Genomic DNA, 234,264 nt, shown 5'->3' with positions numbered 1-234,264 from the left:
TTGTTTGTTTGTTTTTTGTTTTTTGTTTTTCGAGCCAGGGTTTCTCTGTGTAGCTTTGGAGCCTATCCTGGCACTCGCTCTGGAGACCAGGCTGGCCTCGAACTCAGAGATCTGCCTGCCTCTGCTTCCTAAGTGCTGGGATTAAAGGCGTGTGCCACCAGCACCCGGCCTTGGTATGTTTTATTTAATGCCTCTTAGCATAGATGCTTGTTTTCTTAGTTTTTTCAGGCTTGAAATAGTTATAAGTATATTGTGTAGTGTCCTAGTCCATTTGTGTGGCTATAACAAGATAGCTGAAACTAGGTAATTTACAAAGAGTGGGAATTCATTTCTTATACTTGTGATGAATGGGAAGGCCAAGAGCAGGTACTGGCAGGAACTGATGAGAGTGTAGGTCCCTGCTTCTAAAGGATGCTGTATTCTTGGCTGAATGTGGAAGGATAGAAAGGCGCCTGAGCTAGTCCACACCAGTCTTTTAACAAAACATAAGTCTGGAAATTTAAAATCTTCTAAAGCAGAAAAGTGAGAAGAAAGCGATCTGATGAAACAGATGGTTCTTAAGCTGTATAAAATGGGAGGAATTTCCTTATATTAGCTCCTGCCGCATGGTGTGGAATGCTGGTAAATACAGGCCAAGAGGCTGCATTCTGCCCATTGTGAAATTCTCCTTACATAGGGACCTCTACCTATCTGGAAAACTGGACAAATAGCCCTTGGCCTCTCAGCTCCTGCTCTGTACTGTGGGAACTGCTGGATTACTGTTTATCTCTTTTGCTCCCAGGAAGTTCCAGGAAGCAACCAGGTAGCAGTGGGGGTTGTGGTGTGTAACAAAATGTTTGGAGACCAGTTACACAAAGAGTCCTGATGGTTGCAATTTTTTAAAATATATATTTTTTCTTAGCGCTAGGCTGGTGGGTAGAAAAGTGATTGTGATTTCTTCAAACTGATTGTGTGATTCCAAGTCTGGGCTGATCTCCCTGTGACTGAACTTAAATGTGTATCAGAAGACAAAGAAATAAGACAAAAAAAATGAGGCAAAAAAAGAGCCTCATAAGTACTGCAGGAAAAAAGGATTGTGATATGGCATTAATTTTGTAACTTGATCTGGAGTGGCTTCTTGAATACTGTGCTTCAAGTCAGTAGTGCTCATCCTTCCCTGATTTCCACGATAAGTAGAACATTTACCTTCTCCATTGCTTTTGTCAGGTAGAAATTTGCATATTGTTTTAAGAAATAAAATACTTACTTTGAAAAAGATTTTTTGAAAATACATCAGTCTGATTTATAACAGCACTACATGCTCTTAGCCAATGAGCTCTCCTTCCCTCCCTCTCTCCTTCCCTCCCTCATAAGAATAGAAGATGGTGTCATTTAAAAAGTACTACACTAAAAAATAATAACTATTTTTAAGATAATGCTAACCTCTTCCTGTTTTATCTTTGAGATTTTAGTTTGAAACATGTGGAAGGCATACCACCTTCTGCCATTGCTAATCGAAAAGAGGAAGATAGTGTGTATTTTCTGATGGATAGTTTAATAGAATTGTAAACAATTTTAATATGCCCAGTATACCCAGTAGTGTATAATTATCAAAACATAGAATGTCATGAAACCCAGATTTTGTGCTATAATGGTGTTTATAAAAAGTCTCTGTAGTTCTTTATTAGGCAAGTGAGACCAGCTTCTTTCGGTGATATTTGCTGACTTTAGTCTGGTGATGCCAATAAATTGTGGTAATAAAGTAAGCAGTCTAAGGACAGGGTGGCTTTGTTTTTGTCCTGCATGTGCTTGCCTCGTAATTCATTCATTATTTATAGTGCCCAGCACTAAACTATCCTATAGTAAGTCAGCCCTCAGTTTCACTGAGTTTCATATCTTTAGATTCATCTAAATTATTAGGGGGAAACTGTCTGTTCTGCACTGGTCCAAACTTTTTCCTGTCATTATTCACTAAGCTATGTAGTTTTACAACTATTCACATACCATATGCACTGTTTCTATATTATAAATAACCTATAGATTATTTATCATACACAGGAGTATTGTGTAGACTATACACAAATGTGATGGCATGTTAGGTGAGTGAGTTGAGCATCTTAGTGTTTGGTACCTGCTACAGGCACTGGAATCAATTTCCTTCAGATACCAAAAGGTGAAACTATGGGGAGTTTGCCATTCAGCAGAATGTATTCATAGGGCTATGCAATACTATAAAAAATATATTCTTCCTGTCCATATTTCTTGACCAGTAAGTACCTTACATTTCAGTTTCTCTTCCATTTAAAACAATCTATTTTGGGAGAAAAATTCCAACTATTTTATCTTGTAGAATTTCCTACATTCTGAATTTGGGTTATGGTGTCACTTAACATATTCCTCTGTTCTTCATATAGTTCAAAAATTGGTTCTCACATATATGCACATGGTTAAGTTGGTTTAGTTTTATTTATTCCTAATTTTTTCTCCTTTTATGTAAATAACATTTTTTACGTTTATTTTACGTACTAACCAGCTTCCCCTCCCTGCTCTCCTCCCGGCCCCTCCCTTTTCCCATCTATCTCCCTCCCCACCCACCCCTCCTCCATCTCCATTCAGAAAGGGACAGGCCTCCCATGGGTTTGCACAAGGCATGGCACATCAAGGTGAGGCAGGGCCTAGCTCCACCCCTTATGTCCAGGCAGGGCCAAGTTATCCAGCATGGGAAAGAGGTTACCAAAAGCCAGCTAAGTGCCAGGGAGAGGTCCTGCTCTCACTGTTAGAAGCCTTACTAAGAGACCAAGCTACATGATTGTCACACACATGCAGAGAGCCTAGGTTGGTCCCATGCAGGCTCCCTGATTGTTGGTCCAGCATCTGTGAGCTCCCTGGAGCTCAGGTCAGCTATCTCTGTGGGTTCCCCATCATGAGCCCCCTGGCTGGTGCAATCCCTCCTCCCTTTCTTCTTCAAGACTCCTGGAGCTCAGAACAGTGCTTGTCTGTGAATCTCTGTATAGTTGGAAATTACCAATACAGAGTCAGGTAGAAATATAAGGGTATTTAATAGGGAAAAGCCTTACTTACAGAGCGACCTAGCCAGACCAGCAAGCTAACTGCCATTACAGCATATAGGCCGGTAATTGGCAGATTAGCATCCTCCTCAACAGTGAATTCACATAATAAGCAAAAATATTAACAATTTTAGCAAATGATAAATATTCCGCCATAATTTTACCTGATTTCTACTCCAGATGCAGTAACTATATTTGACCAGCAGGTAGCACAGGCGTTCAGTTAGTCCGCAGCGTTTGGCAGCAGTCGGTCAGTGGTGGAGAGAGGTCACAAAAGCAGCTGCGCTTATCTTAGAGAGTATACGGCCTTGCGGCGCAACCACTCAAACAGATGCAGCTTTACCGCAGCAGGGGCCAGGAGAAGCCTCTGCTGAAAGCCGAGGCCTACTCTACTCTAGGCAGCTAGAAACTGTCTCCGAGCTGGGTGGATGGTTCTGAGCAGCTCAGCTGCAGAGGGTCGGCTGGCAGCCGGGAGCACTTGTGGAGAGAGGGCGCTTTCCAGGCCCGGTGGAACCCAAATGGGGTGTAGGTTTCCAATATCCCGCTCCTGACAACCAGATATAGTGGGAAATTACCAATACGGAGTCAGGTAGAAATATAAAAAGTATTTAATAGGAAAAAGCCTTACTTACAGAGCGACATAGCCAGCTGGCGTGGCACCGGTCTGTGCGCAAGCCCAAAAGTGAAACTGAAAGAGAGCATGCAGTCCCATCCCAGTATCGCTCTACGTCACCCTGACCACGCCCTCGCAAGTGTGGTCAGGCACACCTGTAGCCAGCCCCTAAGTAGGCGTGGCTACAGTTTCCCCTACATCTCTGCCTCTACTTCCATCAGTTACTGGATAGAATATCTCCTGTGGCAATTAGGGTGACCACCAATCTGCTTACAGTAGATGGGCCCATTCAGGAATCCTCTGCACTATTGCTAGGAGTCTTAGTTGGGGTCATCATCTTGGGTTCCTGGGGTTTTCCCTGGCACCAGGTTTCTCCCTAACTCCCAAGTGCCCCCATCAATATGTATCTTTTGTTACTTTCCCCCTCCTTCTTGCCTCCAACCCACCTCCTGTGCCCAGCCTGCCTAGCCCCAACCCATACCTCCATCGCCCCAAACCCTACCCCAGTTTACCTAGGATATCTTTTCTCCTTCCCCTTCCCAAGGAAATCCATGTACCCTCGTTGGGCCTTCCTTGTTATCTAGTCTCTATGGGGCTATGGCTGTTATCCCTGTACTTTACTCCTAATAATCACATATGAGTGAGCACATACTGTTAGGTTTCTGCTTAAATTAAAGGCACACTCTATGGAGAACATAAAGAGTATATTAATCATAGAGTTTATTATGATGGGAGAGCGAGAAATGGAAGAACAGAGTAGGACAGAGAGTAAGAGAGAGGAGAGAGGTACAGAAAGAGCTTAAGAGAAGAGAGAGTAAGTGGGCAGGGGTCTGTCTTTTAAAGGGGTCCTCTACACCTGCATGCAGACTTAGTTCCCATGGAAGCCTGGGCTGACCAGGGTACTGCCTGAGTGGATTCTGCCAGGTAACAGGAGCAGGCCAGCATAATGCCTGAACCTTTCACATTTTATAGCTGAGTAGTACTCCATTGTGTAGATGTACCACATTTTCCTTATCCATTCTTCAGTTGAGGGACATCTAGGTTGTTTCTAGATTCTGGCTATTACAAATATTGCTGCTATGAACTTAGAGCAAGTGTCCTTGTGGAATGATTATACATCCTTTGGGTTTTGTTGTTGTTGTTTTTGCCTAAAATTGGTATACCTGGGTCTTGAGGTAGATTGATTCCCAATTTTCTTAGAAACTGCCATGCTGATTTCCAAGAGTACAAAAAAAAAAAGAGTGCAAATCTGTATCTTAATTTTTTAAGGATGCTTCATGAATGGTGCTGAACCATTCCTTTTGCACAGCCCCAGGAAGCATATGATGACTGGTTTTTATGGCCAAACTGTATCTCTCTGTTGCAGATCCAACTCCTATTATCTTAGAACATGACTATATTTGGATAAATGACCTTTAAAAAGTTGATTGCTTTGAGATTTTTCTTTTGTTGTTGTAGTTAGGCCCTATTGCAGTCTAGTATCTTTATAGCAAAAATTTGTGTACATAAACAGATAGTATAGATATGCACTCACACAGCTAGTCTGTGTGTCACCAGATAGACATCAGTTTGCTCATGGGTAAATTCAAATAATATCTGATATGTTTACCTTTCCTTTCAGTGCCCCAAAAGAAAACAATTACTCTAGTTGCCTCCAACTCAGCAACATGTATTGTTTGCTGTGTATCAGACATCTTGTTTTATTACAAGATACTAAACGCATGAGGTACTGCTTATACTCCTTTGTTGGGAGTACATTGGTGTACATTAGTGCAGTAGCTGGTTGCTCAGCGATGTGAGCACTGACCAGCAACATAGGGAACAGATGATCTGCTCAAAGCTAAATGTTCGTGAAAAGTAGAGTGAACAATAGCAGTGCTAGGAGTTTTAAACTGTCTTTTTGGAGGACAGTGGAATTACCAGGTAAACAAGTTCAGGTTTCTTGCCCTACCAGTTAGCGTTTTATGTACTTTTTACAGGAAGGCTGTGTCTTAGGGTTTCTATTGCTGTAAAGAGACACCATGATCACAACAAATCTTTTTTCTTCTTCTTTATTTTTTCTTAGGTTTTTCGAGACAGGGTTTCCCTTTAGCTTTGGATCCTGTCTTGGAACTCGCTTTGTAGATCAGGCTGGTCTAGAACTCCTAGAGATCTGCCTGCCTCTGCCTCTCTAGTGATGGGATTAAAGGCATGTGCACCACCACCTGACTGACCATGATAATTCTTTTTTTTTTTTTTAGGTCAAATTAAGAACAAGCTTGTTTCACATATCATTCCCTTTTCCCTCTCCCTCTCCCTCCCATCATCCCCACCTCTCCTCCTCCACCCCGACCTACCTCCCCCCCTTCCACCCTCCACTCCCCAGGCAGGATAGGGCCCTCATTGGGGGCTCCCCAAAGTCCACCACATCATCCTGGGCCGGGCCTAGGCCCTCCCCCATGTGTCCAGGCCAAGTGTGCATCCCTTCATGTGGGATGGGGTATCAAAATCTCTTCTTACACCAGGGAAAAATACTAATCCACTACCAGGGGCCCTCTAGAGTACAGAGGCATCCATGTTCAGGGGTCTGGATCAGTCCTATTCTGACCTCCCAGACAGCAGTCTGGTGTCGATGTGCTTCCCCCTTGTTCAGGCCAGCTGTTTCTGTGGGTTTCAGCAGCCCAGCCTTGACCACTTTGCTCATCACTCCTCCCTCTCTGCAACTAAGTTCCAGAGTTCACTTCAGTGTATATCTGTGGATGTCTGACTCTGCTTCCATCAGCCACTGGACGAAGGCTCTAGGATAACATAAAAAGTAGTCATCAATCTCATTTTAGGGGAAGGACATTTAGGTTATCCTCTCCATCATTGCCTGGATTGTCAGTTCGTGTCATCCTTGTAAGTCTCTGGAAATCTCCCTAGTGCCAGATCTCTCCTTGGACCGATAAAGGCTCCCTCTAATATGGTATCTCTCATCCTGCTCTCCTCTATTCTTCCCCAAAATCAATATTTCTGCTGCTCTATTTCCTCCTCTCCTCTCCTCTTCTCCTCCTCTCATTCTGGCAGCTCCCTCTCCCCTACCCTCATGCTCCCAATTAGCTCAGGAATTCCTGCCCCTTCCCATTCCTGGGATCCATGCATTTTTCACTTAGAGTCCTTCATGTTTCCTAGTTTCTTTGGTGAAGAGGATTGTAGGCTGCTAATCCCATGCTCTATGTCTAAAATTCATATATGAGTAAGTACATACCATGATTATGTTTTTGTGACTGAGTTACCTCACTCAGGATGGTTTCTTCTAGTTCCATCCATTTGCCTGCAAATTTCAAGATTCCATTGCTTTTTTCTGCTAAGTAGTACTCCATTGTATAAATGTACCACATTTTCTCTTTCCAATCTTCAGTTGAGGGGCATCTAGGTGACCTCCAGGTTCTGGCTATTACAAACAATGCTGCTGTGAACATGGTTGAACATATATCCTTGTTGTATAAATGTGCATAATTTGGGTATATGCCCAAGAGAGGACTGGCTGGATCTTGAGGTAGACTGTTTCCCATTTTTCTGAGCAACTGCCATACTGATTTCCAAAGTGGTCTTAAATGTTCACACTCCCACCAGCAATGGAAGAGTGTTCCTTTTTCTCCACATCCTCTCCAGCATAGATTGTCATTGGTATTTTTGATTTTAGCCATTCTGACAGGTGTGAGGTGGTTCCTCAGAGTTGTTTTGAGTTACATTTCTCTGATGGCCAAGATTTTTGAGCACTTTCTTAAATGTCTTTCAGCCATTTCAGATTCCTCTGTTGAGAATTCTCTATTTAGTTCTGTACCCCACTTTTTCATTTCATTGTTTGGTGTTTTGGTGGCTAGCTTCTTGAGTTCATTGTATATTTTGGAGATCAGCCCTCTGTCAGATGTGGAGTTGGTGAAGATCTTTTCCCATTCTGTGGGCTATTGTTTTGTCTTACTGACTGTGTCCTTTGCCTTACAGAAGCTTCTCAGTTTCAGGAGGTCCCATTTATTAATTGAAGATCTCAATGTCTGTGCTACTGGTGCAGTGTTCAGGAAGTGGTTCCTGTGCCAATTTGTTCAAGGGTATCTCCCACTTTCTCTTTTAGAAGATTCAGAGTTCCTGGATTTATGTTGAGATCTTTGATCCATTTGCACTTAAGTTTGTGCATGGTGACAGGTATGGATCAATCTGCAATCTTCTGCATGTCCAAATCCAGTTGTGCCAGCACCATTTGTTGAAGATGCTGTCTTTCTTCCATTGTATAGATTTAGCATCTTTGTCAAAGATAAGGTGTGCATAGGTGTGTGGGTTAATATCATGGTTTTCAATTGAATTCCATTGATGTATCTGTCTATTTTTGTGCCAATACCAAGCTGTTTTCAGAACTATGGCTCTATAATAGAGCTTGAAGTCAGGGATGGTGATGCCTCCAGAAGATCCTTTATTGTACAGATTTTTTTTTTTTTTTTTGGCTATCCTGGGTTTTTTGTTTTTCCATACACAGTTGAGTATTGTTCTTTCAAGGTCTGTGAAGAAGTATGTTGGGATTTTGATGGGGATTGTGTTGACTCTGTAGATTACTTTTGGCAAGATTGCCATTTTTACTATGTTGATTCTACCTATCCAAGAGCATGGGAGATCTTTCCATTTTCTGGTATCTTCTTTAATTTCTTTCTTTAAAGACTCAAAGTTCTTACTGCATAGCTCTTTCTTTTTTTTTTTTTTTTTTTCTTTTTTGGTTAGCGTTACCCCAAGATATTTTATGTTGCTTGTGGACATTGTGAAGGTGATGTTTCTCTGATTTCTTTCTCATTGCATTTATCATCTGTATGTGTAGGGCTACGGATTTTTTTGAGTTAATTTTGTATTCTGCTGCTTTGCTGTAAGTGTTTATCACCTGTAGGAGTTCCCTGGTAGAGTTTTTCGGGTCACTTATGTAGACGATCATATCATCTGCAAACAGTGAAAGCTTGACTTCTTCCTTTCCAATTTATATCCCTTTGATCTCCTTTTCTTGTCTTATTGCTCTAGCTAGAACTTCAAGTACACTATTGAAGAGATATGGAGAGAGTGGACAGCCTTGTCTTGTTCCTGATTTTAGAGGAACCACTTTGAGTTTCTCTCCATTTAGTTTGATGTTGGCTATTGGTTTGGTGTATATTGCGTTTATCATGTTTCGATATGTTCCTTCGATTCCTGTTCTCTCCCAAGATCTTTATCATGAAGGGATGCTGGAATTTGTCAAAGGCTTTTTCAGCATCTAGTGAGATGATCATGTGGTTTTTCCTTTTCAGTTTGTTTATATGGTGGGTTACATTGATGGATTTTTGTATGTTGAACCTTCCTTGCATCCCTGGGATGAAGCTTACTTGATCATGGTGGATGATTTTTCTGATGTGTTCTTGGATTCGATTCGATGATATTTTGTTGAGTAATTTTGCATCAATGTTCATGAGGGATATTGGTCTGTAGTTCTCTTTTTTAGTTGTATGTTTGTGTGGCTGGGAATCAAAGTGATTGTAGCCTCGTTAAAAGAGTTTGGCAATGTCTGTTCTGCTTCTATTATGTGGAACAATTTGAGGAGTACTGATATTAGCTCTTGTTTGAATTTCTGGTAGAATTTTGCACTGAAGCCATCTGGCCCTGGGCTTTTTTTGGTTGGAAGGCTTTTGATGACTGCTTCTATTTCATTATGGGTTATAGGTCAATTTAAACTGCTTATCTGTTCTTGGTTTAATGTTGGTACGTGATATCTATCCAGGAAACTGTCCATTTCCTTTAGGTTTTCCAATTTTGTGTAGCACAGGTTTTCAAAGTGTGACCTGATGATTCTCTGGATTTCCTCAGTGTCTGTTGTTATGTCCCCCTTTTCGTTTCTGATTTTGTTAATTAGCATGCTCTCTCTCTCTCTCTTTTGGTTAGTTTGGATAGAGGTTTGTCTATCTTGTTGATCTTCTCAAAGAACCAATTCTTTGTTTCATTGATTCTTTGTAATGTTTTCCTAGTTTCTACTTTATTGATTTCAGCCCTCAGTTTGATTATTTCCTGGTGTCTACTCCTCCTTGGTGAGTTTGCTTCTTTTTCCTCTAAAGCTTTCAGTTGTTCTGTCAATTCTCTTGTGTGACTATTCTCCAGTTTCTTCACTTGGGCACTTAGTGCTATGAACTTTCTTCTTAGCACTGCTTTCAAAGTGTCCCATATGTTTGGGTATGTTGTGTCTATATTCTCATTAAATTCTGGAAGTCTTTAATTTCTTTTTTTAATTCTTCTTCAACCCAGGAATGGTGCAATTGCGTGTTATTCAATTTCCATGAGTTTGTAGGTTTTCTGCAATTTGTATTGCTGTTGAATTCTAGCTTCAAAGCATGGTGATCTGATAAGATACAGGGGTTATTTCAATTCTTTTGCATCTGTGGAGGTTTGCTTTGTTGCCAACTATGTAGTGAATTTTAGAGAAGGTTCCATATGGCGCTGAGAAGAAGATACATTCCTTTGTGTTTGGATAGAATGTTCTATAAATATCTGTTAAACCCAATTGGGTCATAACTTCTATTAGATCCTTTGTTTCTTTGTTAAGTTTCTGTTGGTGGTCCTGTCTAATTGTGAAAGGGGGTGTTACAGTCTCCTACTATAAGTGTGTGTGGTTTTATGTGTGGTTTGAGCTTTAGTAATGTTCACTTATGAATGTGGGTGACTTCGTATTTGGGGCATAGATGTTCAGGATTGAGACTTCATCTTGATGGACTTTTCCTGTGATGAGTATGAAATGCCCTTCTTCATCTCTTTTGATTGGCTTTCATTTGAAGTCTAATTTGTTAGATATTAGGATTGCTACACCAGCTTGTTTCTTGGACCCATTTAATTGGAAAATCTTTTTCCAACCCTTTACTCTGAGGTAACGCCTGTCTCTGAAGTTGAGGTGTGTTTCTTGTATACAGCAAAAGGATGGATTCTGTCTTCATATCCATTCTGTTATCCTGTATCTTTTTATCAGCAAGTTAAGAGCATTGACATTGAGGGTATTAATGTCCATTGATTGTTGATTCTTGGTTGTTTTGGATTTATTGTTGGTGGTGTCATTGTGTGTGGATTTTGCCCTCCTGTTTCTTTTTGTGTTTTGTAAAATTGGATTATCTATTGCCTATGTTTTTGGGGAGTGTAGTTATCTTATTTCGGTTGGAGTTTTCCTTCTAGAACTTTCTGTAAGGCTGGATTTGTGGATATGTATTGTTTAAGTCTGGTTTTGTCATGGAATATCTTGTTTTCTCCATCTATAGCGATTGAAAGTTTTGCTGGGTACAGTAGGCTGGGCTGGCATTCATGCTCCCTGAGTGTTTGTAGGATATCTATCCTGGATCTTCTGGCTTTTAAAGTTTCCATTGAGAAGTTGGGTGTGATTCTGATAGGTCTGCCTTTATATGTTACTTGGCCTTTTTCCTTTGCTGCTCTTAATATTTTCTTTTTATTCTGAAGGTTTGGTGTTTTGATTATTATGTGTCGAAGGGACTTCCTTTTGTGGTCCAGTCTGTTTGGTGTTTTGTAAGCTTCTTGTACTTTCATAGGCATATCCTTCTGTAGGTTGGGGAAGTTTTCTTCTATGATTTTGTTGAATATGTTTTCTGTACCTTTGGGTTGTATTTCTTCACCTTCTTCTATACCTATTATTCTTAGGTTCGGCCTTTTCACAGTGTCCCATATTTGCTGGATATTTGTGTTAAGGATTTGTGGGACTTTCGATTTTCTTTGGTCAATGACTCTATATCCTCTATAGAGTCTTCAACAACTGAGATTCTCTCTTCCATCTCTTGAATTCTATTGGTTATACCCACATTTTTAGTTCTTGATCATTTATCCAGCCTTTCTGTTTCCAGCATTGCCTCATTCTGTGTTTTCTTTATTGTTTCTATTTCAGCTTTCATGCCTTGAACTATTTCGAGTGCTTCCTTCACTTGCTTGGTTGTTTTTTCTTGGCTTTCTTTAGATTCTTTAAGAGATTTGTTTACTTCTTGAATTTTTTGGTTTGTCTTTTCCTCTATCTCATGATAATTCTTATAAAGGAAAACATTTAATTGTGGTGGTTTGCTTGCAGTTCAAAGGCTTAGTCCATTATCATCATGGTGGAAAGCAAGGCAGTATGCAGGTAGACATGATGATAGAGAAGGAACTGAGAGTTCTTACATCTTGACTCAGAAGCTACAGGAAGAGGTCTGTGGGAGACCTCAAAACCCACTCCCACAATGACAATTCCTCCAACAACAACACATCTACTTCATCAAGGCCACATTTCCTCATATTACCACCTATGAGCTTATTGGGGCCAATTACATTGAAACTAACACAGGCTCCATTATCTAGAAGTATCTTCAGAAACCAAAAGAATCTTTTGTTCTGTTTATCCAAAAATTCTCTTTACAACTATTTCCTTTGTTCTGAGAAAACGAATGTTAAAGTTAGATCTGTGCTTATCTGTGTTTCTTTCATGAATCTCTTTTACCCATTAAAGATAATATATTCATTGAATATTAGTGTGGCAAATTTTAAATAGCTAATAACTTTGGGCTAAAGTCATTTTTACTATTATAGCTATATATTTAATATAGAATAAATATATTTTAGCTCTTATCTCTTTAAAAAAATCACCGTGTGTGTGTGTGTGTGTGTGTGTGTGTGTGTGTGTGTGTGTGTGTGTCTGTGTCTGTGTCTGTGTCTGTGTGTGTCTGTGTTGTATCTTGGGGGAGCATTTCATTTCATATTTAGGTCTTCATTTGGTTGTTTTCCTTCGAGAGTCTGTGTTTGCCTACTATCTCACATGCAACTAGCTTACAACATGTATTATCCTTGTATGTTATCAGGGTTAACATCTTGGATTTCCTTTGTATTCCTTGGCAAGTTATTAGTTGCAGAGGAAATACGTACTGGATAGATAATTATTTGTAGCCTAAACACATAGCGTATAATTGTCCATATTCTGCTTTTTGGGGAACCTCCATACTGATTTTCATAGTGGATCTATACCCATTTGCATTTCCACCAACAAAGCATAAGTGTTCTTTCTCTGAACCATTGCCTGTATGAACTGACATATGTTTATTGATCTTGGCCATTCTGACTTGAGTAAGAATTGTATTAGGTCACTGTATCACCTACCCCTCCTCAGAGAAGCTTCTTTCAGCAGATGGTAATTAACACAGAGACCACAACTGTACACTTTGCAGAGAGTGAGAGACTGTGCAGCACTGAGTTCTAAAGGAGATGTTTTTATTATGCCCCTCCCTTCAAGGCCCAATGAGCTATGAAAAAGTGGAGATGAAAAAGTTTTAAGAACCAGAGATAGTAGTGACGCCAAGGATGCGTCATCTTCTGGACACAACATGATTTGTGTAAACATATGAGCTCATTGAGACAGCACATGTTCAAAACAGATAAAATCCCACACTGAGAAGGGGAAAAAATGGACACAAAGTCCCACTGTATACAAGAATATATTTACAAATGATATCTTTTAGGAAAGGGGAAATCAGTTTTCTCAGGCTCCATGCCAACACAAAAAAAATGGACTCCCATAATATTTTGTGTGTTTTTTTGTCTTGGTTTTGGTTTTGCTGTTTTATTTTATTGATGTTTTATTGTTTGGATTCCCCCTTTTTTTGAGAGGGGGAAAACAACATTCAGTTGAGTGGGTAGGGAAGTGGGAAAGATGTGGAAGGAGTTGGGAGAGGGAAAAGAATATGGTCAAACTATATTGTATAAGAAAGTTCTAATGAAAAATAAAATTCATTTTATCCAGTAAGTGACACAGAAATTTTTTTGTTTATTTGCTTCCTTTTTTCAAGACAGGGTTTTTTTTTGTGTAGTCCTGGTTGTCCTGGAACTCACTCTGTACACCAGGCTGCCCTCAAACTCAGAGATCCACCTGCTTCTGCCTCCCAAGTGCTGGGATTGAATGTGTGTAATGCCAGTAACAATATGGAATAAAGCTAGAATGGTTTGATTAGAGTATAAGTCCAATATCCAAGAAGCAAACTCCATTCACTGTTTTTAGAAGCATGGTGTTGTTAGACCCCCGGAAAACTCAGGTATCCGGGGTCCCAGGCCACGACCTCGGTCACCCCAATCACCAGGCGGATTCGAGAGCTTGATGCAAACTGCACGAGGCTTTATTGTAATTTAACGAGCTAACTCCCATGTTAGCTCGGGTCTTTCACCCACCCGCCATGGCGGATGGCTAGCAAAGACAGCTCGAACCGATGCAGAGAGAAATTTTATAGGGCAGCTTAAGGGGAGTTTCTAGGGGTACGCAGATTGGTTCCTTGTCACGAGGCAGGCATCTGACTTTCTAGTGTCTAGGACAAGGTCAGACAAGCATGTGTTTTGCCATTATGGCTGCCGAAGGGGGAGCTGGTCCCTTCAGTGTCTTAAGCAGAAATATAGATACTCTGGTAATCAGTATGTTTTATTCAATGATTTCAAATAATGGGCTTAAAGCTTCTGAGTTTTCAAAGTACTTCTTCATACAGCATTTTGTTTTGCTCTAGATTTTATTGATTTTCATTATTCCAGTGTATATATCTCATAGTCATTCATTTAACAAGTGTAGCCTTTGCTTTGCATTTCTTTGACTACCTTTTAGTCAAAGGCAATATTTCTTAATTGGAAAGATTTAAATATTCAGAACAAGACAAACACTGAATTTGTTAGTATGACAGTATTTTTATGAAAAACATTTGAAACTATACAGGAATTGTGCATAGTATAGCATTTCATTGTAGAGTCTTAGGCATGGAATATTTTGTTCATTTACAGAAAAGAAATTTCAGAATCAAGGTACACATTTTTCCCTATGAGACATTCATTGTCTTTTTGTTTCTGTGACTCCTGTCGTGGCCTGATGCCCCAAGCCATGGTAGCCATGAGGTTCGGTCTGAGTGGGGGAGCATGGACTTGGAAACTCCTAGCAACCCAACAGTGGATAAAGACCAAACACAGACATCTTATCATCTTTAGAGAGCTCTCAGTTCCATGCTGCAAAAATGGAGTCTTTCCTTTATTCATCATATTCCTGGCTGTTTCTTAACCATGCTTTCCTGACCCTGAAACCATGTCTCTCTTCTCCCATTGACCCCTCTGCCAGAGACCTCCTAACTCTCCCTGTCCTCTATTGTTACTTATACCTCTAGCCCTCCACCCAGGTGCAGGCTTATTCAAATGCTTAGCTCTGTAGAGATGCAAACGAGGGGACATTCCCCACTGAGGCCATGCTATTCAATAGCAAATCAGCCAGCAACCACAATTCAATACAGACTGGAACTCCTGGTTACTGGAACCACTGGAAATTTCCTAATGGAATTTTCCTGCACCCCTCCCCACTCCAAACTTAATAGATGGTAAGATAGAGTCTTCTCATTTTTAAAAAACTTGTAACAGTTAACTACCATCAGTAAATAGCATTGACTTCCTGAATAAAAATATATTCCTCTAAACAAAACATATGAAATTTCCCTGTAGTAATGTTACAGCTTGGATGGGATATCTCCCACAGGCTCAGGTATGAACACTAGGTCCCCAGCTGGTGCTGCTGTTCAGAAAGAGAGAGTAGACATTTGGGGGCATGAGGTATAGTGGGAGTGCACACAAATGCAAGTGAGTACAGACTACTTTCAAAGATGTTATTTCAGTACTTTATTAATTTTGCCTATAATTTGTGCACCATAAAGTGTAGTTTGTGAAATATGAAAGTGTGATTCATACTTCATGGTTTCCCTCATCTTTGAGATCCATTTCTTTTATTGTTAGACTCCTGGAAAGCTAAGGCCTCTGGAGTCTCAGCCCAGGACCTCAGTCACCCCAATCACCAGGCAGATTCAAAAGCTTGATGCAAACAGCATGAGGCTTTATTGTTGTTTAACAAGCTAACCCCATGTTAGCTTGGGTCTTTCACCCACCCACCATGTCGAATGGCTAGCAAAAACAGCTCGAACCGGATGCATAGAGATCTTGTAGGGCAGTGTAAGGGGAGTGTCAAGGGGTATGCACAGACTCAGGATTGGTGTGCCTCCAGGTTTGGAGGGCTTGCCCTGTTTTGATTGGTCAACTGGTTGCTATGGCCCATAGGCCCTCCCAGGGTGGTTGCTATGCTCTGTGCATCATTGCTGTGTGCTTGTCTGTAAAGCACACCCAAAGCCGTAAAGCATACTACCACCAGCTAACTTCTGATTGGTTCCTTGCCACGAGGCAGGCACCTAACCTCTAGTGACCAAGGCAAGGTCAGAAAAGCACATGTTGCTGTCATGGCTGCTGAAAGGGGCAGGCATCTGACCTTCGTGACTAAGACAAGGTCATGGCAAGCACGTGTTACTGTCATGGCTGCCGAAATGGGGAGCTGGTCCCTTCGTTATTAAGGTGTGGCAGCACTTGAAATGGATAAAACTAATCAGGGTGTGAAACTTGCAGAATGTTTGAATTTTTTCAGTGATATTTTATAAAGGTATCACCTACCTGGTGTGAAAGACTTAAGTGTCTGAGCTGCAGCAGCGGCAAGGGGGAGAGGGAGTGATTTATAAGGATTAAGAAGTGGTATTCAACTTCAGTTGAAGTATATAGTTTAAGACCCTTTTGGACAGAGTAGGAAATTCATGGTAGTTATAAGTGTCAGGTTCACATAATTTTTTTTTCCTTGCCTTAGTTTCATTTCTTGTTGCCTTGATAAGCACCCTGACAAAATCGACTTGAAGGAGATGGGGTTTATTTTCGTGACCAGTTCCAGAGAGATGCTATCATATCAGGGAAAACACAGGAGCCAGCAGGGAGCATATGGTAGCTGGAGGAGGAGACTGGCTGATCACATTGCCTCCACATTCAGAAAGCAAAGGGAGAAGAGTAAATGGGGTCATGCTGTAAGGCCTTAAGACCTGCCCCCAGTGGCTCACATCCTAAATGAAAGATCACCCCACAAAGGTTCTCCATCACCAGCTGTGCTCAAGTGTGCAGCACATGAGCCTGTCAGGGACATTTCCTATCCAATGGTTATTTGTGAATTGTATAATTCCTAAGAACTGGGGAATTGCAGGGAGATAGTTGAGGAGTAGAAGTAGCTCTCAGGAAATACAGTGGATTGGGTTTGGTTTTGTTTTTCCTCAACAGACATTGGAGTACTTTCTAAGAAAATAATTTGAGTGTGCAATACCAAAGGAACTGTGAAAATTGATTTCATCAGTTTCAAACCCAGAAGTGTTTAACCTCAACATTACTGAAGAAGATTAAGGTCTCTGTAATTCAGGACTTAGACAGTTTTAGAGTTCATAAATTAGAGACTTTAGTCACTGTAGCTCCTATGCTTAGAATTGTAAAGCTGATGGTTTGGAAATGACCCAGTCCATTCTCCTGTTGGTGCAGATGAAGTATTTGATATCCTTGACTTAGTAGAAGCCAATACAAAGGGAGCTTAGATAACAAACCAGCTCACACTAAATAACACATGTGCTAAACTATTTACTGAACTGAGTAGGAGCCTAGACATAACTGAGAAGGTACCTTTGCTTCTATTTGGTAGAGAGTGGCTTTTGTAGTTCAAAAGCCAATTTATGATTGTAACTTTTGGAAACTAATAATATGCCACAGATCATCAATTTTGGTTTTGCTAATTCATGGCTGTGGGTTACTTAGGTTGGGGTGCTTTGTGTTCTTCAGTGATCAAAGCAGACACCAGGGGTCAAGAGCAGTAGGGTGGGCTGACATACTACTCATTTTATAAAATGACCTTATCTGTAAGCCCAACCCCCAAAGAGTTACTATGTATGATGCTCTGTCCAGCAAACAGACACTGGCTCAGAAGCCTGTTTTTCAAAACAGTTGTGGACTACCACCTAAGTTCATGCATCCATATAGTGATGTCACTAGCATTAAAAACAAATGATACTCCTTAATATCTACAAAGGGTATATTTCTTCTCATTTCATAGAGACCTCCCAGTAATGCAGCCTTTAGGTAATGGAATAGCTTACAGAGTAATGCCTACAAGTGTATCATAGAGCTTGTAGGCAAAAATAAATATATTGAGCTGCTAAAAAACAAAAATTGATCAGGTATGATTTTGTGTATTTGGAGTCCTGTCTACAATGGACACTAAGGCTAGAGGCTTGTTTGAGTTCAGAAGTTCAAGATTAGCATTGTCATCACAGCCGAACAAAGAAAACCCAACAACAAAAATAGAAATGGTGTTGCTCTGCAGAGTTCTGAATTGATCAAGTCACTTAACCATTTTGTTTCCTAAGTTACTGTGCAGTTCTCTTTTCACTTATTTTTAAAGATCTATATTGATAATAATGAAATGGCAAGTTTCTTCGTATGGAATTATACCTGTACCAATGTTGATATTTTGCCATATAGAGTAGTAGTAGTTAAAGGAAGACAAAGAATTCAACTTCTTCATGGGGGTTGTAATTGCAGTGCACAGTGTTACAGAAAATTACAGCTTAAGCTGTTGCTAGTGTTTTTTCACAGGGGCTTATTTGTCCTCCTTAAACCTCTTAAAGGATATAATCAGGCAATGAAACTTGCAGAGGTAAGATTGGGGGGTTCTCTGCTTTGTGTTAAGTATCAGTTCTCAAAATGTGTTGCTAAGACCCTTTTAAGAAACCAGGTAATGTTAAGGTGTGGTTTGCCCTTTCACCATTGCCATTATCACTGGAGACACAAAGGCAATAGCAGGTAAATAGAGCCATGGGCTGGTAGTCCTTTTGTTCTTCACCCCCACAGGCGTGCGGTTAGATATGATATACTGAAACCATAAATATTGCTGATTTTGTTTTATCTTTATTCCCAAATATTTTTTTGTGAAAAAGAAGGAAGAACTTAAAATTCTCCTCTGAATTCTATTGAAAGCTGATCAGACTCCTGAAGAAAAGCCTTGTGTTTCAGTGGAGAGCTATTGTGCAGCCTCCCATTATGGAACATGGTTACTGAAATGATTGGCAGACTGCATGTGTTCAGATATGAACATTTTCAAACTTGTGACATGTGACAAAATTTAATCTTCAAGTTAAAACAAGAATTTTGGAAAACATGAATTCATCACTGTGACCTTATGGCCTTTACTGTTGTCCTGTAATTAAAGAGTATTTTAAAGAGTATTTTTTACTGAGGTTGATGGTAATTGTCATGGATGTGATCTTTCAGTATTATACCACTGACATGTTCAGTATTTGGGAGCTGTAACTCAGTGATGTAATGTTCCCAAATGCACAGTACATTCCATAGTGTCAAGCATTATAGCAGTATCAGGACAGGTAGTGAAGTAAACAAGTACCAGTGTGTGTATGTATGAGTATGGGTACTCAGTATTAAGAAAACCGTAAAGCCATGTGGACTGCTACCCAAAATGTTTAGACAGTGATTTATGTGGTTCCCTGACTAACTTAAGCCAATACTGGTGTCCTGAGTTGGAAGTGGATTTGAGTTTGTGTCTAACATGTAAGTTGTTAAGTCTGTTCAAAGGCTTTGTTAATAAGTTGATTTTCAATGTTTCAGTCTTCCTTTGAACATAAGTTACTGGCCAGAAGCCATCTCACTCTTATAAATAGTTTGCTAGTAGATAACCATCTGTTGCTTCCCCTTTCAAGTTCAGATAAGTATAAACACAGCTGTGCATCTTTCTACTATGCTTCCTTATCCATAGCTGAAGGACTTCAACTTAGTTCTTCCCACTGATTGGTCAAATATAATTAATAATTAATATTGGAAAAAGAAGTGTAAGGAGCCATGTGTGATGGCAATCCAGAGTAGTGAATCTCTCAACTCTCATCAGAGAAGCTTTCTTTCTTCAGTAGAAGACAGTAAAGATGAAGACCCAAAAATAATCAAATTGAGGACAATTAGAGACCATGTAATGCTCAGCCATAAATGGGACATTCATATCATGTACTCTTACTCCCAAGGACTCATTACAGAAGAGGTAACAGAATGATTGTAAGAGCCATGGCAGGTGGATGACAACAAAGAAATAGTTAGTGGTTTCCAGACCTAACAGGGATTTTGCATCTAGGAATCCACAGCAGTTGTGATAGCAAGCCTAAAACAGACAACATTCCACCCTGGAAAGCTGAAGTGGACACAAAGTTCTCCCCTCCCTAAGGAACTATGTGCAACTGGTAGCTGCTGGAAGAGAGAGAGTCAGTTTCCCTTAAGGGGTAGTCCCTGATAGGTCAACCAGGTTGCATTGGAAGGCCACACATATGAAAGTATATGGGCAGCACAAATTAGACTTGATGTATTAAAAAATAATAATAAAAGACAGTAGGGAAGGGGAACATAGATCTGGGAGGGTTGGAGGAGGGAGGTAAATATCAAAATGCATTGTACGGAATTCTCAGAGAAGTAGTGAAAAGATAACAAAACTTAATATAGGCTTTTAATCTTCATCCAGTAGCTATTCGAAGCAGAAACAGGCAAGCACAGCTAAGCACTGAATCATACCCCTGGAATCCAATTGTGGAGAGGGAGGAGGGATGAGTAAAGAAGCCAAGACAGGGCTGGAGAAACCTGCAGAAACAGTTGACCTGACCTAGTGAGAGCATGGAGACCCTAGTCATAAAGCTTCGGAAATAGCATTGGACAGAACCAAGCCCTCTAAATATGGATGCCAGCTAGGAGGCCAAGACAGTCTATGGGACCTCTAACAGTGGAGCCAGTTTTTAACCCTAGAGTCCAAATGGTCTTTGGGATCCCATTTCCTATGGAGGGATACTATTGCAGCCCAGATACAGCAAGGAGGTCCTAGGCCCTCCCACAAACAATATGATAGACTTTGAAGGTGCCTAGTGGAGGGCCTCACTATCCCTGGGGAGGAGTTGGAGGATGTGTGTGAGGTTGGTGGGGAACATGGGAGGATGGGAGGGCAAGGGAATGGGGGGATGGATATGTAAATATGAGTAGTAATTAAAGAATTTAAATTAAAAAAAGAAAGGAAAAAAAAACAGTAATAGAGCAGTATCTGTTGGCTACCAGAAGCCCAGAAGTACCACTTCTTAGGAGGTAAATTTTGTTTAGTATGAGTTGCACCGACAGGTATTTAAAAGCAATGAAATACAATGTAATTCAGAACTTTAAAAAAAAAATGTAGGCTTTTAAAATTTTGGCACTTTCAGATCAGTGTTTTTATGTTATTTATTAAACAGATCATCTTGATTCCATGAAAAGATAAGAGTGTGAGGAGCTTACACTTGTATATTTATTGCTTCTCTGATTTCAATAGAAGCTTGCTGTGGATTTTTAGTGTCAGATATTACATTTGATTATGTGACTGAGTATGCTTTTTATTAACTCAAAATGGTAAGAAAAACAGAAATAAGAATGATAGCACTTGTTAGCTTCTTTGGAGATGTATACAGAAGACAGTGGAAGAGGAACTGCATGTCCCAAGAGTCTATCCTATAATTAAAATTAACCTCATCCTTAAAAGATGATAACTGTTGGCTCACAGATGCCACAAGGAAAGAAAACGATATAACAGGAAGAGATTAGAAGATAGAAAAGCAAAGTTTCTAGGGAACTATGCAGATACCTGTATTCAAAAAGTGTACAGCCCAAGTTCTGAGGAGGACAGTAGGAGAGTATGTTAATTGGTAAAAAATGATGACTATAATTTTGACTTTATAGTTTTTGCAGTAATTTTTTAGATTAAAGGTAATTTTAAACTGAAGCTTGAATTGCAAATTGTAGATTCAGAGAGAGGGGAGGTAAACAGGAAGTCCTAACCAAGGAACTGTTGGCAAATCATAGCTGTCAGGAGAGTTGTTTCCAGCCTTTTGACATTGTGACATGATCATCTTCAAAGCCCATACCCTAGAATTGTAAACCTGGTTATATAAAAAAATTCTCAAATATTTAAGTTTATAATTTTGTGTTGCTCATTGTTCATAGCTATATGTGGCTCCATGTGGCCCACAGGTCACAGGATGGATACACATACACCATTTTAGGTATAAGATTTCACCAGTTGTGTGTAGTAGATCTTTGTAACATTATCACATGTATAGATAGAGTCCATGCGGCCAATCACAAGACAGATGCTGAAAAGTTCTGTTGCAAGGATTCTTGTGCCTCCAAAAGAGCATTTTGCAGTTGGGTTATGTTTGCTTTTCTTTTATATACTTTTTTTTTTTTTAGATCAGTGTCTTAGTTATTGTTCTATTGCTATGACCATGACCAGGACCAAGACAACTTATAAAAGTATTTAAATGGGGTCTTGCTTACTGTTACAAAGAATGAGTCCATGGTCATCATGGCAGGGAGCATAGTGGCCTCAGGCATATGTGGCACTGGAGCAGTAGGTGAGAGCTTAAATGCTACCCACAAGCAGAAGGCAGAGAAAGGGAGAAAGAGACTGAGCTTGGCATGGACTCTTGAAACCTCAAAGCCCAGCCCCAATTGGCACACCTACTCCAACAAGGCAATATCTCCTAATCCTTCCTAAACAGTATACTATCTGAGAATCAGATATTCAACGCTATGAGACTATAGGGGCCATTCTCATTCAAACCACCACTGTCAGTGTCTTCAACCTACAACAGATTACATATTGAGCTTATTAAATATGCAAGTTTCTATATCTTCCCTAGAAACATTAAATTAGAATCTCTTGGATTGTGACCCAGTGACATACACTTTCCTTATGTCTGTGAGGCAGTGACACACTGAAATATCAATGATGAGAAAAGAGCCAACTCTTTAAAAACCTGGATGAGAGCTGGAATAGTGCTTTCCAGTAGGATTGTGCTGCCGTTCATGTCAGTGAAGACACATTCAAGGAGTAAAAGAGAGATGGCTCCTCTGTTTATGTAAAATGCTTGCCATGCAAACGTGAGGACTTGAGTTTGGCTCCCAATCACCCATATAAAAGGCCAGGCATGGTAGTATGTGCTTGTAATCCCATCCCTGGGGGACAGAGACAAGAATATCCTGGGGGCTTTTAGCTAGTTAGTCTAGCTTAATCAGGAAGCTCCAAGTTCAGTGAGAAACTCAGTTTCAAAAAATAAGGCAGGGGCCTTCTTTTTATCTAATGAGATGTTTCATTAGGTAAAAGGCACCTCTCTTAAGCCTGACAACCTGTGTTAAATTCCTTAGAGCCTCATGATGGAGGTCCTTTGACCTCCACATGTACTTTGGTACATACATGGCCAGACACATATGCACATGAAAAATACTGCTTAAAGAATTAGTCAAAGAGCAATGGAAGACACCTCATATTGACCTCTGGTCTCTACATACTCATACACATGTGAATGCGTACACGTATATACACCACACTGCACATACTTCACACACAAGATCATGTTTACCAAATAAAATAGTGAAAAAGAAACAGGTTAAATTATCTTTATAAAAAAATAAAAAATAAATAAAAAGTTATCTTTATAATATTACTTTACTAATATATTAAATTTTGATTATATAATTAATATAAAATTTTTAATATATTTCTCATTCTTATTTCCACAAAGTCTTTAAAATCTACCAAATTTTGCAATCTGGATTGGCCAAATTTCAAGTACTAAGTAAACACATCTGACTAGGAACTATCTAAAGATTTGCACATATTTATTCTGAATGAACTGCCAGTACAAAGGCCACAGAGCAGAGTCTTAGAGAGATGTTCATTTGACATCTGGACATTGAAAGTTCTGGTCTTGATCTTTGGTACAAGAGCAAAACTAGATCTACAGATTTATGATAGAGAAGACTTGTCATAATAGTCTTCAGTAGTTGTCAAAAAGGACTTACTAAAATCGCCATAGGCCTTATTTATATGTCACTGCACCCTAAGGGAACATAGACAAATATCTGATAGGAACCTGAGTATCTGGGGTTTGGGGCACATAAGCATATGTGGATATCTTCCTAGTTGATTCTGGTGCAAGGCTTCCTTGAAGGCTCGGTTCCTGGCTGAGGATCAGTGGGTAAAAGGAGTGGGAATGAAGGAGGTTATGGATATTCAGGGAAGAGGGAAGCACTCAGGGAGTTAGGCAAGTAAAGGGGGTACTCTGATAACGCAACAAGAGGGGGAGTATTTTACAGATTATGCTCATTGTCATTGATGTTGCATCTTAAATACTGTGGTCTTCTGGACTCCAGTGGTTTCTGAAGATGAGTCAGTTAATGAAGGCAGAACTGTGGTTTAGCTGCCAGAAGATCAGAGCTGGATTGACTGGCAGAGGGGGCATGCTTAGCCTGCCAGCAGGGAATGGATTTTGTTGTTGTTATTGTTGTTTTCTTGGTCTTTGAAAGCAGGGTCTCTTTATGTATCCCAGGCTGGCTAAGTATCCCAAGCTGGTTTAGCACTCACTGTGTTACTGTGTTGCTTAGACTGTCCTAAAATGCTTCATTTGCCTCAAACCCAAGTATCAGGATTATAAGAATTTTCCATCATGCATAATTATTAAAGCCTTTCTGCTTGCATATTGTCAATCTATAGGATCTTTCTACTATGGCTCTGACTTACAGCTGATGAGGTTTAGCTAATGGTATGTATACATACATATCCACTTTTGTTTACCTAGTCCTGGCTCTTTGTTCATTGTAGAAAGTTAGAATGCGTATAAGTAGGGCCTAGGTACATCATTACTTAATGTTCCTAATACCCTTTTGATGTACCAAGGATGAGACCTACTAATCCTTTTTATTTATAGCACAGTGGTCACCTCTAAGTGAGAAAGTAAAACAATTCATCTTCATGTTCTCAGAGACCAGCATGTGTTAAGCTTTCAGCATAGAATAGATCTAAAGGCATTGACAGAAACATCTCAAGAATAAAGATAGACTCACAATTAAGGGACCTATTCTGAACCTCACCATTTACATCATCACATGATATAGTAAACCACTCTACTGAGTGTCATTTTAAAAAGTCACTGCAGACTTATAAAGATTTTATTTTGTATTCTTTTTAAATTGAAATTAGATTCTCTCATACAATGCATCCAACCGGTTTCACCACCCCTCCCCCCAACTCCTCCCAGCTCTACTCCCTCCTTCTCTTGAAGAGCCACCTCCCATCCATTTCCTCTTCAGAAAAGAAAAAGCCTCCAAGAGATGACAACCAAACAGGACAAAACAACATACACTAAGACAAGGCAAAAGCTCTCCTATCTAGGCTGGGCAAGGCAACCCAATAGGAGGAAAAGAGTCCCAAAAGCAGACAAGAGTCAGAGATAGACCTGCTCCTACAGCTAGGAGCCCCACAAAACCACCAAGCTGACAACCATAAAATATATGCAGATGACCTGGTGCAGACCCCTGCAGGCCCTGTGCGTGTCATTTCAGTCTCCGTGAGCCCATATGAGCCCTGCTTAGTGGATTCAGTGGGCCATGTTTTTGTGTTCACTACCATTTGAAAATACTTCATTTTCACTAAATAGTAAAGCATACATACTTAAATTTTAATCCTATACCTATATTTTAATACCCTTTTTAAAAACATTTAAAAACACTTTATTGAAAAAGTTTATGCAATATGTTTTGATCATGTTTTCCCCATCCTAGTTTCCCTCATATCCTCCCCACTCCCCTACCCATCTAACTTTATATTCTTTTTGTCTCATTTTTCAAAAACAAAAATAAAAGAAACAAACAAAAACCAAATGCCACGAAACAACCCCACAAAAGTGAAAATCAAGATGAACAATGAATATTTATAATTCTTTGCTGTGATTCTTTTTTGAAAAAAATATTTATTTATTATTTTATGTGTCTAAAGGAGGATACACCTGTCATAGTGCTTTTGTGGAGGTCAGAGAACAACTTGCAAGAATTGATTCCCTCCTTCTACCATGTGGGTCTCCTACATCAAATAGGTCTTCAGGGTTGGCAGCAATCATCTCTACCCACTGAGCAATCCGCTCACTCATGACTCTTAAAAGCACTGCAGTGACTTAGGTTTTCTCTTGAGCTATGGCTTTAAAAAAAAAAAACAACAATGAGAGACAAAGCATTCTAGAAAGAAAATAAGCTGGAAATCACTATATAATGCATTATAATCAAAATTATTTGGCTTTTTCTACATCAGATATTTTATAAAATTCTCCTTGCCTAAGACATGCCAACTAACAGATAGATACCTGTTTCATCTCACTAAACCCACTGCTGAAGTCATCTCAAAAGCTGCAGCAGGGTTTTTCCACAAAGGAGTGTCGGTTGATGTTCACTGTTGGGATTCTAGAGAAAGCAGCTCCATACTCCAAGGTGTACTATACTCTCTCTAGCATCAGCTTGGGCCCTTACAGAATGCTTCAGCTTCACTCATAATGGGCAATGAGAGGAAAGCATGTTGTATCTAGGCTGGAGGAAAAGGCATGTCCACTCAAGTGGTCCAGAAAAGGAATTTATCTGGGCCAGAGCCAGGACAAGTTTTTTGTTTTTTGTTTTTTTTTTTTTTTAAGTGTTTTTGGTGTCAACCAAAACACCTTTTCAGTGCTGGGGTGAAGAAGGGTAGTGAGAGATTCAACCAGCCTTATCTGTGGTGCTGACCATGTCCATTTGAGCATGTCATATTTGGTCTGGGGTCTGGGACAGGCTCACCCTCTCTTAGTTCTGCTTGGGTCACGGAGAGCAGCCTGGGTGTTGATCCTTGGAGCTGGAACTTGTGGGTCATCAGTTTCTTATGTAAGTGACTTCTCCCCAAATAAAATTAACCTATATTTAACTTAGTCCCATGTATCTTAATCTGTGCTACTACAGGGAAGTGTTAAAACTTCCTGCATAGGTTTGATCCTGCTGTCAGACCCTATAGTGTCAAAGAGCACTCAGACACCAATTTGGGGTCAGGACATAGGGTAGAGGAACTGAGGTCTTCAGCACCACAATGAAAGATGCTTTTTCCTTCTCTACTTGTAACTGTTGATGTATTGGTTTGGGAATATCTGATGCAGCTTGTCATTCTAAAAGTTATCACTGTTCCCACAGATGAAAAGAAGCGAAGAGTCAACAGCCAGACAAACCAGTGAAGAACAAATAGGTACTCTTCATTGTTGGAAATGTAGGAAATGTATTGCAAGTTCCAGCTGCTTCATGAATTACCTTGAGAATCAAGTGATTGAGGTGAGTAGCTCTGGCTTCAAGAGTTTTAGAGTGTAGAAATATTGGAGGCTCACCCATACCGTGCACACCTGAATGCATGACAAATACCTTTTAAAATCTGATGCATTTCAGTGGATAAAAACCTGAAACTTTTCATGCCAACATTTTATAGGACATAATTTATATATAATAAAATTTCCTATAGATTGATAACTTAATTATCTCTAATATGAATCAATTCAAGGTATACATTTCCATGCCCCCAGAAGTCTGTTTTGCCCCTTTCAGACAAGATGCTCTCCCACTCCAAGGCACCTGCTGTAGTGCTTGTCTCCAGAGGCTGCTGTCGACTATCCTTGCCACTCATTCAAGTGAAATAAAATCACATACATTCATTTTGCCTTGTATTTTATCCAGCATCAGGTTTTACAGTTTCACTTAAGTGTTGTGTGCAGCAGTTTTGTTAAATTCAAGGTCATAGGAGAGTATGATAGTTACCATTGTTTTCTACTGAGGGACCTTTACACTATCCACTTTTAGACTAAATGTTTTTATTGTTGTTTTATGATATGGAAATTTGTGTAAAGTTCTTTCTCTTACTGTGTTTTTGGAGATGAGTGTCATAGTCATAGGGTAGATGTACCTTTAAGTTTTTAAGAAATTACTACTAGTTTTCCAAAGTGAGCATTCACCTTCAACAGCAGTGTATGAGAACACCAGTTGCTCTAGTACTCTTATCTTTATGGTCTGTCCATTCAGGAAGATGAGCTGCAGCATTTCGTTAGAATTTGCCTTGTGGTTTCCTGGCAGCTAATGATGGAAAGTACTTTCTTTTTCCCATGTGCTTATTGACTCAAAGACATTTTATAGTTATGTTGTTTATGTTTATATTATTTGCACTTATGTTATTTACTCATTAGAGTAACCCTTTGAGGAAGATAATCTGTTGCCTTAAGTATAAGAGGACCGAGACACTGAGGCTAAAGTAATTTAGCTCAAGTTCCCAGTGTGTCTAGGCAGTGAGTCTGAACAGTTCTAGGATGCATTGGGATATAAGATATGGAAAGGAGGGGCACAGAATGAAAAGCAGGTTCTAGTGTGTGTGGATTTTAATGTTTAAGACAGGCCTGTGTAACCAGATCTGAGAATGCTCAGATAGGAATGGGAGCAGGCTGGTGCTGGCACTGGGGCCTGTACCAATGCCTGGGGAAGAAGGCTTCCTAAGAGAACCTGAAAGTATATATACATGCATGTGTACATGTGTTTTTAGCGATCTTCAAAAGTATAATTTGTGAGCTATAAAGTCTACCCATTTAAGAATATAACCCCATAAGTTTTGTTATTCAACTACCACTACCAAATAGTTTTGGACTTTATGACATCTGAAAGTGTCTCATGCCCATTTGTCCTGCTCTTATCCCCAGCAGCTTCCAGTCTGACTCTTGTCTTGGTGGATTATCTCTGTCATGTGTATGTGTATTCTTTATTTTATATATATATATATATAAAATATATATATATATGTGTGTGTGTATGTGTGTGTGTGTGTGTGTAAGCTATTGAAACTATCTTGCAGAATAAAATATATTTATATAAAAATTAGGGTTATGCTAATTTTTCATATACTAAACTATATATGGATATGCTTCTACTAGAGAAACACAAAATATTCAGAAGTAATAAATAAGTAATAAAACATTTTAAGACTAAACTAGTGGTTGAAAGACAAGACACCATCCGATAATCAGGCCAGAAAAAAATATGAAGAAATCATCGAAAAGGTAAAGGAATCACATGACCCAACCATGATTTGAACAAATATCTATTGGTTATGTTCATGGCAGCCACTGCATTAGCACAGGCTGGTGATGGAAAAAGAATCAAAACCCATTTGCTTATTAGAGTTCTGTAGTGAGTACAGAACTTTCCTAAAGTTTGCGATCTGATACCTCCCCTACCACTCTCCCAATGGCAGCAAACACTGATGAACAATATCTTTTTAAAAACCAAAGTACAGCTACAACTCCCGCTGAAGGTATCTATATAAGGACACTGCAGTGTTTATGTTGTCTCTGCACACATAGGAGGCAATCCTATTGAGTCATGTGATGCTCAGATGCACACAGAGGGCACTGTCTGGTCTTCTAGTCCACCCCACAACATCCATCACTAGTCGACAGTCCCTTTCTTCAGGGTATGGGTTGTTTATCCATTGATTTCCACTGATGGTACATCCTACCTTTCATTGCTGTCCTTTTCAGCACTCGTTTTTTTCTATTTGTGATCTTGTATTTTTCACATTGAACCTATACACATTCTGGGCCCTGTTCCCCACCCCCACCCCCTTCCTCTATATACACACTGACAACATCTATACTCACAGTGTCATAAAATTAAACATTTTAGCATCTTGTCAAGGTCACACAGTAAACAGCAATGCAAGGATTTCTGTCCAGTCAGTCTGGCTGAATTGTAAGCATCTTGAGTTCATATGTTGATGCTGCCATGGTACTGTATCTGGAGGTGAGGCTTTGAGGGTAATTAAAGGAAAATAAGTCATAGGGATAAGAAACTAATCCAGCAGGGCTGTGGCTTTATAAAGCAAGAGAGAATGTGGGAGGGTAAAAGGAAAAGGTAGCTAGCAGTCCAAAGGATAGGAAGAAGGCCAGATCATCAGATACCCTGACTTTGGACATTTAGCCTATAAAACAGTATGAAAGTTGTTCTGTTGTTTAGTTCCTTCAGTTTATGGGATTTTATTATGGGAGCCTGAGCAGATCCACCACAGGTTCTGTTATAGGCACTGGAAATTTGATGACCAGCAACAAAATGATTATCTGTCCTTGTGAAGTTTGCAGGATTATCACTCACTGTTAGTATTGTATCAATGCCATATTAACATAATCATAATTCTTTTATAATTATAGACCCATTCTAGTAAATACCAATAGTTTGTTTCTGTTTTGGTGTTGAATATTTATTTTTCCCAATCCTAGAAACGTTAGATATTAGTCAATCAAAGAATTGTTCGATTATTTATAGAATTAGCAAAAGGAAAAGTCTAGCACATGGTAAGAATGGAAGACTGGCAGAGTGCTGGGTCTGTCTGCCAGGAACTGAGTAAGTGAAGACAGTGTAGGACATAGAGCATGGAAACCTGCCTCACCAGCATGTTCAAAGTCCTGTGGTGGAGCCACAGCACCCAAAGTGGCTGCTGTGTCAGTGTGCAGGGTTAAACAGGGGCTTATCAAGGCATGAAGCTTCAAAGATGGGTGGCCACCAACTTTTAGTCCAACTGAAAAGTTGAATCTTTGTCACAAGAGACTCGCAGTCACTGATAGGACCCGACATGGCCTTTGAATTTTACAGAAGCAGGCATGGGTGTAGGTTCCCTCGTCCCCCTCCCTTCCCCTGCCCTACCCTCCAGTTCCATCTCCTCTCCTCTTCTCGTTCTGTTCCTTTAGAGCTTTTCACTCTTGAAATGACCTTTTTAGGATATACATAAAAAACAATATAGACAATTTTGGGTCTCTTAAATTAGCAACCCTTTAAACTTTTAATTAATAGCAAATAACAATGCTAAATGATAGTCTTGCTACAGAGTTGTTCCTTGGTCTGCACAGCTGCAGTAGTTAAAACAATGTGGGTAACTCATTTTTAATTAATTTGATGAGATGTTACTGCTTACACTTTAAGACCAAGATGTACACATCATTCAGAACATTATTTAATGGTATTAAATCATCAACATTTAAATATTGAAACCATACAATATAATTTTAAGCACCAAATCCCATTCAATGATGAAAACTATTGCACATCCTATATAGGCAACTGAAGTCATTCCATGCTCAGATAAGAGAGGTGCACTAGTGCCCCCTGCTGCTAGGATAAATGTATAAGCATTGTTTATCTTCCAGCCAGCTTTGTGTGAAATTAGCTTAGGTTTTTAGTGTTTATTTTTTCTCCTCTCTCATGTCTCACTTGATAAAAAATAATCTCACAATAATTTTTGAATGTTAGTGAAATAGCCCTTTCTAGATTTTAAGTTCCTTATTGCTAAAGAGACAGCATGTTTGCTGTTTAAAAGACTTCAAATACTTCTAGTCAGGTTGCTTCTCATTGTTTTAAGTTCATTATTTAGTTTGGAGTACAAAATGGTGGGCTTCATTGTGGCATTTCATACATGTACATAGCACTGTCCTTTTCTTGTTTGTCACCACCATTCTGCTTATGACACTTTCCCCACTTTAATCTACTTCGTTTCCTCAAAACATCTCCACATAGCAATGAATGCACATGCACCTGCACGGGCATGTGTGGGCACACACACAAGCACACGCAGACACATACACACATACACACATACACACATACACACATACACACATACACACACACACACACACACACACACACACACACACACACCTAGGTCTGTTCCTCTTGCATGAAAGAATAACTGTTCTGGTAAACATATTTGGTTTTATTAATAGTTCTCAAATTAAAGTGGCTTCATTGTGACGTCACAAAGCAGAAACAGATAATAAAAAGAACTTCCTCCTCAAATGTACCTTTCCATATATATTAGTCTGTCATTTTGGCTAAATTAAAAGTAAGTTTTAGGTTTGCTTTTTGTGAGTGTTGGAGAAAATGACAGTGCTCCAAATATACTCAGGCAGGAGATACAGGTGTGTGTATGGTCTTAGAATCTCTAGTATTTATCTGCTGCAGGAGGCAGCCACTGGAAACTCACTGTCTGAGAACACCAATTCTGAAGCTGAACTGGCTGGCTGGAAACCCTTGAATTATTATTTAGTATGTGACCTTGACAAGTTTCTGAAAAGTTGCTTAATTTTACTTGTTTCAGCATTCTTATATATAACATGGAAAAATGCTTAAAGCAATTCCTGAGGCATAGTGAGCATAATATAAGTATTTTCTGCCTAATAAAAGTTATAAGAACATGAACTATAAAGCTATGGCATTGATATTTGTTCACCTAGGAACATCCAGGAAGCATCTAAATACTTAACAGTGGGTAATGGTTTCTTAGGATTATGGTCAATATCATGCAGTGAATATTGTTGTCAATGTATAAGATTAGATGAAATAGTGAAATTTGTATAGTGAAATGGCATGTGAGAGCTTCGAAGCAAAGTTCCTGACATGTTAATAAATCTCCTCACCAAGTATGTGTGGTCAACACTATATTTTGTGATTAGTAGGTGTGTTCAGGCTGACTACCATTAACTCACTTTGAAGTAATAATCTGTTTTTCTTTCTACCAGTGTGGAATTTGTTTTTCATTTGTCCCTCCTTTTATTTTATCCTGTTTGCTAATATGCAAGTACTCTTGAAAAGTCAGAGAAAATTCTGGGTTCTATAATGAAAAAGGTGACCTTATTTGTTAATTCCAGTTTGCTTTCATGTGTAGGAGGCCCTTAAGACTGATTTGTTGTACTAATCTGTACAAGTATAACCTTCCAGTAGGAAGAGCTCAAGAGCCCGGATGTCTGACACAGTTACCCCATTCTCCCAGACCTCCATGCTCTACACTCTCATTTTGTTTCAAAGGCAAAGTATTTAGGGAGAACTACACTGTTGGCTTCTATTGAGTCACTTCCAGCCGGTTTCCCAAATTTTTTTATAAACAGATTAAAACTTGATTTAATGGATCATGGCCCATATAGAAGCAAATTGTTAATAATTACAAAAATGAAAGCATATGTGCTGTTATCCATGTAATTTTGGTGAACTTCAGAGAAAAAAAATCTTGCAAATAAAGATTACAGTGAGTGTTGGAAAGCTCCATCCCGGTGCCAAGCAGGTATCTTTCATTCATCCAGCATGCACGTGTCCATGTATTTCAGGCACTATCATATGATCTGAGGGTGTAATGACTACTAATTATATTTTCCATGAAGCTTACCTCTCAATGAGTTGTGGACCTAGTAACTAAAGAAAGGTCACCACTTCAACATTTGTTTTGAGAATTTTCAGGAAACTAAATATTGTTCCCAGCATGAACAAAATAAAATTATACCTCAGTTGTTACGATTTGGAGAAAATAAAATTACAGTCACCTTTCATATCTCTGGGAGATTAGTTTCTGGACCCTACACAGATATCAACATATACATATGCTCACGACCCATAGGTAATGTTTGCATATAACCTTGTGAATCTTCGTGTATACTTTAACTCATCTCTACTTGCTTAGAATATCCAATTTAATTTATACTATGTAAACAGTCATCATATGACATTTTTTAGGAATAAATTACTGTACTTGTTGATGCATTTTTTTCTGATTTGTTTTTTCTGGTTAATTGGATCCATGGATTTGGAGACCATATATGCAGAGAATAATTTATTTAGAAAATAATAATATATTTGGGAATGTACTTCGAGATGAATTTTTCTATCTGGAAGAAGGTATTTATAATGATTACAATCCTATAGACACTAACACTAAATGGGATTTTTAAAATCTAGTGCAAATTAAACAATTAGTAACATTTAAACAACTGCAATCCTCTGTTTATTTTTGTTTTTTTGTCTTTGTTTCTCTTTTTTTGCTTGCATACTTCAGCTTTGACAGTAGCTTTCCCAAATTTCTGACTAAAATATTTTGGAATTGTAGAGGACTCTCAGTTTTGTGATTTTTTCCAGTCATCTTAAATTACACATGACTTAGAAAAAGGCTGCTAACAGTAAGTGGACTGTCACTGAAGAGTGTTCATAATCAGATTTTTAAAATACAGGTACATAGGCACACAAAACCAGATTCAAAAAATATTTCAAGATTCTTAACCTCACTTCATACAGGAACAATAAATAGCACATTTAGTGTGTAGTCCATTGGGATTGAAAAGAAGTGAATAAATGCTTGGGCATTTAGGTACCTCTGATGCTGGTGTCCTTCAGCAGACTCCTGACTGACCTTGACCCAGATTGTTTTCTTGAGTGCCACTTGTATTTTCTCCAGACTTTGCTGCAGAAAGTGGTACCCACAGAGTTCTTAGATTTAAAGTTTGAAGCCCTAGAATTGTCAGTGACTTAACAGTGCTAGAATTTTTATCCCAGGCACAGGGTGGCAAGCTTGTAGCATCTATAATTGTATTATGCTATGAGTTGAAGGATTAAGATGTGTTTTTTGTTTGTTTGTTTGTTTTTATGTAATCTGCTTGCTATTGAATGAGCAAGTAGGGACCCATTGTGACTTGAAGTGCTTCTCTCAATAAAATTCAAGATGTATTTTCTTGAGATATTTCAAAGAACCTACAGGGCTTTCTGCCCACGGTGGTTTTAGGTGACCCACCAGCCTGGTGTGGAAGAGCTACAGTTCTAGACTGCAGTTCTGCAAACCTATGGGCTGTCAACTTGGAGAAAAGCTTTGCCAGCTCCATTAGGTCTCAACATTCTTGTCTTTGGGGCTGGGTCAGCTACCCCCAGTCTCTGAAATTACCTTCTCTGTCATCTTTGCTATCTGGGAGCAGTTAGTTACAGAATCCCATGTAGATACCAGGCTCTACAAGTGCTCTTGTCCTTTTGTACAAAGGCATGGTATTTGTGTAAAACCTGTCTCTGTCCTTCTGTGCCAACTCTCATATTAGTTCTCAGTGGTCCTAATTTCATTGTTTTATAGGTTTTGTTCTCTTGCAACTGAATTCTTGGTCATCTTTGAAACATTCTAATTGTTGAAGGAGGGAGTTACTTACCTTTAAGAGGGTTCATCACATGGTCACCTGGCTTGGTGTTCTGGGTCTGGAGTGAGGCAGCACAGTGTGCCATGTGAGTGGGGGTGTTCAGCAAATGTTTCTCATATTATGGTAGACAGGAGACAGAGAAGAGGGCCAGCTAAAACCTTCAGAGTCCTGCCCCCAGGGACCTACTTGTTGCTCCTGAAGTTTCCAGAGCCTCCTCCAAAAGCACCACCCACTGGGTACCTTGGTTCAACCTTGGAGCCCCAGTGCTTTTTGTGCCCACCTCAATCCGTGCTCTTTTCAAACGTAAAATACAATCATTCCTTCCCATTAACTCCAAAGTCCTAAGGCCTTGCAGTGCCCCTTGAAACTTGTAAAGCCTTGTCTCATGTAAATCAGATGCAGATGAGACTAGAGCACAAGTTCCTCCAGATGGGAGCCTGTGAGATCAGAATAAGCTCCTTGCTCCTAAAACACAATGGCCAGGCAGGCATAGGAAAGCTAGTTTTCAAAAGGAGAAAACAGGACAGCTGGTCCCAAGTAGGTATGATATCCAACAGGGCTGAGGTTGCTGCAATTTCAAAGGGGAAGACTACCATCTTTGGCCCCTTTCCCTGCAGGGGATGATCCAGAAGCCTCTGCAGCCCTGCTCTGATGACTTGTCCCGGTGATTCCCTGCCTGCATGGGTAGATGCAGAAACCTCTGGCCCCCTTCTCTGATGCCTTGCCTGGGTTTTGCCCATGCAGCAGCTCTTAGGGATTTGAGTCTTCTGTCTGCAGCTCTCCTGGCGTTGTGTGATAATGGCTTTCTATATCTCTGTCTGTAGTCTTAAGACTGACCCCACTCCCATAGATTCAGTCTTCGATGACTCCACACCCATGCCAAGTTCTTGGAATGATCCCATGCAGTTGACTACATCCTTTGGAATCTAGGTGGAGAAAGCCTTGCTACATAGCTCTTGGAGTCTGTGAGTAGCACACAGATACCACTGAAATTTGCAGCTGATACTTTCCAGACTAGCAACCTGGACTGCACAAGGGCCCATGGTAGCCCTTGCACCTTAATGCAGAGAACAGAGACTTGACAATAGCAGCTGCTTGGGTATTTTCAGGTACTTTCTGGATACCTGGTCCTCAGGGTCCTAGCTTGTGTTCCCTGCCTTTAGCATCATTCTCTCATTGAATGCTGAGGAGGAAAACTCATTTTCCACTTGTCTGTATCAGTTTCCTTAGAAAATATTTTTACCTTTTTTGCTTGTTTTGATCAGTTTTTAATAGGGTATAGTTTTTGTGCTGAAATAAACATTTCTGTTAGTCTAACCAATGCATATTCATATAACCATTCTCATCATAGGATATATGGCATTCTGAAACCATTTCTTTACTTTTTACCAAATACTATTTCTTGGCCATCTTTCTTACAGGTCTATACACCAGTCTCATTTGCTGGAGTGCTGTTCCCAGTGAGGACAGAGTTTAGTTCTCAGCAGTTGTTCTTTTGCCTTACTGCAAAGCCTTCCTCATTTCTTCAGCGTCTTCCCAGCTCTCCTTGTGCACTGCCCTGTTTCTTTCTGACCTAAATGCTCTTCTTACCTGGAGACAGGTAAAGTTCTGCTGAACCTCTAATAGTTTTCTCAGGACCCCTATTTTCTTCTTATTTCCACTGTCATGGTGAATCACCCCCTGTTCTTGTGTGCTTTGCACTTCACTGCTGTCAGTAGTCTCAGGAGTGTCCCCCAATTTCAAGTCCATTGGAAGAGGTCCTTCTGTACTTGAGTTTAGAACTCAATTTAAGAAATACTCTATCTTTTATATATTACATGGCATGGTAGGAGGATAGATTGGGCTGTATACCAACTGTACAATATTGAAAGCAGTAATTACCTTCTTTTCTGCCTGTGTTTCCCTATGTCATTGTGTCCAGAAAAGGAATCAAGAAGCCAGCTCCTATTTTCTTGGCACTCCCTTGATGAGATGTTAGGGAGCCTCAAGTAAGAGAGCTGCAGACTGACCCTACCAGAGCCTCTCTTCCCTAACTTTTATTCTGCTTAGTAATGGCCTCTTTGTATGTTCATGCACTTGACTGGGCCTATTCCAATGCTCTCATCATTGACATGGAAAACCAGGAAAGTTGTCTTTTGCTAGCTGAGTAGGACTTTGGGCATCTGCAGATGAAACACTTTCCAGAAGACTTTCTAGCTCCTGTTGTAATTATTTCCAACCTCTGTTATAAGACTAAGACATTAGAATAGAAAATAGTTCAAGACATTTTATTTTTTCCTTATTAAATTTGACTTTTACCTAATACCTAGATTATTAAAAGTTTCACATTTTAATGAGTTAATGTTTTAATATATATGTATTGCATAATATTCAAATCAAGCTAAATATATGTCCACTCAAATTTTCATTATTTAGTATGGTAAAAACTTTCACAATCTTCCTCTTGTTTGAAATGTATTTTACTGTTAGCCCATACTTACTGTACTGTGCAACAGCACACCAGAACTGCTTACTCTTACTATTTGTGAGAACTCTTTGGTCAGGGATTACTACTTGATAGTACCTGAAATACCGTGTGTACAGCATTAAAGATAATGAAATGTGGTCTAACATGGAACAATGCCTCATGTCCATTTTCTCTTTTAATTTAAGTTGTCAAGTCATTGCTTTCTTTATTCACTAAAGAAAGTTAGATGGAGCTGTCTTCCTTATTGATTTTTACCAATGTATAAATAAATCACACCATATTGTTTTGTCCTACTGTGATCTAATGGTAGAAGTGAAAAGTAGTTGTAGGGCACTGGAGGGTTCAGCTTGGGAAGCTATACATAGATTATACATAAATTATTCTGGGTGGTCTTGGCTCCAAGTCATACCTTCTAAGGTAGATGATTTCTTTGAGATGGTCAACCCCACTGCTTTCACATATCAAGATGTTACTGTTAATAGATGGAGAGACACTTCCTTGTTTGTTATTTTGTTTACCTGACCGGAGTAAAAGTTGTGTTATTGCATGGGAAATCTGAGAGAAAGTACTGTGATTTGGTAATTGTAGAACTATTAAGTGCAAAATCTGACCCTGAGAATTGGTGTGTGGTGGGAGCCTGTACTTTCCATGTTTATCTCAGCCAACACCTTCCCGGGCCCCAGGAGAGTCCTTAGGTCCCTTATGGTCTAAGTAATTTATAGTCAAGAAGCTGAAGCTCAGAGGCATACATACAAATCTTCACTCTGCTCTGCCCAACATTTTTCTCACAGGATGGGAAGCCATTATGTCTCAATTATTTATCACACACTACATGGCTACTTTAGAATTCTGTTTAAATGTTTGTTGATCCTGGCATAAGGGATGTACTTTTGTGGTTACAGCCTAGGGAACTAAGTAGATTCTTCCCTGTGACCCTTTGTGCTCACAGGTAAGGGAGTTCCTTTCCTGCATAAGGAAGGCATCTGTCATATGGAAGTCTTATGGCCTCTTTAGAAGGAATCAGGGAATCTTTTCCAGTGTTTTGATGACTTGAGGACAAAAGGCCAGAGGAAACCCAGAGACCTACTTCTGCTGGTCTTCAGCAGGTCAGATTCTTTAGTGTCATGTATCCTATCCATCACATTTATTGGTGGTCGGCTAGAGGATATACATACTTCTTTATTTATTGGTGGTAAAATCCAAATAAAATGAGAGATTTAGCGTTGAGGACAGTTCCTACCAACACTATTTAATCTCATGCAGAGAAATAAAAATGGGGCACTGGATATGCCATTCACTGACAATTTTTGAATCACAGCTAGTTATTTCCTAGGAAAGAAATAACTTGGTCCTAGTTTTTGCTGATGAGGAAAAAGGAAAGAAGGCAATGTATATTTGATTTCTAACTAAAATGGGGCTTTTATTTTTATTTTTCTTTAATATGGGAATTTTAAAGTAAGTTCTCAGGTGATAATTGCTAATATTCATTTTTCCATAACAGGACAGACATGAATCAGTTGATGCTCAAACCACTTGTCGTCTATGGCACATGAATATAGAAGCCCTTCCAGAGTGGATAAGCTGCCTAATCCAAAAAGTAAGTTTCTGGGTTGCTGACTGAAGTTAGGACTATATCGCCTTCAAAAATACTGCTGTGCTCTTTTTTCTTAGATGTGTTGTTTCAAAACATGTGAATGATTATATTTCTCTTAATTGCACTGGCTTCCCTTCTCTTACAGGAGCATTTCAGTGCTTTTCTGTATGACTTTGCACCTGGTATTTCTAGTCTCTAAATGTGCTGACGCATACTTACCTGGTTTGTCACCCCATTTCTATTGCTCTTTCTTGTTTTCAGCTGCCCACCACTGTCCATTTTCTCACTGCCTTTCTCTCCCCTCTGCTTTATATGCCTATATTATTCAGGCTCATGCACACTATATTACATTTCACTGGTAAATATACATGAGGATATAATGACACACAAATATACAATCACACTCACGCATCCATTCAAACATACCGACATTCGGCTTGCTCTTTTCTCATTAATTTCTTAGGTCCTCCAATAGAATATAAACACCACAAAGCCAGGAAAGTTTATCCTTTGCTAGTAGTATATCTTTGGTGCCTAGAGTTGCATCTGTTGTATACAGTGAGTGAAATATTTTTGTGCAGCCATCATCTGTACACACATATAAAATAAGCTGGATAAGCAGTGTCTCTTATTAGGTGGATGAAAATGGAAATGTTCTGCTGTAAGTGATATTTAATGAGATACTGTCAGAAAAAGAACTTTTGTGAATTGCAGGTTTGGGATATTTTATTTTGCATTGTTAAATACTTGTATTGGGAAAGTATAAGTAATCTAACCATTAAAAAAACTATAAATTTCTCCACCAAGTAACTTACATTTTTTTTTTTAAAGCGGCACGTGGTGGCTCTCACTTGAATCCATGCTTGCATTAGGATTTCCTCAGAGCATACTGATGGTCCCACTCCTAAGTGTCCAGAATGCCATGGAGTAGATTCGAACCCTACAGAGGCCTCACTGTCTTTCTTGACAATTTTAAAAGCAGTTCATTAATTTCTAATCCAAGTATGGAAATACACGAGTACTGAGTTAGGCGATCGGTACCTCTTGGTTGTGTATAGAAAGCCAGGGAGCTCTTTATTCTGTTGACTGATAAAGTCTGCCCATTCCCCCATCCCCCCCATACCCCATGCTTGGCATGCAAGAAGTGAATCAGAACAGACACTTTCTGTGAGATTTCACTTGCAAATGAAGCTCTGTAGACTTGATTTGCTTCCTGGTTCCATGGAGTATTTTTCTTTTCATTAGTTCACACTGTATCTGCATTCAACCTATTGTTCAGAGACTTTCTTTAGGAATTCTTGGTTGTTGAGCTAGGCATGATTTGCAATATGTTATCATTCTAGTAGTTTGTAGCTGCTTGCTTATCTATATTTACTGGAAAGCTTGTTTCCGTTTGCTGTTCTGTCTACTAATCAGAAAACAGAAAGCTAGCCTTTTCAGTAACATACAAAATGTTCATGTGATCCGCTCTTTTTTTTTTTTTTCTTCTTTTAAACTCATTCTCTGGTCACTTTACAATGGAAGCATTGTCTTTATTTCCTTTACTACCTGTAGGCCCAGTGGACAGTTGGGAAACTGAATTGTCCTTTCTGTGGGGCCCGATTAGGGGGCTTTAATTTTGTCAGCACTCCAAAATGTTCCTGTGGCCAGCTTGCAGCTGTACATCTCTGCAAGAGCCGGACTGATCACCAACCAGCGCAGACAAGCAACCTAATGAGGCCAGTGCTGAAATACTTGTCACATCCTGGAGTCCAGTCAGGTTGTGATAAGGAGGCTCTGGTGACAGGTGGTGGCTCCAAAATCAGAAACCACAGGCTTTTGAACATGGCCCGAAACAATAACGGCCTTGGAAGACTAACAGAAGCACTTTGCCTGGAGGTGCGAGCCACGTATTTTGATATGAAGAATGAGAAACTGCTCTTCAAAGCATGGGATCCAAAATACCAGCCTTTTGTTCCTGAGCTTGCGACCAGCAGGTGCACTTCCAAAGCTTCGCATAGAAAGTCACACAGTTTGGACCTGAACATCAATGAGACACTGCCTTTATTACCCACTTTCTATGAAATACATAGTAAGACTGCCGCTTATCCCCAGCTAAATGAAACCCAGCCCATTGACCTCTCCGGCTTGGCTTCGCCGTGTGGGAAAAGTGGCTGCTCCCTTCAAAACCCACCCAGTTTTGATCCGAATATGCTGCTGCATAGACTTTCAGTGTCTGCCCATGAGACCCAGGCACAAAGAGGAAGAGAATTTCAGTGTGGCCTAGAAGCTTCTTCCCTATACTCAGATCACGCTAATGCTAACAGCCTGACATTCCTGATGGATCTGCCCTCAGTGGGGAGGGGCGTTCTGGACGCCTCCGACCAAGAAGAACACCTCTCCCCTCTGGACTTTCTGCGTTCTGCCAGTTTTCCCTTGGGCACTATTAACCACAGGCTGAATAGCAGAGAAAGGAGCAAGTTGAGGACTCTAAGAAGGCAACGGAGGAGGCATGAAAGATGGCTACAGAAGCAGGTAAGTGCTTTAAAATCAGAGTTCAGCAAAAATACAGACAGCATTATAAGTACTGGGGCTTTCGGAACAGAGGCTAATTGGTATTCTAAAACCTCAGTTTTAAGTTTTGAGATGCCATGACTCTATGTACACTTAATAATTACACAGCCCTCCCATCTTTGGCACTGTGTAGCCCTGCTCCTATGCTTCAGATATGTTCAAAAAAAGTCCCTTTTGCAATTTCCCCCAATTCTGCTAATACATGAGAGGACCTTATGCTAGTGAGGTTGGATGGTTTGTCACAAGTATTTTAAATCTATCCCATGTTTAGATTGGTTTTGCTATGGTTTTATTTCAGGCTGAGTGAAAAAAAAATGTCTTTCCAAGCCTAATCTGGTAACAGTTCATTCACTTTTTATCACATTTATTCTGATTAAATATGCAAGAAACTGTATTCAAATGCTCATGTGGTCCAGACATGAGTAACTGCTGAATGTGGAGACATAGAAGGGGAATTTAGTCAGACTGACATTTTGTAGCAGAGTTTGACTCCCTAGTATTTGAACTCCTTGTGTGTTTCTTACAGTTTTTCCATGGTTGTGTGGATAAAAGGAGACAATCAGATTTATCTACTATGGAAACCAATTAAAGTCAATGGAGGACAAGCTTTGAAATTTGAAAGTTTGGGAGCCAGTATTTTTCTGTGTAAAACTCTTTTTTGAAGATTACATTTATTGTTTGCTTATTAGTAATGGATGGTACTTCTTGTTACAGTATTCTATATTAACAATATTCTAAGAATTAATATAATGCTGAAGCTACTTTGCATATTTGTTAGGTGAACTCATTAAATTACTGTAGTGAGTAGTACTTCAGCTAGATTAGAAGTATTTTCTTCTTTAGTTACAAAGCATAATTAACAGGTATGATCTGTTGCATTTTTGACTTGTTGCTGATAGCAATAAGAACACCCCAGTTTAGATTATTTGTAAATGATAGTGTAATGTAATAGCAAAGTATACACTAAGAAAATGAGTATTTTTGCATCATCGCTCATTGTAAAATTCTTCAAAGCTATAATAAAAATGTTTATGAAGAAGTTTATTTATATCTAAGTAAATTAGAAATGATCAGATGTTAAATGATATCCAGAAAAAAACATCTTCAAAACAATTTACAGGGTTCTGAAATAATTCTTTTGCAAACAAAACATTTTAAAAAGTTGTGGTAATTATATTTACCATATACTGATGACATATGCAAATGATATCAGAGTTTTGAGAATTGATGTAATTCTTAGGTTAGATCCCTTTGAAAACCTCAGTTATATCATTAATCATTTCAAACGTAAAGTGTAAGAGTTTGGAGAGAGGCAAGTGCAGAATTAAGTGTTGAATTTTTTTGATAGAGGAAATGGTTTTTATTCATTGAGATGCATTGAATTTGGCTAGTATATTTAATAGTATAATAATAAGAATTGATGAATCTTATTCAGACCTATGACCTGTGTGAGTAAAGAATAACAGCAGAACCCTAACAGGCTTATCTGGGTACACAGGTACTACAGACAAGTACATGCCCAGTACATCTTCAACAGGAAATCTGTGACTTTACGATTCTGTGTATACTGTTGTTAGAGCTAGAAATAATAACTATAGAAAGTCCATCTTGCTGATTTAAGCAGAAAGACAGATTCTATAAAGAGTTCATGTCTGAGATAAAAATGATGGGATAATTTGACAAGTTCTCTATGTTCAACCAAGATTCATTCCATGAACATTGATCAAATGCCTGCTTGAGGTAGCAAAGGCCTGGGTAGTGACTTCCTTGCTGCAAGAGGGAAAGAACTCAGGGATTTGGCTGTGCAAAGTAACTTTTCTACCTCTGAGCTATGCCCTGGCCCAGAGTCTGCTCCTTTTTTTTAATGAGAAAGATAATCACATATACAAAGTAATGGTTACCATTATTAGTAATTAAAATTTTAAATAATTTTTTTAACTGAACCAAAAAGAATACTTATTTTTTTCAGTTAGGTTATTAGTTTTGCTCTTGAGATTTTGGAGACTATCATTGGCACTTTGATTGGAATTGCACTAAATCTGTAGGTAGTACAGGCATGCTGACAGTTTACTCTCCCAGTCTATGAACACAAGGTACTGCCACCTTTTTATCATTTTTAACTTTTCTCACCAGTATTTTAGTTTTCTTATCGTTGAGATCTTACTAATGGTATTTGTTAGAGTTTCAAATAATTGGTTAGGAATGCTACATTTCTGTCACTTGGCGTTTTAAATGAAGTTTTAAGTTTGAAATATTTTCACGATATATACCATGATAGAAAAAGTATTACTATTTTGCTAAAACACTGAAAGTTTGAAAATAGAAGATTGCTATCAAAAGAGAAACTACAGTCAATTAAATAGAATTACTGTTCTATTCAACAAAGATGTATTGAGCATCGTCTTCGGGGAAAGCATAGCACTGCGCTGCATTCAACTACCAGTCAAACATTTTTTTCTTCATTGTCACATATTAAAATGTGTTTACTCCTGGTATATACTGTATGATTTAAATGCTTGTATAGGCTCATCTCATGTCCAGACAGTGGGGATATAGAGGAATCCCTTGTCCTGCATGCTTTCAAGTCATGCGTTGTCTGTCTTTAACCAACCCTTGAGGAGTACTAATCTGTTCTCCATTACTTTATTTTTTACTTATTGATAATGTTATAAAATGATGATGTAGAAATGGAGTCATAAAGTATGTGCTGTAGAGACTGACATTGTTTAATAAGCAAACTTGTGTATGACATTTATCTATAGCTATAGTGTGTTCTTTTTACTGCTCAACAGTATTCCATCCTATAAATGAGGCATGATTTCTCCAGCATAAAAAGATGAGTAGATTGTCTCTGGTGTTAACAGATATGAATCCAACTGTTATAAACACTCATGTACATAATTTTGAATAAATTAATATTTTTTATTTCTCTAGGGTAAATACTCAGGAGTGGGGTTGCTGGATCATATGGTAAGTGTGTATTTAGTTATACAAGAAACTGTCAAACTGTTTCCCAGGCATCTGTACCACTGTGTACTCCACACAGCAAGGGATGACATTTCTCACTTCTGTGCATCCATGAAGGCAAACAGCTGCTTTTCTTTAATTCTTTTTGTTTCAGTTACTCAAATACTATGTTTACTAGTGTCAGACTTCAGTTTTATGTTTCAGTTTTACCCCTAATTTCATGTGCCTAGTTTTCATTTATAAACCTTGCTAGAAATTATTAATAGTAGTATTGACATATTACTAAAACTCTTAGTTTGAAGATATAAATAAAATTGCTATCAAAGAGAAACCACAACCAGTTTTCAGTAATTCTGTTCACCAAATCCTGAGTGTCATCTTCTTCAAATGTGTTCATATATGTTCAATTTTTTTGTGTGCACTCCTCTATAAGCTGGAGGCCAATTTTACTAGAGTTTAAAAGAAAAATATTGCAGATAGGCAAGCTGTAAACTTCAGCACTGTCCAGATGAGAGGCATGGAAGACAGAAGGGAAAACTGAAAGTGTTAGGGAAGCCATACTTAGAAAAGAGGTAGATGGAGAAAAGAACATAGGCTTTGCCTTTTCTTCTGAGTAATTAGGAAACACTGGCAAGACTTTCCAATGTAGCATGTCCCTGGCTCTAGAGCAGACTGTGCTGAAGTAGATAAGGGAAGGTATCTCATTAAAGGATAATTATCCCACCCATCGATTGGCAGGGTTTGAGGTGAGTCAGCCTTCCTAGGGATAGTTCCTCCAGCCTGTGGGTGGTCCCTTGGCCATGAAATCAATCCACTCAGGCCAGAAATTCTATTCTCTTAACTAGAAGGGATTTTTTCTTACTACTCCTTTATTGCTACTCTTACCTTTGCCCCTCCAAAGAGGTAACTCTAAAATCATTAAGGAACCAGATTGTGAAACAGAGCCCCCAGACACTCCAAGCAGCTCTGGCCTCTAGTGAAGATAGGGCTGCCAAGAAGGCAAAGGACATTTCTGGATTTCTTCCTGTTCAATTTTAGGAATTCTTCATATATTTGGGTACAAATCCTATATCAGATGTAGGATTTATAGTATACTATTTTATCCTACCCAGCCTATTTGTATTTGTATTCATGTTACAATATTTCCCTGGAAAGCAAACCCAATGAATGTTTGAAGTCCAATTGTCAAATGCAGTTTTTAATTGCTCCAGTTTTTGGTATAATAGTATACCTTACACCTCTTAGATAGCTTGAGGTTATTATAAAAGGTGTTTTCCAATGTTTTTTCCTGAAAGTTTTATGGTCATAGAGAATTTTGATTTATGTTGAACTGACATTTTAAAAATCAATTATGAAGTTTAAGTCAAAGTATAGTTTTTAATAGTGGTATGAAATTGTTTCTGTACCATTTATTGAAAGCACTATCCTTTCTCCATGGAAATGTTTTTTGTCATTTAACTGAAAATCAGTTGGACATGTATGTAACTTTCTGTTTGTTGATCTCTTTATCTTTGTTCTGTGAAAGTAGGCCCTTTTCTGTTAGAGTTCTATAGTAGACCTAAAGCAAAATTCTGTGCTGTGCCTCTACCAACTTTGTTGTTCCTTTTGAAAATTCTCTTCCTGTGGTTTCACATAGAAAATTTAGGATGAAACTTGACAATAAATTCTATTGGGACTTTGAAATTGTGTTACATCTAGAGGTCATCTTGCAGAGCCATACTGTGTCTGCTGTGACTTTCCTAGTCCATGAACATAATAGACCCTCCCTGCCACACACAGATCTTTAAGTTTTCATTAGTATTTGCAGATTTTAGCATTCAGAACTTATAAATGGTTAATTACATTTATACCTTTTCAGGAAAAGTTATTTATTTTTGTTTAAGATACATTTTTAATATTTAGTACTATTTTGGTTTTGACTTTCTATCTTGGGATTCATGAAGTACAGGTACTTGACATCTCTTGTCAGATTTATTTTTAAAATGTCACTTTCTAGTTATTAGTTGTAATGCATGGAAATACAATGCTCTATGTTAATCTAGTGTGCTGTACTCTTTCAGCCGTCACCTATTAGTAACTGTAGTCCACTGTTCTCTTCTGGTAGATGCCAAAATTGGAATTTTTTACTTAGATGATTACTTGATATCTTAGTCAGTGTTCTATTGCTGTGAAGAGACACCATGACAATGGCAACTCCTATAAAGGAAAACATTTAATTGGGCTACCTTACAGTTCTGAGGTTTAGTCCATTAGGACCATAGTGGGAAGCATGGAGGCACACATGGTGCTGGGGAGAAAGCTAAGAGTTTACGTCCAATTAGCAGGCAGCAAGAAGAGAAAGACACTGGGCCCAACTTGAGCATTTGAAACCTCATAACCCACCCCCAGTAACACACTTCCTCCAACAAGGCCACACCCACTCCTCCTAATCCTTCTCAAGTAATATCACTCCCTAATGACCAAGTATTCAAATATATGAGCCTGTGGGGACCATTCTTATTCAAATCAGCACACTTGGTTTGCAGATAAAAACAGCAATACTTCTCCTTTTCTAATATGGAGTTTCTCTCCCTTCCCCTTTCCTTTGCCTATCAATTCATTGGTGGAACCCCAGGATAATGTTGACTAGAAGAAGGGGGAGAGACACCCCTATATCTTTCTTGATGTTAACAGCATAACACTTGGTTGTTTTTCTTTTAGTGTGAGGTCTTATATATTCAGATGTTTCTGTGCACATTCTCTCTGAGGTTCTTACAGAATCAAGAAAGCATCACCATGAATGTAGACTTTTGTCAGAAGCTGATTGTATACCTTCAGTGTTGGTATTAATTATCAGTTATTAAGCAGGTCTCACATTCCCACAGTGAACTTGACTTTTGGTATTATGTTGTATCTTTCTTTCCCTATATTGTTAGAACTAGAGGAAATTTTGCCTCTGCTCATAAAAGTTAAAAGTCTGAAGTTTTCCATGCTGTGCTTTATTCTGGTCATTCTCTGGTTTATATATTAAGGTAGTGATGACATTTTGAGGTAAGATAGTTTCATACTTTTCTATATTCTGAAAAATACTGTGGAGAATTAATACTATTTTCATTCAAATATTTGTAATAAAACTATCTGTGTCTAGATACTGTTTTGATAGGAGGATTTTAGCCATGGTCCAGGCTATCTATTTGGTGTTGGGTTCAGTAGTTTGTTTTCAAAGTGGTAAGTACATTGTCAAAATTACATGGTAGCATCACTCAGTGCTGTCCTTGTCCATTGGGTATCCAATTTTCCATCTGGATCTGACAATCTGTGTGTTTCCTCCTCCTCTCTCTCTACCTTCCCTTCTCTTTCTCCCCCAACAAAATTTTTTCAATTTTATTCTTCTTAAAAAGCAGCTCTTTACTTCTCAATGTTTATTTTTTCAGAAATTTCTGCTGTTTATTATTTACTTTTTAAAATTTTGCTCATCTTTTCTAAATTTCTAAGCAATAGGAAGTTACTGGTTTGACACTTTTCTTTTTGAACTACTAAGCATTTAATGTCAAATTTCCTTGTAATTACTCTATTAATTAATTATATATTATACACTACATTATATTAATTGTATTATTTTAATAACTTACTTTTAATTTAGCATTTTAAATATTTCATTCAAACTATTTTCTAATATTATTTAAGATTTCCTTGGTCCACTTAGTCCGCCAATTGGGAAGTAAAGCCACAAAGTTAAAAATATCAGCATTTTTGTCTCCAAATGATAACCACTTGAAATGAAAATTTCCTTTTCTTCAAGGGAGTCTCACTGGGAAAACAAACTACTCTTATGAGGAGGCCACATTCCCTTCAGTAGATGGCCAACAGAGAAAACAAAAACTCAATGGCATCTTTGGCTATTCCTTATCTTATAATTTTATGTCTGAGCTGTGTTTTTATTTATTTATTCATTTATTTGTTTGTTTGTTTATTTTACCCGTTTTATTCTACAGGTCTGTTGCATCTAGTTTAGTGATTTTATGGGATTCCTGAGTGTGAGAACCAGTGGGTCCCTGTGTCTGTTTCTTGTACCTTTTCTTGGGCTCTTGTCCTTCTGTTTATTTGTTTCTTGTATTTTACGATTTTTTGTTTGTTTGTTTGTTTCAAGACAGGGTTTCTCTGTGTAGCTTTGGAGCCTATCCTGGCACTCAATCTGCAGACCAGGCTGGTCTCAAACTCACAGAGATCTGCTGGCCTCTGCTCCTGAGTGCTGGGATTAAAGGCATGCGCCACCAATGCCCAGCATGATTTGTTTGTTTTTATCTTTTTATATTTTATCTTATTATTATCCCTTAGTCACCTGTATTGTTTTCTAAGGAGAGACAGAAAAGGCAATAATAGGAGGAGAAACCGGTAATCAGTATATGTTGTGTGGAAAAAAAAGAAAAAAAAAAACAGAATTTTGAGCAAATTTACAAAAACATCAACCAGAGTTACTACTTATGAGCTACATAATATCTCGGTGTCAATCTATTTGAACTGAAAAGGTTTTGTTCTGCTATGCCTCTCTGGACCTATTTGAAAGCAAACAAGATCTTTCTTTAAAAGTGACAGGAAACTATTTACAAATATTTTGTCTAATGTTTCTGGGTGGGATGTATTTTACATGAAACCCTAAAATAACTGACTGTGTATCTTTGTATGTAGAATGATTTACAATAACCACTTAGTCACTACAGAAATTCTCATACATCTTTCTTAGCAGTCTAAATGAGTTCAGGTTAATTGTGTTGTTTTATAAAGGATGTGACTAATGCACTGGAGAAAATAGAGGCTAATAAATCATACTAAAGATGCCCTTGTTCAGGTTGATGTAGAACATATCATATGTACCTACCACAAAGGCCCTGTTTTGTTTTTGTGGATTTGCACATTGGCATCGTTTTGAGGTGTTTTTTTGGGGGGTGGGTCCTTAAGTCAATTTAGTTTTTTATTATTAAATTTATCATCTTCAAATTAGATAAAAATTATGCTGCAGATATGTATTTGGTTGTACTTTACAATTATAATAATATTCAATTGATGAGGAATTATGCTGTGTTCATTTTTTGTAGGAAAGGGTGTCGTTTAATTTGATGACACAGATTACTGATAGTTTTATTAATTCAGAAGCATATTCATGAAGTGGTCTTTAAGAAAAAAATAAAACTAATAAAGTTAATAAACATCATGACCAACAGTCTTGAGATAGACCAGACCAATGTTTATTTGTGTCAAATTAAGTCTTCTTTGTGTCAAATTATACTTTAAGTATAAGCTTGCCACTGTCTTCATTTATTAATGCAAAAGCATTTAGATCCTCAATAGGTTGGTATTTTTTAAGTTTCGTTTGTTTATCTATTTACATTTTAAAATTGCATTTGTTTGTTAGAGGTTGCTTAGAGTTGATGCCTTTACTTTAAATAATTGCATAGGTCAAAAATTTCTAATGCTTTGCACAATACCTAGCATATGCACATGCTCAGGAATTTTTAAAATATGGGTTTATATTTGAAGAGCCTTTTCTCACTGAGTGTTTTAGCATGTGCTTAATTCCCCCAGGGTAAGCTGTGACAAATATAAACTGCTGTTCTCTAGGCAGGTTCATAGCCTTATCCCCTGAGGTTTTCATAGGAGAGTAGTCATGTAGACACTTTCCACTTAGCTCACACAGAAGTTTCAGACTCCCAAATGGTAGCAAGTGTTCAGCATAAATCACAGTTAAAGAACATCAGTGCCACTCTTACAAGCAGTATGTTGGGACCTCCCCCCACACCCCGCCCCAAATTAGCACTTCAAGATCTTGCATACCAGACAAGGCTAACCTTATAAGTGTATATAGGCCTGCTGTGTTAACTGTTATTTCCTTATAAAGTTTTGGGATGTAGTTCACAGATCACAAATATGTACTATTGTGATATGTCTCTCTTGATGTTGACTCAGAAGGACTTTGCAACAGAAAGGAGAAAATGCTAACTGTCAGATCCTTATATCAGCTTCCCATTGCTGTTCTCAGTAATCTCCACAAATGTGGCAGCCCAAGACAGCATGATTTTATCTTCTGACAGTGCTCAAGCTTGCAGTCTGAAAATGGGCCTTCTGTTGCTAAAGACAAGGTATTGGCAGGGTTTTGGGGGCAGAACCTCTTCCTTGCTTATTAAAGCAACAACACGTTTCCATTCATTGGCTCATGTTTCATCTAGTAACAATGGTGCTGCAATCTTTGTTTTTTATTTGCATCTCCTTGCAGAAAACAACAGTTAAGTGTGTGTGTGTGTGTGTGTGTGTGTGCATCTGTCTGTCACATGTGAGAGTGTACTCACAGAGACCAGCAGAGGGTGTTGCATCCCCTGGAGCTAGAATCACATGCAGATATGAGCTGGCTGATATGGGTGCTGAGAGCCATACTCCGGTCCTCTGGAATAACAGCAGCACTTTTTACTGCTGAGCCGTCTGTCCAGCCCACTTCCCGACTCTAATAATTCCTGTCTTTATGGTAGGAACATTCAGATCATCCAGAGTGACCATTTCCCCATTTTGAGGTCCTTAACTCACTACAAAAACACATATTGCTGAATGATGATGACGACGACGACGACAACGATGATGATCATGATGAGGATCACAGTTTCCAGGAATAAGGAACTGGGCATCTCCATATTGGTAGCCAGTTAGTATTCTGCCTACTTCATCTTCCTGTAGGACAGATATTTTCCTGAGTGCTTAGTTCATTTAATGCTGCCACCATTTTCTGAGGTAATTTCAGTTACCATGCTCTTTGGCTAGAAAAAAATGAAGTTGAAAGAAACTGAAATAAGTTCTACAAGTCCACTTCCCCAATTAAAAGTTCATCCAGTGAGCTAACCCAGAAGGTAAAGACAGTGGTCACTAAGCTTGTTGACCTGAGTTCTGTCCCATAGACACAAAGGGTAGAATGAGTGAACTGGCTCCGGCAAGTTGTCCTCTGACCTCCACACATGTGCAGTGGCTTGAACACACACAATTAAACAAATAAAATTAAAAGGTTTTCTTATTTCGCCACTTATTTTATCTCCCCACCCCACCTGCTTGCTGGCCTGAGCTATATAAACTAGACTGCCATTGAACTCATAGAGATCCACCAGTCTGAGTCAGAAAAAGGTATGTGCCACCACATCTGGCCTATTTTACCTTTTGTGATGACTGAGGAAAGCATTTTTAAAATTCTATACCTTTCTTCTTCACTCATCTTTCCCTTCCTTTAAATAATGCTCTTTTGCTGGTTTGCTCTGTTGGAAACAGTGCTCAGAATGGAGGCTGCAATGATAAATAAAATACTATCCTTCCCTCTGAGACCTCTTAGGCAATGGGGAAGATATACACACCATTGTGGATGATAGTTTACTTGTCGTATAGCTTTGGCCAAGACCTTAGGATACAGCTGAAAATCCAAAAACACACATAGATAAAATCCCAAGGCTATCTGGGAGAGAGGGGGTGGGAAGAGATATGATATATGAAAATTAATTAGAGAGAAAGGGAGGAGTTGATTGGCTGAAGAAGAATTGTGACACAGTTGTGATTAGCATGCTGAGTCCGTGGGAGCCACATAGCTGCTGGATGGTTCTTGGAAGCACTGTGCCCAGGTTTACAGCTGGAGATTGGCAAATAGATGTCCACTGGATGACTTGAACGAATAAATCTTGTATCTCATGCTTCGGACATGATAAATGACTTAAGAGACTCGCAGTGGTTCTTAACCCTGGATGCATGTTGGATTTCCAGTAGGAGCCTTAAAAAATTTTCAGTTATGCCTTTATCCCAGCACTCGGGAGGCAGAGGCAAACAGATCTCTGTGAGTTCAAGACCACCCTGGTCCATAAAAGCTAGTTCCAGGACAGCCTCCAAAGCCACAGAGAAACCCTGTCTCAACACCCCCCCAAAAAAAATTCCAGTTAATTTTACTATAGAGATTATACTTCAGTTGGCCTAGATCGTGTGTGTGTGTGTGTGTGTGTGTGTGTGTGTGTGTGTGTGTGTGTGTGTGTGTTAAAAAGCAGTATAAACATTTACTTGCAAGTAACACTTTGCATATTCAGTCTGCTTTCCTCCACTTGGCATTGAGAGGGTGCATTCTGTCAGAGCAGGAGGCAATAGGCAATAGAGAAGTGTGGTGAGTGATGACTTCAGCAGTGGGTATTTCCTAAGCTTTACTGCAGGCACAGCATAAGGCATTGACTGTGTGGACTGATTTACAGGAACTGTTAGGTCACTAGAGCAGAGCTCTTACAATGGCAGGGTAGCTGAAGTGAGCATCATCCTGCTCAGAAACTGGGGTGGGAGACAAGAACATCAAGAGATCTGCATGATCTTCCCAGTTGCTAAAGTACAAAGTGCCCTCTCCAAAGTTCAGCTGTTGCCAATGAGGTGATGTTAGAAGTCAGGCCTGGTAACTCACTCCATTAATCCTGACTGTCACAAGGCTGAGGCAGGAGGACTTGCCACACTTGAGGCCAGACTGGGCTACATAGAAAGCACCAGGCTTATCAGAGGTACACATCTAGACTTTGGTCTTAAAAATTATTTTTTCCCAAAAAACATCCAGACAGTGGACATGCCAAACTGGATGAAGAAAAGCCTGAACACTACATAAAAAAAACATAGGCAACTGTAGCAAGCAGGGAGCGTGAAGTCAGCTCTGAAACAGTGCATACAGGTAATATCATAGGACTCAACAGATTCTATTTAGGAATATGTATGCATATCCAAATACATGTATGCATGCAGTAACAATTAGTGAAAAAAGAGGCCATGAACTTAAAGGGAAGCAGGGAGGGTTTATAGGAATTTTGGAGGTAGGAAAGGGAAGGAAGAAATGTTGTAATGAAATTATAATCTCAAAAATAAACAAAGTTTTTAAAATCCAGGAAGCAATGAAAAAAAAACACACACATACACATTTTTTTTCCTCTCAATATTTGGTTAGCTTGTTTTCTCAACCTCCTGTTTTCTGCCAAGTGAGGATGAAGCCAAGAGGCCCTCAGTAGAACACATGCCTGTACCTCGATCCTGGACTTCCCACCCTCTAGAATTGTGAGGAGTAACTTTTTATTCTTTATAAACCATGCAGTCTCAGATACTTTGATAGCCACAGACAAAGACTCTAGGTTGTTTGTAAGGCTAGCCAGTGAGCCCCAGGAACTGGAGCTTTGTGCTTTGTTTAATGAGCAGAACAAGCTCCTGGCTCCAGCTCTTTTGACCTTGTATGGCTCTGGGAACACTGCCTTGAGTTTCCATTCTAAGTCTCCACATGTGGCTTCACTTACCAAATCAGCCAAGGCCAAAATATCTCCAGTTGAGTTTCTCCTTCACTGAACCATTTCTCCCCTTAGATCCTTTAGAAAGGCTGGGTGCATTTAGGTGGTGTGGCCATAGAACAACTTTTAAGTCCACAGCCAGTTGCTGATAATGTAGCATGTCTTATTTAGACCTTAAACTGTGTCTATGCTGGGATGGCAGTCCTACCCACTCTTCTCCCGTGTGAAGGACAGTAACAGCTATGAGGGCCCCTCACTGTCAACACGCCTGGGAGCCTCTCTTTGACTCAGTGTGATCAACTTTAATTGGTCTCACTTGGATTTATTTTTTAACGAAATATTTTTCCTTCCTTCCTTCCTTCCTTCCTTCCTTCCTTCCTTCCTTCCTTTCTTCCTTCCATCCTTTTTTTTTTCCTTCAAGACAGGGTTTCTCTGTATAGCCCTAGCAGTCCTGGAACTAGCTCTGTGCACCAGGCTGGCCTTGAGCTCACAGAGGCCACCCTCTGCCTCCCAAGTACTGGAATTAAAGGTGTGTACCACCACCATCTTGCACAAAGTCTTACTTTAAAGTTACTTTTACCCTTAAAAAGAATATAACAATGTTATACAAACAAAACCCCTAAAGAAACAAATTTTAAAAAGATGTCATTTAAGTGCCAAATTTAGGAGAGTAGTTATCCCTGATAGTCTGGGTTGCTGTGTAGAGGGATGAAACTCTAAATTATGTTTTATTTCTTAGAATGGGCTGTGTTATCACAGAAATCATCTTCCTAGGCCATCTTGTATGTCTCTATTAAACATTAATAAACCATACTGCTCTAATAACATCATGTTCTATTTAGTCATTTCTTGGCTGAAAAGGTTAGACCACTTGCCTTTGTTCTTGAAGGGTAAGGAAGTATAGACTCTTTTATGTAAGGGGCTCAACTTTTTTTTTTATGTTTGTCAAATTTATGTAATCTTAGTTTATTTTTATAATTGTAATTAGACAAATTTTAAATTAGAAACAAGCTTCTTTTACATGTCAATCCCAGTTCCCTCTCTCTTCCTTCCTCACCTGCCCCCCACCGACCCCCTATTCTACCCCCTTTCCACTCCCCAGGGAGGATGAGGCCTTCCATAGATCTTCAAAGTCTGTCATATTATTTGGAACAGGGCTTAGACCCTACCCCATGTGTCTAGCCTGGGAGAGTATCCCTCTATGGGGGGTGGGCTCCCAAGTGTACTAGGAATAAATACTGATCCACTACCAGAGGCCCCATAGATTACCCAGACTTCCAAACTGACATCCTCGTTCAGGGGATCTGGAACAGTCCTATACTGGTTTCCCAGCTGTCAGTCTGGGGTCCATGAGCTCCCCCTTGTTCAGGTCAGCTGTTTCTGTTGGTTTCTCCAGCCTGGTCTTGACCCCTTTGCTCATCACTCCTCCCTCTAATTTTTATTTATTCCTTGGCAGTTTCGTGCAGTATACTTTGATCGTATTTACTCCCCATTCCCCTCTCTTATGCCCTCTCGCTCTCTCAGGACCCAACCCTCTAACAATGCTTTTCTAATATGTCCTGGAAATTAAATGGGATATTTAATAATCCCTGACAAAAACTTTCCACTAAAAATTGTGAATCCGTGCTACATTATTGGCCTTATCATTATCCTGCCTTTCAGCTCCATGTTTCTGTGATCTCCTGTGAAGGACTAGTTTGTAAAGGTGAAATCAAACACCAGAGGGCACCAAGTCTCCTCCTGGAGCAAAACAGACTGCTTGCTAAACTTTCATGTACTGGAGTACATTATGGAATGCTGTATTTCAGTCTCTTGATGAAAACGTATGAAATTTTACTCTTTGTAAGACAAAGTTTGCTGGATCAATCACAAGGTTCTTCTTGTACCACCAGCTGAGATTCTGAGAGTCCCTTTGTTCACCAGCTTTGCAGGGACATTTGTACTTTGTTCAAAGGAAAGAGTTTCCTTGGATTATCATTTTTGATACTTTTAAATATATTTAAATACATCACTGTGGTTTTAAGTTTGAGGTATCATTGCAGTTACCTAGAAGTAGGAATGCCCCTAAATTCAGAATGAGATGAATGACAAGCTCTGTGCATCACTGCAGAGTGAGTTATGAGAAGAAAGTGAAATGATATAAGACAGGTTTTCCCATGGAGCCATTCATACCTTGATGCTCATCATTGTTCCTTCATGCATTTGACAAACCATCCTTCTGCATTCTTGAATAAAATGGTGGTTAGATCAGTTAACATAATATCAGCCAATAACTTCTTGCCATCAATTACATTTTTGTCCATTAAACATTTAATGTTATTTTTATGTCATGTGTTAAATTAGTTCTGATGGCTATATGCTCCTTTTATTTTCAGCCACAATAAGTTATAATCTGTTTAAACTCAAATCATTAGCAAATACAAATGAGGCAAATTCTATGAAGCATCATCATCATCTAACAGAATAAATACAACAAATGTATTATGAGGAAATAAAACTCTTGGTTCCTTCTACATATTTTGAAGGTGAATGTATTTCTCATTACCACTGTAATGAATCACCACAAATTTATTGTTGAAATATACAAATGAATTTTGTTTCTGGAAGTTGTAAGTCTCAAATGTGTTCAAAATTAGTCTCATGGGCAAACATCAAGGCATTAGCAGGGTTATATTCCCTGTCTCATTCATTTACTTCATTGGCTACATGGGTTCTAAGTCATTCTAACTATAGAGGCTGTAACTTCGAATTGGCCTTTGAACTCTTCAGTAATAGTTTAGGGAAGGGTATATATTGTGATATATTTGAAAGTCTCTGTTTACTCAGAAAGTGAATTTTTCAATTCTGTTCTACTAGCAGGTTCTGGAGAATTATGTAAAATCTCTTACATTAATGTAGTACCATCATCTAATTCACATTAAATAAGTTTGCTAATTATTGGCATTTTCCTAAAGAGTAAGACAAAAACTAAAGCAATACCTCAAATAAACCAAGACAGCAAAAGTCCTATACCACTATAAGAATATCTCCTTTTATTGATCTTTGTTGTATTAGACTTTCAGAGGGCATATTGTTTTAGTTTTATTGTTTCTACATGTTTTATTTTTAACGTATTGGAGGTTTGTATCAACATTATATGAACAAGGCTCTCTGAGCCATTTTTTTCCTTTTTTAGTTTTTTGAGACAGGGTTTCTCTGCGTAGCTCTGACTGTCCTGGAACTCATTTTGTAGATCAGGCTGGCCTCATCTCAGAGATCTGCCTGTCTCGGCCTCATGAGTGCTGGGATTAAAGGTCTGTTTCACCACCTGGTTCTGAGGCAATTTTTTAACAGCATTTTCTCATTTTGTGTCTCTGTTACATTTTTATGATTCTTACAGCATTTGAGCTTTTTCAGTATCATCATTATGTTTTTTTTTGTATTGATAGTTAATGTTGCTAATATAATTGTATAGGGCATCATAAACTAAACCCACATAAAACAGTGAGTTTAACTGATAAAAGTTGCATGTGTTCTGATTGTGCCCTTCCCTTCCTCCCTTTTCTTTCTCCTATTCCTGGAGACATAACAACATTGAAATTATGCTAGTTAATAAGCTCACAGTGGCATCAATGAGTTGAAGTGAAAGGAAAAGCTCTCTATCTCTTGCTTAACTAGAAGGCTAGAAATGAAGGAAGGGTAATGAGGAAAGTGTGGAAAACTTAGATAACCCAAAGCTGGGATGGTTTTGCCACTTAGTCACATATTTCTTGACTACAAAGAAGAAACACATATTCACTCATTCAGTCTCTCTTCTCCCTCCCCCCCCCCCCGTCTCTCTCCATCAAGTCTAGGTTTCAGCTATAAACAAAATCATGTGGAATATTTGAGTCTGGCTTGCTTTGTTTAGCACAACAATTTCTACTGTCATCCACTTTCTTTAAAAGGTTATTATTTATTTATATTTGAATAAATTCTATTGTGAGTATGTATCATTTCATCTGTGTCTCCTCATCTGTCAATGCACATATAGATAGGTCCCTCGTCCTACTTGTGAACAGTATGGAAATGAACATGGGTATGCAAGTATCCCTATGATCATTTGACAAGAAGCTGTTGGAGTGCATACCCAAGAGTGGGATACCTGGTCCATATGGTATTGTACCTTAAGTGTTTTGGAGAAACCTCCTCACTGATCCCCAAGGGGGTTGCACAACTTTCACATTCTTGCCATCTGTGAGTGATGCTCCTGCTTTCCTCTGATCATTTCCTTCATTCAGACGAGGTTAAGATGGGATTCAATGCAGTGTTTTGATTTGCATTTCCCGGATTGCTAAGAATGTTGAGTATAAAGTATTTATTGGTCATTTGGATTTGAGAATTGTCTATTTAGTTCATTTGTCTATTATTGATTAGATAGTTGGGGTTGTTTTTTTATATGATTACTTTCTAAGGTTTTTCATGTATTCTAGATAATAATCCCTTGTCTGGTATATAATTGTCAAAGATTTTTATTCTGATGAATTTTTCTTTGTTATGCAGAAGCTTTTCAATTAATTTGTAATCCCATTTGACATTTTTTGTTATTATTCCATGTGCTATTCAAGTTCTTTTCAAAAAATCCTTGCCTCTGTCTGCATTGTAAAATGTTTGCCCATCTTCTAGTAGTTTTAGGTCTTACTTTAGGATATTTTGAGACATTTTGAATTTACCTTAAAAGTGAACAGCATCAGAGATAATAATCTAGTTTTCCTTTTCTATGTATGGACATTTAGTTTTCCTGGCATTATTTATTAAGGAAGTGGTCTTCCTTCTAGTATGTTTCAGATACCTTTGCCATTAAGGTTCTATACCTGAATTAGGTTAATTTCTGGGTCCCCTGTTCTGTTCCATTGGTCTGCATTTCTGTTTTTATGACAGTACCATGATGCTTTTGCTCTTTTGCTGTGGCTCTTTGTAGTAAAATTTGACATCAGAAACTGTGTTGCCTGCATTATTGTTCATTCTGTTTAGGGTTGCTTTAGCTCTTTGGGGTCTATTGTGTTTCCATATTAGTTTTAACTTTACGTCTGTTTTCAGTTCTGTGAACAATGTCATTGCCATTTTGATGGGAGATTGTGTTGGATGGCTTATGATAATATCACTATTTTTACAATATTAGTTCTGCTACTCTGTGAGCAAGGGAGGGCTTACTGACTCCTAACATCTATTTCACAAGTTTTTAAAAGAAATAAAAAGTACTACTCTAGAGAATGAAAGGGAATTAAAAATAGCTTTATCTGACCTGGAGGAATATTTGGTCATTTATATAGAGCATTATACAGCCACCATGTTCCTTTTAGCTAAAGCCTAATTCAGAACAAGGCCCTAGCTCCTCTTCTTCCTGTGAAGGCTCTGAGAAGGAGGGGGATTTTTTTTTTTTAAAAAAGTTTGGGATTCATGAGTCTTAAGAATAAAAACCCAAATCATGACCCTGACATATAAGCAGAAAAGTAATATATATGGTGATGTAGTCGTTTCAGCAGGATGTCCACAAGCTCCACTAAGATCATTGGTGATGATGTTTCCATGGAGACAGAACAGCCTATGTTGGAAATTGACATCTAGGGTTTTCGTGGCTACATGCACTTCCACACCCTACCTTCAAAGACAGGTTTATTCTTCTCCTGGGGGTGGAAAGCAACTTGTGACTGTAAGTTGAATCCAGGGATCACTGACCATTATGCTAGTGTTCTCAAGAATCAAGTGATGTTTATTCTGCTTGTACTCTGTAAATGAACCAGCAAGCCTAAATGTAGTACATCTATTTACAACATGGTTTGTTGAATATTTTATTCCAAATTGTGAGACTGCTGTAGGGGGAAAAAGGCTAATTACAAATATTACTCTGCTGCTCATTGACAACTGGGTCTGTCATCCAAGAGCTCTGGTGGAGATGTCTAGTAAAAGGTGTAGTTTTCCTGCCTGCTGCCCCATCAAGCATTCTGGAGCTCATGGCTCAAGCAGTAGTTATGACTTTCAAATGTTATTGAAGAGAGGTATTTTGTAAGGCTCGAGCTGCCCTAGATAGTGACTCCTCTGAGAAATCTGGGCAAAGTAAATTGAAAACCTTATGGAAATGATTCACTCTTCTCAATTCTGTTAAGAACACTGTGTGATTCATGGGAGGAGGTAAAAAATAACAACAGGAACAGGATCTTGGAAGAAGTCGATTCCAGCCCTCATAGATTACTTAGAAGAAATGAAGACAAAAGTGTAAGAACTGCAGATGAGATAGAGAAACAGCAAGCCAACCTGACTTAGAAGTAGAACCTGTGGGTCTCAGTTATTGCCACTGAGGATACAAGTTCAATTGCTAAGGGGTTGGGTTTTTGTTTTTGCTTTTTGTTTTTTTTTTTTTTTTTTTTTTTTTTTTTTTTTTTTTTTTTTTGTGTGTGTGTGTGTGTGTGTGTGTGTGTGTGTGTGTGTGTTTTAATGAATGAGCAGAGAAAGTGGATTTTGTGATGTCTACTTACTCCTGGTGTCTAGTCAATCCACAATGAAGGGTTTACTTGGTAAAACAGTGGCAAGGCTTGAGAGGATTGTAAAAATGATTAGAAATAGATACAATGCTATCAAGCATCAGCACATGCCACAGTGAGACATCATGGGAAGGAAAGAGTCAATCAGGCTGGCAAATTTCATCATTCTTTCTCATTGTTACTTCATTTTACCAAATTACAGTTGCCACTCACATCTTCAGTAACTCCCATCCAGTTTAGGAATCACATGTAGACAAGACACTGCCAGGTGACCGTCAGCATTCAGAAGAAAGCCTGGAGGAAGGAGAGAGAGGGATGATGTTTTTCATCCATGGTTCCTGAATCAAAAGTCTTAGAATCCTTGTTATTTTCTTTTAAGATTTATTTTTAAATTACATGTTTGTTCACGTGTGAATATTGGTGTCCATGGAGCACAGGAGAGGGTATTGTATCTCCTAGAAATGGAGTTAAAGATGGTTGTGAGCCGCTCACTCAACATGGATGTTGTGAATGAGTCTTGGTTCCTCTACAAGAGCACTACATGCTCTTAATGGCTGAGCCATCTCTGCAGTCCCCACCCTTGTTAATTGTTTTACAAAACTAAAACAAGCCAGAGAGATGGCTCAGCACTTAAGAGCACTTGCTGCTCTTTCAGAGGATCCAAATGTGGCTCCCAGCTCCCCCAAGGCCACTTATAATCACATGTAACTCTAGGTCTTGGGATACACACATGGTACATACATAGATGCAGAAACCATAAAATAAAAGTAAATGTTTTAAAACCACTAGTATAGTAAGTGTCCCTTTTCTTCAGGTTTTGTCTTTTTGTTCCTGGTTCTCAAAGTAGCTCTGAAACAGTTTGTGATCAGTGAAGGCAGTGGGCCATTTACTGTCATATTGGGTTACTCAGGTCCCAGGAAGAAGAGCTTCTCATTACTAATACAAGTTAAACAACCTAAAGTTCACCATAAAGACATTCAGTGACCTCTCATATCTGATAACAGATCATAAGACCCATGTCAAAGAGGTCCAATCTGAAGGGATGTTTCACAGAGGCCAACAAAAATCTAAATACTTCTGCCCAGGTCACCCTGCTCAAACAACAGTCCATGGCTTCTCAGACTTCATCCACTTGCAGCCCTTTTCAGCATGACAAAATTTTACTGGACTATAGTTATAGAGATATATAAAATAAGTATTAAAGCAAACATTTACCAGTTTAAAAAGAAATTCATTTTAAAATAATGATTTGAGATATATATATATATATATATATATATAATTTTACCATTTTAAAGACAAAATAAATTTGCATAGTAATTTGGTGTATTTATGTATTATATAAGCTATTAAATATAAAAGAATTATTTAATATGCATATAAATTTAATATTAAATAGGAAAGAAATGTAGTGATGAGATGGATGTGTTTAATTTTTTTACATACTGAGTAGAATCCTGACTGAATATTTGATGCTGCAGCATGTAGAGCATACTTAACATTTTGCAGAGTTGATTATTATTTTAGTTTGAGAGTTGCCAGTGTTGAGAATATTACTTTACATAAATACATGGTATGAAATAGCAGAAGTTAGGACCATTTCAGAAATCAACAGAAATACTATCTAAATCCTGATACAAAATTGATTTAACTTCTTTCTTTATAAAATTGAAGTCAGATACTCAAACACCAATTTTAATAATTAAACATTCTAACACAATTAAATCCAAAGATATATTAATTTTTAGTAATTGTGTGTGTGTGTGTGTGTGTGTGTGTGTGTGTGTGTGTGTGTGTGTGTATCTTGTCTGCATGATGTGCATCACATGTGTGCAGTGCCTGTAGGGACCAAAAGTGGGTGTCAGGTTCCCTGGAACTGGAGTTACAGATGGTTGTGAGCTGCCACAATGTATTGGGAACCAAACCAGGGTTTTCTGGAGCAGCCAGTGATCTTAACTGCTGAGATATCTCTCCAGTCCTGTTAACAGTTGGGTTGTTTGTTCTAAAGTCAGTTTTAAAGCATAGGCGATCACTTTTCTTGATGTTAATAGACTATGTCACCCAAAGGTCAAAGGACAGAAGTTGATGAATAAGTGTGAACCTTCTTAAATTTAAAGATTTACTTCAAAGTTAATACTTTAAATATGGTACCAAAGAATGGCAACAATGATGCTGCTACATAGTAGTGGCAATAGCAACCAAAGCAAAAGAAATGTATATAAAGCTTGTTGTGTACCAGGTACTGGCATGGTCCCTTTAGCAGTGTTACTCAATGTAATCTTTTCAGATACCCCATGAAACAGTTACTTTTGTATGGCTGTTTTAGAGGTGAAATTAAATGTCTTGTCCAGAGTCACTTATCTAGTAAGTAGTTGGATCTAGGACTCAACATCATGCTATGAGGCTTAAGAAGCCATACTCTTCCTCAGTGTGTTCAGTCCTGTTACTTGAAATATATTTTACTCTTTTTGGTTTTGAGGGGTCTTTTGAGGGACCCACCTCCCAGATCCCAAGTAATTCATACAGGGAGGCTTATTCTTACTTATGAATGCCCGTTTTTAGCTTGGCTTGTTTCTAGCCAGCTTTTCTTATCTTTAAATTATCCAGTTTACTTTTTGGCTCAGGGATTTTCCTGTTCCTCTTGCTTCTGTAAATCTTACTTTTCTTCTTACTATGTGACTGGCTAGATGACTGGGTGACTGGGTGGCTGGGTGACTGGGTGACTAGGTGACTAGCTCCTGATGTTCTCCTCTCTTTGTTCTCTCATTGTTCCTTCTATTTATACTCTCTGCCAACCCTGCCTATCCTTGCTTCTGCCTCAGCACTGACCAGCTCTTTATTAGGATCATCAGGTGTTTTAGATAGGCAAAGAACTTCAGAGTTAAATAAATGCAACATAAACAAAAGTCCCACAACTTAAAATAATTTTTATACCACATAGTCTGGTACTTTCATTATGTATCATGGTTCTTCTAAACCCTGATTTGGAGCCTGGTAGTGTATAACAAGAATAGCATGGTAAGTTGTTTTAAAGGCATGGGATGCATGGGCAAACTGTGCATGGCTCTGGATCTAGACCATCATTTAGTGAATTATCTACTTCCTCTAGGTTTTGGTTAAATCCTCAAAATATATCAATATTGCTAGAGACCTGCCCCAGAGGGGTTCAGGCCTCCAAGAGGCAATATGGAGTTGGTGTCGGCATGCAGGGGGGATTGACAGGATCTGAGAGTGATTCCGGATGACCACCCATTTATTTTAAAAAGATTATACCCTTTTTCATCTTTTTAAAAAATTTAACATAATTTCTTTATTGTCTCAGAATTTCACATCATGCACTGCAGTTCCACTCACTTCCCAGTCTCTCTCATATCCTCCCCTCACACCTTCAGCATCCCCCCAAAAAAGAAAACTTTTCAAAACCAAAGCAAAACAAACAGAACACTGCTTTGATTCTTCATCTTTCTCACCTCTCCAACACCTCCTCATTGGTCCTGGAAGACTGCATACTCTGTAATTATACAATAGCTTAGTCATAGGCAAGGTTGAAAGTCATCTGAATGGTTCAAGGAGGAAAGCAGCCATTAACTTCATTACAGCATTTTTCCTGGGGCAGAAGCATTAGTTGAGCAAGTATCTAAATGCCTAATGCTCTCAAAGGTTCAGTAACTTCACCAGGTGCCCTCTTACAGCAATGGAAAGGCCACAAGATCCTCTTGCCAGGGATAAGGAGAATGACTGCTTTTAGCAAGCAGGAACTTTATTCAAGTCTCTGAGGGAATGGGGGGTCCTTATCCAAATACCTGACTTTGGGAAAAGGACTACTTCTGGGGAATATACACTCCACTACAATTTAAGAACAATTTTTATTTTTCAGGGGGCATGATGCAGTGTTTGCACTGAGCTGTTCCCTAATTGCATTCCTTTCTGTCTTAGTCTAACTACATGGGCCTATTTCCCTCATAAGATCCCAAAAGGGAAGGTCCTGTCTTACTCTTTCCCCATTATACTGATTTCTCCATACTTATTAACTGAACTCTTGCCCTTAATGACCTCAGGCTCTGTGTCTGGATAGTATGCTTTTCATCCTGGGGTCAGGTGTGTCCAGTTATAAAATCTCTAACTTTCCTGTTATTGGTGTAACAGTAGGGCACAATGGGGGATTTCTGTGTGCAGAGTCATCCAAACTATATAGTTTCACAGTGGCTGACATTTTTCCAAAGAATTATTTTGTTTAAAGAGGTTTCCATTTTATACATTTTCATCTAAAACCCATACAAAATTTCCCAAGGGAAAAGGCATAAGGGAACTCTCGTAACACATAGTAGAATCATTAAAAATTAAAGTAAAAGGGTGCTGGAGAATTGTGATCTGAAAAGTTGAAATGCTGGAACAAGTAGCAATGGTCACCATTTGGTATATGCCAAATACACATTTCTTTTAGGCTTGTTAGGACGACCAAACTGAGAAATGTTTACATAATACACCCTTTATGTAGTAAGACATCCAATCATTGAGGATGTCATTGCCATTATAAAGAAAAGGAAAACTGTTGTCATGCAAGACTTTCTGGAAAGCATTGGCAGGAATATTCCATCACACATAGGTTTCTGTGGTTAATCAAACAGCAGCTTCCAAGTAAGACAATGGAAACCTGTGGTTTGCTGCAAAGAAATCATATCAATAGGCTAATTTGTAATGTCAGTACTCTTTGAATTATGCAGTTTAGGTGGGAACCATAGCTGGTGTGTTACAAAGTTGAAATAACATATATAGTCACTGGGTCATCTCAAAGGACATTCTGCTACAGGGGAGTTCAAAGTGGTCCTCAGGAAAGTGCACCAAGGAAAAACTAAGAGGGTCTCTTGGGACTTTACTGGCCAGCAGTGAGGGTGCCCAAGAAACTGAGTGTTCTGGGAAGTAAGGTTAGGGCGATTCTTGATGTCCTTGATAAACTACTTAAATATTTACCCTATATGAAGTTATGTTGATCTCTAGCAGCAAAAATGGGATCATCCAGTATCTGAACATCTTTCACAGATAGTTGTCCATCTGAGATGAGATTTTTGGGAAGGTGTGACATTATCACACCCCTACCTGTATAAAGACCTAGCCTTGTGCTTGCCCTTTGATGTTTCCTCCATGTCTTCTAAGCCCACTGCTTTCTCTTGATGCTTTTGAAGTTCCTGCTTATTTTGATACTACAGAGGCTTCTTTTCCTTCCTTGCCCCTGTCTCCCAGCTGTCTTTCTCTAACTTGTAGTTGGAATTTTCTTTGGGCTGCCAACCAGCTACCAAATAAAGACATAGAGACTTATTACTAATTATGAACACATGGCTTTAGCTTAGGCTTGTCCTACTAGCTCTTTTAACTTAATTTAACCTATTTCTATTCATCAATTTTTGCCTGGGGGCTTTTTACCTTTCTTTCATTCTGTATGTCCTACTTTCCTGGTTTGCCATTGTCTGGCTTACTGGCCCTGGCATCTCTTTTTCTTTCTTCCCCTGAACCTATTTACTGTCCCTGCCTGAAGTCCCACCTATACCTTCTGTTGTAATTTAAGAAAAGTGGCATGAGAGAGAAAGACGCCATGCGACAGGGTTCAGCAGAAGGTTTTTCTTTTTCTTTCTTTCTTTTTTTTTTTTTTAGGTGATGGGGTGTGGGGAGACCTGCCTCTGTGGACAGGAGCAGCAGGAGAGAGGAAAGAGAGAGATAGAATGAGAGAGAGAAAGAGCAAGAGAGAGGGAGAGACAGAGAGAGAAAGAAAGGGGGAGAAAGAAAAAGAGAGAAGGATGTGAGGTGGGCAGGGCCCTTTCAAAAGGGAACATAGTGAATGTGCACAGGTGGTGCTCTTAGTGGCTGCATATCCTTAGTGAGGGCATATCCTGTCTGAACTTCAAGGGCAAGAAACTACAAATGCCTAAATACTAACACCTCCTTCCTCTCTATTGGCCATTAACTTTTTATCAGGCCTATCAGGTGTCTTAGGCAGGCAAGGCAAAACAACACATGTTTATATAATTGAACAAATGTAACACATCTTTACATAGTTAAACAAATGCAGCACATCTTTGCATAGTTAAACTAATTTCCACAATAGTTTAAGTAGCCTTTCCTTTCTTCTTAGTCTGTATTAGCAGACAACTGCTCCAGCTCCATTTTTATTCCCTTTTATTTTCTGATCCTTTCTCTCATACTTGCTTGCCTGGATTCTTCTTTCACCCCCAGAACATGCTTTTGAAATCCTGATCACATATTGAGCCATTAGAAAGAACAGCTTTTTCATACTGTCTTCAGTCACCTGTATAGATAACAGAAAGTTGTTGTTTTCTTAGGTATGACTCCCCAAATGTGTCCTATTTCCTCTGTTACCTATCCCTGTCAAGTAAGAATAAATTGTTAAACTAGTTATCTTTCAGTTCTCCATGGATAACATATAACAAGTGCTTTGGATTTTGACAGTTGTTACATGAGTGGATACAGTGTAGGAATTATTTCCTAAGTGTGTGTGAAGCCAAAATTCTAACTGTAGACAGTTTTGACTGATACATCATGTAGTATATACTTTGTGTTAATCTAGCTTTTAGAAAATTTCACAACTGTGAGTTTCTTAAACCATCTGACAACTGAAAAGAAATCTACACTTTTGAAATGTTCAGGAAATATTTTTATAATGAGTTATTGGGTGATAAAACGATTCTTATAGCTATCCCTTAATTTTCTATTTCTGATTATCAATTTGTTATGGAATTGTTTGGCGAAAACAGAAAGATAAATTTACCAAATTTTATTTGGTTTCTTTTCTTATCTTATTAAAGTTCATAAACCTTACTGTGTTTCTATCCTCTACCCAGGCCTTTAAGATTAGAACATTGATTATTTGTTGTTTTTGTTTTTGTTTTCTTTTCCCTTTTTTGTTTATTATTAATTTAAGTTAGAGAACAGGCTTGTTTCACATGTAAGTCCCCTTTCCCTCTCCCTCCCCTCACCCCCATCCCTCCTCCCCCACCTCCAACCTACCCCCACCCTGTCCACCCACCACTCCCCAGGCAGGGTAGGGCCCCAAACAGGGGCTCCACAAAGTCCACAAAATCTTCCTGTGCTGGGCCTAGGCCCCTCCCCATGTGTCCAGAGACAGAGCACATCCCTTCATGTGGAATGGGCTCTCAAAGTCCCCCCCACACACCAGGGAAAAAAGCCAGTCCACCTTCAGAGGCTCCCCGGAGTGCAGGGGCCTCCCCATTGGCATCCATGATCAGGGGGCTGGATCAGTCCCGCACTAGCCTCCCAGACAGCATCTGGGGTCGATATGCTTTCCCTTTTTCAGGCCAACTGTTTCTGTGGGTTTTTCCAACCTGGTACAGACCCCTTCGATCTTTATTCCTCCCTCTCTTCAACTAGGTTCCAGATTTCAGCTCAGTGTATTTCTGTGGATGTCTGTCTCTGCTTCTGTCAGCCACTGGATGAGGGCTCTAGGATGGCATAGAGAGTAGTCATCAATCTCATTCTAGGGGAAGGGCTTCTAGGCTATCCTCTCCTCCACTGCCCAGACTGTCATATCGTGTCATCCTTGTAGGTCTCTGGAGATCTCACTATTTCCAGTTCTCTTCTTGGACCTATAGTGGCTCCCTCTGAAATGGTATCTCTCATCCTGCTCTCTCTCTCCTCTATTCTTCCCCCTACTCAATATCTCTGCTCCTCCATTTCCTCTCCTCTCCTCTTCTTCTTGTGCTCTTGTGGCAGCACCCTCTCCCCTACCCTCATGCTCTCAATTAGCTTGGGAGTTCATGCCACTTCCCATTCCTGGGGTCTATTTATCCCTTAGAGTCCTTCATGATTCCTAGTTTCTGTGGTGAAGGGGATTATAGGCTAGTAAACATTTGCTCTATGTCTAAAAATCATATATAAGTGAGTACATACCATGTTTGTCTTTTTGTGATTGAGTTGCCTCACTCAGGATGGTTTCCTCTAGTTCCATCCATTTGCCTGCGAATTTCAAGATTCCATTGCTTTTTTCTGCTGAGTAGTACTCCATTGTATAAATGTACCACATTTTCTCTATCCGTTCTTCAGTTGAGGGGCATCTAGGTGACCTCCAGGTTCTGGCTACTACAAAGAATGCTTTTATAAACATGGTTGAACAAAAGTCTTTGTTGTATGAACATGCACTATTTGGGTATATACCCAAGAGAGGAATGGCTGGATCTTGAGGTAGATTGATGCCCATTTTTCTGAGCAACCGCCATACTGATTTCCAGAATGGTCTTACAAGCTCACACTCCCACCAGCAATGGAGGAGTGTTCCTTTTTCTCCACATCCTCTCCAGCATAGGTTGTCATTGGTATTTTTGATTTTAGCCATTCTGACAGGTGTGAGGTGGTATCTCAGAGTTGTTTTGAGTTGCATTTCTCTGATGGCCAAGGATTTTGAGCACTTTCTTAAGTGTCTTTCAGCCATTTCAGATTCCTCTGTTGAAAAATCTCTGTTTAGTTCTGCACCCACTTTTTAATTTCATTGTATGGTGTTTTGGTAGCTAGCTTCTTGAGCTCCTTGTATATTTTGGAAATCAGTCCTCTGTCAGATGTGGGGTTGGTGAAGATCTTTTCCCATTCTGTGGGTGGTCGTTTTGTCCTACTGACTGTGTCCTTTGCCTTACAGAAGCTTCTCAGTTTCAAGAGGTCCTATTTATTGATTGCAGACCTCAGTGTCTGCTTCTGGCGTGATGTTCAGGAATTGGTCTCCTGTGCCAATTTGTTCAAGGGTAATTCCCACTTTCTCTTCTAGAAGATTCAGTGTGGCTGGATTTATGTTGAGATCTTTGATCCATTTGCACTTAAGTTTTGTGCATGGTGACAGGTATGGATCTATCTGCAATCTTCTGCATGTCCGAATCCAATTGTGCCAGCACCATTTGTTGAAGATGCTATCTTTTTTCCATTGTATAGATTTAGCACCTTTGTTAAAAATAAGGTGTTCTTAGGTGCGTGGGTTAATATCTGGGTCTTCAATTCGATTCCATTAGTCTATCTGTCTATTCTTGTGCCAATACTAAGCTGTTTTCAGAACTATGGCTCTATATAGTAGAGCTTGAAGTCAGGGATGGTGATGCCTCCAGAAGATCTTTTATTTTAGCTATCCTGGGTTTTTTATTTTTCCATATAAAGTTGAGTATTGTTCTTTCAATGTCTGTGAAAAACTGTGTTGGGATTTTGATGGGGATTGTGTTGACTCTGTAGATTGCTTTTGGTAGGATTGCCATTTTTACTATGTTAATTCTACTATCCAAGAGCATGGGAGATCTTTCCATTTTCTGGTATCTTCTTTAATTTCTTTCTTTAAAGTCTCAAAGTTCTTATTGTACAGGTCTTTCACTTTTTTGGTTAGTGTTACCCCAGATATTTTATGTTGCTTGTGGATATTGTGAAAGGTGATGTTTCTATGATTTCTTTCTCATTGGATTTATCATCTGTATACAGTAGGGCTACAGATTTTTTTTGAGTTAATTTTGTATCCTGCTACCTTGCTGAAAGTGTTAATCAGCTGTAGGAGTTTCCTGGTAGAGTTTTTCGGGTCACTTATGTAGACTATCATGTCATCTGCAAATAGTGAAAGTTTGACTTTGTCCTTTCCAATTTGTATCCCTTTGATCCCCTGTTCTTGTCTTATTGCTCTAGCTAGAACTTCAAGTACAATATTGAAGAGATATGGAGAGAGTGGACAGCCTTGTCTTGTTCCTGATTTTCGAGGAAACACTTCAAGTTTCTCTCCATTTAGTTTGATGTTGGCTATTGGTTTGGTATATATTGCATTTATCATGTTTAGATATGTTCCTGTTATTCCTGTTCTCTCCAAGATCTTTATCATGAAGGGATGCTGGATTTTGTCAAAGGCTTTTTCAGCATCTAGTGAGATGATCATGTGGTTTTCCTTTTTCAGTTTGTTTATATGGTGGATTACCTTGATGGTTTTTCATATGTTGAACCATCGTTGCATCCCTGGGATGAAGCCTACTTGATCGTGGTGGATGATTTTTCTGATATGTTCTTGGATTCAATTTGCCAGTATTTTATTGAGTATTTTAGCATCGATGTTCATGAGGGATATCGGTCTGTAGTTCTCTTTCTTAGTCATATCTTTGTGTGGCTTGGGTATCAAAGTGATAGTAGCCTCGTAGAAAGAGTTTGGCAATATCCCATCAGCTTCTATTGTGCGGAACAGTTTGAGGAGTACTGGTATCAGCTCTTGTTTGAATTTCTGGTAGAATTCTGCAGTGAAGCCATCTGGCCCTGGGCTTTTTTTGGTTGGAAGGCTTTTGATGACTGCTTCTATTTCATTAGGGGTTATGGGTCAATTTAAACTGTTTATCTGATCTTGGTTTAATTTTGGTAAGTGATATTTATCCAGAAAACTGTCCATTTCCATTAGATTTTCGAATTTTGTGGAGTACAGGTTTTCAAAGTATGACCTGAAGATTCTCTGGATTTCCACAGTGTCCATTGTTATATCCCCCTTTTGGTTTCTGATTTTGTTAATTAGCATGCTCTCTCTCTGCCTTTGGTTAGTTTGGCCAGAGGTTTGTCTATCTTGTTGATCTTCTCAAAGAACCAACTCTTTGTTTCATTGATTCTTTGTAATGTTTTCCTAGTTTCTACTTTATTGATTTCAGCTCTCAGGTTGATTATTTCCTGGCGTCTACTCCTCCTTGGTGAGTTTGCTTCTTTTTGCTCTAGTGCTTTCAGTTGTTCTGTCAATTCTCTAATGTGACGTTTCTCCAGTTTCTTCATGTGGGCACTTAGTGCTATGAACTTCCCTCTTAGCACTGCTTTCAGGGTGTCCCATAAGTTTGGGTATGTTGTGTTTGCATTCTCATTGGATTCTAGGAAGTCTTTAATTTGTTTATTTTATTTCTTCCTCAACCCAGGAATGGTGCAATTGTGTGTTATTTATTTTCCAAGAGTTTGAAGGTTTTCTGCCATTTGTATTGTTGCTGAATTCTAGCTTTAATGCATGGTGGTCTGATAAGATACAGGGGGTTATTTCAATTATTTTGTAACTATGAAGGTTTGCTTTGTTGCCCACTATGTGGTCAATTTTAGAGAAGGTGCCATGTGGTGCTGAGAAGAAGGTATATTCTTTTGAGTTTGGATGGAATGCTCTATAGATATCCGTTAACCCCAGTTGGGTCATAACTTCTTTCAGATCCTTTGTTTCTTTCTTAAGTTTCTGTCTGGTGGTCCTATCTAGTGGTGTAAGGGGGGTGTTGAAGTCTCCTACTATAAGTGTGTGTGGTTTTATGTGTGGTTTGAGCTTTAGTAATGTTTCTTTCACAAATGTGGGTGCCTTCGTATTTGGGGCATAGATGTTCAGGATTGAGATTTCATCTTGATGGACTTTTCCTGTGATGAGTATGAAATGCCCTTCTTCATCTCTTTTGATTGATTTTAGTTTGAAGTCTAATTTGTTAGATATTAGGATTGCTACACCAGCTTGTTTCTTGAGCCCATTTGATTGGAAAATCTTTTCCCATCCTTTTACTCTGAGGTATCGCCTGTCTTTGAAGTTGAGGTGTGTTTCTTGTAAACAGCAGAAGGATGGATTCTGTCTTCGTATCCATTCTGTTAGCCTATATCTTTTTATGGGTAAGTTAAGACCATTGACATTTAGGGATATTAATGTCCATTGTTCGTTGGTTCTTGTTTGTTTTGGATTTATTGTTGGTGGTGTTATTGTGTGTGGATTTCTCCCTCCTGCTTCTTTTTGTGTTTGGTAAAATTAGATTATCTATTGCCTGTGTTTTTGTGCATGTAGTTATGTTCCTTGTGTTGGCGTGTTCCTTCCAGAACCTTCGGTAGTGCTGGATTTGTGGATATGTATTGTTTAAATCTGTTTTTGTCATGGAATATCTTGTTTTCTCCATCTATAGTGATTGAAAGTTTTGCTGGGTACAGTAGTCTGGGTTGACATCCATGCTCCCTTAGTGCTTGTAGGGTATCTATCCAAGACCTTCTGGCTTTCAGAGTTTCCATTGAGAAGTTGGGTGTGATTCTGATTGGTTTGCCTTTATATGTTACTTGGCCTTTTTCCTTTGCAGCTCTTAATATTTTCTCTTTATTCTGTAGATTTGGAGTTTTGATTGTTATGTGTCGGGGGGACTTCTTTTTGTGGTCCAGTCTGTTTGGAGTCCTGTAAGATTCTTGTACTTACATAGGCTTATCCTTCTGTAGGTTGGGGAAGTTATCTTCTGTGATTTTGTTGAATATGTTTTCTGTATCTTTGAGCAGTGTTTCTTCACCTTCTTCTACACCTATTATTCTTAGGTTTGGTCTTTTCACGGTGTCCCATATTTCCTGGATATTTTGTGTTAGGGATTTGTTGGACTTGAGGTTTTCTTTGGTTGATGAATGTATATCCTCTAGCGAGTCTTCAATAGCTGAGATTCTCTCTTCTGTCTCTTGGATTCTATTAGTTATACTCACGTCTTTAGTTCCTGATCGTTTATCCATTCTTTCCATTTCCAGCATTGCCTCATTCTGTGTTTTCTTTATTGTGTCTATTTCAGCTTTCATGCTTTGAACTGTTTCAAGAGCTTCCTTCACTTGTTTGGTTGTTTTATCTTGGGTTTCTTTAGATTCTTTAAGAGATTTGTTTATTTCTTGAATTTTTTGGTTTGTCTTTTCCTCCATTTTGTGTAATTTTTTGCTTGCTTTTTCTTCTATTTCTTTAAGGGATTTTCTTGTTTCCTCTTTGAAGGTCTCTATCATCTTGCTGAGATAATTTTTGAGGTCCATCTCTTCTTCATGCACTGTGTTGGGCTTTTCAGATCTTGCTGGAGTGGAGTCCTAGATTCTGGTGGTGTCATATTGGTCTTTCTGTTGTTGAGCGAGTTCTTATTCTGTCTTCGTCCCATATCTTTTTCCATTGAGTGCAGGTGGGGTCTCTCTGTCTCCTCTTGTTACCAAGTAGTGTGTGTGGGCCAGGAATTCAATGTCTGAAGCTCTGGATGGTCTTGCCTCTCCTGGTAGTCTCCTCCCTCTGAAGGAGTTAGGCCTCCATAGGGATCGGGTGTGTGGGGGCGGGACAGGAAGTAAGAGTGGGGTGTTTCCAGGCTCTGGGGGTTCCTCACTGCCTGGGCAGGTCTACCCCAAGCAGCAGCAGGCCTGGGGATATCAGGGTGGATGGGGCTTTGAAAGGGAGTTGGGTAAGAGCGGTGGATCACTCACCTCCTTGCGGATCGGTCGGCAGGAAGGGAAGGAAGAGTGGCCTGTACCCAGATTCAGGGAGCTCCTCCCTGACTGGGAGTGTCTACTTTAAGTATGCACAAGCCTGGGGAGATCTGGGTGAATGGTGCTTTGGACAGGAGTTGGGTAAAAGCAGGGGGTCACTCACCTAGTTGCTGATGGGTCGGCGGAATGGGAAGGAAGCCATTGATTATTTGTTATCAAATATTTTCCCAACATCCAGGGGCCTAATACAGTTGCAGTTTATTTGTTTCCCATTATATTGGTCGGTAGTTTGGACTAGCATAAACTGGTCTTTCCTACTTTTGGGCTCATTCACATTATCAATATTAGCTGGATGCAGAAGGTCTAAAGTGGCTTCATGTTCAGGTCAGGTTATTGGTGTTGGTAAGCAGCTTGGCCTCCACTTAAAGAATGTAATAGTTTAGAAACCATCGTAAATATTACAGTTACAAATTATTAAAATAGAATATACCTACTTCTTGATCCTCTGACTCTCACAATCTTTTCCCTCCTTCTTGAGAAATGTTCCTTGATCCGAAGGCCTTTTGCAGATGTATCCATTGTGACCGAGGGCTATACAACTCTGTATTTTGATTGATTGTAGTTCTCTGTAATTGTATCTGTCAGTTTCAGAGTGAAGTTTACTTGATGAGAGGTGAGTACTGCACTTAACAGTGGGAATAAGGACAAATATTTAGGGTGTAATTAGGGAATATTATGCTGGTTTAGTAAAGTGGTGGTTGTAGCTTCTTGTCTAAGATCCATGACTTCACTAGCCTTGGGTAGTTGGTTAGGTTTCTAATACCAGGCATTATTTATCTTTCATTGATCATTAAGCCCATTTACAGAGATAACCATTACCATCAACCACTACTGCATACTATGGTTATCATACCATGCTGTTGGTTGTTGTGGTTCATAGGGGTCATAGCTGGGTAGTTGGTTGCTTCCCTCCTTTGGAAGCTTTCATGGAGCCTTCTGGCATCAGGGAAGGTAGTCCTCATGGAGGAAGTATTCAGATTTTCTGGGCCTGGTGTCTGAAATGAATGGTGTCTTCAGCAATAGGAACTTATTTTACACCTCTGGGGGCAACCAAGAACAATAGCAATAGCCTGTAATGTTTTAGTAGTCTAATGTCAGAAGCTGTACCCATGAAGTCTCACCAACATGACTGCCTAAACATGAGCTGGATAAGGACTACAATAGACATGCCAAAGTGGACAGTGGAAAGACCATGAGGCCTCAACCCTACAGAGAGAACTACAGGCAACATAGGAAGGTGAGAGTGGGAGAAACAGTCTTCCCCAGGAAAGAGCATACCAATTGATTATCCAACACCAACTGAAAACATAAACATACAAGTAACATTATACAGACTGGCCAGTTATTTTTAGGAATATAAATGTACATACATATACATATATTCATTGAACAGAAACCAATGAAAAAGGAGGTTACAGAATTGAAAAAGAGCAAGGTGGAATATATAATAGGTTTGGATGGAGGAAAAGGAAGGCAGAAATGATGTTTTTATATTATAACCTCCTCCAAAAGAAAAGGATAGGAATAATAACCCATTATACTAAGTTCTCTTTCACCTGGAATAGAAACAGTGACCTGAATAATTTCCCAGCATTACAAATTTCCAGGACTGTTTCAGACAAATTAGTTGGTACAGCCTGCAATTGAGGAGAGAAAACAATAGTATATTATGGAAGAAGTCCAAACAGATGGAATTTGGCATTCCTGGTACTCATGCAAAGAACCCTTGGTTTCCTCTGTTGAGTGCCTTACTGCAGAAAGTAGGAACTAGATGAAACTCTTGACATGTCTCTTCATTCCCACTTGTCACTAGTTAATAGAAAATTTCCCTTTCACTTTAAGGCTAAGGTTTTCTAGTATGGTAAGTTACACTAGTATGATCTTACTCTTTTTTTCCACATTATTTATTATGCAGAGGATACCACATTGCATACTTTGGGGTTGGTTTTCTCCTTCCACCATGCAGGACCCAGGGATTGAACTCAGGTTTTTAGGCTTGGTTACAAGTTTCTTTACCCACTGAGCTTATCTCTCTGTTTTCTCTTTCTCATATGACTGTATTTTCTAAATGGCAGCTGCCTTTTCTTAATATACTTTAATTATAAGTAGTATTTTTTATCCAAGATACTCCTTGAATGACTATAGAAATGGCTTAGTTGATAGAGTACTTGCCACACATCCTTAGGATCTTGTTCAGACTCCGAGCACACACATAAAAGCCAGACCATCTCTTACCCTGATCCAGAGAGGAAGAGGGTAGAGGAGGCAAATGGGTTCCTGGAGCTCATTGGCTGCTCAGCCTAGCAAATCAGTGAACTCTAGGTTCAGGTAGACACCCTGTCTCAAAAAAATAAGGTGGGGAGCAATTGAGAAAGGCACTCACTATTGACCTCTGTCCTACCCATGCATGTGCCTGTTTGGGTATGTATGTCTCCTTGCACACAGCACATGAACACATGCATATCACACACACACACACACACACACACACACACACACACACACACACAGAGAGAGAGAGAGAGAGAGAGAGAGAGAGAGAGAGAGAGAGATGCACACATACTTGAAAATGTTGTGACATACTTAAATGCCATAAAAGTGTTGTGACACCATTTAAATTCCTTACTGTCTTCCCTGTGCACCACTCCCCAATTAGTTTGTCTACTGCTCTGTCTTTGATTTTTTTTTGACTTTTGCATTCTCATGATAAGCATAAACTTATAAAGGGTTCTACTTTAAGGATAGATGGGCTGGGCTTTTAGCTTTCTAATCAATCACTTAAAATATAGTCAAAATTTAACATTAGGTAAATTGTCAGTATGATTTCTTTATTGTCATTTTTGTGGTTGCTGACCTCAAACCTGTGATCCCTTGCCTCAGCTTCCCAAGTGCTGAAATTACAGGTGTGAATCTCCACACCTAGCCAAGTACCATGTCTTAAACTTTTTCTCAAATATTTTGAACTTTATTTTCACCATTTATTAAGCATAGATTCTTATGTCATACAGTATAATCAGAATACCGTTTCCCCTCTCTCTGCTCCTCCCTGTTCCTTCCTAGCTTCTCTCCCATCCAGACCCACTCTCTTTCTGTCATTTATTAGAACAGAACAGGGAGAAGGAAAATTTTGGATGAGAGCTCAAGTGTTATTGAAACACTTCAAGATGAAGCCAGGTACAAAGGTGATATTCTGATTAGCACATAAGAAGAGTTTATTGTTAAGCCAGTAAATAGTATTTATGGCCCTTAAATAAAAATATGCAGTGATGCTGTATAAAATGTAAAGTGTCTCAGGAAGGTAAAATTGCATTAAATGTAAATTGTTCAGAAGCAAAGCTTAGTATAAGTAAGGGCCACTTAAATCATCATAAAATTAGACATAAGAATATTCATGAGTTCATTTGTATTTGTATAAACATACTTCCTAATGCAACTAACACAAGAACCATTTTCTACAAGTGCTTTCACATGAACCCGCACTAGTATTAAACTATTTGGCTTTAAAAAAGAAAGTCGGGATCATTGAAAATCTTGAAGTGCAGCTTTGTTATATACAGCCAACTTCATTGTAGTTTTGAAACACTCGCAGCAGATCTATTATTGGGGGAGGGGCATATGTGTGCCACAGCACATGTAGAGGTCAGAGGTCAACCTCATGCCAGTGTTTATTCCTTTATTTAGACAACTGTGTACAACTGTGTACATAAGTTTCTGGGGATTCGACTGCTCTACTCTTGTCAACAGAGCAACATTACTGTGCTTGGATTTGTGGGAATTCTGCAACTCTGAATTAGGTCCTCATGCTTTCCCAGCATACATGTACCCACAGAGCCATCCCAGCACTTGCAGATCTTTTAATATTACCTTCAGGACCAAGAAATGAATGTCTAACTTGATCTTCAGTGCATCTGGAATTCAGCAGACTGAAGTTAAAGCACACCTGACAAAATAGGTTTTCATACCTGGCTACCACACAGCCCACAGGAATTGGATTGGCTGGACGAGCTCTCCAACATAGAAATCTAGTGTTAGGTCACACCAGCATGGGCTCTGTGGGAAATAAAAGACATAGAAAAGGAGACAATACTTTTGTAGAGGGGGAAATTGTTAAAGGTTAAAACCTGTTGCCACAGGGGCCAGATTACAGTCAAGAAATAAAATGGAGTCCTGGAAGGGGAACCAGGGAATACTGTTGAGAATGAGGGAACAAAACATATAATGAGATTAAGGAACATATTAGGGAACCTGGCCAGATGGCAGTGAGAGGACAATGGCCTAGATTATAGTTGTCTTACATACAAGGGTTGACAGTATGTATTCATTCGTGTTCTTTCACATAAATCAGTATTGCTCTGACTCTAGGTCCTGAAGGTGTTCATACATTCAGAATGTCTAAGACTGGCTGAAATAAAGGTCTTTCTGGCCTTGAAGGTGCATTGCCGTTCTCAGATTTTTGTTTTGTTTTGTTTTTCTGGTACAGGGTTTCAAGTAGCTTAGGCTGGCTGCATTTTTAGAGTGATTACTATTCTTGGCACAGTGTAGACACTGAGACAAGTTTTCTGGGCATTAGAGAACCAGAAAATGAACAGCAAAGCTATCTGCTAAGACCTTAAAATAGCAATATTTGTAGAGAGAATCCTTGGTGTAACTAACCCAGAGTGATCAGAGCAGTACCTACTAAAGACACCTGCTTCAAAAACAAACAAACAAAAAAAGACACCTGCTTCAAACCTGAATTATCCAAAACCACACAAGTTGAATGTGTGAGGAGCTAGAAGCAAATGTGTGTGGAGTTCATGTACACACAAGACTCCCAGGAAAACTGTCTGGCCTCAGATTGTTTAATTCACAAGGAAATTGATATCATTAACTGATAATTTGTTTTGTTCTTAAAAAAAATGCTGCCCATAATAGAAACTTCGTCTTACCATCTTTTCACATGACATTACTGTTTCCTCAGAGATTGGCCTTTTAGCTACCGTCTGAGCTTGTAGCCAGGTGTGCATAGCCTTGGTACGAGATGTTGAGAATCTTTTTTGAAACAATTTTGTTATGCTTATTTTCTAAGAACACAACTTGAAGTCTATTCTTTTTTTTAAGATTTCATTTTATTTATTATGTATACAATATTATGCTTCCATGTATATCTGCACACCAGAAGAGGGCACCAGATCTCATAATGGATGGTTGTGAGCCACCATGTGGTTGCTGGGAATTGAACTCAGGACCTCTGGAAGAGCAGTCTGTGCTCTTAACCTCTGAGCCATCTCTCCAGCCCTGAAGTCTATTCTTATAACAGATTTTTAAATCTACAATCATTTGTACTGACTGGAAGTACAGTAAAATGTTGTACAGTAAATACTTAAGTGCTGACTCATCTTGCCTAATGGAACACTGTAGCAATAAAATACATTCATAATGGGTATTGTCCTTTCCCCAAAGCTGCTGGCAACTATCATTCCATGTTTTGATTTGGGGAATTTGCCCAAGTATGGGTGTGATTATATTATTTGCCTTCTCTGGGTTGCTTACTTCACTTAGTATAATGTCTTCAAAGTTTGTCCATTTGTTGAATGTTGATGGATATTACTACTATCTGTGCAATACGTCAAATAGAAATAGTGTTGCAATGAACTTTGAGATATCTTTGAGACCTTGAGTTTACTCTTCAGAGAATAAATACCCAGAAGTGGAAATGTTGGATCATATGGCAATTTCATTTGTAAAACTTTCTGAGGAACTGTAGTGTCTCTACCATCCCCACCCAAGAGCTGTGTATACAGCTTACTTATCTCCACCTCCTGACCAGCATTTGCCTTTTTCTTTTATAACTGACGCCCAAACAGGATGGGGTAAAATGTCCCCATGGCTCTTATTTTAATTTCCTTGATGATTAATCAATGGAGCTTTTCTCCATGTACTTGTCAGTTGTGTGTCTGTCTTTCTATCATGTGTATTAAGTCTTCTGCCCCAAGTGTGATGAGAGACAGTTTGCATCTTTAACTATCAACTATAAGAGCTCCTTGTGTAATTTGTAGATTGCCTGTAACCAGATGTGTGGTTTGCCGATATTTTTCCTATAGGGCACCTTCTCAGGTTGCTTGTTGATTATTTCCTCTCTTATACAGCATGTTTTCATTGATTAATCCCACTTATTTTCTTTTGTTTTTGTGTCTATGATATCATGAACAAGGAGCCCCCCTAAATCTGACTATTCAAGTTTTCTCTTTTTCTTGTTCTCAAAAAGTTGACATTTTAATTTTTTTGTGGGTTAATTTTACAATGGTGACTGTTTAATGGATGTTGTGTTTATTTAATTTTGCTTTGTGAGACCTCATTATTGCTTCTTCTACCAGGTAAATATAATGGAGTGGGGTAGGGGCATGTTTTAGGGTCATTTTGACCTGTAGAGCACAGTTGTCCCACAACATGGAGCTGTGGAAATCTCATTATGTAGTCTACTTCATGCTATCTAGAGTAGGGTCCATTCCATAGGGACTTGAGAACTTGCTAGAATAGCCTATCTTTATTTCATTCTGTCTATAGGTTACAGGGTGCTTGTTATCCTACCTTGCAGGTGTTTCATCAGCTGTGTGCTGCTTTCAGCCACTTTGCTTTCTGCTGTTGAAGATCAGTAGACTGCTTACTTTGTGCTTGGTAGTCATTGTTTTTGTTGTATGCTACATTTTTTCTGTGTAAATACAACCTTTTTGGGGTAGGAAATTTGTATGTGTGTGTGTGCTTGCATGTGTGCTTGCTTCTATGTGCTTGAGAGAGCGCGCACCACATGTGCTCACACACTAAAACGAGAATGGAGTGGTCTATAGGGCAATTGTCTTAAAGCATTGTGCTCCAATTGAGTTAAAAGCTGTTGTATTGATTGTGGTGTTTTATAGCTAGCTGAATTATTAATTTGGCTTCATTTGGCAGGTGGAAAGTTTTAAAACCAGAGATCTTATGACACACTGCTTTCTGGTGTAGATCTCTTATCTTTCTCCTAAAGATATGCTAGTGCCGATGAACATTTTATCATTTACCTACATTGATATAAATATGTAACTACTATCTTTAAAACACAGGCATCTTCAATTAAGATGCTTATTTTGGGCATTCTTCTGTCATGGAAAACAAATCTGTACTCTAAATGGGAAGCATAGTGAAGGCACTGCTTGGATCACAAGCACTTGCCAGCCATACCATGTCTTCTTAGGTATCACTGTTTCAAACCCTGGGGGAAATGGCTGGAGGACTTTTCACCCTATGCAGGTGTCTGCCAGTGCCTAAGCCCAGGAGTCCAGATTTGAATACATTTTCTCAGTCATGCATGTCATGGGTGCATTCTTTCTCCTTACTCCCCTCTCCTCATGCAGGAAGAGAGATTCCAATAAAAAGGGATAGTATATCCATCCACATTAACCATCAACAAACCAACACACCAGCACACCAGTACACCAACACACCAGCAGTACTTCAGACTTGGCTTTCTACAAAATGTTAACAAATTTTCATAGTATGATATGTGTAAGGACACTATACAAATTAGATCTCACTTTTAGGGACCCGAAAAACATACCAGTGGAACAAAAGCTTCCTCAAGTGTATCTGTCTTGGTGTATGTTGTCTGCATGTAGCTGTGGATAGCTATGAATGCAGACCAACACAAAATTGAACTTTTAAACATTTTGAGTGTGTGTGTGTGTGTGTGTGTGTGTGTGTGTGTGTGTGTGTGTGTGTATGTGTATGATTTTTGTTACTGAATTATTTGGGTTTCGAATGTGAACTTTGTAGATTATGTCAAGTCACAGTGGTTGAGGGTTGGACATCACTGCTGGTGACCTTCAGTAAAGTTGGTAAGATCTGATTTCTCCTGTGTTCTATTACTGTTATATGAAAACATTGGTAAGTCATATAACAGTATGTAACTATTGATAAGAATGTATTTTGTGTATAATAGACTAACATGATATCCCCTTGAGTCTCCCCTTCATTCACATTGCTATTCAAATATCCCTTACTACATTGTCTAAAACAACTCAAACTTCATAGTGAGTTTCATCTCAATCGTAGTAATTATACTGTAGTCATAGTAAAGAATGGACAGCTGTTTTCCCAGCAGTGGTTACCAGTTACACAGTAGAAGAAGCAAAAATGTTTAATTCTTGAAGATTCTCCTATATACTATTAACAGGTGTTCCACCCATGTTTTCTCCCCCTTGACTTTCCTCTACCTTTAGCCAGCTATTTTCTGCATATTGTCAGCTAGTAGCAAACAGTTCTGCAAAAATGAAGACAATACAGGAGTGCTTTGGGTTTTTCATTTGCTTGAATAGCTTTTTTTCCCCATGGTCACAATTTTTTATTGAGTCTTCTGTAATTTCACATTCATGCACCCCAATCCCACCCATCTTCTAGTCCCTCCATATCCACCCTTTATCCTTGTAGTGTTTGTCCCCCCACTGAAAAACTTAAAAGATAGGATACGAATAAAATAAAAATAAGAATATTAATTTTAAGTCAAAAACAAACAAAAAATCATTTCTCCATCTTTCCTTCACCTCATCATTTGACTTGGTGACTTTGGGAGCTGCTGTGTACCCTTTTGTCCAAACAGCTTTACTCGTAAATGTTCATTGTGTAGTGTGTTGTTGGTCAGTTTCAAGGCCTCTGGCTTCTGGTACATAGTCAATACTGGACCCTTACTGTCTTGGTTAAGGTTTCCATTGCTGCAAACAGACACCATGACCACACAAGTCTTATAAAGGAAAATACTTAATTGTGTGACTTACAATTTTCAAAGGTTTAGTCCATTATCATCATGGTGAGACATGGCCGTATACAGGCAGACATGGTGCTAGTGAAGGAGATGAGAGTAGGGAAGAAGTTATATCTTGATCTTCTAGGCAACAGGGAGTGGTCTGAGACACTGTTCAGGGCTTGAGCATATAGGAGACCTCAAAGCCCACCCCCACGGTGACACACTTCCTCTAACAAGGCCATACCTACTCCAACGAAGCTACACCTCATAATAGTGCCACTCACTATGAGCTTATCAGAGCTAATTAAATTCAAACTACCACACTCACTGAGTCTGCTCTTGGATATCCTGCTCTTGCCCCAAGTCATGGAGATCCTGTGGTTATGGTATTGCAGGACCAATCCCTTCACACTCTCTAGCAGGTCATAGATGGGGTAGATGTTGGGTTGTGCCAACTACCGACCCCAGCACAGGAGAGCTGGCTCTGTCCCTCATAGGAGAGCTATCCCCTTCATTTGGGAAAGCTGTCTGAGCTCCTCACCACAGGCATGGGAGGGCTGGCCCTGCCCCTCACCTGAGAGGTGTGGTCTCAGTGGCCTGGACTGACCAACTCAGCTACCCCCCAAGCTTACATCCAGTGCTTAAATAACATTTTAAATGTGATTGTTTTAATTCTCTGTAGGAATAATATTCCTGAAAGAAAAAGTCCTTAAGAAAGCTCTTGAACTTGGCTTTTTGACAGAAAGGGTTCTGAGGAAGTCCAGTGACAATGTTGTGACAAATAGGCATAAAATTTATGGCATTAAAAATTGATTGAAGCTCACCGGGTGTTGGTGGTGCACGCCTTTAATCACAGCACTCGGGAGGCAGAGGCAGGCATATCTCTGTGAGTTAGAGACCAGCCTGGTCTACAAGAGCTAGTTCCAGGACAGCCTCCAAAGCCACAGAGAAACCCTGTCTCAAAAAAACAAAAAAACAACAAAAAAAAATTGATTGAAGCTCAATGTGTTGGTGTACAGCACTCAGGAGGCAGAGGCAGGAGTATAACTCTGGGTTCACTGCCAGCCTGATCTACAGAGCAAGTTTCAGAACAATTAAGGCTACATAGTGAGACACTGTTTCAAAAAATAAATTGAAAAGGAAAGGAAGTCTGATTGTATTATAGAGGTTTGTAAATAGATTTTCTTTGGGCTGCCAACTCACAAAAAATGACACAGAGACTTATTACTGATTATAAAAAGCTCAGGCCTATAGCTTAGGCTTGTTCCACTAGCTCTTATAACTTCTATTCATCTAAGTGTTGACACGTGACTCCTGGCTTTTACCTCTCTTCCTGCATGTCTTGCTCCTCCTGCGTCCAACTGGTGACTCCACCTTTCTTTTTCCCAGAGCTCTCTCTATCCAGAAGTCCTAGCTGTACCTCCTGCCTAGCTATTAGGTTTTTACTAGCCATTTAGGTTTTTATTAAACCAACCACAGTGATATATCTTACACCGTGTAATCAAATATCTTACAACAGAAGTTCATTTCTATTGCACTTAGAGTCATGTTCTCTATGTCCCCTTACCCTGGGGTTTGAGAAAAGAAACAAGTGAATGAGATGGGAATGCAGGGGAAGCCTGTATCTGCTTACTCTGGTCATTGACACTAAATTAGTAGGGTAAAGGTAGAATGACAACTCAACATCCTTAGGAGTTTAAGGTGGATCATGGGAGGAGTTGGAGAAGAAGGGGTAAAAATGTGTTGAAAATGCACTGTACTCATGCATGAATGTCTAAAAAGTTATTTAAGTTTATTGAGACCTGAGAAAGCAGGATTGAGATGTCATGTCCTTCCTTAGACTCAGACTTGCTGTCTTGGACTCAGGCTTGCATTAGCAGCCTTCTGGGATTCAGGATTTTACCACAAGTTGTGTCAAATGTCCTTGGTTCTAGCTTTTGAAACTTTGAGCCACAGTACTGGTTCCCAGTAGGCAAACAGCCTACTGTGGCTTTTGAAGCATCCATAATTGATAGAGAAAATGCAATTAAACAAGAATTACCGTGGGACATATCTTATGACTCTGAGTATCTTTCCATCCTCACTGAGAACTATTGTGTGCAGAATGAGAAGAAACTCAAGATTTAAATAGAAAGGATGGGATTTTTGTTTACTCCATCTCCAGGCAAAGGAAAAGAGTGTTAGTATCTATGGAATTGCTAAGGAAAATATTCAGCTATTACAGCTTCACCTCGATCATGTAGTTTTGGTTCAGTTTCTCAAAAAGGAAAACTACAGTCATATTATCGTTGATACTCAGGATTCATCATGTATAGCCAAAGACTGTTTTCAAAAGATTACACGGGGGTGGAACAAGATACTGAAGTAGGACTTCCTACTCATCTCCCTCCCACAGAAACATCATCCCAGTCTCTCTCCCCTTCCTAAGCCAGGGAAACCATGGATACCTTCCCAGCCACCAAGGAAACCAAGAGAAAGATTCAGTGCAGCCTGACTTCAGCACAGTGGAAGAGATGTGCTCAAGTGCAGAGCAGCATTTTTCACACCTGTCTGCAAGTTAAGGTTCTTCTGCTGATCTATTCTCTGTCACATCAGTACCATCCACATTCTAATCTGTGTAAGTGTGGTATGGTGAGAGCTAACATCTGTGTACGGAAAGACCAAGAAATGAATGTAACATGTTACATTAGACCACAATATTGGGCATCCAAATGTGATAGGAACAGGCAGATATCCTTGACCACATTTTCCAGCCTTATATCTTTAAACTAAGCCTTTAGGCCTGAGGTAATACCACTTGGACCACACAACCCTGGGCTTCAGATTCCCCATCAAACTTGATTTCTAGCTCATACCTCCATTAGACTAAATCCAGTGGTCCTTGCATCTAATCAGTGCTCAGGTTCACCAAGCATACTAGCTACAACTGGCCACAGGTGCCCTGGGCCACTGACCTCTCCCCAGTGCAAACTTCTATGGGACTTTCCCTGAAAACGCTAGCTTGTGAAGACTGGAACAGATACAGACTTCTCAAATGAGCAGAAATCAATGCATAGTACAAGGGGTAAAAGCAATCAGGAAAACAGGCTATCACCAAGTCTTTCTTGAGACAAAACCCTGTATCAATGTAGAAGAAAGGTCTGAAAGAGAAGATAAAATTCTATACCTCAAGGAAGTAGGTAAACAAACAACAACAAAATAACTCTGAGCCAAAAGTCAGAAAGAAGTAATAAAGATGAGAATGAAATTATTGAAAAATAACAGTGGTTCTCAACCTGTGGGTCTCGACCCCTTTGGTCACATATTAGATATCCTGTATATAAGATATTTATTATATTATTATCCTGTGATTTCATAACTCTAGAAAAATTACAGTTATGAAGTAGCAATGAAATAATTTTATAGCTGGGGTTCACCACAACATGAGGAATTGTATTAAAGGGTTGCAGCATTAGGAAGGTTGAGAATGACTGGACTGTAAAAATAGTTAGAAAGGATCAAAATAATGAAGAGGGGATTTTTTTGAAGCAAATAATTACTTTGAGAGGAAAGGGTAATACTGAAAATTGGAAATGAAAAGAAGGCATAACAGATACAATATAAGTGCAACATTATATGTATGTATCTCAAGGAAATAGCTCAGTATTTCACGTCAGTGTCTGTGTGCCCACATTTATTACAGCACTAGTCACAGTAGCCAGGATATCAAATCAATCAACTTGTTTGTCAGTGTGTAAGGGGACAAAGAATATGGTGGTGCTGGAGAGATGGCTCAGCAGTTAAGACCATTGGCTGCTTTTGCAGAGGACCCAGGTCTGAGTCCCAGTACCCACATGATGGTTCACAGCTGTGTGTCACTCCAGGCTCAGGGAATCTGAGGCTCTCTTCTGGCCTACATTTGTACCAGGCACACATATGGTGTATATACTTACATACAGACCAAACATCTATGCATATTAGATAGACAAATAAATAAGTAAATAAATAATTTTAAAAGGGAATTAAGGTCTCTGTATTATTATATTTAATATATGTTTATTTAGCCATTTTTAATAAGTGGCAATTATCATGTTCAATGACATAAGCCAGGTACAAAAAGGACAAATTCAGAGTGGTTTCAATCATGTTGGTTCAAAAAATATCTCATAGAAAGTCGACTAGTAGCATCTGAGTTGTTGCAGCTGCAGGGTGTTGAGTATTTCAGGTAGAATTTTAGGTAGAAAGCTCAAGAGAACTGTTGCACAACACAACCACTGTAGGTAACATACTGTGTTCTTAAAGACTGTTAGAGTGGATGCCAATTATCCACACCACAAAACTAATAACTACATGAGTTAATTAGCTAGATTTAGTCATTACTCAAAGTATATGTGGTTTCAAACATATGTACAATAAATACAATTTAATTTAAAGGATAAAACTAAACTTTAAAGGTAGGGTTGGGGACATGGCAAATATGTAGAACAGCCTTCTGTTTTAGTGCCAGCTGCAGAGCAGGATACAAATCAATGGTTGTGGAGAAAGCCTCCAGAGTTGAGTAGCCCTGATGTGGAAAACTTGAAAGTTTTATGTACCTCAACTGAGAAGGGAACAGTGGATCTAAATAAAAGGGCTTCACAATATTGCAAACAGGTAGGCTGGTGGCCATCGGCCTTATAGATATACAAGCTTTAGTCTAGATGTTAGGACATATTTTGAGAACAGAGATGGGCAAGTTAGTTCTCATGAAGAATATTGTGTCTAGGAATTCAACTCCCCCAATTATCCCCAGATGGCTTTATTCAGGTAGGCTCTGTACCTCCACAGAGCCTCTCTGGGATCAAATGAGAAAAAGGGAAAGAGAAAGAAGAAAATGCTGTGCTGACTGCCACAAAGACTCCATAACCAATGTTGACAGTGAGGCCAAGAACCAGAGGCCATAGCAGAACCCTTCTATCATCATTCTACTAAATGCACACAGCAATAAAACAAGTCCTAGGGATGTGCTGCTATACCCTAGATCAGAACATTGCTCAACCCGCACCAGAGAGGCTTCATCTTGCTTCTCTGGTTAACACAGAGACCTACCACTAGTTAAGATGCAAAGGGCAAGAGATGTCAGAGCCCTCAGCCCTGAAAGGGACATCACACTCCTCCCTGTATGGCTCTGGGGATCTATACAGAAGAAAGAACAGGGTTCTAAGAGCCAGAGGTGACAGATGACACTAAGGAAACAGCATTTTCCAGACATCGGGAAGATGCACATATGAACTCACAGATACTCACATGTGACAGCATGCTCAAGGCCTGCACAAATTCAAACCAGAGCAGGGGAAGTGGCCATGAAGTGCCACCCCTACCCAGGAAGCCATTTCCAATTGATAGTTGTTGGTAAATAGAAAATCACTTTCCTTCAATCAGGTGATGCTGAGTGTATCAATCACTCTCCAGGCAGGGCAGACCCCCCAAGCTCAGTGGTGTCAGTCAACAACAATTTGACTCCATGGTTTGTTTGTTTGCTTTCTTGTTTGTTTGTTTTAAGAGAGAAATTACGTGAAGTTGGGTGGGTAGGGAAGTGGGGAAAGGTCTGGAAAGAATTAGGGGAGGGAAAAATAATATGGTCAATATATAGTGCATGAAATTACCAAGAATAAACTTAAAACATGTTTTAAAAACAAAACAAAAAGCAGCTTGGTCAGTTCTGAGAATAGGCATGGCTCTGAAAGCCCATAGGTAACAAGGAAGGACGAGAAGTACACCATTTCATATGAAATGTCCTCTTTCCCCATATTAAATAAGTCATTGGTGAGGTATGAATGTATGTCCCAGCAAAACCACTTCAGGCTCATAATTACAAAATCCTGCAGTGCTGTCACCTTATGCTCAATTTTACATAAATACTACAAAGGGGACTTTTGACTATTTATTTGGTAACAAAGTTACAATACCTGATAATGTTAATAAACTTATTTTTAAATGCAAAATAATTACTACAATGTCTCCTAAGGTCTTTGCCTACTGTGTCCCAAAGCCTTCCAGGATTCGTGGCTGTGCCTGAAGTAGACTTCTGGCTTCAGACTCCTAGCTTTGTTGAGTTTATGGTCTCTTTGGACCAACCTGGCAAGATGTTGAACCATATTCTGTCTCTGTTTCTTGGTCTACTTAGTGACCTGGAGCACCACTCTCCTGGACTCTGTGAGCGCTTCATGAGGTCATGGTGTGAACTACTCACTTGGCCTGAATTCTCCTTGCTGCTGCATGTTAATGTCAGAATATAGTTAGATCCAAGCATCCTAAGGACCACTGAGATGAGAGAAGCTGAGGCTTGCAATCCTGGAAATTAAGTGGAAGTAGCAGGATCAGGAGTCCAAGATCACCGAAGCTACATAACAAGTTACAGCAGCCTAAGCTACATGAGTCTGTATCTCAAAAAAAATTCTTTTTAAAAAATAGGTTGGAAACAGCGTAGGACTGTCCCAGACCCCCTGAACATGGGTATCAGTTTGGAGGTCTGGCTTCTGGAAGTGGATCAGTATTTATTCCTAGTACACAAATGGACTTTGGGAGCCCACTCCACATAGAGGGATGCTCTTTCAGACTAGACACACTGGGGAGGGTCTAGGCCCTGCTCCAAATGATATGACAGACTTTGAAGATTCCCCATGGAAGGCCTCACCATCCCTGGGGAGCAGAAAGGGGATGGGATGGGGGCTGGTGGGGGGTAGGGGAGGAAGGGAGGGAGAGGCAACTTGGATTGACATGTAAAATAAGCTTGTTCCTAATTTAAATAAAAAGGTTGATAGATGATGAAGATAGATGACAAATGACAGGTAGATATAGATGTATATAGATATAAATATAGATGATAGATATGTAGTGACATATCATCTGTAATTCTTTCCCTTCAAAGATGGGCAGATCATTGTTGATTTTGTTTCTGAAAATGTACAGATGTTCATACAGAAATTATATATGACAGTTAAACTAAAGAAAATTATAAGTGAGAAATGAGGACAGGTGAGAAAATAAAGGGAAATAAGAGAAACTCCAGAGTGGGAAGGTTCCAAGAGAGGAAGAAAGCCAACTTCCTTGTCTGGAGTTTTTAATAGGGCCACAGAAAGAACTGGACAAATTTTGAGATTACCTCTATTGAGGTTGATCGATTGTTTTCTAGTCTGATATGGGCTGAGCCAACGGTGGGCCTACATGATCTATGTATGTCTCCCTGACCCAGCCATGGAAATGGTTATGTACTATTCATATGCTAGCCACCCTGTCATATGTCTCGGACTCAGAGTCTGTACATTACTAACCTTGATTGTTTGCTATTTGTCACTTGGCTGACATTGCCAGTCCCTCAGTGTGCAGGTGTTTCAAGTGCTGTTAATCAGACTAAGCTGTCTTCATTCCCACATCTAGGAGTTAGCATGTTCCTAAGAAGTTACTGTATTGTCCTTAGTTAATTGCTTGTCTGTGGATGGTCTGTAGACTTGGAGGCTTTCTTAGCCTCAATTTGTTAAAATCACTCCCATTAAAAGCTTATATGTAACACAGAAATAGCACCTAACATATACTTCTTCAAAGGGAGTCTCGTGGAAGTTGGCCTATGCTGACCTTGCTTTTCAGAGTTTCTATTTCTTATCATATTTACTCACCTATCTTTATTAAAGAGTGGGGGCAATGCATAGTTGGGTTGGTTTGGGAAAGGAGCTGACATAAAATTACCCTTCAGAAATGTACTTTATATGGAGAAGGGCATGATGGCCGTGAGAGCCATCAGTGAACCTTGGCCTGGGAAAACATTAGAGACAGTACATCAGAGACCACATGATGGTCCTTAAAGGCTTCCTTTAATCCTTAGAAAACTTGATAAAGATACCTCCCAAGCCCTGTCTCTAGCTGGGAAGCAACTGATACCTGATAACTGCTAGGGGAAGGAAAGTAGTTTTCTTTTGGGGGTATAGTTTCTGGTAGGTTGACCATACTTCTGTAATTGCCCCACAGATAAGTGCAATAGACAATACAAAGTGGACTCTCCTGGAAATAAAAATATCTTTGGAGAAGTGCTGTAATTATAATCTCAAAAATAAAACTTAAGGTAACTAGTAAAACTGTGTAAAATTAAGAACAACCTGATAAAAACAAATTTTTAAAGAGGAAATGAAGGAGGGAGAGGATGAGGTGGGATCATTATTTGTCTGCTTTATAAATCTCAGTGCATTTTAAATACATTACCGCTTGGGTAATAATCTGAGAGGTTAATCAGGATAGCATAGCTTCTAAGGGCCAAAACTTTGGAATCAGCAATGTTGTTGAATACTGGCTTTTTCAGTTATTAGCTAGCAAGTAACTCAATACCTCTGGGTTTTGTGTCCTGGTCTGCACATTAGAAATAGCATTACCCATCTCTTAGGATTATTTGGGGAATTATATTACATAATACATTTTAATTTTAGAGTAGACCTTATGTACAGCAATCATCTGATAAATAGCTATTATAATTAAAATTAAATTTATCCTGCATTAATTTTGCCCTTATCACTTGTCTGGGCTTTCTCTTCCCAGACCTTCACATCTTCTTAATGATCTCACTAGTATTAACATTAAAATTGAATGTTAACTGAATATTGAGAGACTAGCCCCAAACTTTCCACTTTATAGGATGTATTTTAAATTCTGTTCAGTTATATAAAAGGATGAAAAAATCAAGATTATAAAGGGCAAACATCCTTAAGCTTTAGGAACACGAGGAACTTTTAGAGAGCCCAAACCTTAGGGCGTCTAACTTTAGCTCATTTTAAGGATGTTACTATTAGGAAGCAGTGCTGTAGTGGGGTGTCTGGGACCCCGTGACAGAATGAAGATGAGAAGCATAGAAGTGATGGTTTTCTTCAGGGACTGGCAGGCCCATGTTGATGATTTGTTTATGGCAATGTACAGGTCTTCATTCAGGAACTGCTTACTTAATGTCTTGATGGTTGCTTAAATTGTAAATACTCATTTTATGCTTTAGGGAAATCAGAGAAAGCCCCTGGCATTTTGCAATAATCTTTTTATAATGTTTTATATTAAAAAGCATGTATCACAGTTAAGCTACAGAAAATGAGCTTATCAATGAACTTATCTAAAATTGAGTTTTATAATGACAAAGCTATAAGATAAGCTATTATAAACCTATAGGGATAGTTTTTCATATCACCCATTTTTCTTATGTAATTTTTTATTTGGGTATTTAATCAAAATAGATGTAACTGATTACAGGGTATAACAACCTTCAAGCATAAAATAAAGTATTTCCTCCCAAATATAAAAACAATGCTGAACATTAATTCTTACGTTTTTCTCCAATCATTAATAATTAAATATAATTTCCTGGATTTAGAGGCCCACAGGGTGTACAGAAAGTCATTTGGCCAATGTACCTGAACCTCTTGATATGATACTTGATATCTTCATCTTTAGGGAGGAGAGCCCACTTAACAGCTGGCTCCAGTTGTATATTTTCCTATGAATAAATCATGTTCTCCATATTTCTAAAGAAAGGTCAAGATTGTCTTAATCAAAACATTTTAAAAGCATCTTTGAAATATTAATCAGCTTTAAGGTAAATTACAGTTCTTTGCATTTTTGAATATCCTTAAACTTTATCCATTTAAAAAGAAAACAGTTGTTGACATTGAATAAAGCTCAGCACACACGGTATATCACACTCATTCGGCACTTTCTGAGTCTGAGTACTTTTTCCATATGAGATGCTCTGACCAAGGGTTGGAGAGATAAAGAAATAGACACAAGCTTGTCCTCTGGGCACTCACTAACTAAAGCTGAGGTAAGAACAGAGGCTGCGAAAACAAGTTCAGTCTGAGTTAAAGAGAAAGATGATGGGGGCAGCAGATAGGGGGCAGCATAGAGAAGAAGGCTCAGGGGGATCTTCTGCTTTGAATCCTTGAGGGAATTTTTAACAGTAGGTGAGTGGCTGAGCAGTGGCATAGAAGATAGAACAGGAAGCCTGTGACCTAATGTGGATTAACCACAGTTTCTTGTAATATTCTTCAAAAGATGACTATGGGAACCCTTATGATTAGCAATTAAAGTGGAAAGGTTTCTAGAGAATGAAACCAAATGACCATTCTATGCTTTGTAAAGTGAAAATAAGATTAAGAGTGACCTAATGAAGTTTTGCTGTTTAAGTTACCTGGGCAGAAATGTGAAGGGCAGGAAGGAGGAGAGAAGAAGGAGATAAGGTTTAGAGGATAGGTTTTTTTGTTTGTTTTTTGTTTTTTGTTTTTTTTAAATGACAGAACAGTGCTTCTCAACCTTCCTAATGCTGTGACCCTGTAATACAGCTCCTCAGGTCATGGTGACCCCCCAACCATAAAATTATTTCATTGCCACTTCATAACTGTAATCTTGCTACTGTTATGAATCATAATGTAAATATCTGATATATAACCCACAGATCAAGAACCACTGACTTAGAAGGTTATAGAAATTTAGTAAGAAAGTGTGAGAGAATAACCAATAAAATGACACAAAAACTGACAAATCTGAGAGTGTCCCAACAGGGCGGCATGCTAAAACAGTAGTCATGGTTGACAGATGGAGAATGAGGGGTTTTGAGAAGTCAGTTTAAGGTGCTGTCTTCTGAGATCACAGAGCAGGTAACGGAGGCAGTAGACAGTGGATATGGAGTGGTTTTATGTTTATGTACCAGATGCAGTTCAGAGAAACCTTTCAGAGAGTGACTATCTAAACACAGTGATAGTTCTGTGGAAGGAGTGCCAGTAACTGCAAAATGCAGTTATACAGCTAGAGGACCCAGATACAGCAGAACTTGACAGAGAGTGGGCTACATGAACTCAAAAGTACAAAGGTGGTTCTTTAGGTTTTTTCTTTCTTTCTTTTTAGAGATGAAAAAAAAAAGGACAGCAATGGGTAAGAGAAGGGGCTTATGTAACAGACGTGTTAGTGAAAGTGTTCTTGTTTTACTTTTTTGCTTCAGACTCTTCTTCTTGAAGCTAGAATAGCTGTGACCTGATGAATAGGGAGAAAGCTGACCACACACCCTACTCTTTCCATGGCAGAGATGCTGGGGAGCAGAGTCTCCTCAGGAGGCTGTGAAAGTGCCCTACTGGGAGGGAGAGGTTTCAGTCATCAATATAGCAATTCCCTTCAGTGATGTTGTTTTAATGTACACATAATAGGTTTTCTGCCTTCCCCCCATAACAAGTTTCTCTGATGACCCAGTAAGCCAGATAAAGTTAAATTGAAAAAAATATAACAGCAGGTAACTATAATAACAGGGAGTTGCTTGAGCAAAGCAACTCCAGTCCGAGTTCTCTGATTCCAGAGATTGGGGCCAGAGAAGTCACATGCTAGAACTAAAACAGAGAGACTTTATAGAGTGTAGGTGAGGGTTTGTGCCCAAGGATGGTCAAAAGCTGAGTGCTTAGGCAGGCACTTGGGCTGCTGGTGGCCTCAGAGAAGGAAGCTTCAATAGCCTCCAAGAATGCTGAATTTAGCTTTTTGGAGCCTTTCCTTTGGAGACTGTATGAGTGGGCAGGGTCTGGAGTGGGGAGAGGGAGGGAGGGAGGGAGAGAGGGAGGGAGGGAGGAAGGAAGGAAGGAAGGAAGGAAGGAAGGAAGGAAGGAAGGAAGGAAGGGAAGGACAGATAGGGAAGGAGAGAGAATGGGACCATATAGAGGCAAGCTGAAGGCTCCAACCCAACAACAGACTTAACTGGGGTCCTTTGTTGACAGCTTCTAAGAGGATGAGATATAAGCCCAGCGGTGGTGGCACACACCTTTAATCCCAGCACTCGGGAGGCAGAAAGGCAGAAGAATCTGAGTTCAAGACCATCCTGGTCTACAGAGCTACACAGAGAAAACCTGTCTCAAAAACCAAAACAAACAAACAAAAACAAAGTTCAGAGTAGAGGCTCTGCAATCAGACCAGTTTAGGATTGAACACTGATCCTATGCTTAACTGGATGACTACATCAGAGTTTCAAATTTACAATAGGAGTGACCATTCCTCCCTAAAAGACTATATGACATGAGGTCTGTATTCAGTTCCAAATAATAAGCACCCATGCTTGTACTATTTATTCTCTGTCCCTTGGTTCACTCTCCTCTCTTCATACTGTGTACACTGAATGCAAACAAGTATATCAAGGACCAAAGAGGAAAGACCACATAGAAGGTATATCCCATCGATGCCTACAGACTTATTTAAGTATATGCAGAAATAGCAGCTTTAGCTTTTCCTGTTGTTACAAATCACAGCTCACTTCCCAGATCACTTAACATTATGCTCTGTCCACAGGCAACTTAGGTAGAACACACTCTCACTCGATAATTGTATCATTTTACAAATCCCTGACACCAGTATATTTTACCCACTAGGTTTCAGAATGTTTTAAATAATTTATGTGACATTTAGAGCATTTTCATTTTTTCCAGAAAGAAAAAACAGCCTCAGTCAGATAAAAACTAAATTTGTTGGCCTCCCTACCCTCCCTGTTTCTCCTTGAAAACACTGTTATCTGATGAAATGTTGTAAACATAAGCTTTAAATAGCAGTTTCTCTTAAGCCTGTTATAGGTGATTACCATTTGGAAATGAAGACCATCCAAATGAGAACAGAGACTACTTATTCAATTTTTTTATAGCTGAAAAGTCAGCCCATCAGCATGTTTGGCAGATGCTCCTAGGCAGGCAGATGAATGGAAAAGCAAGCTTGTGGGAGAAGGCTGCAGGTACACCTTGACTGGAGACTGTCGGCCTGGGACTCATCTAGGAGGGCCTTTGGTGGGAAGGAGGTGTTCTAAGTGATTGGTTAGGGATGCACATCTTCCTGGTTTGGGGCTGGTCCTCAATTAGATGTGGAGTAAAAAGTTAGAGATGCCTGTCCTTAATCAATTGATGGCCACCTAAGGGCCAGTCATGATAGGAATTACTGTTTGAAATCATGGGATTGTTGGTACAGGTTGAGGTCTGGCTTCTGGCTTTTGTCTGTTTGTATCTTAAGTTTGTCAGCCATTCCCTTTTGGAAATGAAAGTTCTGTGAGATTTGTTCTTCAGCAACATTATTAAGGAAAAGATATTTTAGGTCATTCATTGTAGTAAATATGTTTTCATGGGGATGGAGAGATAGTTCTGTGGTTAAAAGAGCTTGGCACTTTTCCAAAGGCCCCAAGTTTTGTTTCTGGCATCCGCACTGGGCAGCTACAGAGCAGCCAGCATCTTCTTGCCCCCTTGGGCACTTGAACACGTGTGGCATATACACAGACATGTAAGTGTCACATAAGTAAAATTGATAATATGTCCTTAAATATATATTCTTGCTCTTTCATCTTAGAAATAGACTTTTTAGAAGTATTTTGTAAGTATTTATACTGATGTCACATAAAAGAAAATAACAGAAATTGATTCCCTGGTATTGTTTACCCAAGATCAGTCTTTATTTTTTCTGAAGAGTTCTGATCTCTCCTCCTAACAAAGAAGTCATTTCTATTTATTGGACAGCACAGCAAATATGCTATTGAAAAGGAGCAGGGGATTTTTGTCTTCGTCTTTTACAGGAGTCTCACAAGGGAGAGACTGGCCCTGTTGACTTAAAATAGCACACAAAGCCACAGTCAGATATTCTCAGTCTGTGCCCACATGTTGCTAGCAACTAGTTTTGTCAGGGAGCATTGCTTCCAGTGCTTCAGTGCCTCCAGAAAAAGCTTTACCACACCTTGTGCACACAGACACTGTTCTGAGTCAGGGACATGAATGGCTCATGAAGGAGAAATAGAGAACATGATACACTGGCAACTCCAAAGCATAGTAGGATTGATTACACTGTTTTCTTTTAAAAGTCAGTTTCAAACAGGTTGACTACACAGCATGTAAGCAAAATGAGTATAGTTTTATAAATGATCTCAAACCGCATTGATAACTTGGTGAGAGGTGGGGTGAAAGGTGGCTTGTAAAGGCAAGCTTCAAACAGCAGTTTTCACAGCAGCCATTCTCACGTGAGATAATGCAATACAAACACAATGATGAAGATAGATTTATTTTTTTCCTATGTTAAAGATAAGGGGAGAATAGGCAAGGAAGCAGTTTATCTGTGGTCACTCATCTAATAATGAGGGAACAAAAATTTGAACCTGGGAGTTTAGACCAGTAGTCTGAACTATTTAAGGTGAAAGAAATATCGTGGAAATATAAGTCAGGTTGTTGGTTAGGGTATCATGTGTAGTGTGCTGTTCCCTTACTGGAAAGGGACCCTAGCTTAGACTCTCATCTTCCTAGAGGCCAACACAAGAATGACTGTTGACTTATTTGCTTCATGGTATCCCTAACATGGCATTCTCATTGCTATAGACAAGCACAACCACTGATGACTTTAAAAATCAGAAAGAAATCCCCACCGTGTATTGTCCAAGAATTTATGTAATGTATACTGAACTGTGATAGTACACTTTAACAACAGTTTGTAGGGTCTAAGTGGCTTATTAGAATTAGAATTGCATAATTGATTCCCATTTTAATTTTGTTAAAATTAGCTTATGCTAATTTTAAAATAAAGCTTATGCTACTTGGTTTAGAACAATTTGTGAGCCTTATTACCAGAAAACAAAGCTTTGCTGTATTGTGGAATATTACTTTAACTAGGCAAAGATGGGATATAAAGATGTGTTGTTTTGCCTGACTAAAGAACCTGATTGGTCTAATAAAAAGCTGAGCAGCCAGTAGCATGAAGTAGAGGGATAGGCAGGGCTGGCAAGAAAAGAAAGAAAAGGAGAGAAGAGAATGGGGTAGAAAGAGAAAGAGATGCCCAGAGCCAGTCAGACAGACAGACATGGAGTAGGACATGCAGAAGGTGAAAGATAAAAAGCCCTGAGACAAAGCAGAGATGAAGAAAAATAGGTTAAAATAGGTTATAAGGGTGAGTGGGACAAGCATAAGATAAGGCCAAGCATTCGTAACTAATGATAAGTCTCTATGTCATGATTTAGGAGCTGATTGGTGATCCAAGAGAAAACTTGCTACAGTGTTGCTATTGACTTCAGCCAATATCATCTCTGTTCTCAGAAATTTCTCATGAAGTGTCATTATCATATATACCAAATGTTTTTCTTACATCTATGATGCCTTTGGTAAATTCTACATCTGAGGTAGTGAGTTTTGTGATATTTCTTACTAAAACATAACTTACTATAGGGCTATATATTATTTTCATCAAATACGTAGGGAGGTGAGAGAAATTGGTGAATCATCCATTGCTTAAAAATCACTGCCTTCTTCCTTTATAACATACAAAACTAAGTAAAAGTAGTAAGGAGGAATTAGAACAGCAAAAGAAGCAGTCAGCAGTGGCACCAATCCCTGACTCTGTGCAGGTTGCTTACATACATCCAGTCATTTTACATGGCTCTTCCCACACTTCAATATTGACTATCCAAAAATTAGCAGCTGTCCTTCTCCATTTGCACCTGCTATGGAATTTTTAGAAATTTATCACTTTGCTACTTCTATGTCTCCGAGTCTAAACAATCAATTAATATAAATTTTGAATCTATAGTTTACTGGAAATTCATAGTGAGGTTAAGGCTTGCTTGGCTATAGAGGGAGACCATATCTCAATAACATCAATAAGAACACATCAGTTAAAAACTACCTCTTATTGTTTAAGCAGAAAAATATGTAGGCAACACTAATTTTCAGAAACACAATGACATTGAAGTATGGAGTCATAGAGGATTTTCATTTATTTTACAGTTCTTGTGCAGAAAATTCATTTTTGCATCAAGTAATTTATATTGAGAATTAAGGCTTTTGGAAGGAGTCCCCTAACACTTCTGTAAGAGACAGGTGCTTATCTTCCTTCTACCATGCTCTAGGTTCTCTGTGGGTCTGTTTGTGGTCTATGGAGGATACTTGTACCCAATGAAAACTCCCATGGCCAAGTGTGTGTGTCTCTAGAAGCTACTACTTCAAATATTTCATTCTCCAGGGACACAGTCAATGTAATACTAGGGTGTAGATATGAGGGATATGAAGTGGCATTCTTTTAAAGTTATATTCAGATTGACTTGGAGGTAAGTGCTGGCTCTGAGGCTTCTATGGGATGCTAACTAAATCAGCTGCCTAAGAATTAGTTTGCTGGCAAGGAACATGAGAGAGATCTTCAGAGTGTTAATGAGGTTCTTTTTCTTCATCTTAATAGAGGACACTGGTGTTCCATTTGTAAGAATGCACTGTGCATTTGTGAATTATTTCTATGCAGTTTACCTTACAATGAAAACATCAGTGTGCTAATTAACATCTCTCCAAGGGCAGTGCCATATCCTAATTCCTATTTTTTGCCAATTTCCATGGTGTAAATACCCCCGCAAAGCCTGATTTCAAACTACTAATGTAAAATCACTGAATGAAAAATGAGTAAGAGGACTGTACACTTGCTCTTTCCAGTTCATCACTAGATAAGGATGATGCGGACTTCAGAAACAACCCACAGGTAATGAACATTTTAACTATGGATGTTTCCTAATTTATCCCTCCTTCACTTTGGGGCAGCAGCCATGAAGTGAAAATGTAATTGATAAAATGGCTTTATAAAGATGAAAAACAAAACTAACGTTTTAAAAATATGTAACATAATTCTTATTCAGCTGTACTAATTGGAATTTCCTAGTTTATCATAAAACATCATTATCAATTGACACTTTTATTTTAGGACATTTTAATTTAAGTTATAAACCATCTGATAAACTCTTATCATCTCACCACCCAGCCCAAGAACTGAAACATTCTTAGTCAAGTGTATTTCATACTTTATTTTGGATTGCATCATACACATGGGTACAGTTAATACATTGTTCCTTTTTACTTTGGACTTTTAATACACACTGCTTAGGCTCTGGGATTAGTTGGGTTTATCTTTGGTTACTAAGATCCTTCTGTGCTGTTGTTTTGAGATAGAGTCTCTTCATTTCCTGCCTGACTTTGCAGACCCATTGCTGCTGTTATTTCTCGATGTATCAGGTTTGTGCTTTAGTTGTATTCTGTCTCTCACAACTTGATGGACTGTAAAATACCACTCTCTCCTTTCCTGTTATTCACATTATTTGGCAAACAAGAAGATAGGTCAACATGCAATGCTGTGACATGTGTAAGTGTCACACAGGGAAAAGTGCTGGAGGATTCTTTGGTGGATTCCAGGAAACTGATTCCTAGCAGAAAAGACTTAAAGGCAACACTGAGTTCTTATTTTAGCCTCAGGTTGACACTGGGGTTGGTATAAGTAGCACAATTGTAGTACACAAGCTCCTCTTTTATAGGTATCATGATACTATATGACCAGATGGATTAATTATTACTTAGCAAATGAGCCTACACTATTACAGGCTACTAACAGCAAGAAACATTTAAGTCCTCACCAAAATGGGTGTTGCTCACTCATAACAACTACCTGTTAGAAAATTTTCATTGCCTGATATTCTTTAATTATAGGAAAAATATGATATCCTCTTCAGTGAAACTTCTAAAGAAAGGTTTAACTGCTGTAATTAAAATTTAAATATTAGTTTTAAAAAGATCACCATGTTTTTCTCCATTATTAGTTTTCCACATTGATCCTTTTAGACTCACAAGTTGGTGAGGCTAAATTTCAAGCTGTGTTTTTGTTGTCACCTGGTTTATTTCAGCTGTTTATGATTTTAGTTCCTACCTTATTTTATATTTTCCTACATAACAGACAACGGATGTAAGTATTATTTATAGGTTGAATTCAAACCACAGTTCTGGTGTTCAAAGTAGATCTTCATCCGTCCAGATTAAAACTTAAGCAATAAAATGTTTCATTCAAGCATTTACTCCATTTTAATACCCATGATGTTTCAGTTTGAGGCACCCCCATCTATACTAAAGATTTCCAGATATCTTGCAGAGAATTTGTATGGGGGGTATCATAAGCCTCTTTGTATATCCTCTACTGACATTTTTGTATTGACATTTCTGATCCTGCCATCTAAGTGAATCTTTAACTTTTAAAATCATAGTGACTCTTCTACATGGAAAAAACATATCAGATTTAGAAGTTTTCCCTTTAGAGACTATCTGATTGAGAAGCTAGAGATGTGACTCATTAAGGAAGAATACTTTCTGTGTAACAAGATCAAATCCACAGCACTTATCCCAAAGCCAGGAATGCTGCACATGCCAGTAACCCCAACCTGGGGAGGCAGAGACAGGCCCATCCCCAGAGCTCACTAACCAGTCATCTACCTAAGAAGGTGAACACCAGCTTCACCATGATACCCTGTTTCAAAAGTGTAAGGTGGAAAGCAGTGAAGGAAGATACTCAATGCCCTGGCCTCTACAAGGTCATTCATAGGCTCATATACCTGCACATGTATGTATGTTAACATACGCGCGCGCACACACACACACACACACACACACACACACACACACACACACACACACACACACACAACACACACAGAGAGAAACTACATTTGAGTTACAGAAAGAGCAAATGTTTTTCTTTCCAAAGCAAAATTTACTATAGCTGTTGCTCATTTTTCTGCAATTGTGCAGCCAAAAACTTGGTCCAGCTCCTGTCATCTTGTTTTTGGACAGCAGAAGAGGAGCCTTTGGGAAGGTGGCCCACTTTCTGTCCCTCTTAAATTCTGTCAGATACTTACAGAGCTGCCAGCTCTTCCTTAAACGTTCCTTTTCATCGAGCAATCCTTTGTAAACTAGTCCATACATAGCACAGCATGAAAATTCTCTTAGGAGGGAAATGCCAGTTCACTTTACCTCTTGCTAACATCTACAGTAACATCTGTGCTGTGTGATGCACACCCACCTGCATCACTCCCCACGTCTAGTCCTGTTCATGCCATTCTTGTGTTTCTTGTGTTATTTCCTTTCTTGCTGACCTGCCACTTCCTTTGGTGAGTGGTTGCAGAGAGCCCATTTAATGGCAAATTTGCACATCCTTCTCTGCTTGTTTTCTGGCATGTCTATACTATTTTTATGCTATCTTAATTTATGTATTCCCCACTTAATATGATCACACTTTTCTGTCATAATTTTAAAGAGGAAGTATGCGATGCTTTTGTTCTCCCTAAAATTTTCTGTGATGGGCTGTCATGCCAGCTGCAGCCCACATGTGGCAGATTTGATAACCTCCTCTGTGTGTATCTCTTTATGACTCGTAGAGCACTGCAGTATCTTCTTAAGTATTCTTGTGTGCTCAGGTAAAAACCCGAAAAAGGTTTGTTTCAACTGTAATGGGAAATGTAAGTAATTTTCAAAATCTTTCACTGCATTGCCAGTGTTTTTCTGAGATGAACTGTGCATCAAGTAAGCACTGCTGTCCTAACCTGTGCAGTACAGAATAGATTCCATGAGCCTATAGAGTAGTGGTTCTCAACATCCTGATGCTATGACCCTTTAATAAGTTCCTCATGTGCCTGTGACCCCCAACCATACAGTTCTTTCATTGCTACTACATAACTAATTTTGCTACTGTTATGAATTGTAATGTAAAAACATGATATATAGGATATCTGATATGTGACCACCAAGGGAGTCAAGACCCACAGGATGAGAATTGCTACTTTAGAGACAGTGATTGGCCCTAGTCCATCCCTGAGTTCATTATCAAACCTCAACATTCATTTTTCAGTTAGGCTGATTTTCCTAAAGAAATGCCTGCCACAGGTACTGGCATATATATGAAGTAATGACCTACTATCTAAAAATTCAATTTGGAGCACAGAGGCAATCACAGTTTTCATTTACTGCAGGCATTGCTACAGGAAACACTTGAGGTATTTATTGCCTGGCTGAAATCCACGGGTGAGATAAATTCTGTGCACAATTACTGCTAAGAGTTTCCTCATCTCACCTCAGTTCTCAATGCAGCACAAAATAAGAGGCAACCCACTTTTTGTTATAGGGATATAAAAGGATTTGTGTATTTCACAGCGATACACAAGGAGGTGTGAATCTCTTTAGAATAAATGAACTTTCCCTGTCTACATTTATAACCCTTTCAGATAGGGGTGCTGTTGGATGATGACCTGTCCTGTCCAGGTGGGATGAAATTAAACAGAGAGTTTCTGCATTGCCAGACTTCACATGTAAAAGCATGGTGGGCCTTTGTCCTCCCCCTTCAGTTTGACAGTAAACTAAAGAGAGGGAAAGGGTGCTGACACAAGTAATGATGTGTTCCCTTCCTTGTGTAGTCATCCCTACAGTGAGGCAAACTGCAAAGTATTCTCCTAGGTGATTTGGGCTCCGTGTGCCCAAAGCCCTAAAGAAGTTGTTCCTTTTACTCCTATGTCAGGCTCTGTAAGAATGAGACCATTTGACTCCTACAGCTCCAGAAGGTAGATTGGTATTATTCTGATTGTGCTGATGAGTAAATAGATGCAGAGATAAATAGTTTGTCTAAGATCAGTCCATTAAGTTCAGAGCTAGGAACTCAGTTTTGACTTGTTGAAGCAATGCACTTTTAAATATTTAAAGCTTTCACATTTATTTCTTACCTGCAATGTCTTGGTGGGTTTTTTTTTCTTCTCCAGATTAGGCTTTTATTAACTGATGAAAGGATATAATTTCAAAATCCTTTTTTCATACTACAAATGTATGTGAGGGTAAATTTAGGTGTTTGATTAAAATAAAGATGATATAATTGTTAAGATCACAAAATAACTGTTGCATTTTTGTTTACTTTTTCCACCAAGATACATATATATAGGCTTATAACTAACTCTGTGTGCACATCTCAATCCCCAGAAAGCTTCGACAGGAGGATTGCCATGTGTTTGAGACTATATCTTTGGTTATATTACAAGTTCAAGACTGGCCTTAGCTATTGTAGTGAACCTCTGTCTCAAAACATTTTTAAAAGAAAAAAATGCAACCTGTAAACCCCCTTTAATGCAGTTATTCTTTGATTACTACTGGGTTAAGAGACAAAGACTGAATTGAACCATAAAATGCTTAATTTCTAAGAATCAGATATGGGCTGGCACCAAGCCTGACAACCTTAAAATTTTTCCACAGGACCTATATGGTGGAAGGAGAGGACCAAATCTGTACCTTATCTGATAAATGTGCCCCCACACATACACACACCAAATAAATACATGTATAAATAAATATATAAATGTAAAATGTCAGATATTTCAGGTCCTTAGTTGCATTTCATATAATTATGAATGATCACCTCTCCCAGTTATAACTAAGAGCAAATAGGCAAATCAGCAAGTACAGATAACATCAAAAAACTGCTTTTTTGGTGTGAGCTCTGATTATGATGTTGGATAGTAGTTATATAAAGGTCATGTAGGGAGACTGCACAGTTAATAAAGAGCTTGCTGTGCAAGCGTGAGAACCTGGGTTTGGCCCCTAGCACCAACATAAAATCCCAGACACACTAGGACACCCTGGTATTCCCACACTCAGGAGGAGATAGATGGACCCGTGGGGTTTGCTATCCAAACAGTCCACCCAAATCTGTGAGTCCCAGGTTCCTGTGAGAGACTAATGTGGATGGGTCCTGAGGAACAAGTTGAGGTTGACCAATGGCCTCCATACATGAGTACACACCCATGTATACACATCCCCATACATAGGCACCCCAGGGTTAAACACTTCCTGCTTTCTCAGGGCCGTGCCTCTTTAATCAAGAGAGTCAGGTTGCTGGGTGTGGTGATGTACACCTTTAATCCCACTCTCAGGAGGTGGAAGCAGGTGGATCTCTCTAAGTTTGAGGCCAGCCCGGTTTATATAGGGAGTTCCAGGACAGCCAGGACTATGTAGAAAGATCATATCTCACTAAACAAACAAACAAATAAATAAATAAATAAAAGAATGTTAGATTCCAAATTTATGTAGTGTATATACAAGAAATAGACTAGCAGTAAGGAATTTTAAAACACTTAATAATTTGCAAGCATGGGTGATTATAGGTATATATAAGACCATGTATTATGTATGTTATCATTAAATCTTATTGTAATTCATTCAACATTACATAAGTACTACCTAAGAGGATATGTATTAGGAGTGATACTTCAAGACCAGTGTGAGTGGCATATATTAATCAAGTTTTTATGCACAAATGTGAAATTCAAGCTATGGTAGCATTGTAAAGTACATTTTTATGAGCACTTATTTTAGATTGAGGAGTGAGGAAAGGCTGTCTTTAAAAATATCTCTTTTCTGAAGGTATACTAAGTGATAAGAGTTATAGAGGACAAGAGTTATAGGAGGCAAAATTCCAAATAAGCAAACCATATGTCTGTGCCCTGAAGGACATGTTAAAATGGCATGCAGGAGGTCAGAGAATGGGGGCTCAGATAGTGGGGAGGTAGCCTAGCCATTGAGGCTGGGCCAAAAGAAGGACCACCATTCAAATGCTGGTTCTTTTGTCATGGACTATACACCTTGCAGGTTTTTAAATTCTACAGTGGCATGACAGATAACTCTGTGAGCAGAATGCTGTTGGCAAAATGTGTAAAATAATTCAGTGAAATTCAGTGCTGTAGGATGGATGCAAGGGCCAGTTAATTGATAATGAAGCAGGGAGTGAGGTAGAAACGAAGAACACAAAAAAGTATTTATAAAATAGAGGGTGAGAATTGATTCAAGAGACATTTAGGAACTAAACCAAATAAGATTCACTGACAAAATAGTAACTATATCAAGGTGACACCAAGAGAATTAACTTCTAAGTTTGGAAAGATTAAACAAGGTAAAGCAAAGTAGAAGTGGATCAGTTGTGAATAAAAGCTTGGGTGATCAGTCTGGCATAATACGTACAGATACTTTTAAGATGTCACAATAAAAATGTGCAATGGACACTTTATAATACGGTTTGGGAATTCAAAGAGAATTGTCATGGACCCGGGATGTAACTCAGAAGTGTAGCCATTGCCTAGAATGTACAAGGCCCTGGCTTTGATCTATGGCCACACACAAAATTAAAAATGGGAGGAAGTGTAAACTGGGGATCTATCCTTGAAGATCATCTGAATGCCGCCACTGTGAACAGAAGCCTTGAGTCCATTGCTCAGGGAAGTCATGCAGACAGAGGGAGGGTGAGGGAGCAGCTTAGGACCAACACTAAGGAATCTCATCTCCATGGAAACAAAGGAAAGCATGCTGAGGAGCAAGCAGAAAGGTCTGGGAAAGGAGTATTGTGTCATAAGATGAAGAACAGTCACTATCTCAGTGTGCTTGGAAATGTCTGGAAGGGATATTAATGAAGTGTAATCAAGAGTCTAAGAGAGATGAAAACTAGAAAATACTTGTTTAGTCTAGGATCAGCAGGAAATGAAGTGTTGCAAAAGTAAAATTCAATGAAACAGTTATTTTGAAAATCATACAGTTTACTGTCCCTATATTTTCCTGAGTGATCATGCTACTATACCAGTCCTTTCTTCTTTAACCTTTCACATATAAAAATCTCCATTTGGACATCTTACTCCATATCTTTTCATTAGGCCTCTTTTATTTAGCCTAATTAAGTGAACATATCCGCCTGTAAATTCTCTTTTGGAGAATTTAATAAAAAGCCATTTAAAATTACTACTATATTTGTCAGTATAGTTGTTCAAAAGTAAATTCTTGGCAGGTGTGGTGGAGAGCACAGCTTTTGAGAAAAGCCTGTCATCACAGTATCTGGGAAGCAGAAATAGGAGGCTAGAATTCCAGGATCACACCCAAGGCTACATGAGACCCTTGCAAGAAAACCAAAGGAAAAACATTGTTCCAGGTATTCATTTGCTGGTACATGCTGCACTTCTAGCCTTTTTTTCTGGTATACTTGGTAATTTTTTTCAGTGTGAGCTCACCTCTAGTGGGCATGGCTTCTGGGTGAGTCTTAAAGTCTTTGAACTGTGGGCACAAGACCACCAAGCTAACATATTTTGCTTTGTGGCGATATTGTAGTTTGACTATGAAGGACTTACCTTAAAGTTACTTATTTTTTCAGTTCAAGGTTTCTGAGTTAGAAGTGCTAATTTAGCCCGACACCCACAAATAATGTACACTGCAGTGTAGTTCTCATCCTAGAGCCTCTTTATCAAAGCCAAAGAGGCTTTTAAGCCAACACCCTTTCTCACTTGTTTCTATGTAAGAAATGAGAGCTCTAATTTATGCCACCAGAGTGTGTGGTGTGTGTGTGTGTGTGTGTGTGTGTGTGTGTGTGTGTGTAAGAGAGAGAGAAGAGAGAGGGAGGGGAAGAGAGAGAGAAGAGAAGAGAAGAATTAGTTAACTCTTCACCCAGCATTTTTATTCAACAAGCCCCGAAGCAAGGCTTCCTGTGTTGATTTGGTTCTCCATATTGATCAAAAGTGGGGGTTTGGGATGATATAAAAAGCTTTTCTAGTTATTTCTTAAAATATATAATTTTTGATGGCTGGTATGGAAGCTAGCATATGTTAGAACTCCCAAACCGTCAAATTTGGAATATGTATTTATGCAAATTTGAAGTCATATCCAGAGACAGAAATATGAATTCTTATGACACAATAATGACATTTGTAAAATTTTACATTTAGGAATCATATCTAAAGGTTTGGGGAAGATATGTATTTAAAATAACTTTCATATGCTGTTTTCTTAATCATTGCTATTTTCTGATATGCTTAATAGCTAAATTATTTCTATGAAAGTGTGAATGTTGTGTCAGTCTTGTGAAAAATACAGTACAATAATAGTTAAGGAAATGTTGGCCTAATTCAAGTTTCTGTGAAGAGGTAAATAATATGAAGAAAAGAAAATAATTTATTCTGAGTATTAAGCATAGTCTATAGAGTTGGGTATTTAAGAAGTGTTATTTTTACCATTTTAATTAAATATTATCCTCCATGAGTGATATGCAAATAATGTTTAATGCATGTGTTTTTATCAGTTAACTTCTGTTTGATCCTACTTTTTATGTGAACTAAAAAGTGAATCTTAGTCTATGTAGGATCAACACTCCATTCCCCCAAGTCTGTGTTTTAAAGTCCCTAGTGCTTCCCACGTATTAGGATGTAGGTAGGAGGGATGAATAGTTGGCCTGACTGATGCTGATTGAGCAGTCAGTATCCCAGTTTAGTGTATTTTCTTCCTTGTGCTGGTGAAACAACCCTTACTATCTTCTCAGTGATGACTCAGTACCATCTTCTGTTGTTCCTTACTCCCCTAAGCATGAAAGAATTCTGAAACTTTGCTTTCTCTATAAGCATGAAAGAATTCTGAAACTTTGCTTTCTCTATATTCTGAAGAGGGGAGAATGTGGGCTCTTCTTGCCTACATAATTCTGGACAATGTGCAACTTAGAACTAGTATAAGTTTGCTGGTCATGTAGAGAGCTAACAATGTCTTACCATAACCTGTATCACCTTTGTCTTGCCATAACCCTGTACCATATTTATCTAGTGTGTGTTGAATGCAAGAGGACAAAGATAGGAGGAACTTGACAGAGGTCCTCCAAATCCATCACTTGCACTGAGAATCATATCCCTTGAAAAAAAATATCAAATGTTTACCAATTTAACATCATTGTTATCTGCATACTGTGTACTATTCTTTCCTTGGGACAGCAAAACTTTATATGCTTCTTTCTGAATAGAGAAGGGTCATGGATAAACAAAACTGCCGACAACAACAAAACAAAAGAACAATGGTTGATATATTGATATATACATGGTTTTCTGCAGTAAAGAAATATGGGTAAGGAATAAGGCAAGGGAAGAAGCTTGTAAGATATAGAAGAAAAATGACAAGACTAACAGACCTCTCTATTTTTGTGACATTATATGATGTGGCTTAAAAGGAGCTTCATTTAGTGTTTCTGGAGCAAACTGATAGATTTTGTTGGAGGTGGTACTGAGGAGTGTTCTTTTCCTAGTAGAAACCAAATGAGACCTCTTACCTTACAGTCTTTTATTTATTGGTTTATCTCTATAAAGAAATGGTGTGGTTCAACTCAAAATTAAAATGTGAACTTAAGAGAAACGATATTTAAGGCTCTAAAGAAATAAGTCAGTTATTTCCTATAAAACCAATGTTACACCAGGAGTTGGTGGCTCATGCCTTTAATTCCAGCACTCAGGAGGCAGAGGTAGGCCTCATCTACCAGGCAAGTCCCAGGACAGGCTCCAAAACAGTACAGAGAAACCCTGTCTCAAAAAAAAAAAAATAAACCAATGTTCCATTCATTTGCTCATGTGAAAATTATCTCCTGCACTTTATTGCATTTGGCTCTCATATTATTTTTTTAAGTATCTATTTTTATTTTGAGCGATGTGTGTGTGTGTGTGTTCATGTGAGTATGTGCATGTGAGTACAGGTGCCTGCACAGTCCAGAAGAGGGTGCTGGATCTCCTGGAGCTGTAATTACAGGAGGTTTTGAGCTGCCTGATATTGGTGCTATCGACCAAACTTGAGCCTTCTGCAAGAAACATATGCATTCTTAATCATTGAGCCATCTGGGGTCTCTTTGATGTTACCAAATGTGGTTGTAATGGTTCTTTTAAATATTTCATAGGTGTCTCAAGGAGTTACTTCTTTGGGATCTGCTCCTAGAGAGTTCTGTGTTCTTTGGAGAGCATTGTGATACCTAAAACCTACATGTATTCTTTGTGCTCCCAGGTGATATTTTAATTTCTAGATATCTATCTATCTCTACTGAAAGAGTTTCCTGCTTAGTAAATGACCTTCTTTTGAAGACATACCTTAGGGTGTCTATTATGCAATGTTGCCTTTGAGTCTAATCTTCCTATAAGTGGCTAATGGTGTTGGGCACTGTGGTTACCATGGGGATAGTTGGGTATTTCTGAACAGCCCAAATACAGACAAATAGCTCATTTCACAATATGGCCTCCGTACAGCATTCTGGGCAATTGCTGGATCACATGGTATGATATCCTTTCTTGAAGCAAGGCTACTGTGCAGATTTCAGGTTATCTACCCGTGTGGACTATAAACCTATATGGACTGTGAAACTTTAGTGCTGATTCCAAGTCCACAATGATTCAGAAATGCTGGTGCTTTCTCTCCAACTCATATTGCTACAAACAGGAGACACATTTTGTGTCACCCAAAAAGCCACAGTGACAAATACTGTGTTTTGTTTCTCTTACTAAGCTGTTGGCACAGGTCTCTGAATATGGAAACATTTCAGTCCCTTTCTTGGTCATCTTCAGTAGTTTCCAGCAATCACTCAGTGCAGAATTATACTGCATACCTGCTGCTTTGGCTTCTTTTTTTGTGAAAGAGGAAGTTTATGCTGGGTATCTATTCAGCATCTTGGATCTCCCTATACAAATTTGAACTACAACCCCCATGTGTTGCAAGTGACACCCCATTGATCTCTGACTACAGGTTGGCCTTTGTTCCTTAAATGTTTTTGAAGTACTTTATTGATTGAGCATGAGAAGCAGTTGTCTGTTTCAATGTTGTTTGCTTCTCTTCCTCCTTTCATAGTGTTTGAAATGAGGTCATCTTTCTCCTGAACTTCTCTTTTCCTTTTGTATGCACCATGTCAAATGAGACCAACAGTAACCAAGTCATGAGCTTGCTTTGCTCAGTCTCTCATTTCCAGTTTATCGGAGGTGACAGTTTCTCCCAAGTGCATAGCATGAGTTGTCACTGTTCTAGTAGCAAATAGTTTACTCACTAAGTCAATAGCCTGTATTTTTGACTGTGTTATCTAGGTACCTTTGTCCCTGAACCCAATTTCTGTTAGTCACTCTGCCAGTGTGATAATGGACTGCTCCTAAATCCCAGTGGCCTATCTACAACAGAGTTTGTGGAGTTACCTGTTCCTAAGTTACCTGTTGTCCTCTTCTAGGTTTTAGTGACTTTCCAATCCTCATATCTTGAATGATAGAACAGCCACTGTTGGCAGAATTATAAAAATTAATTTTTAAAAAAACTATTTAAATACAGTTTGCTTTACCTTTGCTCGTTTTTCTTGGGACAAAGTATATAGCCAAGCTTGATGTCAATGAACAAACAGATTTAATTCCTTTTTAGGGATTAAAAGCATATAAATAGTTACAGACACCTCATCTACCCCATCTATGCTTCATTTCCATCAACTATAATCTAAAGTTCTGTAGTTACAAGACATGGGCAGAACTCAGCAAAATCCCTAGATATATTTCTTAAGAGTGATTGCATAAAAGTCATCATGTACTTTCTATGGGATTATTACATTATTCACTGAATTGTAATGTGTTTATTGTTCAGTTTGAAAATCTAAAAATGAGGGCCAGTGAAATTGCTCAACAGGTAAAAGTGCCTACCACCTCTCATGAGGATAAGTGTTTTAGAGCCAGGATCCACATGATGGGAGAAGAGAACCAACTTTTCCATGTTATTCTTTGGCCTGTGCCATACATATGCACATACAAAATAAATCAATTAATGTAAAAAAATAAAAATTAATAACCTAAATGCTATTTGAGAGAAACAAAAGGTATTGCATTGATTAGTATATCACAATGGGAAAGTAGACTCACTAAGGAAAAACATGAATGTTAAAATCAGAACCTAAACTTTTTCTAGCTGTAGGAACTATTATGCAAAAGCTAAGATGACGGCAATAGTTTTGTTTGTTACACTATTTTGTGTGCATTCATATGTAGGCCAGAGTAGGCCTTGTAGGTGTTGGTTCTCTCTTTCCACCATGTGAGTCTTAGGGATCAAACTCAGGTCTTTATGCTTGGTACCTTTACTAGCTGAACCACCTTGCCAGCTGAGCCTCCCACCAGCCAAAGGGTTTTTTGTTTTGTTTTGTTTTATTTGTTTTTTAATGGAAGGAAAATATGTGGAGTCTAGCAAGCATAATAAAAGAGACATCTTGGGAAATGAAGTAAATTTAAGCTAATAATGACAAACACACAAAAGTGGTCTATGTATAAGAATAGAACATTCATTACCTTGTTTCCACTAAAAAGGTATAATCAGCCAATATATAATGTAATTCAAAATAAACATAAATCATTATAAAAACTGTCAACCCTAAATCGGGGGATAGGAAACATCTCACATAGTTCTTGTTACTTGTCCCCAATACCATTTGGCAATAAAAGATAGTTACAGCCCTTTCCCATCTAGCCTGGAACAAACCTTCAGAAGCCCCAACACAAATTCCAAATCCTTTGTATTGTCATTATTCATTGACTTAATTAATTTGGCTTGAAATATGTAACATTTCTGATACAGCCATATCTTAATGAGACTTAACTAAACCATGTTTAGAAGTTAGCATTTGACAGAGCTAGAGATGTAGCCCAGTGATTAAGAACACTTAATAGACCAGTTCCCAGCACCCACATCATTGGCTTATAACTGCCTATAACTCCAGAGTGGGGGCTCTGTCTGCTCTCATTCCAGACCTGGTCTACCCACAAAATTCTGCTGAGAGAGCAAGGAAAAACAACCAGAAAGTGTTCTAGATATGGTTGCACTGAAGACTGTTAATGGTTGTGTAAGTAGTCTCCCCATTGTATTAAGAACAGAAGACAGGTTAGTGGGTTGAAGCAAGGGTAAGAAGTAAGAAGCAGCAATTACATATAACATAGTGAGTCTCTTGGGAAGTTTTACTGTGGAAAGAGAGAAGAGAAAGACAGCTGAGCGTAAGAGGCAGTTTTCCCTTTATACATTCGTTTAGGTGTGAAGTTTGTAGAGCATGCATGTCACACCAAGAAAATAAAGCTAGCTAAGAAGAGGGACTAAGCAGTAGTATTAGAGGCAAGGTATTGAATCCAGTAAAAAGAAAATTGTACCAAGATAACTTAAGTGCTTTTGTAATAAATGGGAAAATAAACCAGCCTCTAAGTATTAAAGCATTTTAATATAAAGACTTTTAATACATCATAAATTTATCCATAGGTTCAATGTAGTTCCAGTAAAAATTTTAGCTTTTAAACCAAAACCTGACAACGTAATTCTAAACTGTACATAGTCATGGAAATGGTCAGGAATGGCCACAGCACTATTGACAAGTAACAATAACATAGAAGGATTTCAACATCAGATACTGTGTCATTCTAAGGTTGCAGGCTGTGATTATGGGGCAGGACAGACAACACACTGATGGGCTGGAATAAAAACCCCCAAACAGACACATACTGGCAAGTTCACAAAAGTTCACTTTGGTACAGTTCACAAAAGAAAATGGTTTAGTTTAAAAAAAAAAAGACAAGACTAATTAAGCAAGAGAATTAAATTCATCTATAAGAGATCCCACTCAATAGAATCAGTTTCAGAAACATGATGTATTTGTAATAATATGAAGTATAAAATAATGCCGACATAATGACCCTGGAAAAAGACAAGAGTTCTTAAATACAAAAGGGACCTCCATACAATAAAAAATGTTATCAAATTAAGAACTTATTCCATCAATGGATGATATGAGACGAGTGAAAAGGCAAAACAGAGTAAAGAAAATTAAGTGTAACACATTTACTCAGCACCAACAAATAACTTGGTTAAATAAAAATGTCCCCATGCCTATAAGAAAAATGGCAATTTAAATGAAAATAAATGGGCTCACTCAACTGTATCTTTTATAAAATGAGAATGGCCATGGAAAAATAAAAACATCTAGATAAATCAAATAATTGTGTATAACTTGGTTTTACTCAGGACTATTTGGCTATACTTGGTGCTATAACACAAATACCACAGACTGGGAAATTTAAAAGAAAGAATTTTTCACATTTTTTTGGATGCAGGAAAGCTCCAGTTCAGGTCCCAGAAAGGCCAGTGTCAGATGAAGGTCCAGTCTGCCAGGCTTCCTTATAGGAGTGAGTGCAGTCCTCACTGGCAGAAGAATGTAAGAATGGAGGGGATGCGTTTCATTCCCTTCAGCCTTTACAAAGGTGACTAATCCTATCTATTCCTGAGAGTCTGCCCAGGATTTCATCAGCCCACCCTCATCTCCTCATACTGTTGCTTTGGGGAGTTGAGGTTCAGTAGGAGCTTTGGAAGAGATAAACATTCAAAGCATAATAAGGGTTTTGTTGTTGGTTCCTGTTTGTTTGTATCCCAAGCCTCTTTTGTCTTCTGTATATATCTGTATCTCTGTATATGTTACAGCTATTAATGAGCCAAGGGCCATTCAAATGTTGTTCACTGATCTTGTCACAGTGAGGAGAAAAGACGTAAACTGACTATTCTCCCCAAACTTATCCTAGCTTGAGAAAACTTTCCCCAAGGCTTTAGCAGAAACTCCAGAGATTGGTGTGAAAGAAGATGAGACAAGCAGATGAGGAAGAAGGTAGCCATGATTAACATCAGTTAACTGTGTTTGAGCTAAGGGATTGTGCTCAGTGTTTGAAGTGGATCACCTGGATTAATCCCCACAGCTTCACAGATTGGCTAATGCTGAGGTTAAATAATAGGAACTGTTCTACCATACCTCATTCTACTCTAAGCTGTCTCTCCCAAATGATTATATTTGGGAAGAGAAGAGGTTTCTCCTGTTTCCTAGCCACAAAACTAATCCCATAATTACCCCACATTGCTTTACCAAGTCGACCTCCTGACATTCCCTTAACTTTGTTTTTTACTTTTTTAAAAATTTTAATTAGAAACAAGCTTGTTTTACATGTCAATCCCTCTCCCTCCCCTCCTCCCCTGCTCCTCACCAATCCCTTATCCCATCCCCCTTTCTGCTCCCCAAGGAGAGTGAGGCCTTTCATGGGGATCTTCAAAGTCTGTCATGTCATTTGGAGCAGGACCTAGGCCCTCGCCCTATGTGTCTAGGCTGAGAGATTATCCCTCTATGTGGAGAGGGCTCCCAAAGTCCATTCATGTACTAGGGATAAATACCAATCCACTACTAGACATCCCCTTAACTTGGACACCTTCTTGGCATTGAGACCTAGAAAGATGCAAGGTAGAGAATGAGAAGTGGTCCAGGTACAATGTGAGAGGGAGGAGAGTCTGATGGGCATCATGAGAAGATGCCATGGTAACATCCTCTAATCCATGACAGTCACTATTTTGGTCAGGAGTTTGTAATCCCAGTGCTGGTAGATGTAACACTTACCTGGGGCTGGTGTACTTTATATGCTTAGGTGTGGTTTACCATTTAGTTTTTGTAGAAATATTAGGGAATAATTGAGGTTTCTGGGATTTTCATATGTTTTTTGTTTCTTCTCACTTTAACAGACCACATTTCTATCACTTGGAATATGTTACAGAAACGGATACCATATGCACCTCATAAATATTTTAATTTTAACAAAATGTAAAGTCACCCTCTCTCAGGGAATCCAATCTTACACTAAACCAAGAAAAAAATGTTTTCCTTGTGTTTTGCAGAGTTTGAGTAATGAGATGAGTACAGATGATGAGAATGAATACACAGAAGAAAAGGACAGCTACATCTGTGCAGTGTGCCTGGATGTGTACTTCAACCCTTACATGTGTTACCCTTGCCACCACATCTTCTGTGAGCCCTGCCTACGGACTCTGGCCAAAGACAACCCTGCAAGCACTCCCTGCCCACTCTGCCGGACCATCATTTCTAGAGTCTTTTTCCAGACAGGTAAATGTTCTCTTTGGCTGTCATCAGCACCTAATGTTTTCTCATTATCCTCTTGGTTTTAACCCCAGAGGTAGGTATCATATAAATTATTGTGAAGTTAGTGAAAACATACACAAAGTGTTGCTCTAGTTTATAAAACCGTACTTGGCCAACTAACAGAACTATGCCAGAACCACGGGTTAAAGTAGCTGACCCCTAACTCTGCACTCCTGCATCCTAGCCACCTGTCATTCTGTCTCTATAGACACCTTTAGGGTGAAGGAAATTCCATCTGAAGCAACACTGTTGCCTTCTTACTTTTTCTTATCTGCTGCTTGTTCTGTAGCCCCCATATCTGAGGACAGTTAGTAAGCCTTTTACCCAAACTCACAAATCCCTTAAGTAAGGAATGCCCAGTCTTTGACACTGTGGTATGATGTTGTTAATTACAAATGTGTTGGATCACACTGAGACCTATCCAGAGATGAATGCAGCGGTGGGCAATGGGTCTTATGCACCTGCTCCAATCATTCCTGATGCGGCCAAGCTCTTTTCTTTTCTTAAGCAAGTAGGAGTAACATACTGTTTACCTACTTGTGTGAAGATGGCATATAGCCATCTTAATGGAGTTTCTCCCATGTTGATGGAGGGATACAAACTAATGCACATGAACTTAGAGAACTAAGGGAAGTGGCAGCAGTCACTCCTGTGTACTATAGAGAGGAGGGGGCTTTCTGTCTCCATGTTTTGTCCACAGACCAACAGAGTCGAATAGAGATCAATGTATGTACTTTATTAATGGTAAAATAGAAGAGCTTAAACAGCAGTTTTATTCCCTGAAAGAAATCAGAGGACCCACCATCCATCTGGGTGAAGCCATGTGGTTGGAGACCCCAGCCCAGGCTGCTGTGCAAAGGCTTACAAAGCTCTCTAATCAGACAGTGAAGAGAAAGTAAAGCTGTCGTCCTCTCATCTGCCTAGTGCAAGGCGACTGCTGCACACAATCACTGAAACCTCATGACCAAGATGAGAGAAATAGAAGTTGCATGGAACTCAGACTGCATACTTCTAGAGGTGGAGATACATAAGCTGCGGGGTCCTACAGAGTAACTGCAGTTTGATGGGGTTTTAAATGCTCACACCATATGAGGAAAAATACAAGTAAATCTTTAAAGAAGGGATTTTCATTATCCATTAATAGAAAATACAAATTCTCAATGATAACTAAAGGAGTTTCTGGCACCTAGCCCTATGAGAAATTTTGTGTGACGTCTCTGGAACATATCAAGAGGAAACAATATCCTTAAAAGCATCCTCAAAGAAAATTGCAGCATCAAAATTTCTCTTTGTTGCTCATGGTATTATAAATAAAACCAGAGGAAGTATCAGTATAAATTAGATAAAGCCATATTGCTAATTCCTGAAACAATATGGTTCGGTTTTCTTGTTAAAATAATTTTAAGTAGTAAGCTCAGGCTCACTCATATTCCCCTGCCATTTTAAAGTGGCATCTAATGAATGTCTTTCCACACATTGTGTCTGTGCACATATACATGTTTAAGCTTTTATCATTGTCATCCAAACTGTCAGATAATATGAACATTTTCTAACTTGTTTCCTTGATTAACACAAAGTCCTTGAGCTTTTTTGTGATGACACCGTGTCCTACTTTGCCCATTTACCTTTATAGAATATTTACACATTTTATTTATAATTTTATTTATACATGTAGCATTTTGTTATGATGAACTTGCAGAAGTAAAGAGAGTAGTTAACACCTGCGCTTTAAGGTAGTACATTATGAATTGCATTAACAGTAGTGTATGTGGTCTTGTTTCTACAGTCTTGGCCATCAGGTTTCCATTTTAAATTCCTGACCATTGGAATGTTCTGTATATTTAGTGCCAATTGTTGTCACATGTGGAAAACAATCTTCTCCTTTTGTCCTTACACTTTATTTTTGGTTATGGTACTTTATGAATGTGCCAAATTTCTAGATTTTGTTTTTTGTTGTTTGGTTTGAGGTTTTTTGTTTGTTTTGTTTTGCTGTTGTTGTTGTTGTTGTTGTTGTTGTTTTTCTTTTTTGTAGTGTGGGGTGTTTAACTATTGTCTTTTTAGTTAAAACTTAGATATTAAAGGCCCTACTAACTACACAAGTTTATAAGCCTTCCCTTTACCTGTGTTTTAAAGTTACATTTTGTCCTCATTTTCCCATATTTCCTAAGGTGTTTTATTTACCTAAGGATAAAATACCATTTTGCAATCCTTAGGCATATTCCCAGACAATATTTAATAAGTTATTCTTTCTGAACTGTCTTCCTTTGAAAAACAGCAGTAACTCCTAAAACATCTCTCTTGGCAGCTGTTCTTTTCCATATATCTTACTGCCTTGTCATAAATATTACTTCACCTCTTGTTATTTTAGTATTCCTATTTTAATGACACATAGAGTAAGTTTAAACTAGTTTGAGAATGAGTGGCATTTTCGTGGAAATTTTTATAAGCTTTATAATTCCCTAGCTCTGCACATTTCATGGTAACTTTATGTCCATATATTCAGTGGTTGCTATTGTAACATTGATTTTTTTCTTCCTCAGTTTCTGCTATTTCTCTGGATGTTAGGAAAGTCACCTAGTCTTCAGTTCTGTTCCCATCATCTGACTGAGTGTTTGGAATTATTTAGTGAATAAATTAATCATATAAATTACCTATTGTCATCATTCTGATGGTGGGATTGTTCTTGCCAAAGGCTACAGTGAAAAAGCTATCCTTTATAGCAAGTGAAGATACTACATGATGGATAAGGAGTCCCTTGTGTCATATTTCTGTTAGGTTAGCTCAATGGGTAGAAATACAAAGATACACATTCCAGAGTTAGCCTGTGGAGTGCTCTTTAGTGAAATAATGTCCTTGTACTTGAACTATAACTTTCCCTAATTATATGTTCTTGCTTAAATTACTTAGTGTCATCTGATAGTGTTAGCTACTTAATGACGATAAAAGTTGAAAAGTTGAAGTGAGATAGGCTATATGAAAGAAATGACAGAGGCATCAAGATCTTCTTAGAAAAATAGGTATAAAGATAGACTGTTAAAAGTTGTAAGAAAAAAAATGCCACCTTTGTAATGGGTGCTGTTGGTTACTAATTAGTATCCATAAGCACCTTCTTTCTTCCTAACTGAGCATTGAGCCCTCTTAACAAAGGCCGCTGAATCCCGGTAGGAATCCCATCATCTGTGCCTTGGTAGTCTGTCCCACTGGACAGCAGTTGGATCACAAATGAGTGTGTGGTCTGTTCAATGAGATGGGAAGAAAATACATAGGAAGAACTGTTTTCTGTTTCTTTGGGCATAAACAAAAGTGTCTAACTGTTATTTGCTAGTAGACATCTTCTGAGAAAGTGGAAAATCAGCCTTAGTATGAAGACATTAATATGGATATCAGAGCTGAGAAAACTATATAAAATGGGATTGGAATAGCATTGTTGATCTACTAGTCAAACAAGTCTAAAGTCAGGTTTTAGATTTCCTATTATATAAAATAATAAATTTGCTCATTAACTAGGGTAATTTTTATTTAAATTAGAAATAATCTTACTTTACATATCAATCATCTCTCAGACTTGATACATAGGGGAGGTCCTAGGCCCAGCCCCAAATGATGTGAGACATGGGAGGATGGAAGGTAGAGGTAACTAGGTAACTAGGTAACTAGGGCAGTTTTAATAGATTTAATAGATTTCCTGCTTACTTCAACTAAAATTAACTTAACAGACCAGGCATGATAATTCACTCTTTTAATCCCAGAACTCAGGAGGTGAAGGAAGTGGAATTTTGGGAGTCTGAGGTTAGCCTGATCTACAGAACAAGTTCTAGGACAACAAAGGCTATATAGTAGGCCCTGTCTCAAAAAAAATAAAAATAAACAAAATAAAAAACCAGCAACTTAACTGATAAAAATCATACTAATTTTAAAAATAATCATAAGGAAACTAAAACTGATGGTTGATACACAAAAATTCACAGGTGCGATGGGTAGAAGACAGTATAAAAACTAGTCAATAATATTTTAAATTAAAGAAATAGTAAAATGGACATGTGAAGTCGTGATATATTGGTATCTTTAACCTCTATCAACATAACCATTTAACTAGAGAAAATTTGTTTTTTCAAATCACATTAACCTAAGTTCATAATGCAAATGGGGAAGGGTTTATGGTTCAGTGGGCTAATACTCTTGCTGCTCTTTCAGCAAGACCTTGGTTCAGTCACCAGCACCCACATTGTGGCTCACAACCATCTCTAACTCCAGTTCCAGGTGATCAGACACCCTCTTCTGACCTCCACAAGAATCAAGTGTGCAAGGCAAAATCCCCTGTCTTAGATGACTACATCCAGAAACACATACATACATACAAACATACATACACACACACACACACACACACACACACACACACACACACACAAATAAACAACCATAGAAGACAGTCAAGGAAAAAACAGCCAAGAAGGTCCTTCTTAGGGTAGAGTGAGCCTCAAAGAAAGATAAGGACACTCTGCCCCTGCACTAGAGCGTCAGAGGATCTGACCCTAGGGCAGGTTTTGCCTCCCAGAATTGAGAACAAACACTGGTGGAGGGGACCATAGCTAAGAGTGCAGGGTAAGAACTAGGTGAGAAAAGTGACCTCTCTCAACTGTGTATCCAACTCACTGAAGAATTAAAAAGATGGCAACCACTAAAACAAGACCCAAGAAAAAGAAAAACCTGCATATCCCTGGTTAATTGATTGGTTTTATACGAGTGCCAAAAATTAGCTTTAATTGTGATTGACCATATGCGTCTGGTACAACTGTTTACCTATCTGGAAAAGAATGAATTAGACTCCTGCCTCACAACATGTGAATATATGTTAATTCTAGAGCAAAACCAAAAATGTAGAGCCAGCTAAAAATAGAGTCTCAGAGGAAAGCGTGTCTTTATCTTTGTGAACTGTGATTTAACAGTGTTTTCTTAGATACAACACCTAGGGCACTGTCATTCAAAGGAAATAGATAAATTAGACTGCATCAAAATTAAAAACAGTCTTTAAAGTAGATACATCAAAAGGGGGAGGCGGATGAGGATCTTCTTGCTAGCATTCTGACTAATAGACTCAAGGTCCATGTTGTGAGAGACCCTGTAAATTGCACAGAACAGGGGAATGTCTCAGATATTGGAATGGAGTCACAGAGTCAGTACATCTACTATAAAATCACTCACTACTCCCCACCCATTTCCTATTCACAATACTCCCGGATCCTAGAGAAAGGTTACTACCCTTGTCCTAATATTTTTCTCTTCTCAGCCAACCTTCCCCTATTGACTACCTCCTCAACCTCCGGTTCCAGTACTCTGGACTACAGTGGAACTCAGAAGGGATAAGCAGATACAAAGAAATAGTATTAGCTAATTATCACCCTTGTGTGTGGAAATCTCACAACAAGCAGGGGAATAGCATTTACACTAAACCTGAGACTCTAAGCACTAATGGGAAACATGATATACCATCAGAGATGTTTTTGCCCTCACAGGGAGGCTACATGAATTTAGGCAGCAGGGTAGCCACATCCTGTAGCTTTTGGGACATTCCCAAATAATTCTGAATTATTCTGTTTCTGTCTGACCTTCTGATGTCCTACGTGACTCCATCCAGGACATACAGCTTATCACCAAAAATATCACACTTTTTCTATCCTCTTTTTAGTGTGACCATGTGTGATCTGTCTTGGTCATGTCCAAATTTGTAGGAAGGTCATTTCATAGTTTCTCTGAGTCGACACCACTAAGTCTCCTCTATTAATTATTATTTTAATGTGGTTCTGGGTTTACTTATATTCATGCCTCTATTATTCCGTTTTTTTTTCAATTCATCTCATATAGAATAATCTCTGCCTCTGAAACTCGTACTGATTGTATCAGGAAGGCTATTTGACTGTGTCAATTTGTCTTCTACAGCAGTCACTCCTAAGCTTCAATATATGGAAATGAATTTTTATTATGAAAAGAAATAACAAAATATTCACGGTATTTAAAGTATGGCTTCTTGGAGTTCTGTCATCTTTGTACCACCTTTATAAACTTTACTCTGGTCACATATCAGTAGTTATTTTTCTTACCAAAATAATTGTTAAGTGTTTATTTTAGCCTTATCCTTAGCAATATGTCTGTGACTTTATTGATTTGATGGTCTAGTTTATATCCTCTATTATACCTTCAACATAAGTGATAACTATAAATGTTCAATCTTATCTACTATCACTTCGAATATTAATGGCTTACAAACCAATATCTGTAAAACATTGGCTCATACATATGGAGATTCATCTCTGGAAATAAAAGCCCTGAAATGACTTAACAGAGTTCCTGGGAGTGAGCTAGGTAAAAAGAGCAGATCACCCACTGTAGTTTTAGGAGATGGCATCTCCAGTGTTGTTCAGGCTAACTCTGCCTGCTGGCTCAAGGAAACATCCAGCCTAAGGCTCCCACAGAGCTGCAGCTACTAATGTATACCACCACCTTCTTTATTTATTTTCCTTCCATTTTTTCATTGACCTTGGCTGTACCACTTGATATTTTTAACAATTGAAGTGTGTTGCTTTAACTATTTTTACACAATAATGTGGCCCAGTGTGGTGGGTCATACCTCTACGCATAATTTGGGAGGCTGAGATAGAAGGACCACTGGGAGCTTCAGGACAGGACAGGCTATATAGCAGTTGGGGATACAGAGTAAAACCTTGTCTCTCGATCACCTAAATTAACTAAATAACTTAAACAAATCAGGAACATGGAGTTGTAATAGTGGAAAGGGAGAATAAAGTTGTATTTCTTCTTACAATAAAAGAATTCTGGATTTTGTTAAGCCATGGTTATCTATTAATCACCTCTGAGGAACCACTAATGAATCCTTTCTATAGCTTTCAAAAACCTTGTCCTAAAAAGTAAAATGCTTAGCATTTTGTCTGCAGCATTCTAAGAGCCCCCAAAATGTTAGTGTTAAACTGGGTTCAATTAGGTAGATTTCCTTTTGACTTTTCTATCGTGTGCAAAATTGTCATTCCTGAATAAAGCTTAAATAATTTTTCAAAGTTCTAAAGCTACCAAAAGACTTGGTAATCCAGAATAAATATAATTGTCTGAGGTAAAATGTTTGGTTAAATGTTGTGACAATAAAAAGTAGTTTTCCATGCCAGGAGGTGGTGGTGCAGGCCTTAAATCCTAGCACTCAGGGAGGCAGAGGCAGAAGGATTTCTGAGGCCAGCCTGGTCTACAGAGTGAGATCTAGAACAGCCAGAGATATACAGAGAAACCTTGTCTTGAAAAACCAAAAAGGGAAAGGGGGAAGGGGCAGAGTTTTCCATTTTGTTCTTTATCCATTCTTCTGTTCAGGGGAATCGAGTTATTTCCTATCTCTGCCTATCATGAAGAGAGCAATAATGAACATGGGTGAGCAAGTATCTCTGTGATAACATGGGGTATATGCCCATGAGTGGTGTAGGTGGATCTCAAGGCAGATTGATTCCCAACTTCCCAAGGAACCACCACACTGATTTCTTTTGTGGCTATAGAAGTTTTCACTCCTACCAGCAATGGAGGAGTGTTCCTCTATTCCACGTCCTCTTCAGTATGAACTGTCAGTGGTGTTATTGATCTTAGCTATTCTGACAGGTGTAAGACAATCCACAATGCCAGAGAAGCTAATAAACAAGAAGGACCCTAAGAGAGGAATCTCAAAGTAGTTTTGATTTACATTTCCCTGATAGCTAAGGATGTTGAACATTTGTTTCTCAGCCATTTGCATTTCCTCTATTGAGATTTCTCTGTTTAGATCTGTATCCCCTTTTTAACTGGGTTATTTGTTTTCTTGATATTTAGTTTCTTGAGTTCTTTATATATTTTGGATATTAGTTCTCTATCAGATATATAGTTGGTGAAAGTATTTCCCATTGTAGGCTGCTGCTTTGTATGAATGACAGTGTCCTTTGGCACGCAGAAACTTCTCAGTTTCGTGAAGTTCAACTCATTAATTGTTGATTTTAGTGCCTGTGCTAACAGTGTTCTGTTCAGAAAGTGATTTCCTGTACCAATGAGTTCAAGCTTATTCCCATTGTCTCTTCTGTCAGGTTCTGTGTATCTGGTTTTATGTTGAGGTCTTTGATCCTTTTGGAGTTGAGTTTTGTGTAGGCTGATAAGTATTCTTTTGGGATTCTATTTGATTCTTCTACATGCAGACATCCAGTTTGACTGATCAGCACTATCAAAAGAGAAACATAAACACCATGCCAGCCACAAACACTTTACCTGCATTCCTTCACTACCTATAAGATATGATAGGGCAATGTTGACATAAACTTATGGGATTAACCAACCAATAACAGATTTGACTTAAGGCCCTTGGGATTGAATGTATCTCCAACACTGCTTGGGTGACTAGTAACCTGACACTAGAAAGGCCAGGACCTATAGAAAAACAAAATACCACTGGTCTAAAAATGAGGGGAAAATGTTGTGATAAAATATCTCCTGATAATATTCAGCTACACTCAAAAATTAGTGTCTTGTTCAGCCATCATCAGAGAAGCTTCCTCATGCAGCAGATGGGAAACAGAGATAGAGCCCCACAGCCAGACATTAAGCAGAGAGTGAGAGACCTTGGAACACTCAGCCCTACAAGGGATATGCCAGTAAAATCCCCCCCCCCCCCCCCCCCCCCAGGCTCAGGGAACCCTACAGAAGTGGAGGGGGAAAGAGTGGAGGAAACCAAGAAAACAAGGCCCTCTAAATAAACATGAGCAATGTTCACATGAACTCACAGAGACTGTAGCAGCTTGAAAGGGGCCTGCAGGGGTCTGTATCAGTTTTTAGTGTTTTTATGAGATTCCTGAGTTTGCCAAAGAGTGGATCTCTGACTCTTATGCCTTTTCTTGCACTTTTTTTTTCCTTCTGTTTGTCTTGTTCAACTTCAATGTGATAGTTTTTGTTTTGTCTTATTGTGCTTCATTTTGTTATATTTTAAGTGAATGAGTAGAAAACCTAAGCACTAAGGTAAAGGTTAACAACAAAACTCTCATTTATATCTTCTTGGAGAGGGAAAAACAGTTTTCTCCAATGGAGTGATACTAGGAATATTAACCACTTCAGGGCAGGCCTCATGTTCAGGAATAGTTGACCAACATATAATGGACTCCACAGTTTTTCTGTGTGTTTTTATTTGGTTACAGTTTGGAGGCTTTGTGGTTGTTTTGGTTGGTGTTTTGTTTTTTTGGTTTAGGGTGGTTTTGTTGTTGTACTGGGTTTTGGTTTTTTTGAGAAAATTTGTGGTAGGTGAAGAGAAGAATATTATCAAAATGTATAATATATATATATATATATAATGTATATCAAGATATATTAAAAATTAAGAAAGTAAAAGTCTTTTTTCTTTAACCTCTTAACTAAAGAGTTAAAATATCATCATAACTCTTTCTCTACTCTGGCACACCATTACATTTAATTATATTATAAAAACCAAATATTGTGCTACCAAATTATAAAGGGAAAAATGTAATCAACCAAACAAAATTTCAACAAAAGTTTATCTTGGTAATAACAAGAGCTCCTAAATATTAAAAATCCACTAAGCATAGGTTACTCTCGATGATGACTGAGTTATAAACTCTAACTCCATTTTGACAACATGACAAAGTGAGCATGGGTTTGTTTTTGTCCCTGTTTTGTGTCTCTTGAGGATAAATTATTTAGTTGCAGAATGGTACCTCCCCACAGTAGATTTAATTGTGAGTGAATGATTCACAAGGAAAGGTATGAAAATCAGATTCAGAGTTACTTGGCAAGCATGTGTAGGTTAAGATTCCTCAGAATTCAATGAGAGTCCTGGTTGGCTGTTTTCCCAGCGTGCAAATCCCTTAGGATTCCCAGTAAGTAGCAGATCTTCAATTACCACATAGTAAGAACTCCCCAGGCCTGAAGAACTAGCCCAGTGATTAAACTGCTCTATCTTACCTTCTGTATTTCTGTAATTGAAACTGGTAACTTTCAGTCGAATCTAGACTGTAACAACAGACCCAACTTTACCTTGTTCACACCATTTTGATGTGTCTTGAATGTATACAAAATGCATTTTAATAGGAGTGTTTCAAATGGAACTTTCTCATGCTTCTTGAAGAGGTGCAAATAATTATTGCCCTGGAGTCCTGAAAATAGCTTGGAAGCAGTTTGTGAATTTTCATTGCTTTGCAACAAAGTATGTCCTAATGTAAAACATGTCAACCCACCTCCATTCCTGTGTAAAGAAGGGAGAGAGCGCAGATGTGCTTGACATAGTTTCTTAACTCAACCTCACTCTTTCCATTGCTAAGCAATGCAAGGAAACTATTTGGATTATATACCCTAGAAAGTGGCAAACAACATTCCAAGAACACTTCATAAAGCAGTGGTTCTCAACCTTCCTAATGCTGCCACCCTTTAATACAGTTCCTCATGTTGGAGTGGCCATCAACCATAAAATATTTAGTTGCTACTTCATAACTGTACTTTTGATACTGTTAAAAAATTGTGATGTAAATATCTGGTGCGCGGCCTCCAAAGGGGTGGCAACCCACAGGTTGAGAACCACTGCTTACAGCATCAGTAAATTTAAATCAAATGGAGTAACAAGCAATTCGCAGCAGCTGCAGAGAATTGATTTTTTTAGATGTGTGCTTCTTACACCAGCGACCACTCACTGGGAATCCAAATCCATCTTTTGTTTACTCCTTGCAAATACATAGTAATGTATAGTATATACACATACAAACATAGTAATCTGTAGTCCATACATTAGTCTCCTAGAACCAAATAATGTCTGTGAATAATATATAATATACACAGAAGCTAATGGACCCTGTAGGGAATTGTACCTCCACTGAAAGAATCTCAAACTCTGAGAGAAGTAGCCTATTACTGTCACAACTTTTACATGCATCTCTTTCTCTTGGATATTCTTTGTATTCCTGGGAAAAAAATTAAAAATCATGTGTCAAACAATATAGGACTAAGATATTAATTGTGAGGGGAAGGGTTTTGTAATAATGAGAAAAGTTAGAAATGGGTTAGCAAGGATTTAATGATCTGAATGAGATACCTGGCCACATATCTTTCAGCATTTTAAGTTAGAGTCTAATACTACTGGACCTGTCTAATAGACTCTGCCTTGTATTTATAATCTTCCATGCCACCACCCTGGATTAACCCTGTGAAGAACCCTTAGCTCACAGCATTAAGATTGTCTTTTTACCTGATACAGTAGAATACAGGCTCCATGACAGTTGCATAGATTTCACTTCTACAGTTAGCAGGATGCTAGAAAATGTGCTTAACAAACATTTGCTTAACAACAGCGAAGTGTTTAAATATAAAATTACCAAATAAAGTCAAAAGCTGAAATAAAACTGAAAAGCTGGCTGTATGGCACAGGCATTTAATCCCAGCACTCAGCAAGTAGCAGACCTTTGTGAGTTTGAGGCCAACCTGGCCTACACAGAGAGTTCCAGGCCAGACAGGTCTATATAGTAAGACCCTGTTTCCAAAACAAACAAACAAACAAACAAACAAACAAAAACAGACACCATATTGACATAATCTATACTCCAAAATTACTCTATTACATTTGTAGTTGTTCCTTCCTTATTGTTAATGAAACCCAATAGTAATGGCCCTGTAATGATGTAAATTATGGTTATATATAACCCTCAAATATATCCAGGAAATGATAATTCCCTTATTTTACCTGTCAAATTTATTATTCAAGTGTGTGGGTGTGTGTATGTGTATGTGTGCCTGTGTTCGTGGGTAAGCTATTGATTAATTTTTGCATGGCTTCAGTTGCTGTCGATTTTGTTTTTGAGACAGGGTCTTTCCTTGAACCTGGAGTTCACTGATTGGCCAGCCAGGCAGGCCAGCAAGCTCCAGGGATCCACCTGGCACCTGTGTGTACCTCTCTAGTACTGGGCTTATACTCATGTGCTCCTGCATCCAGCCTCCGTGGATGCTGGGGATGGAGCTCAAGAACTAATGCCTACATGGCAAGTACTTTACCGAGCCTCCTCTCCATCTCCTAGTAATTACTTTGTCTTTTACAGAAGCATCACATTAAGATGCAACCATTTCACTGCTATTGGCAGCAAGTTTAATTATGACCAAGGCAATTTACACAAGAATTTGTTTGGAGCTTACGATCATCATGGCAGGGAGCAAGGCAGCAGCCTGGCACTGGAGCAAAAGCTAAGAGCTTAAATCTTGATCCACAATCATGAAGCAAGAGAGCTAACTGAGAATGGTGTGGGCTTTTGAAACCTCATAGTCAACCCCAGTGGCAAACCTCCTCCAACAAGACCACACCTCCTAATCTTTCCCAAACAATTCCACCCACTTGGGACTAAGTACTCAAATATATGAGCTTATGGGAGTCATTCTCATCCACACCACACATAGAAGGTATGTTACCAGATGAGCTATCTCCCCAGCCCTGAGTAATTACTTTTTTTTAAATGAAATCATCACATAAAGATGCTACAGTTTCCACTATTATTATCACCACATTTAACTAAGTATATCATCAGAAAGACTTACAGATTTTAATATTTTCTAGCACATTCAATAGTACTGAGTATTGATTGTATCTAACAAGTTCTAGTATACTTTGTAATGAGAAGCCCTTACTCTGAGCTGTCCAGATGGTTCATCTGGTAAAGGCACTTATCACCAAGCTGGATGACTGAGTTCAGTCTCCAGGACCCACATAGCAGAAGAGAACCTACTCCTAACCCTCACACCCAAGCTAGGGCAGGCTGCAACCCTGCTGTGAGATATTTGTTTGCATTGACACTCTGAGGTTGTTAATGAATTTTACCTTGAATTAGAGGTCATGTGTCAGCTACTGGCTGACTGGAAATAGCCATAGAGGTTTGGAGGTTGGAGGACCCAGATGTGGGGGCACAGGAAGATATATGAAGGGGCTTAGAGAAGTCCTCTGCCCTCTCAATCTGGTAAGCGTGGAGAGTTAGGGCCAGCTGATCTTTCCTCTGCGGCTCTTTGGATCTATGAGGTTTTAATCCCAGTATCTGAATCTCAAGTTTTCATTGATATTAGAATAACTTAGATAAATCCACCACAGCCCTCTGAAACACATGCAGTAAATAAATAAAATGTAATTCTGTTAAAAACAAAAGAAGCATTTGCTCTCCAATAGGTAGTAGCAGCTGAAGGGGATACAGATGGTATGTCACCTCTCTCCTGCCTCCCACTTGTTCTTGGTGTTTCTTGCAGGTTATTTTAAGAATTGTAATGTTGGATGTTCTGTTTGTTGCTGATGCCTGAATTTTCAAGCCTAAATGCCACTGAGATGGAACAATACGTATATCTATAGGAGCATATCTTCCCTGGGTAAGGAAGGGTACTACTCAGGTTTATAGAAGATAAGGCTTAGCACATCTAAATAGTATCACAACCAAAAAGGCTTTAAGGTCATTTTTCCCAGTGCCTAATCGCCTCTACCTATGAATCAGAAACATTCAAGGGGCTTGTTAAAGAAAACAGACTCATAGCCCACATAAGCATCAGTGCTGCCCCACACAGTCCAGATGAATATGCCTTTTTAGCAGTGTCTCAGTGATTTTGACACCTACCCAGGCATTTTGAAAGCATGGTTCTAATACAATGCTCTTTAGACAGAATTAGATTCAAGTAATCTCTATCCCTAAATATATCATCAAAGTACCAGTCACATAGTAGGTCACAGACCAAATTGTTTTGCTAGAGATTAGGTGGGAAGTGGATATTAAAAGCAGCTCAGTGGCTGATGGAGAGCCCTACAGTTAAAAAGCATTAAGCCCAGCTCTTATTTGACCCAGCAACAATTGCAGTAATGGTTTCCTGATCTCCTCTTGTCCACATGTCTTTCTGATCAAGTGTAGCAAATAAAATCATCCCAAAGTATCAGTTTCACAAGAGCATGCTGCAGGCATGCGGGAGCATGTACAGGGACAGTTGCCATGTATCTTGCAAATTAAAACAATTGCTCTAATCATACTTTCTTCATTTGTTTAGCCTCAGTATGTTACCTGAGTATTCCACTACACTGATTTTTGGAAAGCACACTGTCTATTGAGTTCCCTAAAGCCCAGGTGAAGAAGAATATAGGCACCATTATTGATGTCACTTTTCACATCTTCTCCCAGAAAAAGCTTCTGGCGGGCTTTTACATTTCTTAAATTCGTTTTTTTACCAAAGTTCAATTATATTTCCAAATAAGTTTTAAAACAGGAGAGAGTGTGTGATAGTGCCTCTGCTTACTGAGTGACCATTTTAGAATTTGGTTACAATATTCCCAGGAGGAAGAGGGGGGAATAATAAGAATTCTTGTATTACAGCCGGTTTTGCTTTGTTTATATAGTCTCTAACATGAAATCTTCATTCCCTTATCACCTTGGTCTATTTATGAAGGCATTTAGAATGTTGTGTGATTTTTCCCTAATGGCCAACACAATATGACTTACCAGATACTTGATTTGTTGGAAAATTATGCAAATTAAAATCATTAGCCCTGGAAGGTGATGTTCCAGGTCATTCCATGGCCTCTGTTCTCCTTTCCAGGAGTGGGAATAGCACAGGGGTGTGAGATGGTGATGATTCCTCTTAGCCAGGAGAGCATTGTTATGACTAAAGAGGCTGTCGTTGGTAGTGGACAGAGTGGACTTCAGTAAAAGTATCTGTGCATTTCTGCAGAAAACAGCATAAGGATATCCACCCCAAAAGCATTGATGTGTTTAAACACACAAGGACAAAAGAGTGCAGAAGCCTTAACAAGCCCAACTTACATATGCATACAGACTACAATCCCCTTTTCTAACTGGTGTGCTTGAATTATTGGCCAACAGGTATAGATTCAGGAATGGAGCTGGAGTTGCAACCTTCATGCATAGCTTCACTTATCTAATCTATTTTTTTACACTGTTCCTTTAGTGGCTAATGTAAACTTGTGAAATAGTTTTTCTTTTGACTTTCTTGAGAATCAACCTAAGGCAGTGATAAGTAAAAATAGAGACAATAGGTAAAAATATGCAATTGGAGTAGGCTGTGCCTCAGAGGTAGAGGTAGTAAAGAAACCAAAGAGGGGCCAGGTGCTGCATGGACTCATTTGGGGTTGAAAGTAAGAGCAGGTGGTTGATGAAGAAGCCGGTTGTTTCTCTCAATTGCTAGCAGCCCTGCCCTGACCTCTCCAAGGAGAGCTTCTGCATGGAGAAGTCAGGCTTTGGCAATGCCTGCCTGCCCTTGTGTGGCCCTGTGACTCTCAGACTGTCTGCTGTTTGAAGGGAAGACCATGTGTAACCTTTGGTTGGCCTGTGGGTACTTCAAATAAATATTCCCTTTTTAACTCATTAGCAAAGCTTCTGAAATCTTGAGGATGCACTTTGACATTTTAAAGGTTGCTCTGATCTGCAGCAGTACACGCTGTAAATGTGCAGTACATCCTTACAAAGAGTTAAACACATTATGAAGTCGAACGATCTGAAACAGGTTTTCTTTTCACTCTCACCCCTAAGCCCTTGTCACCCTCTGGCTATACGATTACTGACTTGGTACTGGGTTATTTCCCGAAACCTGTTTACTTCTGTCCTTGAGTCTGCTGTCCTCTTGACAACACACTGTGCTTGGCGTGGGCTCCTGTTGCAAATGCTTCTCAGTAAACACACATTCTGTCTGTAAGCATAGTTTCAAAGCCACATCAAACAGAAATCTGGTGACATACTGGAGATTTTAAAATACATTTTTATATTTACAGACTCAAAAAGTTCTGAATTTATTATCAAAATCTATGATAATTTATCACACTCTTGACTTTTATTCAAATTAATGCTTAAAATGATGTTTTTCTTTCCCTTTACTCTAGAACTGAACAATGCCACAAAGACCTTCTTTACCAAGGAATATTTGAAAATAAAACAAAGCTTTCAGAAATCCAGCTCTGCCAAGTGGCCCTTGCCAAGCTGCAAAAAAGGATTCCATCTTTTTGGAGGTAAGGAAACAAATCCAACGACAAAAGCAGTTGATCGACTCTGTTCACACAGGGTCTCACAGCACTTCCTAATTAGAGATGTTGCTTGAGCCCCCTGTCTGCACTGGTCACTTTCAAGCACTTTGATGATAATCTCTTTGCTGAAAGCTACAAGTACAAATGAAAAAAAGGAATATTTTATAGGAAAAGTAAATTGGAGAGACAACATGATTGAATTGACTTTGCCTGGGGATAGCATAGAGGAAGGTGATCAATGAGGCAGATAGATAACAAGGCTCTAGATATTTCAGGGATGTATGAGGAGGAATTTTATATGTTTTTACCATACAGGAATGACAAATGTTTGAAGTGAAAATATGTTTAACTTGATTTGAATACTATATAACATGGTATCCATTAATATGTATAATTTTTATGTTTTACCTATCTGTTAAAATACATTTGAGAACAAATGGACTTTTCAACAAGTAACTAATTTGACAAAAGCTGTGTTTAGTAAAAGTATAGCATACTAGAAGAAGATTAATTATTAAGATCACTTATTAACATACACTATATTTATCTAGTTTTCATATCTTTCGATTGCACCTTTAGGAAAAATAAAAAGGGACACAGCTGTATGCATAGAGTTTCACAGAAAGGCACTGTACTCTGGGAATACCAGTTTCTGGGTTCAGGTCTAAATAACATGACTTCAGGAATGCCAAGTAAACCACTTTTTGCTTCTTTTTGGATCTGTAAAGTTAGAATAGTTTGATCTATTGTACCTAATTGATAGGGATATGGTAAAGATTAAATAAGCTAGTGTGACAGAAAGCACAGTATAAATTTATAGTTAATGGGACTAAATGCAAAGCAATCTCTGAACTCTACATCAGTTTTGAGATGTGTTACAGTGTGGCCATGAAATATAATTTCGTATTTTATAGAGCTGTTATTTGTTGAAACATGAACTACCATTGAGTTTTGTTATTTAGTATGTTTGTTTGAGTGTGGAGGGTATGCATGTGTGTGCACCTGTGCATGCAAATGCACTCACCCATGCTTATATGCAGGTGGAAGTCGATGTCAAGTGTCTACCTCTATCTCTCTCTAGCTTTTTGTCAGCCAGGGTCTCTCAGTGAGCCTTGAACTCACTGTTTTGGGTGAGTTCTGTCTTGCCAGTGAACCCCTGGGATCTATCTAACCCCTTCCTACAACACTGAAGCTAAAAATGCATACTACTGGACCTGGCTTTTAGTTCCTCATAATTTCACAGCAGTTACTTTACCCCCAGCCCTGTATTTACCACTTACAGTGTCATCAGGGAAAGTCCAGATACGGGAGCCATGTTCTTTAGGGACCAGGAAGAGCTACATAATCTCAACCACATCAGTCTGGCATTGACAGACCAAAGCAGATGCATGCAGAGTGTGTATGAAAAAGGCAAAAAAAAAAAAAATGTGCACAAATTCACTTACATTTGAAGCGAGGATTTTTTTATTTTTTTATTAGTTCAAATTAGAAGCATGCTTGCTTCACATGTCAATCCCTTCTCCCTCTACCTCCCCTTCCCCCAACCTCCCACCAGCCCCCCCCACGTCATCCCCCCTCTGCTCCCCAGGGAGGGTAAGGCCCTCCATGGAGGTTTATCAAAGTCTGTCATATATCATCCTAGGCAGGTCTAGGCCCTCCCCCATGTGTCCAGGCTGAGAGAGCACCCTTCCATGTGGGATGGGCTCTCAAAGTCCTGAAGCAAGGATTTTTAAGCACCAACTATATACTGTGCTTTGAGTAAAGAAAGTAGCTTTAGGGCATACATAAGTATATACTTCTGTATGATGTGATTATTAACTAAAAGTTCATTATCTGGGGACTCAGTATAAGTAGGTTTTAAGCCCCAAACTAAGAGATAATAAAATCCAAGAAGAACCATCATTAAAGTATTTTATACCCCAAAAGATAAAAATTCATAATTTAGTTTATGACCTTCAAAGCATCCTCTTATATTCTTTCTACCTGCCCAACGCATTTTCTTTTATCTTTGAAACAGAATATTTTTTGGTAGATCATGATGGCCTTGAACTTGGGGTCCTTCTGCCTCAGCCTCCTGAGGCCTGGGATTACAGAGACCTGCCTCCACATCTACTCTTACACCAGAGTTAAAGTCCCTCTCCTAGCTGTTACCCTGCTCTGTACTTTCCTGCTTGCCTTCTTCCATTCCTAGGTCATCATTAAAGCAGATGCTTATCTTTTTGCCCTATTTTTGCTCTCATGGGATGTCCATGAAACTTAATTTCTAAGACTTTTTTGTGGAGGAAGTTCAAAGTAGCTTTATTACATCACCCAACTTAAGAAATGTGTCACTGCCACCAGATCAGCTGAGCTGTGGAAGAGCTGAGCTGCCCATAGTCAGCCAAGTACAGAAGCAAACCAAGAGGAAAGAACAAAACTATATCTCTTCAGGAGCATAAACAAGACTCTAAAATGGTAGAGGATACCCACTCTTCTTTCATCTGTAGAACAGTGCTGAATCCAGGACCAGGTGAAGAGAGCCAAAGTGGGGTTCTGCTCACTGTGGGCTCTAGCAGTTGTATGGATCTTGGGGTCAAACAGACTAGGGAGTAAGACATGGTAGAGGGGAGTATCTTCAAGGTATCCCCTTTAGTCCTCCAAAAGGAAACTTCTGCAGAAGTGCTTCAAGTCTCTTGCCCAAGGCATCAAACTAAAAAGAAAAAAGCCACACCCATTAGGATCTAAATGCACAGGCAGCTGGGTCCTGAGACTGCCTGCCACTCCCTATTCCTGCAGAGAACATAATGCATTTGCTGGCACCAAGCTTGATGTGCAAAGGTAGTTTTCTGCAGTGAACCCAGCAGGCGAATTCTCTGTAACTGCTTCAGGTCAGACTTGAAAATCCCTGCATAGGATTTTAACATGAACTGCTCTTATCAGCCACAGAGTATCACTGAAGTACCTTTCATGCTTCTCCTCTCTTGACCTCCTGCTTTCCTGGAATGGGGGTGGGGTGGAGAGCAGGGCTTTCACCTTTTGAATCCTAGGGACCAAACTCAGGTCATCAGGCTTGGCTGTGGGTGCCTTTACCTGATGAGCCATCTCAATGGCCCATATTTATCATTTTTTAGCCTGAATACATTTGTGTACAATAGCAGGGCTATTTATGTTTGTTTTTACAGATTTGCATTGATAACAAATATAGTTATGTATGTTCTAGAGTTGCTTTGTCACTCAATATTTGGTTTCTGAAATCCATCCATTTCAGTAAAAAGAGTTTTGTTCCTCACCTCTGGCCAGTTCTGGAAATATACCATCCATACTCTAGTGAAGAACAGTGGAGTACCTATCTGGTGTTTTGTATTTACAAGCAGCTCTGCTATAAAAACCTCCATTCTCCTGTGTATTACCATCCCAAAATTATCTCTTTAGACCTCAAAACATTTTCTTAAACAACTTAAGCTTTTATGTCTCTCAACCTTATACACTTTATGCCTCTTTTGTGAGTTTCTTTTTTGAATTTGATAACAAGAAAAACTGTAACTATAACTATCTGATCTTTATCTCCATCAGAGACCCAAGAAGGATATAATATTACCTGATTGAACAGGAAGTGCAGAGCAAGCAACTTCCAAAACTAAGAAATGACAGAGATGTCTGGCTTCATGAACGGTCACTCTAAGGTTCCTTTTCAGCCTACATGCCTAGAATGTCTTGACAGACTTTTCTCTGAAAAAGCAGGAATTTCAAAGGACTGTCTTACCTTGTCTTGGCAAAATTCAGCAATTGCCTTCTTTTGTGCCCTACTTATCTAATTTGGACAACATACTTTCAGCAGTTGAGGCAAAGGCAGTTTTTTTACCCAGTGGCTAACTTTGCCATAATGAAAGCAAAATCTATAAGGAGGTTCATGGATGCCCATTATCCTGTTTTTGAAGTAAACTGGTGCTGCTAGGAACAGATGTGTCTCATTGTCATGAAAGCCTTATGTTATTAGAACATTTCAAATACCATATTCTGTAAGTCTTTGAAGTATTTGGAGACCATTTATCTATTTAAAATATGTCTCTGTTTCACCTTGAAAACATACTTATTATGACTATAAGTGTGATTATTATAGATGACTAACTACTAACCTGTATTTATCCTAAATAATTTTCAAGGACTAGAACTTTGCATTATATTTTTAAATGAGCTGCATAGACACAATAACTTAAACAGAAATAGAAACATGTATACCCTATAACAAAAATAACCTTAAATATGTATCAAATAAAAACATCCATATCAATGTAAAATATGTGAGATTAGTGGTTGTTCAAAAGTAGACTCAAGAATCTACCCTGTTATCCTATCATTCTATATCTCCCCTTTACCCTTCAGAAAGAGGTCCCTGAATCTAATCTCCTTTTTCAGGTTTTTTTTTTCCTTGACTGTGACCAATAACAGTTCTTGTTAGCATCTGGAAGAGCCCAGGCCTGTGACAAATGACAGCTGTTGGCAGATGCAGCCTTCTTGTTACTTGTGTTTGCATTATATGATCTCTACCAGTTTGAGATCTGTTAAAGTATACTTTCATCTTTTGGATGCCTTTTTACACATATTTTGTTTATCTTTCTAATCAGGCTTCTATCACCCTTGGGTTTCCAGGATTTCTTAGGCTTTTTATTTTATGTTTTAATTGTTATAAATTTTAATATTCCTCATTGGATATAAACACTACAAATTTATTACCCCATTTTATCATCTATATAAAAAAGTTGTATGTAGTATCCTTCATTGTAAAAATTCTAGCTTTGATGTAATTAAATCCATTCTGTTTGATCATTTATGCTGTAGATTTTAATTTAAAAAATTCTTTCTCGTACCCAGATCACACAAAAAAAAATCACTGAAGTTTTTTCTTTATTTAAATTTTGCTTTTTAGCTTTCTTGTTTAGGCTTTATCTCAGAGCTACCTCTTATATTGTATTTGTAAAGGGGTCACATCTTTTCAAGTGATAACCCACTTTCCCCCAATATTTATATTATAATATCAATGGGCTTTAAGATTATTTCTGAACTGTTGTTTTGGAGAACCATAGATGAATATGAAATAATTACTTCCTGCCTAACAACTTGACTAATTTTCTAATTAAGTCATTGGGAGCTTTCAATAAGACAATTTCATTATTATCTTTAATAATGATAGAACATCTTGAAATCTAATGCACGTACTTTCTGCTTTCTTGCTAGACTTTATGGGCTGGAATTTCCATCTCATTTAAAAAAAAAAAACAAAGAAACCCAAACAAACAAAAGATAAGATAGCACCTCCCAGATTTTTAAAGAACAGTTTAAATCTTCATCATGGAGTACTAAGTGTTTAATTTGGAGCACTCACTCTTTGCTAGTCATGCTCTCATCTTTCCTGCTTTGCTAATAACTTTGCTGAAAGTTTTAATTCTGGAACTGTTTTGTGAAACACACACATAGCTCTCCTTCCAGTCTTGAAGTGCACTATGCCCCATTAGTGGATAGACTGAGATCAATTTTCTTAGGTTAAATTCCTGCTCTGCTCTAGGGATGAATTTTGCTTAATCATTTTGCATACTGCTTGATTTGGTTAATATTTCAAAACTACACTTGTACTTACAAGGTTGTATCTTTTTATCTTTTCATTAGGGAATGTGTTCATTTTTTGCTATTTTCAAATCTGTTTTGATGCAGTTGTTCATAATATTTTAATATATCTTACTATATCTGGTAGCTATAGATAATGCTGTCTTTTTGTTCATATTTACAAATGCCCTGCTGTATTGTGTTTCTCCCAGTCTTGCCAGATTTGTCAGTTGTGTTATTCCTTTTATCAATTCTTACTGAGTTACTATGTCCTTACTTTGTCTCTTGTTATCTCCTGCTTAACTATTTTTTATTCCCTCTGGACTCACTCTTTTTGTTCTCTACTAAGATGATTCATACCTTGTTAACGTTTAACCTTTTTGCTGTATTACTTAAGGACATGAATTTTGCTCTCCTGTAAGATTTTTACCCTTGATTCCTAATTACTTTCACCTGAAATCACATGTAATTTTATGTTAATTGAACCTTCTTAATTAAAATATTTGTACAAAACAGGTTCATAGACACAATGAATATTATCTCTTCCTTCCATCACAGAACTCAGCAGCTTGAGTCACCTGTGCTGTGTTAGTAGGTCCCCTAAGAAGTTATGTTCCTGCTTAGTTTCTGACTTTGGTGAGAGAAAGGGAGGGTGGGGGAGAGGGAGACAGAGACGGAGAGGAAGAGAAAGTCAGAAGAGGGCACTTGTGGGAAAAAAATAAACATATGATATTATTATAAATTTCCTAGCCATAGCAGCTTACAACTGTTTTTTAATTCATGCAGCCATAAAATTGGCTCATGTTTTCCATCATAGACACATTCCATTGTGGCTTATGAAATAGTATACTCTGAGCAAGGAAATGTCTTTTTAATCACTTTCTTCTCACAGACAACATATACTTCGTGTGTGTGTGTGTGTGTGTGTGTGTGTGTGTGTGTGTGTGTGTGTGTGTGTGTGTGTTGATGGTATTTTCAGAAAAGAAATGGAAGTAGTCCAGTAAAATGTAAAATGAAAGTTTGCTTTATCAAGTCTAGCTGCACTGATAGGCTGACACACAGATTTCCTCCTGAGGTACCTTCCATTTCCAGGCAATACCCCCTGGTTTATTAGTGTCCATCTGACATGGTTTTCAGTCAAATTGTTAATTCCCAAAAATGATTAATATATGTATGTGACAGAGAGAGATAATCAAAATGATGAATATTTCATATTCATATTTGTGCAAACAAAAGACATCTGAGAAATTGTACTAAAATCTTCTGACAATAAAAATACAAAGAAGCTCCAGGTTGAATTCTTTTCCTAACCATTCTTGTGACAGAATCAAAAACAAGTTAGAATTTAAAATCGTATGCCCTGATTTTGTTGGTCGAAATAATCATGCGCCTGAAATACAGATGTCTGAGATGTACTTATGACAGACCCATCCATTTCTCAACAAAGCCAGGGGAACTGTGTTATTTGTTGATTAGCTGTTCTGAAAGTGTTAGATTGGAGCTATAAGTTCAAACATGTTCCATCCAAAGCAAAGAATACCCTCATGGAAAAGAATGTCTTTCTGTAATAGAAAACAAAAACACATATGCTCAATCAAAAAGCATGAGTTTAAACATAGCCTAGAAATCACCTTCTCAGAAAGTTAGAGGGAAGCCAGACATTTTAAATGCACTGTAGACTTAGTACCATTGCCTTTTAGCTGAAAGACACATTTGCCTTTACAGCCCCTAAATAGCAACAGCTTTATTCCTGGGAACTTTGTCGGGGGGAGTCCTATGAATTCTCAAGGGTATTTTCTTTTCTTTTTTTACTTTAGCAGAGTTGGGTTCTGTTTTCACCACAGTCACTTAAAGCTTGACATTTTTCTTCAGAAGCCAATCCTATAGCAAGGCCTGCATCAGCATACACTACTTTAAAAGCAAGTTGTTAGATGAACTCCCATTCACATGTCAAGTTCTGATGGGCTAGAGAGGATGGATGAAGTAGCTTCACAGTCGATGCATGTACAGCCTCGGCAGTCACCCTGGGAGACAGACATCTAGACTCTGCTTGTCACATGAGTGACAGGGAGGTCAGCACCTTTCAGAGGAAGCTGCTCCACTTTAACAGTTCTACAGACGAAACTCTGAATTGAATTGAAATCTTCTTCCCATTCTTTGGCTCAAGTCTGTCTTAGTGTAATGCTCTCCTATGTAACTGTTCTTCTATATACAGACTCATACAATAGCCTAGGGGTCTTTAGTCCCACAGAAAACACCATGTTCCTTCAGCTCTTCCCCAATGATTTCAAGAGCCTGGTTACCAATTTCAAAGATGCAAGACAGGCAAAAAAAAAAAAAAAAAAAAAAAAACGATACCAATGTGAGGCTGATAAACTAACTGCCCATATGGTGCCTGGAAATGGAGAGTGATTAGCATGATGTATACCTGATAAGATGTGTAAATTTCTAGCTCTAGTTTATCCAGGTTTACTTCTGTTTCTTTTCAGAGTTCTTGCTAATTCTGGTATTAGGCCATTGGATGCATGATCTGTGTATAAGGCTAAATTGTTCAACTAGGCAGTGAACTCAATATTAAAAAACTGTGTGCTTCTCTCTTGAGTTTATGAGAGACAATCATTTTAATATAAATTGTACGTGTCATCCAAATATCTCTTCGTAACTATCTTAAAAATGCCCAACAGGATTTCAGTCTCTTGAACCTTGTCTCCTTGTTTTCCCTCTTCCCTTTCTCTTTATTGTCCTCACCCCATACACTCACTGGCAGGGAATACACAGAACAGACACTCACAGAGTCTACCCTTCCACCATTTTACATTCATAGAATTTACTTGGTTACCTATCAAGTTATATATTGATAGGAAATGGCTGCCTGTGTGTGTGTGTGTGTGTGTGTGTGTGTGTGTGTGTGTGTGTGTGTACAGACACATTCAAAAATCTCCCCTTTGACCATAGGACCTCTGAAAATAGCACAGAAAACAAATTCTGGTAGAAAAAGTTGGTATTGACCTTGGACCACAGTTCATACATGTAATGCTATGTACTAATATCAGTGCCTTCCCTAAGTTCCATGTAGAATAGAGAGCACATGAAATGCTCAAATGTATGTGATACCTATAAGTAGATTATTGAAACTTTGATGAAGGAAAGCTAGAAAGAACATGAAGGAGTTTATCATGCCAACCCCAGGTAGGAGCAGGGCAGAAGCTGGACTTTCTGCTCCTGACATCAACAGCAGCAGGAACTGTTAAACCTGAGGATCATGAGGAGAGAGACCAAATCCATGGCCATCCAATTAAAGCAAGGTGCATATTAGAGTGCAGCCAGGACTGGCCAGTCAGCACCCTAAGTCAGGATTGGAGAGAGCAGCCCCTAATAGCCTCTTGAGGTCCCTTTTAGAGGAGAGATAAAGTGTCACAGGGGCATGTGAGTTGGCTGTGAGACACTGTTAGAAAAATACAATGAAAGGGAAGGAACAAAGAGAAGGACTTAGTGTAGGTTGAAAACCATGTTGTACAGTTTACATCAGATGTAAGAAACAGAAGCTTATTATTAATTACAAATGCAAATCTTAACTTGCAAGACTTAATACAGGACAAACAGAAGCTTATTCTTAATTGTCTTAACTGCAAACAGAAACCATAATCTTCAAGGTGTATTGTTCCTGTTTTGGTCTCACAGAAACTTCTTTTTCATTTTTATAATTGTAATTAGACTAATTTTAAATTAGAAACAAGCTTCTTTTACATGTCAGTCCCACTTCCCTCCCTCCTCCCCTTCCCCCCCCAACTCCCTATCCCAACCCCTTTCTGCACCCTAGGGAGGGTGAGGGAATCTTCAAAGTCTGTCATTTGGAGCAGGGCCTAGACCCTCCCCCGTGTGTCTAGACTGAGAGAGTGTCCCCCTATGTGGAGAGGGCTTCCAAAGTCCATTTGTGTACTAGGGATAAATACTGATCCACTACCAGTGGCCCCATACATTGCCCAGACCTCCAAACTGACCTCCTCATTCTGGGAGTCTGGATCAGTCCTCTTCTGGTTTCCCAGCTATCAGTCTGGGGTCCATGAGCGCCCCCTTGTTCAGGTCAGCTGTTTCTGTGGGTTTCTCCAGCCTGGTCTTGACCCCTTTGCTCATCACTCCTCCCTTCAACTCAGTGTTTAGCTGTGGTTGTCTGCTTCTGCTTCCATCAGCTACTGGATGAAGGCTCAAGGATGGCGTATAAGGTAGTCATCAATCTCATTATCAGGGAAGAGCATTTAAGGTAGACTCTCAACTATTGCTTAGATTGTTAGTTGGGGTCAAACTTGTAGATCTCTGGACATTTCCCTAGTGCCAGATTTCTCTTCAAACCTATAATGGCTCCCTCTATTATGGTATCTCTTTTCTTGCTCTCCTCTATTCTTCCCCTGACTAAATAGTCAGAAACTTCTTTTTTAAGTAGGATATGATAGGGATGGCAAGCCATCCTCCTTGGTGCCAATTCTGGGTAAATGATAAATGCTAGAATTAATTTTCATAAATAAAAACATCAGAAAGCTGTGGAGTTCATAAAGGGAAGATGAGTGATAATTCTGTACATTGAGGATACCGCCCCATACCACAAAAGCTAATATTGCTGGTTGCATGCCTCACAGGGTATATTTTCCGAGTCTAGGAATTACCTGAAGATCATTCTTGCTACAAGTTGAGAACTCTCTAGCAGTGAGAGAAATCAGCAGGGGTTTTGATAACTGTTTGGACTTACACCTCTGATTGGAAACCAGTTGTAGAGCCCGTTTCCTCACAAAGCAGCTGCTGAGAGCCAGCCCAGCTCTAGAAACCTGCTCAAAAGGCAAAGTGACTTCCAGTTTGACTGTTCAGGGATCCAACCATCCTGTAGTGAGGGACCTGCCACAAATACGCATCATGGGTCCTCCCTAAAGCATCTACATGTTGCAAACTTGTGCAGGATGGAAAAGTAGACACTTCACCTCTCCAAAGCCTGATTTTCAAATCAAGGGAGCATAAGGCCCCTAAGCTGTCACTGCAACAACCTGGAAACTGTGCTCAGGAAGAGATCAGGACACAAAAACCAAATATACAAAACCATGGAATAGAACAGAACTGAAGATTCCCTACAGTCCCACAAGGAATTGTAGAGTGCATTAGAATGATGGCAGGAAATACAGTGAAGGACATGCCTATGGTGTACTTGAAGTTAGGTGATGACTGAGAAATGAAGCATCCTAAGGTCAAACACAACTTTGCTTATTAATTACTGAACCAGAATTTTGAGCCCTTTCATTGCATCTGCCTGACAAAAGAAAGGGACAATCCCCTCTGGAAAAAAATAATATTAATTTCAATCATCATGGTGTTCCTATTACAATAAGTAAAACATGAAAAGAGTTGAAAGAAAATAACTAGTAAACAAGAAAGCACAAAACAGAAAAAAAAAGATTCCTAGATTACATAGTTGTTGGAATTTAACCAACCAGCACTTTAAGATAACTACTGGAAAAATAACCCTTCCTTCTGCCATCTTCTGGCAGTTTGCCAAAATAATAAACACAAAGGGAGAAGGGAAAGGTATCCAAACTGTTCTCCGGGTCTTTTGGAAAACACAAAGCTGTATGGTGATATTGGAGACATGAAGACAATGGGCACAGTTAAAAGGAAGGCCCCACAAATTTTGCCTAGAATTCAGCATGTCATTGGCAATGCTGTCAACAAACAGGCCAAGGGCAAGATTTTTGCAGATAGCACAAATGTGTATTGTGAGCAAACTAAGAACTTTATATAAACGGAAGTGGCTTCTAGGACACATTATGGAAAGTGATCAAAAAAAGAAGGAAGCCAAATTGACAGGTGCCGAGGTTCAACCAAAGCACTGCTGGCCTTCCCCACCCAAAGCAGCCCTGCTAGTGAGAGGATCCTGGTTTAGTTCTCAGTACCCACATGGCAGCTCACAACACTTTATAGCCCTGGTTCCAGGGACAATGACCTCTTCAAGAACTACATGCACATGATGAACACACACTCTCACACACACACACACACACACACACACACACAAACACATGCACACACATGCAGGAAAACACTCATATACATGAAATAAAAATAATCTTTTAAAAACTATATAATAGAGACTATAAAAATTTGTAAAACAGGTATTCCAGGATTATGATGCGTTTGTATCTAGAATGTATTAATTCTGGTTAGCTTTGGTGCATAATGTTTTTATTTATTTTTAAGTTGTTTTATATATTTTAAGTTTATGGAAAATGCATTAGAGAGTTTGAGCAACAGAATGGATAGACCATGGGGTGTGGCTGATGCAGAGAGTCCCTGAAGAGATGAGACAGAAATGAGACAAACTGTCAGATTTTTTCCAAACTCAATAAAAGGCATTAACATATGTGGATAACTCTCACCAAGACATAATGAAGCTATGCCCAGAGAAGGCATGGTCAGTCTGCTGAAACACAAAGGCAAGAGGTCTCAAAAGCATTCAGGGAAAACAGTGGCAAAAAGTGGGAAAGGTGGCTGACCTCTAAACAGAAACCAAGTTCCAGAGAACACTGAATGACATCATTAATGTGCTATGCGAGGAGGAGAAGGGAGAGGAGGAGGAGGGAGAGGAGGAGGAGGGAGAGGAGGAGGAGGAGGAAGAAGAGAGAAGGAGAAGAAGAAGAAGAAGAAGAAGAAGAAGAAGAAGAAGAAGAAGAAGAAGAAGAAGAAGAAGAAGAAGAAGAAACAACCTGTTGACTGTCCAAGATAAACACCTTCTCAAGCAGTCAGTAGGCCTGCACTCACCTGCAGGGTGTTCTTTAGAGCAATGGGAATCATCTCAGCTGGAAGGGAGGCACTTCAGCAGGAGGGAGAAGGCAGGAAGCTTAAGAATGGGCAAATGTTCCCTCTTTAAATTCAGCAACAGTAACATCCACTGAGTTTAAACACTGGAAACCAAATATATAATAGTTAGAGCAAAGGCAATAAGTGAAGTTAAACTGCTGTAATGATCTCACATTGTCTGGGGCATGGTGAAAGTACTCACCATACACCATTGTGATTCAAATTTGCATATGTATTGCCTAGAGTAACTACACAAAGAAAAATGAAGATAAGCAAGTAGAGGCTCAAGTTTATATGTCCTCTCCAAAACCTGCAACTCTAGTCACTCACGCCAGTCTTGGGTAAAAGGCATTGTACACAATATCTGACCAGTCCTCAGAACTAGAGGGGAAGTCTGAGGAACTGTAACAGTCCTCCAGAGCTAAGGACACACACTGATTAAATGTAATGCACCATCTTCGATAAAAGCACATAAGTCTATACCAACAAACACTAGGCTGTACACTATAACAATAACATGCTAATAGAGGTTCATTAATTGTGTCTTATAGTGCCCTACTATGAAATATTACTAATAAGGAAAGCTGAGTATGGACTAGATGTGATCTCTGTACTATCTTGTAACTTTTTGTGAATCTGAAGCTGTTCAAAGTGTAAAATTCACTAAAAACACTACTAATATGGAGAACCCGAGTTGATTAATCCATTGGAAAACAATGACAAAAGGGATGAAGATCAGGAACAGCACATATGAGCATTCAAATTACAAGAGCTGACTAGGATGCTGTTTACCCGACTATTTAAATAAGAAGGTACAAAAATATTGACTGTGGGAAAACAGAAAAAGGAAATTGTGTACACACACATATATCATTCTCTCTCTCTCTCTCTCTCTCTCTCTCTCTCTCTCACACACACACACACACACACACACACAACACACACACACACACACACACACACACACACACACACAACACACACACACACACACACACACACACACACACACACACACACACACACACACACACACACACACACACACACACACACACACACACACACACACACATGTAGGTCTTTTGCCCAGGTAGAGGAATAGCTAATCTGAAAGGCTGAAGTTTAGCCATCAATGGAATTATGGCTTGGGGCTCTGTTCATAGTCTGCCATGGAGTAGCATTGCCTTTCGTATTCCTGTTTCTTACACCGCAGAAGATGCCCTTGTGTGCCCTCTCTGAATCTAAATAAGTCTTTCTGAAGCCAACCTGCTATTCTCCACCTTTCTGCTGTCATGTATTTCAGTGACTTAACCCTTCCATCCTTCTGAGTCAGCTCTATCCATGAAGCTGGATGAATTATGAGGATTAGGATGTGTGTGGGCCTGAGTCAGCTTTATCCATGAAACTGGATAGATTAAGAGGGCTGGGAGTCTGGTGTGGGGGCCTAGTTGTACTCTTACTTTGGATGTAGAATCTAAGATGTAGACTACAGAGGAAACAAGAATCCTCTTTCTTTTCATTTACAACAAATCTTGCATCTGTCAGCCTGTTACTGATTGTCTTTGCTTAAAAGCAATGCTCGTGTCTGACTGGGTTACCAGCAATTCTTGAATATAGGAAATGTAAGGTATAGTATATAGGAGCCTAGGAACATCAAGATGTTTCTTCATAAAGAATTAGCTGAGCTTATCTGTCTCATTTTCAAGGTAGCAAAGCATTGAATTTTGCCATCAGGCATGTCACACAGTCCATCTCTGGGGGCACACTTGACAATGGTCTGTGGGAAGGTGCTGTCTGGTATACTGCAGGCATTGCAGAACTCTCCCTATATGGCCAGTATCTATTTTGTCTTTTCTCTAGTAATACATACATATCAGCTCCTTGGTCCCAAGGACACCCTCCCCATTAGGGAAGGTAACTGCCTTCAAGAGGGTGTTCCTTAGCCTCCATGCATTCTTATATCACAAAGCATGAAGATAACCTGAGCATTTCTAATAAAGGGAAAGTAAAGCAATCAGGAGATAACTGCTAAATCAAGTAAATTGAAATGTATTTATCATAGATAGATGGAAAATATGTGGGCTGTTAATTTCTTACATTATTTATTAGTGGGAAATATACTCACAATTTAATTAATGACTTGAAGATTGGAATTGCTTTTTAAAGCCTGGGTCACTTTCAACCCAGAACACTCCTGAGACCTCTTGAGACACATACAAAAAATAAGAAAAGAATACATTATTAACAATTTGCTGTCCTCTTTCAAAGTGAAAGTTTGAGCTATTATTTGATATACCACTCATGTTATTTTCAAAAGCCAGTTCATGAGTGATCATTTTTGATACATTTAGATGTGTGTGTATATGGGTTATAAAATTGAGAACAAATAAAATTCTATGAGAATTTTTACTAATATTTTCTGGTAGGGTATGATTATATTTGTGTAGTTAAAATAGTTTTCAAATGGCATAAAATAATCAGCTAAGAAATCAGTTTGCAATCATTTATTCCTTAGGAAAAGTAAAACATTGGCTTCATTTCAATCAATAGAGTCAACATTTAGCTTAATGGCATAGATTTAAAAAATAAAAAACACTCCCAGGATACAAAATCATCAGCATTCATGTTCCTAAGCCAGAAATTCAGAAACTGGGCTTCCCCAAACAAAACAGCCGCAGAATAAGACTATTAATATGAAATAGAACTTTTAATCTCATCTTGGAGAATTCCAGAATCTTTAACTACCTTTATTTGAAACTAATTTTTGTGTGTATGTGTTTATACAGGGTCCCATGTGTGTGCACATGTATGTACACATGTGGAGGCCAACGTCAGCACCATCCTTCTTGTCCTTTTGAGACAGGGTCTCACCAGGGCCTGAACCTGGGCTACCTGTCATGCTGGGTTGACCGGCCAGCCAGCCCTCGGGTATACACTTGTCTCTGCCTCCTGGGTTGTAGGGATACAGCACCATAACCAGCTCTACATGGAGCCCAAACTCGGGTTTGCAAGCTTATGAAGCAACTTAACAACTGACCTATTTCCCCAGGCACTGACTTTTAGTTATTTTTCACATGAAAGAACTGAAGAGCTAAAGCTTGTTCCATTGTTTTCTTGTTGAAGAAAAAAAATAACTGATTATATTTCTGTTCTTTCATACTTAGACTTTAAATGAATCCTAGTGCCTTAGGTATATCTCAGACCAATTAACTTAAAATCTTTGGAGATGAACCTCATCTTCCTTGGATTTCTGTTGCTGTTGTTTGGGGAGGAAATTGTTTATTTTACTTCCAGGTAACAGTCCATCCCCATAGAGGAAGTCAGGGGAAAAACTCCAACAGGGAAGGAACTTGAAGACAGGAACTGATACAAAGGCCACAGAGGGGTGCTGCTTATTGGCCTGCTTACATGGCTTGCTCAGCCTGCTTTCTAATGCCATCCAGAGCACCTGCCTAAGGGCAGAACAAGCGGAGCCTTTTCCCATCAATCATTCATCAAGAAAATGAACCAGAGGGTTACTCACCAGCCATCTTATGAAGGCATTTTCTTGGTTGAGGTTTCCTCTCAGATGACTCTAGCTTGTGTCGAGCTGAGAAAAAAACTAGCCAGAAAAAGTCCCCAAATCAGTGTTGTTTCAAGCTCCCTGAGTGATTCCAGTGGTCAGGCAGTGTGTCAGAGTGGGTACACACTATTCTACAAGCTTGCAGGACTTGGGACTGTACTACAGAATAGAATCATGGAGTCAGAATGGAAAAGTACCTTGAAGGATCTTTTTTTTAATCCTCCAACTGCCAGGTGGTAACATGAGTTATTATGAAGAAGGAAATTCATCAGCAGGAATGTGATGTGTTTTATAAAGAGGTCAACAGTGACTGATCTTACATGGAAATGTTGCTAACTCTGTATTGCTATAGAGGCACACTGTAGTGGTACTTTATACTACACAACACTTTTCCATTTTGTTTGGTTAGAAAACTGCACTACAAATTTGAGGAGTTTATAAATAATTTCCCAAATTACAATTCAGTGCATATACTGAAAACACCACACTGGGAGAAAAGTTCATACATTGATTATTACTATCTGCAATATTGTGTCTAGGCTGGAACTTTACTTTTTATTTTTTCTTGTTGTGTATTTTTAAGTTTTGAAGTTTTTGCATTTTTACTAGACATAGTCTTTGACTGTATCATACATGTATGCATGTAATGCATTCTGATTGCTTTGACTCCACATCCTCTCACCCTGTCAACACATCCCTCTCCCACTTTCTGCTTGTCTGTGACCCACTGACTTTAACTAGCGATATCCATATAACCATGGGACATGGAGCCTCCCCCCAGGGCATAGGAGACTCACCAGTGGCTCTACCACTGAAAGTCCTCCCCCAGCTTCGATCCAACTGTTCCATGATCTACCAGCCCACCATCTTGACAGAAGGATGGCAGGCCTTGTATTTAGGCCCAGCAGCCCAGCATCTACCATGACACGTCAGAAGATAGCAGAAAAGGGGCAAGAGCGATCTACTTAAGAGCCAGATGATAGGGAGGAAGGTGTGTGACATGCTGTCTTCTGTACAAAACGTTACACTTTTAAAATCCACAGTAAAAAGCAAAGTATGTTAATAAATGGCTGCTAAGGTAATCACAGAAGAAAAAGGGGCCCCAAAGAAAAGTAGCAAGTGTCTCAAGGAAAGGGAAGTCTCAACTTCTTTGCTTTGAAGCTGTGAGAAATGTATACACCTAAAGATGTTTGCACATATTGGACCATGGTGCAGCTAAGGAGTTGCTAACATGATTTACCCTCAGCTCTACAGCTGTTCCCTTTGATTCTGCAGTGCCAATGACCTTGGCTTCTGGCTATAGCAGACGAATTCTAAAGGAGTGGTATACTCACAAATTTCAACACCTATAGTAGTGTGAGCTTATTACATTCTCCAGGGTAGTATGAAAACATTTTAAATTTCATAGTGTAATTTCTCATTGAAACAACCTGCAAACAGCTAAACACTTTAAAATTCAAACTCTTCACCTTACCCTATATCAAGCTTGTGTTAACAGCTTACAGTTTTATGCACTCAAAAATAAAATGTTAGGTGCAGAACATCTTTGCAGATGTGCTGGAAATAAAATGGTTTTTATTAGCAAATATTAGCATACTGTACATTATGCTTTAAGTTTTCTAAGGTTGTACTTTAATAACAATTTCATTAAAAGTAATAAACAGCACAACTTGGTGAAAATGACTGTTTGGGTAATATAAAAGCTACAGTACTGTTACTGGTTATGTATATATATATTCTGCATTTCTGTTTTGCTGAAATATTTTAGAGGTAGACTGAGCAGAATGCAAAGTTATGGGTAAATGATAAGTTTTATGTTATAATTTGAAAATAGTTACTTTATGTATGTACCATTTCATCCTCAACCCTACTGTTAAACATATTATTTCCTGACCAAAGAAAATATTGATAGATTCCATTAAAACTGGTTTTCTTTTATTCATTTTCTGATTTAAATAAAAGACTAATTTATCAAAATATTCCAAAAAGAATTGAAATAACTTGAAATCTTGACTCCATTCTGGAATAGCTATTATGCTTTTTGAGTTATTTTAGCCCACATTCTTTATATGGTATGTCCTAGTTATTCACACACATCAAAAGAGAGTAGGTAAGTAAATTCACTTTAAAAGAAAATTATACATACAAAAAACTGGAAGCTCTATATGAGGCTTTTAAACTTCAGTTGATAATACAGCTGTCAAGTGAGCACTGACTGTGTCAAGAACTCTATGAGCTTTGGAAAGAAGATGTAACAAGGCAATAGTGCTTTTACCCAAACTCTGAAAAGAAAAGCAATCTCTCAAACAAGTGAAATGTGTCATAAATCGAGTTGTCATTGAATTAGCAGAGTCTGACTTTTCTGAATAGTTCCTGTTAGTGTGGAATTCACAATACTTAACTAGTATAAGAAGACCACTGCATACGTAAAAAAAAATAGAAAATATATTCATTTTTATTTATAACTTATATAGATTATAAAGCTATTTGTTATGTGGTAATTCTTGGGATGAATTACCAACCATTCTAATATTCTGTATATGTAGAATTACATAAATTGTTTTGATTTGAAATGAATCTCACTGCTTTTGATGACGCCTTATATAAGCCATGATCTCTAAGATGGGTTTGTCCAATAATAAGCTTTAATTATAATTTAACCTCCCATCAGCCATTTTCTGCTCATTTATTCACCTAGTGTTTCCTGATGTCTGTTTATTCATCACTGCTCACCAGTTCTGCTAAGGTCGCAGCACTGCTGAACACTGACACATCCAACCAAATGGAAATGCCACTGGGTAGTCCCAGACATTTGTACCAACACCTTTGGGAGTGACTAAGGCTGCAGATAGGTTAGAACATGAAGTAAAATTGCTCATTCTCTAAATGTCACAAGGAATTTCAAATATGACACATGTGTGGATAGGTAGGGAGGTAGATAGATAGGTAGATATATAGATGGGATAAATATAATTATTTGAAAAATAATTATCTAATTATCTTCCCCCATAAACACACACACATACATACATACACTACACACACACACACACACACACACACACACACACTAAACATAATGATTTGAAAAATAAGTAATAATTATCTTCCCAAAGAGCAGTGTTTTGCATATTTCTGCATGAGCTGTCACAATATTAGTATCTTTCTTGTAGATTTGGCTCATCTGAAATCTATAGTTTATAAGTAACACATGAAGAGCTAGTCAGACGCAAGCCAAAGACCTCTCTTGATTTTTAATCTGTAAGATGGAGACTTACTGATGGCTAAATAACTTATTGAAGATTATGACCCAGAACATTTTGTGGAACGTGAGACCCTTTGAAGTATTTCCTGATGAACTAATTCATAATATGGCACAAATTAAGTGAAATTTGAGTTGAGATCTTAGGCTAAACCTCCTGTCATAATTTCACCAATAAACTTAAAAGTTTAACATATAATTAAGTACTTATAAAAGGACAAATCAGTAAGATCTACTTTATTCTGTATTCAGTGTTAATGAAAGTAAGAAGTAAGAAATCGATTTCTGTTTCTTAGTGAAGAAAAGCAATATATTTTACTGTGTGGGAAAAGGTCCTCAAATTTGAATATGAAATGATTACATTGAAACCTTTTGAGTTGAGAATGTAGCTGAATGACAGAGTGTCTGTCTAGTGTGTGAAGGCCCTAAGTTCAATACCTAATACTATTAACAAAGAGGAAAAGAACAAATAAATAGGAATACACAAGCAGTATATTTAATAACATTAAGTAAAACAAATACAAGAAATGTTGGGGTTCTTTATCCAAATCCTAGAAAGCAATCACCTAGTTAATACTAATCTCACTAATTCAGTGGTTCTCAACTTTCCTAATGCTGCAACCCTTTAATACAGTTCTTCATGTCGTGGTGACCCCCAACCATAAAATCATTTTTGTTGCTACTTAATAACTACCTTATAACTGTAATTTTGCTACTGTTACGAATTGAAATGAAAATAACTTGAAAGGGTTATTTGACCCTCAAAGGGGTAATGACTCACAGGTTGAGAACCACTACACTAAATGTTTTAATAATATCCACTTGCTTTATTTTTTAATAGAAAAAAATATACTTCTGGCATTCATCATGCTTACTCCAGAGAACAAAATACAATAGATTATGGTTTGCCTAACTGAGGCAAAATTTATATGAATAATAGAAACCTAGATTGGGTAGAAATATAGGCATAATATCATGTTATATGACTTAGTGGGACAAGAAATATATTACTACAAAACTAAAGAAAATACTAAAATACATTGATCCACATTTGTTTATGGTATAACATAAAAGTGTTAAAAGGTAAAGCCATGGCCCTGCCACAGATTATTTCTTGATGTTTTTTAAAAGAATGAATCATGAAAATGTCTGCTTTGATCTCAATGGAAAGACACTAAGAAAAAGAAACAGTAGATTCCAGAACAGAAAAAAAAAGTTCTCTACCTACATCTATACCATCTACAGATGGCATAACAAATGTATGTAGAAAGTCACAACTTGCAAAAGTGAACAAACAAATTTAGCAAGATCAAATACTATCTGAAAAACAGTTGTAGCTGAGTATTATAGCACAAACCTGTAATCTCAGCACTCAGGAATCAAGGAGGTAGGAGGATTACAAGTTTGGTGTTAGTTTGTTGTACTACCAGCTGTGAACAATCCAAAAAGATTATTTAAAAAGTCTTTTAGATGCTGAATATAATAGTAAATAAAATAATAAAATTGTCTGAAAATTGCAAGATGGCAAAAAATACAAATTAATGAAAAAAAACTCAGGTAAATGGGTAAAAAATTTTAACGTTTGTAAGATATAAATACTACTGGAAGCTAGTCACAGTTTTAGTGCAGTGTGTATCAGAATATTAACAGCTCCTTTTTTAAAAACTGAAAGATGAATTCACAAACTCCTTTTTTTTTCCCCCCGAGACAGGGTTTCTCTGTGGCTTTGGAGGCTGTCCTAGAACTAACTCTTGTAGACCAGACTGGTCTCGAACTCACAGAGATATGCCTGCCTCTGCCTCCCCAGTGCTGGGATTAAAAGCATGCACCACCACCGCCCGGTGAATTCACAAACTTTTACCAAATTTTAAGGAACCATGAATAAATTAAGAGGAAAATATCTTAAGCTAGTGAGATGGTTCAGGGACAAAGGTTCATGATGCCAAGCCTGATGACCTCAATTACAAGTTCAGTTCCCTGGACCCAGATGGTGGAAGGAGAGAACCAATCCCTATAAGTTGTCCTCTGACTTCCACAGGAGTGCTAGGGGTCATGTGTGCAAGCATGCACACCCAAAATAAATAGAAGATAGATAGATAGATAGATAGATAGATAGATAGATAGATAGATAGATAGATAGATAGATAAACTTTAAGTAAATAAATATAACGTTAAGTAATTTCAGAACTTACTACAGAGGAATAGTAATTGAAATAGTATAGTATTGTCATTAGTAAAGATAAATACACCAATAGGTTCAAGCATCCCAAACACAGCATATATCTGTGGACAGTTAGTTTTGACTGGCTGCTGAGTAAGTCCATTTAAGGAAGAATAACTTTTTCATCAAATAATGCAAAAGAATACAGTGATCACCTACATCATACTGCATGAAAAGTCAGTGATGCATTGTGTTTGAGTTATGACCAATCCCCGATAAGCATGAACAAATTACCGTGTGCCCATTAAACAAATTAAAAGTGAACTTTAAATGGAAGAATGGCCCAAGTACAAGTCCTAAACAACATAATTTTCTACAAATAAAGCATAAAGCTAAATCTTTAAGATCAATAGGTCCTTTAGATATATACCAAACAAACAAGGCAACAAAAGATAAAATAAATAAATTGAACGTTGTCACAATTAAAATTCTGTGCAAAGCACATTTATCAAGAAAATAATTAAGCAATGTAAGAGAAAATATTTGCATACCTCCTAGCAGTTAATATCCATAATGTATAAAGAGATATAACACAGTAACAAGAAGGTAAGAAAATCAGCTTTTGAAATGGGTCAAGGATTTGAATAGACATTTCTCCAAATAGAGCTATGCAAGTGGCTAAGATGTATATTGAAAGCTTCTCAACATCATTTATTATTATGGAATTATTATGGAATCCAACATTATAAGATGATTTGGTCAAGCTAGGATGGGGTAGCATCAATAATAACAGAAAATAACAAATATTGGGAAGGAAGACTTGAAATTCTTGTAACTTGATAGTAAAATATAAAATGATGCAACCCACCATGAGAACAGTTTGGAGGATCCTCAAAAGGCTGAATATAGTATTATCATATGGCTCTGCAATTCTACTTCTGGGTATATATAGCCAAAAGAATTCAAAGCAAAAACTAAAACAAGATAGCTGTATACCAGTGGTCATTATTCCATCATCCCCAATAGCCAAGTAGTAGGAACAAGCCAAGTATCCATCTGCATGTTAATGGATAAACAAAATGTTGTGTGTACATAGAACAGATAAAAAGAAATAAAATCCTTGATAGCACACACCACAGTATGGACACACCATACAATTAAGGCGTAAATTTCTTATGATCCTACTGATACACCTGAAATAGGCAAATACATAGAAATGGAATGTAGATTAGAGATTAACAGAGTCTGGGAGGGGGAAGGGAGCTACTGCTTTATTGACTTTGTTTTTGTTGAAGGGATTATGTGGAGGGTAGAATACTGTGGTAATAGTTACACAGTCTTGTGCATCTAATTAACATCACTGACTGAACTGTTCTGTTAAAAATGGTGAATGGCAAGACTGCATTTTTTTAAACTTTGGGATACTATTTCTTACTTGGTTATAGATAAAAAATATTTTAATGCATAATTCAACCTGGTAACTGATAATGTCAAAAATATTTTAGCTTTTTTAGAGTGATAAGTAGTAACATTTAACTTCTTCAATAAAAAAGGCCAACATTTGCAGAGTTAATACATTTAACTCTGGGGGCCTAAAGACACTGAAGATGAAGATGGCATTTAAAATTCATTTGCACTAACTTTTCAAGTATATTAACCAGGCAAGTCTATACCTATTTGTGACTATAAATATCACACTCCACCTCCACTAAGACCTACTTATATCAGTCAACTTTCCACACACGAAAAAGTGTTACATAATATTAAGCATGCAAAACAGTGAAACACAGTGCTTTACCCTTTCGCCTGGCCCATCACATATGAAAAAGAGGACATGTCTCCTTCTGAGTACTAGTTTCAGAGATCTGTAAAGAATATTTTTCATGAGAACTACAAAATGTATTTTCAGTTGGTTCATGGAAAGATTCAATCTCTGCTGAAAATACATTTGAAAGACATGATTTGGGACCTGTTCCAGTGATGTGCTAATCGCTTCCCTGTTCTCTGAAATATGTCTCATGGGCAGCCCCCACCCATTCACACAGCAAGTACACTGTACAGAAAGTCACCAAGAACAGACTATAGCTGCTGAGACTGCAGAAATGCCTCAAAAGGAGCTTTGAGTCGTCGAGCTTTCTGCAGTCCTTGATGGAAGAGATGAAATTGAACCATATTTTCTAGGGGAAAAGGTCACAGCCTTGTTATGTAAGGTATGAGAGTCATCATTCAGAAGTAAAATTCTTTTTACAAAATAGAGTTTTAGAAGAAACAGTGACTTTGACTTCTGGAATTATAATAGTGTTTATACTCCTTCTAAACCCAATAGCAATTTAGGAATGTTTTTAAATGTCATTCTTGCTCCCTGATTTCACAGCAATTAATCTCATTAAGAGGTTGTTTGTCTAATAAAATAAAACCAGTCATATTCCATTTCCATTTTATTCACCTGTCCCTTGAATAGGTTAGTTCATTATTTTTCATTAGAATTCATTTGAACTCCAAAACACCTTTCCCTGTACTGCAAGCCTATCTGCTGCAAATCACCCTGATCATTAGGACCCAGCAGAGCAGCCTGCACCGCTTGCCCATAGGATATACACATAGGAGCAGACATTGTCCACACATGTCATGGGATGAGAAACATGGACCAATACTGAGCTTAGGAAACTATCTTTTATAACAAGAACTTTTAGATGAGGGTTTCTGTCCCACCTGGTCCTACAGCTATTTGTTTCCAAATAAACACTTGGAGGCTTATATTAATTATAAAGTTTGACCGATGACTCGGGCTTCTTATTGGCTAGATCTCACTTAATTATTAATCCATAACTGTTGATCTATATATTTCCACATGGCATTATCTTACCGGAGAATGCCCAGGCATCCTACCTCCCCAGTAGCTACATGACATCTCTCTGGTGACTCCTCTTTACCTTTCTTTTCCCAGAATTCTCCTAGTTTGGTAATCCCACCTATACTTCCTGCCTGACTACTGGCCAATCAACATTCATTCATCAACCAATAAGAGAAACATATATTCACAGCATACAGGGCATTCCCCATCAAGCACTAAGTGTACTATGTTCCAAAGCTGTTCAGGGCATCACTCTGCCCCATTGGGAACACTTTATCTTCCACAACTATTTACTATACAAATATCCTTGAAGAGAAGATAGTCCAGAATGCAGACAATATCTCTGCTTTCAAAATATGTTGACCCACAAAGATGAATGGAGAAATCTCACCTAACAGCAAACATATTTTATGAAGGCAATAAAGTCATGATATACTAGCCAGGCAAAAACAGAAAAAAAACAGTATCAGCAGGTCCATCACCTCTTTAACATGATGAAAATGCCATATGAAATAGTAACAATGTGAGCCAGTAAACAAAAGTCAGTACATTCATGTGGTATTTACACTGTATAAAAAGATGTGATTTTAAAAAATGGAGGGGGAATCTATTGCCTTGGCAGATTTTAAAAAGTTATTTAACATTGGGAGTTAGAGATTATTGTTAAGTAAATTAAGCCAGGCACAGAAAGACAAAAATACCATGTTTTCTTTCATATGATTGTCCTGTGTTTTCATTTTTATATATGCAGGATCTGAGTAAAAACAAGAAAATGTACCATGAGAGGAGTAAAAAAGTTGTAAGCAGGGGAGATGCCTTAGTAGATAAAGCACTTGACACCCAAGTGTAAGAATCAGAATTCTGATCCCTAGCACCCAGCTGTATACATGGTGCTTCGGAGGAGGAGACAGGATGCTAGGTGCAAGCAGAATAGCCGAAGTCTAAGCATCCTGCCTTGCTCAGGGGAGACCTTGACTCAGTAATGAAACAGAGAATAAACAGGGAAGATGCTCAACATCTACCTCGGTCTTCCACAGTTACTCACATAGCCACCTGCACACGTGTCCACACACATGCAAACATGCACTCACACACACACACATACATGAAAAAATATTATAGACATTAAGAGGACATCTTAACTGAGAAAGTGAAAAGGTGAATATGTGTAACATTAACACAGAGAGGGGTGTTGGCAGAAGGAAGGGAACCACCAAAAGGAAACCTAGAGCATAGGGCAGAGAGTGAAGTGAGAAGATTGATAAGAACAGTGTATGAAAATGTCACAATGAAACTCATTTATAATATATACTAATGTTAAATACTTTAAAATATATTCCATATTAGAAAAATCAAAAAAATCTAGTTGAGTTCATCTCATTAGCAGAATAAGCAGGGAGTGGGGGGGGCTATGTAGACATACTAACAGACACAGAGAAGTCATTCTGAGTTGGTAGATGTCAAATACTGGTATTAATAGAGATTTTAAAGTTCCTTGAGGAGTACAGTTTTCTCTATGATACAGTTTCTCACCCTCCCCTGCTAGAATAGATGGCTAAAGCCCTCCAGAATGCATGTCTCTATCGTGTTTACACTTTTCTACAGCATGCTTGAAATACACAATGCATTGGATCCTAGCTTAAACCATGCAGCAGGACCAAGTAATTCTCAACATGTATCTCACAAAGTACTGTCAAATGATGGCTCACACAGCCCCCCATCAATGCCTGGGGCAGGTGGGAGAGCTGAACCTCAAGTTCAGAATCTTCTCATTCCATTGACACCAATCCGGATCCACTTCTAGAACAACAGGATTACAGATATTAAAGTATGTGTGTTGTCATCATCATACTCTTAGGTACATCGACTCCCAGATGATGCGGTTTATATGGGGGCAAAGCATGGCTCCTGTGGATGAGAAGAGACTCAGCTACTACAGTAGTGGGTAGTGGCCTTCAGAAGCCAAACCCTATCAGATGATATCTTTAGCCTTATTATTTGATTCATCTTGATATTAAGAAACTAAGGTTAAGTTAAATTTAAATTAATTTAATTTACTGATTAAATAAATCAAGCATATCTCCTATGAGGATAGTAATTTTTAAGAAACTGACAGTGTTCAAGACTGAATTTCTTTATGACAGGCACCATGTCAAAATATCTTTAGATCTTTGCTAAATTATAGTTCATATACTCCCCATGAGATATAATAAATTAGTTTTACCATGTGATGGTCTGACAATCTATTAAGGTCAGCCAGTGACTTCAAAAATTTCAATGAGTCCAAAGGAAATAGAAGCCATTTGAGCTAAGAATATTGAGCTTGCTGATTATTTGAGAAAAAAAAATGATGTATAAAAGGCAATGCAGGTTTCTCCTCTGATAAAATAAAGCAAATATAAATTTTACTCTGTGTTCTCTGTGGGCCAGCCCTATGCTTTGTGTCTGTTAATTCATTTCATCCTCCTGCTAGACATGGGATTTGTATTTGCATGGCCATCATGTTCTAGTGGAGTCTGCATGAAACACTGACATTTGTATTCTGATGTTTTCTGTCACTGGTGCCAACGCCAGTGACTGAAGAACCAGATCAGGCAAGAAAGAGTCTGCAGATTAAGAAGGACACAACTCGACACAACTCGGTAGAAGCAAATGCCATTGGTTTATTGCAGCCAGCAGTTTATATACAAGAGGAGATGGGAAAACACCACCTGCTAGCAGAACACATCCCACGCCCTATCATAAACAGGGAAACCACAAACCCTGTCCATGACCAATGAAGCAAGAAGGGGATGGGAGCAAGGCATAATGTTTCAAAACAAAAAAGGTCCATAACAGGATATTGATGTTAGTGGGCAAGGCCAGGAAAACGGGAGCTACCTGTGGTTATACTGGAAAACAACTCCCAGAGACCCCGTGGGGCCTGGGTCCCAACAGTTTTCTAACATCGTGTCATAGTTTACTTCTTCCTACCAAATAACTCTCTGTGTAGTGGTTTTTAGGTAAACTTAGATTTAGAAACTGCCATTATTCCATGCAGTTTTCATCATTAGAAATTCAAAGTTTGATTTGTAAATTCCTATCCACTCTCCTCCTGCCTACAAAAACATTCAAAGAAAATGAAATTAGCCAGCCAATGATCACTATTTCACATATAAAAATTTGTTTTATTCAGTCTGGTGTCATGAATTGTATCTCCCTCACTGCCTCCTTTTGTTATCTTTCACCAATACAGGATATAGGTACATAGGTACATGGTGACACTGGTAGGGTAGAATACATCATCACAGTACAAGAGTAAACTGAGGCTCTCTGAGAGTCCAGCATGTGGACAGTTACTCACTAAACATCATTTCCTATTCTGTATCAACTCTCTTGTTTTCTGGCATGAATATCCCTCATGCAATATGTTATTATTATTGGTTATTTGACCCATGAACTTTATTTTTGACCCATCTACTTGGATTCTGAACAATCCCAGCCTATACATCATTCTTTTGGATGATGAAAAGCCATGTTTTTAATACTAACAGTAATTTCTAATAACAGTGTCTCCTTAGCTCTAGCCTGCATGGGTGAAGAAGCCTTTGAAAGGCATGAAAACTACTTTGAGATTGTTTCTCTTGACGCATTTGAATAATATTTAAGTGTGAGAAAACTGTCCCTACTTCCTCTCTCCTAAGACTGTGACGACTTCAGTTTTGAAGACAGAAAGCTGCTGAGATTGACAGACTCTTACCTGACCCCCAGTATAGACATGGGGAAAGCCCACAGGCTGAGTGCACAGTAGTTCAGCTAATCTGAACAGAAAGATAACACCTTTGTGCTTATCTAAGTAAAAGAAAGAATACATTAAAAATAGTATTTTAGGAAGAAGCATATGCCTGCCCAGTGCCATGACAGACTGAGCAGGGCAAAGAGACCCATGCACAGGTAGAAAACATGAGTAGATTGGGCACAGTTATAGTGAGGAGGGGAAAAATGTGTTATAGGAGAGAGAGGGACAGACAGAATGGTTCATTTCTTGTGGGCAGAGGTATATCTGAAGAAGTGAAAGCGGTGAAGAGCAGGCTTAGGTGGGTGACTTTTCTGGGCCTGGGCTGCTACAGGACCCATGCCTAGATTCATGGCCCCGATGCAGCCATGATCTGTGTTGATGTCCAATGTCTTTGATACCACGAAAGACTGAGAGGATAGGGCTGTACAGAGTTGGTCCTGCCCCTCAATGGATGCAACACTAGAGAGAACTGGTCCTGCCCTAAGGATGTGACAATGGGAAAGCAGGTGGTAGTATGAATGAGAGAAGGATGCTCTCCTCCCTTTACCCTCGACCAGCTGCAGCACTCAGAACAGGACCTGCACCTTGACTGGGCACATGTAGAGTTGACCCAGTACACAGGGACGTGGGTGAGCCAGTCCCAAAGTTGTGAGCAAGGGAGAGCTGTCCCCATGACTTACCTGTCAAATGATGGCTCACACAGCCCCCCCCCCATCAATGCCTGGGGCAAGTGGGAAAGATGTTCCCATTACTACCTGTCATGGGTTGGGGAGAGACAAACACCCCCTCCCACCAATTGCCTCAGGTGGGAGAGCTGGCCTTGAGGTCAGAAGAACAGGAGAGCTGTCCTTGCCCCTTGTCAACTGCAGCACTCAGGAGAGTGACCCCTACACTTCTACTGGGCAACACAGTAGAGGTGGCCCTGAGGGTGTAGGTGTGGAGAACCGTCCTTGAAGATGTAAAAGTGTGAGAACTAACTGCATCCCTTGCTCATCGCTGCAAGGGATAAACTAGCCAAGGCAATGCTGGACAACTTAACCTGGTGGTGAAGACAGGAGAGAGAGCTGGTAGACTGACCAACCCTGCAACTTACCCAGACCCAGAACCAGGGTTAAGTGTTGGCCCACCCCAACTGTAATCTGTTGGAGCACAAGTTGGGGGTGGAGGCAGTCCTGTAGACCCAGGGCTACAGGATCTTCATGACACAGGTCAGAAATGGGATGTACAGGAATAATCCCAGTGAGGGCCCACTGTGTACAGTGCAGTAGAGACCATGGGCCTTGAACCAAATCCATGATTCTTTTCGATAAACACCTGCATGTAAACATGTATGGATAAAGAGGTTTACTGTGTGATTCACTGTGTCAAACTACAGCCTCAATGATGAGGTTTTCCCTTCCTTTTTTTCCTTAAATTTTATTTTGTTTTATGGGGGGGTGGGGTTTGCAGGGGCAGAAGAAGGATACAAGGATGGGTGGAACAGGATGCATGATATGAAAGACACAAAGAATAAATTGTAAAAATGTCTTAAAAGTTTAATTCATTGAGAACTCTACGCAATGTAGTTTGATTATAGTCACCTCCAGCTCCTCCTAGATCCACGCCCACATCCCTAATCACTCAACTACTCGTTTTTGTTTTCATTTGTAGCCTATCCAGGCCCATTCATTTGCCCAAATAATTCTGTGGACCAGGCCTCCTCCTGTAGTGTGAATGACCTACTAAATCACCACACTTCAGACTGAGCCTCCCTCTCCTAGGAGCTAGCAGCTGCTGGTAGGGAAAAAACACGTGTTAGTAATATGTTTAATGAGGCCTTACACCTGCATCTGCCCATGGTATGTGATGTTAGGTAAGGAAAACCCAGAAGTTTGACAGCCCAGAAAGGCTGGCTTCATTACTTGGTTCCTTTTGTCACATGTTGCAGTATGCTCAATCAGATTATATCAGCTAAACATGTAGCATAAAGGAACTTAAGCAGAGTCTGTAAGGGGCAGGGGCATTGAATACTAAGGATACAAACAAACCTGACAGATCATCCTAATTAAGCTCCTTGTAATTTACAAAAGTTATTAATTCAAATATCAAATGAAATGATAGGAGGTCAGATAAAGACAATTACAAATTATCTAAAACCTACCTGAGAGGTAGCTCTGCATCTTATTCTAAAACATACCCTATTTACCCTTTGACTTTTCCTTCATGTTTTCAGCCTACATAATACAAATAGATGTAATATATAATTTAACAGCAAGCTTGAACTGTTCCTGACTGAAGAGGTTTGGCTTTAAATAGCCATGCTGAGAGCCAGGTGAATTCACCCTTACTGTCTGAATTAGCAGCCAAATCTGGAGCAGGCCACTTCACATCACTCAGTTGCTACCAATGATGAAGCAGAATTTGCTCTGAACTGGAGCCTCATCTGACCTTATCACCAGTCACTACTAGCAAGTGCCAGAAATTTTTCCTTGTTTAAATAAATATCATATTTTATTGCTCTCATACTAATAAGCAAAAATAAAGTGTGCAGTAATTAATAGTGAAGTTATACATCTTTTTAAATGTTTTTATAAGCCTTAGATATTACATATTAGCTGTTTGAGTTTGCTTCTTTGTTGCTGTGGTAAGCCCTATAACCAAAAGCAACCTGAGGAAGGAAAAGGCTTATTTGGCTTACACTTACAGTCCATCACCAAGGAAAGCCAAGATAGGAACTCAAATCAGGAACCTGAAGGCTAGAACTGAAGCAGAGATCGTGGACCACTGCTGTCTATTGGCTTTCTCCGTCCGGCTTGCTCGGCTACCCTTCTTATAGAGCTTAGATGCACCTGCCCAGAAGTGACACCACCCACAATGGGTTGGACCTGTCTATGTCAATTATCAATTAAGAGAATAGCTCACAGTGATGACCACAGACCAGTTGATATAGGCAGTTTCTCAATTGAAGCTCCCTCTTCCTAGGTATGTCAAGTTGCCAACCAAAGTTAGCCATCCCATGGGCCAACCAACAAAAGCACATTTCTGTTGACCAAGTTATTCTCAGGCTACAGATACTTGCCTAGTAAATACCCCCGGAGTTCCATGAGATGGAGATGCAGTGTTTCTCAGAAGTGTAACAAGGGATCATGCTTCTGAGATTCGCTTTTCTCCACTAGCCAGTCCCCTAAGTAGGCCCATGCTTTGAAGAACACAAAAATTAAAGCTAATTTTCTTTGTAGGAGTACGATTATGTCTGTCCAACTCATTCAGGACTAAAACAAGAAAAATATTCTTGTAGAACTTTGCTCAGTTAACTGCACTGAATAAAATTGTCAAGGTGAAAGATGAAAAGGTCAGTTAGTGTTTCCAGGTCACTGAGTGGTTAGTTCTAGTTGGAGTTGTGATGACTAGGGCTTAAATTTAGGAAAATGTGTAGGGGTAAATCTTCACAAGTCATGTCAGGTGATGCTGATGAGAAGTCTCAGACCCAAAGTCATTGAAAACGTGATCCAAGTCACTGAGCCAGGTATGTCTGCACTGCCCCTTATAACCCAAACCAGAACTTCTCACAGTTTCTTATTTAAAAGACAGCTGTTAGACACATAATACACCATTCAGTGAAGCCAAGCTCAGCTTTGTTCAAGGCACTGTGATGAAAATACAACTTCCTTTATAACCATGTGTCTGATTTCAGTGAGCTATAAAGTAATTTGACTCCTGTATTTCTAGGATTCCACAGGCATGCAGCTCCAGTGACACGGAGGCAGTTCCCCCATGGTGCACACAGGATGGACTACCTGCACTTCGAGGATGACAGCCGCGGATGGTGGTTTGACATGGATATGGTGATCATCTATATTTATTCAGTGAACTGGGTCATTGGATTCATTGTTTTCTGCTTTCTTTGCTATTTTTTCTTTCCGTTTTAGGAATCATCATACTCCACTATAATTGAACAATCTTAAATACAAACAGCAATGGCTTAAACATTTTGAGAGTGTGCTTTTTAGTTTTTATAATGTTGCATCATAAAAATTGTTAGTGTTCATCGAAATTCTGAGGATAACAGATTTCTTTACTAATGTCTTTCATGTAACAACCTCAACTTTATTCGAGAGCTGATCTACCAGCCATTAGGAACAGTGCACTATTAATTCCATAGATTTTACTTTAGGACTTGGGGTTCTAATTTTACAGTATCATTTTTATACTTACTATGATTGTAAAGACTGAGGTTTTACCTCCATTTAAAAATAGTAAAAATATGAAATGAATAATCTGAAAGAATAGCATCATTATTACTAAGATGTTTAGTCAAGCGCTACATATTCTTAGGCAACTGATGTGCATTAAAGATAAAACATATTCTCTGGGAACTAATCAAGCAGGGTATATTGCATTTTGATTTCTGAATATATCTACTCTGTCTCCTTCTAGTACCAAAAATCTGACTATCCTTTTTGTAGACTTCATAGCTTTGGTGCAACATTTTTAACTATGATAAGAACATGATGTTACATACAATCAGACTAATACCCAATAGCTATGTTAGAGAGCCATATTAACACTTTCCAATTTCAGAATGAATCACTTGAGAAACAATGAGTAATCTGACCTAAATGTGACCTAAATGACCAATGCATGTCCAAGCTGTAATTAATCTGGTGATTCATCTAACTAGAAGATTGTCAATGTGCAATAAAGAGTGGCTTTTACATTTTTTATTGTTGTTATTTGACTTAATGTGTGTAATAAAGAGTTGCTAAAATAGGATTATGTATTTATATAAAGAAAGACTGGTGTTTTATTATATTGCAATAACCATTATAGTTAAGTTTTTCCACATTAAAAGAAGAAAATATCTAAACAATTACAGTGTGGGCAGGAAATGAGGAATGTATCATAATTCAGAAGTGAAAAAAATAAGCAGAGACATAAGCTTATGTGTTTACTGGGACAATTTTCTTTTTTGAGATCTAAGACCAGTTAACAGTAATGAACTGCTAACCCATCCTTTCTGCCTATCATGTTGTTACCTGATTAAAAAAAAATATGACTTGTGGTACTATTAATACTACAACCATTCAAAACAGATATGCTGGACCAATTTAGACTGTAAATACCTAAAATTCAGCATAATTGCTGGCTATATCAAATACAAACATTAGGTTGACATTTTGTGATCTTCAAAAAATATAAAAGTGGTACATACTTTTGTTCTATTTATTCTTATTTCTGTTTTCACAATTATAGCTGTGAAAATATAGAATCAGACATCAAATCCAGAAAACAAAAAATTAAATGCAATTTAAAAAGAGATATATTTGTGTTTATAAATTAATGTTTATAACCATTAACTTTTGTTCTGGATAAAAATAATAATGTGAATAAAGGGGAAACATCAGTCCTCCTGCAATACAAATATCAGTCCTCCCACAATGCAGATCAAACTAAACACAAACAGGGACATTATTTTAAGAACCTTGAAATCAATTACAGCCATTTTCAGGTAATTCCTGGCTTATATGCTTTAGAAAGTATATCTTGATCCATTCCTAAATTGCTTTAGAAGTTTTTTATTATATGCAAATTAAGGAAGCAAGAAAAAATAATATAGATACATATTTCACAGAAAGCATCCATTCATTTCATTCTTGGCACACATTAGTTATTTGTACCTGAAACCTAAATACAAACATCTACATACCCATCGGAATGCAATTATAAATCTCTAATTTTATTTCAAAATATTTTACATTTTATGCACCTGGAGCAAAAAGGAACAAAATACTAAACATATTTTTTCTTAGCGCTACCACTTTCTAGGAAGCCAGATAAAACCTGCAATGCCCAGACACTGAGACAGGTAAGGACCACAAGAGGCCGGAATGTAAACATACCCCTAGGTCTTTAGCTTTTCTGTTAAAAGTATGGCATGTGCCCAGCAGTAGTGGCTCACACTTTTAATCCCAGCACTTGGGAGGCAGAGGCAGGCAGATCTCAGTTTAAAGCCAGCCTGGTCTACAGAATGAGTTCCAGCACACCCAAGGCTTCACAGAGAAGCCCTGTCTCAAAAAAAAAAAAAAGCAGCATGACTCGTGTTCCATTCTACCCCAACGAAAGCATTTTAGCATCTGCAGGAGACAGAGCACCTGAAGTCTTTCAAGCAAGATGATGGTCACCTAATCCATCCCAGAAATCATCAAACTCCTGCCTTTCTCTTTGTCCAGAGGGAGAGCAGCCAGTCTCTCTTTCCGTCAGTGTTCGATCCCTTCCGATCTCTACCAACCCCACTTACAGCCTAGCTTATATTACACACCTTTGGCTGGGTGACTCCATATCCAGTAATAAAATGATTTTTCTTCTGCATTCTAGTACACAATAACCAGGAACTGGTTAAATTCATGAATTAATCTTAAAGTTGTTTTTAATGGGTATGAGTGTCTGTCTGTCTGTCTCGCATGCACCTGTGTGCCTGAGGAAGCCAGAAGAGGACACTGGATTCCATAGATTTGAAGTTACAGGCAGTGTCAGCTAGGAAGGCACAGGTTCTGGGAACCAAACTCCAGGACTTGGGAAGATCAGCAAGCACTCTTAACAGCTCAGGCATCTCTCTAGCTCCATGAATTTAAAGAAACACAAAAACTCATTGTGTGCCTCTTCAGCATCTTTTATATATTGGCAAAATATCATTTTCCAATAAAGAACCAAAAGGGAAGAAAAGAAAAATCCTAAATCTAATAAAATGCAATATTTGTCCCCAGTAATATTATTTTGAAAATTAAATTTTATGATCTATCACTAACAATAATTTGCTTCTACCGAGTCCAATAGTGCTCAAGCCTAATTTTAAACAGGTTTGGATATTCATAATAATACCTGAACTGAGCAACATTTCTAAATACTTTGAATAATTTAATTTTTTGAGAATTTCATTATATATATGATGAGAATATATATATATATATATATATATATACATACATATATATATATATATATATATTACATCTTGTTCAACTCTAATTCACATTCCCCTCTTCCAATCCCTTCAATGTTTTTTCATATGTTCCTTTATTTTTTTTTGTACATATACTGAGTGTTATGATAAAGAGCCAGGGTAACCTTGGCAGACTCCATGGCAGGTGAGGGTGACCGAGGAGGGGAACAAACATGCCAGGCAGACAGAGCTTAAGTGGGAAGTTTTATTAGAAAGGGAAGGGGTGGAAGAGAAAGACAAAAGGGGTGAAGAGACACAGAGACAGAGAGAGGACAGAAGAGGAGAGGGAGACAGGAAAAGTTCTGTCTGCTCCAGGGGAACAGCAGGAAAGAGAGAGGGAAAGGAGAGTAAGTGGGTGGGGTCTTTCTTTTAAAGGGGTCCTTTGCACCTTCGTGCAGACTATGCAACCATTGAACCCTGGGCTGACCAGGGTACTGCCTGAGTGCATTCTGCCAGGTGGCAGGGGCAGACCAGCATAATGCCCGAGTCCATTCAGTGCTAGCTCTATGTGCATGAGTATAGGATCACCATTTAGTTCTTCATGTCTAGCTTTTCAGGGCCTACACTGAAGAAAACTGACTCCAATCTCCCACAAGCCAATACTTGCCGGTAGTTCCTCAGTTAGGGGTAGGAATGTGTGAGCCCCGCTTCCATCCATACTGACATTTCATTTGAATGGCTCAAGTGCAGGACTGGTGCAGTCACGGCCCGTGTGAGTTCACGTGCAACTGACCCTTCCTATCAGTAAAATAGCAGCATATCCCTGAACTCATGCACCACCTGTCTGTTACAGTCCTTCAACCATCTCTTCCATGATGATGCCAGAGAGGAGGGGTATGATACAGATGTCACACTTAGGACTGGGTACTCTGTAGTCTCTTACTCTCTGAACCTCGACCATTTGAGGGTTTCCATATAAGCACTATCTACTTCAAAAAGGAGTTTCTCAGATGAAGGTTGAGAGATGCCCTCCCTGGTCATAAAGGAAGTACTTAGGAGGTGGTTTAAAATTCGTGTCCGTTTCATAGATAATAGTAGTACGTTTGGTTCAGAAATTTGCTTGGTATCTTACTGTTCAAGTGAAATCAAAGTGTCCTGTGATGACTAATCTCAATTGTCAATTACATAGGATTTAACACCACTATAGCAGCAAATCTCTTGTTTTGTCTATGAGGAATTTTCTATATTAAATTACTGAATTGGGAAGACCAACTCTAAGAGTGGTGACATGATTCTCTCCCTCTCCCTCCCCCTCCCCCTCCCTCTCATTGCCTCCTGACTGTGGCTATAATATGACCAACAACCACATCAAACTCCTTCCCCTTGACTCCTTTGCTATGATGAGCTATACCCTGGAACTATCAGCCCAAATAAACCCTTCCTCCCTTAAGCTGACCTTGTCAGGGGATTTTATCATTGAAATGGGACAACTTAATACATTACTATTGGAAGCAGAGTTTTCTACTCTTGTCTTCTGTTATCCAAGATAACTCTGAAAATAACATATGTCCAGAAATCCATTTCTGAATGTAGTTATGGCAAAGCTGAGTGAGATGAAAGCTGCCCACTGAGTTCCAGTTCCTTCTGTTAGATAAAAGTCCACTCACCTTAACTAGGTTAGTGTGCACTGCCCATGTGGTCACAGATATAAATAATAACTTGGTGTGCCTTTTATTTCCCACTTAGAGATGGTGCACATGGTCTTCCAAAAACAGAACTGATTTTTGCCCTAGTTACACTGTGCATAGCTCTTAACTGAAAAAATGGCAAAAGATTTAAGGATTGTAATTTTTTCCTTACAACCATAATTTTTAAAACGGCCAAAGAAAAGGTAAGGTAAGGAAATATCACCAGTTAACCAATAACAAATGAACTGAGAATGTGGTCCAGTCTGGTTTTAACTAACTTTTTAACACACTATATTGATAAATACTATACTACTGCCACCTCTTATTTCACGGTGGTAAGAAAGGCTGCTTTAGTAGAAATGACAATAGGAACTATACTGCTTAAAGCCCATTCTTTCCAGCCATTAACATGGAAATTCAGGACTCCTAACAAGAAACGAGGTTCATGTGCTATATCGTGGAATTCCAACAAGGTTGAAAGAATTATAGTTAAACCAATAATGAGAGGAAATATATGCATATATATTTCATTTAGACACAAAACTAAGCAATATTAAGAGAAAAAGTTAATATACAAATAAATACTATGAAAAGGCGAGCATAAATTTTATTTAACAGTAAACACTATACTGTCCATACTTAAATCACAAGTGTTTGCTAATGTTTTTGGCATAACACTATGAAGAGTCAAAAGTTACATGGCTTGATAAAAATTAAATGAAAAGAACAATTAGAGCAATATCCCTAGAATTAACATCAATTCTAGAACACTACAAATAATCGAGATTCTGTAACTATGCCCAACTCTGCTAAAGTGGTGAGATTCATTTGGGCGCTAACAAAACATACTAAGGATATTACATTTAGTCGGAATCAGAAGTCTCAAAAGCATTATCACTAATGCTGGGGAAAGTCCTTAGGCCTTGCTTTCTTGCAGTTCTGAGTTGGCGCAAATGTTCTTTCATATCTGGAGAAATATGACAGATTCTTCCTTCTATTCCAGGCACTGCAATGATTCCTGATTGTTCATCTGATTCTCCCTCAAAGGCTAGAAATGCAGTAGAACCAGTTAAAATATGTATGGTCTCTAAAATAAATATTCTAAAAGCATAACTAAAGCTTTATCAGAATACATGAATTGAAGCTTACAAACAATGTTGAAATTTTAGTCAGACTATCTCCATCTTCACAATCAACTATTCAACCATTAGTAAAACTCCACTGAACATATTATGAAACTTATAGATAATCAAAACTGTACCAATTCATTTTGGTTTTAAGATACTGTATATTTCAACAAACAATAAATGTTTAAGGAAATAGATACGCTTACCTCGATTTGAACATAACACAATGTATGCACATATAGAAACATCACGTGATACAGCATAATACAATGTTTATGTGTCATTTCCCTCTCAAATTCATGATTCTTCTTTAATTATTGGTGTGTGTGTGTGTGTGTGTATGTGTGTGTGTCTGTGTGTGTCTGTGTAAATACAGCCCACTGAGCCCATTTAGTCATGAATATATGTGATAGCTGTTGTTTTGTTACCCACTTTACATTTTTGAAAAAACTTAGACAAAAAGTATAGATGGTGCGTTAAGAAACTCTATTTTCTTGTGTTAAGAAAAGATAACTCAGTTTCTTCCAAAAGTCATAATTATAGCTTTTCGGAACTTGGATATATTTAGGAATATAATTATTTATCAAAGAATCAGCCAATTATAAAACTTAATTATGATTTGATCAGATTTGCGCTTGGATTGTTGCTAAAGTGACATTATAAAGAGGATTAAGCTTCTAAGCTCATCAATAAATGGGGATCTATATGCCAAGGCACAGAGTTTATCAAGTAGGAAAAGACAAAATGTTTAATTGGACAGAAATAAGCTAATTTGACAGGTTATAATTTTTTCATCTAGATTAGAAGATAACTGTTGTAGAAGCAGCTGAAGATCATGAAGCAGAAAAACCTAAAAAGGACAGGATTTCCTAGAACATATCTGTTCTCCATAGCTTTGGATTCCTGTGCATTCCTTGTAACTGTAGTCCCTTGTGTCTGCCTTTCACCTTGGAAAATGAAGGTCAGTCTTTATTTTCTTCACACTTTCTCAGACACCAGAATGACCACCTAAAACCAGAGTCTAGGAAAAAATTTAGTCAAAGAGAAGCACAATGAAACAAAACCATACTGTCACCTGTCAGTGATGGTGATTTGTTTGTTGTCATAATCAAACTCATTCGATGGCCTGAAACACACTTCTTCTTTCCTTGCAAAATTTTTATTGATTCAAAGTGATTCATGACGACCGTAGACAGCACCTGCGCAGTTTCAGTATCAAACATTCGAGGGCAACTTTTAAGCATACTGTAACCATCTTTCCCCTGAAATACCAAAACATAATTCAATTTTCTAAGCCATAAATAATGAATACATCAAATATATTTTTAATTTATTCCCATATTGACAGTAATTCTTTTCCTATGCAATAAAGACATTATTCTCTTAAACTGGAGTTAATATATTTGAAATCACTGTCCTCCTCCATAGATCTAGGAATGGTAGCTGTGACCCTGTTGTCCCAGCTCTATTGTTGAACAGCCTGGAGAATAGGCCACCTACAATCTCTAAAGAGGGTTATAAAGTTAACTGAGAGGCACCGTTTAGAATAATACTGTAGAATCTAATCTGAAATATACTAAAAGGCTCTCAGCATTAGAGCACACAGTTAAGGATCCTGCCTCTGGGACTCCATATCAAATAGTGGGGAACCCACTGAATTCATATGTAAAGTCCTTAAAACCCAGTCATCTATGTTTTATTCTAAGTAACAAAATATGATATAAATGATTAAAATATATCTAAAATAGAAATGGCAAGTGTTTTAGGAGTATTTATTCCTATTTGAATTTAGAAATCCATTACAGCACTTTGAGCTACACATTTCTGGCAACATTTGCCTGCTGTTTAGGGATTAATCGGTATACACAGATTTTAGATGGCCTGTATTTCCAAATCTGATAGCACAAAACAAGGAAATCATGCTTGTATACCATGAGATAAAATTAGTTCAATTCATGAATCATAAAAAAACAATGCAAACATTATTTTCTGGGATTCTCAAATTATCAAAAGAAACTCAAATGTGTGTGGACATGAGCATGTATAATAGCATCAGTGAATTTTCTTAAAACGTTTCAAAAGGAACTAATCTCACATTTGCTATGTACTCCTTAGTGGCCAGAAGATAGACTTTCTTTTTCCACAGGTACTGTCCTTGAACTTTCACAGTGTCTCTTATGACTCGGTGTCCTGGCTCTGCATCCGGATCAAATCCAAATTCTATCCCAGCAACCTGAGGAAATCTGAAATGTAAATCATATTCTCAGATAACTCTACAAAATACTAATTAATTATAAGTGAGAAAATATTAGAATTGAAGTGAGTGATATCTCTGTGCTACTTGATAGGCAAGGTGCATGCAAGCAGGGTACATGGAACAGAAGCTGTCCTGTGACCTTCGTTTCAAAAAGTCAACCAATAAAAGCAACACTAAGTAATTGTAGGGGAAGCTGTAGCCACGCCTACTTAGGGGCTGGCTACAGGTGTGCCTGACCACGCTTGTAAGGTCAAGGTCGTGGTCATGGTGACGTAAGAGCAGGATACTTGCTTGGGACTGCAGTCTTGCTTTCGGTTTCACTTTTGTACTTGTGGTACAGACTGCTGCCATGCCGGCTAGCTAGGTTGCTCTGTAAGTAAGGCTTTTCCCTATTAAATACCCTTATATTTCTACCTGACTCTGTATTGGTAATTTCCCACTATAAGTAATTGTATCTTTATTTCCTTCTACACAAAGTGAAACTTAAAGAATTTCTATTCTCCTACAACTTGAGACTGCCATCTCCATTTCCATCCTCAGTTCCTAAAGGAAAACAAAGATGAAAGAGACTCTGTGTGTGTGTGTGTGTGTGTGTGTGTGTGTGTGTGTGTGTGTGTGTGTGTGTGTCTTTAAAGTCTCTAACTATAGCCCCTTATAAACTTTAGAAATGTCTGACTCCTATTAATACTTACTGTTACTCCCATATTAAGAAATGACCAGCTGGGCTTGGTAACACAGGCCTAAAATTCTGGCCATTTGAGAGCCTAAAGCAAGAGGATCACAAATCCAGCATGGTGAATCTAAAGCACAGTGAATCTAAGGTAATCCTGGGCAGCTTGGTGAGACTAAAGATGGGGTGGCGGTTGGGGCTATAACTCAGTGCTGAAATGTTCTTCTTAAATAGATGAGGCTAACAAGATTGTTCTAATACAAATCCTGCCATTGGGAATGCTGTCATCTATTACATGTCAGCCTTCGGGCTAAGATTAAGTAAAGAATATTGTCTTCTAGTTTACAAAATGGTTGTAAGTCAGAAACATGATTCAGCCATGCAGATAATTTACAAAAAGGCAAGCACTGGCTCTGAGAGCATTTTTTCTGGGGAAACAAGATGCTGATGGAGGCAAAGCTCCTGCCCCAAGGGAAACCTAAGCAACCCTTCACTACCTTTTTCTGCAGCTGTCCCCACGGCTCCCTTCAGCCTTCTGGTAACTTGGAGGTAACACTGGTGACATTCAGTCCTCCTACCCTGGTCTATACCTGCTTTCTCTCTCCTGCTGCATCTCTCCATTCCTTTTAGGTGCCATACTAAAAAGCACCACCTAGCCTGTGTCTGTATACCAATTTGTACCAGGTTCTAGGCAACCATCACTTCAAATGTAATAAAATACAATAAATTAGCACAATTAATAATCAACATTGCCTTCCTGGGACAATTGCAGTTAGATAGAAATCCCCTAATATTCTTCCTTGTGTGCTTAGACTTAGTGAAAAGTTGCTAAACAAAGCATCAAGACTATTAAACAATAAAAACCATAGTTACAAATCTGCTGTGTCAGTATCTTTATTAAGGTTCTCAATTCCTCAGCCACATTGTTTTAAAACTTTGTAGAGTAAAACATTGTTGTGGATCTTTTATTGTCAGTTAAAGAAACTTTTGGATGAAAAGCAAAACCTTAGGCCCCCATCATATTTCTACATCACTAATACAATATTACTGCCACCTACACGTACAGCTTACCAAAACACAAGATGTCCTGCTTACAGAGAAACAACACAAAGAAAGAAAAATAAAAACAAATAATAAACTGAGCTTCAGGGACCTATGAGACTGGAATTCAAGGTCTAACAGTAATCTAAATCTCAGAAAAATAGAAAGAATGATATGCTATTAAATAAAATTCAAACAGTGAAATTCTCACAAATTCAATGGAAGACATAAAGTCTAAACAAATGCAAACATAAACACAGAGAACAAAATCTGAGAAACACAGAACCAGACACATCAGAAACACACCACTGAATATAAAACAAGAAATAACCCAAGAAAAACAATACTTTTCAAATAAAGGAAAAATAAAGTGAAAGAGTGACTCAGAAAGCTAAAAGAAAAGGACCAACCTATGAATCGCATATCCAGTCGCATTCTCAGAATAAAAGTTAAGTAATTATTTGCCAGCAGATATGCTTTCAAAAAGTTTTGACAGAATTTATTCAGAACAAAGGAAAATGACACTAAAAACTAAATTTGGAAAATCGGAAATGAAAGTAATAGAAATGGAAAATATCTGGACAAATAGACCATTCTCTTGAATGCTTTAATGTTTAATGTTTGAAAGCAAAGTTTAAACTATTATATGCAATTTATAACTTAGGTAGGTGTGATGTGTAAAACAACTACACCATAAAGAGGATAGAAAGAGCACTGAGCACTACACAGCGATGAATCTCTACATTCCACTTAAAGTGACAAGTAGCTCTATGGTTAAGAGCACTGGCTCTTCTCCAGAGAACCTGGGTTCAATTCCTAGCACCCACATAGCTGCCACTGACTGTCTGCAGTGCCAGTTCCAGAGGATCTCACTCCCTCTTCTGGCCACTGTGGGCACTGCATACATGTAGTGCACAGACATACACACAGCCATACATATAAAATCTAAATATTTTTTGGAAAGCCATCTGTAGTAAGTTAAATGCCATATATATAATATGTATTATATACAGTTACAAAATCTATACATTAAAATGTCACACTAAACATTTGCTGAACAACTCAGAGAGAGGTAGGAAAAAATTAAGGAATGAAAAAAACATAGTAAAGACAACATAAATACTAAAAATTTAAACGTGCCAGAACAAAAATAATTTATTATAGTCAAGGGTTTTAATAAAAAGAGAAATTATGAAACTAAATATAAACCACAAATTGTATTCTGTCTTATAAGTCTCTAATTTTAAAAAATGACATGAATATTTTAAGAGTAAGTGAATGGACAAAAATAAATAATGCAAAGACAAATCGGAAGAAAATTGGGTAGGGCATATTAAGCCCACAGCATACCACAGAACAAAGAGATAAAGCGACAAAGGATGAAAGGAGAACAATATTTTTTCCTTAAAATAGGGAGATAAGTATTTTATGATTCACAAGCCATAATGCCTTTGTTACACAAATCTAACTCCTTATAAATTAAGCCATGGAGAATACCTAAATGAATAAGCTTGGTTAAGAGGAAACAAATTTTATTTACAATAATTGACAACTGAATTGAAAAATGCTTTGACTTTTGGATCCTTCACCTTACATAATAAAATGGACAACTAGTCAATATGTCACAACATTGAATATATATGTACCTAACAACAAAACTTCAAATACATCAACCAAAACCTAACCAAATCAAAAGAGAAAACAAAAATCTCTACCAACTAAAGGATTAAGCGTTCCTTACTAAATATTATAGTTGGTAGAAAAGTTGGAAGGATTTAGAAGAACAGAACAAAATCCCAGGTAAAAAATATACATTGGTGTATACATTAAAATTTAATCAAGGTGCACTATATCTATAGCCAAATCATGAAACAAATACTCCAATATTAAAGAATGGGAGTTCCAAAGAATATGATTTCCGAGTAGAAACTAGAAACCAATGGCAAACGTAACAAGGAAATCTTGGAAACTGAAATCTCTATGTATAATTAACCCACAGATAAGGAAGAAAATCTCAAAAAGTTAAGTGTTCTGAGCTAAACAAGGCTAAGAAACATGACACATCCAACATTTGTATGATGCCACTAAAGTAGAGCTCATAGAGCAATTTGTAACATTGAATGTTTATAACAGAAAAGAATGATCTCAAATATGCAACTGAAGCTTCTACCACAAGAACAACAAAAAAATGGGTGAATAATCTGAGGTGACAGAGAAGGGAAATTCTAGGCAGACAGCACAGACTGTTGGGGACACAGGCATGAGACAGCCTGTGCACCAGGAGTTAAAAGAAGGCTTTCTTATTAAGTGAGACAGCAGAAGTACAGTTCACATATGACAGGTGGCTTGAGTTTGAAAAGGCAACGTTGAGCCAATTTGAGAATATGCCTCCAGTACTTGAGATCATTTGCTGTGGGCTAAAGGGAACTGTTACGTAATTTTAAACAGAAGCATTACATTAACTGTTTTAGAAAAATAACTGGTGCAGTGATATGTGGAGATTACTGTCCTGTGGACCGTCTGTTGGAGTTAGACAAAGATGTTTCTAACGCATAATCAGCTAATCAAGTTTCAGATGGAAGTTGATTATTTTGTATGAAGAGGTATTGTCAGAAATTTGATTAAAATTAGATGCAAAGGTATTCTCAAATATCTTTAAATTGCATTGAGAAAAAAATACTGATATTTGGGACTAATTAAAGCACCCTTCTAATTATGTATCAGGCTCAGCAGACTGACTAGTATTGCTTATTCTGCATGCCTAATCTGCTCACATTGATTTCATGCCCTGGGCCTAACACTCATCTCTCTCTATATCCATCTAATTATTTTCTTGAAACATCATTTTTCTACCTCTAGTTCCATTTATAAGCAGGCTAAAAATCATTGTCTCATCACTGAATTTGCACACATCCATACAAGGCTTTATCATATTGTCCTTTTGTTATTGTTGTTTTTATTTTGTTAACTTGACACAAGCTACAGTCATTTGGGAAGAGGGAACCTCAACTGAGAAAATGACCCCACTATATTGGTCTGTGACCAAGTCTGTAGAGCATTTTCTTGATTGATGGTTGGTGTGGGAAGGTCCACCTTACTGTAAACAGTAATACTCTGGGCTGGTGGCCATGGATACTATAAGAAGGCAGGCTAATCAAGTCATAAGCAGCAAGCCAGTACACAATATTCCTCCATAGCTTGTCTTTTTGTTCCTGCTGAGAGTTCTTGGACAAACTTATCTCATTGATGGAAGGCTGTAAGATAAATGAACTCTTTCCTCCCCAAGTTGCTTTTGGTCATGGTATTTTATCATGGCAACAGAAACTCTAAGACAATATCAATTATAAGAATCATAGAGGAGTTGAAGATAAATTTGGGGGTAAATTAAACTGCCTTGAATAAAGAAAGGAAGCACTGGAATAGGGGTATTGTTAGGATACAGATGTAACGGTTTTCTAATAATGCTACTAATCCTGTCTCATTAACATAACTCGACTTGAAATTTAATTTTGCATCAATAAATCAAACTGTAATAGTTCTCATGTACTATATGTTTTAAAGTAAATGCACTTTGTAGAGTATGCACATTTAACATAAGTCACTGTGGAGTAAGCACACCATTTTTTTAAGAATATAATGTGTCCTAATTGACTGTAATCAGCATGCTGGATAATAAAACTCTGGAACTATTCCTCCTAGCAACTGCAATTTTATATACTTGAGCAACATTTCTGCACTCCAGCTCTGGTAATCTTCATTCCATTTTAGAAATAAAATTTGGAGGCTCCATTTGTAAGATCATGTGGTGATTATCTTCTTGTATCTGGCCTATTTAACTTGGAAGATGTCCCCAGTTTCATTCATGATCTCACAAATATGATTTTTATGGCATTACAGCATTTCAATCATCCATTGTTGATCTCAGTCTTCACTACTGTAGGTAGTGTTACAGTGAGTGTAGGTATATATTTATTCCATTAACATATTGAATTCATTGCTTTGGCTAAATATTCAGTAAAGGCACTGTTGATAAATCTTATTTTTATGTATTTAGGAATCTCAATGCTGTTTTCCAGATTGGCTGTACAATTTATATTCCTATGCACAGTGCATAAATATTCCCTTTCTCTACATCTTTATCAGCACTTATTATTACAGAAGAACTAAGTGACTGGTAAAATGTCCTATGTTGTTGGATTGCACTATATGAAAGAGTTAAGATGGCAATACTAAACATATATATAATATGTCAGCTCAATTCATTTAAAATCCTATATTTCTATAGAAATTACTAACCTGATTCTAAAATTCATTTTTTTAACTGTAAGGATACCAAATATCCAAAGGAATTATTAAAGAAATTGACTAAGTGGTTTTAAAACTTCCTACAAAGGTAAAGCAATCAACATGGTGTGGTTCTGTCTATGTAGACAGACATGCACAGCCCAACTTGAGTGAACAACTGTAATGAACCTTTACACTTGTGCTAAAAATGATTCTTGGCAAGAATACCAAGACAACCCAGTGGAAGAAAAAAGTTTTTTTCAATAAATGGTCTCAAACAACAAAGTATTAAAAGAGTTACGTTGGACCACCATCCTGTGTCACACACACAAATTAATCCAAACTAAATCAAGGCATAAAGGTAAACCAGAAACTATGTAACTTTTAATGACAGCATATTAGATACTGGCTTCACAGAAATGACAATGAAAGCACAAGTAAAAGGAAAAACGATTTTTCAAAAGTTAAAAAAAAAAAAACTCCATTCTTCAAATGCCATCAGCACAGTATGATGGTGACATTATGGTGGGGAAAATGTTTACCAATCATAAATCCGATGAGACTTAACAGGAAGACAAGAATGCCTATGTAACCCAGTTTTCAAGAACAACCTTTTCGAAAGGGTAAAGACATAGACACAGCTCAAAAGGAAATACACAAATAGCCAATAAGCACATGAAGAGATGCTCAGTATCAACGGCCATTAGAGAGATGCCATCACAAGATGCTGCTTCACAATAACTCGGACAGCTAGCCAGATAGCGGGGAAGGTAACAAGTGTTGGCAGGGAAGTGGAAGAACTGAAGCTTCTAGGTGACATACTGCTGGAGAATGTTAAAGCAGTGCAGTCACTTTGGAAAACAGTCTGTCAGTATCCATATGACTCAGCACCTAAAACCCTGTATGTACTATATCTGAGAGTCCAATAAAACACTTGGCACATGTATTTTCACAGCAGCATTGTTTATAATGGTGGAAAAAGTGGAAATAGTCCAAATGTCCAGCAACTGATGGATGGATAAATGTGCTATTATCCATAAATAGTGTGGTAATTGCCACTAAAAAGAATTAAGTGCTGACACATACTACAGCATGGATGAACCTTGAAAACATGCTCAGTGAAAGAAGCTAGTAACAGGGTCACATTGCAGGAGTGACTCCTTCCTATAACTGAAAAAACCAGGTAAACCTACAGAGACTAAAAGTAGATTATATTTGCATAGAGCTGAGGGTTTGGGAGGGAATGCAAAGTGACTGGCAATGTACACAGTTTATTTGCAGAGTGAAAAAACTGTTCTTGACTTGATTCTGACAGTAACTTTACAACTCTGAAAATCTTGAAAACACTCAACTGTACAGAAATAGATGGATAATATAGTATGTTAATTATATTCATATATATATATATATATATATATATATATATATATATTTTACCAAATTTGATTTAGGAATTTATGAATGCTTTTTTCTCTGAATTCTTTCTCCAGGGGATTTCTTTCATATTTTTCAGCTTATAATTCTTGCCATTATAGTATCCTATCACAGGTGCAATATGATAATACCTTAATAATATTTTTAGCCATCTGATTTAAGGCAAGAACACAAAAGAGAAACACCCACACATCTAAGTCATCTAAGTGTGCTACCTTAGCATCTTCTACCTAAAAACACTAGTGAGATCTGAATATAAAAACTAGACAGTAAAGTATTACTTTATTTTTCAAATAATTTAAAGGAAGGAAAAAACTGGGTTTAGGTACTTAAATACTAAAATTCAATACCTACACAAATATACATACATATAACTAAAAATAATACTAATTTTTAGTAACAGCTTATTTTTTACATACCAATATTTTGCCACTCTCAACATTATTTAGTAAAAATAAGAATTAGAGATTTTTAAGACTATACTTACATATTAACATTAATATTTTAAGACTTTTTAATTTTAAAATCTAAAATGTTAAGGCATATTTAAATTTAGTAGAAATGTATGAACATACCTCCCATCTAGAGCTGGGTACTTGTAAACCCCATTTTCAAGTGCTTCAAGTAGCTGTGCACCTGTTACTCTAATAACCAAAACTGGGTCCACAATGGGGAGTATAGCCACAAGGTCATGTAGAGTGAACTTCCCTGGTGGATGTATTCTATCAGATCTGAGAGTGCCTACAATGATGGAAAATGGGGAAAATGTGTTTTAGTTTTCTCCGTGACACAGTACTTTGATGACACAATGTTACATTTAAACTCAGAACCTTACATCCCCAGGACAAAAGGCCCTAATCAGGCTTCCAATGTCTTCCTCAAATGTACTTCCAGCTTAATTTTATATGTAACATATTCATTTCAGAAGATTTTATTCCATGTCAATTCCCATGTTCTTAAGTACTAGGTTGTAATATTACAAATGGGAAGCCATTACTCTCTTCCTACATCCACAGAACCAGGCCTATGAATTCCAGATCAGATCTTCACAGGCAGAAACGACAAATAAATCCACCTTGGAAAATGATTTCATGGACGATTCTAAACCACTCATATGTCAGGTTAAGAGCATTTGTGTCTTCCATGAAAAAAAAAAAAACAGAATTCTAAGAAGTTTATCATTAGGTTGTTAAGTAGTGTTACATTTGTAAACTTTGAGGAGCAGAAGGCAGAAGCTGAAACTAGGGACAAAACCCAAGGCCTGGCACACACCAGGACAGAGATGTCCACTGAGTGATATCTCCACTCCACAGTCTAACCTGAGGAAGCAATCAGGGCCCAATCTCTATACCCAGACAATGCCTGAAGCTCTTGGTTACAGCATATGAACTAAAGTTGTTTTTAGAGAAGGATTGCTTTTAATTTTCTACAATGACTCAAAATCTTTAAACTCTAAGTCTACCAACTTCAGACAAAAATGGTGAGACTAAGAGCCAGTCCCCTTATTAAAGAGGTAGGAAGGCAAGACTTGGCAGAGCAAGGGCTTCAGATGAGAGACATCAACCTATTGCTTTTCATTTAGTCAGAGCTTAACACCACAAGGTTTAAGACAGATGAGTGACAGCACTATCTTCATAGAGATCTCATTGGCAAGTCAAAAATGTACAGACCTGATGATTTGAGTTTCAAATAAACTGAACCCCAGTAACTGAACTCATGAAATTAATAAAGTAGAGCTTCACAAATCTTAAAAATACCTACTATTACTACAAGTTCTGGATACCTGATTTTAGTCATTTCATGTCCCTTTAACACTGAAATCACCTGAATTAAGCAGTGCCACCTCAGCATGTGTGGCCTCTAACATTGCATTCGTCACCAGATTTCCAAGATTGCTCTCACATCTTCTTACAGTAATTTCACGGCCATCTAATTCCATATCGATTGGGCAGAGAACTTCTTCTAACATATACTAAAAGAAGAAAAGTAGCTATTTAAAACCAACATTCCTTGTGTTTTATTGATTTCTTAAATTAATTTTATCTACTTGATCACTTAATTTTTACCTTCAAGTTAAAAATCAACAGAACTTACTGGAACCCTTCTTTTCGGTATCTTACTACTAAAGGGATACTAAAACACTGAACACTCAACAGCCATTGACTTTTAAAGCTATGTAATAAGCCATGTTATCATACAGGTTTGAGCCCTCCATCCTAGTCTTTCAGAACCAAAAAGTCTGTTATGAAAATAGGTAATATTCACAATATCAAACTGATACAACATTAAACAATTGCTTCCAACTGAAGCAAAACAGATACCTCTAACCCTATAGAATTAGCTCAGGTGCCAAACGTTATATTAAACAATAAATCAATACATGCATAGATATCAATAGAGCATGGCTTATGCTTTATAAATTGCTCACAAAACTAACACACACACACACACACACACATCTCGGAGCATCTACATTTTGCCTAATATGCTTAGGGACCTAATAAAAGGCAATCCTTAAGTTTTTAAATACATGTACTAGTTTAAATGATCTAATGACAAAATACTTAAGATATGAAATACATATGCAGAAGAGAAAGAAGAAAAACCACATTTTCATTACAAACTGATTTGAAATTCACCCGTGCTTCTGTATTAAGCTAGTGATGAACACCAATGGCAATCTCTTTATTAAAGGCATAAATTCTTCTAGAATTTGAATACAGAAAAGCATTTTAATAATATCCATTAAAATAAACAGAAATGTTACAGTACATCTAAATTGCTTTTATTTACGAAGTCAAAATAAAATATAAATGGGATGTATAAATTTTAAAAGACAGAAAACTATCATGAATATCCACAAATCTATTGTTGGTGTTGCTCATTCACGATCACAGGCTATCATGTGATCTACAATGCTGTCTAAAATGTGATCAGCCCACACTTTGCTGGGCAACATGTGCAATACTCACCCACCTGTATGTTCTGAGTAAAATCTCTTACTATTGCTTTGATATATGAATCTTCTTCCAAATAACTCACAACATCCACTTTCTCAAATACATATTGGAAAGAGGCATCAAACAGCCGTATATTTATTTTTGTCAGATTTTTAAAATCAGATCCACTTTTGACAATCCAAGTCTCATTCACTCTCCTGATCCCGTATTCATGGTCATGGCCTCCCAGAATCAAATCGAGCCCTTCTGCTCGCTGGGCAAGCCTCGTGTCATTTCCCCACTTCATATGTGTCATTGCAATCACAAGATCGGCTCCTTCTTCTCTTAGTTCCACTGCTAGCTCATTAGCAGCTTCGACGTAATCTTTATAGTTCACATTAGACTTATTAACTGTAGCCAGAGTATCAAGCCAATCTTCTTCAACTAGTCCCATTAGGCCAATTTTCAGATTGTTCCAATTAACTATCTTTTTTACAGTACCATGTCCAAGAGGTTCAGAAGTAAATCTATCATGGACATTACTGAGAAACCATGTAAAGTGCATTTGTTTCATATATTCTTCCAAAATATCAACGCCAAAATCAAACTCATGGTTTCCTAAAATAAAAAATAAAAAACATAAAAGTTTACGTTTAAATCACAAAAATGTTTTTCCAGTCTCAATCATATTGCAGTTCTCCATGAGGGAACTTCCAATAGGTGCAAGACTGCATGTAAAGAGCAAGCATTTTAACATATACATGTTTACTTAGCCTGACTTTCATTCACAAATACTGAAGCCTTTGGCTATAGAATGTCTCTTAGCAATCTAGATAGCACCGTAGTCCCCAAGGAAACATTAAGTTTGGAAAAGAACCCTTGCAATATGGGGAAATGCAATGACATGACTAATGACTGCTCAATAACACACTAATTTAAAGGTTAATTTTAGTGCATATGAGCATGCAGATATACTTCATAAAAAGGCATATTTTTATTCCTAAATAAAAATTTCATAAAATTCAACCACACTATGAAAAGAGAAAAATCCTGGTATATCTCTACTGTATTTTCTAAAGTAACTATTTGTCACAAGGGTAAATAAGTAGTAACTATGACAATAAAAGCCAGGATAGGTGGTACAGGCCTAGTGCCCCAGCTATTTGGGAAGCTGAGTCAGAACACAAGTCAAAGCCTGTGTTATAAAGTAAATTCATGGCTAGTTTGGGCAATTTAGTAATACCCCATCTCAGAAACTTCATGTCCACATTTAAAAGAATGAATCTAGAAAGACTAGCCAATAATGGTGACCTCTAGGCTTGACTGAGAGACTGTGGCAACCTACACATGAGAGAGGCTACCCAATTTTTAAGGCATTCTAGAAAGGAATCTTGTGATCATAAAACAATACTATGCAAGCCACCTCTGTGGTAGGTAATCTTTGCAGTCAACCTGACTGGATTTGGAATCATTTAGGAGATGGTTAGACACACTTCTGGGCATGTCTGTAAAGCTGTTTCTAGAAATAATTAACAAAGGAGGAAGACACACCTTAAATATAAGTGTATCATATTATGTACTGGATGCCTAAATAGGGTAAAAGGTGAAGTGCTGAAGGCCCCCCTTTTGCTGCTCATCCATCTAGATTCGAACAAACAGCTTCATACTGCTGTTGCCACATAGCTGCCAACCACCATGGACTATGTCCTCTCAAAACTCCATCTTTTATGTTGCTTCTTGTCAAGTATTTGGTCACAATCACAAGAAACGTAGCTGAATCTTCATTAACAGATTTAAATGCTGAAGGGCATCCCTTCTGTGTCAGGCACTGTTCCTGGACTTAAACACAACAGATATAAAACAGACCGGCGAAGATAGTTAGTGAAGTGCATCCTCTGGGCTATTAGCATGGCCATCAAGGATATGAAGAAGAGGGAGCTTTGCATGCTGTTGGTGATAATGTGATAAGCAATGTAGATAAGCACAGTCATTACAGAAAACAGTAAGAAGGGTCATCAAGAAAGTTAAAGATAGAACAATTATTAAGACCCAGCAATTCCACTTCTAAGAATCTGTCCAAAGAAACTGAAGTAAATATGTGAAAGGGTTATCTGTTCCCCCGTGTTCATTGCAGTTTTAGACACAGTGGCAAAGATTTGGAGTCAACTTCTATGTTCATCAGTGGAAAGGCTTTTTTTAAGTCTATTTGTGTACAATGGATTATTACTCAGCCTTTAAAAAGAATGAATTTCTGTGCTTCCAGAAAGCATAAGCAAGTTGACAGGATATTCTAAGTAGAATGTCTGTTATAGAAGGACTGATGAATACACTTATTCAAATGTGAGATCTTTAGACCTGGATTTATTTGAGCACTGAACAGAATTATAGTTATACCCAAGACTGGGGTAAGGAAAGACTATAGAACTGGGAGTTGTCAAAAACAAGAGAACCAAGTTACAACTAAACAGAAAAGCTGTGCACATGTGAACTCTAGTCAAATAGATGACAGGAGGACATTTCAGATCAATGACACCAAAAATACTGAGTGAAATAAAGAATATATCAGTTCATTCTAACATTTACTCTATTGTATATTTATGTCACACTATATATTAATTTATAACATCACATACTCATATTTGTAAGTAATTATAACACCAATTAAAATGCTAATTTAAAATTTAAAAGTAAATAAAACATATAGTGTAACAATAGCTCTTTCTGGCAGCCACCTGAGTTCCACCACCAAATTAGGGCCCTCAAATAACACACAGAGATTAATATTACTTACAATGCTGCTGGCCAATGACTAAGATTTCTTATTTGCTAGCTCAGTCTTAATTATCAACCATAACTACTAATCTATATATTTTTATAAGGCCTTATCTTACCAAGGATGCCAGCCTCACTGTCCTATCTTCCTGGGATCACATGGCGACTCCACCTCTTTACTACATTTCCCAGAATCCTCCTTGACTCCTAGCCCCACCTATCTTGCTTCCTTATTGGCCAACAGTGCTTTATTTATCAACCAATAAGACAAACATATATACAGAAGGACTTCACCCATCAATATAGTAATTTTATTCCAAATATATTATAATCACTGTTTTTATGATCAGAACACTAAAACTAATTAGATTTTAGCATTTGTTTTACCTTTAATTTTGTACATCAGACTTCTAATGCAGCTGAAGACTATACTTCAATATTGATACAAACCAAGGTATAACTAAGATATATATGACCTCAGCTACAATTTTAAAAGATAAGAACCTGCTTTTACTTATTTGTCTTCTGTTTTTCTAACTTTATTTATGTGTTTTTATTTCATTTATGTAATGTATATGTATGTTTGTACCACACCATGAAGGCCAGAAGAATGTGATGTAACAAGAAGAAAAAGAAACAATAACTGACATTCATATTTGTTAGGACATACAACATAACCTTGGACAAAACTCTAAAAAGTGCAAATTACTAAGGGCTATGAGAACTAGGCAGAAGGGGCCAATCACAGATAAGAAATGCTTTGCTCTACAATGAACTGTTTTGGTTATTAAGCATGATGACTATATCACCTGAACACATATTTATAAATATCATAATTTTATTATAGGGTATTTTAATGAGATGGTGTAGTATGCACCTTTGGCAGACCTCTCCCCAGATTCACTCTCCTCTTTCTCTACCCTGCTCTGGCTTTGGATATTTCATTAGTTGGACTCCATTAGCTGATTCCTTCTGCTGGCTTCCTATTGGACTAAACCAATGGTAGATACAGGCAGGAAGCAAGAGAACTGGTTGGAATGTAGAATAAAGTCAAGGTATTTATCGCTCAGATATCTCCTATTTTAAAGGTCACTGTGGATTGGCTATGTGCTGTGCTGTATCCATGTATCCATCCTACCAGCTGACCTCCCCATGGGACTTGCCCCTTACCTTTTCAGGCCTCATTACACTGTCCTCAATAATAAATAACACTAATAGATATATGCAGCTACACATGTAATTTCTATAACCACATTTTGAAAGGAAAGCAAGAAAAAAATTACATTCTTGTTTTCATTCTGTCTTAAAATTCCAGTGTGTAAATGGAATTTCAACACATCTCAGTTTGTAGCAGCCACTTTTAAGTGTTCAAAACTATCTTATCCCCCCTTAAGTACTTTCTTCTTTTCCTCATATCTTTAAAGTCCTTTTATTACACTGTCCCTAAATTTCTCACATGAATGTGTGATCTATTTCATGTAAGAATAAAACTCATGAGTTCGAGGCCAGCCTGGTCTCCAGAGACAGTGCCAGGATAGGATCCAAAGCTACACAGAAAAACCCTGTCTCGAAAAACCAAGAAAAAAAAAAGACTAAAACTCACATACTTTAGAAAATGATCAAGAAAAAGTGATATGCAGAGTAGGATAGTTATGATGTGATCATAACTACATGAAAAAATTGACTTGAAAGAAATAAGAAAGAAATACCACAAAAGGTGAGCCTAGATGATGATGTTTACTTAGTTTTGTTTTTGTTTTAGCAGGTGTTTTGGCTGGTTAGTTAGTTGGTTTTGGTTTTTCAAGACAGGGTTTCTCTGTGTAATCCTGGCTGTCCTGGAATTCACTCTGTAGACCAGGTTTGCGAACTCAGAGATTAGTTATTAACTTGTCATAGTCTAGTGTCATCTAAGAAGACAGTCTCCAAGTCCATCTGAGGATGGGGAGATCAGATTGGCTGGAGATACGACTGTGGGGAACTGTTTTGATTGTTCATCGATATAGAAGGATCCAGTCCACTGGGGAAGCATTAGGAACTGGGTCCTGGGTTGTATAGCAAAGCTAGTAATGACTGTGCAGTGTTTCTCCACAGTCTCTGTCTCACTTTCTGGCTTGAATTCCTGCCATGACTTCCCCCAGTGATGGACTATAACCTAAAAGAATAAACAAAGTAAATCCCTTCCTCCCCTCCCATGTTGTTTTTGGTCAATGTTTTATCACAGCAACAGAATAAAGCTACAATAAATGAAATTATGATTACTTTCTATTTCTTTAAAAAATATAGTTCCAAAATTGTATTAAAAGACTTTTAAAATGTCAAAATGACAAAAATGGGGTATATCAGCAAAACTGATTAGTCAAATACATCCAACAGGTATTGGCTGCTTCCTCTCACTTTCTTTGAATAGAACCCACTTTTCAGCAAGGGTTGAAAGGGAGAAGGACCTCAAAAGAAATGTGAAGTCAACCAAATGGAGGATTTTTGGTCTAAACAGGATGGCAAATCAACTCACTGATTGGTTCATAATTTAATAGCAGAAGAGGAACTGCAGCCAGGTTCCATCTGTGATGGCAAACAGTCTATCAAGATGCAGAAAGTTCTTTCCAGATCCAAGAGTGACCATAACCCTCTAGATAGTCTATGGCAAGACATCCAAAATGTTCCAGAACCTTCTGAAAGAACACCAGCAGCTAGGGACTAAGGGCTATAATATGTAAGCCTGGAGATGATATTGCACATTAAACCACAAACAGGAAATCTCCACATTCCTCAGTCAAAGGTGCTGCTGCACTTTTTCATCAACAGTGTTCTCCTTTTTTATAACAAAGTAATGAGAAAAAGTTAGGATTTGTGGTCCAATCCAGTGTATAGAACTAAACCGACTAACCAAATACATACCGAGTTTAAACACAGAACATTTCTAGAATCCTGAAATATTCCTCAGTTATGTGCATGTGAAACAAGGAACACAAGGACACTGACTAACTCTTAGAGTTGGTTTTTCCTGTTTCTTTATGTTCTCTGTCACAGAGAAGCAAAGACCACTAGGATATAGTACGGCAGGATGCAAATACTGACGTCCTTCCTGTATGCTTTGTCCTTTTACCAGCTGGCCCCACCATCCTACCCATTCTCACAATAAATATCCCTACAGCATTCTAATATCCTAGGTCAACCTTTCCACACTCGGAGTTTTATTATAAAAAAAATAATTGAAACCACCTGAATTATAATAATAAATTTGTTTAAAAAAGCAATATACATTAAATGGGACACTTTGAAACTACCAATATTACATAACTAAAATATCATTCACAGCAATGTAACTGAATGTAGTGACCCTGAACTGAACATTTAAATTGTAAAATGACAAATTTATTATGTATATTTTATCATGATAAAAAGACATGAGAAAATGTTCATAATACATGCTTTACTTTTTAAAGTAAAAATATTACAATGTTTACCAGTTGGGGGAGTGCTTAAAAACTGTGAATAATTTCATTGATTCACGGTGTAAAATCTAGAAAAACTCACATACGAAAGAAAAAAATCTCTTCTACCATGCAAACATCCAAATAAAACCACAACAGCTACTGCATATTCCCCAAATGTGATAGTAGTCATAAAGATGGAATCCTGTAAATCTCAGCCCCTGTTGAAGCTCTCTAATTATCTCCCTAACATGAGCAATTAATGTCCAAAATATTACCAAAATGGTGCCCTCCCACTTTACTAGCAGTTGGAACTGTCAGTATTCAGGCATCTGTACTGGCCTGTCCTTGGGGTACTGACAGGATACGCCCTCAGCTGCAGCCACTAAGAGCACCACCTGTGCACATTCACTATGTTCCCTTTTAAAAGAGCCCTTCCTACCTCCCATCTCTCTCTCTCTCTCTCTCTCTCTCTCTCTCTCTCTCTCTCTCTCTCTCTCTCTTTCCCCCTCTCCCTCTCTCCCTCTCTCTCTCCTTCATCCTCTCCCTCTTCCTCTCCTTCTTCCTCTCTCTCTGCTCTTCTTTCCTCTCTCCTGTGGCTCTTGTTCCCAGAGGCCGGTATCCCTCCTCCCCTTTCCCTTTTATGATCCCTTTCCCTAATGAAGAAACACCTCTGCTTGAACCCTGTCTGCAGGACATCTTTTTCTTAAGCACTGCTTTTCTTAAATTACAACAGGAACACCTTTTTTTTCTTACCTCGTGTGGTAGTTTGAATATACATGGCCCAAATAAGCTCGTAGGGAGTGGCACTATTAGGAGATGTGGCTTGTTGGAGGAAGTGTGTTACTGTGGGGCAGGCTTTGTTTGAGGTTTCCTATGCTGAGGATACTGCCCAATGTCTCAGTAGACTTCCTGTTGCCTGCAAGATGTAGGGCTCTCATCTACTTCTACAGCACCATGTCTGGCTGCATGATACCATATTCCCCACCATGATGATAATGGACTAAACCTCTGAACTGTAAGTTACCAACTCATTTAAATGTTTGCCTTTATAAGAGTTGCTGTGGTCATGGTGTCTCTTCCCAGAAATAGAAACTCTAAGATACCTAGGATCGGTTCATCTTAAGAATCAAACAGCTAAAATGCTGACTGTGGGCCTCATGTGCATGGTTCCTATCTTCTCCTATCTTCATCACAAATGTTCTTTGATGGTGTATCATTTTTCCAATTTTATATCTAAAAAGACATGAGAGATCAGTCACTTTATTTTGTTAATATTGTTGCAATGTTGTTTTTAGTTTGGAGCCTTTGTGGGGGTCAGTGTGGTAGTGAGATAGGGACTCACTCCATAATCCAGAATGGCTAGGAACTCAACTATGTAACCCCAACTTACCTCAGAATTGTAGTAATCCTCCTGCCTCAGTATCCTGAGTGTTGGGATTATAGAGTAAACCACCAAGCCCAGCAGTCACTTTCTTTTTCATCACTCAATGACATTGTGGAGAACTGCAATTCAGACCCAGGCCCAGCTAACTTCAAAGCCCTAGTCTTAATTCCTCTAGTGACATGTCTTTTTTTTTTTTGCACAGGCATAACTAAAAATATCACTACATGAAGTCAAATTTTAGTTGAGTACAAATTCTCAAGTTCACTGTACAATCCTGATACTTGCTTCTGAGTACCTATAAGCTGATGAATAGGATTATTTAACTATAATTATTTAGTATCAAATAATCTAGTTTAATGTAAAGTACTTTATAAACTTCAAATAATAAAATGTATTACTTACCAAAAACTGCAAAATGTACTCCCAACTCATTCAATATAGGAATCATGTGCTTTCCTTTTGTCACAGTACTTAAGACTGAAGGATTTAAGCAGTCACCACTGAAAATCAAGAGCGGATTCAGGATACTGAACTTTTTCACAGCTGTTGCAAACCTGAGGGAACAGTGTCTTGTGTTATTATTAGTGCCTTTATGAGACACAAAGAAATGTATTAAATAGCAGTATGACTTTTCCTTCAAATCAGAAAAACTACAAGAATCACAGAAACATGTTTTCAGTAAGATCGCTTCCCATAGCCAACATAGCTCACTAGCACATCTAGGCTTCCCCCCTTAAATCACATTTTTATTTAAATGAAAAATGTTCTAAACCATAGGGGATATCCTCAAAATATAATGTGAAATTATTTTAAAGAAAACACTTTGAAACATATCAAAATATTGAAACTATTCCAGAAAATACAAATTATTTTTAATGATTTATTATTATTATTATTATTATTATTATTATTATTATTATATTTGTTGTTGTTGTTGTTTATGTCCTGACTGAAGTATCCCCTCCCTTCTCTCCACCCAGTCCCTACTCCTACCTCCCCTCTAACGCCCCCTCCCAAAATCCACTCCTCCTCCATTTCTATTCATAAAAGGGCAGGCCTCCCATGGATATCAACCAAACATTTCTATATCTGTTTTGTTTCAGGATTATTGTTATAGCAACTTGTTTTCTCCTGAGTGAAAATTGAGCCCTGAAAAGAAAGATACTAGTAAAGGAGACCTTTGAATAAAGTTGGAGGAGATACTCATTCCAAAAGATATACAAAGTACTGCTTAAAAACATAAGAAATATGACAAAGCAGCAACATGACTCTTGAAAATGATCACAGTTTGTAAATTAACTGAATCCAAGCATAGAATAATAAATAATGTGTCAATGAATTTAAAAGTCTAAATTTAAAAATGGTAACTGACCTCAACAAGGACTTAAATAAACTGATAAAGTGAACAAGTCTATCTTTAAAAAAACAAAGAGTTGAGAAAAGCAACCTGTTGGATGAGCTACTCAACAACTTGCATAAGAAATTCAACAGACCACCTCACTCTTGGTTCCCCCTCTACCCTGCCCTCTGCTGAGATGAGTGTTGGCTCTGCCCCTACCCCAACTCCCACCATCACCCCATCCTTGTATCTTTCTGGGCCTGCTCCTGGCATAGAGTGGACCTGCACAGAAAGGGAGGACCTCCCTGAGTCTGGAAACACATCACTCTTGTTTCCCCCTCCACCCTGCACTCTGCTGAATGAGGAGAATACCAGGAGAGGCCAGACCCTCAGGAGCTGCAGACACTGAAGTCTTGGCCCACATATGCCACCAGGTGACAAGAAGAGATAAAGAGATGCCACCTGCCCCCACTAGAAGAAGAGATGGGAAGACGACAGAATAAGAACACACTCAACAACAGAAAGAACAACATGACACCACCAGAATCTAGGGACTCCACAATAGCAAGACCTGAAAAGCATAACACAGAGGAAGAAGAGACAGAGCTTAGAAACTACTTTATGAAGATGATAGAGACCCTTAAAGAGGAAATGAGAAAATCCCTTAAAGAAATAGAAGAAAAAACAAACAAAAAATTCAAGATATAAATAAATCTCATAAAGAATCTAAAGAAAACCAAGGGAAAAAAAAAAAACAACCAAACAAGTGAAGGAAGCGATCAAAACAGTTCAAGGCATGAAAGCTGAAACAGAAACAATAAAGAAAACACAGAATGAGGGGATGCTGGAAATAGAAAGGCTGGATAAACAATCAGGAACTAAGGATGTGAGTATAACCAATAGAATAGAAGAGATGGAAGAGAGAATCTCAGGTGTTGAAGAGTCACCAAAGGATATACAGTCATCGACCAAAGAAAACCTCAAGTCCAACAAATCCCTAACACAAAATATCCAGCAAATATGGGACACCGTGAAAAGGTCAAATCTAAGAATAAAAGGTATAGAAGAAGGTGAAGAAATACACCTCAAGGGTACAGAAAACATATTCAACAAAATCATAGGAGAAAACTTCCCCAACATACAGAATGATATGCCTATGAAAGTACAAGAAGCTTACAGAACAACAAATAGACAGGACCACAAAAAGAAATCCCCTTGCCACATAATAGTCAAAACACCAAACTTACAGAACAAAGAAAAAATATTAAGAGCAGCAAAGGAAAAAGGCCAAGTAACATATAAAGGCAGACCTATCAGAATTGTACCTGACTTCTCAATGGAAACTTTGAAAGCCAGAAGGTCCTGGATAAATGTCCTACAAACGCTGAGGGAGCATGGATGCCAACCCAGACTACTGTACCCAGCAAAGCTTTCAATCACTATAGATGGAGAAAACAGGATATTCCATGACGAAACCAGACTTAAACAATACATATCCTCAAATCCAGCCCTACAGAAAGTACTGAAAGGAAAACTCCAATCCAATGAAGATAACTACACTCACAAAAATATAGCCTATAGATAATCCCACTTTACCAAACACTAAAAAGAAAAAAAAAGGGGAAATCCACACAATAACACCACCAACAATAAATCCAAAGCAAAGAACAATCAACAACCAATGATTATTAATATCCCTCAATGTCAATGCTCTTAACTTGCTGATAAAAAGATACAGGCTAACAGAATGGATATGAAGACAGAATCCATCCTTTTGCTATATACAAGAAACACACTTCAATTTCACCTACAGACATTACCTCAAAGTAAAGGGTTGTGAAAAGATTTTGCAATCAAATGGAACCAAGAAACAAGCTGGTGTGGCAATCCTAATATCTAACAAATTAGACTTTAAACTAAAATCAATCAGAAGAGATGAAGAAAGGCATTCCATACTCATCACAGGAAAAGTCCATCAAGATGAAGTCTCAATCCTGAATATCTATGCCCCAATTATGAAAGCACTCACATTTGTAAAAGAAACATTACTAAAGCTCAAACCACACATAAAACCCCACACAATTATACTAGAAGACTTCAACACCCCACTCTCAACACTGGACAGGACCACCAGACAGAAACTTAACAAAGAAATAAAGTATCTAACAGAAGTTATGACCCAACTGGGATTAACAAACATCAATAGAACATTCCATCCAAACACAAAAGAATATACCTTCTTCTCAGCGCCCATGGAACCTTTTCTAAAATTGACGACATACTTGGCAACATAGCAAACCTTCACAGATACAAAAAAAAAAATACAACTACCCCCTGTATCTTATCAGACCACCATGTGTTAAAGTTAGAATTCAACAACAATGCAAATTGCAGAAATCCTACAAACACATGGAAATTGAATGATGCACAATTGCACCATTTCTGGGTCAAGGAAAAAAAAATACAAAGAGAAATTAAAGACTTCCTAGAATTTAAGGAGAATGAAGACACAACATATCAAAAGTTACGGGACACTTTGAAAGCAGGGCTAAGAGGAAAGCTCATAGCACTAGATGCCCACATGAAGAAACTGGAGAATAGTCACACTAGAGAATTGACAGCACAACTGAAAGCTCTAGAACAAAAAGAAGCAAACTCACCCTGGAGGAGTAGATGCCAGGAAATAATCAAACTGAGGGCTGAAATCAATAAAGCAGAAACTAGAAAAGCATTACAAAGAATCAGTGAAACAAAGAGTTGGTTCTTCGAGAAAATCAACAAGATACACAAACCTCTATCCAAACTAACAAAATACAGAGAGAGAACATGCTAATTAACAGAATCAAAAATGAAAAGGGGGCTATAACAACAGACACCAAGGAAATCCAGGGAATCATCAGGTCACACTTTAAAAACCTGTACTCCACCAAATTCGAAAATATAAAGGAAATGGACAATTTTCTGGATAGATATCACCTACAAAAATTAAATCAAGAAAAGATAGCAATTTAAATAGTCCTATAACACCTAATGAAATAGAAGCAGTCGTCAAAAGTCTCCCCCCCCCAAAAAAAGCCCAGTGTCAGATGGCTTCACTGCAGAATTCTACCAGGAATTCAAAGAAGAGATAATACCAGTACTCCTCAAATTGTTCCACACAATAGAAACAGAAGGGACATTGCCAAACTGTTTTTATGAGGCTACAATTAACTTGATACACAAGACACATGAAGATACAACTAAAAATGAGAACTACAGACCAATATTCCTCATGAACATGGATGCAAAAATACTCAATAAAACACTGGAAAATTGAATCCAATAACACATCAGAAAAATCATCTACCATGATCAAGTAGGCTTCATCCCAGGGATGGAAGGATGGTTCAACATATGAAAATCCATCAATGCAATCCACCATATAAACAAACTGAAAAAGAAAAACCACATGATCATCTCACTAGATGCTGAAAAGCTTTTAACAAAATCCAACAGCCTTTCATGATAAAAGCAAGATATAGCAAACCAACAGCCAACATCAAACTACATGGAGAGAAACTCAAAGAGATTCCTCTAAAATCAGGGACAAGACAAGGCTGCCCACTCTCTTCTGTATCTCTTCATTATTGTACTTGAAGTTCTAGCTAGAGCAATAAGACAAGAAAAGGAGATCAAGGGGAAACAAATGGGAAAAGAAGTCAAACTTTCACTATTTGCAGATGATAAGATAGTCTATGTAAGTGACTGGAAAAATTCTACCAGGGAACTCCTACAGCTGATAAACACCTTCAGCAAAGTGGCAAGATACAAAATTAACTCAAAAAAATCAGTAGCCCTACTATATACAGATGATAAATGCAATGAGAAAGAAATCAGAGAAACATCACCTTTCACAATATCCACAAACAAAATAAAATATCTTGGGGTAAGGCTAACCAAAAAAGTGAAAGACCAGTAGAGTAAGAACTTTGAGTCTTTAAAGAAAGAAATTAAAGAAGATACCAAAAATGGAAAGATCTCCCATGCTCTTTGATAGGTAGGATCAACATACTAAAAATGGCAATGTTGCCAAAAATAATCTATAGATTCAACGCGATCCCCATCAAAATCCCTTCTTCATAGATCTTGAAAGAACAATACTCAACTTTATGTGGAAAAACAAAAAACCCAGGATAGCCATAAATAACCCTGTACAATAAAAGATCTTCTGGAGCATCACCATCCCTGACTTCAAGCTCTATTATAGAGCCATAGTCCTGAAAACAGCTTGGCATTGGCACAAAAGTAGACAGATAGACCAATGGAATCAAATTGAAAACCCTGATATTAACCCATACACCTACAAACACCTGATTTTTGAAAAAGAAGTTAAATTTATACAGTGGAAAAAAGAAAGCATCCTCAACAAATGGTGCTAGCATAACTGGATTCGTACATGTAGAAGACTGTAGATAGATTCATATCTATCACCATGCACAAAACTTAAGTCCAAATGGATCAAAGACCTCAACATAAATCCAGCCACACTGAACCTCTTAGAAGAGAAAGTGGAATGTACCCTTGAACGAATTGCTACGAGAGACTGCTTCCTGAAGGTAACACCAGTAGCACAGACATTGAGAATAACAATTAATAAATAGGACCTCCTGAAATTGAGAAGCTTCTGTAAGGCAAACGACACAGTCAGCAAGACAAAACAACAGCCCACAGAATGGGAAAAGATATTCACCAACCCCACATCTGACAGAGGGATGATATCCAAAATATACAATGGACTCAAGAAGTTAGCCACCAAAACACCAAACAATGAAATGAAAAAGTGGGATGCAGAAATAGAGGAATCTAAAATGGCTGAAAGACACTTAAGAAAGTGCTCAACATCCTTAGCCATCAGGGAAATGCAAATCAAAATAACTCTGAGATACCATCTTACACCAGCCAGAATGGCTAAAATCAAAACCACCAATGACAATCTATGCTGGAGAGGATGTAGAGATAAAGGAACACTCCTCCATTGCTGGTAAGAGTGCAAACTTGTAAGACCACTTTGGAAATCAGTATGGCAGTTTCTCCGGGAAATGGGAATCAGTCTACCTCAAGATCCAGCAATTCCTCTCTTGGGCATATACCCAAAGAATGCACATTCATACAACAAGGACATATGTTCAACTATGTTCATAGCAGCATTGTTTCTAATAGCCAGAACCTGGAAACAACCTAGATGCCCCTCAACTGAATAGTGGATAGACAAAATGTTGTACATTTACACAATGGAGTACTACTCAGCAGAAAAAAAAGCAATGGAATCTTGAAATTCACAAGCAAATGGATGGAATTAGAAGAAACCATCCTAAGTGATGTAACCCAGTCACAAAAAGACAAACATGGTATGTTCTCATTCTTTATGAATTATAGACATAGAGCAAAGGATTCCCACCCTATAATCCACATCACCACAGGAACTAAGAAACAAGGAGGACTCTAAGGAGAAGAATGCATGACCCCCGGGAGAAGGAGAAGGGGACTATATCTCCTGAGCTAATTGAGAGCATTGGGGTAGGGGAGAGGGATGGGGAGAAGAGAGGGAGAAGAGGAGGGTAGAGGAGGAGATGAGGGATCAGGAAATTTGAGTCGGGGGAAGAATAGAGGAGAGCAGGATGAGAGATTCCATAATAGAGGGAGCCATTATAGGTTCGAGGAGAGATCTGAAACTAGGGAGATTTCCAGAGATCTACAAGGATGACACCAACTGGCAATCTAAGCAATAGTGGAGAGGCTACCTTAAATGCCCTTCCCCAATAATGAGGCTGATGACTACCTTATATGTCATTCTACAGCCTCCATCCAGTGGCTGATGGAAGCAGAGGCAGACACCCACAGGTAAACACTGAACTGCACTCTGGAACCCAGTTGCAGATAGAGAGGAGTGATGAGTAAAGAGGTCAAGACTGGCCTGGTGAAACCCACAATAACAGCTGACCTGAACAAGGGGGAATGCATGGACCTCAGACTAATGGCTGGGAGGCCAGCATGGGACTGATCCAGACCTGTTAAAGTGGATATCATTGAGGAGGCCTGGACACTCTATGGGGCCTCTGGCCAGTGTTTATCCCTTGTGTAGGAAAGGACTTTGGGAGCCTATTTCATGTGGAGGGATGCTCTCACAGCCAGGACACATGGGGGAAGGCCTAGCCCCTGCCCAGGATGATATGACAGACTTTGGGGATCCCCATGGAGGGCCTTGCCCTCCCTGGGGAGCAGTGGGGGAATGGGGTGGGGGGGTGGGGGGTGGGGAGTAGAGGAGGGAGAAGGGATTGACATGTGAAGCAGGCTTGTTTCTAATTTGAACTAATAAAAATTTTTCTTGGGAAAAAAGAAATTCAACAGTCATAGGACAGAAGCAGAAATAAGGAATCAGAATAAGGTTAAGGGTTTCTTACAGTCAGGAGAAATTAAGAGACCAAACACACAATTATATAATGTTATAAATGGTCATAAAATAAGGAGAAAATGCTAAAAACTTACTCGATGAAATCAGAGCAGAACATTTTCCAGCTCTAGGTAATCAAATGGACATTCAAGTACACCAGGAAAACAGGCAGGCTCAGAACAGAAGTTTTCCATGTGCTATGATACCTAAGTGCCAAGAGTACAGAACAAAGAAATGATATTAAAAGCTTAAAACAGAAGTGCCAAGTTTCTTAAAAAATATGCAAACCACTGAGAATAACAACAGATCAATCAGAAGAAACACTAAAGAACAAGAAAACATGGGCTGTAGTATTTCAAACCCTGAAATAAAATATCTACCTACAAAGGCTACCCTATCAAAATTATCCTTTAATACTGAAAGAGAAATAAAGAACTTCCACAATAAACATAAACTAAAGTAATCCATGACCCCTAAGCCTGGACTGCACAGCATTCCCAAAGAAATAACAGACAGAGAAGAGGAAGAAAGACATACAGAACCATGAGATCTTGAGACAGAATACATCACATAAGGAGGAATATAAATAAATGGAAAGAATAAAATTATTAACTCAGTAAACTACCAAATCTCTGAGATCAAAGGAAAAGTTGCCAGTTACTTACCAACATTAAATATGATCAGTCTTAAATCTCCAGTTAAGATTCAGACTGTACAAATAAATCTAAAATAAGATACAACCATTTCTTGTCTACAAAAAATTCATTTTATAGGCAAAACACAGAAACAGAATGAAAGTGAAAAGCTAGAAAACAACATTCCAATAAATGGAATCTAAACAAGTAAGAGTAGCAGCACTGTGATCTGACAAAGCAGATTGTGAGCCAGAATTCATCAGAAGGACTAAATATGGTCACCACTCATCAATAAGTGGAACTATTAATACATCAAGAAGATATAACAATTATAAACATGTGCTGAATGTTGATGTGTCCAATTTTTAAAAACAAACACTATTAGATATAAATGGACAGATCCAAATATAGCAAAGGTGGCTGACATCAATATCTACTCTAATTAACAGATCATTCAGACTAAAATAAAGAGGGTGAGGAGATAACTCATTGGGTAATGGGCTTGCTGCAAAGGCATAAGGACCTTATCACCTACTGAAAACTAAGCATAGTGTGTATCTGTAACCCAGAATTGGAGGTACAGAAACAGGGTGATTCTGGGAGTTTGCTGGCCAGCCAGTCTGAATGAAAGGACAGATGAGTGTTTAGTAAAAAACCCTGTCTCAAAAAATAAGGTGGAGAGTGATCAAAAATGACACCAACTCTACATCTGGCTGCATGCATGCATATAACCCCCATACACACATGTGAATACATAAATACAACACACACACACACACACACACACACACACACACACACACACACAATGTATTAAAAGTGAAATAAAAACTTCAGAGTTAAAATCTCATCACAAATCAAATGGACATAAGAGGTATCTACAGAATCCTCCAGCTGTTACAGATTCTTATCAAAAGCCCATGGAACTCTCTCTAAAATAAGTAACATTTTATGCCTTAAAGCAAGTCTTAACAAATACAAAAATATAAATAAATTATAAATCTGGAGTAAGTCAAAACACTATGCATTAAATGATGCATTTTGAAATGGTGAAGAGGTCACTGGAGATATCAAGACAAAGTTGGTTCTTTAAAAGTGAAAAGGTCAATGCTCTAGTGAAAAGAGTGTGAAGGATCCAAATTAATAAAATCTGAGATGAAAGAGAAGATTTATAACACATACCACTGAAATACAGAAATCATTAGGGATTATGATGAAACAATACTCAAATAAATTGGAAAACCCAGAAGAAATGAATAAATTTTTTAGACATAGATGACCTACTAAAATCAAGCCATGCAGCAAGACAGGTCTATAGTAAGCAGTGATACTGAAGGCAGTGAAAAAGTTTATCTTAACAAAAAAGCCAAGGGCTAGATAGACAGACTGCTGAATTCTATCAGATATTTAAAGAACAACAAGATCTGAAATTCTTCTACCAAATAAAAAATGGATGCTTGTAAGCTTCACTCACAGTCAGCATTATCTATCAAAACATCTGGTAAGTCCACAAAAACAGAAAGGCATAGACAGAAATGTTCCTGATAACTACAGATGAGAAAGAATTTAAATTACTTGCAAGTCTAGTTCAACAGCACATTAAAGAGATTATATACACCATGATCAAATTGGTTTCATACCAGGGATGCAAGTGGAGATAATGTAAGAGACAGAGAGTGGGGAGTACTGTTGTCACAAAGTGACTGTTAAGAGCAGGGCCTTTGGGCAATAATTAGTCCAGGACGGAGCCCTTCTGTGAAAGGCTGTGTCTGGACAAGACAGGGATGTTATGCATATCAACTCACTCCTTATTTTAGATGAAGTGCTTTCTGTTCTATGCTAGTATCATATTATTTTATTACTATGGCTTCATAATTAATATTGATATGGAATGGTGATCCATTTACCACTGTTCTTTTTGCTCAGGATCATTTTGGCTCTCCGGGGTCTTTCATGATTCCATATGAATTTTAGGACAGTTCGTTTCTATCTCTATGAAGACTGACATGGCATTTTAATTGGGATTGTACTAAATCTGTAAATGGCTTTTGGTAGCATGGTCATTTTCACAATATTGATTCTACCAATCCATGAGCATGAGCTGCCTTTCCATTTTCTAACATATTTATTTTTCTTCAGGTTTAAGGATTTCACTGTAGAAGTCTTTCACCTCATTTGGTTATGTTTATTACAAATTATTTTCATTGAGGCTATTATGAATGGGAGGGTGTCCATGGTCTCCATTTCTGTACATTTCTTGGTAGTATATAGAAAAGCTATTGATTTGTGCAAGTTGATTCTGTTTCCACCCATGTTGCTAAATTAATCATTTCTAGTTTGCTGATAATAATTTTTGGGATCTTTTATACATAATAGCATGACATCTGTAAATAGGAATAGCATAACTTCTTTCCCTATTTGTGTCTCTTTAATTTCCTTCTCTTGCCTTATTGCTCCAGCTAGCACTTCAAACACACCATTGCAAAGAAGTGGTAACAGTGGACAGCCCTGTCTCATTCCTGATTTTGGTGGGGTTGTTGCAAGTTTTTCTCCACTTATGATGATGCTGGCTGTTGTCTTCCCAGATACAGTTTTTATTATGTTGTGGTATCTTCATCCTAGTCCTACTCTTTCATGGACTTTATCATGAAGTCATGCTGGAATTTTTCAAAGATTTTTTTCTTCATCTATTTGGAAATTTGTGATTTTTATAAGTATGACAGTTTATGTCACTTATTATATTTATTGACTAGTGTATGTTGAACCATGCCTGCATCTCAGAGATAAAGTTAACTTGATCATTGTGAATAATTTTCTGATGTCTGTCTGTTGGGTTTATAACTATTTTATTGAGAATCTTGAATTTGTTACCCAATACCAAATGGTCAGCCCTGAAAACATATGAGTAACTGGCTGATATTTAGAAATATATATATATATATATATATATATATATATATATATATATATATAATACATTATGTAAATTAATGTATATACAACAAAAGAAAAAGAGGTCATCTCAAATAGAAGAAAAAAATTTTGAAAAGGCAAAGTTGGGAGAGGACATGTTGGTAGATAGGTAAAGTTAGAGGGAGAAAATGTAAGGTAGATATGATCATATTTCATTATATACATGTATGAATTTTAATTAAAAAGCAGGTGAAAGAATGGTTAAACAGTTACAAGCACTGTGTACTCTTTCAGAGGACCTAGGTTCAGTTCCCAGAACCCACAAAGTGGTTAACAACCCAAGTAACTCCAGTTCCAGGGAATCTTACACCCTCTTCAGGCCTCTAAAAGTGCTAAACACATGCAGTACACAGACATAAATGTAAGCAAAACACTCTTATACATAAAATCTCGAAAAAAAATTAACCAAGGTGTAGTGGCACATGGCTTTAATCCCAGTACTCAAAAGGCAGAATCAGGACGACCTCTGTGGGTTTGAGGCCAGCCTGGCTTAAATAACAAGTTCCACACCAGCCAGGGCCACACAGGTTTTAACAAAGTGAATTTAGTAACATATAAAAAGATTAAAACATCATGACCAAGCAGGGTTTATTCACTGACAAGAATTATTTAATAGCCAACAATAAATATAACTTCATTACATTAACATATATAAAAGAGAAAACCATGATGTTCAAGAGCTCTTTTTTAAATTATGCAGAAAATGTTCAACATCTAGTCATAATTTTCAAATTATATACAAAACCTTAAGGTAATAAATTAACCACAGGGATTTCTATATACAATTTATGTGAAGGTACAAAATACAGAAGAACAATTAGAGGATTTCCACTGTTGAACAGCAATACTTATGATAAAGCTATGAAAAATAATATATAGAATTTTCTCACATCAGTGGGGTAATATAATCCAGAAACAGACACGTATATACACAGTGATTAATAGCACATGCAAAGCTGCAATTGAGTATTTAAAAAGAGAATCTTTTTCAATGAAACTATATATAAATATTTGAAATGGTGCTACTAAATATACATATATAAATATGAATGTAATTATACAAATGGCACAAAGTAAAAGATGCATACTTTCTCAATCATACATGAAAATTAATTGAAGTGTTTACTGCTCTAAAGGCAGTTGAACCTTTTTAAAGGGGAATGGAGCCTAAAAATGAGGTGGTCTAGAATCTCATGAAGTAGCCAGCTTTACTCAGCAGACAGTCTATACTCTGAGGGTTTAGAACCACATGAGTGAAGTGTACAATCACAAGGAGAGGCAGCATGTGGTAAAGACATGTTTTTCCATGGAGGCATATAAACAATGAACAACAGCCAGATGTAATAAATAATATAAAGGAAACTCACTCTTAACTGCTACACCTGGGAAGAGCTTGAAGCACATTCCAAGAACAAGTCTGTGTTTTTGAAGAAACTGAAAGAATAAAACTCTAGTCTTGTTCTCTTGGTGTTTTCTCACAGGCAGTTAGAATTCCTTTTGCACAACCACTCCATTTTTCAACCTTCAGATATTTAAGGATTGGTAAGTAGGAGAAAGTACTGCTGCCAAGCCTAACAATCTGAGTTCATTTCCAGGGCCTCACATGGTGGAGGATGAAAACTACTTCCTCAAGTTGTCCTCTGACCAACCACACACACACACACACACACACACACACACACACACACACACACACACACACACCTACCTATGCATTCACATGCACACATGGACACACACATCATACCTGAATGCAATACGTATCACAAATACAATTTCAAAACCAAAATAATAAATCATTTAGAAGGAATCATATAAGGACATCTTTATGACTTTGAAGCAAAGGTTTCTTAAGCAGACCAGCAAAAGTACAAATCACAAAATATTGGCCAACTAAACTTAGTTTAAATTAAAATCTCCCACTGGTCAAATATACCATTAGGAAAAATGAAAAAACACTAACTAGATAAAATATCTGGGAAGCATATATTCAACAATGGAATTGGCTCTGAAACTAGCTAACAACTCTTATAAATCAATTTCAGAAAGACAATTTAAAATTTTGGGGAAAAATACCATGGACTTGGCATGATGGTACACATGGTAATCCAAGCAGTAAGGAAGACAGAAGTAAGCCCTATGCAATTCAGTGAGACTCTGTCTCAAAAGAAATAAAAGTTAAATTTCAAAACAAAATAGAAAGAACATCAACTAAAAATGATAAATATAACTGGCCCATACAATAAGAAAATGTTCAATATCATTACACAACAAGAAATACAAATTAAACCTACAATGGTATGTTACTATACACCTACCAGTATGATAAAAATAGTGCTGAACGCAAGAAAATGGAATAATCAAAATTTTCATGTACTGATAATGGATATATAGCTGGTACAACTATTTTGAGAAAATGTTTGGCAGCACCTAGTCAAGCTACACATATGTCTGTATATGACACAAAAATTTCCCTTCTGGGCATGCACTCAAGAAAAAACTATTACTTCTAACAAGCAAAAGAATTATATAAGAATGCTAATAGTGATTTCATAATAGCAAATATTAGAAACCATCAAAGTATCCTTGAACATTAGAATAGATAAGTAAATTATATTATAGGTCACACATTAAAATATAATTCAATATGAAAAAGAACAAATTATTGCTACATACAACAATTTGAATGAATGTCAGATGTGTGAAAAAAAGCCCACACAAATGAGTACATGCTACATGGTTGGGAGCAATGGTTAAAAGCAAAGGTAAGTGACTGGGGTGAGGATGAGGGCTCCCATAATGTGCTAGAAATAGTTCATATTTTGATCATTTAAAAATCATATAGGACTCTCGACTTCAACATTGTACACATCAATACATTTAGTTAACAACTTGCTTTCGGAACTACAAATAATATGTTTGCTTATGCAAGGCAATAAAAATATATGAATACAGAAACTAAGCAATATATGAGTTCAAAGGATTCTATGAAATGACAGCTGTATCTAAAAAAAATGTAAATGTCACAAGATTTGATCTGAGTTTTAGGAATCAAGTAAACAAGAAAAAATTAGGAGCAAAACTACAGAGTTTCTAAAAACTTGAAAAGTCTATGTGATGATTGACACACATTCCTGTTAACATGGTATGATTCAGCACTTGTTAATGTTTTTCAGACCAGAAGCAGCAGCAGCATAGGAAAAAAATCATTTTTGAAGTCCTACCACAGACCTACATAATAGAAAACACTAAGGTAAGGCACACACACGCTCACACACACATACATACACACACACACACACACACACACACACACACACACACACACACACACACAATCTGTGTTTAACAACTCCTTTGGACAATTCTGACCCATAAAACATTTGGGAAACGGACTGAAGAGATGGCTCAGCAGTCAAAAGCACTGGCTGCTCTTTCAAAGGACTTGGGTTTGACTGGTAGCACCCACACGGTTTCTCACAACAGGACATCTGGAACCATCTTCTGGCATGTAGTACATAGACATACATGTAGACAAAACACCCATACACATTTAATTAACTAATCAACTAATTAAATATAGTGAGAAACATTATAAAAGAAAGTAGAGGATTTTGAATCTATAAATGTATACCATAACTACAGTTTTAATCATTGTAAATGTCTTATAAATTATTGAAATAAAAGTCACTGTATTAAATGAGGGATCAAAGTTATAAGGGCTGCTTGAGGAAAAAGCCTGTAAGCTGATTTTAGGCCTATTCAAACAGACATCAAAGTGAGTATCCTCAGTGGGCAGATGGAAATATAGGTCTAAAAAGGAGGTTAGATCCAAATTATAGATCCACAATATAGAGCAGATGAAATAGTTAAAGCCAAAGGAATTTACAAACTGCTTTATACTACTGGGTCTTAGAGAAACAAAGATTATGAAAATAGAGTTTGATATTAATGTCAAAAATTTATAATATGGATAAGACATTCTCAAATTTTCAATCTCAAGATTCCCCTTCCCAGTCCCCTAAAAGCTAATAAATTAACATATGAACCCATTATCTAAAAGACAACAAAGACCTAGTATATGTGTTTTTATAAAGAATATATGTTTGCAAACACAGATGGCATACTTGTGCAAACCTCATGTCTCGCTAAATAAAGAATGGTGAGATATTATCTCCTGCTTCATTCAATTTACTGGAATAGGCTGCTTTGTATGACATTTATTTTTAAAATCTTGTCTTTCACCTAGGAAATATTTCAATAAACTTTCTAGATAATTTGTGAATATTTTTCCTTGCTATTACACCAAAACTCTGTAAGCCAGTTTCCCAAAATAGTTTTCAATGTATCTCAAAGTAATATGAATTAACTTATCAAACTCTAGACACACAGAACAAATTAAAAATGAACAAAGCAACTGACATCTAGTAAGACTGCAAGGAAAATGACTGGGACTGTTAGTATCACAGATAGGGATCTTACGGAATTCTCTAAAGTGCCTAGACTATGGCACTGTTTGGAAACAGCTAATTTATATTTGGAACACAGGCAATAGTTCAAACAGCAAAACTAAACAAGCATGTATCCCACATGGTACACATTTCATCTCATTTGTTTCTGCCCATTCTTTTTTTTTTTTTCAAGACAGGGATTCTCTGTGTAGCTTTGGAGCCTATCCTGGCACTCTCTCTGGAAACTAGGCTGGCCTCGAACTCACAGAGATCTGCCTGCCTTGCCTCCTGAGAGCTGGGATTAAAGGTGTGCACCACCAACACCCGGCCTCTGCCCATTCTTTAATCTGCACCATAATCACCCCACACACCCCCAGAGACGAAGTCCTATAGCCCTGTCAACTAAGTACAAGCCCTATAGCCACTGTTGCCTCCCGGTGTTCACGAAACCCACTATGTTATTTTCACCTCAGAATCTCTCTTTTGCCACTTCCTCAGCCTAAAACAACTCCCCTGTAGACAGCCAAATGTCTCATACTGCCTCATTTCACTCAAGTATCTCCTCACATATCACTTGATCATGTTTTTATTATATTATGTTTTTGTGTCCATATGGGGGTGCAGGTCACAGGGTACATGCATAGGTGAGGGAGTACTTGCAAGAGCTGATTCTCTTCTTCTATCATCACGGTGTCAGGGAACGAACTCAACTTGACAGGCTTGGCAGCAGCACTATTACCTACTGAGCTATCCCACCAGCCCAAGTAAGGTCTTACTTAAGTAACTTCTTCTGAAATGACAAACACCCCCAACTCCAACTCAACACTTCTTACTCTCCTTGTTTGAATTATCTTTCCCAGAAGCCTTTGTTGCCATCCAGCATATTACATATTCCCTTTTTTTAAGTCTGTTTTTCCAACTAAAACACAAGCTCCCATGAGAGTGAGGTCTTTTTTTTTTTCTTTTCTATTCCCTACTGTAACCCTGCTGCTCAGAACAGTGCCTAGTGTTATACTTGGCATGTTTTAGATGGGTTATATTAACAATTCACATGTTTTTTTTAATTGAACACTATATGCCAGGCACTCTACATCTTAGAAATGAATATTTGTTGAACCACATGAATACTGAGTGCAAATTTGTCCCAGTAAGCAAAGATGTAAACAAATAGGTTGACAACTAAACTTCAGAACATAACATGTAACAGACAAAGAAAATATGACATCTTCAAACTAGATATTCTCTCTTAGTAGTAATCTTATAACCAAAGAATCTAGAGTTGTCACCAATACAAATAAACATCTGTGCTTTGAGCAACTTCTTTCCTAGGAACAACTGTTCTAAATGGAAAGATTAAAAGAGGTGTCAGTCACTGAACAGTTAGTGCTATGCTTGTTCGTTTCTTCACCACCTTAATAGTCCAGAATCAGATGAGCACACACTGTTCCTTCAAAGGCTTGTCACTAATGTGCTCTATTCACTAGTGTCCCTTGACCCTTGACCTTGTCTGTCTGAGATTAACTGACATTTCAATGACATTAGAATTCTATAATCTCCTGAGCTTCCCCCACCATAATAGCATTTTTCATTAACACAACTGATATGCATATGGGTGGTATGCTTGAAAAGAAACAATAGTGCATGAAATCCTGCAGGAAACCACTAAGAGCCTCTGTCGAGCTGCATGGTCCATAAAAAATTGCATTTCCCTAATACCATCCTGCCATCTGACACATACTGCTTTAAGTCCTTCAACAGTCAACACATGGCTTTCCCTTGGTATTTTACAGAATTCTGAAAGGCAATCTACCAAAAACTAATGAAATCCATGAATCTGTCTTGGTTGAGATTTCATTGTTTTCACCCTCTGTACCTACGAGCATGGCTTTATTTGGAAAAAGGCTCAATGCAAATGTAATTAAGCTTGGCTCGATGAGCTAGTTAGAGTGGACCCTAATTAAATGACTTATATCCTTATAAGGTAAGGGGAGAGTGGGGAGGCAGGGAGGAGGGGAGGGTAATAATCATTTGATGGTAGAACCAGAAGTTAGACTAAGCATGTATACATATTTTCAGGGACTACTGTCCTCACTAGAAACCAGGAGAGTCATAAAAGAACCAACTCTACCAGCCCTTTGATTTACAACTCTTCAAGATCAACTTTTTCTTTTACTGATTTAAACCACCCATTTTACAATACATTTGCTTGTCAATCCTAGAAAACTAATGCAACACTTATATCAACAAATAAATAAAATGAGGAAAGATATATCTTCCACAAGGGAATAATCCAAAATATTTCTGGGGTTACTTTGCCATGAAGGGGGTAAAGTATAAGCCTTGGTCCTTAAATGTGAGCTGTACAAAATGACTTCATTCCAAAGAGTATACCACAGAAAGGCAGGGAGCAAACTTCAGAATGGAGAAATTTAACAAAAGACAATATAAAGACCTGAAAAGATGTGATTTTAAAAATGGATTTCTGTGGGTTTCCTAAATAAATAAATAAAATGTACCAGTATAATCAATAAGAAAAGCATACAAATTTAAAATAATGAACATTTAAAAAAATACCTGACTGATACTCTCTTAAAATATTGAGATCATTAAAAATAAAGAATATAAAAAAAACTGCCATGATTAAAAGCAGTCTAAGAAATGAGAAACACCAATTGCAGTGTAGCTTCCCACATGGAATCCTAAACACAAAAAGAACATACTAAGGGTATCTAAGTGGAATATAGATGTTGATTAATGATGTATACATTCCTGTTTATTAATTGTAACAAATGCTCCAATAGTAACATAAAATGTAAATAATTTGGGAATATGTGAACCCATTGCAGTATTTCACATCTTTGGGGGTGGGGGGGGTGGAGGGGGGTGTTCAAGACAGGGTTTCTCTGTGGCTTTGGAGCCTGTCCTGGAACTAACTTGCTCTTGTAGACCAGGCTGGTCTCAAACTCACAGAGATCCACCTGCCTCTGCCTCCCAAGTGCTGGGATTAAAGGCATGCACCACAACTGCCCAGCAGTATTTCATATCTTTATGTAAGTCTTGAAAGTTCACTAAAAATCAGATAAATCAGGACCAAAACCCACTCGCACTGTAATCACATTATGTTGTTAAATCACCACGAAAGATCATTCTATCAGAGCAGACACCCACAGCTAAACAATGAACTGAACTGGAATCCAGTTGCAGAAATGGAGGAATGATGAGCAAGGGAGTCAAGACCAGGCTGGTGAAACCCACAGAAACAGCTGACCTGAACAAGAGGGAACTCATGGTCCCCAGACTGACAGCTGGGAAATCAGCATAGGACTGATCTGGACCCCATGAACTTGGGTATCAGTGAGGAGGCCTCAGAAATCTATGGGGCCTCTTGTAGTGGATCAGTACTTATCTCTAGCATAAGAATGGACTTTGGGAGCCCACTCCACATAGAGAGTTCTCAGTCTAGACACATGGGGGAGGGCCTAGGCCCTATCCCAAAGGATATGACAGACTCTGAAGATCCCCCACCGAAGGCCTCACCCTACCTGGGGAGCAGAAAGGGTATGGGATAGGTAGAGTGTTAGTGGGGGGCAGGCAAGGAGGGAAGGGAGGGGGAACTGGGATTGACATGTAAAACAATCTTGTTTCTAATTTAAATAAAAATGGAGAAAAAAGACCATTCTATAAGTTCACATTATACCACTGCTTATCATATTCATTCATTCATAAGTGTTTATTTTCACCATCCACTTTGTACCACACACAACTATGGGGATTTAGAGTGATAATAAAAATAAAGTTCCTATTGACTCCTTTTATTCTGATGTAAATGTGTTTCTTTTCTCGATACTGTGACCAAATACCTGTCTAAAAAACAACTAACATTGGGGTTTATTTTGATTTCCAGTTCATAGAAATACAGTTCATCATGGCCAAGAAGGAATAGTGGTAAGAACAAGTTGGTCCATGATGCCAACCAAGAAGAAGGGAAATTGAGATGCCATTGCTTAACTTGGTGTCTCCTTCTTCCCAGTTTAATTAATTCATTCAAGAACCCCAAACCATGGAACAGTGCTGCTCTCACTCAGTGTGGGACCTTCCTTTTCAATTAAGTTTCTCTGGAAGAACCCTCACAGACACTCAAGGGTATGTTTCATTACTGCCCTAAAGTGTTCCTTCCTCCAGTCAAGCTGGCAGTAGGCATTAACCATCACAGATGTTTTTGAAACTTCTGACATGATATTCTGCACACAGTTATCAATTACACATCCCACAGCATCTTGTCGGTGAAAGCATATGAGTGGATTATCAGCACAGGTATACCAAAAAGAGAAACTAGCCTATACCTATGAAGAGATACTTAGTAGACATCTACTCCCCCCCCAATGACTAGTACCATAACCAATGAGCTCTGCTGAGAAGTCACAGGACTTAAAGAATAAACTTTTCTTCCAAAAATACAAAAGAGCTATCTATGTACAAAAGATTTTAGAGAGGGAAAGGAACTAAAATATTGGAAAAGGAAAGAACAGCTGGGAGATGTTATTCACCCAAGTATTTGATAGTCACTTCTACCTACACAGGCATCAAGTTCCTCAAAATATTCTTTCCAGCTTCAATTCCTCAAACCAACTACACCTTCGAAGATCACTTCTTGCTCATTGGTGCAACTACAGGCCCTTGGTCCTTTTGTCTTCCAGCTGCCCTCCGATGCTTCCCTTTACCCTGTATGTACAGGTGCATACACATACTCTCACATGCTACTGAATAACCATTTCTTAAACATTGTTTCGTCTTCCAAATCTAGCTCTCATTTCTATTCTTATTCCCCTACATCATTAACTTGACAATGGGTCTCCAACTGATTTCTGCTCCTAAATTTTAATCTCTTCTATTCAAAACCACTCTTTTCCTCAAACACATCTTGGGCCATGCCACAAACACATTTTGACAGTCTGTAGTAATATATACTGTAGTACGAATAATATGGCCCAGCAACGGATATTTGGGTTCAAGCTTCAAGATGAAGATCAGAAAAGCAAAGCAGTTGGCCACTAGCTCTTACCTAGTATTACCTATGCTCAGTCTTCCCACAATTCACACTTGAAGATTCCAATCCCCTTTTGTGCAGATACTAGGCCCAGTTTTTCTTCCCTAAAAACCACTGGAGTTACTAACTTCATCCAGAAGGGAGTTTAAACAGTGGCCTAAATGATTAGCATGAAAGACTACCTCCCAGCCTCCAAGCTTTCTTGCAGGTTCCCAGTCACTACCCTCCATTCCCCCTTCAGAATCTGACAAGGAAGATGGCGGTCCACACCTAGCAGCGCCTCCTACAGGCTCTTCAGTATGCGAGTCCACATCGTAAACATCGTTGAAATGAAGGATGGTCAAGTCATAGGAGTCCATGTCTCCTGACCGGGTCTTCCGAAAGAGTTCTTCATCCAGCGATGCAGGCTGAGGTGGTCCCAGCGTTGGTGCCTCCTCCTCAAAGGCCTCCATCTCCCTGGCACAATGTAGGATGCGGCTCTCCTGAGCCTGGAAACCCTGTACGCATGCGCAGGAGAGCAGCCGCAGGAGCATGCGCAGCACTTGCTGGGCCTGGTCCCTGAGTAGAGGCCTGTACTGCTTGTACAGTTCCCAAGCCTGTGTCCTGTGCTTGTCTGCCTGTGCCTAGGGCAAGAGGTGACCGCCCTGTTTCCTGACAGCCGTTGAAAGGCCAACGGAAATCCTGATGCCTCTTGCTTCTTCTTTGGCAGAATGAGGTCATAGTTGTAGGAACATAGTCAACACTCGTTTCTTTTACATCTTGCTAAGTAAATAATTTTCTATAGTACATTTCCCCCTTTCTTTGCAGGAAGATAGGACAACTATTAAAGACCTCAAATAATTTTTTTCTACACCCTAATTCTTGATTCATTTCTTGTCTGAGGGGTCCTGGGTATCCATTAATTTAATAACTGATCCTAGTGCCAATTCCAAAAGAGTAAAAGAGACCCAGTCTTCATCCTGAGGGACTCTGTATACTTTTACCTTGCCCTCACCCTGTTCTTTCCAGACTTTGCCATAATCTCTGGGGCCCTTTTCTGCCTCACACAAATTCCATTTCCTTCTTTCACTTTTATTTAAGATACAGGCAATTCACAACTAGTTTTCTGATTTACTACGATTCTTCTTTGTAGCTTTCTTTAACGCATCTAACATTCTGACCCTGAAATACTGTTCTGTGGGATCTGACATTTTGTGCGTGTGAGGGAGAGAACAGAGCAAGTGAAAAACTAATGCTTTTATTGAATTACATTTTATGAAGTTATTGTGGCCTGATGGAATCCATCCAGGAGATCAATAAGGTACCCCAGAATGCTGCAACCCCTTGGAATACTGTCAGCCAGACATTTGCTCAATTCAACTTGAATTAAATAGATACATCTAGAATGCAAAGTGCCAACTTTGAAAAACAAGAAAAATAAAACTTGAACAAATAAATAAAATTAAAGGATTGGGGTAGTGGCTAAGACTCCCTCCTATGAAAATAAAAGCAAACAATATGTGTACAGAGTATGTCAGTCTTTTGAAAAGTTCTTATAAAAAAATTCCAAAGTCAAGCAACAAAAATATAAACCTATAAACTTACAATAAATATAGGTATAAAATAAGTTTTAAAAAACAAATCAAATAGTACATTTAAAAATTATGTTGCTTAGTTTACCTCAAAACCATAAGAATTTACAACAAAACTCTATCAATATAATTCAGGTTAAAATAGAAAATAAAGTTAGTGGCAAATTGTGCAAGAAATACTTAATCAAGTTAATCAGTTATCATTTAAAGATTTGTAATTATCTAAGGAATAAAAGTACCTTTCTTTTTTTGTTTGTTTGTTTGTTTGTTTGAGACAGAGTTTCCTCTGAATTGCTTTGGAGCCTGTCCTAAAACTCTGCCCTGTAGACCAGGCTGGCCTCGAACTCACAGAGATCTGCCTGCCTCTGCCTCCCATGTGCCTGGATTAAAGGTGTGTGCCACGAATGCCTGGCTTCAAAGAACCTATCTTATTTTTATAAGCTAACAACAAAATTCTATTAAACTAACTTTAAATATGTTCTCTATATAGACAGCAGCAAATTAATATGCCTGGCCTTATCACCACCAATGTTTTAATGGATCATTGGATTCTCAAACACAATTAAGTGAGTAGAAAAAATTTTTGCCATCAATATATCCAATAAAGGATTAATGTCAAGAATTCACAAACATATAGATACTCAAAATATATGAAAAAATGAACTGGTCAAAAACTGGGCTAATCAACTGAACAAAGTTTTCAAAAGAAGGAGTTCAAATAGTTAATAAAGAATTTTAAGGTGTTTAGCATCTTTGGCCATAAAATAAATACAAATTAAAGCTATTTTTCAGTTCCATATCATCCCAGTCAAAAGGATTATCACCAAGAAACAAATGACAAGTGTCACTGAGGAAGTGGGGAAAGTAACACACACTATTGGTGAGACATTAGTGTGGTGCAGTTACTATAGAAATAAGATTTTGAAAACATAATCAACACTCTCATTATTTGCATATGATATAATTCCATATGTAGAAAATTCTGAGGTGTCCAAGTACAAATAAACAAACTACATGAATGGGGAATATAGAAAGGACCTTTTCTGTCTTCATAATACTTCTATAAATCTAAAAATTTTTTAAATAAAAGTCTGTTTTGAGAAGTAAATACATATATGTGTTTGAATTCATAAAGTAGCTCAGCAAACCATGGTATACAAGACCAATTTGCAGAAATATATCACTGTTCTTTACACTACCGACTGTGAATCTGAAAATCAGAGCAATAACATTCCAGTCAAAATAGTACTCAAAAGAACAAAAGTATATACAAACAACTTTAAATTTTTTGTACACCAAAAATTATAGAATTTTGCTGCTGGCTAAATAAATGAAGTTGCAAGTAAATGGAGAGACAGTACATGTGTGATGGATTTGAAGGTTTATTATTAATAGTCTATCTAAACTGATCTATGAGTTCAATACAATCTCTATTGATTGATGCAAGGCTTTATACAGAAATTGGAAAGCTGATTCTAAATTTTGCGGGAAATAAGAAAGGATCATAATTTAAAATGATAACAAGGTCATTCATTTTTAGTTCCTTGGGCATGTTTTCTCTAGTTCTGTGAAGTCTTGGTCTCTGATAATCAACACTTGACCTCACTTGGGGTCCTAGTACAGTTGACTCACATCTTTTCCTGAAAAACAGTCTATTCCTGTTCCTTTGCATGTCTAATAACATATGGTTGGAAACTAAAGATTTTATTATATGTTGCAGTGACATGGAATTGTTCTGTGTTTATGTGAATACCATCCTTTTGTGTTACTGGCTACTCCATTTGTTTGGGTTCAAATTGCAAAGTTTGTCTTCCCTCTGTTGGGTAACTACTGATGCAGAATCTTATGTTTGTGATTACCACCAAGTCATTAGTTGCTGTGGGATAATACTCTTGTAACTCATATTGGTTTAATAAAATGCTGATTGTCCACTAGCCAGGCAGGGAGTATAGATTGGGTGACCAGATTAAGAGAATTCTGGGCAGAGGAAAGGTGCCAGATGAAGCAAGATGAGAATGCCTTCTGAGAGAAGGTACCAAGCCATGTGGCTAAGCATAGAAAAGAATTGTGGGTAAATTTAAGTCATAAGAGCTAGTTAATAATAAGCCTGAGCAATAAGCCAAATAGTTTATAATTAATGTAAGTCTCTGTGTGTTTATTTGGAACTGAATGGCTGTGGGACACGGTGGGACAGAAATGCCCATCTACAATTAGCCTTGGTATAGGTACATACTCTGTACCTGTGTAGTTTAGAGGCCAAGCAAAGATTTGGGCAGTCATTTTACTGGCATGTGAGGGCCCATCCTACACTGGACTTCCTCTAAGGACACATCATCAATTTCCAGATCCTCTATTCTCCTCAGACACTCTCTATCTTATACACTTCAGTTTTCCCACATATGAGAAATTCAGAACTTTAAGAATACCTTTTAATGGGGACTTAGGACATTTACTCTTTGTCATTATCCCATCAAGAACTTTCTCTTTATGATTATGGTTTTCTAATTAAATTCCCCTGAATCTCGAGAAAGCCATAAAGCCAACCCTTTCTCTAAATAAGCCAAAACCTTACAATCCTTAGTCTTCCCTGACATAATTTTTCAAGAAAAAAAAAAAAACTTGCCTCAATTTTTTTATTTCAAGTGCTTTCTGATGTTTTTAATTTTTTGCACTTTAAAATGCCTAGTTACAATTATGATTTATTATATAAATCATATAACTATTTTACTCCTTTTACTAGAAATTTGGCCTCTTCTTTAAAATTTCCCATAGTTGGAAGTTCTTTTAAATTCCATTAGTGATCATTGATGGGGGAAGTACTTCTGTGTATGTTTATCATATTGATTGTTGAATAAAGTCCCTGAACAAATTGGGAGCATGGGGGGAAGGGAGTGAGGTAGGAGAAAGAGGAGGGGAGAAGTGGAGGGGGAGGAGAACATGAGGGATCAGCAAGATTGAGTGGGGACAGGAATAGAGGAGAGCAAGAAAAGAGACACATCAATAGAGCTATAGGTTTAAAGAGAAATCTGGCACTAGGGAATTGTACAGAGATCCACAAGGATGACCCCAACTAGGAACCTAAGCAAAAGTGGAGAGGCTACCTTATATGCCATCCTAGAGCCTTCATCCAGTAGCTGATGGAAGCAGAAGCAGAGATCCACAGCTAAGCACTGAGTCCAACTATTGGAATCCAGTTTCAGAGAGGGAGGAGTGACCAACAAAGGGGCCAAGACCATGCTGGGAAAATCCTACAGAAACAGCTGACCTGAGAAAGTGGGAACTTATGAACCCCAGTCTAATAGCTGGGGAACAAACATGGTACCAAACCATGCCTCCTAAACAGCCTCCATCCAGTAGCTGATGGAAACAGAAGCAGGCACCCACATCTAAGCACTGAGCCATACTCATGGAATCCAGTTGCAGAGAGGGAGAAGGGATGAGCAAAGCAGTCAAGACCATGCTGGCGAAACCTACAGAAACAGCTGACTTGACCTAGTAAGAGCACATGAACTCCAGTCGTAAAGCTGTGGAACCAGCATTGGACTGAACCAAGCCCTCTGAATGTGGGTGCCAGTTAGGAGGCCTAGACACGCTATGGGACCTCTAACAGTGGAACCAGTATTTATCCCTAGTGCACAAATGGACTTTTGGAGCCCATTCCCTATGGAGGGATACTATTGCAGACCAGATACATAAAGAAGGGCCTAGGCCCTCCTGCAAATGGGCTCCAAAAATGAATGTATGTTACTACATTTAAATAACTTTTGCTTCATATATAAATGACACCTTAAATGTGGATAAATTTGAAATTTTGGTTCAATAAATCCTCTTGTCTTTGGTGTTCTATGTTGAAAGAAAGAAATCTAAAGTCATATTGTTGTTATTTTGTAATTTTTTACGATATTTGGGCTTATAGGGTTTCTGTCTCTCTTATAATACTAATATTTGAACAATTTTGCCAGCATATGAGTGGGTACAAAATTCTGCTCAATCAGATTTACCTGGAATGTAATGACCTTTTCTTTTTTTATTTTATTTTATTAGTTCAAATTAGTTCAAATTAGAACAAGCTTGCTTCAGATGTCAATCCCGTCTCCCCTCTCCCCCAACATCCCACCTGCCCCTAGCCATCCCCCCTCCACTCCCCAGGCAGGGTAAGGCCCTCAAAAGGGACTCCCCAAAGTCTACCATATCATCCTGGGCCAGGCCTAGGCCCTTCCCCATGTGGCAATGACCTTTTCAATACATGTATGTAGATGACCGCTTTGAGAAACCTGGACTAAAGAAACCCCTAACATATTTAGTGGTACAATAACCAGAGAGAAGCACTTGGTTAAAGTTGTGGGTAGAAAAGCTCCGATACTTCTTTGACCTCTATCTCCAAATGAGAGAAATTATTGCCTTTGACATACTAAAACTGTTTTATGGCAGATTCGTTGCAAAAATAGAGATTGTTATTTTATGAGAATTTTGGTTCCTAAAGGAAAAAAAATGGGGGAGGTGATGTCCCCCATTCCTTCATATGTATACACTCTGCAGATCACACTCAGGAAAATGCCTTACCATTGACCAGGCAAAGAGATGGGACATTTAATTGGTCCCTTAATGTTTGCAATGATCACTCTACCTAATTAGAGATATGGACATCTTCATCATATGGGCTACAGCACTAAAGGAGCTATGCTGATTCCGCTAGCCATCATTGCTTCTCTCATTGTGTAATTTTCATGTTTCCCAGTTACTTTGAAACAAAATTTAAAAGTGTGTTGAAAAGCAGAGAAGTATAGGATAAAATGTAGTAACTACTAGTTTTTTTAAAAGAAAAGATACATTATTATTGAGCAGAAAGTAAAAGCGTAAACAGGAAAAGTTTGCAGCAATGCCAAAAGTGATAGTAACCCTGCTATATTCTATTATTTTTTAAGCCATTAAGATACTTGAGCTACCATAGACAAATGGGAAAGATAATGAAAAAATACATGCAACAATACTCATAGATCAAACACAAACTCAACTTTACCAGTAATCAAAAAAAAAAAAAAAACACCAAGCAAAATAAGCTTAAATGTTAGACATTTAAGTCATCAGTTTTAAGTGGCAGATATTGGTGGATGGGGTCTTGAGGCCTATGAAGGCAAAGAGATGTATGAAATCTCTGTCCCTTTTCTTTTATTTTTGCTGAAAACCTTCAACTGCTGAAGGTTAAAAAAAAAAAGTCCATTGAGAGGGGGAAACAATCTATTGAAAAATAGTTTAGGGCAGGCAAAACTCCACTTTTATCCTCTTAGGGTCCTGGCTAAGCCTGAGAATTACATTGCCATAAAAAGAAATTCATAAGAGAAACACATTCTAAATGTACTTACTATAGTTTTATGTGAGCCGAAGCCTCATGAGGAAAGAAAGACACAAACAGCAGTTAGAGACTGCCTCTGGTTGCTTCTACATACCAAGATTATGATCATGATTTATTTCCTTCTGCCTTTAACTATATAGACCCCTTCTTTTACCTTTCATTTTATTTATAGATTACACAAATGCATGCATATACTGATTCCTTTCCAATATCTATTCCTTGTATTTCTTATTTTAGTGTCATGCTGGCTAGCATCTCAAATTTATTATTCATGCAAGTTGTAGCAGGTGCTCTTATAGTATTATACATTTTAAAGGTAATGTCTTCCATGCTTCATTATTATAGATAAGGTCTCCTCTAATATTCAGTAGAGGCCTTTTATAATATTTGGTAATTTTTTCTTCCTAACTTACTCATAGAAGTGTTTATATTCAATTAATGTCAATTTTCATGAGTGATTTTATTCTATTAAACCAGGGCTAGAGGTGTAGCACAGTAGTTCGGTACTTGCCTAACTCTTGTTAGACTCTAAGTTTGATCCCCAGTGTGGTAAAAAAAAAAATATTTTAAAAAACTATCATGTAATTATTGACTTACTTAAGTTGATAATATGAAAAATGATTTTTTTCTTATTTTAACTCAACCTTGAAAGCTAGGCATTGTGGTACATGTCTATAATATCAGCACACTGGAAGATGATGCAGGAGGATTACAAGTTCAGGGCTGACTTGGGAACATAAATTTAAAGGTGACATACGCTGTTTCTGAAGAGAGTAAGGGAAAGATGCCAGACATGGCGGTGTGTACTTGTAATCTCAGAATAAATTCAAGGCAAGCCTGGTCTATATAGTTAGTTCTAGACCAGCAGGACTACAAACAAGACCAACCTCTCCCACAGGGTACAAACCCAAAATGGTAATGCCATAGTAGTATTTTCCTTTATAGACTTTCATTGTTCATGTTTGTTAAGGGCTTTAGTATATATACTTAAAAGTGATATTGAACTATAATTTTCCTTCCTTATGCTTTTCTTGTCAAAATTAAACTTATCCTATCCCTTTACACTACAAAATAGCTTAGTTAGTAGATCAGGGTTTATCTGTAGTTTTTCTGTTTGTGAAAAAATTAACACGTTTTTCCTATTAGATGTTTTGATATAAGTGTCCCTAGTTATAAAACCCAACTATGTGCAACAAAACACACTGATAAAAAAGTTAGAGCCCAAGTGCCAGTTTGATCCTCAATGCATTAACTACTGTCCAGTGTCATTTTATCATGTGTGCAGTCTATGTGGCTAATACTATACTCAAGAAACTGAACAATCACATCAGTAATCATCAGTATAAGATCTAAACAGCCTGGGCTGGAGAGATGGACCAGCAGTTGAGAGCACTTGATGTTCTTGCAGAGAACCTGGTTTGGTTCCCAACACCCGCATGGCAGCCCCAGGGCATATATCACCCTCTTCTGACCTCCATGGGTACTGCGTGCACATGGTGCACACACACACACACACACACACACACACAGAGAGAGAGAGAGAGAGAGAGAGAGAGAGAGGCAAAAAAAAATACACCTAAAATAAAAAAATCAATAAATCTTTTTTAAAATAATCTAAATAGCTGAATGAACTTGATGACTCACCAGGCAGATATAGTCATAGCTGTTCCCTCCCCCAGCTCAACCCTAGTATAGTTGGATGGTGTACGTTAGCTATATGGAAGCACTCAATTTAGGAATGTCTAATCCTAATACTTTAAACAATGCTAATGTCCTTGAAATCCTGTCACTACTTCCTTTGGCTTCTTTACCAGGCAGGCTTTCTCTATATCGTGGAATGAGGCCCTTTCTGGCTTTTCCCATCTACTACTGACTAATTCCAGAGCAAGGACTTAGGACTTCTGCCTGCTAAATAGTAAGCAGACGCTTAATCATCTCTCTTCCTATATCTAGGGGATTGAGGCCTTTATTGTCCAGACTGTGTTCAGGCCTTTCCCCGTCATGTGCAAAGCGGCACTCAGTACTGCATTCCCTGTGACCAGAATAGCACAAAGAAGGAAAGGCAGCTCCTACAGGGAAAGGAGAAGGCAGGAAGCAGCAAAGATGAACAGACTACTCAGAGAACAGCTGTTCTACACAGTCTACACAGAGGCTGAACCTGCACTTTCACCAAAAAGATTCCAGATACACAGTCTGAGCCATCCCTGTGGGAAATCCAGATGTGTCGTGTCTGAAGTCTCACTATCACATGATTTAATACATCTACATTCAGCTATGTTTTTCCTACTGAACCAGACTCTCTGGATTTCGATATTGCGGATGAAACTCAATCTCCTAATTAGAGAACTGCCTAGAATGTCACATACCCTCCTTTTCCCGTCAAAGCCTGGTCCAGTCTTCCTTTGTAAAAGTCTCAACTGCCTACCACATGAATTTCCTTTTATATGATGTTTTTAAATTCCAGGCTCCTTTGTGTTAGGGAAATAATCCTTCCCATTTTAAACTCTATTTTATCCATCCTATACATGGTACTTCTCAAAATATTGCTAAATTTTCACTTCTAAAATTTCCAATCAATTTTCTCTATTGTTTATAGAAGGCAGGCATCCAAAACACTTGGCCCGATGTTCCAAGATCAATTACAAACTGGCTCCAAAACACTTTTACAATCTCCTTGATTATTCTTTGATTATATAAAGCCTCTCATCTATCCAAACAATACATTTGCCATTTCCCATACCTAGTGTGTGTGTGTGTGTGTGTGTGTGTGTGTGTGTGTGTGTGTGTGTGTGTGTGTGTGTGTGTTTGAACCCTCCTCTTGTGCTGTGTCACTTGTCAGTTCCTTTGCCTTGAAATTTTTCCTTATTCTTTTCCCCTTATTTGAGTCCAACCACCATTCTCTAGAACACTTCAAATTTTATTTTCATAACTACACCAACTTCACACCTCTCTCCTTGAAGCTTTCTCATTGTTTTGGTCCACTATTTATTCAGTGACAAAATACGAGCCTTTCTCTTTTCCTATCCACAGTCAAGTAAGTCAGTGTGCATGTTGCAAGCCAACCCAGCTCTACTCATTCCTCCATAGACACTATCACCTAAGGCAGGTAGCCCACAAAGAGCTCCAGACCTAAAACCAGTCTTGTTGCCCAAAATTGTGAGCCTGACATGGACAAATTTGTATACCAATGAGGTCATTGAATTGCAACAGTTCTCAGTTCCCAAAAGTAATTGGCATGGTCTATGTCACTGAATTTCTGCTTCAATCTTTTTTTTTCAGATCTTTAGATCCTTCTGAAAAATGGAGCCCTACTACAAATTGTAATTCATTCCTTTCTGACCTCAGAACGTGAATGAGTTTTTCTCAGACTGCTTCCTGTTCTCCTGACTTTTGGGAGATTCGTTCCCAGCAGACTCCTCTCACAGATAGTGTAGGATGCTGTTTGTTATTTCTATTTTGGGGCTGGAGTCCTCTTCAGCAAGGACCTGTTTTATTTGTCTTTGCACCATCCCCAACACTTAACACAGTTGGTAAAAAAAAAAAAAAAATCATGGTGGATTTTAGTTAGTTAGTTTGTTTTTCAATGAGCATTTTATTTTTAATAACTTTAGATTTGTAGAGAGTTTACAATAATAACACAGAAAGTTGTAAACCTTTTGCCCCAGTGGTACCGTCTCACACAGCCATAGTGTTCTTGTTTAAATGAAAAAAAAATAATATTCAAATAGTCCAGACTTGGAATTCATAGATCATTCAAACGTGTTCCTTTTCTGAGGTAGGATTCATCCAGAAGTGCTACCATGGGTCCAATTAGCATGTCTCAGTAGCCTCCATAGGTGTTTCTTAGTTTATCAGTCTTTCCTTGCTTTTCCAAACTTTTTGGAAGAAAGTTAATAATGATTTTGCAGAATGTTCCTTAAGCTTAGTTTTCTATAATGTTTTCTTCTTCTACTTTTCTTCATTGACAAATAGAAGTTGTTCTTCTTGTCTTATGTTTTCTATTGACATATGTTACTTACATATAGTGATGGGTTTTGTTATGGTGTTTTCATGTATGCATTCTATATTTCAATCTCACTCAGCCCTTATTACTCTCTTGTCCCCCTCCAGTTTCCACGGATTCCCTTCCTCTTCACAAGTAGTTCTTTTATTTTTCTGTCTTTTTTGATTGTGTGTGTGTGTTTAATTAGGGCATATAGGAGCATTATTTATAGGAATATGGGCAACCTACTAGTGGCTACACTACTGAAGAAAATTTCTCTCCCTCACCCACCATAAAAGTTGTATATTTCCTAGGGAGATGAATCTGAGTTCAAGGCTAGCATGGATTACATATTGAGTTCCAGGACAGCCAAGGCTTCACAAGGAAATCCTGTCTTAAAAAACAGAACAAAACAAAAGGTCGTATATGTCTATCAAGTATAATGTGATGTTTTTAACATGGCAAAATGTCCAAGCCAAGCTAATCAACATAAATATAATCTCAGATTTTTATTATTGTTGTACGATGGTGGCACTTTAAAAAATCTGCTTTCTTTCTCAATACCAAAAAGTACTATGTAGGCTGCCAGAGGTCAGAGGAGTCACCAACAGTTGACCCCTGTGAACTACAATAATGACCAGTGTGGCAAGATCTGCCCATGGGTACAATGGTGACAAGAATATTATAGGGTAACCAATTGCTTTCTGATTAGATTTATAACTGGCTCCAAGGAGAAAATATATGCCTTGTCCTGTAAATCTGTCTAAGAACTCATGGTTGGGTTCACAGGCCCCAGAGGTGAAGCCACCACTATTATTCTGCTAAATGTACATGGTTTTAAGTTGCCCTATAAATTAATATCTTTGTACCCACAGATTAGCACAGGTCTTGGACCTCATTAGAGAAATTTCTTTGTGTAATGGACAGCTGTTAAAAAAAGAAACAATGGATCAAAGAGCAGAGAATAAGTGTCAGTGTAATCCTCAGCCACAAATGGAACATCTGTATCACCACACACACACACACACACACACACACACACACACACACACACACGTACGCACGCACGCACGCATACACACACACATGGCTCAGAAATGGCCATCAAAAAGAGGGAGGAGAAAGGTTGCAAGAGCCAGGGGTCAGGGCATTCTGGAAATGACTAAAGCAGTGTTCTGGACAGAAACGCTGCACTCACAAACTTGTAGCAGCTGTGGCTGCCTACAGAAGACTTGCAAAAGATCAAGACAAATGACATGCTAACATGGAGCAGAGAAGGACTCATGAGCACCCACCCCTAACGGGGGGTGGGGTATTGACAGTAGATGCCTTCTGGGGAGGAAGTGTCACTTTTCTTTAAGGATCTAGTCCCTGGTTGGTTGACCTCTCTCTCAAGTAATGGCCCCGAACCCATGAGTGTATGGGCAGTACCCACTGAACTGAGTTATTAAAAACAAAACAAAACACAAAAGGACATAAAGTGAGGGAGCGGGAGGTGGGAGTGGATCTGAGAGGAGTGGAGAGTGAATATGAGCAAAATATGTAAGAAATCTTAAATGAAAATTACTAAAAAATATGCTTTCTTTAAAAATGCAATACATTGTTCCTAATGATAGTCAACATAAGTATAAATGAATCTCTGGGATTTATTTCTATCATCTAATTAAATTTTGAATCCTTTGACCAACATCTCCCAACAGAAGCAATGCTTTTGGAACTCCCAAACAAACAATCCCAACCAGATGAGCCCTCCCTGGGCATTTGGACCAATATGAACCTTACCACATTTCCTGGCATCACCGACTGCTAGTTTGCCAATAAGGGGCAGTTCTTCTCACCCTGGTCCTAGTTTACCATGCCTCAGGGTGAGGCATGAATTATGACAGAAGTGGGAATCTCTTGGGTTTGTTTATGTTACAGAACCTAGTCTCCTGAAAATGCCAACTATCAGTTAAAATTTATCAATGACAGCCTGTCTTAATTACAAAAAATTAAATACCTTTTAGCACTGTAATTTGTCATATTCTACTTTAGCCTTGCAATGAAAAATTACCCCCATTTGCTACCACTATTGATATGTGGTTCTTCAACACATTCGTGGACTGAGTCAGATTCAGCTATCTCTTCTAGCTGTGTAGAATTCCCAGTTTACATGGATAAGATTATTTTTGGTAATTTTCATTGCAATTATAGAGTAACTTGAAAACTTAAATGTATAAAAGGGGAGAGTTACTCCTTTAAATGTACACAAAATGTAGCCAAGTATTGATATGCCACAGGCATTTCCTTTTGAGCATTTCTGATCATCAATCTTTACTGTCTTATCCATTTTGCATTTCTTCTTAGACTTGATCAAAAACATATTAATACATCATTTCTCTTGTTAATGTTGTTGTGTAAAGAATATTTTGTTCCTTTCAGTCAGATAACAAATCCAACATTGGTTATTAGAGTAACCATTTGACTTTAAAGTCAATTAGATACTAAGGGTATATGTGCTATGAGATTACATTAAAGTTGCTTTTACTTCATCTGGGTTAGTACCAGAGATCCTGTTGTGGAGACTGACTCTCTAATGTATGGAAAGGACAGAAAGTATTGTGCACATCTTTGAAGAAGGACAAAGGAACTGAGTTCCTTTTGCCTGAATCTGAAACCTGACTTGATATGAACATTTGAATATGCAAGAAATACCATGATGAGGATAGTGGCCTCAATTACTGTGTAATATGTAACAGATTGGAGGAGCTGGTGGTGGGGCTCTGAAAAAGTAAGAGGTACTGAGGCTGCATGAGCTGCCAAACTGGAAGTAGACATTCCCTGCTTCTGCCAGACTACCAGGACTCAGGAATCAGATAAAGCCTTCTGACTTCTACAGAAGTGGTTAGAGGCCAGAATGAGCCAAACAAAAGGTTTTGCAATGTATCCTAGTCTGACACCAAATGCCACATCTAGAAATCTTTAAACATACCCCACCCCCCTTTTCTTCAGTTCCCTCAGGGGACAGAGCCCAAAGTCCTTCCTACCATGGAGTTAAGAGGGCTCTTCCATTCTCCTGTCTCCCTTTTGCTGTCAGAGTTTAAGATAGGACACGTCTATTCTGGGGCGGGGGGAGCAGGGTTTGTTTTTTTTTTTTTTAACTTATCTGTCTTCAAGTCCTTTGAATATACATAAACGTGAATTCACTGACTACATTTTCTTGATGCTGGAGCAGGTTAGCAAGAAAAGTTGTAAAATCTCTACTCAGAAAAGCCTACTTCTTAGCCAGCACCTTAGTTCGTGATTCTGAACAGTTCCCACCACCCTCGGATGCACCAGGATTTCAATAACTAAAGAGAAGTTCAAGAGTTACACCTCAGTTCAGTGCCAGCCACTGGTATCATTTTACAACCCTTTATTTAGTCAATAATGCTTTTCTCTGCATGTTCTCAAGACCCAGACATTTAAAATCTATTTTAGGAAGAGGCTAGCACTGAACTTGCATCTGCTCCTGCATCTGCTTCCCAAGTGCTGTGGTTTTACCTTGATGTCTGGTAGGACCCAAACACATTAACTCTAGATTTTATTGTCAGTGCTCCTTTACATAATTCTTGCAAAGGTTTTTCAAGACTTTTCTGCTTGGAAAAAAAAAATCGTACATTTCCTTTCATTTGTACATGGAGTCACATTATCTCATCTCCAATATCTTTTCTTTTCTCCTACAATTATAAGTTTTTATAAAAGTGACGTTTGTCTTTGCTTTTTGGTTCTTCCCTTCTTTGCCAAGCATGTTTAAAAAAAAAAAAAAAAAACTCAAAACCATTGATGAGAAGTTCCTTCCAATGGCTGTCACTCTGTCTCTTTGTGCCTCAGACTTGGTCCTTGCTGCTGCTTATACTGCTTCATCTCATCTCACACCTTACCTACAAGTTTTGCACCTTGTCACTGTAAATCCACAATATTCCACGATGAGTGTTTTTAATGCAAATGTGTCCTTTCACTCTTTAGTGCCTCTGAGAGAACACACAGCTCATTCCTCAGAAGTCCCCATGCCCTTCCTTCTGAGACAATGCATGCTCAGCACTCTCCCTGTTTCTCTGGCAATCCCCTCTCCATGCCTCTGCTTGCTTTACCTCAGCCCAACCCTTACTTGTGGAATGCATCATCATTCAGTTTGCATACTCCCGTATTAATTTTTTTTTTCTGTACGCTTACTCCTACCTAGATACTCATACATTCTCAGGGCTTTACTAACAATTTTGACTTGTAATTTCTAAGTTTTTCTCTCTGTCCCTATATTGTTAGTATAATATTTTTAATGGTCAAATTCTAACAGGTAAAGATAAATTTAAAAAAAAATTTCAGATTAGGGAATTAGAATCCATCACGTTCCTTCTCTCTCTCTCTCTCTCTCTCTCTCTCTCTCTCTCTCTCTCTCTCTTTCTTTCCTTCTTTTTGAGACAGGGTTTCTCTGTGCAGCTTTGGAACCTATCCTGGCACTCACTCTGTAGACCAGGCTGGCCTCGAATTCACAGAGATCCACCTGCCTCTGCCTCCCGAGTGCTGGGATTAAAGGCGTGCACCATCAATGCGTAGCTAGAGTCCATCACTTTCTCTTTCCTTTCTTTTTTTCTTTTCTGTCTTTCCTTTTTCTTTCTTCTTTCATGGTACTGGCATCTGAATTGACGAGGACATGATACAAACTTGGCAGTGTTTTAACATTCAGTAGCATCTCTAATCCCCTTTTCACTTTTTAGTTTGAAACAAGGGCTCACTGAGCTACTCGGGTTGACGTTGAATTCACTTGAACTTGGAATCCTCCTGCCTCAGCCTCCTAAGCCACTATGCCAGCTTTGAGCCATTTTCCACACTTTTCTTCTGGCCCACTGTAAGAAAGTATATGCCTGTGCTTTTAGAAATGGGCTGCATTCACTAATGATAAATTTGAGCAGTCTTGGGACCAAGAACTGAGGTGAGGGGTGTGTGTGTGTGTGTGTGTGTGTGTGTGTGTGTGTGTGTGTGTGTGTGTGTGTCTGTCTGTCTGTCTGTCTGTCTGTCTGTCTGTCTGTCTGTCTGTGAACATTAGCACATATTCATCCATAGAGATTCTCTGTTAAAACTATCTGAGGCCTGGAAAGAGATACTGAGAACTGAGAAGTAAGAATATAAAAGTGAAAAGGGAAAGTCATGTTGGAACACATTTAAATGCACAATGATATCAAACTGACCAGGATTTGGGCAAATAAGCACTTTCATAAATAGTCAGCTTTTGTGTTATTTGCTAAAGCCACTCTGGAAAGAAATTCTGAAGCTTCATTAATATGTAAATTTGCACTGGGAATGAAGTCCTATGATAATGAGCAGTGCTTATGTAGTATGTATAAGACCCTTAGCTCTACCCTCAGCATTTCAAAATAAAAATAAATAAGTAATGCAATCCACCTACCTTACATCCCAGCAACTTCATTTCTTCCTATAACTTTCTAAATTATTATATATGTTCTCATATGAAGAAGACCATCTTAAGAATTTCATTGAAGTAATAACATAGTATTAAAACACTAGAAATAATCTAAATGTCCCAAATGGGAAATATCTTAGATAACCATGTCTATTATTCTAGAATTTCATGCAGATTTACAATGTGGAGGAAGATGGACACCTATGCTGATGCTTCTTTGAACACAGTGTTGAGAAGGCAGAGAGGCAATATGCAGAATGATAAACACCTCTCATTTCCATATAAAATCTACACACAAAAAACAACAAAGCACTGTATGGTTTTCCGAGAAGGTCCCTGGATACAGTTTCCTACTGGGAGATGTACAAGACTAAGTAGCAAACTTACAAGAAGAGAAGATTAAGACCAGGATGATAAGGGCTTATTCTTACCTGCAATGTAATTGTGTGGGCTATGAGAAAGGAAAGAGATTGGGGGGTCAGGGTGGAATAGAGAGTATGGATAGTAAACAAAATAGCCAGCATGAGTCAATACACACACATGGGTCAAAGGACAACTGAGGCTCAGCTCAGTAGACATCCTGTCCCCTACAGGATTGCTCCAGTATGTTTCAGCATACTTGGCAGGCCCAGAAGTGTCCTTAAAGGAACCCAGTTTTGCTGGAGAAGTGGCTGTTCCAGACAAGGCTAGTGAGGCTAAGAGAAGAAAGGAAGATCAGCAAAGTCCTCGCTGACAAATGGCTAGCACAATGTGGTACTGACAAGGTACAGGCCAGAGCTGTGGTTGGCTAGAAAACATTTAGTCAAATGAACTGGAGGTTTCAGTAGAACCCACAGACAAATCATCCTGGAGAAACTGACTAATGGATACATATCCAGGCTCCAAACAGGAAGGTTCTGTAGAGTCAGAGGAAGATGCAAATCTCAGGGAAAATTGCCAGTGGGCTTCTGTTGTTTTCATAAGAGAATGAAATTCCTGTTACCTTGGATAGTTCATACTTTTTTCTAGTCAGTCATGTTTGCAAAATAATGCTCTGACCTTAAAACTCCTAATTTCTTAGTGGCTCTTATTCAACACAGCTGGGTATCGCCTCCACTTGGGTTATTATATAGCTTAATAACTGGCTTCACTGTTCTTTTTTTTTCTTTTTTCTGATGTATGATGCCCCTCACTGCCAAATTAATTTTCTTTAAATAACACTGGCCTCTTATTAATTCACTTAGCTGAAAATGGCAACAGTCCTCTTTTGCGAATGAACTTTCCTAACCCGGGGTCAGGATCAAACTGTTCTGATCTGAAAGTTCCACTGTGAACTATTCCATTCTCAGCTGCCGTCAACTCCCACCTATGTATACGTCCTGTCCTTGATGGCTCAGCCTTCAAGACCCTGTCTGCAGACTGCAGGAAGTCAATGGTAGAAGACAGATTAGTCCTTTGGGTATATCAATTTCCCAATGTGGCCTCAACCACATTTTTTTTTTATCCAAAGTAAATCATTGCAGTTTCTCTGCTGTTCAAATCAAAGGAGCCAGACTGTTTAATCCTGCTTGGGGCATCTTGCTCACAATGCTATCACATGAGTCTCTTCCCTTTTATATCTCAATTCAGATAGCTCATTTTATTCTAAGCCACTCTCTACTACTAGATGTGCCCCCTAAATGCTGCTACTCTCCTTGACTGCTTATTTTTTAATAACTATCTTGGGTTGCCTTTTCTAATGACATCATCCAGAAATCTATCTCATCTCTAAATGCCTATAGTATGTATATATAACAGAAAGTAATGTTATGCATTTTCCTGTTCTTGATGGCCTCGTGTATTTGTTTTCTCTTTCAAAAATATATGCCATGGAAGGAAGAATCCTCTCTTATTCTTACTTGACCTTTTGTATGTCTACCACTCTTGCTCATACTGAACATTTAGTAAGTATTACATAATAGATTAGTTAGAGGTATCCCATGTCTTTGATTAATGGTTCTTTAAATATTGTATTAGCCCAGACTCTCTTGATTGTCTGTGGTAGTATCTCAAGCCCAACTGACTTCATTTAAAATGTTGTTGTTACTGAACTAGTTGAAGTTGTAGGTGTAATTTGACCTCTATAGTGGTAGATTTACACACTTAGATTATATTTTAGCAATATATCTTTGTCTATTTCTCCACTTTGAACCTCCAGGTTAAATATGAGGCAGTATTGGACCACGAACGACAAAGGCAGCCACCAGCAATTGTAGGCTTTCATCTCAGCCATCTACCACTCCAATGGAATATTAGTACATAAACCAAACATTGGATCTTCAAATTTTTTATTTTAATTATGCAGATATGTATATATTTATTTGTGGATGTGTGCACATGAGCTCAGACATCTATGGAATCCAGAAGAGAGTTTCAGATCCCTTGGTGCTGATATACATACAGGCTATCATGGGCCTCCCAATGTGGGTGCTAGCAACCAAACTCAGGCCCTCTGTAAAAGTAAACCTCTCTCTTAATTACCAGATCATCCTCCAGCCCCCCCAAATGGTTTTCAAATATCAAATTCACAAATGCTGCTATTTTAAAATAATAGAATAGACCTCAAGGCGCAAGTTCATTAGATCACCTGAAATTTCACTCCTATAATTAAACCAATCATTGTGGTCACTAGGGTATAGCGTTCTTGTTGATCAAGCAGAAAATGTGGGTCCACACTCAAAGCCATATGGGAAAATAAAGAGAAGACAGGTTTCACAATGGGAATGTAAGGTTTTACCACCAGAAAAGTGAAAGCAACAACTGATAAGCCAAACACTGAATGTCCTTTATACACATGAAATACATCAAAGATGGGAATTAGTAATAAAGTTCCCTGTAGGATCAGACATGTGATTTTATATTCAAATATTGAGCTTTTCTGTTTAAAATATTTTTAAAAATAACTGGAGGATGTGAGGGCTCCCAAATTCTATAAGCTCCTGGACCAAGAAAATCTGTATTTGTCCTATCAAAAACAAAAAAAAATTATAAAACCAATAGAGAAATGTTCCAATGATTTTGTATTTGTCCTATTTTAGTATAAATAAACCATTTCTAGTGTAAATTTATCCATTAAATTTTTCATAATCATATTACCAGATCATTGAGCAATACCAAAAAAACAATTATATGATTATTTCCTACATATCTTCCTAGCTTCTAGAACCCACACCTCAGTGCTTTTTCTCTGCCTCTGTCACAGACCCTATCAGATAAAGAACCTTCCCACCTCACCTCTATGACCTGTACTTCCAGGTCACATCTGCCCTCAGCATCTCCTTCCATGAAAACCCAGGCCAGTTCATAGCTCGAACCTTCCATGTCTCCCTAAAGCAACAATCAGAAGAAATGTACCAGTTGTTCATATTCATTCTAAGCGATGTTCTTTGTCTGATATTCTTTTTGTTTCTGGATACCAAGTCAAAATGAATTCTCTTAAACTCCAATAGTAAGGATATGAAATGTAAAGTGTGTCTTATGTCAAAGCCTTATGACCGGTAGGAAACTCATCAGGAATGTTTCCAACCTGGCTTTAGGTAACTAGGAAACATGTCCTTCTTACTGAGATTTTCAACCCTTCTGCTTGGATGTCAGACAGCCCCAGGAATGTAAATTCATGCTGTCTTGTGTGTGGGGGAAGGTGAGGGAACTAAGCTTGCCTGCTGCTATTCTGATTACAGCATTTGTAGCTGGAAGAGACAGCTCTGGAATTGATGCTATTTTTCCCCCTTTTAGGAAAATGGCTTGTATCAGGAAAAGGCAAAGGGCACATGCAAGTGACAATTTCTGCTTAATCTTCAGCAGGTGTGCCAATCTGTAGTCCTTAAGATATGGCATTGCATTTGACTCCTTAATTCCTCATTTCCCCCTTTCCCACCTCCTGCATGGAAACAGGGTAATGCAATTTTGTTGCCTATATTTTTTTCTTTTAATCTGCTGAAATTTTCTCTAGGCGGAATGGGGAGGGTAGAAACCAGATGGCTGTAACTAGAGTAGAAAGACACTACTGGGGTGTTTTATGTACTCAGATCTGGTGGAAATCACTATTTTCCTGCAAAGAAAGGGGGTGAAATTCCAGAAGAGTGGCAAAAGGTTACCAGCACGCCGAGTGTGTGTGCCTTGCTCGCCATCCTCTCTCCACATGCCAGAAAAGGCAGTCCCTATTCCATTTATTCTCCTCAATCCTGTCAACCACAGGCTAGAGCAGGGTCTCTTCAGTGTGTGGAGGGGTAGGTATGATGCTAAGTAAATAGTAACAAGTGGGTTTTACTTAAAGAATGAGCAAATGGGCATTACCTATGTCTTTTCAGAGTTCCTTACTCCCTCTGCTGCCTTATTCCTTGCCACCCACATCCTCATCACCCAGCAAATCCCACTTATGTGATTTAGCAACTCTTCAGTTCTTCCTCCCTACATACATGAAGCAGAGAACACACCAGGACTTCAGACAGAGGAAAAGTCTATGCATTGGCTGAAGGTTAACCTTGTGTCTTTTTGTACCTGGGGAGAGACAGGTGACATGGGAGCCCTTTTACACTGGAATGTCTAGATGTAGCTGCACACAGAGAAGGGGAGGAAGAACTGAGACCTCCTTCCTCTAGTGTCTTAGGCAAAACCTGATTGTCTTCTGCAGAATAATATGAAAATTAAACCTGGATATTCATTCATATATCCAGCTGCAAGGTTTTGGTTTTCCTCCACAACCAAATAAGTAATGTCTTTTCCAACACTAGTCTGCCTCACTGAAAACAATGAGGTATCCTACCATTCAAATAATTATGACACCCAATACATAGAGTTGACCCTAGACTCAACATGTATAAGGGATTCATCTGTCAGGACTGCCCTCCCCACTGTCAGTAAAAAGTGTTAGGTCTGCGGGCTACCCACTCTTCTGTCCAAGTGGGACACAAATAGATATTCCCACAAGTCTTCCTCTCAGGATTGAAACTTTATGACAAGAGCTCATAGAACTCAGGAATGCTTTTCAGTTGTTGCCAGTTTATTAAAGCATATGTCATCTTGGAGCACCAAATAGAAGAGTGACACATTTGGAGCCAGTAAGATGGCTCAGCAAATAAGTTTAGATACCTGTCACCATGCCTGAGTACCTGAGTTCTATCCTTGGGACCCACATAGTAGAAGGAGAGAAGGAAATGTTGTCCTGTGACCTCCACATGCACCATGCACCCCACTCACCTCATAAACAAATAAAATAAATTTTAACATTTCAGCAATCTTTAGTGTTATCCAAGGTAACTTAAGATCTTAGAAGATTCCATTTGGAAGCATATTGATATATAAGTTTCCTAAAATATATACATATACATAAAACACACACACACACACACACACACACACACACACACACATATATATATATATATATATATATATATATAGAGAGAGAGAGAGAGAGAGAGAGAGGGAGGGAGAGAGAGAGAGTTTAAATAGAGTAATAGAGTTACCTAAAATGGGGTAAGGTGCCTCTCCTAGACAGCATAGACTATCAAATAAAATGCCCAGTGTCGTGAATGGATTACTTCTTTCGAGTTTTTAGTCTGTGGGGTCCCATAGACCCACAAACACTGCAGAATATTGTCACTGGTTTTTGTTATCCTCCAGAACTTGATGATAAAGGCCTACTGCAGATAACACCTCTTCTTGAGTCATAAGACACGGTGAAATCAAACTGATGCCCTACCTGGAAGCTTTATCCCCATTGCTAGCTTCATAGTGCTAAGATGCTATCCAAAGTACCAAGAGAGAAACAGTCATTATTCTAACCCATTTGTGAACAATATGGGGTATAAGAAAGACTAGCCTGGTAAGATATGTTACAGTGTTGCAAATGTATTAGGAATCATCAAACATTTTCTGATTGGACTTAACACCAGCTTCATAATACAGAACTCATGTCTGGTATTAAAAAGGCCAAGATCCCTTGGCTAAGTAGGTCATATAGGACCTAGGGAAGGACCTACTACAATTATTTTGCTAAACAGACATAGCATTGAATCAACTCCTTATGTCTTATCATTATAGCTATAAATAAGTGCATTTTTCAACCCTCATTAGAGAAACTTCTGTCAACTCCCAGATTTGAGGACAAAGACCACCAACCTACATTATGGCCAAATTTATTAAAGCAACCAATTAGTTAAAGTATGATTTTTTAAAATTCATGTACTCAGGTTGTCTCTCCCTAAAAGTGAGGCTCAAGAGATCAGCATTGGACATGAGCAAGATAAGGGCTTTTATAGTTCCAGAGTAGGGGGTTTCCAAATTGGAGATTTGTCAGGCAAATTAGGTGGGGTTACAGAAGCAGGGCATAAACAAAACAAGTTGCTCTTAACATCCTCCTGAAACAAAGACATGATTGCCAAGTGGTCAAAACAGGGTGGGCATAACAAGGTGGTTATAACAACAGATAGTCATAATAACCTTTTGAAACACAGTCATGACTGCTAGTTCCTAGAACAGGCAGTACAGAACCATTTGTAGTGAAGGTTACAGGTGAGCATAGCCCAATCCTTGAGAAACAGATTTAATCATAAACAGGAATGACCCTAGTTTGTCTTTACTGTACCATGACTTTCAAGCCTAAGGTAGAGGCAGCTGGTTCATCTTTTGCAATAGATATCAACTAACACAGAGACCCACCATTGGTCACTAAGCAAAGAATAAGAGACTACAAAATGTTTAATTCTAAATGAGACATCCATGTCAAATACCCTCCTTTCCAAGGCTAAGGGATCACCGTGGAAGATGAGATAAGACATTGTAAAAGCCAGAGGTGGTAGATGACTTCAGAGAAACTGTTTCCCAGAAAGAAGAGGGCAGTTTTACATATGAACTTACAGCAGTTGTGTAGCATGAACAAGATCTGAGTATGATCAGCATAGACAAAATAAATAAATAAATAAAATAAAACACCTCTTTGTGGAGACAAGGGAGTCCCGAAGTCCCACCTCTAGCTCAAGAGCTATTGACACTTGATGGCTTCTGGGAAAGGAAGGGTAAGTTTCTTCAAAGGTATAGCCCCCAGGAGGCTACCCACAATCTGGAAGAAGGTCCTCTATCCATACACATACTGACAGCAGTAGGTGGACTCGGTGGGTTTAAAAAGTAAAAACACACACACACACACATACACACACACACACACACACACACACACACACACGAAATTGTGAGAGGGAATAGTAGTGGGGGGATGGGGAGGCTAAGATGAGGTAACGGAGGAACAGTTTATGCACATATGAAATTCTGAATATAATTGTTAGGACAAGGTATTGGGAAGATGCCACCCTCTTAGCCCCTAGATGTTGTTCCCAACCTGGATGTTCCCCATGCCATCTGGGTGACGGTTTTCTCACAGGTTTCTTTACATAAAGAAGTGGTCATTGATGGTGAACTTCCTTCACCCATCTCCCTTCTCTGGAAGCTGGGAGTAGAGTTGTAAGTCCTGGGCTACTTGAGGATTAGTCTTTCTTGCACCAAGGCATCCCCACCACCCCTTTCACCAGACATCACAATGGTATTAGGAGCACTGTGTCAGGACCAGAGACAACAGCCAAACATGCTTCGTTATGTTATCCCACACCACCTCAATGTGTTTATCTGACCATTAAAAGAAAAATGTACAGAGGCAATGAATTTTAGGGTGAGGGATGTACATGGGAAGACTTGAAGAGAGTAAGGGAAGGGTGAAATTATGTTATATTTTAATTTCAAAAAAATAAAGAAAAAGGTCTAGAGGTATTTCAAAGACCCACTTATGCTGTTGCCTCCCTGGCCATTTCTAGTTCCCCTTTCTGAGTACTCTCCACATTCACCTAAGATAGTCACCAAGAACCTCTGATTTGTTCTTCAAGGGTTGTTCAGCACATAACTAATTCCCCTGGGGAGCAAGTTTACTTAGCCCTTCTCTCCTGGGAGCAAGTGTTCAGGGCATCAGAGTTGAGGGCCTTTCCACTCCCTTTTCCTTCTAGGGGGATTTTACAAAGTCAATGGTCAGGGGGAAACCGTTTGGCTTGAGGACCTAACCCTACCTCTTTTTAGAGATAATCTTTTCTTTCCATTGGTCCTAAGGCTGACCTCCCATAAGGAAAAGGGGTCAGTTTGTGGTTGGGGAAAGTTTTTTGTTTGTTTTGCTTTGTTTTGTTGGCTCTTACTTCTTCAAATCTCTGCTGGCAAACACTTGCAGGTTTAGCCACTTGAAGTGGGGTGAGGATGAGTACCAACTTGAGTGAACGCCCCTATGCCTTCAACTCATTGCTCCTCCCAGGAGCAAATACCAAACTAAAGCAACTCAGGGAAACAACGCTATCCTTGGACACTATCAAGAGAGCTTCCTTTTGAAACAAAATACCTGGCTCCCTCCTATGGCCCCTAAAAAGTATCCTCTCAGATGACAAAGGCCTTAAGCCCCAATCGGCTTATTTAAAATCCATGTTTAGGTCTCAGCATGTGGCAATGTTCTCCACTCTGATGACACTTTTCGTTTCTAATAATAGAGCTGATGAAGTAATATTGCAATTGATGTTC

The 234,264-nt window shown here is 38.3% G+C and overlaps 2 protein-coding genes across 3 annotated transcripts; one reads left to right on the top strand and one right to left on the bottom strand.

The window, feature by feature from the left end:
• The first annotated feature begins 26,601 nt into the window (after nt 1-26,601).
• On the top strand, nt 26,602-162,431 carry Rnf180 (ring finger protein 180). Of its 2 annotated transcripts, XM_035439136.1 has the most exons (8): nt 26,602-26,736; nt 27,803-27,805; nt 38,396-38,491; nt 40,043-41,002; nt 43,976-44,011; nt 114,171-114,396; nt 130,346-130,471; nt 162,232-162,431. In XM_035439136.1, exons 1-8 carry the CDS (start codon nt 26,602-26,604, stop codon nt 162,429-162,431), a joined length of 1,782 nt encoding a protein of 593 aa, XP_035295027.1. The 2 variants fall into 2 exon arrangements, with proteins under 2 accessions (XP_035295027.1, XP_035295028.1); XM_035439137.1 differs by lacking the exon at nt 27,803-27,805.
• A 5,304-nt stretch (nt 162,432-167,735) lies between these two features.
• On the bottom strand, nt 167,736-209,802 carry LOC100753248 (snake venom 5'-nucleotidase). The gene is made up of 8 exons (XM_035439135.1): nt 209,621-209,802; nt 188,878-189,029; nt 180,920-181,500; nt 179,768-179,915; nt 178,519-178,684; nt 170,353-170,500; nt 169,333-169,519; nt 167,736-168,178 (listed from the first exon to the last, which is right to left on the bottom strand). Exons 1-8 carry the CDS (start codon nt 209,800-209,802, stop codon nt 167,994-167,996), a joined length of 1,749 nt encoding a protein of 582 aa, XP_035295026.1. The 3' UTR covers nt 167,736-167,993.
• Nucleotides 209,803-234,264: the final 24,462 nt, after the last annotated feature.

This window comes from Cricetulus griseus, chromosome 2 (genome assembly GCF_003668045.3).
Source record: "Cricetulus griseus strain 17A/GY chromosome 2, alternate assembly CriGri-PICRH-1.0, whole genome shotgun sequence".
In the NCBI taxonomy this organism is placed as follows: domain Eukaryota; kingdom Metazoa; phylum Chordata; class Mammalia; order Rodentia; family Cricetidae; genus Cricetulus; species Cricetulus griseus.
The sequence above is the reverse complement of the archived record's forward strand: the minus strand, read 5'-3'. Positions and strand labels throughout refer to the sequence as shown.

What these genes read in the sequence shown, in the direction of transcription:
- Rnf180 (XM_035439136.1), top strand. Translation starts at nt 26,602, where the DNA reads ATGAAAAGAAGCGAAGAGTCAACAGCCAGACAAACCAGTGAAGAACAA. An exon ending in TAAGCTGCCTAATCCAAAAA is followed by an intron (nt 38,492 to 40,042) that starts GTAAGTTTCTGG and finishes TACTACCTGTAG; the next exon opens with GCCCAGTGGACAGTTGGGAA. An exon ending in AGGATTCCATCTTTTTGGAG is followed by an intron (nt 130,472 to 162,231) that starts GTAAGGAAACAA and finishes CTGTATTTCTAG; the next exon opens with GATTCCACAGGCATGCAGCT.
- LOC100753248 (XM_035439135.1), bottom strand. Translation starts at nt 209,802, where the DNA reads ATGGAGGCCTTTGAGGAGGAGGCACCAACGCTGGGACCACCTCAGCCT. An exon ending in CCTGTAGGAGGCGCTGCTAG is followed by an intron (nt 189,030 to 209,620) that starts GTGTGGACCGCC and finishes CTGTTCCCTCAG; the next exon opens with GTTTGCAACAGCTGTGAAAA. An exon ending in CAAATCACCATCACTGACAG is followed by an intron (nt 168,179 to 169,332) that starts GTGACAGTATGG and finishes CTGCATTTCTAG; the next exon opens with CCTTTGAGGGAGAATCAGAT.